Here is a 245,225-nt window from a genome sequence, read left to right as displayed (position 1 = left end):
ATCTCCCTTTGACCCAGGCAAGAGGGAAACTTCCTCTGACCCTGCACTTTATAAAACTCATGTCACAAACATACGAAAAAGTAAATTTAAAGAATGCATGGTGACAGGCCGGGTACAGTGGCGCACGCCTGTAATCCCAGTACTTTGGGAGGCTGAGGCAGGGCAGATCACAAGGTCAGGAGTTCAAGACCAGCTTGGCCAACATGATGAAACCCCGTCTCTTCTAAAAATACAAAAATTACCCAGGCTTGGTGGCAGGCACCTGTAATCCCAGCTACTTGAGAGGCTGAGGCAGAAAAATAGCTTGAACCCGGGAGGCAGAGCTTCCAGTGAGGCGAGATCACACCATTGCACTCCAGCCTGGGCAACGGAGCAAGACTCTGTCTCCAAAAAAAAAAAAAAAAAAAAAAAAAAAAAAAAAAAAGAATGCATGGCTACAAAACAAAAACAAAAACAAAAACAACGCATGGCTATGGTTGCCTCTGTCACTTAGGACTTGGTACTCAGTTCTGACCAGAAACGCTAAGCATCTGCCCTGGAAATCAACACCTTCCAGGCTCTAGGGATATGCTCCTTCTCATTTCTCATGCCGTGACCTGAAAACAAAAGGCAACTGTGTCTGAATGTCATGAAGATTTTGGAGTTGTGCTGCAGTTGACATTTGAAATGGACACTGCTTTGGAGAGCAGGGAGGTTTGAGTAACGGAAAGTTTTTTACCTAATAGGGAAAAAACAAATTAACTTAAATCCTGTCTTTCTGATCATGGGAATGCAAAGGATCTTTAATAACAAAGTAGCATGCCTTGAGTAATGAAGAAAGTGTATTCATTTTCCTGCTTGTATTTATGTTTTAATTCCTGGTTCCAGGGGCATTCATCATGTTGAAACAGTTAGATTTGATTTAGACGAGATATGAGATGATCTAGAAGAGTAAAGTGAAATAACGGAAGGTGCTCAAGTAAAGACCAAATCAGGGACCTAGGCAGAAAATGATTTGTTTTGAGTTTGTACTATCTAGTTTTTTGATACGTAGCATTGCTTGCTCTTTTAATTTATTTTTTAAGACAGGGTCTCACTCTGTCACCCAGACTGGAATACAGTGGCAGTATCATGGCTCTCTGCAGCCTCGGCCTCTTGGGCTCAAGCAATCCTCCCACCTCAGCCTCCTGAGTAGCTGGGGCTACAGCAACTCACCACCACACTTGGCTAATTTTTTCTATTTTGTGTAGAGACAGGGTCTCACTATATTGCCTACGCTGGTCTTGAACTCCTGAGCTCAAGTGATCCTCTTGCCTTGGGCTCTGAAAGTGCTGGCGTTACAAGCATGAGCCACCACACCCAGTCTTGCTTGCTTTTAATAATGTTAATATGGACAGGCATGGTGGCTCACGCCTGTAATCCCAGCACTTTGGGAGGCCGAGGCGATGGATCTCGAGGTCAAGAGATTGAGACAATCCTGGCCAACATGGTGAAACCCTGTCTCTACAAAAAATATAAAAATTAGCTGGGTGTGGTGGTGCACGCCTGTAATCCCAGCTACTCGGGAGGCTGAGGCACGAGAATCACTTGAACCCAGGAGGTGGAGGTTGCAGTGAGCCGAGATCATGCCACTGCACTCCAGCCTGGAGACAGAGCAAAAAAAAATCTCAAAAAAAAAAAAAAGTTAATACAAGTTTTAAAAACTCAAATAAATTTAAATTGTAAAAGAATTAATATTTTTTAGAGAAATTTTTTTTTTCTGAAGTGAATGAAACTGAATGAAAACCAACAAAATTGACATTCCAATTCAATACAAGGGAATTAGAATGAGGAAACACAAGTTCACATAACTGTAAGGAAGAAAACTTACGTAAAAATATGCCTAAAACTAATTCTTATATTGTTTTCTGAACCTGATAAATTAGTGTATAGTCTAATTGAAAAGACATTTGAACAAATCAAGCAACATACTGCTAGTTTTGATTTTCTTTATTATACCCTAGCATTGAAATATTGGAAAGGAGAAGAATTTTCCAAAACCTTCATGGATGTAGATACAACTACAAGATAGTGAAAATAGCAATCAGGCCGGACGCGGTGGCTCACGCCTGTAATCCCAGCACTGTGGGAGGCTGAGGTGGGCAGATCACGAGGTCAAGAGATCGAGACCATCCTGGCCAACATGGTGAAACCGCATCTCTACTAAAAATACAAAAATTAGCTGGGTGTGGTGTCACGTGCCTATAGTCCCAGCTACTCAGAAGGCTGAGGCAGGAGAATCGCTTGAACCCCGGAGGCAGAGGTTGCAGTGAGCCGAGATCACGCCATTACACTCCAGCCTAGGTAACAGAGCAAGACTCCGTTTAAAAAAAAAAAAAAAATGAAAAGAAAATAGCAATCAAAGTGACAATGATTTACGTGGCAATATTAAAATATATAGTAATAGTTTCTGTGAAAACAATGAATGATCGCATGTGAACCATCACATTGTTTAAATGTGATATGTAAAAATCATGGTTCATTTCCAAATCTAAGTATTGCTTTAAGAATTTTATTTAAAATTCCAGTTTATCTTCCTTCGGCAGAACAAAATTTATTGGAAATAATAAAACTATTTAGGAATGACAATGAGTTGAACTTGGCGGCTCACGCCTGTGATCCCAGCACTTTGGGAGGCTGAGGCGGGTGGGTCATTTGAGCCCAGGAATTTGAGACCAGCCTGGGCAACATGGCAAAAAGAATGACAATGACCCAAGAAACATTATCTAATTTGGCATTACTATCTGTAGAACATAAATTATGTGATATCTTAATGATAACAACAAAGAAACTTTGCTGAAATGAAGACACAAAAAGGAATTTTTATGGAATACATATAATTATGAATTGTGTATGTCCTTATTTTATTAGTCATCCAAACATCAATAGCCTATGAGCAGAACACCCATCATAATTATAATTGTCATTGATATTTTGCTGACTTTCAGTCCCACGAAAAACCGTAGATTTACACTTTTCTTTTTTTTTTTTTTTTTGAGACGGAGTGTCACTCTGTCGCCCAGGCTGGAGTGCCGTGGGACGATCTCTGCCCACCGCAAGCACCACCTCCCAGGTTCAGGCCATTCTCCTGCCTTAGCCTCCCGAGTAGCTGGGACTACAGGCGCCCGCCACAACACCCGGCTAATTTTTTGTTTTTTAGTAGAGATGGAATTGCATTGTGTTAGCCAGGATGGTCTCCATCTCCTGACCTTGTGATCCGCCTGCCTCGGCCTCCCAAAGTGCTGGGATTACAGGCGTGAACCACTGCACCCGGCCTGATATTACACATTTTTAAAAAAAGAAACAAAGTTTACTCTTTCTTTGGCTAATTAATTTTTCCTAGGTAAAAGTACAGGTTTAAAAATGTTTCAGCGGGGTGAGGGGGCTCACACAGGTAATCCCAGCACTTTGAGAGGTCAAGGCTGGAGGATCACTTGAGCCCAGAGTCTGAGACCAGCCTGGGCAACATGGCAACATTCTGTTGCTACAAAGATTTAAAAATTAGCTGGGCATGGTCGTGTGTGCCTGTGGTCCTAGCTACTCCAGAGGCTGAGGTGGGGGGAATCATTTTAGTCCAGCCAGGAGTTCAAGGCTGCAGTGAGCTTTCATTGAGCCACTATACTACAACCTGGGAGACAGTGAGGCCCTGTCTCAAAACAAACAAAAATGTTTCAGCTAGGCACGATGACTCATGCCTTAATCCCAGTGCTTTGGGAGGCTGAGGTCAGAGAATTGTTTGAAGCCAGGAGTTTCAGACCAGCGTGGACAACATAGTAAGACTCTCTCTTAAAACGAAAAATCGGTGAGGTTTGGTGGCATGGGCCTGTAGTCTTAGCTACTCAGAAGGCTGAGGTGGTAGGATTCCTTGAGTCCAGGAGTTCAAGATTGCAGTGAGCTTGGCCGGGCGCGGTGGCTCAAGCCTGTAATCCTAGCACTTTGGGAGGCCGAGACGGGCGGATCACGAGGTCAGGAGATGGAGACCATCCTGGCTAACACGGTGAAACCCCGTCTCTACTAAAAAATACAAAAAACTAGCCGGGCGAGGTGGCGGGCGCCTGTAGTCCCAGCTACTCGGGAGGCTGAGGCAGGAGAATGGTATAAACCCGGGAGGCGGAGCTTGCAGTGAGCTGAGATCCGGCCACTGCACTCCAGCCTCAGCCACAGAGCAAGACTCCGTCTCAAAAAAAAAAAAAAAAAAAGATTGCAGTGAGCCAGGATCGTGCCACTGCACTCCAGCCTGGGCAACAGAGCAAGACCCTGTGTCAGAAAACGTTTCAAATTTTTTCCACTGGATTAATATCTATAAAGAAGATTCAACTGTAAAGTAGTTGGCCCTATACACTCTCATGTAAAGCAAAAACCAATTACAAACAAAATTTTGTAAATAACATGATATTTTTAAAAATATCATGATTGACTAGTAAATATTAGACACATTTATTGTGTACAATGTGAAATATATATAAACTGTGGTATGGCTAAATAGAGCTAATTAATATATGCATTACCTTACATACTTATTTTTTTCATGAGAACACTTAAAATCTATTAAGTGTTAAGATTTTAACACTTAAAATCTTTCTTAGCAATTTTCAAGAATATAATACATTGTTATTAACTATGGTCATCATATTGTACAATGGATCTCTTGAACTTATTCTCCCTAGCTGAAATTTTGTATTAAGATGTTCTTTGATCGTAATCATGAAAGTTGCTTGTTTCAATATATAACCAGCTAATCAGAGCAATAAGCAGGCACCTCAAAATCATAGTATATAGTTAATATCTTAGAAACATTTTCACATATTTGTGTTAAATCATCAAATAAATCATCAGTGCTAGAACTAAAAATTGCTGATTTTTTTTTAAACTTATAAACAACGAAACTTTATTTCTCACAGTTCCAGGAGGCCGGAAGTCTGAGATCAGGGTGCCTGCATGGTTCAGTTCTGGTGACGGCCTCTTCCAGGTTGCAGACTGCTGACTCCTCCTTGTGTCCTCACATGGTGGAGAGCAGAGAGAGCTGCTGATTTATTTCCTATTTGTAATGTATGGTTGACATATTTTACGAAGATATGTTTTGTCTTTTTGAATTCATGAAGATCTGAGTTCACTCCTTTTTTTTTTTTTTTTTTGAGATGGAGTGTCGCTCTGCCACCCAGGCTGGAGTGCAGTGTCGTGATCTCAGCTTATTGCAACCTCTGCCCCCCACATTCAAGAGATTCTCCTGCCTCAGCCTCCCGAGTAGCTGGGACTACAGGCGCCCACCACCACCCTCAGCTAATTTTTGTATTTTTAGTAGAGATGGGGTTTCACCATATTGGTCAGGCTGGTCTCGAACTCGTGACCTTGTGATCTGCCCCCCTGGGCCTCCCAAAGTGCTGGGATTATAGGTGGGAGCCACTGTGCCTGGCCATATCTGAGTTCACTTTCTTTTTTTTTTTTTTTTTTGAGACGGAGTCTCGCTCTGTCGCCCAGGCTGGAGTGCAGTGGCCGGGTCTCAGCTCACTGCAAGCTCCGCCTCCCGGGTTCACGCCATTCTCCTGCCTCAGTCTCCGGAGTAGCTGGGACTACAGGCGCCCGCCACCTCGCCCGGCTAGTTTTTTGTATTTTTAGTAGAGACGGGGTTTCACCATGTTAGCCAGGATGGTCTCGATCTCCTGACCTTGTGATCCGCCCGTCTCGGCCTCCCAAAGTGCTGGGATTACAGGCTTGAGCCACCGCGCCCGGCCTGAGTTCACTTTCATTTCAAATAATAAAAGCTATATTCTAGGAGGAATAATAAATAAGAAATAGCTCCCATTCTAGCAGCAGGTTTTTTGTTTTTTGATTTTACGAGACAGGGTCTTGCTGTATCACCCAGGCTGGAGTGCAGTGGCGAGATCATGACTCGCTGTAATCTCTGCCTCCTGGGTTCATGTGATCCTCCCACTTCAGCCTCCCAAGTAGCTGGGACCACAGGCACGTACCATCATGCCCAGCTAAAATTTTTGTATTTTTTGTAGAGATGAGGAGTCATCATGTTGCCCAGGCTGGTCTCAAACTCCTGACCTCAAGCGATCCACCTGCTTAGGCATCCCAAAGTTCTGGCATTACAGGGGTGAGCCATGTTGCCCAGCCAATGTTTTATTTTTTATTTTGAAATAATTTCAAAACCACTGATTGGGTTAAGAACCGTACAAAGAGTTTCCATATACCCTTCTCCCAAGTTCCCCGCTGTCACCATTTTAACACATTTTTGCCTTAATCTCTCTCTCTTTATATGCACATATATGTATATGTATATACATACATGTAATTTTTTTCTAAGCCATTTACTAAGAAAGTCACTTACTGCAACTAAGACTAAGTTGCAGAAATAATGCCCACTACTCCAAAATAGTTCAGTGTGTATTACCTTAAAAAAAAAAAAGAACTCTCATTCATAACCAGTCTACCTATGAAAATCAGAATTTAGCCAGGCTTGGTGCCTCACGCCTGTAATCCCAGCAGTTTGGGAGGCCAAGGGGGGCAGATCATCTGAGGTCAGGAGTTCGAGACCAGCCTGATCAACATGGAGAAACCCCGTCTCTACTAAAAATACAAAATTAGCCGGGCGTAGTGGCGCATGCCTCTAATCCTAACTGCTTGGGAGGCTGAGGCAGGAGAACTGCTTGAACCCAGGAGGCAGAGGTTGTGGTGAGCCGAGATTGTGCCATTGCACTCCAGCCTGGGCAACAAGAGCAAAACTCCATCTCAAAAAAAAAAATAATAAGAAGAATTTAATATTGATTCTTTACTATCACCTAATCCAGACTTCAGTAAAATTTCACTGATTGTTCTGACAATGTCCTTTGAACAAAAGAAATACAAAGCCTTCTTATTTCCCTTTTTCCTGTCTTGTCCAGGATGCAATATGGAATCACACATTGCAGACAGTTGTCATGTCACTTTGGTCTCTTTCAGTCTGGAATATTGTTTAGGCTTTCCTTATCTCTCATGATCTTGTCATTTTTGAAGAGAACAGGCCAGTTACTTTGTAGAATTATCTAAATTTGGGTTTACATGTAGTTTCATCATGATTAGAATTGGTTGGTACATATTAGATAACTATTTTAGATTAGATTATGTAAATTTGGTAGGAAATGCTTTTGTGTTCTTCTCGGCGCATCAGGAGGCATATCATGTTAATTTATTTTTTCTTTCCTTTCCTTTTTTCTTTCCCTAGAGATAGGGGTCTTCTTATGTGCCCAGGCTGGTCTCGAACTCCTGGGCTGAAGCGATCCTCCTGGCTCAGCCTCCCAAAATGCTGGGATTACAGGTGTGAACCTATAATGTTAATTCATCCCACTGTTGATGATTTTTAACTTTTACCACTTGAATAAGGTGCTGTTATCTGAGGATCTGGACAATTACCCCCTGGCTCCTGGTGTCACCAACTGCACTGGCTGAGCAAGCCATGCTAGCCATAGACCCCTGACTGTGACCAAGGGGAACAGGTATACATATTTTTAATTTTCTTGTTATGGATTTATAAGGTAAAAAGGAGAGGGATAAGGATGATAAAGTATATTTAATTTAACATGTTATTTGTTTCATAACTTCTTTGTTTGGATTTTATTTTATTTATTTATTTTTTTGAGACGGAGTCTCGCTCTGTCGCCCAGGCTGGAGTGCAGTGGCTGGATCTCAGCTCACTGAAAGCTCTGCCTCCCAGGTTCACGCCATTCTCCTGCCTCAGCCTCCCGAGTAGCTGGGACTACAGGTGCCTGCCACCTCGCCCAGCTAGTTTTTTGTATTTTTTAGTAGAGACGGGGTTTCACTGTGTTAGCCAGGATGGTCTCCATCTCCTGACCTCGTGATCCGCCCGTCTCGGCCTCCCAAAGTGCTGGGATTACAGGCTCGAGCCACCGTGCCCGGCCTTCGATTTTATTTTTTATAGAGACAGGGTCTCACTATGTTTCCCAGGCCGGTCTCCAACTCCTGGGTTTAAGTGATCCTCCTGCCTTGGCCTCCCAAAGTGCTGGGATTACAGGCCTGACCCACCACGTCCAGCCTGCTTCATGACTTTTTTTTTTTTTTTTTTTTTTTTTTTTTGAGACGGAGTCTCACTCTGTCACCAGGCTGGAGTGCAGTGGCACGATCTCAGCTCACTGCAACCTCTGCCCCCCTCGTTCAAGTGATTCTCCTGTCTCAGCCTCCTGAGTAGCTGGTACTACAGGTGCGTGTCACCATGCCCGGCTAGTTTTTGTATTTTTAGCAGAGATGGGGTTTCACCTTGTTGTCCAGGATGGTCTCGATCGCTTGACCTCGTGATCCACCTGCCTCAGCCTCCCAAAGTGCTGGGATTACAGGCGTGAGCCACCGCACCTGGCCTGAGCTACTGTGCCCGGCCCATGACTTCTAAATATTCAGATGAATGGTATGTGGGTCTTCCCATGAACCCTTGTCCTAAAACACACAAAAGTTAGGAGCGGGCCTGTATCCAGGCAGACTTTCCTTCCTGATGCTTTTGCCTCCAATGTAAGCAAGGCCTGACCAAGACATGGAGCCCTTTTGGTAGGCTAATAACTTGATAATCCACCAAAATGAAGGTTTTTAAATATTTTCTATAAATACGAATTGAATACGTCTTTCTCTACACTTTCAAAGGTGGCCCTGCAAAAATAGAATCACAATTCCTGTGAGAAGTGTTTTAAGTTTTCTGCTCTAGAGCTCTGTTGACATCGGCCATAGTGGACTCTGTTTATTTTTCCTGTTATATAAGGAATTACAAGTTGGAATCAGAGGTAATTGGCACCCTAATTCTGATTTATCCTAGTGGCAGTGTTTTGGAGTCACTTAACCCTGTCATCCTGGTTGGCCGTACCTTCTTCCAGCTCTGATGGTGAGCAGCTGATACCCTGCTAGGTGCTGGAGAGTCAGAGGTGGACATCAGGGCCCACCCTCGGAAAGTTGACAGTCTGTGGTGGGCTGAAGCCGGTAGAAAGCTGCCGTAGGAAGGCAGAGGAGTGGCCCCTATCCCAGGCTTGGGGCTCTCAGGGAAAGCTTCCTGGGGGTGAGATGGGAGGGTGGGTCCGTTTGTTCTTGGACCAGGATGAGTAGCCCAGAGAAGGCAAGAGGGCTCCCAAGCAAACTTGCCCTATTTAATTTTTTTTTCCTGCTTAGAAAAGCAAAATACGTTTGTTATGAACAAAACAGAACAGAACAAAACAAAACAAAACAAAACAAAACAAAACAAAACAAAACAAAACAAAACAAAACAAAAACGCTGTAGCAAAGAAAGCGAAAGGCTCCACTAATCCTCCCTGCTCCTCCTCACCGCACGGATCCTATGAGATACCCCGAGCGTTGGAACCTTGACAGCTTGTGCAGGCATTCACCCTCCTGCCAGCAGGGGGCGGAACGTAAAACGCTTTGTGGCCGACGCCTTCTCTCTTCCACACGTCACTGGCGTGACTGCCTGCGCTACATACTGCGCCTGCGCAAGGGCTGTGGCCCTTTTCCCCCCCTCTAGCGCCGCTGGGCCTGCAGGTCTCTGTCGAGCAGCGGACGCTGGTCTCTGTTCCGCAGGATGGTGAGTTTATGCCTCGGTCTCGGGGCTCTAGATACACGGAGGTTCCCTTTTCTTGTCCGTACGCCAGCCTAGGGCCCGTGTCGCGCGTCGCAGGGGCCGGATGGCGTTAGATTGCTGGCTGTGACTAGGTCGAGGTGCAGCTCCCAGCGTGGCCTTAAATGGCTGCCGCCCGGTGCGCGAACTTGGGGGGAGGGGTTGGCGAAGAAGGGTAGCGAGAGCTTGGACTGCGGATTGGGGAGAAGGGTGAGTTTAGACGGCCTGCGTGGGGATACTGCCGTCTAGTGTGAGGGGGCGCTGGCAAGCGGCCTGGCGTGAGAGGTCGCAAGCAGTCGGCCTCAGCCTAGCTGGAGAACGCCGGAATGGAGGGGGGCTGTAGGTCCTCGGGTCCCGCTCGAGCTCCGAGTACCGAGTACTTCGTGGCTTTTCCGGGAGAATGTCGGAGCGGGCGAGTCTTTCAGGAAGCTTGTGCTGGTGGGCCAAGCAAGTGGCTTTGAAGCCAAAATTGTCAGTGGAGCTTGGAGGCGGAGGTGTTCCTGGGCCCCGGAAACTCCTTTAACGTGGAATACGTGCCTCCTGCCTCTTCCTCTGGAGGCCGTCGCCGGACGAGTTATTAATTATTGGGGTAGGGCCCCAAGGGTGGGATGAAATGTTGCTTTAGCTGATGGGGAACAGTGCTGTTTTAGTGGGGAATTATTGCTGAATGTGCTCTTACCCAGTTAAGCTTTGTGGCAGGTAATTTAGGCTTTTGAAAAACATACGTGGGAAGCGAGAGAGGTATGTAGTTGTTATTTGAGGCTAGATTTTCGAAGTGGGACATAGCGTGTTCCGAACAGACTGACGTTTGGCGCCACTGACTGCTGTCTAGAGCAGTGCTTCGCAAAAGTTTGGCACAGTTGCTGGTGCTGGTCCTCGAAGAAAAAAGTACGGAAATTGAGAGCGTTTAAACCTTTTGAAAGCAATGTAACAATACTTTTATAGCTTTAAATGTAATAAATTGGGATCTGCATTTTGTATGTTTCTTTTATTCCATATTTCTCTAATGATTCGTTTTTATTGTGTTTTATAAAACTATCAGTCTGTGACATGGAATGTAGAGGAAAAACATTCTTGAACCCTAGTTGCTTGTGAAACATGGGATTCTGCAAGTGACAGTTTGTTTTTGCTCTTGAAGTTCGAGTGTTATTTTGTTACATGGTTAATTCATGTCAAAAGTATCATAGGCTAAGACATTATCAAAGTTTTAATAACATCCTTTTTTCTTTAAGGGGTTTGTTAAAGTTGTTAAGAATAAGGCCTACTTTAAGAGATACCAAGTGAAATTTAGAAGACGACGAGGTACTGTCACCTTTTTGTGTTTACAATATTAATCTGCTTTGCAGATGCAGTGGAATATCTTTTCTAAAATTACTTTTTTCTTTCTCAGAGGGTAAAACTGATTACTATGCTCGGAAACGCTTGGTGATACAGGATAAAAATAAATACAACACACCCAAATATAGGATGATAGTTCGTGTAACAAACAGAGATATCATTTGTCAGGTAAGTTATATTCTAGACATTCCCCCTTTTTTTTTTACTGCTAGAGAAATTGTGCTTGGGAAGCAAAGCACATCGTGTGTGTGTTAGAAGGGCTGTCTAGCACCTCCAAAAGCATTCAGTGAATAATTTCTTTTCCTTTTAGTAAGTCTAGAATTGGAGCCTGGGAAATTGGTACTTTAAAAAATGCTCTTGGTTGGGCACGGTGGCTCATGCCTGTAATCCCAGCACTTTGGAAAGATTGCTTGAGCCCAGGAGTTTCAGACCAGCCTGGGCAATATAGTGAGAGTTTGTCTTCACAAAAAATGTAAGAAAATTAGCTGGGCATGGTGGGGCGCGCCTGTAGTCCCAGCCACTCAGTGGAAGGATTGTTTGAGCCCCGAGGTTGAGGCTGCAGTGAAGTGAGATCACACCTCTGCCCTCCAACCTAGGCGAGAGAGTAAGAGACTGATTTGTTTTATGTGTGTGGGATGGGGAGATGAGAAGCAAGTAAGAAGTTCTTGCCCATCCCAATTCCAGTAGAAGAATAGGGTTTGTCCTTATTTTTCCTATATGGCCTTGTATGCCACTTAACCACTGAAGAGGTAGTTGCGAGTTAAACAGGGATTTAAGCTTGTTCTGCTTATTCTTTGAAATAGGTTTTAATAAAATATACAAAGGTGGCTCCCGCATGAAAGACCTTTAGGAAGTGTCAGTTTGCTGTTGTACCAGGAGCACTCTCACTGGACTCTGAAAGCTAGAATCCTGGGCTTTTACAACTAGGAGAAATTCTGAGAGTTAAGATTTATTGATATTTTGTAGCAGGTAGGCACACCTGTGTTCTGGGCCAATAATTTGTTGATTGTGAAGGCATTGTCTTCCTCCGTACCCAAGTTCAGATAACTAAACATTAGGTTCCTGAGACTTTGCCGAATTTAGTTATGTTTAGTTCAAAAGATGATTGAAATATTTGGATATTCCTCTTTGACTTTTTAAGTACCTCTAATTTACTAGTAACCCAGCTAAGAGTCTTAAGCATTTTAAGTGATGCACATTTATGTCCATCAATGTTTTTTTAATTCCTTTGAAAAGAAATCATTAAGATGTAATGAGAGAGTGAAAGCAACAGATTACTAACCTAGTTTTTCTCTTACTGTAGATTGCTTATGCCCGTATAGAGGGGGATATGATAGTCTGCGCAGCATATGCACACGAACTGCCAAAATACGGTGTGAAGGTTGGCCTGACAAACTATGCTGCAGCATATTGTACTGGCCTGCTGCTGGCCCGCAGGGTATGTACAAGATGACTTTAATTGATGTAGTTTGCGGCTCATTGCTTGGAGAGTTTTCTGTAAGATGTCTGTAAATGGATAAGATAGCTTCAGTTGTGCTTCAGGAGAGTGCCTGCTTCCAGTTTTCTGCCCTGTTTATGGATCTATCTAGGTCAGCTCTTTCCAGTAAACTTTTCTGCAATGACACAAATCTGTAATTTGCTGTCCAGTGGTTTTGCCACTAGCAACCTGTGGCTGTTGAGTTCCAGCAGTATATAAACTTGTATTTGAAAATCTACTTGGCTGGGCACGGTGGCTCAAGCCTGTAATCCCAGCACTTTGGGAGGCCGAGATGGGCGGATCACGAGGTCAGGAGATCGAGGCCATCCTGGCTAACACGGTGAAACCCCATCTCTACTAAAAAAAAAAAAAAATAGAAAAAACTAGCCCGGCATGGTGGTGGGCGCCTGTAGTCCCAGGTACTCGGGAGGCTGAGGCAGGAGAATGGCGTAAACCCAGGAGGCGGAGCTTGCAGTGAGCTGAGATCCGGCCACTGCAGCCTGGGCAACAGAGCGAGACTCTGTCTCAAAAAAAAAAAAAAAAAAGAAAATCTACTTGTAGCTAGTGACTATTTGCTACTTAGGTATACATTCTGGCTGTTGGCAAACATTAAAAATGCAGACTTTTGGGAACTCCACTCCAGACCGTCTGGAATCTGTATTTTGATAGTATGTACCAAGTGATTTATATGCACATTAAAACTGGAGAATCTTGGCTGGGCGCAGTGGCTCAAGCCTATAATCCCAGCACTTTGGGAGGCCGAGAACGGTGGGTCACTTGAGGTTAGGAGTTTGACTAGCCTGGCCAGCATGGTGAAGCCCTGTCTCTACTAAAAAAAATAGAAAAAAAAAAAAAAAAAAGCCGGGCATGATGGTGTGTGTGCTGGTAGTCCCAACTACTTGGGAGGCTGAGGCAGGAGAATCACTTGAACCCAGAAGGCAGAGGTTGCAGTGAGCTGAGATCACGCCATTGCACTCCAGCCTGGGCAACAAGAGCAAAACTCCGTTTCAAAAAAAAAAAAAAAGAGAGAATCTTAGTGTTTTGGAGAGTGGTCATTGATAGGAAGATTCATTTTTGTTCTAAACATTTTTCCATCTGGTTGGCAGTGTTTGCTGTATATGCTCTATTTTGCTAGCAGATGAAGATGGGATTTTGCCTTGTTTTTATTATCTCAGTTTTTGACCTGGTTTTGCAATGGAATTGTTAAGCATGTGCATCAAGGTTGATGACACAACTCACATCATTGGTTATAAACAACGTTTGAATGGAGAGGACATTGTCATGAGGACAATTTGGTTTAAAGGCACTACTTGTGGAACCATACCTAGGCGACTGTGTACCAGCAGAGGAGTGGCTCAGGTTAACATAATGTAGTTGGAGAATAGAGCCACGAATGATGCTCCTTTTGTCCAGGATTCTACCCTTAAAATTTTACTCCAGATTAAGTTAAACTACATGTTATGGCATCAAAATATGTAGTTGATGAATTATTCTAAGCAAATATACTGGATGTGGAGATAACCTCCCTGAGTAAGTGTAAGAATCAAATTTATGCATTTTCATTGATTGCTGCATAAGTCAAGTGTGGACATGTAGCAAAGATGCAGAAGTCATAAAACAAAATTGTTTCAGGTGAAATCGAATGTTTTAAGATTCTTTTTATAGCATTTAAAAATTCATGACCAAGTGGATCTGGTGAAAGGGGTGGGTGTGGAAGGAAATTTTCTTTTCCAGATGTCAGTGGTCCTTACGGTTATGACATAAGCTATTTTAATTTTAGAACAGCTTGAATAATTCAAACCAGCATTTACGTTGGTTTCTTTAATAGCTTCTCAATAGGTTTGGCATGGACAAGATCTATGAAGGCCAAGTGGAGGTAACTGGCGATGAATACAATGTGGAAAGCATTGATGGTCAGCCAGGTGCCTTTACCTGCTATTTGGATGCAGGCCTTGCCAGAACTACCACTGGCAATAAAGTTTTTGGCGCCCTGAAGGGAGCTGTGGATGGAGGCTTGTCTATCCCTCACAGGTAAGAATACTATTTAAGATCTTGGTGCCTGGATTCTGGTACTTCCCTGTTTTTAACTAGTTGGGTTGTGGGGATAACTGAATTAAAGTAGCTATCATTGAATGCCTCCTGTATGCCTAGGTACCATGCAGGAGAAACCTGGTAGGGCAGGAGGGAATTATAGCCCATTTTATAAATTAAGAGTCAGAGGCTCAGAGTTATTTGTCCAGGTTTTTCGGGCCAGTTAAAGAGATGGGATTGAAACCACTACCTTTTGCATATGACTTAATTTTTATTAGCAATGAGCAACTCCATCCTCTTTCTCCATGTACTTTCTTTTTTCAATCAGAATAAAAATGATTTGCTGAATTATGCAAAAAGGTGGATCCTAGAATTTGATAAGGAGTTTGAGGAAAAGGCTTATGAGAGATTTCTAAACCTGCAACTTAGGAATAAGATTGTAGGCCATTTTGGGAAGTTAAGTAGGTTAATTTGTTGTTCTATTGGTTTAATGGTATTTTTTATTGTTGAGTCTATGCATCTTGATTTATTAACTTCTTAGGAATATTTTAGTATTTGGTGATTTAACCAAGAAATAGTAATTTTTGGTAAGCCTAAAATATAGCCCAACTGAAATTTTGCTTTTATGATGTGGAGGTGGGTGGGGGGAGTTAGTTGCAAGTACACCAAGAGCATTCTCACTTGACAATTTCATTAACTGTGATCTTGGACAAATCACTTATTCACATATACCCACTGAAAATTAAAGGATTTAGAGTATAAGTTTTGAAACTCCTTCCTGTGCTAATGTGCTGGATACCTAGTTTTGCATGGTAGAAAGCCTTGGTAATGGCTTTTAAAGGTGTTTGTAGCATGAATTTCATTTCTGTCCTGGAATTCAGAGATGAGCTGCTGAATGATGATATCCCACTAACTGAGCAGTCAGTAGTTGGTCCTTTGGTTGCATATGATGCGATAATTGTTTCAAGACGGGACTGATGGCAGCTACTGAAGTAAATTCTTACTAGTAAACTAAGTTAAGTGAGTCTATACTAAAATATGAATAACTTTATTTTAGTACCAAACGATTCCCCGGTTATGATTCTGAAAGCAAGGAATTTAATGCAGAAGTACACCGGAAGCACATCATGGGCCAGAATGTTGCAGATTACATGCGCTACTTAATGGAAGAAGATGAAGATGCTTACAAGAAACAGTTCTCTCAATACATAAAGAACAGTGTAACTCCAGACATGGTAAAACATTTACCTAAAAATGTCTATATTGGTTAATTTATAGAAATAGGTTTATTACTTGTTTTGGGGGCAGGTAACATTGTTATATAGGTATGTTTCAGGGTAGTACTGAGCTAGACATGTCAACATTCTTTTAGTAATCTTTTAGATCCTCAGGTGTGGGAGACTTCAAGTATCTGAAGATTTGGCTACCTTTTATGCTTTGGCTGTTATGTATTTGTAGATGTCATTCCTGTAATCATAGTTGTAATCTGCTTTGTTTGATAGGAGGTGCTAGATAATAAACTTCACTTATTTGGTACCATCTGAGAGGGAAGCTCTTCGTAGCATATGTGTGCTATATTCTGGGCTTTCCAATTATCTCAGACATGTACACAGGAAAAGAGATTTGATCACTGGGTTTGCATGATGTAGAAATGAGGGGAGTCATGTATGCAAGAACCAGTCCCAAAGTGCTGGGCTTACAGATGAGAGCCATTGTGCCTGACCCAAGTCCTTTTTTGTTAGTGTGTAGTAGCTTCTATTTTGGATAAAAACAGAGTTGTAGTTGGGAAATGATCACTTTCTGTTATTTCTATGCTTTGGACACAGTGTAAAGGCTGAATAAATACATAGCTTGAGTTCTGAGTTAGGAAAAGAAGAGTAGTTTTTTATCAGTAATGTAGGTGCACGTTAATTTTTACTGCGTTATATTTCTTTGTTACTTACGACTTCATCCTGGTAAAGAAAAGAGGTCATTTACTTTTAGATTATGATTCTATTAGTCCTGCAAAATTTACTTCCTAACCTATATCTTGATGTAGTCATGTCATACTTGCTCAGAACTTTCAGACTCACAGTTTGTGCTTTCAGATGTTTACTTCCTAATGCTTTCCTGTATACATGCCTTCCTTCAGCTAGACTACTTTTTGGCTAATGTATTTTTCTAGCTGGCTCATTAATTTTATCTACAGTGGCCTCTATCCTTCAGTGTGCCTGCTGAAATCCTATGCAGACATCCGATGTGTCTCCAACAGGAAGTGGTCTTTACCTGATTCATGGCATTATCTACATGTCTACTTGTCTGATGTCTTGGAAGGAACTGGGTTGCTTAGATTTGTTGAATGACTATATATGAAGTCATCAAATGGATTTGTTATTTGTTAGTGAACAGCTATAGTAGAGTGCTAAAAGAGGTAGGGAAATTAACTTTCAAAATGGGTATAGGTAGTTGAGGTTTCAAATGCAGTGAGCATTTTTGCATTATTTTCCTTTACTAATAATCTTTATGCAAATACATGTAGTAATCACATCTCCACATTGAATGAATAATTTTAGAGACCTGGATTACTGTGACATAGTCTGTAGTGGGCTATAATTATTAGGTATTCAGAGAGTTGCAGCTCTTTTTTTTTTTCCCCAGTGAGTTTTAGAACAAAATTGCCCTGGCAGGGCATGGTAGCTGACTCCTGTAATCCCTGGACTTGGGAGGCCGAGGCAGGCAGATAACTTGAGGTCAGGAGTTCGAGACCAGCCTTGCCAATATGGTGAAACCCTGTCTCTGCTAAAAATACAAAAAGTAGCTGGGCATGGTGGCTCACTCCTGTAATCCCAGTGACTCAGGAGGCTGAGGCAGAAGAATTGCTGGAATCCTGGAGGTGGAGGTTGCACTGAGCTGGGATTGCGCTACTGCACTCCAGCCTGGGCCACAGAGCGAGACTTTGTGTCAAAAAACAAACCAAAAAATTGCCCAATAACATACCTAATCGGTTGGCTTTTCAGGAAAATTTCTGACGTCTTTCTGGTCTTAGAGGCCTTGTATTACCACCAGATACTAGGGATTGGTAGTAGTGAAAGACAGAAGAGGTCCTTGGTACATAATGCTGGGAATTACTTTAAAAGGCCTGTGAAATAAAGATGGAATACAAAAGCCTAGGGATTGTGGGATGACAGATGAATTTGCTTGTTGGCCTGTATCCAGTCCTTGGTCTCAGTTAAGCTATGTCAGTGTTGTGACTCTTGGTCACATACATTAATCATCTTAACTGATACTTTTGGCACTTGTTCCTGAATGAAAGAATCTAGGCCAGACAGCATTTTAAAATGAGAAGCGCAATATTTCTGCCGACAAAAATTTGATTTAGAGTGACTCAAGAAGTGTGGCTGAATTTCTCAGAAGTACCTGCAGATTTTTCTTTTTCTTTTCTTATTTTATTATTTATTTTTTTGAGGCAGGATCTTGTTCTGTTCTGTTGCCCAGGTTGGGGTGCAATGGCACAATTATAGCTCATTGCAACTTCAAACTTCTGGGCTCAAGCAATCCTCCCACCTCAGGCTCCCGAGGTAGCTGGGATTATAGGTGTGCATCACCATGCCCTGCTATTTTTTTTTTTTTTTTTTTTTTAGTTTTTGGTAGAAGATGAGGTCTGATTCTGTCACCTAGGCTAGGGGTCCAGTGAGCTGTGATTGTGCCACTGCAGCCTTGACTTCCTGGACTCAAGTGTAGTTCCGCAGCTGGGACTACAGGTGCATGCCACCATTAATAATTGCCACTTGGCTAATTAGTTTTTTTGTGGAGACAGGTCTCACTGTGTTGCCTTAGCTGGTCTCAAACTCCTGGGCTCAAGTGATCCTCCCACTTCAGACTCCCAAAGTGCTTGAGATTACAGGCATGAACCACCACACCTGACCTGATTTTTTTTTTCTTAAGATGGAGTTGTATGAATAGCGATAATTCACATTGCATAAGGCAAAAATTGGGAATTTATTAGAAGTTAGTGTTTACCAACATTGATTTAGTTTAGTTCCTTTTGAGAATCTGACTTAGAAGGACAAAATAAATTATGGTTGCATTAATATAGTAGGGCATATGAAATGAAACCAAGTACTGTTTGCTTTCCTTTGTTTCAGATGGAGGAGATGTATAAGAAAGCTCATGCTGCTATACGAGAGAATCCAGTCTATGAAAAGAAGCCCAAGAAAGAAGTTAAAAAGAAGAGGTACGTCATTTTTTTTTTTTTTTTTTTGTCTTTTCAAGAAAACAGGTTGGGAGTGGTTCCCACGTGGGGCAGACTTGGTGTAATTGTGCAAACTCGATCACTAGCTCTGCATGATGTGGCAGAAGCGAAGGGAACCAGGTTTGCAAAAGTAACTGTGGTGATAGAAATGTGTTAGCCTCAGACACTACTGAGGTGGCTTTCTATCCTAGTACAGTCTAAGTACTGGTTACTGCATTTTTTATTGGCTGACAAAAAAGTTGCTTTTTGTTGCTCTTTCATGTTTTGATCTTTAAATGGAATAGAAAGTAATACTTGATGAACACGTAAGCATAAAGTGATGTGATGGCCTATAAATACAATGTGTAGTAATCAGTGTATTTAACATTCACCTCAAATACTTAACACTTTGTGGCAAGAACATTTGAAATTTATTCTCTTAATTGTGAAGCGTACAACACTCTATATTATCATGCTGTGCAATAGAACTAAAAAAAAAACCATATTCCTCCAGTTGGAGGTTTTATACTTGACTATCTGCCCATTCTTTGCACCCACCACCCCCACCAACCTCTGTAACCACCATTCTTCTCTCTACTTCTGTGAGTTACATTGTTTTAGATTCTATATGAATATGAAGTATTTGTCTTTTTGTGCCTGGCTTACTTCACTGAGCACAGTATTCTTCACTTCCATTCATGTTGCAAATGACAATTTCCATCTTTTTTAAAGACTGAGTAATATTCCATTATGTATATGTATACCACATTTCCTTTATCCATTTATCTGTTGTTAATATATAGTGCTGCAATGAACATGGGAGTGCCACTCTCTTGGACAAACTGATTTCAAAACATTTGGGCAAATACCTAGAAGTGGGATTGCTGGATCTAACATGTCTTCTATTTGACTTTTGACCCTGTGGTAGTAGGACATTATAGAACTTGGGGTTTGGGAAAGTTAGCTTAAGATCATACATAAGTAAATGTATTTGAACTTGGATTATTTAGCCTCCTTGTGATTGCAAAGTCTTGAATATTCTCTTAAAATAAACTATTAAAATTAAAATTTTAAATTCTCTATTCTCTTCAGTTATGCTTTAAAAAATATATATTCGTATCTTTTGTAGGTGGAACCGTCCCAAAATGTCCCTTGCTCAGAAGAAGGATCGGGTAGCTCAAAAGAAGGCAAGCTTCCTCAGAGCTCAGGAGCGGGCTGCTGAGAGCTAAACCAAACAATTTTCTATGGTGATTTTTCAGATAAAGATAATAAACTTACAGACAGAAACTACTTCTGTGTTAAGCTCTTATTCTTACGAACCTTATAGGAAATACCCTGAAATATTTTATAAAAGCAAAGGAGTTGACAGGTTTTTTCCTCCAAGAAAACAAGCGTAACTGTTTAAGAAAAAGTTGTTATTTCTTGGGCTTCTGTTTTACCTGACAGGAGTCATTATCCCTTATGTTGTATGATGAACAGCTCTTCCTAAAAATCTGGCAAGCAACAGACTAGCCATCACTGGGAAATATTTCTTCCATCCATTTATTATAACCAGATGATTAATGGGAAAAGTACCTTAAAGTAAACAAAACTGGTGCTAATCCATGGCGTTGAAGGAAAGTTTTGAGAGAAAGCTGTCCAGTGAAGGTCACATAGATTTTTAACACATCCACTTTAAGTAGGTGAAACCTTTGAGCAGAAAATACTGGATCTTTTCTCCAAAAGGTGTTTAATTTTATGGAGATGTTGAAAGGTACATGCCAAATCTGAGTATATGTGTGAAAATATGAAAGGAGCAAATATTAAACCTTGAATATCAAGTTTACGTGGGGAAAAAAACATTAGATGAATACATTTACATGCCTCTTCAAGAAATAGCCCTTTGGCCCACAGAATGTATACTGTTTGAAAATGGAAAGTTATTCTTAAAAGTCTGCTATAATTTATTTTAGTCTTGCACTTACAGTCCCACTTGCACAAAGATCAAAGTCAGGATATGTGGATCTTGATTGGGCCTTAAGATGTCAGTTTTGAAGGGCTCAAGTCAGCTGTGTAATACTAAGATGGGCCCTTTGACTCTTTAGGAAAGTTCATCCATTTTCAGTCAATAAAATTGGTGTATTGTCAAGTATAAGATTTCTTGAAGTAAGCCACTTGAAACATTGTGAAGCTACACATAACAGCTGATGGCTGAATGAGGTTAAAAATGGGTGTATAAGTCTTTAATAGAATAAACCATGCTATTAACCCAACATCTGTTTATAAAGGAGCAAGTTTAACCTGCTTTGCAGTCTTAATTTCTGTTAATGTGCAAACTTTACCATGCTAAGACATTAGTAAATTTATAAATTTTCTTGTTGAACAGCAGCTTCAATGCAAACACAATGTTTCCAGCATTGGTATTTTGGCTAAGGTAAATCTACAGATGACTCACTATTGATGTTTATGGAATGAGGCTTTTCACAGCATTGGTTTTTAAAGTCAGTCAAAATAGTTAAATAATGAACATCAGAGATGTAACAGGGCTTCTAAAAGGGCAGGAATGACATCTTGGGGACCTGTTGATCTTACACCTGCCATTACTTCAGTAATCACATCCTGGTGGCTTCTCAGGCCTGGGGGAAGGAGTTGTGTGTAACTGGCAGGAATCTGAAGCCATTTTTTTAATGCTCAAAATTGTTCTTTAAAAGTGGCAAGTTTCTTAAAATTGTAACTATGTCCAAATGAACTAAGAGTCATTAGTGTAGGAAATTTTCTTCCACAATAATGTTTTTAGGTTATTTAGTATCAAAGAATGTTCCATTTCCATTTGATTTGCTGTGACTTTGAGAGCAATACAAGAATAAAGCTGCTTTTCTAATTCTTCACGAATTTCACTTGGAGCACCACGCAGTAGGTAGTCTTTGAGTAACTGACAGGCTTTTGCCAAGTTTGGTTGTATCACTTCTGAAGTACACTTCATTGTACTCTGATCACAGCTAGTTCTACAATCTGTGCCATAGACACAGTCCAAATCAGACTCACAGTGACGATCCTTAATAAGTTCTTTCAGGTTTGTCTCTGGCACAATTTTTCTCATATCCACCATTTTCAAATCATACTTATCATTATATCCTAGGTTTCTGGCACTAGTATCGCACATGAGGAAATTTCCATAGGGGCCATGGAAAACATCTTCCACAAATTCTAGAAGTCCTATGGCTATTTTTGCCTTTCTTGGCCATGATGGTGTGAACAGCTGATCCATGCTTCTTCTGAACCCAGATGGAATAAAAAGTTCAATGACCCAAGGAAGGCTTATTCCATAAAGAGAGGTATATTCAACACTTTCCATCACATACAGGTCACCACAGAATCCCATTAATTTGGGGGTATGTTCTTTATCTTGAAGTATCACCATGAGAAGAAATTCATTCAGTTGAAGAAGTGCCCATGCTGATTTTGCTTCTCCCAAGGAAACCTGGCCATCTTTGTCTCCATCAGCCACCGTCAAGATGAGATTAACCAGTTCAGAGAGGTTTCCTTGGTCACCCAATTTTGCCTGTCAAGAATTTGGCTAATTATACAGAAGGAATGAAAAATATCTCCCATGCTATAACATACTAAGTTCCTTTATGGGCACTATTAGCCATGCTAGAAATAATCGTACTGAATTCCCATAAAGGAACAATGTATTATATCTCCAAATATTTATGATGCTTCCTAAGTGAACTAGAACCATGCTTTATGTAACTGCAGTAAAACCCACTGAATACTTGTCTGTTTCTTAGAAAATGGCACTCTAACTCCCCTGTCCCCTTCAGGCCCTTTAGATAGTTAACCAACAAAGTAATTATTCCTCATTCATACATTAAAAAACCACCCCCTCATATGTGGACTTGAAAAAATTGTACTGTAATGTACTTACATCAAAGTTATAATAAGGGTCAACTAAAAATTATTTTCTCTTTTGTTTAGGGATGGGGATCTCACTATGTTGTGCAGACTGGTCTCAAACTCCTGGGCTCAGGTGATCCTCCTACCTCAGCCTCCCAAAGTGCTGGGATTACAGGCATGAGCCACCATGCCTGGCCTAATTATTTTATCCTATTTTGTCTTTATCACATTAATAATTATTTTGTTCAAGTAGTAGTAGTATAATAATGAAGGTTAAAAAGTATTTCCCTGTTTCTCTGGGATAAAATAGTCTGAAATGCATGTAAAATGGCCAAATAAAAAATTTGAGTGAAAATAAAAGAGCAATGAAAATAAATTTTTTTCCCAAAACTTTCTTATATTTCTATTTAATCTTTGTATTAGTAGTTCTCTAAAGTAAAAAAAATAATTTGCAGAGTACTATTTTTTTTTTTTTTGCATGGGAGGAACTGCTATGCTTTTTTTCCCATTAGTTTTAGTGATATAACTACAAATTTATGGGATACTGATGGGCGCAATTGCTCAAGCCTGTAATTCCAGCACTTTGGGAAGCCAAGGTGGGCAGATAGCTTGAGCTCAGGAGTTCTAGACCAGCCTGGGCAACATGGTGAAACCCTGTCTCTGCTTAAAAAAAAAAAAAAAAAAAAAAAAAAATGCTGGGTGTGGTGACTCACGCCTGTAATCCCAGCACTTTGGGAGGCTGAGGCGGGTGGATCACCACGAGGTCAGAATTCGAGACCAGCCTCGCCAAAATCCCATCTCTACTAAAAATGGGAGTGAAATCCCATCTCTACTAAAAATACAAAAATTAGCCGAGTGTGGTGGCAGGTGCCTGTAATCCCAGCTGCTTGGGAGGCTGAAGCAGGAGAATTGCTTGAATCTGGGAGGCAAGGTTGCAATGAGCCGAGACCATGCCATTGCACTCCAGCCTGGGCAACAGAGCGAGACTCCATCTAAAAAGAAAACAACCTTAGCCAGGTGTGGTGGTGCGCCTGTGATCCCAGCTACTTGGGGGGCTGAGACTGGAGGATGGCTTAAACCCCGGAGGCTGAGGCTGCAATGAGCCGAGATCATGCCACTTGCACACTCCAGCTTGGGCACGAGAGCAAGACCTTGCCAAAAAAAAACAAAACAAAAACCAAACCAAAACAAACAAAAAACTGTCTTTTAAAAAAAGGCAGAAAACCAAACCAAAACAAAACAAAACCCAGGCCTCCTGGTGCTATCCCAAGCTGGGTTCTTCCACTGACTGTACAGAATGAGGAGGTAAACTCCCACGTGCACCTCAGCCTAGGCCCTGTGCCTTATCTGTATTGTGCATGGGAACACACAGAAAAAAAATTCATGGGATACAGAGTGATATTTCAATACACGCATACAATGTGTAATGATCAAATCAAGGTAATTAGCATATTTGTCTCAAATATTTATCATTGTGTTGTGAACATTCACAATCCTTTTAGTTTTTTGAAAATATACAAAAATTATTAATCTCTCTACCCTATAGTGCTATAGAACACTAGAACTTATTCTGCCTATCTAGCTGTAATTTTGAATCTGTTAACCAACCTCTCCTCCTCTCTGTACCCTTCCCAGCCTCTAATAACCACAATTCTGAGTATACTAATTTTATTTCACCTTTTTTGAATTAATTTTCATGTCAAACTGTACAGCACTCCGATTAATGAACTCCCTCCTCATATCTGGACAGTTTTAGCTATCATAAATAATGTTAAAGTAAACATTCTCCAATACAGATTTCTTTTCTCTTTTTTTTTTTTGAAACAGGGTCTCACTTTGTCGCCCAGGCTGGAGTGCAGTGGTGAGATCTTGGCTCACTGCAACCTTGACCTCCCAGGCTCAAGCAATCCTCGCACCTCAGCCTCTCAAAGTAGTTAGGATTACAGGCACATGCCACCACTCCTGCCTTATATATATATATACATATATATAGCTGAGGTCTTACTATGTTGCCCAGGCTGGACTTGAACTCCTGGGCTCAAGTGATCCTCCTGCCTTGGCCTCCCAAAGTGTTGGGATAACAGGCGTGAGCCACCATGCCCGGCCTCTTACAATTATTTCCTCAGGATGGAGTGCCTGATAGAGGTCAAAGAATATCAATACTTTATGGCTTAGGATGAGGTCCTGCCAATTCCTCTGAAGAGTCCCACTTCACACTAGCAACGTGTGAATGGATATACTTACCTTAAAGAGACTATAGACCATTTCTTTAAATTTCTGTACAGTAGTTCCTCTAGTTGGCTTATCAAATAGCACTATTTCTTTTCTTGGTTCCAATTCAGTTCCAAAATCAAGATGAAGCGCTTGTTCCATTTGACATTTCACAACACCTGGTAGATTATCCCAAATCCCTAAATACATCTATGTAAAAAAGAGTGGCAAGTTACGTATTATACTGAGTAGAAAACTCTAAGAAATATACCACTATATTTTTAGGGTCCTCCTCCTCTAAACAAAACAAAACAAGCATCAAACATTGAGGTTGAAGTGTGACTTTATTTTTGAACTGCAAACTTGAAATCATACTCAAGATTTTTTCCTTAAACTAATTTTTTTAAATTATAAGAGTAATACATGCCTAAATATATTTTTCAAAAAGTCCAATGAGAAGGATGTAAGGCAAAAGCAAAGTTCCCAAACATTCTACTTCCATAATCCCACTTCCCCAAAATTAACTACTATTTAAGTATCTAGTTATTTATCAAACTAATATTATATGGTGTTAACTATGTCTATGGTCTACTAATTTATTTTAGAGACAGGGTCTCGCTTTGTCACCCAGGCTGGAGTTCAGTGGCATAATCATAGCTCATTGCAGCTCAAACTCCTGAGCTCAAGGAATCTTCCTGCCTCAGTCTCCCAAGTAGCTAGGACTATGGGCATGTCCCACCAAACCTGGCTAATTAAAAAAAATTTTTTTTTTTTAGAGATGGGGTCTTGCTGTATTGCCCAGACTGGTCCTGAACTGCTAGCCTCAAGTGACTCACCCGCCTAAGCCTCCCAAGTTGCTGGGATTATAGGCATGAGCCACCACACCCGGCTTTTACTGATTTGCTATTATTTTAATCCTCGTACCAACCTTAGGTGGTAGGTACTATCATTATACTTATTTCACTGATGGGGAAACTGAAGCAGAGACAGGTGACGTAACATGCTGAAAAGAGCTGAGGTCTTTACCACTAGGATAGGTTGCCCCTCTTCTACATAAAAAAAAAAAAAGATCATATTATTAATATTAATCCAAACAAAACATTATTTCACTGCCTTGCTCCAAACCCTCTAATAAATTCCCATTTCAATTAAAGTCCAAAGTCCTTTGCATGACCGGTTGGGCTCCATTTGAGCTGGCCTCGCCTATGTCTCCAACCTGATCTTGTACCATGTACTCCAAGTTTCTCAAAGTCCCAGCTACACTGGTCTTTCTGTGATAGGCTAAAGCTATCATGCTTGTTTTGGCTTCCTGACCTGCTTCACTTGCTGGCTCTGCCTGGAATGTGCTCTCCCAGATCTTCACGTGGCTGGCTCCTTTACATCATTCAGGTCTCAGATCACACATTGCATTTAGAAAGCCTTCCCTGACCCCCTGTCTAGAATAGATCCTCTTCCACCTCCGGGTCACCTCTAATCCTGTTTCATTATCCTCATAGCCTTTTGTACTGTCTAAAATTATCATATTTATTTATTTATCAGTTTATTACTATCTGTCTCATCTCACATTAGAACACGAGGTTAGAGGCTTTATCTGTCTCCCTCAGTGCCTCAAACAGTGCCTGGCATGCAGGAGACACTCAAATGTTGGACTTTGTTTTAGAAATTGTCTTTAACATGATTAATATTGTCAACTTAAAAATTATTTTAAATTTCTATAGGAATAATGCATATTTATGCAGGAAAATTTAGTAATCATAAGTTGAACATTAAAATGCAATTTTCCAGTGCTCTGGATGTTTCGTTGTATTTTATTCTACCCCAATTAGATATTCTATTGTTTTATTCTTATTTCTCTGATGAAAAATAAGGTAGAATTTTTTTTCATTATGTTCATCAGCTGTTTGCAGTTCTTTTGTGATTTAGTTCATCCTGTCCTTTGCCCATGCCTATGAATTCTTTATTAAGGTATAAGTTCAGATATTATTTCAGAAAGGTCTTCTCTGATCACATCCTCTAAGGCACTTCTCACCATCCCCGACACTACATTCTCTATTTGCCTTCTGTATCTCCCACAGAACACACCATATTCTATAATTATTTTGTTTATTTATTTATTTATTTATTTATTTATTTATTTATCAGCTGTGCCTCCTGTCCCTCTGGGATCATGTAAGGTCTATAAGGGAGCAATCTTGTCTTTTTTTTGAGATAGGGTCTTACTCTGTCACCCAGGCTGGAGTGCAGTGACATGAACGTGGCTCACTGCAGCCTTGACCTCCTGGGCTCAAGTGATCACCCCACCTCAGCCTCCCGAGTAGCTGGGATCATAGGTGTGTGCCACCACACCCAGCTAATACATATATTTTTTGAGACAAGAGTCTCGCTCTGTTGTCCAGGCTGGAGTGCAGTGGTGTGAGATTTTGGCTCACTGGAACCTCCACCTTCCAGGTTCAAGCGATTCTTGTGCCTCAGCCTCTGGAGTAGTTGGGATTACAGGCATGCGCCACCACACCCAGCTAATTTTTTGTGTTTTTAGTAGAGATGGGGTTTTGCTACGTTGCTCAGGTTGGTCTTGAACTCCTGGCCTCAAGTGACCTACCACCTCAGCCTCCCAAAGTGCTGGGATTACAGGTGTGTGCCACTGTGCCTGGCCACCCAGCTAATTTTTGTATTTTTTGTAGAGACAGGGTTTTGCTATGTTGCTCAGGTAGGCCTCAAACTCCTGGACTAAAGCAATCCACCCACCTTGGCCTCCCGAAGTGCTGGGATTACAGGCATGTGCCACTGGGCCCAGCTGTCTGTATTTTTTTTTATTTTTTGAGACAGGGTCTCACTCTGTCACCCAGGCTAGAGCACCGTGGTGGGACCATAGCTCACTGCAGCCTCAACCTCCTGGGCTCAAGCAATCTTCCCACCTCAGCCTCCTGAGTAGCTAGAACTACGGGTGTGTGCCACCACACCTGGCTTTTTAAAAAATTTTTTTGATTTTGGAGAGACAGGGTCTCACTACATTGCCCAGGTTGGTCTCAAACTCCTGGGTTCAAGTGGTCCTCCCATCTCAGCCTCCCAAAGTGTTGGGATTACATGTGTGAGCCACTGCACCAGGTTGCCTTAATCACCATTGTATTCCTGGTAACTAAAACAGCATCTGTCTAAGATCAAAGTGCTGACAGAAAAACAAAAACAAAACAAAACAGTGTCTGGAATATACTGGGAATAGATTAACACATATCTGTTGACTGGCCAGGTGCAGTGGCTCACACCTATAATCCCAGCACTTTGGGAAGCCAAGATGGGTGGATTGCTTGAGCTCAGGAGTTCGAGACCAGCCTGGGCAACATGGCAGGACTCTTTCTACAAAAATACAAAAAATTAGCCAAGTGTGGTTGCGTGAGCCTGTAGTCCCAGCTACATGGGAGGCTGAGGTGGGAGGCTCGCTTGAGCCTGGGAAGTGGAGTTTGCAGTAAGCAGAGATCTCACCACTGTATTCCAGCCTGGACAACAGATTCTGTCTCAAAAAATTAAAATAAAATAAATGTCTGTTGAATCAATTAATCAAAGCATACAAAATTGAAATACATATAATATCTCAAAGCTTTGGTTCAAGAATTCTTTTAATAATGCCTTTAATTTCTGGTAAAATTAGAGTACACTATAATTCTGGAATGTTTACTCATAATGTCCCTACCTGATTGTTGGGCTTGGTGGATAAGCATTTTCCAAAGTAAAGAGTTTCTGTAACACAAAGGCTGTTACATGCAGGCCCATCAATAACTCCAGTCTTGTACTTGTCACACTAAAAACCAGGAAAGAAAAAGTAGTTAATAGAAAAATATTCATAAGAAAAAGCATAAAGAGATATCTTTATTCTTTATGAGAAAGTTCTATGACAAAAAGAACTGAGGCTTTGGACTTCGACAGACCTGGATTTGATCTAAGCTGTTACTTACACCTATATGATTATGAGAAAGCTTTTTGCTGTTGGGGTGTGTGTAGAACTTTGAAACTATTTTACCCACTTGATGTGGTCTAAGGCGGTATGTTACCTACTCCTTCCAAGAATAGAGGCACTCTATTTTTAAAAATGGTTCCAGTTTTAGGCCAGGCGCGGTGGCTCACGCTTGTAATCCCAGCACTTTGGGAGGCTGAGGCTGGTGGATCATTTGAGGTCAGGAGTTCAAGACCGGCCTGGCTAACATGGTGAAACCCTGTCTCTACTAAAATACAAAAATTAGCCAGGCGGTAATGGCGGGCACCTGTAATCCCAGCTACTTGGGAGGCTGAGGCAGAAGAATCACTTGAGCCTGGGAGGCAGAGGTTGTGGTGAGCCGAGATCATGCCACTGCACTCCAGTCTGGGTGAGAGAGTGAGACCCTGTCTCCAAAAAAAAAAAAAAAAAAAAAAAAAGAGTTCTGGTTTTAAAATAAATAAAGTTTAGAATAACAAAATAAAGTTACCCCTGTCATGTTGTCATCCTTGAGATCACCCAAAAACAAGAAAGGGGGGAAAAAAAAACCATCCACTCTGAAAAAATAAGGTACCAATGAAACCCTAGGTACAATAAATGAGGATGACCTGCCAAATTCAGTAAAGACTACACCACAGCCTAGAAGTATGCTGAGATTAAACACCTGCTGTGGGCCCCACTCGCAGACAAAGTTGGCAGAGCACCAAGGAGGTGGTCCATCTGCAGAACACAACCACTACCCTGGTTGCAACAAAGGTTTAAGGGGCACAAGCTGTGGGAACTTCCCAGAACTCTATTTGGCACCATGAAATAGTAAGATAAGGCAGGCCTGAATGATAAAATCCTCAGAAATGTTCTCTTTGCTGGAGGCAGTCTGTTGATGAACTATGGCTGGGAGACAGGGCCACAAACAGCTTCACTACCAGCTCAGTTTACTGCCCAGTTGCTTCCTGCACATGGCTGGCTCATTTCACTCAGTAATGAGTAATAATCAAAACCAAACAAGCAAAAGATCTACATAGCAAATCTACAAGAATTAGGAAGAATGGAATAGGAAAAGCAAATGTCAGATAAAAAAAATTTTCTAGGCAGGGCACAGTGGCTTACACGCCTGTAATCTCAGCACTTTGGGAGGCCGAGGTGGGTGGATCACCTGAGGTTGGGAGTTCAAGACGAGCTTGACCAACATGGAGAAACTCTGCCTCTACTAAAAATACAAAATTAGCTGGGCATGGTGGCGCATGCCTGTAATCCCAGGTATTCAGGAGGCTGAGGTGGGAGAGTCGCTTGAACCCGGGAGGCAGAGGTTGCAGTGAGCCGAGATCACATCACTGCACTCCAGCCTGGGCAAGAAAAGTGTATCTCCATCTCAAAAAAAAAAAAAAAAAAATTCTAGAAGAATGTTGCTATGAAACAGACCAAACATATTGTTATGAATTTAAAGGACTTACTGAACCAGTTTAAAATAAGACTTCAAAGCAGAAGAAATGATGAGGCAATAGGAGGAAGTTTAAAATAAGCTAACAGAACTCAGACAGGAAGGAAAATAAAACATCCTAGAAATAAAAGCCACATTAAAAATGAGGGGAAAGACAGACAGGGATAAAACACAGTAAGATTTAGGAGGACTAGGCCAGGCGTTGTTGCTTATCCCTGTAATAACAGCACTTTGGAGGCTGGGACAGGCAGATTGCTTGAGCTCAGGAGTTTGAGAGCAGCCTGGGCAACATAGCAAGACCCCATCTCTACAAATAATACAAAAGAATTAGCTGGGTGTGGGGGCACACACATGTAGTACTAGCTACTTGGGAGGCTGAAGTAGGAGGATTACTTGAGCCTGGGAGGCAGAGGTTGCAGAGAGCCAAGATTGCACCATTGCACTCCAGCCTGGGTGACAGAGGGGGATCCTGTCTTTAAAAAAACAAAAACAACAACAAAAAACTCTGGAGGACAAGGTTGAGGAATGCAAGCAAAATGAAATGGAAATTTAAAAATAAATAAAATGAATTTACGATAAATTTATAGATATAAAAGACAAAGTATATCCACCATATCCATATGAAGGAGAATGGGAACAAGTGGAAAAGAAAAAATACTCAAAGTAGAATTCAAGGAAACTTCACAGAAATTAAAACACTTTAATCTACAGATTGAAAGGACATACAATGAATGTCCCAAGAAAAACTGACATGAATGACCCCTGTGACATATCCCACTGAGGTTCACTGAACTTCACAAATAAGTTATCCTTTGAGCATCCAGGTAAAAAGATCAAGGCACCTTAAAGGGGAAACAAATCAGATTGGCCCCAGATTTCTCCATAGCCATATTTAACAGTAGACAACAGTGGTGCAATGGCAGCGGAGGCTTTGGGAAAGGAAGTGAGACTCGCCTGTGTCCTAATAGTCTCATCTGTGAAGGGGATGTTAATAGGTCTTAATTTACAGCATCATTATGAGGATTAAATAGTCTAAGTATAGATCACCTGTGACTTTCATAAGTGCTCAGTCATAGCCTATTATTATTTTATATAGCTGAACTTTCTTTTAGTAGGCACCAAATATTTTTGAACACGTAAGGTTCAGAAAACAATTTCCATGAGCATCTCCTGAAGAAATGATTGGAGAAGGAATTTCAGCTAACAAAGAGATGAATGGAGAAACAGAACATGAAAGCCAGTTGAAATGGATTGGAATGAAAACAGCTCAGGTAATTGAATTAATAAAAACTGATTTTTTTTTTTTTTGAGACAGAGTCTGTTGCCCAGACTGGAGTGCAATGGTGCGATCATGGCTCACCACAGCTTCGACCTCCCAGGCTCAAGTGATCCTCTTGCCTCAGTCTCCCGAGTAGCTGGGACTACAAGAATGTGCCACTATGCCTGGTTAATTTTTAAATTTTTTGTAGAGATGGCGCTTCACTTTGTTGCCCAGGCTGGTTTCAAATTCCTGGGCTCATGTAAGCTTCCCACCTCAGCCTCCCAAACTGCTAGATTTACAGGCGTAAGCCACTGTGTCTGCCAATAAAAACTGTTTATATAAGGCCGGGCGCGGTGGCTCAAGCCTGTGATCCCAGCACTTTGGGAGGCTGAGACGGGCGGATCACGAGGTCAGGAGATCGAGACCATCCTGGCTAACAAGGTGAAACCCCGTCTCTACTAAAAAATACAAAAAAAACCTAGCCGGGCGTGGTGGCAGGCGCCTGTAGTCCCAGCTACTCGGGAGGCTGAGGCAGGGGAATGGTGTGAACCCGGGAGGCAGAGCTTGCAGTGAGCTGAGATCCGGCCACTGCACTCCAGCCTGGGTGACAGAGCAAGACTCCGTCTCAAAAAAAAAAACAAACCAAAAAAAAAACTGTTTATATAGTACCTGATAGTTAGTAGGTGTTTCTTAAGTGTCAGGCATTGTTCCTAGCACTATACATTTATTACCATGACAACCACCCTGGGAGGTGGAACCTATTATCCATTAAAAGATAAGAAAACAGAAACAGAAATATCTGTTAAGTAACTTGTTCACAACTACAAAATAATAAAGCCAGGATTCCAACCCAGTCAGTTTGGCTCCAGAGCCCACTCTCTTAATGACTACTGTATATTGCTCAGAATGGCACAGGCTCCTCAGGCCTGCCTCCTGTACCCTCCTACCAACACTCCTTACAGTTTGCTTTGAGGATAAGGGAGATAAAGAGCCCTCCCCATGTGCAGAGTTAAGTGTCAACACCAAGGCACTGTTGCCCTTCAGCTACTAGTAGTGGAGAAGTTCCTGGACAAGCCCTTGGCTATGACCTGGTTTCTCTTGCAGATCTGTCTGCAGCTAAGAATATTAAGTTTCATCTTTGGGAGAGGAGCAAAGCAATCTAGTTCTTTTTTTTTTTTTTTTTTAATTTTTTTTGAGATAGAGTCTCACTCTGTCGCCCAGGCTGGAGTGCAGTGGCACGATCTCAGCTCACTGCAAGCTCTGCCTCCCGGGTTCACACCATTCCCCTGCCTCAACCTCCCAAGTAGCTGGGACTAGAGGCACCCGCCACCACGCCTGGCTAATTTTTTGTATTTTTTGTACAAACAGGGTTTCACCATGTTAGCCAGGATGGTCTCAATCTCCTGATCTCGTGATCCGCCTGCCTCGGCCTCCCAAAGTGAGCAATCTAGTTCTTAAACTCAAGTTTGGGAGGTCACTTGGGAGAGGCCCAATGTCTTTCTTCCATCTGGTCAACCTTTGGGGATATTTTAGGAAATGCAGGACCATCTGTTAGGCATATGTGCTTGGTAGCAGATGGCCAGCAATTTCATTGGTATGTTTCTTCCTTGAGGCAAAGGTGATGGGAATTCTGAGGCCTCATTAGGAGAAGCTTGAGTGAAAGCTCCTGTAGGTATGGTTTAGGGTTTCCAAGGAAGTTATATCATATAGACCACATTCTCTGACCACAAATAAATAAAAAATAAGTGGAACAATAAAAGTCAAGTTGAAGTCCCATAGCTCAAACATGGCCCATTGCGAAAGAAAAGAGACAAAAAGAAATGACTGAAAAACTCTACAATTTTTTTTAAAAAGTAAAAAGTAGGCCGGGCGTGGTGGCTCACGCCTGTAATCCCAGCACTTTGGGAGGCCGAGACGGGTGGATCACGAGGTCAGGAGATCGAGACCATCCTGGCTAACACGGTGAAACCCTGTTTGTACAAAAAATACAAAAAACTAGCCGGGCGAGGTGGTGGGCGCCTGTAGTCCCAGCTACTCCGGAGGCTGAGGCAGGAGAATGGCGTGAACCCGGGAGGCGGAGCTTGCAGTGAGCCAAGATCCAGCCACTGCACTCCAGCCTGGGCGACAGAGCGAGACTCCGTCTCAAAAAAAAAAAAAAAAAAAAAAAGTTAAAAGTAAAACAAAAAACAAACATACGTTTGGAAACTAAAAAGCACATTCCTAAATAATTTGTGGGTTAAAGTAGAAATTACCATGGAAATGCAAAAATATTTAGAAGTGAACAATATAGGTATACATATCAAAACTTGTGGGAGGCAGTCAAAGCAGTTCTTAGAGTGAAAATTATAGCAATTTCCAAATTTAAACGCAATGATGAAAAAACCAAGATACTGAATATAAATAATCGCTCAACTAAAGAGACTTAAAAAAAAACCAACCAAAAAAACAAACAAAAAAACAAACCCAACAGACCGGCTCAGTGGCTTACAACTATAATCCCAGCACTATGGGAGATGAAGGCAGGAGGACTGCTTGAGGCCAGAAGTTCAAGACCAGCCTAGGGAACAAAGTGAGACCTCATCTCTAAAATTTTTTTTTTTTTTAAATTAGCCAGGCATGGTGGTGTGTGCCTATAGTCCCAGCTACTCAGGAGGCTGAGGAAGGAGGATCCCTTGAACCCATGAGGTTGAGGCTGCCATGATCATGCCACTGTATTCCAGCCTGGGCAACAAAGTGAGACTCTGTCTCAAAGAAAAAAAAAAAAAAGAAAGCCCAACAATAATGAAAATAAACTCCCAAAAGAAGTAGGAGAAAAGAAATAATAAATGAAGAAATAAATGGAAAAAAAATCAGGCCAGGTGTGGTGGCTCATGCCTATAATCCCAGCACTTTGGGTGGCTGAGGAGGGTGAATCACTGAGTTCGGGAGATCGAGACCAGACTGGGCAACATGGCAAAACCTTGTCTCTACAAAACATACAAAAATTAGCCAGGTGTGGGTGCACACATGTAGTCCTAGCTACTCAGGAGCCTGAGGTGGGAGGATGGCTTGAGCCCTGGAGGTCAAGGCTGCAGTGAAATGTGACTGTGCCACTGCACTCCAGCCTGAGTAACAGAGTGAGACCCTGTCTCTAAATAAATAAATAAATAAACAAATAAATATAAAAAGGTAGTTCTTTGAAAACTTTAACAAAAAAGATACACCTTTAGCAAGACTGATTATGAGAAAAAGAGGAGAAACAAATAAATATTATTAGGGAAGAAAAGAGTAGTGACGGCAAAAAAATAGAAACAATTTATGGTAATACATTTGAAATAAACAATTTTTCTAGAAAAATATACATAATAGAAAGTCATGCAGGAACAAATAGAAAAGCTGAATTAGATTAATACATATAAAAAATTGAATCAATAACCAAAAATGTTTCCCTCCAAAGAAAGCAGGCCAATAACTCTATGAAAGATTAGTTTATTTATTTATTATTTATTATTATCATTATAATTTTTTGAGATGGAGTTTTGCTTTTGTTGCCCAGGCTAGAGTGCAATGGCATGATCTCGGCTCATTGCAAACTCCATCTCCTGGGATCAAGCGATTCTCCTGCATTCGCCTCCCAAGTAGCTGGGATACAGGTGTCCACCACCACGCCCAGCTAATTTTTATTTTTAGTAGAGACGGGGTTTCTTCATGTTGGTCAGGCCGGGCTCAAACTTTCAACCTCAGGTGATCCACCCGCCTCGGCCTCCCAAAGTGTTGGGATTACAGGTGTGAGCCACTGCACCCAGCCTTGAGAGATTAGTTTTAAGGAAGGAAAAAAAAAAAAGAAAAGAACAGACCAGACAAGACAAGACGCAGGCCCAGGGTACAGTCTTAGAAGGACTGCAGCATGCCATCCGGATGCAGTACTGGGAGATTTGCCATCCAGATGCAGTTTATGAGAGTGCAAAATGGGTAAGAACATTAATGCCCCTCAACAGGAGAATGGTTAAATAAATTGTGGTATATTCATAGCACGAAATACTATGCAGTCATTAAAAATGAGAGAATTAGGCCCAGACATATCAACATAATGTGAAATGGAAACAATTTCAGAATGACGTGAGCAGTTTAGTACCATTTATTAAATGGTACTACATGCAAACATAAACATAGTATTTATGTACCCCTGCCACATGTAGTGAAAGAAAAACATCATGGCAAAAACTCATACCATATTCAAGATGGTGCTTCCTGTGAAGTGGGAGGAAGGAGAGTATCAGGCAGGATAAGAGAGCTTCAACTATACTTGTAATGTTTTACTTATTTTTAAAAATGCAGCAAATATGGCAAAAGGTTAAGATTTGTTAAGAAGGTGGCAGATACACGGCGTTTGCCATATTGCTTTTTTTTTTTTTTTCTGAGATGGAGTTTCGCTTTTGTCACCCAGGCTGGAGTGCAATGGTGCGGTCTCGACTCACTGCAACCTCTGCCTCCCCAGTTCAAGAGATTCTCCTGCCTCAGCCTCCCGAGTAGCTGGATTATAGGAACCTGCCACCACACCCAGCTAATTTTTGTATTTTTAGTAGAGATGAGGTTTCACCATGTTAGCTAGGCTGGTCTGGAATTCCTAACCTCATGTGATCTGCCTGCCTCGGCCTCCCAAAGTGCTGGGATTACAGGAGTGAGCCACTGTGCCTGGCTGCCATATTGTTTTTTATATGCCAGTACTGTTCTATGAGATTTGCATGTCTATATATCTTAAATTCTCACAATCTCCCTATGGAATAGGTATCACCATTATTTCCATTTTATTGATAAAGAAACCAAGGCAAGAGAGGTTAAGAAGAGGGTAAGAATTTTACAGAGAGCAGGTTAATGGCAGAGTTGGAACCTGAGCCCAGAGAGTCTGTCTCCAGAGCCTGTTCTTTTAACCACTAAGGTAACAGAACCAGGATTATTGATATTGGAGAGGACCATGCAGAGCAGGTTTAGTACCGACTGTGTCAGATGCCCCTCCTGAGTGCACCCACTAAAGGTGTCTCTGGTCATTCCCTCCACACAAGCAACTCACAACAGGGCTAGGACTTTCATCCTTGTTTCCTGAGGACTTTGCACAATGCCTGACACATAATCAAATAGATAAAAAAGCACTTGCCAAATGGATGAATGAATGAAGTGTATGCTGGGTTTTTATCCAGAAGTAGGGCACTCTATCATGAACAATTCATGGGATTGGACTTAAAGAGCAATACCCTTCCACTGTTCTGATCTTGGGCTCCTGAATCTTAAACACTTTATCTTAACTCTGTTCAATGTCAGGATTTAAACATGACTCTTTCCACAACAACTATCTTTCAATAAATCATCTTGGGAGTTTATATTTCTTTCCTGAGCCTATTTTCTTCCTCCCTTCTTTCTGTATATTCTCAAGTCTAACATTATTTTCGTCCATGTTATCTTCCCTTGTGGAAAGCTGGATGATTTGAAGGCAGATACTTGGTTACATTCATCTTCAAATCTCTCCTCCTCTCTAGCACACAGCACCGTTTGGTATTTAAGTGTTCAGTAAATGTTTATTAAATAACCAACATAAATAGTGGTTTTGGCTTTAAAATCTCATTGAGGATTAAAGTGCATACTTTTCTATAACATTTAATACATTTTTTTTTTTTTTTTAAAAATAGCACAAACCAGGTAGCTCATTAGTAAACGTATTGGGAAGCAGTAAAAACTAGTCTGGCATTCAGCTACAAGACTGAAACTCTAGTTCTGAGCAAAAACCTCAGGCCAACCATTCATCAAAGAGGTAGTTACAATGAGCAGGCTCTTCCACTTGTGGCTTCCATCACAAACCAAAAGCAAATTTCCCACATGCTTGTATAGAAAGGATGGTTGGCCACGTACTGTTTCGTTTTGTTTTGTTGTTTTTCAGGCACAGCCACACACACAAACTGTAATTACTGTCAGTAAACGATATTCTAAATAAAAAGACACAGAAATTATAGAGAATGTTCCACTTTACCACAGGATAATCAGCGAAAACATCAAAAGTTTTTCCTGTCCTAAGATTTTTCTTTACTCGGGTGATTCTCCTAAATGCCTCCCTTGCTTGCACATACCTCATCACACCAGGAGATGGCACTCTTTAGTTTTATTTGACGAAACCCACCTCGTTGAATTAATAATTTCATGAACTATGGAAACTACCACAAGGGGGCAATAACGATGAACAGATGTACACTACTAGGTTTTAAGTAATTTTCTAAGATTTATGTTCTAAAAATGTATTTCAGAAAAACTCATCAATTTTTCCTAAGAAAAAAAAATAGCTGAGTTGGGTTTTTAATAATGCCTGAAAATCTTCCACGCCTCTAGTCCCGTTCCCCGTATCGACAATATTAAATCTTCACCATTTTCTAGACTTCCACTTCAGGTTCACATTCTTATCCTCTCAGCCATTAAGAGTGCTCAAATCTCTCTCTCCCCTCCCCCCAACACACACATACTCACCACTCTTTCCTTCCTTCGGTTATAACAGAGTCTGCAATTTATTTTAAAATTCCTCAGTGTAAGTTATAGTCCAGATGCCTCTCATATCCAAATCAGGAATGCACAGGTGCTTGGCTAGAGCTGTAATCAGGAAGCCAATGCTCGAGGCAGCTACTCTAAGCACTTCCATATTCCTTATCTCCTTACTTTGATCAAGATTGGTCAATTTCTGAGGTTTTTGTTAATTAGGAAATCTGGCTTTTATTGGTGAAATTTGTGGTTTTCTCTTGAGACAGGGTCTCACTCTGTTGCCCAGGCTGGAAGTGCAGTGGCATGATCAAAGCTCACTGCAGCCTTGACCTCCTGGGCTCAAGCAATCCTCCCACCTCAGCTTCCTAAGTAGCTAGGATTACAAGTGCATGCCACCACCGTGGCTAATTTTTTTTTTATTTTTAGTAGAGATGGTGTCTCAATTTGTTGCCAAGGCTGGTCTCAAGCTCCTGGCCTTAAGCAATCTGCCTGCCTTGGTCTCCTGAAGTGCTGAGATTACAGGCATGAGCCACTGCACCCGGCCTGTGGTTTGTTAAATAGCATGATAAATGTTACAAGTGAATGATAAGTGGTAAAATTAAAGGTATCTAAGATATGTGGATTGGCTAAAATATGAGATATTCCATACCTTTTTATGAAGGGGGTTTAATAACTAGTTGAGGCTATAATTTTTACCTTTAGGGAGGTACCTGGAGCTAATAGTTTTACAGTTAGAGGTTCTCAAACTTTAGAGAGCTTCAGATTGCATGGAGGGTTGATTAAAACACAGTTTGCTGGACCCGTCTCAGAGTTTCTGACTCAGTAGGTCTTGCATTAGACTGAAAATATGCATTAATTTTAAGTGCCCACGCTGGCCTAAGAGACCACATATTGAGAATTATTGGTTTAGAATTTCTAGTGGCCTGACGCTAATTATAAGGAAACACAAGCCTGCCTTTGAAGTATCATTGCTTTTGCCTTGACTAAATCTTTCATGCAAGTTGATAGAGCACTTAAAAGGGTAGACTTGGGGGCCAGACACAGTGGCTCACAGCTATAATCCCAGCACTTTGGGAGGCCGAGGCAGGTGGATCACCTGAGGTCAGGAGTTCGAGACCAGCCTGGCCAACATGGTGAAACCCCATTTCTACTAAAAATACCAAAAAAAAAAAAAAAAAAAAATAGCCAGGTGTGGTGGTGTGCACCTTAGTCCCAGCTACTGGGGTGGCTGAGACAGGAGAGTCACTTGAACCCAGGAGGAGGAGGTTGTAGTGGGCTGAGATCGTACCACTGCACTCCAGCCTGGGCAACAGAGCAAGACTGAATCTCAAAAAAAAAGAAAGAAAAAGGCAGAGTTAGAACTTTAATAAGTTTACAGGCAGATTATATGTGAAATGTTTCATGACTGCTTGAAAATAAATTTATTTGTTGCAAATAAAATGGTTTTTTTTTTTTTTTTTTGAGACGGAGTCTCACACTGTTGCCCAGGCTGGAGTGCAGTGGCGCGATCTCGGCTCACTGCAAGCTCCGCCTCCTGGGTTCCCGCCATTCTCCTGCCTCAGCCTCCTGAGTAGCTGGGACTACAGGCGCCCGCCACCGCGCCCGGCTAATTTTTTGTATTTTTAGTAGAGACGGGGTTTCACTGTGGTCTCGATCTCCTGACCTTGTGATCCGCCCACCTCGGCCTCCCAAAGTGCTGGGATTACAGGCTTGAGCCACCGCGCCCAGCCGCAAATAAAATGTTTTATGACTGAATAAATGTCTACATGTCTAGCAGAAATTGCTTTCATACAGCCTAGTAATAAGGTTGTATGGGGGTACTGAATCCTCACTTACATCAAACATAGGTGGATTCTCTGTTTCTTCCCTCCCTCCTGCCCAATCTCTACGTCCTTTTTTTTTCTTGACTTATTATAGGATATTATAGGATATTCAGTAATATGTGAATAGAAATGAGAATGTATATCCTTGCTTTGATCCTAATCTCAGAGATTATATATTCAGATTTTCACCATTACATATGATGTTGGCTGTGGGTTTTTCATAGATGTCTTTTATCAGATTGAGAAAGTTCCCTCCTATTCTTAGTTTGCTGAGAATTGACTGAATTTTGTCAAATGTATCTATTTAGATAATCATATATTAAGTTTTTCTATTCTCTTTTTTTTTTTTTTTTTTGAGACAGGGTCTCACTCTGTCACCCAGGCTGGAGTGCAATGGTGTGATCTCGGCTCACTGCAACCTCTGCCTCCTGGGTTCCAGCAATTCTTGTGCCTCAGCCTCACAGGTAGCTGCTGGGACTGCAGGCAAGAACCACCAGGCATGGCTAAGTTTTGTATTTCTAGTAGAAACGAGTTTTTGTCATGTTGCCCAGGCTGGTCTCTAACTCTTGGCCTCAAGTGATCCACCCACCTTGGCCTCCCAATGTGGTGGGATTACAGGCATGAGCTGCTGCGCCCAGCCAATACTCATAACAGTTTTAACAATGATCTCTGACTTGCAAATTTTAGTCCTTATATTATTTAACCTCCTTCAGCATTTGTCCTAGTTGACCACACTGTTTTAAAACTCTTTCCTATGGCTTCTCTCTTCATGTTTTCCTCCTCCTTCTCTAGCAACTCTCTTTTATCTTTTTTGAGACAGGGTCTCACACTGCCACCCAGTCTGGAGTGCAGTGGCGTTATCACACCTCACTGTAGCCTCAACCTCCCTGGGCTCAGGTGATCCTCCCACCTCAGCCTCCCAAGTAGCTGGGACTACAAGCACGCACTACCACACCCGGCTAAGTTTTGTATTTTTTGTAGAGACAAGGTTTCGCCTTATTGCTTAGGCTGATCTTGCACTCCTGAGCTCAAGCGAACCACCTGTCTGGCAACTCTTTATGAGAGTTCTTTATGGAATTCTCTTCCTTTCTCACCATCTTAAGTATTAGTGTTTTCCAGGGTTTTGTTCCATTTTCCTTGTGTTCTCTGTATACCATCATCAGTGACATTCCCACAGCTCCAAGGAATCCTGGTTCTATCCCAGCCTAGGCCTTTTTCCTGAATTAAATATCCAAGTGCTACCTGAACATCTCTTGTCTCGATTTGGATAACCTAAAAGCAATTCACACTCAGCCTATCCAAGACTGAACCATCACACCCTGCCCTCCTCTGTCCCAAGGGTTGTCCTCCTTTATGGCCTGCCTCAGTGGAAGGTGCCATCAACCACCTAGGTACCGAGGAGGGAAGCAGTGAGTTGTCCTAAAGTTCTTGTTCTTCCCCATTTCCCCAAACTCAACTGGTCACCAGTTGCTGGCAATCAAATTACTTCCTTCATATCCTTTGAGGCTATTTCATCCCTTCCATTCCCACTGTCAATGCCATAGTTTAAACCCTCGTCACTTTGTGCCTGGATTATTACAACTGCCATAAAACAGATATCCCTGCTTGTGCTGTTTCCCATCTAAACCACCCTCTCCACTACAAGTAGCAAAATTTTTCTAAACATAAATCTGATCAGTCACTTCCCTGCTTAAAAACTTCTACTGATTCTCTACTGCTCTGAAGGTAAAAGGCAAATTCCTTACCATGATATACAAGGTCTGTTATGAGTTTGACCTGGCTTCCTTCACCTCTGCAAATTGCCTTTCATCTTCTCTGCTCTAGCTATGCTATGCCTGGAATGTAGCATTATTTCTTATGTTTGTAGCTTTGCACATGCCTCCTTCTGTCTGCAATGCTCATTCATCAAAATTCAGCTCAGATGTAACCTTTTCCAGAAAGTTGTCTGGGTCCTTCTTCATTGGGGTTTCCGAGCAAAATGTTGCTTAGGATATACTTATGCTGAAAAATTATTGTTCTTTACTGGCAATATTTGGGATATACTCAAGGTAGTCCTAGTTTATTTTAAATTTGAATGTAACTGAGCATCCTGTATTTTTATTTGCTACCTAGCAACCCTACTCCCAGTCTCGTGTATGTGCTCCTCCTTTTTATTTTTCCATATCCCCTACTAGTCTGTAAGCATCTTCAGGGCAGGGATACCTCTCATCTCTGTATCCCCAAGCTCAAGCACAGTGCCAGTAGGCAGACAATAAATATTTAATTGAAATAAAATGTTTTATTGCTGACTTGTTCTTTCTAAGTTGGCTTTAACCCTTAGTCTCTTTCTTGCTTCACAGGAATGAGCTAATCTTAACAGTGATACCGCCTGTGCCAGGATTACAACAAATATCACAAAATATAAGACAGTGTAGCATAAGACATGAAGGCCACCAGAAGTGCTACTATGATTTAAGATTGGCCGGGCAGTGGTGGCTCATGCCTACAATCCCAGCACTTTGGGAGGCTGAGGCGGGAGGAATCAATTGAAGCTAAGAGTTCAAGACTAGGCTGGGCAACATAGAAAGACCCCTGTCTCTACAAAAACAACAAAAACAAAACAAAAAAAACCCACAAAAATCAAAATAAAATAGAGATTTCCTTAGAATAGGGTTTATGTGTGTTAAGATTTCAAATAAACTTAATAATTTTTTTATAAGTTCATAAAGAAGTTGGTATAAAGGGAAAAGGGTTATACTTTTCTTAAAAGGAAAAAAGCTTGTACTTTAAAACAGTGTGTTCTTGCCAGGTGCGGTGGCTCACGCCTATAATCTCAGCACTTTGAGAGGCCAAGGTGGGCGGATCACTTGAGGTCGATCAGGAGTTTGAGACTAGCCTGGTCAACATGGTGAAACCTCGTCTCTAATAAAAATACAAAAAAAATAGCTGGGCATGGTGGCGCATGCCTATAATCCCAGCTACTCCAGAGGCTGAGGCAGGAGAATCTCTTGAACCCAGGAGGTGAAGGTTGCCGTGAGCTGAGATGCGACACTGCACTCCAGCATGGGCAACACAGCAAGACTCTGTCTCAAAAAAACCAAAAAACCAAAAACCAAAACCAAAAACAAAACAGTGTGTTCCAAATAGGACTGGTTCAGTATATCTCAAAAACACAGGATAATGGCAGAAAATATAATTGTCAAGTTAAATAATAATTGATCCTAAGCAAAGGCAAAGCTAAATGAAATAGTTAGCTATATATCACTATCTAATTGAAAACATGGTTCCAAATATCTTAAATTTAGTATATCTTATGTTAGTTGCTTTAAGCAATAATCCATTATCCCAAGAAATCAAATTTCAAAAGAGACTGTAATAAAACTTAGAGGCCCTTTTACTTTTTAATACTTCCATTTAAAGGATGTGCTCATATAATGGCCACAAAGGTTTGCTAGAGTAATGTAGTGAGTAATTCCTCATTATTACCCAGGTAGGAACTTAGAATTTGCTTGCATAGAGGAATATGTCAGAAGAGATCAATATTAAACAATGTGGTCCTGAGAAATGTATAGAAGGGGAATATTCTTCTCTGCTTCTTTTTTTCCCTTTATGAAAGAACCCAACAAACAAAATATCTGTTTTTTTGTGTCAAGAGAATCTTACCTACAAAGTCAAACTGTAAAATGTCTTTATGGGTAAACACCAAATAGGATTTGCTGAAATAATGAATAAATTAATGATTTCTATAATCAGAGAAAACATTAAAAAATGATACAACAAGGCTGGGCACAGTGGCTCACACCTATAATCCTAGCACTCTGGAAGGCCAAGGCGGGCAGATTACCTGAGATCAGGAGTTTGAGATCAGCCAGGCCAACATGGCGAAATCCTGTCTCTACTGAAAATACAAAAAAATTAGCTGGGTGTGGTGGTGTGTGCCTGTAATCCCAGCTACTCAGAAGGCTGAGACAAGAGGATTGCTTGAACCCAGGAGGTGGAGGGTGCAATGAGCTGAGACTGCGCCACTGCATTCCAGTCTGGGCGCCAGAGTGAGACTCCGTCTCAAAAAAAAAAAAAAAAAGATACAACATACTATATAGCCAAGAGCAGTGACTCACACTTGTAACCCCAGCTACTCAGGAGATCCAGGCGGGAGGATCACTTAAGGGCAGGAGTTGGAGATCAGACTGGGCAACACAGTGACAACCCATCTCTAATAAAAATTTTAAAAATTAGCTGGGCATGATGGCTCATGCCTGTAGTCTCAGCTACTCGGGAGGCTGAAGTGGGAGGATCCCTGCAGCCCAGGAATGCAAGGCTGCAGTGAGCTATGATCGCCACTACCCTCCAGCCTGGGTGGCAGAGAGGGATTCTGTCTCCAAACAAAACAAAAAAAGCACCTCCTCCTCCACCATATTATGTAATTAGCTTGGTGGAAAAAGAAAAAAGCACAATTGACAAAAAAAAGTGGATTTTTCCAAGCACATCTAATCAGGGTTAGTTGTTGCTCTCATTTTTAGACAGTTCTCGTTTCCAACAACTTTCATAAGTTAACAAAGGCTTTTCTGGGTATACCGTTCCCACTCCATTTCCCTTCTTGACGTTTTAAAAGCTTATTATCCATCTCACTAGAGTCAAACCCTAAATAATGGATGATGACAGTGGAAAGTTTCATATTTTTACTAAAACTGAAAACAGTAAACTTAAATTCAAACTGCAAACTAATGTACAGTGTGCAAAATTAATCTGAATTCTGGTTCCCACCTTATAGCATTACCCTAAATCTCTTAATAAAAATTATCCATTGGTTACAGAAAACATCTCAGGAAAATAATACTAAGTTCTAGGAATTCTCTGGTCTAGTGTTAATCAGAATCTTATTCTTTGGGATAAAAGTGCTAAGGTAAGCCTGATTTATAATTAGAGGGAAAAAGAAACTCTTTCATGTCTTTCCAAATCCTTTCTATTCCATAAGGTCCTGTAGAAGTTTGTTTTTTTTTTTTTAGACGGAGTTTCTCTCTTGTTGCCCAGGCTGGAATGGAATGGCATGATCTCAGCTCACTGCAACCTCTGCCTCCTGGGTTCAAGTGATTCTCCTGCCTCAGCTTCCCAAGTAGCTGAGATTATAGGCATGTACCACCAGGTGTGACTAATTCTTGTATTTTTAACAGAGATGGGTTTTCACCATGTTGGCCAGGATGGTCTCGATCTCCTGACCTCCGGTGATCCACCCGCCTCAGCCTCCCAAAGTGCTGGGATTACAGGCGTAAGCCGCCGCGCCCAGCCTTGAAGGCCCTGTAGAAGTTCTACCTCCTCTATGAAGCCTTTCCACACTATTCTGTCTAAAATAATCTCTCTATTCATAGATGCCTTCTTTTTTTACCTTTTTGTAGTACAACTACTTACCATACAAACTAAATCATTTTAATCTGACGTGATGGTCTTCTGATGTGCCAACTTGGCTGGCTAGGCCATAGTCCCCAGTTATCAAAACAAACAATCTAGGTGTTGCTGTGAGGGTATTTTGCAAATGTAATTAAAATTCATAATCAGTTGACTTTAAGAGAGTATCCTAGATAGTCTGGGAGGGCCTGATTCTATCAGTTGAAGGGCCTCAAGAGCACCACTGAGGATTCCCTGATGAAAAAATGTTGCCTGTAGACAGCAGCTTCAGCCAATGCCCAAGAATTCCAGCCTGCCCTTCCTTATTGCCTTCTGTATGGATTTTAGATTTGCTCAGCCAGCCCCACAACTGTATAAACCAACTCCTTGCAATAAATCTCTTTGTATCACTTTTGCTTCTCTGGTTGAACCCTAACTAATACACCTGATTAAATAATATGTGTATGTGTGTGTGTGTGTGTGTGTGTGTGTCTCATCTTCCCAGTCAGACTCAAGGGCAGGAACTTGAGAATATAACAATAATAACTTACTGTACATTTACCATGTGTCAGATACAGTGTTAAGTCTTTCAATACATGAACTCATTTTATCCTTACAACCACCTGATATGAAAGTATTACTAATCTCCATTTTACAAAGCCTAAATAATTTGCCCAGCTTATATAGCTCAGAAATGGCAAAGCTGGAACTCAAACCTAGAGTTCTTTTACTCCAATGCTTACACTCTTAACTATTACAATGGATGGGGCCCTTCACACACAAACGGAGAGAGAAAGACAGAGAGGCATGCAGAGAAGAAAGCTATGGAACACAAAATAGACCACAACTGTTAAACAGATATAAACTGTTTTTTTGTTGTTGTTGTTGAGACAGGGTCTTGCTCTGTTGCCCAGGCTGGAGTGCAGTGGCACAATCTCAGCTCTCGGCAACCTCTGCCTCTCAGGTTCAAGTGATTTTCCTGCCTTGGCTTCCTGACTAGCTGGGATTATAGGCGTGCACTGCCACGCCTGGCTAATTTTTGTATTTTTAGTAGAGATGGGGTTTCACCATGTTGGCCAGGCTGATCTCAAACTCCAGACCTCAAGTGATCTGCCCATCTCAGCCTCCCAAAGCACTGCGATTACAGGTGTGAGCCACCGTGCCCAGCGGTAAACTGCTTATTACAGTTCGTTGACAATCTGTCCTCCCTAACTCCTAAGCCATGATTTCAGCTCGGAGGTAATGCTCTCAATGGGACAGCTACAGCAATCTTCCAGGAAATTTTTGAATTACAATGCTAGGTTACAGCAATGACAAGTAATGGGGTACTTGCCCCAGATCAAATGAAGTAAGTCAAGGACTTGAGAACCTTCTCTATGTTCAACAGATATGTCAGAGCATCATTCAGTGTTAGATTACCAGGTTAATTAGTTCAATTCTACTTTATCTTCATAAAATCTGTGATGCAGGTAGGACAGAGATACTTTTATTTGAACCTGTATAATGTAGTTAAAGCAAGCCAATGAAATAAAGTCACTTATTCAAAGCCACACAGTATAGCACAAGAAAAAGTGAGGCTGGGGCTTTCACTTCAGCCTAGCATTTTTTCTAATAGACTGACATGATACGGTTTAGCTACTAGTAATCGAGAAGTTCTTCATAGGGAGTGGGTTGTACCACTAATATCCAACATTTAAAAATGTACATGGTGTTACTAAAGGAATAAGACAGATTTTCATAAGCCACATATGAAAGCAATCAGATTCCTCAAACTCCCCTCTTTGGGCATTTGCATTCACTGTCCTTTCTCTTTAAATGCTTTTTGCCTAGATTCTCACACAATTGCTTCCTCTCATCAGCTTCCAATTCAAAATGCCATCTTTTCAGAGAGGCTTTTCCGGTTAAGACAGCATGCCCTAGCCATTCTCTACTAAATATTGCTATTACATTTTTTTTTTTGTTTTTTTTTTTTTGTTTTTAGGCGCAGTTTCGCTCGTGTTGCCCAGGCTGGAGTGCAATGGTGCGATCTCGGCGATCTCGGCTCACCACAACCTCTGCCTCCTGGGTTCAAGTGATTCTCCTGCCTCAGCCTCCCTAGTAGCTGGGATTTCAGGCATGCACTACCACACCCAGCCAATTTTAATTTTTTTTAGTAGAGACAGGGTTTCACCATGTTGGTCAGATTGGTCTCAAACTCCCAACCTCAGGTGATCCACCCACCTTGACCTCCCAAAGTGCTGGGATTATGGGTGTGAGCCACCACACCCGGCCAGTTATTACATATATTTTCTTTTCTTTTTTTTTTTTTTTTTTTTTTTTGAGACGGAGTCTCGCTCTGTCGCCCAGGCTGGAGTGCAGTGGCCAGATCTGAGCTCATTGCAACCTCCGCCTCCTGGGTTCACGCCATTCTCCTGCCTCAGCCTCCCGAGTAGCTGGGACCACAGGCGCCGCCACCTCGCCCGGCTAATTTTTTGTGTTTTTAGTAGAGATGGGGTTTCGCCGTGTTTGCCAGGATGGTCTTGATCTCCTGACCTTGTGATCCGCCCGTCTCGGCCTCCCAAAGTGTATTACATATATTTTCATTGCACTTGTCAGAACCTTATTAATTTACTTGTTTTTGTTTTTATTATACACATTCCACAATAAGAATGTAAGCTCCTTGCTGGATGTGGTGGCTCACACCTATAATCCCAGCACTTTTGGAGGCCGAGGCAGATGGATCACCTGAGGTCAGGAGTTCGAGACCAGCCTGGCCAACATGGTGAAACCTTGTCTCTACTAAAAACACAAAAATTCGCAGGGTGTGGTGGCGGATGCCTGTACTCCCAGTTACTAGGGAGGCTGAGGCAGGAGAATTGCTTGAACCCGGGAGACGGAGGTTTCAGTGAACTGAGATCATGCCACTGCACTCCAGGCTGGGTGACAGAGTGAGACTCCATCTCAAAAAAAAGAAGAAAAAGCTCCTTAAGGCATGAATTCTGTCTTGCTTACCACAATATGCCTAGCACCTAGAAAAATAACTTAGATGTAGATGTTCAATAAATATTTAACTGACTGATAGATACCTCTTCTAAAATGGATTATACTTTTAATATTATTGCTATACGACAGTAGTTACCTTGAAAATAAATATTAAATAATAATAATAATAATTATTATTTTGATACTGGGTCTCATTCTGTTGCCCAGGCTGGAGTGTAGTGGTGCTATCATGGCTCACTGCAGCCTCGACCTCTTTTGCTCTAGTGATCCTCTCACCTCAACCTCCAAGTAGCTGGGACTACAGGTGCATGCCACCATGCCCAGCTAATTTTTTATTTTTTTGTAGAGATGGATTCTCACTATGTTGCCCAGCTGGTCTTAAACTCCTGGCCTCAAGTATTCCTCCCACCTTGGCCTCCTAAAGTGCTAGGATTACAGATGTGAGCCACCATGCCTGGTGCTGGTTAAATTATAAAGAATAGGAAAAATAAGTGAAAGGAAAGATTTTGCCAACCTTTAAAGAGAATAAAAGAACCCACACTTTAAAACTTAAAACTTAAGCAAATAATATCTGTGGAACCTCTTTTGGATCTTCTGTGCCTCTTTATAATCTTCCTTAGTTCACAAAGATGAAATTGACTGAAGATTTTGAAGGGAATCTGTTCAAAGGTTATACACAGGATACTGTAATCCTTTGATGAGCATGTATTTACTAAGCATGACTTTAAGATTATGCAGTTTTATATTTATATACCTAAAATTCAAAATTAGCAATTTTATTATATGCTTTGGTTCTCTTCAATCCACTTAAGAAAAGAACAGTCCATACGCTAATACAGGCGGAGAGAGGCAATCAGTTTAGATTCCACATTTCAAAGCAGTAATGACCAGGACCAGAAGTATGTGTGGATATTGCCATAATTCATGAAATGGCCAGGTAATTACTTAGGCAGATATTGTAAAACTGAACCATGGGAGAAACCAATTTAAAATATATCACATTTCAAGTTAGGAAGGGCTGCTTAGACTTTTAAAAAAGGTATAATCTGCAATATAAAACTTATATGAATTATACACACACACACACACACACACATCTGTTGCTTTCCTCTAAACATCCAAGAATTTGCACATTTGCATAAGTGGCTTCATATTGTTTTACTTTCAACATCTCTATATATTTCGGATATCTCGATAATAGCTGGATTTTGATTTTTTTTTTTTTTTGGAGGTGGAGTCTTGCTCTGTTGCCCAGGCTGGAGTGCAATGGCGCGATCTCAGCTCACTGCAGCCTCTGCCTCCCAGGTTTCAGCGATTCTCCTGCCTCAGCCTCCTGGGTAGCTGGGATTACAGGAGCATGCCATCATGCCTGGCTAATTTTTGTAGTTTTAGTAGAGACGGGGTTTCACCATGTTGGCCAGGCTGGTCTCAAACTCCTGACCTCAGGTGATCCACCCACCTCGGCCTCCCCAAGTGCTGGGATTACAGGCATGAGCCACCGTGCTTGGCCTGGATTTTGATTTTTAAATACAGCCTCACAATCTTTGTCTTTCAACTGAATCATTTGGTTCACTGATAATATACTGTAATTACCATCATATGTGGGTTTAAATATACTCCATCTGATGCCATGGTAAGCCACCCAAATCTCCTTCTCCAGGATTGGAGCACTTATTCCTTCAGCACTGGGAGTATAGGTAGCAAATAGCTCTCAGCTGAGTCCTTCTTTAGGCCTGCCCTCAGCTAGAGTACAGCCTTGCCCAAGGTGATACCTCCTTGCAGGGATGGGGGTAAAGGTGGGAATCTGCTTCCACTGACTGGTCAGTGAGGGGGATAAAGGTCTGGACCTTTGCAAGGTCATCCAGCTCCAGAATTCCCTATAGGGTTGACCTTTAAGGCCTTTGTTACTACTGCAGTGCAGTTCAACTTTTCCCTCTGACTTACTCTGCTTCCTCACTCTCTACAGATGTTAATCCCAAGAGCCCAACTTAATCAACTTGCTGCAGGCAAATCTTAGTCTCTAAGTCTGCTTTCCAGGGAATTCAATCTGTGACATCTTTCATCTTATTATGTATTTTTTTTTTTTTTTTTTTTTTTTTTACTTATCCTGCCTGTTCTGTTTCTTTTTCTTTACTTTCTTGCCTTCTTTTGGGCTAGTCTTTTATTATTATCTTTTTTTCCTGAGAGACTGAGTTTTGCTCTTGTTGCCCAGGCTGGAGTGCACTGGTGTGATCTTGGCTCACTGCAACCTCCACCTCCCGGGTTCAAGTGATTCTCCTGCCTCAGTCTCCCAAGTAGCTGGGATTACAGACATGCACCACCACGCCCGGCTAATTCTGTATTTAGAGGTGGGGTTTCTCCATGTTGGTCAGGCTGGTCTCGAACTCCCAACCTCAGGCGATCCACCCGCCTCAGCCTCCCAAAGTGCTGGGATTACAGGTGTGAGCCACCGCACCTGGCCTCTTTTATTCTTTTATTATTCAATTTTTTCTATGTTAGTTTGGAAATGATACACTCTTTTTCTATTCTATAGGTTATCCTAGAAATAATAATATGCATCCTTGAATTATCAAAGTCTAAAGTTAACTGGTTGATTCTTTTATCCTACTCTGCAATATTGTAAGGACTTAAACACTTTAACTTCCTTTATCCTTCTCCCATTTTATATGTAATTGTTATTCTAGGTATTGCAGCATATAATGGAATCATACAATATTTGTCTTTTTGTGTTTGGCTTCTTTCACGTAGCATAATGTTTCCAATATTCATCCATGTTGTAGCATGTATCAGAATTTCACTTTTTTTAAAGGCTAATATTCCATTGTATCTATATATGATGGACAGTTGGCTTGTTTCCACCTTTTGGCTACTGTGAATAATGCTACTGTGAACCTTGGTGTGCCAGAATCCATTTGAATCCCTGATTTCAATTTGTTTTGGTATATATACCCAGAAATGGATTTACTGGATCATAAGGTAATTCTATGTTTAACAATTTGAGAACCCTCCATACTATCTTCCTGATTCTTTTTCTTTAAATCTTTTTTTTTTTGAGACAGAGTCTCCCTCTGTCACCCAGGCTGGGGTGCAGTGGTGTGATCTCAGCTCACTGCAACCTCTGCCTCCTGGGTTCATGTGATTCTTGTGCATCAGTCTTCTGAGTAGCTGGAATTACAGGTGTGTGCCACTACACTCGGCTAATTTTTTGTATTTTTAGTAGAGACAGGTTTTTACTATGTTGGCCAGGCTGGTCTCAAACTCCAGGAGTCAAGTGATCTGCCCACCTCGGCCTGCCAAAGTGCTGGGACTACAGGCATGAGCCACCATGCCCAGCCCTGATTCTTTTTTACATATTACAATTCTCTGTTAATATTATCCATTGTTTTACCTATTTCTTCTACCTTTATTCCTATTTAATTGAACATGAATATAAACAGTTATTTTTACATCCTTTTTGAATAACTCTAATATCTGGATCATCTGCAGATCTGCTTCTAGTATCTGTGCTTATCTCTTGATTTCTGGTCATTTTATTTTGTCTTTTGGCATTCTTTGTACTTTTTCACATAATGTCTCCAGAGAGGGTTTCCTTCTGTCTAGGAGACAAAGGTAATGGTAGCTGATTACCTTAACAAAATCAGGGGCTGTTTGAAGTTGAGGCTCTGTTGTAGCTCTGGGTAAAGCTCTAGCTACTTATGTCCAAGGATATATATCCCTCTAGGATTTTTAACTGAGAGCTTGGTATTCACTGGGGTTTCTCCTTCTGGCAAGTTCATAACTCTAATCTGTATCTTGTGAGACTGCCAAAGTGTCTGCTCTGCTTTTCAAAGGTTTTCCAATGCAGTTTTTAACCTCCCATTCTGCAGAGCCCAGGAATTGGCAAATATCCCAATGGGATAACTGGCTGTATGCATGAGGTTCCCCTGGTTTTCTACAAAGGCTCTGCTGGTTTCTTGTCCCCAGTAGGGGCTTTCCGCCAATATAAGGTTTCTGCTTCTCAGACCCCTGCCCATGCCCAGAATCAGCAAATTCCCCCCAGGGTAAAAGAGACCATAAAAGTCAGCTCACCATTCTGAGACTCTTTTAGTTTACCTTTACTCCTGGGGTTCATTCCTTTAAGGTCTCAGCCCAAAGCATGGTGTGCCAGGGTTCCCATCCCATCCTTGGTTGGATGTAGTAGATTTTTATTACCCTAGCCCCATAAGACTGTATATTTCAATTTTAGATCATACATCTCCAGTTAATAGCAGCCACAAAAACTAGGCTCAGCTCTTTAAAATCTTATCCTCGTGGCTGGGTGCAGTGGCTTATGCATGTAATCCCAGCACTTTGGGAGGGCAAGGCAGGTGGATCACCTGAGGTTAGGAGTTTGAGACCAGCCTGGCCAACATGGCGAAACCCCATCTCTACTAAAAATAGAAAAATTAGCCAGGTGTGGTGGTGGGTGCCTGTAGTCCCAGCTACTTGGGAGGCTGAGGCAGGAGAATCATTTGAACCTGGGAGGCAGAGGTTGCAGTGAGCCGAGATTGCACCATCGCACTACAGCCTGGGTGTCAGAGCAAAACTCTGTCTCAAAAAAAAAAAAAAAAAAAAAAATCTTATCCTCTCCCAGATCTTGATCAAATAATTCCCTCCTATCTTGTTAGCACTTTGTGGCTTTAAAATATACTTTTTAAAAGGTTATTTTATTTTTGAGATGAAGTCTTGCTCTGTTGTCCAGGCTGGAGTGTGTTGTGGCAGGATCATAGTTCACTACAATATAAAATTCCTGGATTTAAGGGATCCTCCCACCTCAGCGTCCCAAGTAGGTGGGACTACATGTGTATGCCACCCTGCCTGGCTAAAATATACTTTAACAATATTTGTTTTGCTTGCTTTTTAGTTCCAATCCCACAATTGCTATACAATATTAGTACTATCTTAGCTTAGTACTACTGACTTTAGTACTACTAGTTATGATAGATTTTAAGAACATAATCCCAAATGCAGGATAACTCTAATTTTTTAAAAGCCAGTCTTAGGAAAATGATGTATTTTAGACTCAGAAAGCTCTTTCACTATCTTCAGGGTTTGATACGCTAACCATTAAATTATGCTAGAATTATGTTCTGTTTTCACTTCTTATAAATTAAAGGGAAATTAAATCAAAGTGAAAAGTAATGAAGCACTTCAACTCTAATTTACTCATGACAGAATATATACCAATATTTGCCTTACATTTGAAGGATATTGTAATAATCCAAGATATTTAAAAGCATATCCATTTCATTTTGTCTTAATCTCTTAGAACAGTCTTTGTGACATTACCAGATGATGTTAACAGGTCTTCCTGGAGGGCTGTGGTGGGGACATGGTTTTTTCTGATCAAGTATATTTGCTCTGTCTTGGAGATGCATAACACACATTGGTATTTAAAAGACCCTAAGAAGTCCTCAGTAAAGTCAGCTGTTATCTTTATTTAACCCTCTGTTTCCAAGTACATCTGACCAGGGACATATTTTATCCATGGAATATCTATTAATGTGCTCCAAGGTACCTAGTTTGAGAAACGTGGCCTAGAGAAAGAGAAATACACATTTCAAATAGTTTTGGTTATTTGTATGTTTTTGAACTTGACTACCTCCTGTTTCCTCCTTCACTGAAGGCTAGAAACTGAGTTTTGTGGGGTTTTATTAGCTTCATTAAACTGTCACTTCTTCTGTCAGTCTTTTCTGATGTAGGGTAGCAGAAGGAGTATGAGCTTCACAGAGAGACAGAATTAGGATCAAATTCTGGTTCCATTATCTTGGGCAAATTCTCCTGTCTCTCTGGGTCATAGTTCTTTATCTGTACACTATTATACTAAGGATTAATGAACATGTAAAGTACCCAGTACATTGGCCCCGGAGGTACCTCCTATCTTAAAATTCCTCAAGGATCTAGAATGGCCAGTTGGAATGAACATAGGATTGCTATCTTTGAACCTTGACTTAGGACTCTTCTTTACTAACTCATTCCCCTCCCTTGCCTAGTTAAGAGACTGTAACACTCCTGCGGAATAACGCGCTTTTGTATCCTGACTGATGGAGCACCTCGTGTTAAACTGGTTTTTATTTTCTTAGAACTTGGGGAAGCTCCAGGTTTCCGTCTTATGTTCCCATAACAGTTACTATCTTATTTATCTTACCTTACTGTAATTACTCATTTTCTTTCCTGATCCAGTGTAAGTTTTATAAGGTCAAAGACATTTTTTCCCTGTTATATGCACGCACCACTGGCCTGGGTAAAGAGTAGCCACTCAATAACTTTAATAAGTTATAATAATTGGAATTCCCAAAATCATTATTATTCAAATATAATCCTGAGATGAAGTGTTTTAATATTCTTTATATTAGAAAGTACAGGTAGAGGCCAGGTGCAGTGGCTCATGCCTGTAATCCCAGCTCCTTGGGAAGTCAAGGAGGGCGGATCACTTGAGGCCAGGAGTTCGAGACCAGCCTGGGCAACATGGTGAAATCCCGTCTTTGCTGAAAATATAAAAATTAGCCAGGCGAGGTAGTGCAAGCCTGTAATTCCAGCTACTTGGGAGGCTGAGGCAAGAGAATCGCTTGAATCCAGGAGGCAGAGGTTGCAATCAGCTGAGGTTGCACCACTGCACTCCAGCCTGGGCAACAGAGCGAGACTTCATCTCAAAAAAAGAAAGAAAAAAGAAAGTACCAGTAGAAAACAAGGAGTTAAATTTACTTGAAATTCTCAAATTTTTAAAATATAGGTCTATAGAATCAATGATCACTACTAGAAATCTTAGACTGATAGTCATTTTTCTGAGATATATCCAAGCACTAGGATAGAAACAGAATAATATTCTTTTTAGATACATTTTGGTATTCAAGAGTAACTCCATTTATTCAAAAGATGTGTTCTAGAAAGTCTGCCTTTAAATAAACTTTTATAGTCTAAACATTAAAAAACTCATCTGATTGAAATAAACTAAAACTTAAATATAGTTAAAAAATATATATATATATCTAAAAAATAAAAATACCTCTTTGTATTGAGGATGTCCCACATTAACTTATCTATGTGTAATATATTTAAATTTCTGAACACTGGAATTTTCAAAGTGGGGAAAACTTTACTAACGGGTCATATCAAAAAGCTAAGAAGATTAGCACAATTCTAATGTCAAATTAACTTTTATTTTTAAAAACATCATTAGTAAGTATGTAAGTAGTAAATATAGTGTGTTATGAAGAGGCTTTTTAGTAAACAGGAAATTTAAAATACTTACTATTATTTTCTTACAGTCCTTTCCTCTGCATAATTCTGTATAGGTAGAATACTGCACATATATAATCCAGCTTCCAACAAAAACTGCTAACCAGGAAAAGAAAAGATATTTCATCCGCACGTATGAGAAGCGAGCCTGTGAGTAAAAAAGAACATAACAATCATTCATTCAGCACCAAATCAGCATTCGATGTCCTAGAACGTGACTTCTCACCCTTCTTGGAATAACCCAATATATATTCTAGGCTTTCATATGGCAATTCTAGAATAAAGTGCACTTTCACGGAGTCCAAACAGCACTGGTGTCAGAAAAGGAAGCCCCTTGGTCCTGCCAAGGAAAAAGGGAACAAAATATCCTTTAAGATGTATAACCTTTCAAATACCACCATCATCCAAAGCTACTTTTTAGGCACAAGCACGTGTACCACGCTACCCTGGGCACCTTGTGAGATCAGGTAAATAGAGGTACAATTCCTATTTACTAGAAGCTTACAAAAGACTGTTTCACATAAGAATCTTAAAGGTCTTTAGGAAAATCATGATAAAAATAATTTTGTTTTAAAGAAATAAGAACAGAGAATCTGGCTATTTGTCTAATGTCTCATACTGACAACCAGAACCAGAAATTAAGCTCTACAGTCATTTCTATTTCCCTATTGTATTCACCAGGGCTTTATGTTCCTTTTGTTCAACCAACCAAATGTTTCACCTAATAGATATTCTGGAAACTGAGGAGACGCTAACAACTGTTAAAGGAGAAATGACTGAAGAAGGGTTAAGATATAGTAAAAATAAATTACTCTTTGCATGTCAACTTGTAAAGCTACACAATAGGATCCTCTTTGCATTGTTTTGTTTCCAGTGCTCTTGTGTTCTAATTGCAACTCAGGCTGGTTGATGCCTTTTTTCCATCAACTACATATCAAACAGTTTCATCTTCAAAAGTGACACTTGAAGTCAAGACTAGTTGACATTTATTTTTTGAGTCTGTAGCACCCATGGTCTGGTTTTATAAACAGCAGAACTGAGGACTACGAAGAGAATTCGGCAGAATAAATTAAAGATACGTAAACAAACAATGAAAAGCTAGTTTTGCTTTTACAATCACGAGCCAGTTTCTCACACTGGGAACAGTAGGATACTGTGGGCACTGTGAGCATGCAAAGAAGCAGAACGAGATGAGACAGAAGCGCACCTGCAGAAGACAATGAGTGCAAACGAAAAAGAGACTCAGGAAATACTGAATTCTGTTGGCCCTGTTTGTGGTTTAGATATCTTTGTGAGGTTAACAGATGATGAATCCCTGTACCAAAAGGCTTGAGTACAACGAATTCTCAGTAAAATTGTAGGTCTTTGAGCTTTATTATTAAAATTAAAAAGTGCCTTTAATGCAAGATACTTTTGAATTGCTCTAAGCAAAAAGAAAATTCAGATTAAACCCCAAATTAAATCACATAAATGACAATGGGGTATATACCATGGGGTTTGTTTGAAAGATATTTAAGATGACTCGTCTCTAATAAGAGGTCTGGTCATCAGATAGAAATTGACATGTACTAACATTGTGAACCTAAATAAGATGAAATGACATAATGCCTATAAAATATAAGCATATTGCTGGGCACAAGTATTCAGCAAATGTTAGCTAAATCAATTTGCCAGTCACTGGGCAAGAAGCCAACAATACTGTCAGTGGCTATCATCTTCTTTTCGGACTTGCCAAAAAGAAAACTGAATCTGAATCTGATCAAGCCTTTTAGCTGCAGCTACCAGTTTACAGGAAATACATGAGACAGAGGAACACAAGTGACACTTAAGTGACACTATAAGGATATAATCAGCAAACTCCAGCCTGTGGGAAGCACTGTAATACAAACAATCCAGTTTCTTCAACAAATAAATTACAAGGAGGGAGAAAAGGGGAAGGGGAAACTGAAAAAATAAAAACCATTTAAGAAATATATTAGGCTAGATGTGGTGGCTCACATCTGTAATCTCAGCACTTTCGGAGGCTGAGGTAGGAGAATCACTTGAGTACAGGAATTTGAGACCAGCCTGGACAATATAGTGAGCCACTGTCTCTATGAAAAAATTTAAAAATTAGCCAAGGCCACCCTGGAGCTCATGCCTGTAATCCCAGAACTTTGGGAGGCCGAGGCAGGCGAATAACTTGAGGTCAGGAGTTCGAGACCAGCCTGGCCAACATGGTAAAACCCCGCCCATACTAAAAATACAAAAATTAGCTGAGTGTGGTGGCATGCACCTGTAATCCCAGCTACTCAGGAGGCTGAGGCAGGAAAATTGCTTGAACCTGGTAGACGGAGGTTGTAGTGAGCCGAGATTGTGCCACTGCATTCCAACCTGGGTGACAGAGCAAGACTCCATCTCAAAAAACAAAAATAAAAATTAGCCAAGCATGGTGGCTCACACCTGCAGTCCCAGCTATTTGGGAGGTTAGGGTGAGAGGATTGCTTGAGCCTGGGAAGCAGAGGTTGTAGTGAGCCAAGACTGCACTGCTGCACTCCAGCCTGGGTGACACAGAGAGACCTTATTTCAAAAAATGAGAGAAATATATCAAATAATTACAACACATGTATCTTTTTTGAGTCCTGATTCAAATGAAAACCTGTAAAAAATGACATTTGTAAGACAATTGAAAATTTTAAGAATGACAGTATACTTGATGACAGTAAAGGATTATTTTAGTTTTTTTTAGGTGTGATAATGGTTCTGTGATAATATTTAAATATTTTTCTTTTCTCTATCAAATAGCTATGTTTTTCTACTTCTTCTGGCATATGTTTAAATGGAAAAACACCCTATGAACTGGATTGCCCAGTGACTACTTGTCATGATAAAGAATGCCAAACATTTTTGAGAGGAAGTTAGATTGATGATGTTCCCAGCAGGGCATGGGCATCACCTGTTGTAGACATAATAACAAAAGGAGTGAGACACATTTTTCTTCCAGCTTGCCATGGAGAATTGCTGTGATTTGGGGATAACACAAAGTAGTAAAAGGACCTTCATGGGTCCTTTAATATCTGCAGATTCTGCAGCCTCACATTTAAAAATAATGATTGAAGAAACAGCCATAAATTACATCTGTAGCTATTAACCAATTTAATTTCCCTGTGTGCCACTCACTAAAATGTTTCTAGCGGTCTGTTCTGTACCAATTACCTAGATAATGTAGTCTTTGATTAAGAAATGTCATCTGACCTTTTTATTTATGCTGAACTATTCACAATGACTGCCCAGCAGTTTTTTATTCTGCAGATTGTGTGCCTAGCTGGTAATGGTATGTTGCTTTATTCCTCATTGTGTTCCTGAAAAGCAGGGTAAGAATTTTCGTAAATACACTATGGCAGTGATTCTCAAATGGACTTAGTTTGCCCCACAGGGGACACTTGGCAATGTCTGGAGACGTGTTTGGTTTCCCAGCTGGAGGTTGCTACTGAAATCTTGTGGAGTAGCAGCCAGAGATGCTGCTAAACATCCTACAATGTACAATGTAGCCCCCCACAGCAAAGCACCATCAGGCCCACAATGTGTTTGAGAAACTCTGTACCACAGTTACACAATAAAATGAAAACAAAAATTGTGGGGTTGAAAGAACCAAATTTGTACGACAGTAGCGTTTTATCTTAAATTAGCCTTTAATGCATAAACTATTACTCAATTTTAAAAATATAACATCTGTCTGGAAATAACAGAAGCAGTTATCACTAGAGTAAATGATTGCCAATATTTTATTGTAAGCCCATGATGACACAAAATGCCAATTCTACTCTAAAAAATAGTAATAATTTTTCTTCTTTTAAAATACTGTTTGATTTCATTGTGATAATTTATTTCAAAACAAACCTGAAAATCTTTGCTCTTGTTTGTAACTTTACATTAAGTTTTAAAAATAGGCAGAAAGAGGCAACATACCAAAATTTAGCCAGTTAAGACTACTTCTGGCCGTGCAGTGGCTCACGTCGGTAATCCCAGCACTTTGGGAGGCTGATGCCAGGGGATCATCAAATCAAGAGATCGAGCCCATCCTGGCCAACACAGTGAAACCCCGACTCTACTAAAAATACAAAAATTAGCTATGCGTGTTGGTGGGAGCCTGTAATCCCAGCGATTCGGGAGGCTGAGGCAGGAGAATCGCTTGAACCCAGGAGGTGGAGGTTGCAGTGAGCCGAGATCATGCCACTGCACTCCGGCCTGGGCGACAGAGTGACGCTCCGTCTCAAAAAAAAAAAAAAAAAGGCTACTTCTATTATCTATTTTTCATACTCTGCATCTTTCATAAACTTGTAAAGCACAAAGTCCTTTTACTTTACCCCAAATTACTCTATACACAAATGTTCTTTATTTTGAGAGTGGGGACTCTGTCTCAAAAAAAAAAAAAAGGCAATATGATTCTACTGGTCACTGTTTTAGCATTCTTAATCTTTTTAAGAGGTGAATTTTTGTATTTATAGAGAGAATCTGAATTATTCTTTGATCTGAAGTTTAAAGATTTTATTTGCAGGAGCATGTTCTGTGTTTTGATTTTATGAAAAATCAGGAAATAAAGTTTCAATAAAAAACAGATAATTTTCACATTTTCTCTGAATGCTGGTTCATATTTCTTATGCTTAGAGGCTGACAGCACAACAAAATGCCAAGAACAACTAGGGAATTAATTGCATGGGGTGATTCTCAAGCCTGTGACTAGGCTCCACAGTAAAACACTATTTCAAAGAAGTGTCAAAGTAAAAGAAATAGCTCGTGATACATTAAGTGAAAAAAATCCGCTTTCAAAATCCCATGTATGATATGTTCCCAATTTGGCTTTTAGAAAGAGAAATCATCAAAAAACTTTAGAAACTGCAAGAAAATAAACAAAACATGAAGGGTTGTTGTCTCAAACTGTCAAGAGGTGGTGGGATTATGGATAATTTTAATTTTTCTTCTCTTAATTTTCTATAACAAATATGTATTACTTTTTAAATTAGAAAAATATATTTGCATATATGTGTTTAATGTACGTATTTATATATGTCTCTAAGATCTACAAGTCTCTTGATGCTTAAAAAAATCTTTTTTACTGTAAAATATTAATATAGAATTATATAAAATATATAAATACAGCTTATATTATAATTATAAAGCATATATCTAAATAACTACCACTTGGGTAAAAATACAGAATTTTCTGGCCAGGTGTGGTGGCTCATGCCTGTAATCCCAGCACGTTGGGAGGCTGAGGCGGGCAGATCACTTGAGGTCAGGAGTTCGAGGCCAGCCTGGCCAACATAGTGAAACCCCATCTCTATTAAAAATACAAAAATTAGCTGGGCATGATGGCATGTGCCTGTAATCCCAGCTACTTGGGAGGTTGAGGCAGGAGAATCACTTGAACCCAGGAGGCAGAGGTTGTCGTGAGCTGAGATTGTGCCATTGCACTCCAGCCTGGGTGACAAGAACGAAACTCCGTCTCAAAAAAAATAAATAAATAAAAACCCCATAATTTTCTAATACCCTCACTGACCCCCAACCTCCCAACATGCTCTTGACTACCGTGATAATCATCTGTTTATGTGCCTTTCTAAGTAGTTTAACTGCTGATCATGTATCCCTACAATGCAGAGTTTGATGTTGATTGTTTGAACTTTACACAAGTAGAAGCCTATTCTATTTCGACTTGCATCCATCCCTCAGCATTATACCATGAGATTTAACCATGCTGATACATATAGCCAGTTTGTTCATTTTCTTTGCTGTAGAGTATTCCACTGATTTTTCAGTAAGTAATCTTTATACTTTTATATACAAAGAATATAAATATTTTAAAATGTATATTTTTCTCTTCAACTTCTGTAAGGAAAAAAAATCCACATAATATGGAGCTGCATTCTGTGCCAGTCACTGCAGGAGATACTCTGTGTATCCCATATATTATATTCAATGTTCCTGAAAATCATAGACTTAGAAGGTTTGAAAGAGACTTTGGAAACATATATTTCAACCACATGCTGATGTGATATTAGGCTTAGAAAGCTGAAACAGCTTTGGCTCCAACTCTGTTGTGCCAGGAGGAAGTCTAAAGGTTTTACACAGGATGTGTCACAGACATGCCCTGGGATGGGTGCAATTCTAGGTCTTAGCCACTGAGGAAGTGACTTCTCCTGGCAAAAGCTGAAGACTATAATCCTTTTCCTTGCTCCAGCTGCTTTAGAGAACACAGGCCAGGCACATGTTGAAAAAGCTTCAAGGCTAAGAAAACAAAAGGCATCCCCAGGGTTAAAAAAGCAGGCATGCAGATGGGTTTTAATTAACAATTAGACAGCCAGCATCTTACAGAGCATATGGGAGGAAGGTGTAACCTCCACTAGCAATCTATATATAAAAGGAATGTTGGCATTTGCAATTGCAGGTGAAAAGAACTCATCATAGGGATCTTCAACATCCCAGTGCAGAAGGACAAGGATAAGCAAAAACACTAAGTGTTTTGATTTTCCATTGCTATATAACAAACCATGTAAAACTCGGAGGCTTAAAATAACTATTTGTCTCTCATGGTTCTGAGGGATGACCGGACTAAGCTAAGCAGTTCTCTCTTTAAGGTTCTCATGCATTTGTGATCAAGACTGGAGCCATCTGAAGGACTATGTGGGTTGGATGTGCGGATAGATGGCTTCTTCATTCACATGTCCAACCTCTCAACTGAGGTGGCTGGAACAGCTTTATGTGGCTGGCTGGGCTTCTTCAAAGTTTGGTGGTGTCAAGGCAATTGAACTTCTTACATGATGGCTGACTTTGCTCAGAGTAAGTGTTCCAAGACAGCAAAGGGAAGGCTGCATCATTTCTGTAGAATTCTTTTGGTTAGAAATGGCCAGCTCAGAATTAACACAGGAAAGGACCACATAAGGGAATGACTACTAGTAGGCATGGTTCACTGAGGGGTCTTCTTTGGAGACCAGCTACCACTCCAGAAGAGGATCAGCAAAGCAGGGTCTAGGGGTAAGGAGAAAAGCAATGGGGACATCCCAACTAGAATAGAGACAGCCTTCTTGGCCATTCTGATTAAGGATTCTTTCTTCTGCCTTAGAGGAGAAGAACTGGAAGTTCCTATTAGAAGCCATTAATAGTATTTGTAGTCACATGTATTTATGCCTAAGTTGACTGAAAACAGTTCTCATTGCATATGATGGGCTCAATAACTATCAACAAATCTTTTGCTATGTACACCAAGTTCCATGATAAAGAACTCCAAAGTATTAGAAATTGCTCATGATACTAAGAGTGGTGGCTCACACCTATAGTCCCAGCACTTTGGGAGGCTGAGGATTTCTTGAGCTCAGGAGTTTGAGACCGGCCTGGGCAAAAAAGTGGGACCCCATCTCTACAAAAAATAAAAAATCAGCTGGGTGTGATGGCACATGCCTGTGGTCCCAGCTACACAGGAGGCTGAGGTAGGAGGATTGCTTAAGCCCAGGAGTTCAAGGCTACTGTGAGCCATGTTCACACCACTGCACTCTAGCCTAGGTGATACAGCAAGACCCTGTCTTGAAACAAACAAATAAACAAACAAACAAACAAAAACACTCCTTGCGATATAGACATAATAGAATTCATATTACCTTATTATTGCAGTTAAGATGTTAAGATTCTGCCACCAGAATGGGCAAATCAGGTGTCCATTTCTCCCTGAGATTAGGCCTAAGGTGCCACAGTGGATCTAGTGCTTACTAAAACATACAATAGCCACACACAAATCTTTGATGGGAATCCTAATTGGCACTTAAACTCACTAATGATTCAATTACTAAAAATAAAGTTTAACTCTGTTTTACCTAAACTTAGAGATGGGAATGCATGGTCCTTTTATACTTCAGAGTCTAAAGCATATTTTAGGGCAAAATTTACTTGGAGTAGTTACTTCTAAGTACTTACAAGCTTATTAATATAACAATTTTCAACATAGCTTAGACTCTTGGAGTATCCAGGGGCTGATTATAATTTAGATAAAACTTTATTACTGTAAAGGGTTTTAAAAAATAAATTAACTTTAATTGCTAATATTCTGTGAGATTGGTGAAAGAGGCTACGGGGTTCTGAAGCTTCCTTTCCAGTCTTTATTCATGTGACTCCTAGACACATGGTAATTAAATATTGAAAGCTAATCTCCCCTTGATACATAAAAAAGCAGAGGTATATGTCCAAATACTGAAGAGGCCAGGGAGGGGTGGAGGAGGTTGTTCACCTCCAAGTATCAGTATTCTGCCTTTGTTATCACTGAAAGGACTGTGGTTGCTCAGGGAATGTGGTCCCAAAGGAGCTACTGTTCATACAGCCTGAGACTCAGTGAGGAGATACGCTCTTCCCATTGTTTGGTACTCTGACATAGATTTCCAGGAGTCCTAGAACAGAACAACATTTCTTTAACAACAACAACAAAAAAAATTGGAAAGTGACCATCTAATTCTTTTTTTTTTTAGATGGAGTTTCGCTCTGTCTCCCAGGCTGGAATCTCAGTTCACTGCAACCTCTGCCTCCCAGGTTCAAGCGATTCTCCTACCTCAGCCTCCCAAGTAGTTGGGATTACAGGCGTGCACCACCACACCCCGCTAATTTTTGTATTTTTAGTAGAGATGGGGTTTTGCCACGTTGGCCAGGCTGGTCTCTAACTCAGGTGATCCGCCTCCCTCGGCCTCCCAAAGTTCTGGGATTATAGGCATGAGCTACCTCGCCCAGCCCCATCTAATCCATTCTAATCAGCCATCTCTGAAGGTAAATACTTAGTTTGTTAAGCAATTAAAACACAAGTGGAATATAAAATGATAAACACATTAGAGCTAGAAGAGTTTTCTGTGAACCCAGATTCCATCCTTCTTATTGAAATAATGCCAGATTGCTATGCCCAGTGGAGAAAAAATGGACAATGAATAATTACATTAAAAAATTAAACGATCCCGTTTGACATACTCCTTTCCTAGCTGTTTTCCATGTTTAAAATATATTATAAGAAAAATAAGGTTGGGGTCATATGAAACATTACTTATCTCTTTTTCTCATTTAACATAAACATGTTTTTATGCCATTATATAGTCTTGATATATCTTCAAAAAATTGATATTTAAGACTGGGCACAGAGGCTCATGCCTGTAATCCCAGCACTTTGGGAGGCCAAGGTGGGTGGATTGCTTGAGTCCAGGAGTTCAAGACCAGCCTGGATAACACAGTGAGACCCTGTCTCTACAAAAAATAAAAAATTAGCCAGGCACAGTGGCTTGCACTGTAGTCCCAGGTACTTGGAAGGCTGAGGCACGAGGATTGCTTGAGCTGGGGAGATTGAGGCTGCAGTAAGTGATGATGTGCTATTGTACTCCAGCCTGGGTGACAGAGCAAGACCCTGCCTCAAAAACAATTGATATTAAAAAAAATTTTCTTTTTAAATAAAGACAGCGTGTCACTATGTTACCCAGGGTGATCTTGAATTCCTGGACTCAAGCAATGGGCCTGCCTCAGCCTCCCAAAGTGCTAGGATTATATGCGTGAGCCACTGTACCCATACTGTAAAATGTTATACATCCATTTAAATATCAATTTTTTTTGGTATTTAAATGGACGTATAACATTTTGCAGCACAGGTATGCCATAACTTATTTAACCCTATCTGTATTGTTTAATATTTTTATTATTTCCAATATTGTGCTATAATATTGGATAGTGATAACAAACAATAAATGAAAGCCAATATTTATTAGTGCTACTCTGGAGAGGAATGTTAAAAGCACTTTCTATATATTAATATACTTAATCCTCATAAAACTCTATGAGCTGATGTGGTAAATTAGTTAGGACTTGGAAAACTATGGCCCATGAGCCAAATCCAGTCTGCTGCTTGGTTTTGTAAATATAGCTTATTGGAACACAGTCACTCTCGTTGTTGGTACATTATTATCTAAGGCTGCTTTCATGCTATAACGGCAGAGTTCAGTGGTTGCAACAGAGACAATATGGCCAACAAAGCAAAACATATTTACCATCTGGCTCTTTACCAAAATAGTTTGCTGACCCCTGGACTGTTCAGCAAATATTCATTCTCTCCCACTGCCTCACCTTCCCTGACTTATTGGTGTTGGGCTCAGCCATGTGACTTGCTTTAGTCAATGTTTGTTAAGTGCAAACATTAGATGCAAATAAAAGTATGCAATTGGGCCAGGTGTAGTGGCTCACACCTGTAATTCCAGCTTTTAGAAGGCCAAGCAGGAGGACCACTTGAGCCCAAGAGTTTGAGACCAACTAGAGATGCATAGGAAGAACCCATCTGTACAAAAAAAAAAAAAAAAAAAAAAAAAATTAGCTGAGCATGGTAGCATGCGTCTGTAATCCCAGCTACTTGGGAGGCTGAGGTGACAGGATTGATTGAGACTGGGATGTCATGGCTGCAGTAAGCTGTGATCACACCACTGTACTCTAGTCTGGGTGACAGAGGGAGACCCTGTCTCAAAAAAAAAAAAGCAAAGAAAAGAAAAGGAAAGAAAAAGAAAACTATGCAACTGAACTTGCTCTCTTTCATGTCAGATACTGCCAGTAGAACAGATCCCTAGTAGTCTACCGACACACACAAAAATAAGTTATACTATAGCCCGCTTGAACCAAAATGAAGTCAAGCCAAGCCTAGAATAGTGGGACTCCAGCTGACCTGGAGATGTGCGATTGAGAAATAAATGCTTATGGTATGTCACTAAGTTTTGGGGAAATTTATTATGCAGCATTGCTGGGGTAACTAACTGATACTGGAGGAGACTACTATTATCCCTTTACAAGAATTCTATGAGTAGGGGACTATTCGTCATTTTACAGATGGAAAAACTGAGAAACATACAGAGGATAAGCAGGGCCATACTAGTCATAAGTAGGAGAACCAGGCTTTGAATGGAGGCAGTCTGGCTTCAGAGCCTGCATTCACTCTACTCTACTGCCTACTGCATTAAATACATAAATAGTTACCTGAGTTTTTTAAAAAAAAATTAGGTAAGAATTTATTAAATAACAATCTAGTATGGAACACTATTCCTTTTTTCCCCATCACCCCAAACGTTGATCATTTCTTTGTATTTGGAACATTGAAAATCCTCTCTTCTATTATTGGAAAATATACAATGAATTGTTAATTATAGTCACCCTATATTGCTATAGAACACTTGAACTTACTCCTCCTATCTAGCTGTGCTTTTGTTATCTGTTAACTAATCCTTGGTTATTCCCCTCCTCCCCTTACCCTTTCCCACCTCCAGTAACCGCTCTTCAACTCTCTACTTCTATAAGCTCAACTTTTTAAGCTTCCACATGTGAGTAAGATCATGCAACATTTACCTTTTTGTACCTGGCTTATTTCACTTAATATAATGTCCCGCAAGCTCATCCATGTGGCTGTGAATGACAAAATTTCACTTTTTTTATGGCTAAATGGTATTCCATTATGTATATATATCACATTTTCTTTATTCATCTGTCAATGAACACTTAGGTTTATCCTATTTCTTGGCTATTGTGAATAGCGCTACAATAAATACGAGAGTGCAGATACTTCTTCAACATACTGATTACCTTTCCTTGGTATATATGCCCAGTAGCTGAATTTCTGGATCATATGGTAGTTCTATTTTCAGTGTTTTGAGGAACCTCCATATTGAGTTCCATAATGGCTACACTAAGTTACATTTCCACAAACAGTGTAAGAGAGTTCCTACTTCTCCACATCCTCACCATCATTTGTTATTTTTTGTCTTTTTGAAAATAGCCATTCTAACTGGGTTTAGATATCTCATTGTGGATTTTATTTGCATTTCCCTGATGATTAGTGATGTTAAACATTTTTTCAGGTACCTGTTGGTCATTCATATGTCTTCTTTTAAGAGATGCCCATTCAGCTCATTTGCCCAGTTTTAAATAGAATTATGTGTTGTTGTTGTTGTTTTGCTGTTGAGCTCTTTGTATATTCTGGATATTAATCCTTGTTAGATGAATAGTTTACAAATATTTTCTCTCATTCCGCACATTGTCTCTTCACTCTGTTGATTTTTTTCCTTTGCTGTGCAGAAGCTTTAATTTGATATAATCCCATTTGTCTACTTTGCCTGCGCTTTTGAGGTCTTCTCCATAAGATCTTTGCCCAAACTAGTGTCATGAAGTGTTTACCCTATGCTTTTTACTAATAGTTTCATAGCTTCATGCCTTCTATTCAAGTCTTTAATCCATTTTGAGTTGACTTTTAATATGGTGAGAGATAGAGGTCTATTTTCATATTTCTCCATATGGCTATCCAGTTTTTCCAACACTACTTACTGAAGAGACAGTCCCTTTCCCAATAAATGTTCTTGGCACCTTCATCAAAAATCAGATAGCTCGGCCGGGCGCGGTGGCTCAAGCCTGTAATCCCAGCACTTTGGGAGGCCGAGATGGGCGGATCACGAGGTCAGGAGATCGAGACCATCCTGGCTAACACGGTGAAACCCCGTCTCTACTAAAAAATACAAAAAACTAGCCGGGCGTGGTAACGGGCGCCTGTAGTCCCAGCTACTCGGGAGGCTGAGGCAGGAAAATGGCGTGAACCCGGGAGGCGGAGCTTGCAGTGAGCCGAGATTGCGCCACTGCACTCCAGCCTGGGCGACAGAGTGAGACTCCATCTCAAAAAAAAAAAAAAAAAAAAAAAAAAAAAAATTCAGATAGCTGTTTATTTCTGGGTTCTGTGTTCTGTACCATTGGTCTATTGGTCTGTTTTTATGGCTAGGACCATGCTGTTTTTGTTACCACAGCTTTACAGTATATTTTGAAATCTGGTAGTGTGATGCCTACAGCTTTGTTCTTTTTTCTCAGGATTACTTTGGCTATTCAGGGTCTCTTATAGTTCCATATTAGTTTTAAGATTGCTTTTTTTTTTTTTTTTTTTTTTGAGATGGAGTCTCGCTCTGTCACCCAGGCTAGAGTGCAGTGGCCGGATCTCAGTTCACTGCAAGCTCCGCCTCCCGGGTTTATGCCATTCTCCTGCCTCAGCCTCCCGAGTAGCTGGGACTACAGGTGCCCGCCACCTTGCCCGGCTAGTTTTTTGTATTTTTTTAGTAGAGACGGGGTTTCACCATGTTAGCCAGGATGGTCTCGATCTCCTGACCTCGTGATCCGCCCATCTCGGGCTCCCAAAGTGCTGGGATTACAGGCTTGAGCCACCGTGCCCAGCCTTAAGACTGCTTTTTTATATTTCAGTGAATAATGTCATTGATATTTTGATAGGGATTGCACAGAATCTGTAGATTGCTTTCGGTAGTATGGTCATGTTAACAATATTAATTCTTCCAATCCATGAACATGAGATATCTTTCCTTTTTTTTTTTTTTTTTTTTTTGAGACGGAGTCTCGCTCTGTCACCCAGGCTGGAGTGCAGTGGCCGGATCTCAGCTCACTGCAAGCTCCGCCTCCCGGGTTCACGCCATTCTCCTGCCTCAGCCTCCCGAGTAGCTGGGACTACAGGCGCCTGCCACCTCGCCCGGCTAAGTTTTTTTTGTATTTTTAGTAGAGACGGGGTTTCACCGTGTTAGCCAGGATGGTCTCGATCTCCTGACCTCATGATCCACCCGTCTCGGCCTCCCAAAGTGCTGGGATTACAGGCTTGAGCCACCGCGCCCGGCCCTCCTTTTTTTTTTTAAATTGAGACGGGGTATCACTCTGTCACCCAGGCTGAAGTGCAGTGATGTAATCTCAACTCACTGCAGCCTCTGTCTCCTGGGCTCAAGCAATCTTCCCACCTCAGCCTCCCAAGTAGCTGGGACTACAGAACATGTGCCACCATGCCCAGCTAATTATTTTGTATTTTTGGTGGAGACAGGGTTTTGCCATGTTGCCCAGGCTGGTCTTGAACTCCTGAACTCAAGCAGTGTGCCGGCCTTGGCCTCCCAAAGTGCTGAGATTACAGGCGTGAGCCATCATGCCCGGCTGTCTTTCCACTTTTTTGTGTGTCCTCTTCAATTTCTTTCATCAGTGTTTTATAGTTTTCCTTGTAGAAATCCTTCACCTCCTTAAATTTATTCCTAGATTTTATGTATGTATGTATGTATGTATGTATGTATGTATGTATGTATGTATGTAATTTATTTATTGTAGTTATTGTAAATGGGATTGCTTTCCTAATTTCTTTTTCTGCTAGTTCATTGTTGATGTATAGAAATGCTACTGATTTTTGTATATTGATTTTGTATTCTGCAACTTTACTGAATTCATTGATTAGTTCTAAGAGTTTTTTGGTAGAGCTTTTAGGGTTTTCTATATATAAGATTATGTCATTTGCTCATATAGCCAACAGACACATGAAAAAATGCTCATCATCACTGGCCATCAGAGAAATGCAAATCAAAACCACAATGAGATACCATCTCACACCAGTTAGAATGGCAATCATTAAAAAGTCAGGAAACAACAGGTGCTGGAGAGGATGTGCAGAAATAGGAACACTTTTACACTGTTGGTGGGATTGTAAACTAGTTCAACCATTGTGGAAAACAGTGTGGCGATTCCTCAAGGATCTAGAACTAGAAATACCATTTGACCCAGCCATCCCATTACTGGGGATATACCCAAAGGATTATAAATCATGCTGCTATAAAGACACATGCACACGTATGTTTATTGTGGCACTATTCACAATAGCAAAGACTTAGAATCAACCCAAATGTCCATCAGTGACAGACTGGATTAAGAAAATGTGGCACATATACACCATGGAATACTATGCAGCCATAAAAGAATGAGTTCGTGTCCTTTGTAGGGACATGGATGCAGCTGGAAACCATCATTCTCAGCAAACTATCACAAGAACAGAAAACCAAACACCGCATGTTCTCACTCATAGGTGGGAATTGAACAATGAGATCACTTGGACACGGGAAGGGGAACATCACACACCAGGGCCTATTGTGGGGAGGGGGGAGGGGAGAGGGATGGCATTGGGAGATATACCTGATGTAAATGACAAGCTGATGGGTGCAGCACACCAACATGGCATATGTATACATATGTAGCAAACCTGCACATTGTGCACATGTACCCTAGAACTTAAAGTATAATTAAAAAAATAAATTTTTAAAAAAAGATTATGTCATTTGCAAACAGGGACAATGTAACTCCCTCCTTTCTTTTTTTTTTGAGACGGAGTCTCGCTCTGTCACCCAGGCTGGAGTGCAGTGGCCAGATCTCAGCTCACTGCAAGCTCCGCCTCCCGGGTTTAAGCCATTCTCCTGCCTCAGCCTCCCGAGTAGCTGGGACTACAGGCGCCCGCCACCTCGCCCACCAATTTTTTTGTATTTTTTAGTAGAGACGGGGTTTCACCGTGTTAGCCAGCATGGTCTCGATCTCCTGATCTCGTGATCCGCCCGTCTCGGCCTCCCAAAGTACTAGGATTACAGGCTTGAGCCACCGCGCCCTCCTTTCTAACTGGATGCCCTTTCTTTCTTTCTCTTGCTTAATTGCTCTAGCTAGGACTTCCAGTACTATGTTGAATAAAAGTGGTGAAAGTGGGCATCCTGGTCTTGTTCCAGATCTTAGAGAAACAGCTTTCAGCTTTTCCTTGTTCAGTATCATGTTGGCTGTGGGTTTATCATACATGGCCTTTATCATGGTGAGGTATTTTCCTTCTATATCCAATTTGTTGAGAGTTTTCATCATGAAAAGGTGTTTACTTTCATTGAATAGTTTTTGGTATTTATTAAAATGATCATATCGTTTTTGTCTTCAGTTCTGTTAATGTAATGTATCATATTTATTGATTTGTGTACGTTGACCTATCTTTGCATCCCCTGAATAAATCCCAAATAAGTCATGGTAAATGATTTTTCCAATGTGCTGCTGGATTCAGTTTGTTAGTATTTTATTGAGGATTTTTACATCTATGTTCATCAGGTATATTAGCCTATAGTTTTCTTTTTTCTGGTGTCCTTCTCTGGTTTCGGTATTGAGGTAACACTGGCATTATAGAATGAGTTGGAAGAATGCCCTTTTTTTCAGTTTTCTGGAAGAGTTTGAGAATTGGTATTAGTTCTTCAAATGTTTGGTAGAATTCTGCAGTGGAGCCATTGGGTACTGGGTCTTTTTCTGATAGGCAACATTTTATTACAAATTCATAGATTCAATCTCATTATTTGTAATTGGTCTGTTCAGGTTTTCTATTTCTTCTTGGTTCAGTCTTGGTAGAAAATATGTGTCCAAAAATTTATCCATTTCCTCTAGCTTTCTAATTTGTTGGTGTATTTGTTCATGATACAAAGTCTCCAATGATACTTTGTATTTCTGTGTTATTAGTTGTCATATCTCCTTTTTCATTTCTGATTTTATTTATTCAGGTATTTTCTCTTTTTTCTTGGTTAGTCCAGCTAATGGTTTACCAACTTTGTCTTTTTGAAAAACCAATTTTTCATTTTGTTGATCTTTTGTGTGTTTTTTTTTTTTTAGCTGATCTTTATTATTTATTTATTTCTAATTCTGGGTTTGGTTTATTCTTGCTTTTCTAATTCCTTGAGATACACTGTCAATTCATTTATTTAAAATCTTTCTATTTTTTGGATGTAGGTGTTTATTGCTATAAATTTCCCTCTTAATCTGCTGTATCCCACAGGTTTTGTTATATTGTGTTTCTATTTTCATTTCTTAATACATTAAAACATTTCCTTTTTCATTTCTTCACTGACCCATTGGTCACTCAGGAGCATGTTGTTTAACTTCCTGTTTGTACAATATCAGAAGTTCCTTTTTTTCTTTTTGTAAGAGACAAGGTGTATTAATTTGTTTTGTATCACTATAAAGGAATACCTGAGGCTAATTCATTTAAAAAAAAAAAAGAGGTCTACACTTTGGGAGGCCAAAGCAGGTGGATCGCTTGAGGTCAGGAGTTCAAGACCAGCCTGGCCAATGTGGTGAAACCTTGTCTCTACTAAAAATACAAAAATTAGCCATGTGTGGTGGCGTGCACCTGTAGTCCCAGCTACTTGGGAGGCTGAGGCAGGAAAATTGCTTGAATCTGGGAGATGGAGGTTGAAGTGGACCAAGATTGTGTCACTGCACTCCAGCCTGGGCAACAGAGCGAGACTCCATCTCAAAAAAACAAAACAAAACAAAAAAACAAGAGGTTTAACTGGCTCACAGTTCTGCAGGCTGTACAAGGTACAAGCAGCATGGTGCCAACATCTGCTCAGCTTCTGATGAGGGCCTCTGGCAATTTAAAGTCATGATGAAAGTGACAGGGAATCAGCCTGTCACATGGTGAAGAGAGCATGGGGAAGTGCTACACACTTTTAAACAACCAGATCTCACATGAACTCAGAGCAATAACTCACTCATTACCAAGGGGATGGTGCTAAGCCATTCATGAGAGATCCACCCCCATGATCCAAACACCTCCCACCAGACCCCATCTCCAATACTGGGAATTACATTTTAACATGAGATTTGGAGGGGACAAACATTCAAACCACATCACAAAACATATCACCCTGTCATCCAGGACAGAGTGCAGTGGTATGAACATAGCTCACTGCAGCCTTGAACTACTGGGCTCCAGGGATTCTCTCACCTCAGCCTCCTGAGTAGCTAGGACTATAGGTGTGAACCACCACACCTTGGTAATTTTTGTTTATTGTTTTTGTGGAGATAATGTCTTGTTTTGTTGCCCAGGCTGGTCTCAAACTCTTGGCTTCAAGTGATCCTTCCACCTTGACTTCCCAAAGTGCTGGGATTACAGGTATGAGCCTGTCTTATTTAGAGACAGGGTCTCACTCTGTCACCCAGGCTGGAGTGCACTGGCACAATCATGGCTCACTGGCCTTGACCTCCTGGGCTCGAGCAACCCTCCCACCTCACCTTCCCGAGTAGCTGCGACCACAGACACGTGCCACCATGCCTGGCTATTTTGCTTTTAATGTTTTTGTATAGACGGGGGTCATCCTATGTTGCCCAGGCTGACCTCAAACTCCTGGGTTCAAATATCCTCCCATGTCAGCCTCTCAAAGTGTTGGGATTACAGATATGAGCAATTGCACTTGGCCTAAAATGTACTTTATATTTATTTCTGTTGTTGATTTTCTGTCTAGATGATCTATCCAAATGCTGAGTGTGGAGTGCTGAAACCCCCAACTTTTATTGTATCGGAGTTTATCTCTCTGTTTAGATCAAATAAGATTTGCTTTTTATATATCTGGGTACTACAGTGTTGGGTTCATATATATTTATAATTGTTATATCCTCTTGCTGAATTGATCCCTTTAACATTATGTAATGACCGTCTTTGTCTTTTCGTATACTTTTTGACTTAAAGTCTGTTTTATCTGACATAAGCATAGCTACTTCTGCTTACTTTTAGGTTCCATTTGTGTGAAATATCATTTTCCATCCCTTCACTGTCAGTCTATATGTGTCTTTACAACTGAAGTGAGTTTCTTGCAGGCAGCATATAGCTGGGTAATGGTTTTTTCATCCATTCAGCCAGTCTATACTTTTTAAGTGGGGGATTTAATCTGTTTCTATTAAAGCTTATTATTGATAGGGAGGAACTTGCTTCTTCATTTTATTAATTGTTTTCTGGTTGTTTTGTATATCCCTTGTTCCTTTTTTCCTCTCTTAATGTTTATCATTGTCGTTTGGTGGTATTTTGTAGTGCTATGGTTTCATTCCTTTCTTGTTCTCCTTCATGAATCTGCTCTACTAGTAAGTTTTATACTTTTGTGTGTTCATGATAGTGATGATTATCTTTTCACTTCCAGAGATAAGACTTCCTTAAGCATTTCTTATAAGGCTGGTCTAGTGGTGTTGAATTCCCTTTATTTTTGCTTATCTGGGAAACGCTTTATTTCTCCCTCATTTCTGAAGGATAGCTTTGTTGGCTGTGGTATTCCTGGCTGGCTATTTTTTTTTTCTTTCAGCACATCCCATTCTCTCCTGGCCTGTAAGGTTTCTGCAGATAAATCTGCTGTTAGTCTAATGAGGGATCACTTATATGTGACTTAACACTTTTCTCTTGGAGTTTTTAGAATTCTGTCTTTGTTTTTGACTTTTGACAATTTGACTGTAATGTGCCTCAGATAGGATCATTTTGGGTTGAATCTTTGAGTTCCTTGATCTAGATATCTACACCTCTCCTCAGTCTTGGGAAGTTTTCAGCTATTATTTCATCAAGTAGGTTTTCTACACCTTTTCCCTTCTTTTCTCCTTCTGAAACTCCCATAAGACAAATATTTGTTCACTTAATGGTGTCCCATAAGTCTTGTAGGCTTTCTTCACTGTTTTTCATTCTTACTTTTTTTTCCCTGACTAGGTAATTTCAAATAATCTGCCCTCAAATCCAGAGATTCTTCTGCTTGATCAAGTCTGTTGTTGAAACTCTCTAATGTATCTTTTCATTCATCAACCTCTTCAGCTGCAAAATTTCTGTTTGGTTCTTTTTTATGATTCTATCTCTTTGTTGAATTTCTTGGTCATATCATGAATTGTTTTCCTGACTTCATTGTCTATCTGTATTTTCTTGTATTGTATCTCATTTAGTTTCCTTAAGATCATTATTTTGAATTCCTTTTCCAGAAATTCACTGATTTCCTTTTCACTGGGGTCTGTCACTAGAGAGTTATGTTCCTTTGGCAGTGTCAGGTTTCCAAATTGCAGCCCTACCCTACTCCTGAGGCCCAAATCTTCAGAGCACCCCTTCTTCCCCAGAGTGGGGCCAGTGTTGTGCCCTGCCCCCCAGGGTAGAATTACAGCTACAACCTAGCCCCATGGACCCAAGCTGCTAAGGGGTATATCATACTCACAGATCCTGGCTTGGTAAAAGTGGCTTTTCTTGCTTTTCTTCAGCTTTCCTTGCTTTTTCATGTTTCTTATGTCCATGTGTTGATGTCTGTGCAGCTGGAGCAACAACTGTTTCTTCAAAACTTTCTAAAGCAGTTTTCATAGAGAAAAACTTTCACCCATAGTTGGAACTTAGCATGCTGGTTAGGAAGCATGCAATGACTCTGTCCAGATAAGTGTAGTGGTACAGTCTCTGTGTAGCTTCTTCAGCTGTGTTCAATGTTAGCAATAACTGCAGACACCTCAATGGCATAGGCTATAGAAGAAGTCTGTGGTTGTGGCAGGGTGGTAGCATAGGTTGTTAATGTCCTCAGTGTCAAGGGCCTTTGGGGTCCTTCTATTGTTAGTTTCCCCACAATGGGGAGACTTAACTGAGGGGATCCTTCTTGGTGTCAGGTCTGACATGGCCTACAAGCAGCTGTAGCAGTGCTGGGTTCTGGGAGCAGGGGTTCAGAGCAGCTGTGAGGCCAGGGTCCTAGGTGCAGGTTTTTGCCAACTTATTGTAGCAGCTGGGCCTTGGGGCACAGGTTCATTTTCTGTGGCAGGTTGGATGTAGGCTGCCCACTGAGCTACGATCTGTGATTGTGAAGTACTCCCTAGCAGCTTGGGTCCATGGAGCTAGTCTGTAGCTGTGATTGGACCCTTAGGGGTCAAGGCATAGCACTGACCCCACTCTGGGGAGGAAGAGGTGCTCTGGAGATTTGGGATTCAGGAGCAGGGTATGGCTGCAATTTGGAAACCTAAGCCAATACGGCTCGGTAACAACTCCGGTCCCAGGGGATAAGGCACTGTGTAGTAGTGACTCTATACCCTGAGATGGTGGGACCTGGAAGTATCTCAGATTCTGTGATGCCAGGTGCAGTGACAGCAAATATCCCAGAATAATGGAACACAGCTGCTGTTTGGGCCCTGGGAGGCAGGGAATGCAGAGCAATGACTATCTACCCAAGGAGAGGGGTGTCAGCAGCTCAGACTCTAGGGAGCTAGTCCAGTTCCAGGGAAGCAGGGTACTAAAGCTGTTTGGCTTATAAGGTGGGATGTCTCAGCTCAGCCACTGCTCTGTTTCCCTAGGACACAGGATATTACATCAGCTCAGCCCTGGGACGCACAGCTGCTCAGCTTAGCCAGTGCACTGATTACCTAGTGGGTGAAGTGCCACCTCAGCTCAGATTGGCTGGTGGGGGGATACGGGAGGGTAGTGTGTGAATGTTCTTGGAAGCCCAGGCACCATTTCCCTGGGATGCAGGGTGCCACTTCACCTTAGGTACCGAGGTGTGTGACCACTCTGGGCAGCCAAGGCATTGTTTTCTGGGATGCAGAGTGCTGCTTCAACTTAGGCACTGGGGAGGCCTGAGCAGCCTAAGTACTATTTTCCCAAGAGACAGATTACTACTTCAGCTCTGGCCCAAAGGGCAGGGTAAGGGGTAGATGGAGTAGCTCCACCTCCACTTGTCCCCACGGAAGAGTGTAAACGCTACTTACAGCTTGGCTTGGGGATGTGTGGCCACTGGGCTGGGGTAGTTCAGTAGTGGCTTAGCCTCAGGGATGAAGGGGAGCTGTGGCTACTCATCCATGGAGGAAGACACACTCCAGACACAGTACCGGTTCCAAGATGGCATAGTGCAGTAGCCAGGAGGCCCACAAGGAGTGGAGCACAGTGTCTACTTCTTCGTCCTTGGGGAGACCATAGCTATGTGGACTCTAGGTGGCTCCCTCAGCTGGCCTTAGTGTCTGTGAAAACTGCCCGGGACCCTAGTGGTGAGGTCTATAGTTGGCCAAGGTGTTGACAGGGGTTGCTAAGAGCCTCTTGCTTACCTCCTCACTGTAGGGAGAAACTTCCCCTGGTTTCCAGCTGATCCTGACTGGAGAATGGGGTGGTGGAGGCCAGTGTTTCCTTCCGTTCTCTATGTGGGCCTACCAAGTTCCTGTGCTCACCTGTTTCTTTGATTTCTCCAACGTACTCCAGTACTCTCATTCAGTTATTTTCATTAAAATGTGGTTTAGCCATTGTTTGGGTTCTTTGTGAGGATGATGAGCACGAGGGGCTTCTAGTCAGCCATCTTGCTGATGTCACTTGGAGTGTGCCTGAGTTTTTGATTATTTCCTCAAGAGAGATATTCAGTAAGTAAAATTCTTAGGTCAAGGGGTATGCATTGCAGTTTTTAAAATTTCTGAAACATGTTATACTGCTTTCTTTTTATTTCTTTATTTTTTGAGAAAGGATCCCACTCTGCTGCCCAGGCTGGAATGCAGTGGCTCACTATAGCCTTGACCTCCCAGGACCTCAGGTGATCCTCCCACCTCAGCCTCACAAGTAGCTGGGACTACAGGCGCACACTACCACTCCAGGCTAATTTTTGTTATTTTTTGTAGAAACAGGGTTTTTGCCACGTTGACCAGACTGGTCTTGAACTCCTGGTCTCAAGAAATCCTCCCACCTTGGCCTCTCAAAGTGCTGGGATTACAGGGGTGAACCACTGTGCCCAGCTTAATGTTACACTGCTTTCTAAAATGCTTGTAACAATTAACATTCACTGCATTTTACCTTCTCCAGCATCCAACTCTATAGGCAATTATAGTTTTAGTTTCATTTCTTTGACAGTGGCCTTGACATTTTAAAAAATATGCTCTCTTAATGTTAAGTACTAACTCTGGTCAAAGTCCAGTTATACTTAGACCTGTGGGGCACTGATAAGAGCTATGAATGACCAACTCAGAACTTCTAAAATGCAGAATTTCAGGGATTTATCTAGGAAATGTACATCAAAGTGATTACAGGAGGCAGGAAAGCTAGTCAAAATCTAAAGGACCCTCAACATAGGGATGACCTAGGTCAAATTCAGGTATTGTAAGAGCTACCAAGTTTGAATTCTTTGGGTTTGACCTAAAATAATTAAAACAGTGAAATCTAAGATAAGCTGTCAGGTTATGTGGGCCCAAGTAATGAGAAATATGGCCTTAAACTACCCATCTAAGTGTCTCAGAGAACAGAGAAAAGTTGTTACTGTAGCATTCCTTCTTAGAATGAACATCACCAACACCTATTTAACTATTCTCTTTTCAGTTTGATAGTAAAACGTTGACAGCTGCAGCAGTTTTTAGATGAGCCTAAAAATCTCTTTGGAATGGTAAAATTCTATTTTGCGAAACATGTAAACCAGATGGCCATTTCTAATTTTGGAATTTCTCAGACAGGTGTTAATCCAAAATTGTCTTCCCATTTCTCCCTTAAATTCCAAAGAAGGCTAAAACCAAAACAAAACTTACAGAAAATGTTTCAGAGACAAATGACAGATCTTTTGATCAAAGTAATTTTTACTTAGAAGGAAACAGCTGACTTACAAAGAAATTGCACTGAGGCTATTTCTAAATAAAAGTGTTTTTGCTATGGCATTGCAGGGAATTGAGGCACCTTCCATACTGGTGGTTATTTACAGCAACACAAGTACTTAGAAAAATAATAGGCTTCACCTTGCCATATGGGAAAATGCTGAAAAATAATTACCCAAAGATCCTCATGAAAATATACTGATAGAATTATCTATGGTGTTTAGGGTAATGGGTATCTTGTAAATTATGTTTTAAGTGAATGTTGCTATAAATCTCTTAAATATGCAGCATATACCTATAAGCAAAAGATGGCAATAGAATTTTTCTTAATTTTTGTTTTTTATGGGTACATTATAGGTATATATATTTATGAGGTACATGAGATATTTTGTACAGGCATGCAATTCATAATAATCAACTCAGGGTAAATGGGGTATCCATCACCTCAAGCATTTATTTTTTCTTTATGTTATGCACATTCCAATTATACCCTTTTATTTTTTAAAAATGTACAATAAATTACTGTTGACTGTAATTACTCTGTTGTGCTAACAAATACTAGATCTTATTCAGTCTAACTATATTTTCATACCCATTAACTATCTCCACTTCCCGTCCACACCACTACCTTTCCCAGTCTCTAATAGCCATATTTTACTCTTTATAAGTTCAATTGTTTTAATTTTTAGCTCCCACAAATAAATGAGAACATGTGAAGTTTGTCTTTCTATGCCTGGTTTATTTCACTTAACATAATGACCTCCAGTTCCATCCATGTTGTTGTAAATAACAGGATCTCATTTTTTCTCCCCTATGGCTGAACAGTACTCCATTGTGTATATGTACCACATTTTCTTTATCTGTTCATCTGCTGATGGACACTTAGGTTGCTTCCAAATCTTAGCTATTGTGAATAGTGCTACAATCTAATGGGAATGCAGAAACCTATTTTATATACTTAATTCCTTTCTTTTGGGTATACACCTAGCAGTGGGATTGCTGGGTCATATAGTAGATCTATTTTTAGTTTTCTGAGGAACAACCATGCCATTCTCTATAGTGGCTGTACTAATTTACATTCCCACAAAAAACGTACAAGGGTTCCTTTTTATCTACATCCTTGCCAGCATTCGTTATTGCTTGTCTTTTGGATAGAAGCCATTTTAACTAGAGTGGGATACATTTCTCTGATGATCAGCAATGTTAAATACCTTTTCATATATCTGATGGCCATTTGTATGTTTTCTTCTGAGAAACGTTATTCAGATCTTTTGCGCATTTTAAAATCAGATTATTAGATTTTTTTCCTATTAAGTTCCTTATATATTCTAGTTATTAATCCCTGTGTCAGATGGGTAGTTTGCAAATACTTTCTCCCATTCTGTGGGCTGTCTCTTCATTTGGTTGATTGTTTCCACTGGTGTACAGAAGCTTTTTAACTTGACGTGATCCCATTTGTCCATTTTCACTTTGGTTGCCTGTACTTGAGGGTATTAATCAATAAATATTTGCCCAGACCAATTTCCTGGAGAATTTCCCCAGTGTTTTCTGGTAGTATTTTCATAATTTCAGGTATTAGATTTAAGTATTTAATCCATTTTGATTTGATTTTTCTTTTTGGTGAGAGATAGGGGTCTAGTTTAATTCTTCTGCATATGGATATCCAGTTTTCTCAGGACCGTTTATTGAAGAGACTGTCCTTTCCCCAACGTATATTCTTGGCACCTTTGTCAAAAACGAGTTCATGGTAGATGTATATATTTATTTCTGGGTTCTCCATTCTGTTCCCTTGGTCTATGTGCTTGTTTTTATGTCAGTGCCATGCTGTTTTGGTTATAATAGCTCTGTAGTATAATTCTAAGTCAAGTAATGTGATTCCTTTAGTTTTGTTCTTTTTGCTCAGGATGACTTTGGCTATTCTGGGTCTTCTGTGGTTCCACATAAATTTTAGGATTTTTTTTTCTATTTCTGTAAAGGATTTAAAAAATTATACCAAAGAACAAGCTAGCTTGATACTGTTTTAAATGTAAGTTTCTCTTCTTCCACCCACTATTTCCTAACATTGCTAGCCATTAATATATGGATAATAGGGCCATATCTGCAAAGAAATATTAAATCAGAGACTAAGTCTTAGACAGATGAATGTTAGCTAGCATAGAAGCACAGGTTGTTAAGGGCTAGAAGAGGCCTTGAAGATAACATAGTTGGAATAACTTTATAAATGAGGCCCTAAAATGGTTTGGAATTTGTCAACTATTACCCAACTAGTAAGTTACATGACCTTGAGCAAGTTACTAAACTTCTTTGAGTTTTAGTGTCTTCATCAATAAAATGCAGATATAAAATTTAAATAAAATCATGGACAAAATATATATTTTAAAATTCCTATTTATATAAGTATGATAATGTATATAATATGAATACAATGATACCTACATGGGGGATATATACTCAAAAAATTTCCCAGTAGAGATGCACAACCAAAAAAGCATGCAGATAAGTGAAAAAAAAGGCACAGTATGCGGGACCTGGTAGTGTTTGTTTCTCCCAGGTAAGTGTAATATCTAGCACTCTTGCTCTTTTCATGATGCCATGGAATTCCATAGAGAATCTATGGACCTAAAACCAGCCTACCTGTAAATGAAAAGGCTGAGCTACCTGTATGAGAGCCTAAATTACCTCTTATCCTTAAAGACAGTGCCTCTGAATTAGAACTGAATCCATTGTGGACCATTATAAACAAGCTCACATTTCACTGCCTCTACTGTACCTATCCTATAAACAAACAAACGAAGTCAGTGTCTGGGTTCAGTAGTGTCTGGGTTCAGTTAGGTTCTTTAAATGTTTAATATTCAAATGAATGACAAAACAATTTAAAATTTCTAATCAATATTTTTAATTGCTAGGAGTCTTAAGGTATGACTTAAACAAGTCAATTGGGGAAATAATATAATAAGGAGATGGGAAGATGTTGCCATAGCACAGTCCATAATGCTAAGGAAAAATTTTAAAGTTGAACAAAACAGGGCAACTCAAGTTAATCATCACATGCCACAGGTCCTATATTTTAGAGCAGCTCCACTTGAATACTACCAATAAATTATTTTTAAGGTTTAGAGCATCTTTTTGTGTTTTATTCTGCAGTATTGTTTTAAAAATACATTAAAACATTTAAAAATTGAATCAGATCAGTGGTAGATTTGGAGAGTGACTGACTGGGAAGGGTCACAAGGGAAATTTCTAGGAAGATGGAAATGGTCTGTGTCTTAATTTTTTTTTAATTAAAAAAATTTTTTTAGAGGCAAGGTCTTGCTCTGTGGCCCAGGCTGGAGTACAGTGGCACAATCATAACTTATTGCAACCTTGAACTCCTAGATTCAAGGGATCCCCTCCCTTCATCCTCCTGAGTAGCTAAGACTACAGGTGTACCCCGCCACGCCTGGCTTACTTTTTATTTTTTGTAGAGATAGGGTCTTGCTATGCTGCCCAGGCTTATCTTGAACTCCCCTGGGTTCAAGTGATCCTCCTGCCTCAGTCTCCCAAAGTGCTGGGATTATAGGCATGTGCCACTACGTGCAGCCTGTTCTGTATCTTAATAGGGATGAGGCCTACACTAATAAATGCATTTGTCAAAGCTGAACAAACTGTACAACTTAAAATCTCAGCGTTTCACTATATGTAAATCAGACCTCGATAAGAAAATTAAAAAATATATATATATTTTTTGAGACAAGGTCTCGCTCTAGCACCCAGGCTAAAGTTCAGTGGCATGATCCCAGTTCACTGCAACCTCTGCCTCCCAGCTTCAAATGATCCTCCTGCCTCAGTGGGTGATAGTGAGGAAGAAATCAAGTAGGACCCCCAAGTTTCTGGCTTGAGTAGATGGATTCTAGTGCCATTTTAAAAAACACTGAAGGACAAAAACATAGGGGTAAGGATGAGTTCAGTTTTGAACATGTTGAGAGTAAAGTGTCTATGAGTCATGCAAGTGATATTTAGCAGGCAGCTGTATGTACAGGTCTATGGCAGGAAAAACAGAGGTTAGAAATGGAGGTAGAGGTGTGGGACTCACAGGGAAAGTAATAAGCCATGGGAGTAGCCGTCATCACCTAAGCAAAAAAATTAGAGTGAGAAAAGGTTTAGGACTGACTCCTGAGAATCTTCACTATTTAATGATTGGGTTAAAAAAAAGACAAGCTGATAAAAGAGAGCATGGAAGATCAGATACGGTAGAAGAAAACGAGAATGTTGTGACACAGAAATCATGGAAAGGATTTTGAGAAGTAAGTGGTCAACGGTGTCAAAGACTGGAGACTGGAAAGTATCCATTGGATTCAATGACATGGAAGTCACTGTTGACCTTGATAAGAGCAATTTCATGGTAGAGAAGCCAGACTGGAGTAGATTAAAGTGTAGGAGGTGTGATATTAAAGACAATCAGGTAGATATCCCTTAAGAGAAGTTTGACTATGAAGGGGAAGACAGACATAGAGCATTAGGAGGCTTGAGGCAGAGGTTTTTTAAAGCCAAGAGAAACTAGCACATATTTAAATGTTGACAGAAAAGTGAGATGCTGACAGCTAAATAGCACAAAGGTTCCTGAGAGGTTGGAAGGGAGGGATCCAAAGAGGGGACAAAGGGGGTGGACTTGGACTCAAGGAGAGACACCAACTCCGCCGTCCCTAGAGCAGAAGGAAGGGTGTAGGATAGATGCACAGCTGAGGGTGGGGAGGTGGGACAGCTTCTACCAGATGATTTCTGTTTTCTCTGTCTTTCAGAATTAAGAGATATAAACTTAAAGCAGAAAAATTACTGCAACCTAGATTGATTTTTCCATCTATTAATAATTTTAAATTACAAAACATTTCCAAATTCAGGAAAAAATATCCATATAGAAAATTAGGAAAGTAATATAAAACCTACCACTAAATGTAAACAGATGTCAACAGTTTACTATATTAAAACTCTTTTCTAAGAAGAAATAAAACGTTATGACTAGACCTAAACCCTCTCTCCATAAATTCCCCATCTTTCCCTTCATCTGCAGAGGAAAATATCTGAAATTCAGTGTGTCTCATTCTTATATATATTTTTGTCTCTTTACTACACAAAATACCAACTTATATAAAACACAAAATGCTATGTGCTTTGTGCTATGAGGCACAAAGAGAAAATAAAAGCTGCACATCAAAATGAGGTACCCAAAAAATACACACAATAAAAGCCAAATGGGTCAGGGCTGGTTCTCCAATGCCTCACCATTCCTGAGTCATATCTGGGGTCAAGAGCAGGGATGATTTGCAGAGGCTTCTTTGGAGAGATGTACTTGTTCTCCTGTGATCCCTCTGGAAAGGAAGGAGTTGGGAAATCCTTCCTAGCCTCAAGCCCAGAGAGAGTGGCTTTCACAGGACAACTCACCAATTCAATGTGTATATCCAGGATTTTGGGAAACAGTAGGACTGGACTCTGACATAAGCCCAAGAGAAGATGTTCTGATTATTGGCCCCAGGTGTAGAGCAGAGAGGGTCACTCAGATTTCAACAAGCTGCAACCCGGCATCCCAAAAGGTAGAATAGAATTTCTCTATATCTGCTTTTCAATAACAGCAATCATTTTAAGTGACTTGACTACCAGGGTGTAGGGGGGAATAAAAGGACTGGCCAAGTGCTTTAGTTGGAACCTCATTTACAAAACATAAAGAATTAAATGAATAGATTATTTTCAGAGCTTATAAAGTGCTTTGGCATTCTTCACGCTAGTATCCTTCCTTTGGCACGGTCTGTGTAACTAAAGCAGGAGTCTTTGCCTTCTTTGTACCAAATAAATCACGAGTGGTCAGGCAGCTAAGAGACGGGAAGGGCTCCTTCAACGTAAGAACCTAGCACAAGCTCTTTTTGTTCAAAGTTCTTGTTGATTCCGAGCAAGTAAAACCTTCAGTTTGGTCAAACATTCTTTCTTCAACACGTGGGTGTTTGGAAAATTTTATCAGTACTTTGCTATTAAAATTCTCACCTAACTACAAATCCTCTATGCCACAGAGAAATTTAAAGGGCTCTTATTTACTCACCATAACAAGTATGATTTATTGTTTATAATTGTTCATCTCTTGAGCCAGAATTCAATGGAATGATCAGTCAGTTGATAAAATTCTTTAATTGTAAGTTGCCAGAATCCACCCCTAGACCTACTGAATCAGAATCTGTAGGGAGTAAGCCTGAGAACATGCATCTTACAAGCTCTTCAGGTTATTCAGATTAAATTTACGGGGAAAGTGGTATAAACAAAAGCTAAATAGAAACCTCTCAGAAATACCTGCCTAGTTTACTAAAATGAGATTGTAGCAAACACCTACCAACAACAGTGCCAGGACTAGAGTGCATCATTCAAAGGTCCCTTCCATTTCAAGATTTCATTCATTTATAAATAATTTAATAATAAATAATTATTAATAAAATGAATATGCTATAGTTCTTAAAAATTTGAACCGTAATTTTATTTAAAATTGCATTTTTTCACTTTGAGATAATGGTGCAATGATACGCACCTGTAAGAAAGAATACAGATATCCCTTCGCCCAGTTTCCCCAATGGTAACATTTTGCAAAATTATAATATCACAACTATGATGTTGACATTGATACAATCCACTGATTTTATTCAGATTTCCTGTTTTACTTGTACTCTTGTCAGTGGGGTGTAGGGGATGTATTTAGCTTTATACAATTTTATCATGTGTAGGTCTGTGTCTCCACTATTATAGTCAAGCACACAACCACTCCATCACCACCAGGATCCCTCATGTTGCCTTTCTATAGCCACATCCACCTCTATTACCTCCCCCATTCCCTGGCAACCATTAATCAGTTCTCCATTTCTATGATTTCAAGAATGTTAAATAAATGGATTCATACAATATGTAAACTTTTGAGACTGGCTTTTGTCAGTAAGCATAATTCCCTGGAGATTCATTCAAGTTGTTGTATGCTATGGTCTGAGTGTCTGTGTCCCACTCAAAATAAATGTTAAAACCTAATGTCCATTGTAATTGGATGAGGAAGTGAGTTTTGGGGAGGTGACTAAAACATGGGGGCAGAGCCCTCACTAATTGGATTAATGCTCTTATAACAGAGGCCCCAGAAAGCTGTCTTGTTCCTTCCACCCTGTGGGAACACACCTAGAAGGTACCATTTTACGAGCCAGGAAATGGGTTCTCACCAGACATTGAATCTGTAGGTACCTTGTTCTGGAACTTCCCAGCCTCTAAAACTTTGAGAAATAAATTTCTGTTGTTTATATGAGCAGCCCAATTTATGGTACTTTGTTACAGCCCCTTGAAGAGACTAAGACATTACACGCATCAACAGTTCCTTGCATGGTATTGTTAATAGTATTCCATATTATACATGTACCATAGTTTGTTTAACCTACCGAAGGACATTTGAACTGATTCCACTTTTGGGGTATTACAAATTGAGCTGCTATGAATATTCATATAAAGGTTTTTGTGTTAAATTTTCATTTCTCTGGAATAAATGCCCAGGAGTGTAATTGCTGGGTCATATGAAAGTTACATGTTTAGGCCAGGCACAGTGGCTCATGCCCGTAATCCCAGCACTTTGGGAGGCCTAGGCAGGTGGATCACTTGCAGTCAGGAGTTCGAGACCAGCCTGGCCAACATGGCGAAACCTTATCTCTACTAAAAATACAAAAAAATTAGCTGGGCGTCATGGCAGGTGCCCGTAATCCCAGCTACTTGGGAGGCTAGGCACAAGAATCACTTGAACCCAGGAAGCAGAGGTGCAGTGAGCTGAGATTGCACCACTGCACTCCAGCCTAGGTGACAGAGCAGGACTCTGCCTCAAAAAAAAAAAAAAAAAAAAAGGTATGCTTAGTTTTTAAAGAAACTGCCAAACTATTTTGCAGAGTAGTTATACCATTTTATACTCTCAACAGCAATGTATGAGTGTTCCAGTTTCTCCACATCCTTACCAATATTTGTTGTCATTGGTTTCAATTTGTTTTAATCACAACACTACACATTTTAAAAATAAGGAATGAAATGTATCAATATACAGATACTTATTAGGAAGAGCACTGGACTCAGGATGAGAATGTTCAAGTTGCTGCCCCACGCCCAGCACTTACTAACACAGACTAACTTAACACTAACGTTGTGATAGGTTCATGGGCGTTAGCTTTTTATATGATTCATAACTTACAAATATTATATTCATAACTTACAAATATGTATAATATATATGCCAAACATTAATGTAATTTTAAAAGAAGATCTCTCATTATAGGTCCAAAAAATTCCCTTAGAACTAAAGGGGAAAATGCAGAGAACTAAAGTGTTATATGAAAACATAGATGTAATTTTTAAAATACTATAGAATGTTAGATACCTATAAAAAACATATTAGATCACTTTCAAGCCCCACCTACCCTCTTATTCAAGGCTTGATGAGTCCAAAGATCTAGAGCTTAGAGTCCAACATTCTCACTCAAATTTTCTCCAAAACCCAAGTGGTTATAAAAAATTAAAAGTCAGAGGCCAGATTTAATCATCTAAAATATGCACTTTTTTCCCCTGATGTAGCTATACCTAATACATTACACTACTAGCCACAACATCATGTATCTATATATATAAGAAGCCACAGAGGCCAGGCACAGTGGCTCACGCCTACAATCCTAGCACTTTGGCAGGGCGAGGAAGGAGAATCACTCGAGTCCAGGAGTTTCAGACCAGCCTGTGCAACACAGCAAGACCCCGTCTCTATGAAATTAAAAAAAAAAAATTAACTAGGCATGGTGGCATGCACCTGTATACCCAGCTACTCAGGAAGCTGAGGCAGGAGAACTGCTTGAACCCAGGAGGTCGGGGCTGCAGTGAGCAGCCTGAGTGACACAGTAAAACCAAGAAAAAGAAAAAAAAAAAGATGACAAAGTTAATCAGGCCAATATTTACAGCTATCTTATTCATGCCAAAACATGTTAGCTTCCTTTTTTAAAATCAAGTCACCGAGATGAGATGTTAGCTTTCTAATTGCAGGATAAAATTCAATATTAAATGACTACAATACTGCAGTTTACACAATTTATTCCCAAGCTACTGATTGCTTCAACCTCAGGTCAGTCACCTAAGTTGACAGTAGCCCTGTATGTTTGCTCTAGTGCTTTACAAATTATCATTCTTTTATGCCATGATGTGAAAAAAAAAAAAAAAAAAAGGGAAAATACTGGTCTATTTATTTGTCTCCCTAGTTGGAGAACATTTCTGCTTCGAGAATACTACAAGATGGATTCTCAGCCAATAAATAAAAGATGGCAAAAATATTCAATTTATCTTCCCTATTATTGGCCCCTTTTGTATTAATTAGGGTGAAAATAGAGTTATTTGCATGCTCCATGACACATTCTGGAAGCGAATTAAATAATCTCTAAAGTTCCTTCTTGCTCCATGAGCTGTAACTGAATTATTTTATTGAACTCACATATAGGGGGCAGCAGTAAGTAATATACCATATACAATATGTTATGTGCCTGGGGGCCTTAGCCACTTTTCTGCCTCATAGCTCTCCCTCTAGCAAAGCTTTTTATTTTTGCCCTCTATGCCTGTCTTCTCCGATCTGTATCTTTCTTTCTCCTCCTGCCAGACCTTTCTTTCCATTTTGTCAGACTTAGAAAATCAAGAACAGATCAATATTACCATTCTGGAAAAAGGTAAGCTAATCAGCAAGAAGTCCTTAAACCCAATGTATACACAAATGCGATGTTTTGCCATACACACTCTGAGGCATTCATTCAATCAAAGCACACAATATTTTGAAATCAAAGAAAATCAGTGAAATGCTTATTAGAATATGCAGAGAATATAATATACATAGACACTCCATCACCGCAATTTCTTTTTCTCAGTTGTCTCTCTGACATCCAATTTGGGAAAGGAAAGGATCTAAAGGTATAGAAAAAGGAGCAAAAGGCAATGGAGAAGAGAAACAGGTACCTGAACAGTGCCTGACACATACTAAATTATCAGTAAATATCTGTCAGATGAATTGGATTAATGAGCATGAAAGGAAAGAAAACATTTTAAAAATGTAACAATGGGGAAAAAAACCCACAGTGTAACTCAATGGCTTATTTTTTTTTGTTGTTTGTTTGTTTTTTTTGAGACGGAGTCTCGCTCTGTCGCCCGGGCTGGAGTGCAGTGGCCGGATCTCAGCTCACTGCAAGCTCCGCCTCCCGGGTTCACGCCATTCTCCTGCCTCAGCCTCCCGAGTAGCTGGGACTACAGGCGCCCGCCACCTCGCCCAGCTAGTTTTTTGTACTTTTTAGTAGAGATGGGGTTTCACCGTGTTAGCCAGGATGGTCTCGATCTCCTGACCTCGTGATCCGCCCGTCTCGGCCTCCCAAAGTGCTGGGATTACAGGCTTGAGCCACCGCGCCCGGCCCACAATGGCTTATTCTAGGTCGTCTTTGTATTATCAACATTTTAATTATTAATCACATGTAACGTTCTTTTATATGAACTTCCCCTTAAAGCAGAAATAGGAAGACATCAGGGAGGCAGCAAGGGAGTAAGGAAGAAGTAATACAGAAAAGGAGGTGAGGGGCCGGGCGCGGTGGCTCAAGCCTGTAATCCCAGCACTTTGGGAGGCCGAGGCGGGCGGATCACAAGGTCAGGAGATCGAGACCACAGTGAAACCCCGTCTCTACTAAAAATACAAAAAATTAGCCGGGCGTGGTGGCGGGCGCCTGTAGTCCCAGCTACTCAGGAGGCTGAGGCAGGAGAATGGCGGGAACCTGGGAGGCGGAGCTTGCAGTGAGCCGAGATCGCGCCACTGCATTCCAGCCTGGGCAACAGCGTGTGACTCTGTCTCAAAAAAAAAAAAAAAGAAAAGGAGGTGAGGACAGGGAAAAGAGATCACACATAAGAAGTAGGCACTGGCCAGGCACGGTGGCTCACGCCTGTAATCCCAGCACTTTGGGAGGCCGAGGTGGGTGATCGCTTGAGGTCAAGAGTTCAAGACCAGCCTGGCCAACATGGTGAAACTCTGTCTTTACTAAATATACGAAAATTAGCCAGGCATGGTGGCGGGCACCGGTAGTCCCAGCTACTTGGGAGACTGAGGCAGGAGAATTGCTTGAACCCAGGAGGCGGAGGTTGCAGTGAGCCAAGATTGTGCCACTGTACTCCAGCCTGGGCGACAGAGTGAGAGTCTGTCTCAAAAAAAAAAAAAAGGAAGTAGGCATCTAGGGCTGGGCGCGGTGGCTCACGCCTGTAATCCCAGGACTTTCGGAGGTTGAGGTGGGTGGATTGCTTGAGGCCAGGAGTTTGAGACCAACCTGGCTAACCTGGTGAAACCCCGTCTCTACTAAAAATACAAAAAAATTAGCCAGGAGTGGTGGTGCACACCTATAATCCCAGCTACTCGGGAAGCTGAGGGGCCAGAGTCTCTTGAGCCTGGGAGGTGGAGGTTGCAGTAAGCCGAGATGGCACCACTGCACTTCAGCCTGGGTGACAGAGCAAGACTGTCTCAAAAAAAAAAGACACACACGCACACCCTCCTGTACTTCTAACCTCAGTGATCTTGGTGCTTAAGGTCCAGGTCTCCACTTTCCTTCTTTATCTTCCCTTGCTCTGATAGCCTGCAGCTATAACATAGCAACATCTGTAGATCTCTTTCCACTACCACACAATTCAGGACTCAGGAGGACAAAACAGCATGCCCTAAATATATGAGTCCGTGTATTTAATATTTACAGACTTCAGATCCATGAGCAAGTAGTTTACTTGAAGAAAACGGAAGAAATTTATACACACACATTTATAATCTCTCTCTATAAAATATAATATATACCATTACCAATTAATGCGAATAACAAAAGCAAGATGCAGTGTAGTAAAGGAAATAATACAGGAACTTCATTTTACATATAGTTAATGTATCTCAAGGTAATTATCAGCTTTCCCTAATAATAGTGAGGACAATATCAGAATAGTTAGCATCTATTCTTGGGTTTCCTATTTAACAAGCAGTGTGTTAAGAACTGGAAGGGGATGTCAAAAGATCATCTGGGAACTCTCCTTCATTGCTAGTTGGGATGTAAAATGGTGTGGCGACCTTGGAAAACAGTTTGACAGTTCCACAAAAAGGCTTACAACATGACCCAGCAATTTCATTCTTAGGTATATATTCAAAAGAACTAAAAATATATGTCCACACAAAAATCTGTACACAAATACTCATAGCAGCATTACTCATAATAGTCCAAAAATGGAAACAATCCAAATGTCTATCAACTGATGAGTAGATAAACAAAATGAGGTATATCACACAATGGAATATTATTTAACTATAAAAGGAAACGAAGTATTGATACATGCTACAACATGGATGAACCTTGAAAACATTCTGCTAAGTAAAAGAAGAAAAGTACAAAAGTCCACATATTGTATGATTCCATTTACATGAAATGTCTAGAATAGGCAAATCCATAGAGATAGAAAGTAGATTACTGGTTGTCAGAGGCTGGGGGAGGGAGCAATGGGGTGTGATGGCTAATGGGTATTTTAATAATAATGTTCTAAAATTAGAGAGTGGCAATAGTTGTAGAACTGTGAATCTATTAATAATTACTGAATTGTGTGCTTTAAAAGGATTTTATAGCACACAATGAATTTTATTTCAATAAAGCTGTTATAAAAATGGTCAGATTTGATCCATCTTTTTTTTTTTTTTTTTTTTTTTTGAGACGGAGTTTCACTGTTGTCACCCAGGTTGGAGTGCAATGGCGCAATCTAGGCTCACTGCAACTTCCACCTCCCAGGTTCAGGTGATTTCCTGTCTCAGCCTTCCAAGTAGCTGGGATTACATGCGCCCACCACAACGCCCAGCTAATTTTCGTATGTTTAGTAGAGACAGGGTTTCACTAAACAGTTGGTCTCGAACTCCTGACCTCAGGTGATCTGCCCACCTCGGCCTCCCAAAGTGCTGGGATTACAGGCATGAGTCACTGCATTCGGCCAATCCATCTTTTGCAATATAAATAAATCAATCAATACCGCTTTCTAATTTTTCTTAAGAATCTCTGAAAATGGAGTCTACAATCTCCCCCAGGAGGCCATTCCAGTATCATTACCCTGATAATATTCATTTTTATAAGTTTCTAAGAAAGCAGAAGTTTCCTTATTTCCCACAATGTAATTATTTCGGTCCATGAGAGAAAGAAGAAAGGGGCTCAGATTCCAGAGTCCTTCCTTCTTTTTGCTGCAAAACTCTCAGAATAACAATAATTTAAATTAACTGACAATCTGAAACTCAAATTTTTCCTATGTACTGAAAAAGCATTCAGTAAAATTTCAAAACTTGCCCATAATTCCAATACACTAGAACAGCTGTTTTCATTATCCACTTTCCTTTCTAGTTGTCCACATGCAATTCATTTTATACACAGCTGTAATCAGTGTATATATAATTGTGTATTCTTTTCTCTTCATACTGTAAACATTCAATGTTGTTAACATAGTTTTTATAATAGTCATTTTCAGTGTTGCAATAATATTCTATCTAGTTGATGTATCATTATTTACCTAACTCTTCCCCCTATGTTGACTTTAAAGTTTTCTTTCCCCAACTTTTCTGCATCTAGACAAGGCTACATATAGATTTTTTAGATTTTCATTCCTTTGAATTATTTCATTAAGTTGTTTCTCAAAAGTAGAGTTCTCAGGTCATACAGTATCAACATTTTTATGGCTTTTGCTTTCCAAATTATTATAAGTTTTTCAACACTATTTTGCACTACGTTGGTAGTGGGGTGTGTGCATGTATGTACACATATAGATAGATAGGTTCATTTAATAGACCTGAAATGGTAGAAAAGGCTCTATTCCTGATTTCATTTTTCAAAATTGAACCATCTTTACTTTTCAGTTACAAAAACAGCAAATGCTCATTGTCAAACTTAAACAATTTATAAATTATATAAATACAAAGTGAAAGGTTCCCCCATTCTTCTTTTGGAGGATTAAAACACACCTCCTCCTAAGTTTGAGTTTATATAAGTGCAAAATGTATTTACTGATCAAAGGTTCTAGGAAGGTATGCATAGAAACCCCCACGGCCTGCCGAAAGTCCACGCTAGCTCAATGGAAGAATACCCAACCAGAGAGTTGTGGGAATGGGAGGAACTAGTGGGGCAAGGAGAAGGTTTGGGTTCCTATATTCCATAAGGAAAAGGGCAGAGGCTGTGGTGAATTTTTGATAATAAAGAGATGAAAGGAGGGCCTAAGATAGTCCCTGTGTAGTATGGACTGACAGTAATTTGGCAGAAACCCAGAGACCCATTTTATATGAACAATAAACAATGTCTAGGGCAATCTGAATATCTAAAGATACAAATAAAAATAGTGGAAAATAACTGTTAACTAAAGACGTAACACATAGGCTCCCGTCCTTAGTAGAGAATAAGAAAATAAATGTATTTATGATACAGAAAAATAAATGTGTTTTTTGTTTTATATTATAAGGCTTAAAGATGATTACTTGTTGGTCTAGGTAAGGAATCATGTCTTTTTTTTTCTGAGACAGAGTTCACTCTGTCACCCAGGCTGGAGTGAAATGGCTCGATCTCAGCTCACTGCAACCTCCACCTCCTGGGTTCAAGCGCTTCTCCCACCTGAGCCTCTGGAGTAGCCGGGATTACAGGCACCCACCATCATGCCTGCCTAATTTTTGTATTTCTGTAGAGATGGGGTTTCACCGTGTTGGCCAGGCTGATCTTGAACTCTTAATCTCAGATGACCTGCCCGCCTTGGCCTCCCAAAATGCTGGAATTACCGGCATAAGCCACAGCGTCCGGTCAGGAGCCATTTCTTTATGGTAAACTACAGAACATCAAGAAGTTTCTAATTTATAAGTACATTCCTCAATTTTGCATTTTCCACGCTCAGCTAGCTCTTATGGAACTTGTTTTTCTTAAGCCCAAAATCAGGTTGTCTCTTTCTAATTACACACTCTCCTAATCATTCCTACAACTCCATCAAGATTGTGCTTTTACCCCACCTTTACAATTTTGATTGGCACCAGTCTGTAGATTGCTTGCTAAGTGCTCTATCTAAACAAGCAGTCCCCAAACTTTCTGACACCAGGGACGGGTTCCATGGAAGACGGTTTTTCAACAGATGGGGTGGGGAGTGGGGGTGAGGTGGGGCGATGTTTCAGGATGAAATTGTTCCACCTCAGATCATCAGGCATTAGTTAGATTTTCATAAGGAGCAGGCAACCTAGATCCCTCGCATGCGCAGTTCACAACAGGGTTCCAGCTCCGGTGAGAATCTAATGCCACCGCTGATGTGACAGGAGGCGGAGCTCAGGCAGTAATGCTGCCCGCCCACCACTCACCTCCTGCTGTGCAGCCTGGTTCCTAACAAGTCATGGGCTGGTACTGGTCTGCAGCCTGGGAGTTGGGAACTCCTGCTCTAAACTGTGTGGATATATTCTGTATCCTCAACAAGACTATAAACTCCAGGGAGCATCTTCTTTTTTATTCTCATCCACCTATACAATAAACACTAAAATATAGCTAGATGACCACAGAACTTTGTGTAAAGCAATATATGGCTTCATGTTTGGATTATAAATATCATCAGCTATATTAGAGACCTTACCATTCTCTTAACTAAAAAGTCACCTAAACATAAAAGATTGTGGCACTTAAAAATATTGCCTATTATCCTAGCTTCATCTCTCACCACCGCTTGCATCATCATTCTACTGAACTTAATGTTGCAACAATACCAAAGTACTTATTGTTTCTGGAAGACATGGTACTTTCACTTCTCTAGGCCTTTGCATATTCTCTTTCTTCTTTCGGAGTACCTTTCACTGACCTGAGCATGGAGAGTATCTTTTCACCCTTGATAACTCACTCAGAAGTCACCTCCTCCAGGATACTCCGTATCACCCTAAGAATTCTATCATGCTTTCTTCCATGCTATCTCTATATCTGGAACACACTTTGATTGTTACTCTGAGTATACTATGCTATAAATAACCTCCTTACGTTTATTTACTCCATTAGATGCAAATCCAGGCTCAGTAAAAATTTATCCAGACAAGGATGAATGAGAAGGAAGAACAAAGAAATGGAGGAAGGGAGACCGAGGGAAGTTTCTTCTGGGCAGGAACCATGTCTTACTAATTTCCATATATCCAAGGGACAAGGCAGTACTTAGGATACATGGGTGCTCATCAAAATGTCTAATAAATTGATTTGACATCAATCTTAAAGGAAAAAGAACCAGATAATTCTTATCAAATGGAAAACTGCCATTAATCAACATGATGTAATATTTGAGCCAAATCTATCGTGTTGTACACAAGTACATCATAGGCTCAACTTCCGACTCTATAGAACCTACTAACTGACAAGAACTAAGCTAAACATTCAGAATTCAACGATGCATGAGACATGACTCCTTCCCTCAATCAACTCATAGTTTAGATGGGGAATCAGGTAAGTAAAAAGATAATTGCCACCTAATATGATAAAAACTATATCCAAGTGATATGATTTGTCTGTATCATCACCCAAATCTCACCTTGAATTGTAATAATCCCCATGTGTTAAGGGCGGGGCCAGTGGAGATAAATGAATAATGGGGGTGGTTTCCCCCATACTGTTCTCATGGTAGTGAATAAGTCTCATGAGACCTGATGGTTTTATAAATGGGAGTTCCCCTGCCCAAGCTCTCCTTGCCTGCCACCATGTAAGATGTGACTTTGCTCCTCCTTTGCCTTCCACCATGACTGTGAGGCTTCTCCAACCATGTGGAACTGTGAGTCAATTAAATCTCTTTCCTTATAAATTACCCAGTATCAAGTATGTCTTTATTAGCAGCATGAGAAGGGACTAATATACCAGGACATATTCAGAGTAACCATGGTACAAAGAAGAGATATGTATCTAGCTGGAGGTGATAGAGGCAGAGGGAATTCTGAAAGGACATCTTGGAGAAGATAGTTTCTTCACTCAACCTTAGAAGACTAACAGATGTTTTAATATGGTTGGTTAGTGAGTTAGTCCATGAAGCAGGGAACACTTGTTCTGTGGCTCCAGCATCCTCCTAGGAAAAAATTCATTCTAAAGGAAAGTGAATCCAAGCACATAAGCTACGGTAAAGAGAACGGGTTGGTATTGCAGAGGCAGGGCAATGCATCGCTTGAACTAGACCAGCTGAAGAACCAAACCAAAGAACTGAGTCTCAGAGAACATTGTGTATCAGAGCATGGGGGTGGCAGTAGATTTTGCATAGAAGCCAGAGTGTAAGAGGAAGGAAAGGGGTGTGGGGCATGGTATCTCAGAGAAAAACATTCATGGAATATAGGCTGGGGGAAATGGCCACCCACAGAGTAGTCTAGAGAATTGTAGTCAAAGGCAAACTTGAGCAATCCCTGGGGACTCCCTGGACTAGTTGGGGAAGGGGTTGGAGGAAGCCAGTTTCCACAGTTAGGAGGGTAATGCAGAGCCAAAGAAATGCTACTTGCTGCTGTTACTGACACTTTAGTATTTTTCTTTTAATACCAAGCTGCTTTATTCTAGGTTGCGTAAGAAAAGTATGAGACACGATTTCAGCCCTCAGACACTGTTGATTTCAGGAGTTTATAACTGTATTGAGAAACCAATTGTGTTTTGGTTTTCAATTGCTATGGAAACACACTCAGGATGGACAAATTGTGAACGATGTCCCAGAAAAAGAGAGCCCAAAGGAGAGAACACAAAGATGACCATATCAGACCAAATCCAGAGGATGTATATAGAAAATGCAATGTGTTTCAAAAAAATTGACAAAAGTATAAGGTAGCATATATAGGCTTACTAATTAGAAAGCAGAATTTGCTAGTAGGGAGTAAAAAAATAAGACAGTTTGCTACATCCTAAGTGCCTTTGAGGACAGGAGGACAATGGAACCTGAGGAACCTGGCTGAGCAGGAGTCAGTCTTGGGCAGGACATCTCTGGAGTGGAAGTACTGTCTGGTGAAAGACCAGCTCCTCAGAGTTGGGCAGTTAGTTAGAACAGGATCCAAAGTGAAGGCTAAAAGTTTGATCCTGCCTCTGTTTTCAAGTATCAAACCAGGGTAGTCAATAAGAAGTGAAAGCAAGTCATCTATAAAAGGTACAAGGAAAGGGACCAGGAGTTCTATCCTCAGCCCTTGGCTCTCCAACCAAAGAACAATTACCCGTAAAGCCCTGAAGCTTGAAGGCCATCAGAATGTGCTCTAATTGTTTGCCTCAGGTTGGAGGTTACTGCACAAAGAAATTAAGACTTCACATTTATTGTCTGTTTTTTTTTTTTTTTTTCCTGGTAGAGCAGTCACAAGGAACTTAATGTCTGTTTTTAAAATTTAAGAATTTTAAATCTAAAAAGTTTAGTGTTTTAAATGTTCATTTTTACATTGTTTAAGCTAATACTATTGTTTATATAATATTTATGTTCTCTAGTTTAACTGTTTAATTAAAATCTTAATTGTTTCTGGCTTTTGTTTCACTATTTTGTATGCCCTTTTGCTTAGTTAACAGCATTTTAATCAATTTTCCTTTATAGCTTTTTTTTATTGAAAACTACATGCTCATTTCAAAAGTAGAAGATTTAAAAATCACGACAACTTAGTAGTCATTTAATTTTTTAACATTTGAAATATTTCTTTTCAGTTTTTTTTGGAGTTTTTTGTTTGTTTGTTTGTTTTTTAAGCATTATTGTACTATAATCTTATTTAATTGAACTTCTGGATCTTGTGGTATATAATGCCTTAGGGAGAGAGTTTACCAGATGAATTATTTTGCCCAACTACACAATTTTGTCTGGGGAGAATAACTCATGAGGGAACTGTTTGCTTTTAAGTGCAATCCAGATGCCAACACGACACACATTCCTGCAGCCTCATCCATGGACTCAGTTCAATCAATGTGGTTTGCTGAGGATTCTAAGAACTCGGGAGAGCCCTGTACTTGCTGGCAGTCCTCTGGAAGTCTGAAGGTGTTTAGTAACATCAATCCTATTCTTAAGTTCATTTTGATTTGTCTTTCAGTCAATTAAAACTTCGTTCATTTGTTTTTGTTCTCCAAGAAAGCTATGTGCACAGCATATTTTGAAACCTGGCATACATGAATGTCTGTAACCTTCAAGAATGAAACAAAATGCAGCCGGTACAACACTCTCCAGTCACAACCTTTTCCCCTGAAAACTTTGGCTCACAAGTTCTGGCACTGGTGATGTAGAAAAGTCTGTCATCCATAGCTACCATCTCCCTCACAGTTTTCACCTCCTTTCTTTTTTTTCCTCTGCATTTAGAGAATATTTCTCAAATGTGTTTTCCACATCATTGCTTCAGTACACCTCAGGGTGAATCCTTTTCACTCTCTTCCGTTTATATCTTCACTGCTATTACATGTCCAGTTTACCTGTAGCTTTCCACGTTTATTGTTCCCTTTTCATCTCAGCCTATTTGTTCCTTATACTTTTTGTGTGTGTGTGTTTGTTTTTGCTTTTTTGGGATGGAGTCTCGTTCTGTCGCCTAGGCTGGAGTGCAGTGGCACGATCTCGGCTCACTGCAACCTCTGCCTCCTGGGTTCAAACGATTCTCCTGCCTGCCTCCCGAGTAGCTGGGACTACAGGTGCCCATCACCATACCCGGCTAATTTTTGTATTTTTAGTAGAGATGGGATTTCACCATATTGGCCAGGCTGGTCTCGAACTCCTGATCTTGTTACCGCCTGCCTTGGCCTCCCAAAGTGCTGGGATTACAAGCATGAGCCACCTCACTCAGCCTGTTCCTTATACTTTTATATTTCAGTTCCACAGAGGCTGTATCTTCCTAAATCAACTAAGGATGCTAGAAAAGTTTTGAAATTTCTTACATGTCTATAATAAATAATTTTCAGAGAGTTACACTTCCTCTAAATCTTCATAATGATGTTCCCTTTGTTCAGAAAGTTTTATAAGTCCCGTATTGTTATGTGATCTCTCATTTGAGGATGAGAAAAACATCTAGACCTGGTATTTGATAACAAACAGGTATATGAACCACCACTGGCCCCATTCTGTCAACATATGTGCTAGTGAAATCTGCTCTAATCTACAGCTGCATAGTTGATGAGCATAACTTCTAATCTAATTCCCGATGTCTTAACAGGCTTCCATCTGGGGCAGGTCTGCTAAACTCAAATCCAACCATCAGGCTTAGTGTTACACAGAAATGATGGAATATTTAGAAACAAAACAAAACAAAACAAAAAACAAAACTATAATCTCTGGCATATTACTTGAGACTCTTCATTATAAGTCGATGGAAAATCTATCTCTAATTGGCTTCAACTGAAACAGAATTTAGGGACTCAAATAACATACTTCTCCATTTATTTACACCTTTTTAAATTTCTCTCAGCAGTATTTTATACTTTTCGGTGTAGAGGTGTGCCTGTTTGTTAAATTTATTTATTTTTTATTTATTTATTTTTTTTTTTTGAGACGGAGTCTCGCTCTGTCGCCCAGCCCAGGCTGGAGTGCAGTGGCGCGATCTCGGCTCACTGCAAGCTCCGCCTCCCAGGTTCACGCCATTCTCCTGCCTCAGCCTCCCGAGTAGCTGGGACTACAGGCGCCCACAACCGCGCCCGGCTAATTTTTTGTAATTTTTAGTAGAGACGGGGTTTCACCGTGGTCTCGATCTCCTGACCTTGTGATCCGCCCGCCTCGGCCTCCCAAAGTGCTGGGATTACAGGCGTGAGCCACCGCGCCCGGCCTTGTTAAATTTATTCTTAAGTATTTTGGTGCTATTAAAAGACAACTGGTTTTTAAGACAACTGGTTTTTAAATCTTATTTAAGTAAAAATACAATTAATTTTTTATTGCCCTTGTATCTCAAGACTTTGTTAAGTTTACTTATTGTTTACAGTACTTTTAAAATTGATTCCTTAGGATATTATACTATATAAATAGTTTGAGAATAGGGCGTTTTTACTTCTTCCTTTTTAATCTTTATTTTTTTACTTCTCCTTGCCTTATTGCATTGGCAAGGACATTCAGAAAAATGTTGAGTAGAAATTTTGGGAATGGTATCCTTGCCTGTGGAGCACCCAATTCTGTCGCTGTTCGAGGCATCACTGTGTAACCCGCACAGTCCTAGGGAGACTGAACAAAGCGGGGGCAAATGTGGGAATAAAAGACAAAGACAAAAGAGTATATTTGGAAGAAGGGGTGGGGGGCACCTTGCCTCTAGTGGACAAGGGCCCTGAGCTTTACACAGCCCTTCATATTTATTAAGCAAAAGAGTGAGAAGTGGGGTGGAAGAAGGGGTCAGCTGCTCGGTCCAGAGTAGGCTTGCAAGACTGCATTCCTTGAACAACAGGTTCTAGATGTCACAGTAGATAACCTCAGTGCCAGGGAATGACTGCCTCCAGCAAACCTGTTGGCAGGAGCAGTTGTGAGTTTGCTCACATCCTGCATTCATGATAAATAGTTTGTTGTTAGATCATATAGCCTCCAGTGGAATGCTGAGTTGGTCATGTCCCACGGGCCTTCGGCTCCCTGCCCTTGCCTTGTTCCTGGTTTTAAAGGCATAGTCCTCAGGGGCTTATTATTAAGAATGATGTTAGCTGAAGGCATGTTGTAGGTGCCCTTTATCAGACTGATGAAACTATCTTCTAATTCCAGTTTGCTGAATTTTATTTAAGCCCCATGCTGATTTTGGTCAAATGCTTTTTCTGTGTCTATTGAGGTGGCCACATTTCTTTTCCTTATCATTAATATGGTGGATTACATTTATTTATTTTCAAATACAAAACCAATCTTATATTCCTGGGATAAAACCCATTTGATCATGTTCTATTAATTCTTTTATTTATAGCTGGATTCAATTTGTTAATATTTTGTTGAAGAGTTTTATGTATGTTCATAAGAGATTTTTAACTTTTCATAATATCTTTACTAGATTTTAGTATGTGAATTACACTAGCCTCACAAAATTAGTTGGTAAGTTATTTCTTCTTCCTTTATTTTCTGAAGCCGTTTGTTAGATTTTACAGTCTCTTTCATAAATGTCTGAGAATTCACTTGTGATACTCTCTGGGCCTGAAGTTTTCTCGGTAGGAATGTTTTCTATCACAAAGCGAATTTCTTTGACACACACAAGACTATTCAGTTTTTTGGGTTTTTTGTTTGTGTTTTGGTTTTTGGGGTTTTTTTTGAGACAAGAGTCTCGCTCTGCCACCCAGGCTGGAGTGCAGTGGCACGATCTCAGCTCACTGCAACCTCCACCTCCCAGATGCAAGTAATTTTCCTGCCTCAGCCTCCCGAGTAGCTGGTATTACAGGCGTGTACCACCATGCCTGGCTTATTTTTGTATTTTTAGTAGAGACAGGGTTTCACCATGTTGGCCTGGCTGGTCTTGAACTTCTGACCTCGTGATCCACCCTCCTCGGCCTCCCAAAGTGCTGGGATTACAGGCGTGAGCCACCGTGCCCAGCCAAGACTATTCAGTTTTTAAATTTAATTTTGTATCAGTTTTGGAAAGTTACATTTTTCCAGGAATTTGTTTCATCGAAGGCATCAAATTTATTGGCATAAAGTTGTTTTTCGAATTTGATTATCTTTTTGAAGTTTACAGATACATAATGATGCTCCTCCTTCATTATCAGTATTGGTATAATAAGCTTTTTCTAGGGGTTTTCAATTTTTTTTATCTTTTGAAAAAACCCATTTTGGTTGTATTTATTGTTTCTATTGTCTATTTTCTAATTAACTGCCATCTGCTATTGTCTTCACTTTCTTCTTTCTTGGGTTTAATTTGCTTATTTTTTTCCAGCTTCTGGTAACTTAAATATTACATTTTAATACTTCTTCCTTTCTAATATGAACAATTAAAGCTATAAATTTCTCTGTAAGCAATGCTTTAACTGCATCCCCAAAATACTAACACATTTTTTATTATCATTCAGTTCAAAATATTTTCAGAAATATACCGTTTCATTTCTAAGTCTTTGGAGACTTTCCAAATATCTTTTTGTTACTGACTTATAGTTTAATTCAGTTGTAATCAGAAAACATACTCTGTTAGATCTCAATCTTCTGAAACTTGTAAAGTACTTGTTTCATGGCCCTGGATATGGTCTATTTTGGTAAAAGTTCCATGGTACCTAAAAAGACTGTTTATTCTGTATTTGTTGGGTATTAGGTTCTATAAATATTAACTGGGGCAAGCTGGTTAACAGTGCTATTAAAATCTTCTCTATCTGTACAGACTTTTGGCCTAGTTGTTCTACTAACTGCTCTAAAAGGGATATGAAAATCTCCAAGTATGACTGTAGACTTGAATCCTTTCTTCCATCTGTCAGTTTTATGCTTTATGTATTTTGAAGCTAATTAGGCATATATGCATTTGGGATTATGTCTTTCTGATATATTGAGTTTTAAAAATTATAAAATGTCCCTGTTTATCTCTGGTAGTACTCCTTGAAGTCCATCTTTTCCATTATTAAAATATTTATTCTAACTCTATTTATGTTTACATGGTATATCCTTTTCCATCCTTTTACTTTGAAGCTTTGTACCTTTTTGTTAAGTGCATGCCTTGTAGACAGTTTATAGTTGGGTAATGCTTTTATCCAGCTTGACAATCTCTATCTTTTAATTGTAATGTTAAGTCGATTTACATTTAATTTGGCTGGATTTGGCCGGACTGGCCATTTTAGTGTTTTCTATTTGTCTCATCTGTTTGCTGTTTCTCTGTTCCTCTTTTGGGGTGAACTGAAAAAAAATTCAGTATTGTCTTTTAAAAACAGCTTTACTGAAATACAACTCATATTACAATTCACCGATTTAAAGTATAGAAGTCAATGTTTTGTTGTTGTTGTTGTTTTGAGACAGGGTCTTGTTTTGTCGCCTAGGATGGAGTGCAGTGGCGATCACAGCCCCACAAGGTCACAGCCTTGATCTTCTGTGCACAAGTGATCCTCCCATCTCAGTTTCCCAAATAGTTGGGACTACAGGTGCATGTCACCATGCCCAGTTAATTTTTTTTTTTTTTAATAGAGATGAGATCTTACTGTGTTGCCCAGGCTGGTCTCAAGGTCTCAAACTCCTGGGCTCAAGCAATTCTCCCATGTCAGCCTCCCCAAGTGCTGGGGTTACAGGCATGAGCCACTGCGCCTGGCCCAATTCAATGTTTTAAAAACTATATTCATAGGGTTGTAAAAACATCACCACAATCTAATTACAGATCATTTTCATCCCTTTCAAAGAAACCCTGTACTCATTAGCTGTCCTTCCCCTTATTCCCCCAGCCCAAAGCAACTACGAATCAACTCTCTTTCTCTATAGATTTGCTTATTCTAGATGTTTTATATAAATGATAATACAATATGTGGTCTTCTGTGACTGGCTTTTTTCACTTAATATAACTTTTCAAGATTCATCCATGTTACAACATGAATCAGTACTTCATTTCTTTTTATTGCTGAACAATATGCCACTGTACAGATATACTACATTTTATTTTTCCATTCGTCAACTGATGGACATTTGGATTGTTTCCACTTTTTTACTATTTTAAATAAGGCTGCTATTAACATCCATGTATATGTTTTTCTGTGGATGTGGGTTTTCATTTCCATTGGGTATATATCTAGGAATAGAACTGCTGGGTCTTATGTAACTCTATATTTGACTTGTTAAAAAACTACTAAACTATTTTACAAAGTAGCTGCAATATTGCACACTTTCACTAGCAGTGTATGAGTTCCTATTTCTCCACATCCTTGTGAACACTTGTGATTGTTCTATCTTTTTCATTATAGTCATCCTAGTGGATGTAAACTAGTATTTTGTGAGCCTCTATTGTCCTTTGCTGAACTCTTTGTACTTTTGTTTTACTGGTTGCTTTAGAAATTAAAATATACATCCATAACTAATACAATCTACAGTTAATGCTGTACCAATAAACACTAAATATAGATGTCTTGTAACAGCAAAATTCTATTTATCCCAGTCCTTTGTGCTACTGTTATAAACCCTACAAAACAGTGCTTTAATTTTTCTTTAACCATTAGTATGTCTTTTAAAGAAATTAAGAAAATAATCTATAGTCTTTCATATTTATTCACTGATTTGCCATTTCTATTGATCTTCATTCATTTCTGAAGATATGAGTTACCAGTTAGTGTTGTTTGCAGTGTTATTTCCAGTATTAGTTCTTCAGCCTGAAGAACTTATTTTACCATTTCTTATATTACAGGTCTGCTGGTGAAGAATTCTTGTTTTTCTCTGAAAAATATCTTTAGTTAACCTTCATTCCTGAAGACTAGTTTTTCTGGATATGTAATTCTAGAGGCCGGGTATGGTAGCACATGCCTGTAATCCCAGCACTTTGTAAGGCCAAGGTGGGCAGATAGCTTGAACTCGGGGGTTTGAGACTAGGCTGACCAGCATGGCAAAACCCCGACTCTACTAAAAATACAAAAATCAGCTGGGTGTGGTGATGCATGCCTGTAATCCCAGTTACTTGGAAGGCTGAGGCATGACCATTGCTTGAATTCAGGAGATGGAGGTTGCAGTGAGCCAAGATTGCACAACTGCATGCCAGTCTAGGTGACAGAGTGAGACCCTGACTCAAAAAAAAAAAAAAAAAAAAATCCTAGAGTGGCACTTTATTTCTTGTAGAAATCTAATGATGTAATGCCATTGTTTTTGGCCTCCACTGTATCTAATGAGAAGTCAGTTGTAATTATGTATTATCGCTCCCCTGTGTGTAAAGGGTTGTTCTTCTCTCACTGCAGCCAAGATTTCAGCAGTTTTATTAAAATGTATCTGATGTGGTTAACTTTGTGCTTATTCTTCTTGGGGTTTGTTAAGCTTCCTGGATCTATAAGTTGATATTTTTTCACCAAATTTTACTGTTGGTGAAATTTTCTCAAAATTTTTTGCCCCATTTTCTCTCTTTGCTCTTTTAGGAACTCTACTTACATGTATGCTTAGACTGCTTGCTAGTGTCCTAGAGGTCTCATAGGCTCTATCTAGTTTTCATGAGTCTTTTTTCTCTCTGCTCTTTGAGTGTTTTCTATTGATGTCTTCAAGTTAATTGACTCTTTGATGTCCCAAATCTGCTGTAAGGTCCATTTTTCATTTCAGTTATTATACTTTAGTGTTTTATAATTTTCACTTTTAAAAAGTGTCTCTTGGGAGGCCAAGGTGGGTGGATCACCTGAGGTCAGGGATTCAGCACCAGCCGGGCCAACACGGTGAAACCCTGTCTCTACTAAAAATAAAAAAAATTAGCCAGGTGTGGTGGTGCATGCTTTTAATCCCAGCTACTCAGGAGGCTGAGGCAGGAGAATAGCTCGAACCTGGGAAGCAGAGCTTGCAGTGAGCTGAAACCACACCACTGCACTCCAGCCTGGGCAACAGAGTGAGACTCCATCTCAAAGAAAAAAAAAAAAAAGGAAAAAAGAAAAAATTTCCCTTTCTGTTTGAGGTTTTCTACTTGTTCAATTACTATACACATATTTTCTTTCATAGTCCTTAAGCATATTTATAATGACTGCTTTAACAGCTTTGACTTAGAATACAAACACTTGGTCATCTTGAAGATATTTTGTTATTGACTACTTTTCTTTTGAACGTTGTTACATTTTCCTGTTTCTTCACATGTCTAGTGATTTTTGGATTGGTTCTTACACATTATGTATAATATGTTGTCATGACTCTGGATTCTGTTACATTCCTCTGAAGATGGATCTTTGTTCTAGCAGGCAGTTAATTTGGTGGGACTCTCAATTTCCAAATTCTGTCTCCCCTGCCATCAGCATCTGTTGAAACCTCTTCTCTGTTCTTTTAGCTTCCAGGTGCTGCTTTTTCATTGCATTTCCTGGGCCTCCCCACACATATGAAGGAGTTGGGCAGATGTTAAATGCAGGTTTGGTGACTAATCTTTCTGCATCTCCTCCCCTTCCAAGATTTTTTGCCTAAGTTTCTGGCTGCTCTACTAGTCCTGAGCCCTGTTATCCAAGATTTCTGCCTCTGGAGCCAGGCACAGACTGGGGAGGACCTTCAGGGGCAAGTTCCTTCCTTTCAGATTGAGTTTATCTTTTCTTTCACTTCCTTTCCAGTGCCTTTAAATAGCTGTTGCAAATATATAAATGTATATATGTAATTTTTAAATCTACATTTCAATAATCTTTATCTGTGGGAGGTTAGTGTGAGTAATCTATTATGCCATCACCAGCAGATGAAATAATCAGTGTTGTTTTGATTCAGTGTCTCACACTGGGAGAATTTTTTGGATTCTTCATCCACCTTTCAGAGGTTCATCTTTATCCTGGCTGACTTTCCAAGTTGTCACAAGATGGAACCAGCAGCTTTCAGAGCTACATGCTTCCATCTTCAAAACCAGAGAAGGAAGAAAGAGCCGAACCATCAAACGTGGTCCTGGGCTTCACTCCAACTAAACAAATTTTTAGAAAACATAACCACCCTTGAACCAAGCACTGTGGCCAGTAGAATGCTATGAGCCGACTGGCTTAGGCTTGGGTCACTGGTCATCTTCTCCCTCTGGCCCTATTCCTTGTTTCTGACTCCCTGAAGGCCTATAACCCCACTTACAGGTCCCTGTTGCTTTTGTAAGCCAGGGGAGTGATGCTGTGGAATACTCTTCCTCAAGGGCAGCACGGCCTTTTGTGGCTCCCAATTTTAAGGACACAGGTCAATTGCAATTCTCTGACTCTCACAAGCCTGAAGTCTTTTCTCTTCACCTCATATAGCACTTAAAAGTATGGTTCCCACTCCCCATTGGCCATTTTGGCTTTAGCTCTCTTTCATATCTGGGTTTGAGTTTCCTTGTCACTTCTGGTATCTGGAGATTTCCTTTGTCTGCTTTCAAACTTAATCAGGTAGTAATAATAATAAAAAAAAAAAAAACTGAGAAAGGGAGCTTATATTTTATCCAGCATTTCTATGTATTCGAAGAAGAAAAAAAGAGGAATCTTCTCATATTAACTAAATCAGTAACTTTCCTTAGCCTTCAGGATATAGAACCAATTCTAATTCATTTAACACAGAGGGCCCTTCATGGTATCATTTACCCTCTTAGTTTCATGACCTGAATACCCTCAAATGCAATCTTTTCTTTTGCGAAGGAAAGAACTTTTTGTAATTCTCTGTTCATGCCATGCCATTTCTTCTTTCCATGCCTTTTCTGATACTGTTTACTCTATATAGAATATTATCTCCCCAAGGTGCCCATGCCCTCACACACAAATTTTTATCTAGTCAACTGATACTCATTCTAAAAGTCTCCAACTAAACATGGCTCTTAAAAGCCTTTTCTGTTTCTCCCTCCCCTATATCAACTAAGACTAAGACGGTCCCTTCCTCGGGTCCTGTAACACTCTATACACACTTCTGAAATACAAATATCACTCCAATTGCTGGATTACTTTTCCCACTAGACTACACTCCTTGAAAGAAATATGTCTTAAGTAATTGATTACTTCTAGTACTTCATTCTTCGTTTGGCACATATTAGATATTTGACAAATGTTTGTTGAATGAATGGAGAGACAGATTCTTTTTTCTTTTTTTAAAAAAATTAATAGATTTATTCTTTAGAGCAATTTTTTTTTGGTTTACAGAAAAACTGAACAGAAAGTACAAAGTTCTCATAGAATTGGCAAAACCTGGAAGTAACCAAGATGTCCTTCAGCAGGTGGATGATACATAAGCTGTGGCACATCAGACAATGGACAATTATTTAGCAATAAAAAGAAATGAGCTGGCCCCTCATCCCATGTGCAGACCCCACCACTGGAAGGCCTGGTGCCCACACCATATCAAAGAAAAAAGAGACTGAGTGCAGAAGAAAAGACAGCCTGCATGATGGAAACATTTTTTAAAACAGAAGATGTATTTCAATTAAAAGAGATGGAGAAGGCCAGGTGCAGTGGCTCACGCCTGTAATAGCAGCACTTTTGGGAGGTTGATGCAGGAGGACTGCTTGAGGCCAGGAGTTGAAGATCAACCTGGCCAACCTAGCGAGACCCATCTCTTAAAAAAAAAAAAAAAAAAGACATGGAGAAGACTGCTCCCAAAGAGAAAGGCATTACTGCTGTGTTAGTAAAAGAAAAAAGTCCTTCAAAGTTTAGCTGATAATGATATGGTTGGTGAGAGAACTGGAACTTCTCATTATTATCAGGCTTTTCCAAGTAAAATTCTTCATGCAAGGACCTGTAAATTGGAGGTTCTGAAATCTCAGTTGTTTCAGAGAATCCAAAAGCATGCAAACTTACAGAAAAGCATCAGAAAAACTAAAACTGGCCAACATGAGATGAAGGAGTGAACCATGCTAGCCAAAGAGCATTCTTTACTCTGGGATCAAAGGGAACAGCTAAAGACAGAAGTTGAAAAATGCAAATAATGTGACCCGCAAGTTGTTGAAGAAATACATCAGGCAAATAAAGTACTTGTTAACAGATGGACTGATAACATATTTGCAATAAAATCTTGGGCCAAAAGAAAATTTGGGTTTGAAGAAAATAAAATTGATAAAACTTCTGGAATTCCAGAAGACTTTGAGTACATTGACTAAAATATACCATGGTGGTAAAGAATCTATGAGCTCATAAACATGCAAATTTTTAAATATTATCCAACTAGGCCGGGTACAGTGGCTCACGCCTGTAATCCCAGCACTTTGGGAGGCTGAGGCAGGAGAATCACAAGGTCAGGAGATCGAGACCATCCTGGCTAACATGGTGAAACCCCATCTCTACTAAATATACAAAAAATAAAAAATAAAAATTAGCCGGGTGTGGTGGCACACTCCTGTAGTCCCAGCCACTCGGGAGCCTGAGGCAGGATAATCACTTAAACCTGGGATGCAGAGGTTGCAGTGAGCTGAGATCGTGCCATTGCACTCCAGCCTAGGCGACAGAGCGAGACTCTGTCTCAAAAAAAAATTTTTTTTAATTTAAAAAATATTATCCAACTAAATGTACTGAATTGTCTTTTACCTATAACAGTGTTTATCATTTTATTAAAGTATAAAATGTAAAAAAGAGAAAGAAATGAACCATCAAGCCATGAAAAGACATAGAAAAATCTTAAATGTGTATTCCTTTTGTAGTAATTCTAAGATTTGAGAAAATTATTTGTCAGACATACCCTACCTGATTGAAAAATGCAAATAATGTGACCCGCAAGTTGTTGAAGAAATACATCAGGCAAATAAAGTACTTGTTAACAGATGGACTGATAACATATTTGCAATAAAATCTTGGGCCTAAGTGCATTCCTAAGTGAAAGAAGCCAATCTGAAAAGGCCACATACATACTGTGGAATTCCAACTATATAATATTCCAGAAAAGGCAACAGTAAAAACATCAGTGGTTGCTAGGGGTTGGAGGGATGAACAGGTGGAGCACCAAGGATTTTTAGGGCAGTGAAACTACTCTGTTTGATAATAATATAATGGTGGATACATGCCATTATACACTTGTCAAAACCCAAAGAATGTACATCAAGAGTAAACCCTAATGTAAACTATGGGCTTCTGGAGATAATGATGTGTCAATGTAGGTTTGTCAATTGTAACATATGTACCACTCTGGTGAGGGATGTTGATAGTCAGGGAGGCTGTACATGTGTGGTGCAGAGGGGTATATGACAATGCTCTGCTTAATTTTGTCACAAATTTTAAATTGCTCTAAAAATTAAAGTATATTTTTTAAAAACATGAAAGAGCTAAATATACATCTCAAGAAGAAGAAAAAGAACAGAAAAACAAACAAACCCCCCCAAAACCCAAGAAGTAGAAGGAAAGAAATAATAAAGATAGAAACTAATAAAACAGAACATAAAATAAAAATCAACACAACTAAAACTTTGTCCCTTTGAAAAGTTCTAAGAAGAAATTGAAAAGGTGAATAGTTTCTATATCTAAAAACCACAGAAGGAAAAAGTATCAGGGAGGCAGGCATGATCAATAGTATATAATGCCATAACAAAGTAAAGTACAATTAATATTGAAAACTGCCCGGTGTGTGGCTCCCATCTGTAATCTCAATGCTTTGGGTGGCCAAGGCAGGAAGATTGCTGGAGGCCAGGAGTTTGAGACCAGCCTGGGCAATATAGCAAGACCCCTTAAAAAAAGGAAAAGAAAACTGCCTGATCTAATAATAAGGAGATCACTGATAACTTGGGCAAGAATAATTTAAGTGGAATGGAATGAAGTAGAACAAGTCTCTAAAAGCAAAAAAAAAAAAAAAAAAAAAAAATCCCAGATGTGTTGACATTAATGCTGACATATATCTGCAAGAAGCTAGATTTGATTTATCTTTACCTTTGCACAGTGCCTCACATATCACTGCCTGCAACACTATTTGCTGAATTAATTTAGTTGGATGGAAAAGAAAGGACCACACATAAAGAGCTTTAAATGCTTGACAGTATTGAGGCTTAAATGAAGAAGTTTTAAGATTTCTCAACAGATAAACAGTCTGATGTTTAAAGAAGATTAATCTGGATGTTAGCTTAAGACTTTTAAAGGGAATACTGAGGAAAGGGAGACTAGTTAGGAAGTTATTGCAGCAATCTAGGCCCTTCTGGATTAGGATAGGTCAACAGCAGTGACGATAAAAGGGTAAAATTTGAGACATTATGAAAGTAAACTTCTTAGGATTTGTCAACAAACAGATATGAAAGTTAGAAGAAAAAGATGTTAAAGGTTTGAAAGACTGAAAAACTTAATAAAGAACAAAGGTCAGTGGTAACACACAATGGCATTTTAACTAAATGCAACCTCAACTGGATCTATTTCTACGGTTTAAGAAATTCATGTTTTTAATTTTCAGCATACAACTTTTGGTCACAAAATAAATTTTCTTGAACAAATGAATTTTAAATCTAGAGGAAACTGAGATCTTTATAAATGAATAAAAAACAGTGGAGAATTTATTCAAATTCATATACTTCTATATTTATTTCCAGAAGGCAAGATAATGGGATAGTTTTGAAATATCTAGTAGAATATGCCAATTTTTCATAAAAGAAAAGTTTTTTTTCTTAACAGTTTAAATCTAGAAAACTAGTTTAAAATCAAAAAGTTATGCATGAGAAAAGCTAAAATGACAAATCTGGCAAGATATCTACTTTTATATACATATATCAGAAGTTTTCTATTTGTGGAAACATGCAAACTCGCATAGTTCAAATGTATTTCCTGAGTCAGCATATACTGGAAGGTTTCTCACCTTCCTCTTTTCATCTTATTTTGGCTCACCTTCTCCCTCAAAACATCTTGAAACATAGATACTGTGGAAACAAATGAAAATGATCTATCTCTGAAAGCATTCAGAATCAAATAGCTCAGCATTCCTCTTCTTTTTCACTAAATTGTGCTCTGCACCACAAAATTAAACAGACATCCCTAGGGATACAGATTTGCCAAGAGTGTTCCTGGCAAAAATAAAACCTGGCCTTTCTCCAGACTGCTATACATGGACAACAATGGAAGTTCTACGAATGGAGATTGATTGCTGGCTGGCTGGCGGGTCTGTGGTTACTTACTAGTGTCAAGATGAAGAATATTAGGCACAGATCATTTTCATGTCCAAAGACTTCTGAAAAATGTGCTCTGCTTGACTTCTCACATTCAACAAAGTGAGAGTTATCTACTGAAGAAACAGTTATAATTCTAGCTCTATTCCTTTAAGTATCAGACTAGCAAACTGAAGCCCAGCGAAGGTGGGTCATTTGCCCAGAATCATATAGCTAGTTGGTGACAGGACAAAACACAGGTCTTGAGATTCCCAGTTCAATATTTCCACCTCTCTATTGAGCAACACTACTCTCTAAATAATACTAAAAAGAATGTGTTACTCATGTCTTAAACTCTTTTAATCTAAGTCATTTCATAACTTGACATTCCTGTTTGGTATTTTGCTAGAAATTGCAATATACTTTTATTTTGTGAGATACTATACATTAATATAACAGTTTTTAAAAGAACTATGTATTTTAAGTCCCAGAATCACCAAAATAAAATGAGATTAGAAATGGTTTTAAAACTATTAAAACGCAATTAATAAATTCTGAATCTTTAAACTTGGGGAGATTCTTTAAAAATTACAGCTGAATATATTTAAAAGCAGAGAGGGGTACTGGAATCAAGGTCACAAGACCAGGATTTAAGTGCTATCCCTGCTACTGACTAGCTGCATGACCTGAGCATGTTTCCTCCTTATCTATAAAATGAACAGGGTCAATCACGGTTGCTGAAATCAGTTTTATCATTTAAAATACAGTTCCAGACAACTCAAGGATAAGATCTTTATCTTATCCTTATTATATTATAACGTGTTCAAATAATTGAGCAAAAAAAAAAGAAAAAAAATCCCTCACTATTCTATACCTAACTAACTAAAGACAATAAAACACAGGAAATGGCTGGGCATGGTGGCTCATGCCTGTAATCCCAGCACTTTGGAAGGCTGAGGTGGGAGGATCAGGAGTTCATGACTAGCCTGGGTAATAAGGTGAGACCCTGTCTCTACAAAAAATAGGAAGATAAAAATTAGCCAGGCTGGAACATCTACTCTGGTGGCTGGAACAGCTACTCAGGTGCCTGAGATGGGAGGATCAATCACCTGGGCCCAAGAGTTCAAGGTTGCAATGAGCTATGATCATGCCACTGCATTCCCGCCTGGGCAACAGAGAGAGACTTCATCTCAAAAAGAAAAACAAAAGAACAATAACAACAACAACAAAACCTCACAGGAAACATCATCTCTACTATAAAAAAGCTGTAGATTTGGCTCTGCATAGAGTCAGCAAGAAAAACAATGTCAGAAAAATGCAGTACACAGTTGAAGTTATGGAAATCTGGATCACATCTTTCTGCATTCATTTAACTAAATAGGCAGCTTTGAAAACCTAAGTATAGTTTTTCTGAAGGGGAAACAGAAGGAGAACATAAAAGAAGCTCAGAGAAGCCGGGCATGGTGGCTCATGCCTGTAATCCCAACACTTTGAGAGGCCAAGGCAGGCGGATCACCTGAGGTCAGGAGTTTGAGACCAGCCTGACCAACAAGGAGAAACCCCGACTCTACTAAAAATACAAAAATTAGCCAGGCGTGATGGTGCACGCCTGTAATCCCAGGTATTCAGGAGGCTGAGGCAGGAGTTCTCCTATTGCTTGAACCCAGGAGGCGGAGGTTGCAGTGAGCCAAGATCACACCACTGCACTCCAGCCTGGGCAACAAGAACGAAACTCTGTCTCAAAAAAAAAAAAAAAAAAAAAAAAAAAAAAAAAGAAAGAAAAGAAAAAGAAAAAAGAAAGAAAGAAGCTCAGAGAAGTTGTTTTAGTCCAGTTCTGCCAGACCCTCCACAGCAAGTACCATGCAGCACTACCAGACATCAAGACCCTTTATCCATTGCTTTATTGAGTGCTGTTATACATGGTCCTGGATGATTTGAACCTGTTTAATAATAGGTCTTTTAGATCTTTGGGGGTGAAATTAACTGTAAAAACAACTTTTACTTTTGCTTTTCTACTACTTGAGACAATTGTGAATTCACACAGATATAGATACCCTTATATACAATTCACTGTTCATTCACTCTATGGAAATCCAAAAAGTACAAACATAGTCCCTGTACCCCCCAGCTACCAAGAGTTTACAATTGAATAGGATCATGAGTTTTACTATTTAATAAATTCTTACCAGTTTTTATGTCCAATTCACTGTGCATTCACTCTATGGAAATCCAAAAAGTATAAACATAGTCCCTGTACCCACCAGCTACCAAGAGTTTACAACTGAATAGGATCATGAGTTTTACTATTTAATAAATTCTTACCAGTTTTTATGTCCAATTTAATTGCACTTAAGTCCTTTGTCTCTTAACAGACGTAAAACAGAAAAATTAATTTGTAAGGTACTAGAAAAAAGGATTAAGGAATCATAAAGAGCTAATCCAAGGTTGGGCATAGTGGCTCATATCTGTAATCCCAGCACTTTGGGAGGCTGAGGCGGGTGGACCACTTGAGGTCAGGAGTTCGAGACCAGCCTGGCCAACACGGTGAAGCCCTGTCTCTACTAAAAAATACAAAAAAAATTAGCCGGGCATAGTGACTTCTTCCTAGAACATTCACTGGTGACTAACCTATCATAAATACTTTGCAAGTATTTCTTCACAGATACTGCATGATATACTTCTACCTAACTTTTGCAGATGTGACTTTCAATTTGTGGGGATCACAACAGAAATCTCCACATGCTTCATTTGTTACAGACTAAATGGTGAATCCAGAAAGAAAAAAAGGGTCTGACACAATCTTTCAGCCTCCTTTTGGGCTAGGATTGGAATTCATTCTAGTGGTGAATGACCCAACTATTGCCAAAGTTGTTTTTTTTGGCAATGCTGCTTTTAAAAAAAAATCTCAGTACCAGGTCATTTGAATATCTAATTGGAAAAAATACATATATCTTTAATCACACCATATACAAAAATCAATTCCTAACTGACTACAGATCTAAATGTGAAACATAGGACAATAATGCTTTTAGAGAAAAACAATAGAATAGCTTTGTGACCTTAGAATATTTAAAGTATTTGTGTCTTCTTAAACTGGACACAAAACCTCTAATCATAAAATAAAAAATAATACTAAACTTGATTATATTAAGAATTTCTGTTCGGCCGGGTGTGATAGCTTACTCCTGTAATCCCAGCACTTTGGGAGGCCAAGGCAGGCAGATCACGAGGTCAAGAGATCGAGACAATCCTGGCTAAGACGGTGAAATCTCATCTCTATTAAAATACAAAAAATTTAGCCAGGCATGGTGGTGGGTGACAGAGCAAGACGCCATCTCTAAATTAATTAAATTTAATTTAAAACAACTTCTGTTCTCCAAAACACAATATTAGAACAAAATGACCACAAAAGTAGAAGGCAATAATATATCTGACAAAGGGTTTACATAGAGATTGCACAGAGAATTCCTATGAGTTGATTTAAAAAAATATACAGAACACCAACAGAAATATGAACAAAATACCTGAACTTGAATGACTTCATAAAAGAGGATATCCAAATGGAAAATAAACCTGAAAAAGATGCCCAACTTCATTAGTTATCAAGGAAATGCAAATTAAAATTGCAACATGGTATCAGGCTGGGCCTGGTGGCTCATGCCTATAATTCCAGCACTTTGGGAAGCAGAGGTGGGCAGATCACTTGAAGTCAGGGGTTCAAAACCAGCCTGGCCAACATGGTGAAACCCCGTCTCTACTAAAAATATAAAAATTAGCCAGGCACGGTGGTGGGCACCTGTAATTCTAGCTATTCAGGAGGCTGAGGCAGGAAAACTGCTTGAACCCAGGAGGCAGAGGTTGCAGTAAGCCAAGATCACGTCATTGCACTCCAGCTTGCAGACAGAGCAAGACTCAATCTCAAAAACAAACCAACCAACTAAAAAACCACAACATGGTATCACTCTACACCCATCAGAACATCTAAAATGAAGATGTGAAATACCAAGTATTGGGGAGGGAGTGGAGCAACTGAAACTCTCATACACTACTTGCTATGGTTTGAATGTTTGTGTTTCCTCCAAAATTCATGTTGCAAGTTAATCTCCAATGCAACAGTATTGAGAGGTAGGGCCTCTAGGAGGTGATTAGGTCATGAAGACTTCACCTTGGTGAATGCGATATTAAGTCCTTTAAAAAAATGGTTTCACACAGCAATTAGCATCTCTTTTTTTTTCTGCTTCTACCATGTACAACATGGCAAGACCACATCTCTAAAAACAAAATAAAATAAAGATGGGCATTAAGAAAAACAACTGAACATAGAGGGAGATGTTGGGCAAAGGATACAAAACTTCAATTAGACAGAAGGAATAAGTTCAGGAAATCTATCATATAACATTGTGGTTATAATTAATGACAATGTATCATATACTTGAAAATTGCTAAGAAAGTAAATTTTAAGTGTTATCACCTCAAAAAAAAGTATGTGAGGTAATGCATATGCTAATTATTAATAGTTCGATTTAGCAATTCCACAATGTATATATATTTCAAAACATCATATTGTACACCATAAATATATGCAATTTACATCAATTTTTTAAAAATAAGTAAAATAATTTTTAAAAATGGAACATAGGCATATCTAGGAACTACCCATTCAATTCCACAGAAATGCTTATGTATGTTCACCAAAAGACAGGTACTAGAATATCCATAGCTTCAATATCTGCAATAGCTAAAAACTGGAGAGGGCCAGGCACAGTGGCTCATGCCTGTAATCATAGCACTTTGGAAGGTCAAGGCAGGAGGATCACTTGAGCCCAAGAGTTTGAGACCAGCCTGGGCATCATGGTGAGATCCTGTCACTACAAAAAAATAAATAAAAGAATTAGCCAGGTGTGGTGACGTGCACCTGTAACCTGTAGTTGCAGCTACTAGGGAGGCTGAGGTGGGAGGATCACTTGAGCCCAGGAGTTTGAGGTTACAGTGAGCTATGATCATGCCACTGCACTCCAGCCTGGGCTGTATACAGAGCGAGACTGTCTCTAAAAACAAAAAACAGTAGAATGAATAAATAAATTGAGGTATGTTGACACATGGAATACTAGACAGCAATGAAAATGAAGGATATATAACTACATGTGACAATAAGGATGGATCTCACAAACATAATGCTGAGCAACAGAGGCCAGACCCCAAAGATATGAGTCCACTTATATCAAAAACAAAATCAGGCAAAACTAGACTTCCATTAGAAGACAGGAGATGTTAATATCAGGACAAGAAATGAGGGAGGCTTCTACCATGCTGGTAAATGGTGTTTCTTGAGTATAAATGTACATTTCAATATTCATGTTATACTTTATTTATTTATTATTTTTATTTATTTATTTATTTATTTTTGAGATGGAGTCTCGCTCTGTTGCCCAGGCTGGAGTGCAGTGGCACGATCTCGGCTCACTGCAAGCTCCGCCCCCCGGGTTGACGCCATTCTCCTGCCGCAGCCTCCCAAGTAGCTGGGACAACAGGCGCCCGCCACCACACCCGGCTAATTTTTTTTTTTTTTTTTGTATTTTTAGTAGAGATGGGGTTTCACCATGTTAGTCAGGATGGTCTCGATCTCCTGACCTTGTGATCCACGTGCCTCGGCCTCCCAAAGTGCTGGGATTACAGGCGTGAGCCACCGTGCCCGGCCTCATGTTATATTTTAATGAAAAGTTAAGGACTACTTTTTCTTGCTACTTAATATTAAGGTTCTGGCCTTTCACATAAAAAGCCAGCACTCCGACCTTGGATAAATACCAAAGTATACTGTAAAGGCTAGTAATGAAACTGGTTTTAAGCTAACTACAGATTAACCTTTACCCCGGGTCACAGCTTCACAGAATTCGGAACCTACTAATAGTCTGGCAGAACAAATTTGTTCTTTTCTAATTTAAAAAATTAAAAAGGCATTACAAATGAATGATTTTCTTCCCTCCTCCCACTTATTGTTATGAACTATACACAGAGCAAAATACATCACATATTATTTCATTTAATCTTCATAATAATTCCATGAAATAATATTTTTATATTTTTCATAATTTTATAGTTAAAGAGATTTAGGTTAAGCACATTGTCTAAGATCAGTTAGTACATACGTAGTAGAGCCAGGATCTGAATCCTGGTTTGTCTGATTTCCAAACTTTGTTCTTTACCACTTTATACTGCCTCATTGTTATACTGGGGACTGTGTAGGATGGAGTGATGATCATCTTCTTTAGCTTTAATCACTTTAGAAGGCCAGGTCTGAACAGAACATTTCTTTCCACCTCTTTTTTATAAAGACCCATAAAGGGACTGGACTGTTATGGAATGAAAGCCGGGCATTAATAACGGAGAGCCCATGCCACCAACAGGCCTGTAATAAAAGTGTTTGACTGCTTTTAACAACTGGCTAAATGGGAAATTGGGCAGAGTTCTCAGCAGACTGGTCTCAAATGAACCAACAATTGAGGATGAGTGTTTTCCTTAGGCCATAGTGGAAGAACCATGGATACACTATACAATTTTGTTAAAAATGAGGATTAATGAGCAGGTTCTTTCTTAGCAGGTTTTTTTTTTCTTTTTCTTTTTTTTTTTTTTTTTTTTGAGACGGAGTCTCATTCTGTTGCCCAGACTGGAGTGCAGTGGCGCGATCTCTGCTCACTGCAAGCTCCGCCTCTCAGGTTCAGCCATTCTCCTGCCTCAGCCTCCCCAGTAGCTGGGACTACAGGCGCCCGCTACCACGCCTGGCTGATTCTTTGTATTTTTAGTAGAGATGGGGTTTCACCATGTTAGCCAGAATGTTCTCGATCTCCTGACCTTGTGATCCGCCCGCCTCAGCGTCCCAAAGTGCTGGGATTACAGGCGTGAGCCACCGCGCCCGGCCATGAGCAGGTTCTTTTTTTTTTTTTTTTTTTTTTTTTTTTTGAGACAGAGTCTCGCTCTGTCGCCCAGGCTGGAGTGCAGTGGCCGGATCTCAGCTCACTGCAAGCTCCGCCTCCCGGGTTCACGCCATTCTCCTGCTTCAGCCTCCCGAGTAGCTGGGACTACAGGCGCCCGCCACCTCGCCCGGCTAGTTTTTTGTATTTTTTTTTTTTAGTAGAGACGGGGTTTCACCGTGTTAGCCAGGATGGTCTCGATCTCCTGACCTCGTGATCCGCCCATCTCGGCCTCCCAAAGTTCTGGGATTACAGGCTTGAGCCACCGCGCCCGGCCATGAGCAGGTTCTTAACTGTGCACAGGTATCTGCATTTCTTTAAATCTTCTTCTAGGGTATATTATTTTTTTCAAAAGTTATACTGACAAGTATTTATTATTTAATATGGACGCTATTAAAGCTTTAACAAAAGTTTAGGTTGGTAGAAAAATATGACTGACTAGACTACTGATTTTTAAATAGCTTCTGATCTTTAATCATATACTTCATTCAGTAAGTTAGCAGATACTTTCCCAAGTTGCAGATCTGCTACCTAATTAAAATTAAGCACGGTTGGGTGCGGTGGCTCATGCCTGTAATCCCAGCACTTTCAGAGGCTGAGGCAGGCGGATCACGAGGTCACAAGTTCAAGACCAGCCTGCCCAACATGGTGAAACCCCGTCTCTACTAAAAATACAAAAATTAGCCAGGTGTGGTGGTGCGCGCCTGTAATCCCAGATTCTCAGGAGGCTGAGGCAGGAGAATTGCTTCAACCCAAAAGGCAGAGGTTGAGCGGAGATTGTACTGCTGCACTCTAGCGTGGAAGACAGAGCTAGACTCCATCTGGAAAAAAAAAAAAAAAGAGAGAAGAAAAAGCAAAAACTAAGCACTTTTACTCATCTACTTTGGAAAATCCTAAACTTAAAAAGTAACTTCCAGCTTGTGTGAAAGGTCAATTTCATAGTTAAAAATCACACCCTGACCTGAGATTTTGTTGTATAATCACAGCATCCTTCATAAAAGGAATTTCAAAGTTTGTTTATTGATTGGTTGATCAACTGAGACTGGGTCTCACTGTGTTGCCTAGGCTGGAGTGCAGTGATGCATTCATGGCTCACTGCAGCCTTGACCTCCCAGGCTCAAGCAATCCTCCCACCTCAGCCTCCAAGTAGCTGGGACCACCCAGTTAATATTTTATTTTTTATAGAGTCAGAGTCTCCCAGTGTTGCCCAGCTGGTCTTGAACTCCTGGCCTCAAGCAATCCTCCTGCCATGGCCCCACAAACTGTTGGGATTACAGGCGTGAGCCATCATGCCCAACCCAAAGTTTATTTTTGAACCATGCAATATCAAAGTCATTTGAAATTTAAATGTCATTCTTTATAATAGAGGAAAAATATATATGCCATATTATATAGAACTCTATACTTGATGTGTATGTTAGAGGTTGGTTTTTTTTTTTTTTTTTTTTTTGAAATGGAGTCTCACTCTGTCACCCAGGCTGGAGTGCAGTGGCGCAATCTTGGCTCACTGCAATCTCCACCTCCTGGGTTCAAGTGATTCTCCTGGCACAGCCTCCCAAGTAGCTGGGATTACAGGCATGCACTACCATGCCCAGCTAATTTTTGTATTTTTAGTAGAGATGAGGTTTTGCCATGTTGGCCAGGAACACAAAGTCATAATCTTTAATTATGAACTACAGATACTTCTACTTGCACCCCTGCCAATACACCTATAGTTGAAGCAGCTTGCTGGTGGTATTAGAATCCCCACAACTTTCTGAGTGGAGGAGGCTCAGTGTTTGACTCTAAGCTGTATGCACCTGCTGTAAGGCTTAGATAAAGGGTATCCCATCTAGATACATATTTATTAACTTGCCTCTTGAAAGTATAGATCCAGGGGGGAAAATCACATATGGCTCTCTAGTAAATATACATAATATCTATTATTTCTCGATTGTGTTATTCTATCTAGGCCTATTCCTCAAGTAAAAATGTAACTGTGGCCTGGGCAACATGGTGAAACCTTGTCTCTACAATACATACAAAAATTAGCCAGGCATGGTGGTACACAACTATAGTTCCAGCTACTCAGGAGGCTAAGCCAGGAGAATTAGCCAGGCATGGTGGTGCACACCTGTAGTCCCAGCTACTCAGGAGGCTGAGCCAGGAGAATTAGCCAGGCATGGTGGTGCACACCTGTAGTCCCAGCTACTCAGGAGGCTGAGGTGGGAGGATCACCTAAGCCCAGGGAGGTCAAAGCTGTAGTGAGCCATGATCACGCCACTGCATTCCAGCCTGGGCCACAGAGCGAGACCTCTTCTAAAGAAAAAAAAAAAAAGTTGATTCCTCTAAGGCAACTCATAAACATATACCAAAGACAGACAATTAATTTGAAAGAAGAAATTAGTCATTTCACTAATTTGACTTCAAAAAATTCTTCAAATAGGCAAAGAGTCCAACATAGAAAGCCATAATGTATTTTTGGAAAGTCATTCAAAAATTTATAATTTTTGGATATATCATTTTATGAGCAAGCTAAAGAATTCCTCTTTCAATAATGAATTAATTCTCCCAGAATTATTAGGAAGGTAAGAAAAAAACCATCCTAATCAATCATCACCTCACTGGTAAATGAAAAAAATAAGGGTCAGAAGGACAAAGGAGCTTGACACAAGCCAAATCACACACTTGAAATCTCATGCTAATGCATATTATTCATCTTAAAGTTGGATAACGTTAGAATTCTTTCTACTTTTCTTTATTTATTCATTTATTTTTTAGACGGAGTCTTGCTCTGTCACCCAGGCTGGAGGCAGTGGTGTGATCTCAGCTCACTGCAACTCCTGCATCTCGGGTTTAAGCAATTCTCCTGCCTCAGCCTCTCAAGTAGCTGGGATTACAGGCACCCGCTACCACGCCTGGCTAATTTTTTGTATTTTTAGCAGAGACGGGGTTTCACCATGTTGAACAGACTGGTCTCGAACTCCTGACCTCAGGTGATCTGCCCACCTCGGCCTCTCAAAGTGCTGGGATTACAGGTGTGAGCCACCACACCTGGCCTTCCATTTTTCTTTAAATTCAAAATTACTTCAATAAAAATACTTGCTACATAAGACATTTATAACCAAATACTATCATTTTGTACACTGAATTTCTATCACCTTTGGGGAGGGAAGTCTACATAACTGAATGACTTTTACATTCACTTGGTAGATCTAGCTATATGCCATTTTTGCATTAGTCTGATTTAATAGGATCTATTTTAGGTTAATTAATCTTCAGGGATACAAATTTCTTAATAGAGCAGTCAGCAGTATTTTTAAAAATTAACCAAAACATTCCTAAATCATGTGAAGTAATACATTAGCAAGACTAAAATACCTCATTTCTATTTGTAGCCTTCAAAGCTTAACCCTCTTCCCCACCTTCCCAAATGCCCCCTTCCACCCAGTGATACCCCTTTCCTCCCACATTCTTCTCTGTCAACTAAAAAATGACCATAGAAAATTTACATTTATCAGGGCCAGGAGCAGTGGCTCATGCTTGTAATCCCAGCACTTTGGGAGGCCAAGGCAGGAAGATCACTTGAGGTCAGGAATTCAAGACCAGCCTGGCCAACATAGTGAAACCCTGTTTCTAACAAAAAACACAAAAATTAGCTGGTGGCGGCCCACGCCTATAATCCCAGCTACTCAGGAGGCTGAGGCAGGAGGCGGAGGTTGCAGTGAGTTGAGATCACGCCACTACATTCCAGCCTAGGCAACAGAGTGAGACTCTGTCTCAAAAAAAAAAAAAAATTATATTTATCAAATGACTGAAATTCATTTATACTATAATCCTGCAAGTACCTGTATATTAAATTGGCTACTGGTGAAATGGAAGGCTTAATCCCCTACTTAAGAAGACTGGGACAGTATCATCAAGCATATACAGAGATTTTCCATACATGGGGAGCTAGAAATAGGAAATCTGAAATCATGCATTATCTAAAGGTAAACCTAATGTAGTCCTTTCAGGGTGATTCTAAAAACACAACTCTCCCCTGACCTGCCTTTCCTTTTCCTCTGTTGCCTTTTTAGAACATGGCTATTGAACACAACTGTCTGAGCACATCCCCTGACCCTGATTTTAAAAATAGGCATTTAAAGCCAATAACATCATCTTAACATAGTACGACACTTCTTTTTCTTACTCTTACTAGTGCCATATTTTATATGATTATCATTTAATTAAGGGACTTTTGGTACTACAATTCTACCCCTTAACAGACAAATGCCAAGTTCCTTAATATTTCAACTACCTCTGATATTTAAGATTCTGATTTCTTAAAAAGCATTCTTTTGGAATGTAGCCACTTCGGCAACGGAGGTATGTTTTTAAACTCTAGCATTTTTGTTTGTGGATCCCACAAAGAATTTGAAAACTATACACCCCCTTGCATATTTTTAAGTTGACATCTACAGTTTTTCACCATAAGTTTAAATAGTTGCAAACTGCTTTCCATGGCTGTATCATTTTACATCAATTTATGAATGATCCAGTTGCTCTGCGTCCTTGCCAGCATTTGATGTTTTCACTATTTTTAATTTTAGTCATTCTGATGATATCTCATCACAGTTTTAATGTGTAATTCCCTAATGGCTAATAAGCTTGAATGTCCTTTCATCTGTGTTTACTTGCCATCTATATATCTTTGGTAAAATGTCTACACGTGTCTTTTTCCCACTTTCTAACTGGATTATTTTTTAAAACTGAGTTTTGAGAGTTCTTTATATATGCCAGATACTAGTCCTTTGTGAGATACGTGGCTTGCAAATACTTTCTTCCAGTCTGTAGCTTGTCTTTTCCTCTTTTTTAACAGGGTCTTTAGCAGAGAAAAAGATTTTAATTTTGATGAGATCAAATTTATCAATTTTTCCTTTATGAGCCATGCTTTCGGTGTCAAGTCTAAGAACATGCAGTAACTATTATTTCTTGCCAGAATGAAATAGGACTCAGCTATTAAAAAATAGATTTATGGCCGGGCGCGGTGGCTCACGCCTGTAATCCCAGCACTTTGGGAGGCCGAGACGGGCGGATCACGAGGTCAGGAGATCGAGACCATCCTGGCTAACACGGTGAAACCCCGTCTCTACTAAAAAATACAAAAAACTAGCCAGGCGAGGTGGCGGGCGCCTATAGTCCCAGCTACTCGGGAGGCTGAGGCAGGAGAATGGTGTGAACCCGGGAGGCGGAGCTTGCAGTGAGCTGAGATCCGGCCACTGCACTCCAGCCCGGGCGACAGAGCGAGACTCCGTCTCAAAAAAAAAAAAAAAAAAAAAAAATAGATTTATCCCTATTTTTTGTTTTTATAACTTTAAGTGGTGAGAAATCTTTTTCACATACATGAAAAGATAAAAATGGAAGTCTTGTTATAGCAATTATCTCTCAATTCTTGGAAATCTTTTGAGTTATGTGACAAAAATAACAGTAACCTACCATCAAAAATATACTTACTGATCTATTAGTTACTTAGCAGACAACTACATTAGGCCTTCTTTCAGTGTTGTTGAGAGCAAAATATTGGAAACTAATATTGCAAGACTGTTATCTAGTCATTCCCCGAGACAGTATTTCCTGTCATTCACTATTTTAACACAGACACCAAATTTTCAATTGCCCTTTTGTTTGGTGTTCTGGTAGTCTTTACATCCAGGGCAATGGACCTTTGTAAGACCTGAAATGGATGAGCAGTGTGCCTTTCCTTTCTACAAGTGGCAAAGGACAACTATGCAATAAAAGGTGGAAAAGCAGAGCACGAACCTCCATTCCAAACACATTCTCTGGCAGAGCAATGTTAGGAAAAACTACATTGGGAATTCAAAAATCTAGAAATTGATTCCCTTAACTATCCACACTCCATACTCGAAAAATGCACTCAAATTTACAGATAAAAGCCAGGAGTGGTGGTGCGTGCTTGTAATCCCAGCTACTCAGGAGGCTGAAGCAGGAGAATTGCTTGAACCCAGGAGGCGGAAGTTGCAGTGAGCTGACATCGCACCATTGCACTCCAGCCCGGGCGACAGGGACACTCCGTCTCAAAAAAAAAAAAAAAAAAGCCAGTGTGCATCTACAGCCCACAGCATCAACACCAGCACAGGGAATATATAGACATGAGCATTAAATACTTTTTGAAGAGGAAAAGAGAAGCAGCAAAATGATGAGCAGCAAAATAGCAACATGATACAGTTTGTGAAAGGAAGAACTCAAAAACTAAGAATCAGACAGAAGTAAATTAAGTTGTTGCTTAAAGCACAATAATTAAGGCTTTTAAATTCACCAAACCATTCTGCTATCACAGACTAAAAAGGCTTGTTTATCCCTTCTCTGTCCTAGGGGAATAAATTATCTCATGAGTCTTTCTATTTTACCAAATTGCTATTTAAAAGCTGGTGAAATGTTTAAGCAATTCATTACATTAATATAAAGACCTTTTATAGGACAAAAGCATTATCAAAACCAAGTATGAACAGAGCATTATGAGTAAAGTGGAAAGGATATTGTTTACTTAAAACCCATTGAAATCAACCACAAAACTGATTCTAATTTAGGAGCAGTTTTTTCTTTTTCCTTTTTTTTTAATCAAAATAAACTGTATACAAGATTTTCTGGGAAAAAAGTTCCATCTTATTTTTATTCCTTTGAGGTTATTTACTCTAATTATCTCGACTTATTTTATTGAAATAATTTGTTAATTAGGTTTTTATTTTTATTTATTTATTTATTTATTTCTGAGAAGGAGTCTAGCACTGTCGCCCCGGCTGGAGTGCGGTGGCACAATCCTGGCTCACTGCAACCTCTGCCTCCTTCACGGGTTCAAGTGATTCTCCTACCTCAGCCTCCTGCGTAGCTGGGATTATAGGCGCCCGCCACCACACCCAGCTAGTGTTTTGTATTTTTAGTACAGACAAGGTTTCACCATGTTGGGCCAGGCTGGTCTCAAACTCCTGACCTCATGATTCGCCCGCCTCGGCCTCCCAAAGTGTTGGGATTACAGGCCCGAGCCACTGCACCCAGCTAATTTGTTAATTACGTAATGCTTAAACAGCCACCGCAGTCACGAAGATAAATAGGGTAGGTAAATACTCAGAAAACAGATGCTGCAGTTTAAAATTCACATCAGGACTTTCAGTTTAAGATGGCAGACTAAAGATATATGTTTGCTACTTACAGCTTGCAAAAACACATTCAAATAAGGAAGGCAAAAGAAGCAATAAACCTCTAATAGCTGAAAGAAAGAAAAGTAGGAAATTCACCAGTGGATAAAAGATCCAACACATTTCTAGTTTCAAAAAGCAAATGGAATTGTGTTGATGGATGAGGCAGGCAGAGAAAGCCACAGCCCAGAATACTCTACCAGGCAACCTAAAAGGAGCTGGAAGCCAAACTGCTTCTTGGAATGCTAGAGGGAATCTAGAGCACCAATCTGTCAGTTGGAACACCTGATGGCTCTGGGCTCTGAGCCAACAGGTAGAAGGGAGGGCAGGAGTGAGAAGTGAGGTTGAAGACGGTGGGAATAATTGAAGATCTGTACCTGGAACTGCACTGGTTGGCACCCCCAACCACCTCCCCCACCCCACAGAGATCACGGGAAGCCTAGCATTAACCCTCACTCGAAAAACCAGATAGCTGAAAGAACAAACAAGCTGCAGAAAGCCAAGGCTTCTAGTGTGGGTACGTACAGCCCAACAAGAGTAAAGTACTCCGCTGGCACGAGGGACCACAGAGCCCAGCAAAGTGTCAACCTAGAGCAAACAGGCCAGCCAAGGCATCCCATCCTACATACAGGGCTCAGTCAGGCATCTATTCTGGTGATAGGTCTAATGGGAAAACAGACTAATTTTAAAACAGCAGAGGAAATCCACACCAGTTACCTAGTCCTTCTTTCTAAAATATGAACAGACAACCAGCAATCACCAAGCACATGAGAAAGTCCAGCAGCATGAAAAATAAGAGCTAAGATAAATATATAGAAGATAAAATCTCTGAAAGGAATGAAGACAATTACAGGGTATAAGAAAACATTAAAAAATAAAACTGTTATAATCAAAATACTGAAGAGGATGGTGCATCCACATAAACTATGAATAGTTTGTAAAAAGAAAATCAACAAATGATCTGGAAAATAAAATTGAGAAACTCAACAATGAGAGTACATGAATAAAAGATAAAAATAATAGAGAAGCTAGAAAAGACATAAAGAACCAATCCAGTAGGTCCACCATTTGACTAGGAAGAGCTCTAGAAGGAAGAAACAGAGGAAAAAGAAGGGAGAAACTATTCAACAAATAATAGAATTTCCCAGAGTTGAGAAAGGACCCAAGTCTTAAGATTTAAAGAGCTCGGTGAGTACCCATACAACTGGTAAAAGACCCCTATTTATACATTTTCTCTGAAAATTTCAAAATAAAAAGTATAAAACAGAGATCCTGAACAGGAAAAACAGGTCACCCACAAAGGATTGATAATCAAACTAGCTTCTTGTCAGCAACAGGGGATATCAGAAGTCAAAGCAGGTGCATCTTCAAATTTTCTAAGAAAATTATGTTTGGCCCAGAATTCTACACCCAGCCCAGCCACAAATAAGTACTAGGATACAATAAAGGCAGTTTTTGTTTTGTTTTGTTTTTCTGAGACACGGTCTTACTCTGTCACCCAGGCTGGAGTACAGTGGTACGATCTTGGCTTACTGCAGTTTCCACCTCCTGGGTTCACAGCATTCTTCCACCTCAGCCTCCCGAGTAGCTGGGAGCACAGCTAATTTTTGTAGTAGGATCACTTGAACCCAGGAGTTTGAGCCCAGCCTGGGCAACATGGCAAAACCCCACAGGCTGGCTCAAACTCCTGGGCTCAAGTGATCCTCCTGCTTTGCCACTATGCCTGGTCAAAGACAGTTTTAGACATGAAAGCACTCAAAAAGTTTACTTCCCACACATCCTTGCCAAAGAAGAAGATGGCACAAATTAGGACAGGGAAAGACTTAGGGTCCTGAGAACAGCGACACCAACCAATGAGAAGAATGGAGGGAAATCCTAGGAAGCCAGTTGTGTAGTAGGCCTAGAAAAGCATCCGGTCACCCTGGGAACACAAGCATGGAGGAGGGAGGTTTCTGGTAAGAAGAAAAAAAAGAAGGAGGAGGATTCCACCACAGAATATGAAATATAAGTGAGAGTACAGAAAAAATAAGGCTATGATAAAGGAAGATTGTGCCAGAAAAAGAAGGCAATTAGAAACTCCGGGCAAAATTTTTTTAAAAAGGAAGGAAAAAAAGACAAATAGCATTAAAAAGCTACATTTCAAACAGGAAACAAGCTTATATGTACCCTGATTACAAGGAACTGATAGAGTGTGAGAAAAGAGTATACAGTTGCTATTAATGTTGAAGTCTTGAGAGCCCAGGGTCATTACCCTGGCCCTAGCAAGAAGAAAAAGTAGTCCTAACATAGAGTTGGCTCTGCACTAAATAATATTTATAGAATCATATTTTAGGGGGTACTAAAATTAGAAATGTCTTTCATCTTAGGCAAGAACTAACTTTGATATATTTGGTCTCAAGACATAAATTTCAGGATCCTAAGAGAAAGACTGGCCAAAAGTATCTCACTCCTCTTCTATTTTCTATAAACGCAGAATCAAATGATACCTAGTTCCTTCGTGCAATTAACTCCCTGACGGTGACAGTCATTTTTATTATTTGAATGGTCTAGAACTCCAGAACAAGCTCGATTCACTTGGATTTGGGGGGGAGCAGATGACAGAAAAGTCCACTTTCTGCAGCTAAGTATAACCAGGTAATTATTGCAAAAGACAAATACTGCATATTGACTGCTCGGGGAGAAACTGTGGCCAATGGATGGTGATTTCAAATCATAATTCTGTTACTTCATTAGGGATCCCAAAGGCTAGGTTTTAAATTATTATTTTTTAATAGAAACATCAAAAAGCAAGCAAGCATGATTTCTAAATACAAGGGACTTTTTAATAGGGAATTTACAAACATCACATGTTTTTTCCCTATTGGCAGAAATATGGTCTAGCTTCTGGGAAGGGACAAATCCTTGTAGTAATGCGCTAAAAAACAAGGGGCAATTGTTGAGGTCTGTGAATTCTACTTGCTTCCTATAATAAAAGGAAAATAACTATAAGCTGCAGACAATGGGTTTCAAGTTTATAAGGGAGATTTTCCTTTATGGAAGAACTAACAAGTCATAATAATATAATATTATTTATAGTTTTCATATTTAAGATTCAACTTGTATGGAGACTTGGCTGTATAACAGGAAAAAATATAAATGTTATCAACTTTGGCAGTGTAAAATAAAAGTAGCTGACAGAAAGTGAGAAGCAGAAGAGAGGAAAAAACAGGTAGAAAAAGGAGCACATGTTCTCATGTCCCTTCTAAAAAAGGGGAGAGAGTCAAGAAAGACTGTCAAAAGTGGATGAAATAAGAAACAGTTGTTATTTCTGAGGTTACCAAGTTAAGCAACAGAATAAGTTAAATTAAAATTACAACTATCAAACACTGGAGAGGGATAATGATGTGAGAAAACTAAATATTCATTTTTTAACACCAAGTTAGCAATTATTAACTAAATTTGATAAATCAAAAAACAGAGGAGAGCTGGGTCCGATGGCTCATGCTTGTAGTCCCAGTACTTTGGGAGGCTGAGGCAGGCAGATTGCTTGAGCTCAGGAGTTTGAGATCAGCCTGGGCAACATGGTGAAACCCTGCCTCTACAAAAAAATACAAAAATTGGTCAAGCCTGGTGGCACTTGTCTGTGGTCCCAACTACTTGGGAGGCTGAGGTGGGAGGATCTCCCAAGCCAGCAATGTTGAGGCTGCAGTAAGCTGAGACTGCGCCACTGCACTCCAGCCTGGGGTGACAGAGTTAGACCCTGTCTCAAAAAAAAAAAAAAAAAAAAAAAAACACGTCTATTATATAGAGCATAATGATCTCATGATGATCTCCAAATTTTTTTGATAGTACAATCCTTTCAGGAAAATAGTAATAAGCACAAATCCCCAATATAATTATATTTAGTTATTTGTAATCTATGTAAAACTATGACTATACTCATCTATTATATGTATATTGTAACTTACACAAAAATAAAAGTTCTAAGTATGTAAGAATAATTTTGAATGCATTTTTCAAGGTAGGGAAATACTTACAATAATACATCAAAATACAGAAAATCATCAGTTATTCTTACATAAAAATAAACATTTTAAGATATTTTTTAAAAGCATACAGGCTGGGCAAATGATCTGAACAGACATTTCTCAAAAGAAGACATACAAATGGTCAAAACAAGGATAAGAAAAAATGCTCAAAGTCATTAATCATCAGGGAAATGCAAATCAAAACTACAATGAGCTATCATCTCACCCCAGTTAGAACAGCTATTACCAAAAAGACAGAAAGTAACAAATACTGGCAAAGATGCAGAGAAAAGGGAACTCTTACATACAGTTGGTGGTAATGTAAATTAGTACAGCCATTATGGAAGAGTATGGAGGTTCTTAAAAAAAACTACAAATAGAATTACCATATAATGCAGCAATCCCACTACTGGATATTTATCTAAAGGTAAGGAAATCAGTATGGAGAGACAGCTGTACTTCCATGTTTACTGCAGCACGATTCACAATAGCCAAGATAGGGAATCAATCAAAGTAATGGAATACTATTCAGCCACAGAAAACAATGAAATCCTGTCTTTCACAGCAATATGGATGAGCCTGTAGGAGAGTATGTTAAGTGAAACAAGCCAGGCACAGGAAAATAAATACCACAAGTTTTCACTCATATGTGGAAACTAAAAACATTGATCTCATAGAAATAGAAAGTAGAAGAGTGGTTACCAGAGGTAGAAAAAGGTACAGGGGAGAGAGGAAGAGCTAAAGATTGGTTAACAGATACAAAAGTACAGCTAGATAGGAGGAATAAGTTCTAGTATTCTACAGCACTGTAGGGTGACTCCAGTTAATAATAATTTATTGTATATTTTCAAATAGCTAGGAGAGGATTTTGTACGTTCCCAGTTTAAAGAAATGATAAAAGTTTAAGGGGATAGACATGCTAATTATCCTGATTTGATCATTATACTTACATGGAGACTTGGTTGTATAATAGGAAAAAATATAAATGTTATCAACTTTGGCAGTATAAAAGTAAAAGTGTAGCTGACAGAAAGTGGGAGGGATATTCCAAGGCAGAGAGGAAAGGTAGGGTAGACACGTTGACACATGAGACAGTATGTTGTCTGGGAAACTGGAAGTTTTTCAGGATTGCTAGAGCAAACGGTACATGAGGTGGTGGTGGCAGGAATGGAACAGGTATTGAAATATCACATTGTACCCCATAAATATGTACAATTATGTGTCAACTAAAAATAATGTTTAAAAATTTTTAAAAAGGTAATTACCTTTTTTCTTTAAAAAATAGAGACAGGGGTCTCATTATGTTGCCCAGGCTGGTCTTGAACTCTTGGGCTCAAGTGATCCTCTTGCCTCAGCCTCCCAAAGTGCTGGGATTACAGGCATGAGCCACCACACCCAGCTAAAAGGTAGTTAACTTCATATTCATATATATATATATTTCCCCCCCCGAGGTGGAGTTTCACTCTTGTTGCCCAGGCTGGAGTACAACTACACAATCTTGGCTCACTGCAACTTCCACCTCCTGGGTTCAAGCGATTCTCCTTCCTCAGCCTCACAAGTAGCTGGGATTACAGACGCCCACCACCACGCCTGGCTAATTTTTTGTATTTTTAGTAGAGACGGAGTTTCACCATATTGGCCTGGCTGGTCTCAAACTCCTGACCTCAGGTGATCCACCCACTTAGGCCTCTCAAAGTGCTGGGATTAGCTAACTTTGTTTTTTAAAAACAGCATACAAATAAAGAACCAACGATTTGACATTCTTCTTACCCACTTCTCTACCCTCCCACTCCCACCCCCAAAATTAGAACTTCACCTTCTTCCAGGAAGTATATTCAAGGAACTGAAAACACTTAATAAAGGTAATATACTTTCCAAAAAAAGTGTACAATAAATAAAATTTCAAATAATTCCCTTTCTTTTCTTTTCTTTTTTTTTTTTTTTTTTGAGACGGAGTCTCGCTCTGTCATCCAGGCGGGAGTGCAATGGTGTGACCTCAGCTCACTGAAACCTCCGTCTCCCGGGTTCAAGCAATTCTCCTGCCTTAGCCTTCGAGTAGCTGGGATTACGGGCATCCATCACTACGCCCAGCTAATTTTTTTGTATTTTAAGTAGAGACGGGGTTTCACCATGTTGGCCAGGCTGGTCTCGAACTTCTGACCTCAGATGATCTACCCACCTCGGCCTCCCAAAATGCTGGAATTACAAGTGTGAGCCACCGTGCCCGGCAATAATTTCTTTCAGTACTCAAATTAAGCATCTTATGCACCTCCCAGGATGTGTACAGTTTTCTTTAGACATACAGCTATAGAAGTCAGAGGCACAGTAACCAGAAAATCCAAAAATATAAATGGTTAAAGAGAGGCTACCTTTAGGGAATAAAGCTGGGGGTAGGATAAGCTGGAAGGAGAAACAAAGTTTGTATCATAAGCTCATCTATACTATTTGACTTGCTGTGTACACGTTCTTTCAGATAAGGAATTAGTTTAATCAGTTCTATAAAACTCTGTCTATTTACAAGCATGTATGCTGATTCATTTCATTCAACAAATATTTTTTCAACATCCGCTCTGCCCTAGCCACAAAAGACAGAGAGAAAACTGACATTTTAGCTCTCAAAGAGATCACAGTTTGGGATGGAAGAAGGATATGGAAACCACTGACAACATTTCAGTCTTGTAAGTGATTAAGAGAAGAGCGTGCCAGGTATCATACACTCGCAGTTTGGGTCACACAAGAGGTACACTAACACTGTGGAGTATTAAGGAGGGATTGCTGAAAGGTCACTTCCTCTTCAAGTTGAGACTTAAAGGACAAGTAAAAAAAAAAAAAAAGACAATAAACCAGATGAATGGGTATGGAGAACAAACGGGGAAAGGACATTCTAAGGCAAAGAGGAAAGGTGGGGTAGACATGTTGACACATGAGAGCATGTTGTCTGGGAAACTGGAAGCTGGTGGCAGTGGCAGGAATGGAACAACAATATAGGAAGGGGCAAGAAATGAAGAGTGGTGCTCAGAACTCTGCATAGTCTCCTAAAGGCAATGGGAAGCCACTGAGGGATTTCACCAGCAGGAAGGGATACCTGAACAAATTACTTTGGAAGCAATGTGGAGGACAGATCTGAAAGGGGCAGACTGGGCTATTACAATGGGCCTAATTAGACAAAAGGAGGATGTGAATTACAGTAACAGCAGAAGAATGAAGATGAGATGATGCATTCAAAAGGTATTTGGGAGGCGGGAGGATAGCTTGCTTGAGCCTGGGACGACGCTGCAGTGAGCCACTGCACTCCAGTCTAGGAAACAGAGGGAAACCCTGTCTCAAACAAACAAACAAAAAAGAATAGTGTTTATGGTAAAAACAAGTATTTCCAAATGTAATTGTTAGCAGCTATTTTCATTTTCCTTCCTTTAATAAATATCCAAAACTTTCACCGTTATTGCCAGAAGGATTAATACAATCATAGCTCTCTTATAAAAATCTCTTCATTGGTACCATCTTTAAACCTAATATTAATACAAAAGGCACAAAATATTTTAAGAAATATTTACTTTTTTTACTATTAGAATTCAATTATATCTTCCTGTGGAGGCAGAATTCTATAGATAGCCACCAACATTTCCACCCTCTGGTTATTTCAAATACTAATCTAAGTACTGCTGTGAAGGAGGGACTTTGCAAGTGGAACTAAGGTTACTAATCAGATGACTTTAATATAGAGATTATCCTGGATTATCTGAGTGGATCCAACGTAATCATACGAGCTCTTAAAAGCAGAAGAGGAAGGCAGAGGAGTTAGTGAGATGAGGCAGAAGAGGGAGGCAGAGAGATGTGAAACAAAGGACTCCACCCCTAGTTGCTGGCTTTGAAGATGGAGAAAGGGAACCACGAACCATGAAATGCAGGTGGCCTCTAGAGGCTGAGAACAATCCCAAGCCAGCAGCCAGCAAGCAAATGGAGACTCAGTCCTGCAACCACATGTAACTGAATTCTGACAACTGTAAAAAATTTGGAAGCCGAATCATTCCCAAAACTCTAGAAAGAAACTTAGCCCTGGTGACACTGATTTCAACCTTGTGAAACTTGGAGCAGAGAAACAGCTGAGTCACACTATGCCCTGACTTCTAAGTTAACAAAACTGTGAGATCAGGGTACAAACAAATGGGCGTTGTTTTAGGCTATTAAATTTGTGGTAATTTGTTACAGGAGCACTGCAAAACTAATATTCTTTCTTTAATCACTGACTTAAAATACTCTGTCAAATCTCATTTTTCTATTAAGAGATGTAACTTTGAACAGAGTTCATACATTTCCAGTCATACCCAATTACTATAAAATCCAGTCTAATTTATTTTTCCCAAACATATTTTGAAGATGTTTAAACCTACAGAAAATTTCGAAGACTAATACAATGAATACTCTTATACCCTATACCTACCTATATTTATCAACTGCTAACATTGTTCTAATTTATTTGCCTTTTCACCCTTCCTAAATGTACATAAATACTCCCCCGCCCCCCACCTTCTCCTTCTCTGTATCAGGCATTCTAAACTGTAGATGATTTTGCCCCCCAGAGGACAACTTATCATCAGGAAAATGAAATTAAAACTACAATGAAATACCAACTCACACCCATGAGAATGGCCACTCTTTAAAAAAAAAAAAAAAAAAAAAGAAATGTCTGGAGACGATAGTCACTACTGGGGGAATGCTACTGACATCTAACAGGTAGAGCCCACAGATGCTGCTAAACATCCTGCAACACAAAGTCCCACACAATTATCCAGCCCAAAATATCATTAATGCTGAGATTAAGAAACCCTGCTTTCTGCATATGTGTATACAAACATTTTTTCCTGAACTATTTTTTATTTATTCCTGAACTATAATTTTCCTGAACTATACTGAAATATTTCCTGAACTATTACTGTAACTGTAAGTTACAGACGTTATGATACTTTTTACCCTAAAGGCTTTAGTTTTGGCTGGGTGTGGTGGCTCACGCCTGTAATGCCAGGACTTTGGGAGGCCAAGGTGGGCCGATTGCTTGAGCCCAGGAGTTCGAGATCAGCCTGGGCAACACGGTGAAACCTGGTCTCTACAAAAAACACAAAAACTAGCCAGGTGTGGTGGTGCATGCCTGTGGTCCCAGCTATTTGGGAGGCTGAGGTGGGAGATCGCTTGAGCCCGGAAGGCTAGGTTGCAGTGAACCATGATGACGCCACTGCATTCTAGCCTGGGCAACAGATTAAGACCTTGCCTGAAAAAAAACTACAATTTATATTTTCTAAAAACCAGAACACTATCTCATACAGCACAATTTAACATTGATACAATACTACTATCCAATATACAGTCCATTTTCAAATGTCCCTATAATCTAAAAAAAATCCTTTATGGCTTTTTAAAAAAAATACAGGATCCAAAGAAGGGTACATAGGATGGCAGCCTGATCAACATTTTAGATTTAAAATAAATAAGGAGTCCCAATTTTCAAGCAATGGGGGACAGGGAGTAAAACTTGTGGCATTAGCTCTAAGATCTAATAGTCTATGACTCTGATACCATGCTACATCTGAAATGGATGTACTAATTCAGAAGCTTGTTAATACACTAAAAATCTCTCTTGGGAGAATATCTTCAAACATGTTTACCCTGTACTTAAGAAAGGTGAACTCTGTTCTCAATAACACATAACCCTGTTGAATAAAAATATCAATCTGAAACAACAAATCAAGAAGGAACTTTCTCCAAAGAAGACACACAAATGGCCAATAAGCATATGAAAAGATGTTCAACACCACTAATCATCAGGAAAGTGAATAAAAACTACAATGAGGTATCAACTCACACCCGTGAGAATGGTCACTCTTAAAAAAAAATAGAAAATAAGTGCTGACAGGGATGTGGAAAAATTGAAACCCTTGGGCATTGTTGGTGGGAACGTAAAAGGGTAAAACCACTTTGGAAAACAGTATGAAGGTTCCTAAAAAAATTAAAAATAGAATGACCAGGTGATCCAACAATCCCACTTCTGGATATACAGAAAAATTGAAAGCAAGATCTCAAAGAGATATTTGCACTCCCATGTTCATTGTAGTACAATTCACAATAGCCAGGAGGTAGAAGCAACCTAAATGTTCATCGACTGATGAATGGATAAAGGAAATGTGGAATATACATACAATGGAATACTATTCACCTTTAAAAAAGAAGGAAATCCTGTCATACTCTACATGGGTGGCATCATGTTAAGTGAAATAAGGCAGTCACAAAAGACAAATGCTGTGTGATTCCACTTTTATGAAGTATAAAGCAGTCTAATGGAAACAGAAAGCAGAATGTAGTCACCAAGGGCCAGGGGCAGGAGGAAATGAGGAGTCGTTCAATGGGTAGAGTTTCGACTTTGCAGGATGTAGAAGTTCTAGAGATCTGCTGCACAGAATTCAAGACCAGTCTGGGCAATGCAGTGGGACCACTGTCTCTTAAAAAAAAAAAAATTAAATTATCTGGACTTGGTGGGATGTGCCTGTAGCTACTCAGGAGGCTGAGGCAGTAGGATCACTTGAGTATGGGAGGTAGAGGCTGCAGTGAGCCATGACTGTCACCCAGACTGCACTCAGCCTGGGTGACAGAGGGAGATCCTGTATCAAGAAGAGAAAAGAAAAGAAGAAAAGGGGGAAAAAAAAGAAAAGGAGGGAGGCTATTTATGTGTCAGGACGACGAGTATATGGGAAATCTCTCTGCATTCCTCTCAATTTTGCTGTGAACTTAAAATGGTTCTAAAACATTTAAAGTCTTTAACTTAAAAACAAAATCTGAGGCACTGAGAAGACTACAATGAAGAAACACTTTTACTGTATGGTCCACTCTGAAAGAAATGTGGTAAGGATGCAATCTCCCTGAGAATTCACCATTTCTTTGAGCTTCTAACAAAGGTTCAAAAGCAACTAATGGTAATATCAAATGGCTCTCTGTACCCATACCAGTCTCAGAAAGCTAATCATAGTTCTGGAGATTAAGTTTCAGGCAAAGGCAAAAGCTAATCTCTGAACAGCAGGTCTAATAAAGTTAATGAGAACTATACAAACTACAGATCTTCTCCCTCTATTGTCTTTGGAGGATAGGGAACAATCATAGGCTCTAATTATCCTTAGATTTAAAATAATCCCGGAGACTGAAAATGGGCAAAAAGCCATATTAGTCTTACTACAGTATTTGGCGACATTACTACTATTACCAGTTAATCTGTATCAGTAACCCTGTCTGGCACTAAATCTCACAAAATATCCACATTAACTCATAAGGAACCAAACCATCCACAGAAGTCATGTTTGAAAAATTGTACTAATATGAGCCAAAGTGCCAGGTATCAGAAATGTTAAACAAGTGCCAACACCCTAGTTAGAACATGCCTACTACCTATTCACTCATGACAACCCTACTGAACACATACTGAAATTGCTAGGGCAGTCATTTTCAAGAGGATACTTCAAAAACTTTAAGCCCTTTACAAGCAAAAGGGCTTGAAAACCTTCAAAGGACCCAAGTATATGGGACTTCAAATTTCCATTAGAACTGTACCAACTTTTCTTATGCAACAGAACACATAGGCAGAATGATTGGAATGGAAAATGTGTATAATCTAAGTACAGAGAATTATGCTGAATTGTCTTAACTTTCATTCTTTCAGGACTTAACAATAGTGAGAAGGAAGAAGGTATTTTAAACCAAAACCAACAAATTACAGGGTTGCTGTGTTATCAGCTTCACTCAGACTACGAGTAAACCCTAAACAAAGTAGATCCTAGTTTGTAGAAAACACACTGTTAAAAACAGACAAATGCAGGTGTCATTCTGGGTTATCACACCCAAGCAGGCCACAAGTAGTATGCACTATAATGGCACATGGAAGAAAAATACTTCTAAAAATGGTTTAAACAGTTAATACACCCACAGTTTCTGATCTCAGAGGCAGGATTCTACTCTGTTCAATGTGCTGCATCATTTAGCCAGTCCAGGAAGTGTTATTTCCCAAGTAATGTTTCAACAAAATATCTAGAAAACACGGAACTGTAAATTAGCTTGCTTGCTCTGGGCAAGATGCCTTGCCATGAGAAGCTTGTTGCTCAGGTAAATGTCTGTTGGCTCTTCCAGGCAGGTCACAAGTCCTCCTAGCCCACAGAGAGGCTGCACAGACTAACAGTGTGCCTGCCCGGCTCCCCTGGAGGAAGTGCTCCCTACACCAAAAAGCTGGCCTTGGTGGAATCTGCAGCAAAAGGCAGAGAGAAGAAGGACCACTTTCATGAGATAAACTCGGTTCATTTATTTTCCTTTTTTAACAGTTTTATGGAGATATACTAATAATTCACATATCCTACAATTTATTCATTTAAAGTATAAAGTTCAGTAGGTTTTAGTATATTCACAGACTTGGGTAACCATCACCACTATCAATTTTAGAACATTTCTGTCCCCCTCAAGAATACCTCGTATTCATCAGTAGTTACTCCCCATTTCCCCCCAGGCAACCATTTATCTATTTTTTTGTCTTTATATAGATTTGCCCATTCTGGACATCTCATATGAATGAAATAATACGTGATCTTTTGTGACTGGTTTCATATATTTAAGGTTTTTAAGGTTCATCCATGTTACAGTGTGTATGAGAACTTCATTTCACTTTATTGCTGAATAATATTCTGTTGTACACATACACCACACAAGTTCTTTTCTTCACAGGCAGTAGAATCTCCTTTGCTATATAAGCAAAGCTATAAACAGTGATAAGGTGCCTGCATTAGCTCATGAATGTCTATTATGGCTGAAACTATATCATTAATTGCATAATGCTACAGTTTTCCAAAAGCATTATGAAGTGCCACTGGATTAATAAAAATACTGAGAATGAAGTTCCTTTACAAGTAAGCTGACTGCTTGGAAGTTTTCTCCTGTACACTGCAGAAAAAAGGGAACTTACAGCTCCTAAGGCCTGAACACCTCAGGACATAACTGGTCTTTGACCCCATCCAGTTAAAGATAAACAGCAAAACTGCCAGTATACAAAGCTGGTCTCTGCAACCTTTCTCTCCTCTTCCTGGCCCTCCATCTCTTTCCTCTATCTGTGAAATAAATCCAACTTCTTCCTGTCCTCTTACCCTTCCCTACCCCCAAACAGAACAAGATCTCTCATACCTGCTGAATAGTTATACCCTCACTCTAAATTAAAATAATACATTCATTCATAGGAAAAGTTACTTAAACCAGACATCTGTATTCTAAGACATTCTTCCAAAACATGAAATGAAACTAGTTTCCCTCATAAGAAGAATTTCTAGCATAAACGAGCTAATAAGAGGAGGGTTTTTTGTTTTGCTTTTTGCAGAGAGACCCATTGAAATCACAGTAAACCCACTCCATGGCAAATCAGATTTAGTCAGTAATCTCAGGTTCATGCATATCTACAAGGGGGTGGGAAAAAATAAATTGTTGTTAACTTTGTTAGGCATGATAATGGTATTATGATTACATCTAAAAATACCCTTATCTACTAGAAATGCATACTGAGGTACTTAGATGAAATGATGTGATGCCTGAGGTTTACTTTAAAATACTTTGGTTCAGCCAGGCATGGTGGCTTATGCCTGTAATCCCATCACTTTGGGAGGTCAAGGCAGGAAGACTGCTTGGGGCCAGGAGTTCGAGACTAGCCTGGGCAACACGGCGAAACCCTGTGTCTACAAAAAGTACAAAAATTAGATGGGCATGGTGGTGTGTGCCTGTAGTCCCAGCTTCTCAGGAGGCTGAGGCGAAAGGATTATCTGAGCCTGGTAAGTCGAGGCTGCAGTGAGCCCAGATGGCGCCACTGCACTCCAGCCTGGGCAACAGAAGACCTGTCTCTAAATAAATAAATAAATAAATAAATAACAGTTGGAAGAGGGTTTTGGGCGAGGTGAAATGAAATAAAATATTGATGAGGGTGGCTGATAGGCATATGACAGTTCATTATTCTTTTCTGTTTTCTGAATGTATAAAAATATCCATAGTAAAACACTTTTTGTTGTTGTTGTTGTTGTTTTTGAGACGGAGTCTCGCTCTGTCGCCCAGGCTGGAGTGCAGTGGCGCGATCTCCGCTCACCACAAGCTCCGCCTCCCGGGTTCACGCCATTATCCCGCCTCAGCCTCCCGAGTAGCTGGGACTACACGCGCCCACCACCACGCCCGGCTAATTTTTTGTATTTTCAGTAGAGACGGGGTTTCACCATGTTAGTCAGGATGGTCTTGATGATCTGACCTCGTGATCCGCCGCGCCTCGGCCTCACAGAGTGTGGGGATTACAGGCGTGAGCCACTGCGCACGGCCTGTTGTTGTTTTTTGTTTTTTTTTGTTGTTGTTTGTTTTTAATAGGCACGGTCTCACTCTGTTGCCCAGGCTGAAGTGCAGTGGCGTGATCTCTGCTCACTGCAATCTCCGCCCCGGGGCTCCAGTCATACTCCCACTTCAGCCTCCCGGAGTAGCTGGCACCACAGGCCCCCTCCATCCCACCCAACTTTTTTTTTTCTTTTTCTTTTCTTTTTTTTTTTTTCTTTTTTTTTTTTTTTTTGGTATTTTTAGTAGAGACGGGGTTTCACAATGTTGCCCAGGCTGGTCTCAAACTCCTGAGCTCAAGGAATCAGCCCGCCTTGGCCTCCTAAGTGCCGGGATTACAGGCGTGAGCCACTGTGCCTGGCGGGTAAGAGTTTTTTGTTTTTTTGTTTTTTTGTTTTTTTTTGACTCACATAAAAGACTACAAAGAGGTACCTGGCCTGGGTTGAATTCTAGACAGGGTTCTGAGAGTGTTACTCAAGGGCACAATTACTATTGGTGATGCCTGCTACAAAGACTCAGTTTTATTCGTACACGCTTAATATCATGGGTTGTCAAATCATTCTTCCAATTTGCAGTACATCACTCGCTTCAGGGTAATGACTTAATACAATTTTCAAACAAAAATGTAAGATTTACTTGCCCAATGATGGTTATCTTCTCAACTTTTTTCATAATTTATAAAAGCACCAGCTGACCCTAAATCATCTACCAATATCTTTAGGCCTTTTAATGCAAGCGGTAAAGGAATACTGTCCTCTGAATGCAGCGTTGGCTAACACTGCTGACCCACGCAAGGCATTGATTTGTAGTTGTTTTTCCATCGGAGTGATGGATTTGCGCTCAGCTACTCGCGGTGTCTACTAGGTCCCCCTGGTGACCAAACAGTACACTTAGGCAGTAGTAGGGTTCCAAGGCACAGACTGGCAGCGGAACAGAGGGTGGAACGGGAAATCATGAAAAATTAACACGCGAACAGTACACACGACATGACTGAGAATCACGTTTGCATTGCTGGGGTATTTTGGATCCAAAGACGAGCAACTAGCCCCTTTCCTTTAAAAAGCAAACACCCATCCGCCTGGTTCAGGCTTATCGATCTCCACCTCCCATTTAAATCTTGGGTGTGATGGAAAGACCCAACGAAGGGGCTCGGCACGAGGCACACGCTGCTTTTTGGTGTCTGGTGAAACACTGGTGTGACAAATTGTCATAATTTTCTAAGATATGGAGGAATGCTACACCACCTTTCCTACCACCGACTTAAGACCCAAGACACGGAGTCAAGAGCAGCCGACCTGCGGGGGCCTACGGGGGAGGGGGGAAAGCCCCGAAAACACCAGGGAGAAGGCGGCCCGTCGAGCTCCGCCTGGAGGGGCGCAGGGCTGCGGACAGCGCCCGGAGCGCGGGTCGTACTCAGGTCACGTCTCGGGGCTCTCAGGGTGAAAGGGCGAACCCGGGCGGGACGACCCGGGCCCTGGAGCCCGCCTGGCCGCGGCGCGGTAGGCGCGAGGGCCGCGGTGGGGGGCGTCGGCAGCGCAGCCGAGGGGGCTGGGGAGGGCGCGCCGCCAGGTGCCTGACGGCAGGGGGCAGCGGGGTTCGGGCGGGCGCAGACCCAGGGAGGGAGGAAGGGAGCGGGGGCGAGTCCCGCGCTGCGCGGCAGGGCGCACGGCCGGGTGCTCCCGCAGCGGGTGGCTGGGCGGCCGCCGGCCTACCTGGAGGTAATAGGGTTTCCTTAGCCAGGCCCCCGGACAGAGACTCCTCGCCATGGTAATCACACATCGCCCCGCCGCGCTGCAGTCAGAGGCGGACCCGAGCGCTGGCGGCCGGGCTCCCCGCCTCCCCGCGCCTCCCCCAGCCTCCCCGCCCCCTGCCCGGCCGGGCCCGCCCACTCCTCCGCCCCCGCCGCGGCGCGCGCCGCGCTCCCCTCGGCCCGGCGGCAGTAAGGGCGGCTAGCGACCGGAGGCCCGGCCTCCTGCTCTGTTCGCCCGGCCGCCGCGGCTGTCAGAGAGGCTGGTGCCGACTCCGCCATAAAGGGGAGTCGCACCTCGCCTCCGCCGACACAAATCGACTGCGCCTGGAGCTTAAAGGGGAGGCGTGTGGAGGCGGGAGGGGGCGCCGCGGGAGCGGGGGTGTTGCACGCTCTGTGCGGATTGGGTCGTGGGCCTTGCTGGCTGATGCTGCGACCCCTGGACCGCGCTGGCTTCGCAGTCTGCTCTGGCTTCCGGCTCCCCGCGCTGCGCCTCGCTGCGCGTCCCGCCACCCGCCCCGGCAGCACCGACGCTCCCCATGGACTCTGCTTCTGGAGTCAGTACGTGTCTGGACGGGTTGTTTCGAAATTCAGGGGAAGCTTGGGGCTCCTTCCCTGGGGACTGGCTCATCCTCCCTCGCTCTTGGTGGCGGTCGAGGGAAGGGGGCGTCTGCCGCAGCTGGAGACGCAGACCGGGGCATCCCCCCAGGACTGGGCTCAGCGTCGAACGCGGACAGGGCGCCCCGCTGCTTAAGTCGGTGCCCCGCTACCACTCTCCAGTTAGCCTCGAATGGCCTACAACTTTTTTTAAAAATATACTTTTAAAAAATTCCGACTTTTTTGTTTATATTGTTTTTAAGACAGCTTCAGAGTTTTCCTGGCCCCACCCAGGAACACTGATTTCAAAAGAAAACAAAAACAAAAACACCGAATTAAATACAGTCCTGAAGGCAGGGAGCCTGGGACGTGGCCTGCTACTCGGTTAAGGCTACATAACACTGGGTGTGGTGTCTTTCTTTTGACAATGAGTTCCAAATAAGGGAAAAAAGAGCCACCCTACTGGGAGAACAGCTGTTGATCCTAGTGACTTGTAATGGAAGAAGCTTTTTTTTTTTTTTTTTTGGCTGCTTTTTACCCCACCTACCACCTTTAAACGTGATGCTAACAAAGTTTAGGTGGCCCGTTAGAGCTCATTCGGGCCAGTTTCTCTGAGAAGCGGTTTCCCCAGGAGCAAACCATTACTCCTTCTCACTTGGTTTTTACATAAGCCTTGTTCAGGTGCCTTGTTCCTGAAGAGATACCTTCATGTCTGCCCCTTCCCTCAACCCACACACAGACACAGGTTTTAAACCTCGGTGATTTTGGTTGTGGTGGTGGTTCTTTCTGTTTTTGAGAGGGGTCTTACCATGTTGACTAGGCTGGACTCACACTCCTGGGCTGAAGCCATCCTTCCGTGTAGCTGGAACTATAGCTACTTGGTCTTATTTTATTGCTTGCAGACAAACCAATTTTTCATTGATTTTGTTTGGGTTAAGAGATGGTAATTTCAGAATAAGATAAGGGTGAATCCTAATGGTTTCATGCATTCATTTAATAAAGATTTATGAGTACCCAGGCACTATTCAAGTTGTTTGGGTTACATAAACAAAACAGAAAAAATCCTTGCTCTGGTGGATATGAGAGAGAGGGGCAATAAATAAAAATGTAATCAATAAAATCAAATAGGATAAGAATGCTAATAAAGGTTATGGGGAAAACAAGGGAAATGGAGAAGACTACAAGTAGAGGAAGTTTGAGGCAAAAAAGGAGTTCAGTTTTCGGCAAGTTACATTTTAAGGTATCTATTAGAAATTGAAGTGGAGATCTTGATTAGGCAGTTGTATGTGTGAATGAGTCTAGGATTAAGGAGCGTGGTCCAAGCTAGAGGTATATGAGAGATATCAGCATTTAGATGGCGTTTAAAGCCATGAGACTGCCTAAGATCATGGGTAGGAAGTGAGTGTAAATAGAAGATGACTGAGGATGGAGCTCTGGGGACCAATGCAGCTTTAAGGCAGGGTAGTGGATGAGCCAGCCAAGGAGACTGAAAAGGAGCTGCCAGTGAAGTGGGAGACCCGAGTGAGGTGCCCTGAAGCCGAGTGAAGCTCGTAGATCTAGCAGGGAGTGCTCCTCCGTGAGTGAGCACTGAGAATTGACTGTTGGATTTAGTGACATGGAGGCCATTGATAACCCTTCAGTGGAGCAATAGAGGAAAAACTTGATTGGAGTGGGTTTAAGAAAAAAATGAGAGGAGAGAAACTGGAGATGGCTAATACAAACAATTCTTTTGAGAAGTTTGTTTACAAAGGGGAGCCGAAATCTGGGACAGTGACTGGTGGTAGAAGCAGAGTCAAAAGAAGATTGAAAAAAAATGGGGAGAGGCCGAGCACAGGAGGTCAAGGATGCAGTGAACTATGATCCCATCAATGCACTCCATCCTGGGTGACAGAGTGAGACCCTGTTTCTTTAAAAAAAAAAAAAAAAAAACAAAAAACAAAAAAGAAAAAAGTGGTGGGGGGAGAAATACTTGTTTTGAATGGAAATGATCTGGAAGAAACGGGAAAATTCATGTGGAAACAAGAAGTGAGAAGTGCTGGAGTGGTGTCCTTGAGAGAGAAAAAGCGTTTGAAAACTAACACACAAGTGGAAGGATCATCTGTAGACAGGAGTACAGACTGTTTATCTATGGAAACAGGCAGGCAGGTGGGTAGGCATGGTAAATAGGAATCTTTGGAAGTTCTCTTCTGATTGCTTCAATTTTCTTAGAGATGTAGAAGGGAATGCTATCAGCTGAGAGGAGGTGGGAAAGATTATGTGAAAAGGGAAGAGAAGGTGTAAAATGTCATCTAGGAGAATGAGAAGACAATGGACCAGAAAATAATTGTGTGCTTGTTGAGTGTCATGTAGGGCCCACTTCAGTTTATGGTCATGAATTTAAGTGAGACAAGTTAGTATGAGTGTGCTTCTTTCTCCAGCAATAATTAGCTCCTGGGAAGAGTAGGCTGAGAATTCTGTTTAATCACATTTTACCAAAGGAATAAGAGCAAGGAAGTTGAGGATATAAGCAAGGGCATGATTATGATTCACCATGGAACTTAAGATGATTAAAGAGGGAACAGTGGATATGGAGAGGTTAAGGACAGTGAAAAGGTGGTAGGATCAATAAATTGCAAGTTGTCCTGGGGTTGAGGGGTTGTAGGAGTCTAGGGAAAAGAGAGAATGATCTGGAAATATAGGAGGTATATAATAGTCTGAGGCTGGGCATAATGTCTCGTGTCTGTAAATCCAGTACTTTGGGAGGCTGGAACGGGAGGATCATTTGAGGCCGGGAGCGCAAGACCAGCCTGAGCAACATAGCAAGACCCTATTTCTACAGAAAATTTAAATATTAGTCAAGCATGGTGGTGTGCACCTGTAGTCCCAAGCATGGTGATGTGCACCTGTGCACTCCGGGGGCTGAAGTGGGAGGATCCCTTGAGACCAGGAGGTGGCGGTTGCAGCAAGCCATGATCGTACCATATATTCTAACCTGGGCAACGGAGTGAGACACTGTCTCTAAATATATATCTATATTGCAAGTCTGACTCCATTTTTTATATGTACTGACAGCTTTGAAGCCCTGCCAGTCCTGTTTCCCCAGTGCAAACATAAGAAAGCCTAGGTGCCTTTGATGCCAGCAGGAAGTACAAACCGCGCAAGACCCAGCCCATATGTGAGAGCCCTCACTGTGGTCCTACCCCTTAACCACCATGACATCCTAAGATAGTCTCCTTTCTTTGCTCCCTTAAGCCATTTTTTAACCAGTTTGGGAGCCTGCCCTGCTCTCCCCAGAAAGCTGCAGTATGTGAACAAACCTTTTCACACCCTCTTGGTGCATGTGTAGCATCATCAGTCTCAACATCCAAATTAAATTTTAGGTGCAGGAGCCCATCTGGCTTCTTCTGCAGGGTGACCACAACAATGTGGTAATTTTAGTGGGATCCATGAAATTGAGACTATGGAGGAGTGATGAAACCTAGGGTGGGATATGCGACCATGGCAGTGAATGGCTAAGGGATGTGGAGGCAGGATCATTGGAAGAGAGTCAAGGACAGACTGTCATACAGATTATATGCATGTGTATTAAAAACAGTAAGACTTAGGACAAGGGAGGTGCTGGGGAAGATGTCAGTAGCAAAAGCTAAAGTCCTTGATAAATAAGACAGTGACTGTGAGTGAGTAGGTGAGGAATGGGGAAGGTGAGTGACAACATCAGAGGACATGAGTTTTAAAAAAGATAGTGGGCAGGGGCAGGAATTAGGAGGGAGGAAGAATAGCTTAAAAAAGAAGCAAGGAAGAGCCCTCACCTCCCTCCCACTCCAGTGGTATGAGGGCGCTGGGAAGGCTGCAGGGACAATAGCATCCACAGCAATCAGCCAGCTTGGCGTTAGGACAAGAAGGTGCAGGAGATATTTAAAGAAGCAGTTGAGGATATAGAGGATTTTGCTGATGATAGACAGAGGGCACAGTGGGACTTCTCAAGAAACTGGGGAGTCTTGAGAAGAGTTCAGAATAGTTGATGTGAAGAGCCTTGAGAGGGTCAGGTGGAAGGTGAGGGAGGCCTGGTGGTCTGGGGTTTCTCATGGTAAAGGATATAAACAAGGATAACAAGAACAAAATGTGAACCAAATGAGAAGAAATGGTTATTCGGGTTTCCTTTTAGAATCACCCAAGACTAAATGAAATTAATGTTTTATTTGAATGGAGAAAAGTAGTTTAGAAGATTTTCATTTCAGACTTGAGTTGCTTCCCTTGTCTTCACATGCCCCAAGACCCTGGCCCTCCAGGGCCCATGCTGAGGACCTTGCACCCAGGTGGGTACAGTGAGCTCTTGTATCACTGGACTTGCAGTTTGGCTATAAATCCACTTGGATGAGTCCCAAGATGGATCCAAACAGGTTGGCCTTGGCAAATTTAGGCAAGATCCTTTCTGCCTCTGGTCTGATGTTCTCCTGAACTCTCACTGCAGAGGCCTGGCCATCCTTTATGTCATATACTGGACCTACTTTACAAACATCCAAATGTACTTGTGCTAGTGCCTGTTCTTATGGCCCTTAAAAATTTCATTTTTTCTAAGTAAAACCTAGCTAATCCAAAACTAATTCATATGGTTGTGTTCAGAGGTGCTAATTTGTGGCCTCTTAGTCATTGTCACATGTAATGTAACGTTGGCCTTCCAGAGACAAAGAAATTACTCCAGTGGGTTCCAATACAGGAAAATCAAGATCAGTGGACTTTCAACTTTCTTGTTTGCACATTCTCAAAAGAATTTTGAAAAATATATGAATTCTCTGATGTTTTATATCAACATCCAAAATTTTTATCATAAAATTAAACAATTGTAAAGAAGGTAATTTTCAGTTTTGTGTTGTAAATATTGGCATTAAAAAAAAAAAACAAAAAACTGTGGCTGGGCGCGGTGGCTCACGCCTGTAATCCCAGCACTTTGGGAGGCCAAGGCAGGTGGATCACGAGGTCAGGAGTTCAAGACCAGCCTGGTCAAGATGGTGAAACCCCCATCTCTACTAAAAAGCAAAAAACTTAACCAAGTGTGGTGGCAGGTGCCTGTAATCCCAGCTACTCGGGAGGCTGAGGCAGAAAATTGCTTGAACTTGGGAGGTGGAGGTTGCAGTGAACCGAGATCACACCACTGCACTCCAGCCTGGATGACAGAGCGAGACTCCATCTAAAAAAACAAAACAAACAAACAAACAAAAACCCAAAAACTTGTCATACAACTCTTAAGTGTATCCAGTGGAATATATATAAATACCTTGATACCTTAGTATCATGTACCTTGATACCATTTAAAGAGTATCATCCTTTAAGTTATAAGATTATTTATTTAGCTATCAGAAATATAACATTGTTCCCTTTTCTTCTTCTTGAACTTTTATAATTCTTCTTCCCTCATACAATGTTATAGTTTTTTATTTTTATGCTAATTTATTTATTTATTTTTTTAATCTTGCTCTGTCACCTAGGCTGGAGTGCTGTGGCATGATCATAGCTCACCATAATCTAGAACTCCTGGGCTCAAGGAATCCTCCCATCTGAGCCTCCTTAGTACCTAGGACTTACAGATACATGGCACGATGCCCAGTCTCTATTTTTCAACCTATCCTACTTCTCCGTATAATAGGTAATTTTTAAAATGTGATTTTAATGTTTTTTATTTTTATTTTAAAATTTATTGTAATTTTTGAATATGTAATTTTTCATCTGGTTCAAAAATAAAAACTAAATTAAAAGTATTCATTGAGAAATTTTACTCTCCCTTGTCCAACCCCCCATAGGTAATCACTTGTTTTAGTTTTAAATTTATCCTTCCAGTGCCAATTTTTTACATAAATAAAAGCAAATTTGAATATATATTTTTAAAATTGAATATATATTTGTTTCATTTCCCCTTTCTTACCTAAAAAAAGTTACTTTATTACATTTTTTTAAAACTGCAGAATGGAAACCTATTAATTAGACTAATGAAAATGTACTAATTAGACCAACATCAAATCACACTCCTGATAAGAATCTTTTCCCTTCTCTTTTGCTTTGACAGTAAGGTTAGATCACAGAATTCAACTGACATTCTTCAAGGACATTTTGGAAACCTGTGGTGTTTTCAGTGCTTTAAATTCAATACCAATGAGAACACAGGTTGCTAATGTCAGCCCTGGGCAGATTGTATTTTGTTTCTTCCAATATTTACAAACTGGGACATTTTACATAAACATCTAGATTTCTGGCTCTTTTGAAAATTAGATCAGCTAACCAAGCCTCTCACACACACCAACGGTGGGCTGGTGTGACCTCTGTGTGGCACTTGTCCTGCGGTCTGCTATAGACCCTCTCACTTCCTAGTTTTCTTGCTTCAGCCCTCAGCATTTATTTATCTTTCCCATCTGGTCCCTGTAGGCATTTGACTTAGCCACCTCTGAGTTAAAATCATAGCAGTGACTTGGGAAAGTACACTTAAAGAGGAGCTTCTTTGAAGCTTCAGAATGGGAAGCAAGAAAGGAGCAAATGAAGAGAATAGAGAAAGATTAGGCTCTGGATTAATGATTCCATGTTTTGCCTGAAATTCCTCAGATAACAGGACAAGTGAATTCTTTCCATATACTGTGTAGTCTATATTCACCTTCTCAGGCCACTAGATGATGCAGGGTATTGGTAAGCCAGGGTGGTGACTGAATTTGCACCCCAGGAAAAATGAAATCTATTGCGATTGAATCATGAGAACATAGACTGAAATGAGAGACAGAGCTCTTTTTTATCTTCTATGAAAAGGCACATTGGACATTGGAATTTAAAAATGCAGTGGTTCCCTAGTTTTCTATTAGCACTACCACCAAATATTAAGAATCTGTTGTGTCTAAAATTTTATAAAATGCTGTTCAGAGTATGGAACACAAGAAACTTATAAAGTAGGACAGGTATTTTATGTATCTGCTTTTAATATAGAATACAGTGCTTTAAAAAAAGAAGAATGATAAGAATTTGAAGGGAAATTACAATTTATTGTTACTTCCTTAACACCTGGCCTACAGAAGGTAATCCATAAACATTTCTTAAGAGAATAAAAGAATGAATGAATAAATAAGGCTTCCAAGAAGATAAGATGTATAATAATAAAATAGGTTTTAAAAAGGTTTTTACCTGAAAAGCAGCATTCAAAATCTGAAACAGTCATGAATGACAATCTTTATTTTGTTCTTTATTCTTATCAGTACATTCCCTGAAGAAGTGCTGGGGGTTTTTGGAATAGTTCTTCAAGAAAATGAAACACCTATAAGAATTTGGTGCTAAGATTTTGTCTGACTTAGGGCATAACACTTTTAATTCTGGATCTTGAAATTCCTCCTAATGAAAATGTTGCACTAAAAGACTTATATTGATAATTCACAGTGACTGCAGCAATAATGTCAGAAATGAACATCACATGAGACCTATCACATAGAAGTTACTTAAGGATTCACCTTATTGTGGTGGGTTATAGACTTCAGGAGGATATGAACTTGTCCTGAGACCATCTGATGACATTTTCAGTCTCTGGCAATAGTCTCCGGGATTTTGTGTAAACTGTCAATGTCATAATACACAAATTTTTAAAATATGGAATGCTTCACAAATTTGCCTGTCATCGTTGTGCAGAAGCCATGATAGTCTTCCCTATATGGTTCCATTTTTAGTGTATGAGCTGTCAAAGCGAGCATGACAATGTCATAATATTAAAATAGTATTTCACAATAGGGTTTCCCTACTCTCTTAATTTTGTGTATAAGAATATGCCATGTTCTCTGGTGGCACTACAAGAGCACTGTTCACCGGGCGATTTGTAGTGTGTTCTTCCTTCTGATGACTAACCCTAAACCCTTTCCAATTCTCTCGAGCACAAGAATAACCATCCAAGTCCAGGAAACATTTGATTCTCTCAGATGACAGTAAAGATCTTAGAGAACCCAGATGTTTCCTTGCTGATCACCCCCAGTAAAATCCAGTTAGAACCAACAAATTCAGAAAATGTAATAAGGACTCCAGACTTCTTGTGGAGTATATTCTTCATCTTTTCCTGAGTTTTTTCCTGTTTTTCAATGTTTCTTTTTTGCATTATAGTGGTTCGGAGCTCTACAAGAACCACTGAAAACAGATAGGCTCTCTGTTTAGTTCTGCCACTTTTTAGCTATATGACCTTGGGCCAGCTGTTTAAAATCTCCATGCCTCAGTTTCATCTTCAGCAACAGGAGGATTAAATGGGGTTCTGTGTTATAAAGTGCTCAGCATGATGCTTAGCACAGAGTAGGCACTGGACTCATGTAGAAGTCTGAAAAAGATGTCTAAAATGTCCTGCTATAAGGCTGTGTATGATTACTTTTTTTTTTTTTTTTTTTGAGACAGAGTCTTGCTCTGTTGCCCAGGCTAGGATGCAAGGGCTCTATCTCGGCTCACTGCAACCTCTGCCTCCTGGGTTCAAGCAGTTCTCACATCTCAGCCTCCTGAGTAGCTGGGATTACAAGGCACCCACCACCATGCCTGGCTAATTTTTTTGTACTTTTAGTAGAGACAAGGTTTCACTATGCTGGCCAGGCTGGTCTCAAACTCCTCACCTCAGGTGATCTGCTCTCCTCTGCCTCCCAAAGTGCTGGGATTACAGGTATGAACCACCACGCCCAGCCTGATTACTCTTGTTGTTGAACAAATCAAGGGAGCGCCAGCATCTTCAACAAACCTTCCCAAAAAGCTTTAGGTAAAAATTTATTTTTGAGTTATAGGGAAATGGGCTTTCCACACAAATTAATTTTCTCAGTAAACAAAACTAGTCCCTTTAAGGCACCAACTCTTGTAAAACTGTTGACCGTTGTTACATTAATAGAGATCTTTTTGAACTGTGACACCCATGTCTCTGTTTTATGAAACACTGTAATGAATATAATCTAACTATTTCTTGATGCTGTAGGATTATACAATACAGAATCACATATCTGACATCTCGGAGTGGGCCAAGTATGGCCTGCTAATACCAGAGAGGAGAAGAGAACCAGCATTGAACATGTCCGCTGGGATGGACTGGAACTTGGTGATGCTGACAGGGCCAACAAGTGTTCAAAATAGTTCCAGGTATCAGGCTATAGTTCGTGAAAGCAGTTGTCAGTGTTGGATTAGGCAGCAGCTGGATAGAATCAAGTTGACACAGAATCAAGTAGTTCAGAGGGAGAGACTCCTCTGAAATTCAGGCCAGCAGGTTGGAGGTGGTAACTGGGAAGTCTGTTGAAAGACTGCCAGGGTCTATAACCACCACCTGTATGAAGGCAAAATTTAATTTCCAGTTGCCTGCACAGCACAGTTATCTCTAGTTTTAAGAATAAGGACTCACAGGAAGAGCCCAAGGTCACAGCATGTGTGGCTAGAGTTGGTTAAAAATCTTTCTCAGGTGGGAAAAGGTTGGGTAACTTGCCCAAGGTCATGCTGTGAAGGTGCACACCCAGAATTCTATTACAGGCAAACTCCGTATCCGTTTCTGCTACTTAGCTCTACTCACTTTAAAATAAAACAAATGGGGCCGGGCGCGGTGGCTCAAGCCTGTAATCCCAGCACTTTGGGAGGCGGAGACGGGAGGATCACGAGGTCAGGAGATCGAGACCATCCTGGCTAACATGGTGAAACCCCGTCTCTACTAAAAAATACAAAAAACTAGCCGGGCGAGGTGGCGGGCGCCTGTAGTCCCAGCTACTCGGGAGGCTGAGGCAGGAGAATGGCGTAAACCCGGGAGGCAGAGCTTGCAGTGAGCTGAGATCCGGCCACTGCACTCCAGCCCGGGCGACAGAGCGAGACTCCGTCTCAAAAAAATAAATAAATAAAATAAAATAAAATAAAATAAAATAAAACAAATGTTTCACTATTCTGGCAGACATAGAAATGACTGGATTTGTTTTTCTGATTCTAAGGAAAATTACAGCTATACAACTCTAGAGTCACATAATTCATCATTTTTGAAGGGACAAGAGTGAGTTACATATTTATCTATAAGACAAACATGTTGTTGTTATAGAACTGATTACTATAGGGGTACCTTGAGAATTATCTGTCTTAAATTCCTACAACCTAAAATTAAACCTTTCAAAAGGAGCCAGTGAATCGCTATGAAAATAGCACAGTTCAATTAGATTTAAATTAAACATTGGTTTCAAATTTGGGATACTAAAAATAAGTTATTATAACTGAATTTTAAATTATTTTACCCATTAAAAGATCTAAATTCATATATTCAAAATTTGATAATGAGCTAAAAACATTTAGTTCAAAGGAGCTACATTTTCATGATATGAAAAACAGAACTTTTGTTCTTCCTCATCCTCTGACTCTCAAAAAAAAAAAAAAAAACCCAGAATATTATTAAGAAGGAATGATCAGGCCAGGCGTGGTAGCTCACACCTGTAATCCCAGCACTTTGGAAGGTCAGTGAGGGTGGATCATGAGGTCAGGAGTTCAAGACCAGTCTAGCCAAGATGGTGAAGCCCCGTCTCTACTAAAAGTACAAAAAAAATTAGCCAGGCACAGTGGCAGGTGCCTGTAATCCCAGCTACTCGGGAGGCTGAGGCAGGAGAATCGCTCGAACCCTGGACAGCAGAGGTTGCAATGAGCCGAGATCTCACCACTGCATTCCAGCCTGGGTGACAGAGTGAGACGCTGTCTCAAAAAAAAAAAAAAAGTAGTGATCTATCAGGGTTCTTGTTTTAAATTATTCTTAGAAGATTACTATTTTGTTACTTAAATTACCAACAATAAAAGGATTTCTATTTGAATTCAGGTATTTTTCACTTTATATTCTCCATTATTGCCTTCCTGAGATTCAGTTGTAAAGAAGACTAAACTTGCCTCCACTCTAATCCTGCATTTCCTCTTTCCAAAAAGGCATTTCCTCTTGATTACTCCACTTCATGCTCTAAATATGTGTCAGTTCTGGGACTGTGAACAATGATTGTGTTTTGCAAAAACAGGTTTAAAAATATCGAATAGGTGAAGGAAGCTGCAAGTAGAGTCTTGGCCAGGCAATGGGCCAGCAAGATGGAAAAACAGGAGTCGAGAAGGACCCAAGAACCAAAGCACAAATTAGTGACCTAGAAGCCAGAGGCAGGCAGAATTTAGAGTATGCCAGAAACTAGGCATGCAGATAGCAACAAAAGAGATCAGAAACCCCAAAGGAGAATGCTTTAGAAGACCAGGCATGCCAAAAGTCAGGCAGGGTTAGAAACCCAGTGAGTAAAAGGGGTGGTCAGGAGGTAAGAGCACAGTCTCAGCAAGAGGTAGGGGCAGCAAAAGTCAAGCACCCAAGCAAAGAAGCCTCCAATGAGACCTTGATTCTCAGGCCAGTGTCCTGCCTGGGACTGTCAGAAGAAGTAGAAAAAGACACCTAGTTGCCCAGGGAATAGGGACTTGGACCGACCAGAGCAGGTCTTTCCTTTTCCTGCTGTTAACAAATGATTTGGCTCCATGACTAGATAGTTGGCGAATTTTCTTCACTTTTGGATGCTTTTATCCTGACGCTCTCTGCTGCTCTCTTCCTAGGTAATGTAGAGTTCTTAATCGGTACCCACAGATGCTGTACTGATTCAACTTGGCAAGAGACTTAGAGCGTCTCAGGACAAGTTGGAAACTGAAAATAGATTCTGCCCGTTGACTCAGCAGGATTGGGGGGTTGCCTCTTAATAATCACACACCAAGTTAGAACTTGTCATGTCTAAGATGTCCTATTCCATTCCAGTGTGGTCTCATTTTGTTCCAAAGGTGGTTTTCTTTTTTAAAAACAGAAGTATTGACAGCTGGTCCCATGTTATATTTTTCCTCTTTATAGACTCTAACAAAGTTCTACAGATAGGAAAGTCTGGTGACATTTCCCTTCCCTTTATAAAGTATGGATTTCACAGAACCCACTCCCTGTCAAGGCCATCTGGGGAAGTAGAATCTTTTATCTCTCTAGGCGAAAGGGTTTATCTGTTTTACTTCCTTCTTTTAAGCTGAGGACCTTCTGAGGTAGTTTCTTTAATAAGTAAATTACTTTCTTCCCTTGTCTTACCTGACTGTGTTGATAGCAGAAGTGAGGGCATTTCCTTAGAAGATAAGATTTCTTTTTTTTTTTTTGAGACGGAGTCTCGCTCTGTCACCCAGGCTGGAGTGCAGTGGCCGGATCTCAGCTCACTGCAAGCTCCGCCTCCTGGGTTTACGCCATTCTCCTGCCTCAGCCTCCCGAGTAGCTGGGACTATAGGCGCCCGCCACCTCGCCCGGCTAGTTTTTTTGTATTTTTTAGTAGAGACAGGGTTTCACCGTATTAGCCAGGATGGTCTCGATCTCCTGACCTCGTGATCCGCCCGTCTCAAAAAGTGCTGGGATTACAGGCTTGAGCCACCGCGCCCGGCCGATAAGATTTCTTTTACATTGGGTTCATGAATGAGGATTGGTGGATCCAGTCCCCGCCTCCCCACCCTGGGGCTGAAATGAAGAACTGAAGGTCTCTTAGGCAATTCTGGGCCACATTCAGCCTTGTTGAGACCTCTTTGGTGTGATTTGTATGAATTTGGACCAGATTACCTGAATTTGAATCCCAGTTATATGATTTTCTGGCTCTATGACTTTGAATAAGTTACATACCTAATTTCTCTGGCTTTAGTTTTCTCATTTCCAAAATAGAAGAAAAAATATATCCTAACCTTGTTGTGCAGATTAAACAAAATAATATATCTGAAAGTGCCTTATGTATTGTCTGTAAGTATTCTGTGCATGTTAACAAAATCCTTAAAAAGGTAGGGTGGACAGTGCTCCCTGTAGGTTACCAATCACAGGACCTTTACACCTGAGGCTATTCTTTCACAGTGCATTATTTTATTTATTTTTATTTATTTATTAATTTAGTTTTGAGATGGAGTCTTGCTCTATCATCCAGGCTGGACTGCAATGGCGCAATCTCGGCTCACCACAACCTCTGCCTCCTGGGTTCAAGCCATCCTCCTGCCTCTCAGCCTCCCGAGTAGCTGGGATTACAGGTGCGTGCCACCACACCCAGCTAATTTTTGTATTTTGAGTAGAGACAGCGTTTCACCATGTTGACCAGGCTGGTCTTGAACTCCTGACCTCGTGATCCACCTGCCTTGGCCTCCCAAAGTGCTGGGATTACAGGTGTGAGCCACTGCGCCCGACCTATTTTTTTAATTAGAGAGGAAGTCTTGCTTTTTTGCCCAGGCTGGAGCGCAGTGATGCAATCATAGCTAGTACAACCTCAAACTACTGGGCTTGAGTGATCCTTCTGCCTGGGCCTTCCAAAGTGCCAGGATTACAGGTGCGAGCCACCATGCCCAGCCCATAATTTGATTTTTATTTTATTTTTAAATTGTATTCTGGGAGACAGGTTCTGACTATGTTGACTATGAGTGCAATATAGTCATAGTCAGGTGCAACTATGTGGGACCTGACTACAGGTGCAATCCCACTACTGATCAGCATGGGAGTTTTGACCTGCTCTGTTTCTGACCTGGGCCAGTTCACTCCTCCTTAGGCAACCAGGTGGTCCCCTACTACTGGGAGGTCACCATACTGATGCCGAACTCAGTGTGGACACCAAGTGACCATAGTGCACTACATCCCAGAACCCCTACATGCAAGCTATCCTCCTGTCCCCTGTCCCCATCTCCCAAGTAGCTGGAACTACAGGCCTGCCACTGCACCCCACTGATTTAGAAAACTCCCAAAAGGCCTCTTTTCTATAGCCTTCCTCCTAAGTGGAAATTTCCAGTATGCTGTTCCCTAGAGAAAGTTTAGCTCAAATTTGTTTATAGCATTTTTTTTTTTTTGATGGAGTCTCGCTCTGATGCCCAGGCTGGAGGGCAGTAGCATGATCTCGGCTCACTGCAAGCTCCGCCTCCCGGGTTCACGCCATTCTCCTGCCTCAGCCTCCAGAGTAGCTGGTACTACAGGCACCCACCACCATGCCCAGCTAATTTGTTTGTATTTTTAATAGATACAGGGTTTCACCTTGTTAGCCAGGATGGTCTCGATCTCCTGACCTCGTGGTCCGCCCGTCTTGGCCTCCCAAAGTGCTGGGATTACAGGCGTGAGCCACTGTGCCTGGCCATTTGTTTGTAGCTTTAATGGTAGATCAGTAGGTAGTTCAGCATCACCGTGTGCTTAAGGAACAGAGTTTTTCACCCTAGAAAACAGTCTTCGGAAGGTTGAGTTATTTATCATAGCTCATGTGGTTAGTCATTTAAAACAGTTCAGTGGTTCAGTGGCACCTGTGCTCCACCCTCAGCTAATGCTACTGTCCCTCAAATGTTCTGCATTTAGCCACAGTGCTCTTCTTTCAGTTCCTCCAGTGCCTATGCACCCTCCTGCCACATGGCTCATGCACATGCTGTTCCCACTTCCCAAAATGCTTCTTGCCTCTCCCCATCCTCTACCAAACTTCTAATTATCCTGCAGATCTCAATTCAGAGAAGTCTTCCCTGACTTCCAAGAAAAGTTCTGATCCCTCTGCAGTCCAACCATCACCACTGATAATTACCTGTAACTATATTCATGTGATTATTTGATTAATTTCTGTCTTCACTTCTAGATAATAAACTCTATGAGGACACAGGCCATGTTCATTTCTGTTTATCATTGTTATCTGCAGAACCCACCTGGATGCCTGGTACATAGGAAACTAATTACAAATATTTAAATGAATGAATGAATTTCCCAGTGGTCAGGGAAAAACAAAGCGATTACAATATTCGCAGTGTCTATAAGATAAAAGAGGACCAGGTACTCACAAAAAGAAACCAGCTTTTCCTGTGTTATTGTGATATGTAGACAATGTTCTTGTAGGGGAGAAAAAATATCTTTTCCTTCTATCCATCTTAGGTTCATTGGCTGAGGCCAGTGTAATGAGAGAGAGATTAACAAGAGAAAAGCACACACATTTATTTAATGTAAGTTTTACATGATACAGTTGACTTCATAAGGAAATGAAGAGCTGAAGAAGCAATTGAGAGTTTTTATGCTACATTTGATGAAGAGTAGAGTGTCATGGATAAATGTGATAGGATAATGAAAAAGTATGAGCTAGCTAAGTGTAATAAACTCGGGAGATGGCATGGCCTGTTCACCCAGATTCCCTTTGGTGTTCCCGTGTCCATGGAGATAGGGGTGCTCCTTTTCTCCAAGTATGGGAGGGCACCTCTCACATGAGGATCTTATGACTTGCTTCAAGGGAAGGCCAGAATATCCTTCCTGTACATGCTGTTTCTCAAATTCCTTCAGCTTAAAATATTCAATATGCCAAGGTGCCATATTTTGGAATAGTGTGTGGTTTTTTGTTTGTTTGTTTGTTTGTGACAAAGTCTCACTATGTTACCCAGGCTGGACTTGAACTCCTGGGTTCAAGCAATTCCCCAACCTCAGCCTGCCAAGTAGCAGGTATTGCAGGGGCATACCACTGTGCCCAACTCGGTAGTGTGTTCCATCATTCCCAACGACTATCCTACAGTTTCTACAATGGTAAATGTAATTTCTTTCTTTTCTTTTCTTTTTTCTTTTCTTTTCTTTTCTTTTCTTTTCTTTTCTTTTCTTTTCTTTTCTTTTCTTTCTTTCTTTCTTTCTTTCTTTCGTTCGTTCTTCTTTTTTTATTTTGAGACAGAGTCTCACTCTGTTGCCCAGGCTGGAGTGCAGTGGCATGATCTCAGCTCACTGCAACCTCCGCCTCCTGGGTTCAAGTGATTCTCCTGCCTCAGCCTCTCCAGTAGCTGGGACTACAGGCAGATAGAGATGGGGTTTCACCATGTTGCCCAGGCTGGTCTAGAACTCCCGGGCTCCCACGAGCCACCACGCCTGACTAATTTTTGTATTTTTAGTAGAGACAGGGTTTTGCCATGTTGGCCAGGCTGGTCTCAAACTCCTGACATCAGGTGATCTGCCTGCCTCGGACTCCCAAAGTATTGGGATTACATGTGTGAGCCACAATGCCTGGCCATGTATTTCTTAAAACACCTCTCAGTATAGATTCAAGGCAAAATGCTAAATGTAGGTCAGCAAAGGGCCAAGTCATGGGGGAGGTGGGTATTGAGACAATGTAATCCAAGAAATCTCTCCAAGGATTTATCTCCAAACCTGACAAAATTAGGATGACTATGGAATGAGCCCATTCCTATCAGGCCATTCTCCTCAACGTGATCTTTACAACTAAACATTTGCTAATAATTCAACACCAGATAATTCAAGATTATATTTTCTGAGAACTTGAAGTTTGGAAGTTCCAAGGTGTAGTAAAGCGTAAGTAACTGAGAATTGATGTCCCTTCTGAAAGGAAAGCACCTAACCAGTATGCATACTTAAATAGAAAGCCACTCAACTTCCCCATGGGGGTGAGCTGGAAAATGCCAGGCAAAGATTTTCCTTAGATTATATTTTTGGGTTCATTCTAACATATACACAGTGAGCATATAACATTAATTCTCAGCTGGAAATAAAAGAGTTTTAATTATGAAAGTAATAATCACTTGTAAATTATTCAAACACACAGAAGGCCCTCCTACTCCCATCCTCCCTATTCTTGCTCCTTCTGGGTAATCACAAGGATGGTTTCTTGTGTCTCCTTCTAGACCTTCCTCTATGTGTATCTTTAAGGAAATGCCCTGGGGGGGCATGATATCCCTAATATTGTTACTTAATGATTCTGTTTTTCCACAGAGCAGGTGAGATGAGCAGGCTGTAACTATTGCCTATTATTCTTCAGCAAGGTACAGCAAGATCCATGTGGTCCTGCCAAGAAGATGGGACTCATAATGTGCAATAAAGGAGAATTTCTGGAAATTCTCTACTTTAAGCTGCTTCATATAGAGAGCAATGCTGCTTTTTGTGTTTCTACAAAAGACTGGGCAGAAATCTGCCTGTCCTTCAGGGTCCCAAATGAGGTTAGAGGCCAAAGCTGGCCATCACCATGGGTGTCACAATTTATGCCCTGAGAGAATTAATGGAAAGCATCAGAACATCTCGTTTTGGAACATTTGTTTGCTCAGTTTGGCGGAGGTTGAGCAGAAGTAGAGATGTCCCTCCTGTTGATTGATGCTCATTGCCTAGTGAGCAGAACTCACTGTGGGGCCCAGTCCTCTTCGGATCACTGAGCAAGCTCACCTTCAGGCAGAGGGGCAGGGGTGGTGTGGTGGGTATCAAGACAGTGCCAAGTCTAACTGCAAAACAACCCCCACCCTCACTAAATATAGACGTGTGTGTGTGTATGTGTGTATTTTAAACTACAGAACCCCCCCTCAAAACCCTCATAACGCTCTCTATGTATCCTTCTATTTTCATCTCCTGACTTCTTTAAAAAATCAAAATAGAGTCCTACTCTGAGAGATGAGGAACCCCCAATTTTGGCAGATTCTATATATGTGTATTGTTTAAATAAAGGAAAATAAATGAAATTATATGCTATATTTCATTTTATAATTTATTATTTTCATTTTACACTATATTACCTATATGCTACCACCTAAATTCATTCTTTTTTTTTTTTTTTTTTGAGATGGAGTCTTGCTCTGTCAGTGCAGTGGTACAATCTTGGCTCACTGCAACCTCCCCTCCCGGATTCAAGCAATCCTCCTGCCTCTGCTTCCTGAGTAGCTCAGATTACAGGCGTGCGTCACCACACCCAGCTCATTTTTGTATTTTTAGTAGAGATGGGGTTTCACCATGTTGGCCAGGTTGGTCTTGAACTCCTGACCTCAGGTGATCTGCCCGCCTTGGTCGTTCTATTTTTTTATAACAGTTTTATAATAAATATAGGGCCATAGTTATAAAGGATCTTATAAAATTGTTACAAAATGTACCATCACATGAATGTAGCACAATTTACTGAAACTTTTTTATTAACGAATATTTTACATTGACTCCAATTTTCACTTGTTCAAATCATGTTTTAGTGAATATTCTCGTGTGTATCTCCTTAAATTCTAGAGTGCTGTTTCTTAGAAATAAAATTGTTGGTCAAAAGATACATGCATTTTAAATTGTGGTAGTTATAGGTAGACTATCCCTTATGTGAAATACTTGGTACAAGAAGTGTTTCAGATTTTGGATTGTTTAGTATTTGCATGTATTTATCAGTTGAGCATCCCTAATCTGAAAATCCAAAATCCGAAGTGCTCCAATCAACATTTCCTTTGAGAATGACCTTTAAACATCATGTCAATGTGCAAAAACGTTTCAAATTTTGGAGCATTTTAGATTTCAAATTTTTAGATTATGGAAGCTCAACCTATATTAGAAAATTTTTCTCTACAAACTTGGTACCAATTTATATTCTCACAATAATATATTACAATATATGTATCCTCCTTTTGTTTTTTGTTTTTGTTTTTGTTTTGAGTCAAGGCCTCACTCTGTCACCCAGGCTGGAGTGCAGTGGCTCTATCACAACTCACTGCAGCCTCAACCTACTAGGCTCAAGTGATCTTCCCGCCTTACCCCTTCGGGCAACTGGGACTACAGGTGTGTGCCACCACTCCTGGCTGTTTAGTATTTTTTTGTAGAGATGGGGTTTCACCATGTTGCCCAGGCTGGTCTCGAATTCCCTGGCTCAAGCTGTCTGCCCACCTTGGCCTTCCTAAGTGCTGGGATAACAGGCGTGAGCCACCACACCTAGCCAGCCTCCTTTTGTGTTAATAATTATTTTCCTAATTAGAATTCAGAGTGTGAATCTTTTTTATATGTGCACTAACCATTTATTATTTCTTCTCGTGAGATTTGCTTTGAATGTAGTGTTAATTCTTTAGTTAAATTGGCCTTGTAAGGTGCTGCCCAAGGACCAAAATTAGCCCCTAAGTGTTCTCTTTTATTGACGACTGGGGACATATTAGGCACAGGCACACTTTGCTTTGTTGCACTTTGCAGATACTGTGATTTTTACAAATTGAAAGCTTGTGGCAGCTCTGTGTTGAGCAAGTCTGCCAGCACAATGCTTCCGACAGAGTGTGCTCACTTTGTGTCTCTGGGTCACATTTTGGTAATTCTGGCAATATTTCAAGCTTTTTCATTATTATTATATCTGTTATGGTGACCAGTGATCTTTTACAATGCTATTGTTATTGTTTTGGGACACCATGGACTGTACCCATATAAGACAGAGAACTTCATCCAAAAATGTTGTGTGTAGTCTGACTGCTCCACTAACTGGCCATTCCCCTGTCTGTCTCCCTTTCTTAGGGCCTCTCTATTCCCTGAGACACAGCAATATTGGAATTAGGTGAATTAATAACCCTAGAGTGACCTATAAATGTTCAAGTGAAAGGAAGAGTTGCAGGCCTTTCACTTTAAATCAAAAGCTAGAAATGATTTAGTGAGAAAGTCATGTCAAAAGCTGAGATAGGCTGTAAGCGAGGCCTCTTGCACCAAACAGCCAAGTTGTAAACACAAAGGAAAAGTTCTGGAAGGAAGTTAAAAGTGCTACTCCAGTGAACACAAGAATGGTAAGAAAGTAAAACAGTCTTATTGCTGATATGGAGAAAACTCTAGTGGTCTGGATGGAAGATTAAATCAGCTAAAGCCTAATCCAGAGCAAGGTTCTAACTCTCTTCCATTCTGTGAAGGCTGAGAGAGGTGAGAAAGCTCCAGAAGAAAAATTAACAGAGGTTGGTTCATGAGGTTTATGAGGTTTAAAGATGCCACCTCCATCATGTAAAAGCACAAGGTGGAGCCATAAGCACTGACGTAGAAGCTGAGCAAGTTATCTAGAGGATCTAGCAAAGATCTAAGACTACACTAAACAACAGATTTGATTTTCTTTTCTTTTTTTTTTTTTTTTTTGAGACGGAGTTTCACTCTTGTTGCCAGGCTGGAGTGCAGTGGCGCAAACCTCCTCTTCCTGGGTTCAAGTGATCCTCTCTCCTTAGCCTCTCGAGTAGCTGGAATTACAGGCTCGAGCCACCACACCCAGCTAATTTTTGTATTTTTCACAGAGACAGGGTTTCGCCATGTTGCCCAGGCTGGTCTTGAACTCCTGGCCTCAAGTGATCTGCCTGCCTCAGTCTCCCAAAGTGCTGGAATTAGAGGCATGAGGCACGGTGCCCAAATTTTTTTCTTCCCTCCCTCCCTCCCTCCCTTCCCTCCCTCTCTCCCTCCCTTCCTTCCCTCCCTCCCTCCCTTCCTCTTTCTTTCCCTCCCTCCCTCCTTTCCCTCTCTCTCTCTCTCTTTCTTTCTTTCTCTCTCTCTCTCTTTCTTTCTTTCTTTCTCTCTCTTTCTTTCTTTCTTTTTGACAGTCTCCCTCTCTTGCCCAGACTGGAGTACAGTGATGCAATTACTGCTTAAGGCAGCCTCAACTTCCTGGGCTCAGGTGATCCTCCCACCTCAGCCTCATGAGTAACTGGGACTACAGGCCCATGCCATTATGCTTGGCTAATTTTTGCATTATTTATAGAGACAGGGTTTCGCTATGTTGCCCAGGCTGGTCTTTGTTTGTTTGTTTGTTTGTGGTTTAAACCAGAGAGGGGTGCGTTTATTTTCTCACATTTAAAAAAAGCTGAACTTAAGTAGTCCGGGGCTGGTACCTCAGCAAAAGCCCAGGGTCCTTCCCGCGTTCTGCGTCAGCAAAGGCCCAGGGTCCTTCCCGCGTTCTGCGTCAGCAAAGGCCCAGGGTCCTTCCCGCATTCTGTGTCAGCTCCACTGTCCTCAGGGTGTGACTCTTTCCTCATGCTCTCAGGACAGCTGTCCCAGCACCAGCCATCACATCCATGTTCCAGACAGGAAGAAGGCAAAGGGGAAGGGCCCTGCACCTGGCAGCTGAGCCCCCTTCACAGGAGCTTCCCCGAAAGTCTCTCCTAGCACCACCCACCTCCATGCCACAGCTGCACACCCCAGGCTGCGAGGGAGGCCAGGACATGGTTCTCATCTGCCCGCTGTCAGAGCTGTGCAGAGGCACCGGAGTTCTGTTAGTAGGGAGGAAGGAGAATGGATGCTGGGTTAGCAACTTGCAGAGTCCCCACCACAGCCAGGACTCAGGCAGGAGCGATCCCCACTAAAAGGCAAAGATTTCACACTGGGCTGCAGTGGGGAGGTGCTAGGTGCTTGGGCTGGGGACTCACCTTCTAACAAACATGAGGCTCTTGTTAAAGATTTAACCCTGTGAGGGTGGCCTATGGCCCACGTGCACCCAGACCAGCTGCCTGGTGTGCCTCGGCCCACGCCAGGACTTCCAATTCACCCTGGGGCGGGGGAGGCCTGGGGCATGCGGTTTTCACACACTCTCCTTGCTGATTTCTTCTATAATTTATAAAATTAACACTGTGCTTGCTGGATGGGATGAAAAGGCAAATAAATATGTATCGAGAAAGTTCCCCTCCCTGTGTGTGCCCCAGGCTGACCTCCTTACAGCCTTTCCTGCTGCAGGGGCTCCTGGGGTCTTCAAGGTCCTTGAGAAACTCTCCAGTCCTGGACCAGTGCTGGAACCAGCTCGGGGGGTGGGGGGGTTGTCTCCTCAGCTGGCTGAGCCTTGACTGCCGGACCCCAAGGATGCCGGCGGCACTGACACCACCAAGGGCTCGGCCGCTGCCCTGGGTGGTAGTCAGCCATGTCATCAAGCGACATAGCACCTAACCCCCTCAGCACCAACAGGCAGGAAGGGGCGCCTCAAGTCTGCGCTCCAGGGTTTAGGATGAGGGCTGCAGCTGAGCCAACGCCACGGGGCCACGAGGCTTCCCAGGTTTCACAAGGGTTCTTTTCAGGCCGGGCTGAGTCTAGACGTTGGGCCAGATGCAAAGAATGGAGGCCAAGTCCAGAAAGAGGAGGGCCCTCCCCTGTGGGAAGGCACGCTGGCTCCCCTTTTGCCCCTAGATCCTAGGCTGGTTCTGGGCTCAGGAGGCCGCCCCCTCCAGACCAGTCCACCTGTTCAGCCAATGGGCGACCCACATGGTCACAGGTCCTGCAGGCTCAGGAACTCTTGGCTCCAGGCGTCCTTGCCCCTGCCCCTTCGGTACAACTGGGGACAGGCTTCCTGCACCATCTAATCCCAAACCTCTGCCCACACCCCTGAAAGTCCTTAGTTGAATTCTTCTTAGTTAAATCCCTGGCTGACACGGAAGGAAAAAGCCAAATCTCATCTCACAAGACCTTTAGTTGAGAGAACATGCACAGCTGCCTGCCTTGAAAGCCCCAGGCGTCCCATTCAGGAAGAGGCGACGAGAACAGACCGATGTCTACTACGGTCGCGCGTGGGATCCTCTGCGATGGCCGGCAGCACAGCTCATTCAGCACACCTGTATCATCATGGACGTCACCATGTTATCAAAGGCCCTGGACTGGATGCAGTCCCCCGGGTTGTAGAAGGGGTTGCACATCACGTCCGTGTAGGAGTTGTGTAGCTTCCTGAACATGCTGAGAATTTCGTTGTCTCGAAGGGCTGTGTTGGAGGAATCCACCACCATGACAAACTTCACCTTGGAGTTGGTGACGTAGCCGTATACCTTGTAGTCCTCCGTGGGGTAGAGCAGGTCCAGGTACAGCTCCCTCTGGTCGACCAGGGCCTTCGCCATTGCGGAGATCTTCTCATCCACCACGTCCAGAGATGTGTGCACCATGGAGTGGAACTTCAGCTCGTTCTCCGTGGGGGTGCTGCGAATGTAGAAGGGGTAATTCTCCTTGGCGATCACCGCGATGCAAACCGCCAACTTGGGAGGCCCGGCGCGTGCCGCATCACGTGACCCGCCGCTGGTCACGCAGCTCCCCGCCCCCGCACCCAGGGCTGGTCTTAAACAACTGAACTCTAGCGATCTGTTGGCCTTGGACTCCCAAAGTGATGGGATTAAAGGCATGAGCCACCACGGCTGGCCAACAATAGATTATCAGGGTAGGCAGAACTGTCTTACATTGGGAAAGATGTTACCTAGGACTTTAATAGATGGAGAGAAATCAATGCCTGGCTTCTAATCTTCAAAAAACAGGCTGACTGTCTTGTTAGGGGCTAATGCAGCTGGTGACTTTAAGTTGAAGCCAATGCTTATCTACCAGTCTGAAAATTCTAGGGCAATTAAGAATTATGCCAAATCTACTCTATCTATGCCCTGTAAATGGAGCAACAAAACCTGGAGTGACAGCACATAGGATTACAGCATGGTTTACTAAATATTTTAAGCCCACTGTTGAGACCTACCGCTAAGAAAAATATGTTATTTTTAAAATATTACTGCTCTTGACAATGCACCTGGTCTCCCAAGACTTCTGATGAAGGTGTACAAAGAGATGAATGTTGTTTTCATGCCTGCTTACAACATCCATTCTGCAGCCGATGGATCATCAAGAAGTAACTTGGGGCTGGGTGCAGTGGCTCACTCCTGTAATCCCAGCACTTTGGAAGGCCAAGGCAGGCAGATTGCTTGAGCCCAGGAGTTCGAGACCAACCTGGGCAACATGGCGAAAACCCATCTCTACAAAAAGTACAAAAATTAGCCAGGAGTGGTGGTGGTGTGCACCTGTAGTCCCAGCTGCCAGGGAGGCTGAGGATCACCTGAGCCTGGGAGGTCAAGGCTGAACTAAGCTGACATTGTACCACTGCGCTCCAGCCTGGGTGACAGAGTGAGACACTGTCTAAAAAAAAACAAAGTAATTTTGAATTACTTCAAAATTTTCAGTCTTATTTAAGAAATACATTTCATAAGGCAATAGCTGCCATAGATAGCGATTCCTCTGACAGATTTGGACAAAGTAAATAGAACTACTTCTGGGAGGGATTCACTATTCTAGATGCCATTGGGAACCTTCATAAGTCTGATCCAGTGGCATGCACGTAGCTACTCAGGAGGCTAAGGCAGGAGGATTACTTTAGGCCAGGAATTCAAGGCTGCAGTGTGCCATGACTGTGCCTGTGAATAGCCACTGTACTCCAGCCTGGGAAATGTAGTGAGACCCTACCTCTAAAAAAATTGGTTATTCATAGGAGGAGGTCAAAATATCAACATTAACAGGAGTTTGGAAGAAGTTGATCCAACCACCACAGATGACTTTGAGGGGTTCAAGACTTCAGTGAAGGAAGTTACTGCAGATGTGGAAAGAGCAAGAGAACTAGAATTAGAAGTGGAGGCCAGGCACAGTGGCTCACGACTGTAATCCTAGCACTTTGGGAGGCAGAGGTGGGCGGATCACTTGAGGTCAGGAGTTTGAGACCAGCCTGACCAACATGGATAAACCCCATCTCTACTAAAAATGCAAAATTAGCCAGGCATGGTGGTACATGCCTGTGATCCCAGCTACTCAGGAGACTGAGGTAGGAGAACTGCTTGAACCCAGGAGGCAGAGGTTGCGGTGAGCCAAGATGGTGCCATTGCACTCCAGCCTGGGTAACAAGAGTGAAACTCCATCTCAAAAAAAAAAAAAAAAAAAAAATTGTGGAGCCTGAAGATGGGACTGAATTGCTGCAATCTCATGATCCAACTTGAACCAGTGAGGAGTTGCTTCTTATGGATGAGCAAAGAAAGTAGTTTCTCAAGATGGAATCTACTCCTGGTGAAGATGCTGTGAACATTGTTGAAATGAAAACAAAGGATTTAGATATTACGTAAACATCATTGATAAAGCAGCAGCAGGGTTTGAGAGGACTGGCTCCAATTTTGAAAGAAGTTCTATTACGAGTAAAATGCTATCAAGCAACATCACATGCTAGAGAAATCTTTCATGAAAGGTAGAGTCAATTCAGGTGGCAAACATCTTTGCCGTCTTATTTTAAGAAATTGGGGCCGGGTGCGGTGGCTCACATCTGTAATCCCAGCACTTTGGGAGGCTGAGGCGGGTGTATCGCTTGAAGTCAGGAGTTCGAGACCAGCCTGGCCAAACATGGTGAAACCCTGTCTCTACTAAAAATACAAAAATTAGCTGGGCGTGGTGGCAGGCACCTGTAATCCCAGCTACTTGTGAGACTGAAGCACGAGAATCACTTGAACCCGGGAGGTACAGGTCGCAGTGAACCAAGATGGCACCACTGCACTCCAGCCTGGGTGACAGAGCAAAATTCTGTCTCAAAACAAAAAAGAAAGAAAGAAAGAAAGAAAAAAGAATAAAGACAGCATTTCCTGAGTCTGCCTGCCTGTCGTCATACCAACCCTAAACTGCCTAGATTTATGGAAGGGAAAAATTAAACTTTAATTTGCCTAAGTTCCTACTGTGTTGAATTTGCTGTCACTTGCAGCCAATACAAATCCTAACTGATATAGAAGGTGCTGTTACACCAGAAGAAGGTAAAATTTCTGGGTAAACAAAAAATCGAAATGTCTCTGCACAGATTTTGTTAATAATTTTTCAAAAATCTCCCATTAGTTATCCACAAGGTGAATTTTCTCACTTCCTTCAAGTTCTTGCCAAACTATCACTTTTGTCTTTAAACACTTTTATCGAGATATAATTGATATACAATAAACTGCATGTATTTGAAGTGTACAGTTTGGTAAGTTTTGACATATGTATATACTGTCAAGCAATCACCACAAAAGATAGGGGATATATTCATCACCCACACAAGTTTCCTGTACCCCTGTCCTACTGCCCCTCTCTAGCCACTCCTCCCCAGGTAATGATTGATCTGTTTTCATCACTATAGATTAGTCTGCAGCTTCTAGAGTTTTATATAAATGAAATACTACAGTGTGCCTTGTTTTTTTTCTAGATTCTTTCACTCAGCATAATTATTTTGAGATTCATCCATGCTGTTGTGTGTATCAATAGTTCATTGCTATTTACTGTAAGTAGTGTGCCATTGTTTGGATAGATCACAGTTTGTCTATTTACCCATCGATAGACATTTGGATTGCTTCAGTTTTTTGCTATTACAAATAACTCTGCTATGAATGTTAATGTACAAGTATTTATATAAACATATGTTTACTTTCCTCTTGGGTAAATGCCTAGGAGTTGGCTGGATCATATGATAGATAAATATTTTACTTTTTGAAAAACTTCCAAACTGATGGGTATCATTTTGTGTTCCCACCAGCAGTGTATGAAGTTCCAGTTTCTTCATATCTTTGACAACAATTTCCTATTATAGTGGCTGCATAGTGGTAACTTGTTGTGGTTTTAATTTGCATTTCCCTAATGTCTAATAACGTTGAGCATCTTTTCATGTGCTTATTTGTCATCTGTATAGCTTCTTTGGTGAAGCAACTGCTCAGATAGTTTGCCTATTTTTTGTTGGATGTTTGTCTTCTTATGGAGTTGTAAGAGTTCTTTATATATTCTGAGTACAACTTTTTTTTGAGATGTATCCTTTGAAATGTTCTTTCCTGGTTGATGACTTGTCTTTTCATTATCTTAACAGTGTCTTTTGAAGAGCAGAAGTTTTTAATTTTGCTGAAGTTGAATTCCCTCCTTCCTTCCTTCCTTCCTTCCTTCCTTCCTTCCTTCCTTCCTTCCTTCCTTCCTTCCTTCCTTCCTTTCTTTCTTTCTTTTTTTTGAGACGGAGTCTTGCACTGTCTCCCAGTCTGGATGCAATGGCCTGATCTTGTCTCACTGCAACCTCCACCTCCCGGGTTCAAGCGATTCTCCTGCCTCAACCTCCCAAGCAGCTGGGATTACAGGCACCTGCCACTGCACCGGCTAATTTTTTGTATTTTTAGTAGAGACGGGGTTTCACTGTGTTGCTGAGGCTGGTCTCGAACTCCTGACCTCGTGATCCGCCTGCCTCGGCCTCCCAAAGTGCTGGGATTACAAGTGTGAGTCACCGTGCCCGGCCTCTTTTCCTTTTTGTTTGAAACAGAGTCTTACTCTGTCACCCAGGCCGGAGTGCAGTGGGGCCATCACATACCACTGCAGCCTCAAGCTCCCCGGCTCAAGCAAAACTTCCACCTCAGTCTCCAGAGTAGCTGGGACTATAAGCATGTGCCATCATGTCCAGCTAATTTTTAAATTTTTTGTAGAGACAGGGACTCGCTATGTTGCCAGGGCTGGTCTGGACCTCAAGTGATCTTCCTGCCTCAGCCTCCCAAAGTGCTATGATTAGAGGCATGAGCCACTGTGCCCAGTTTTAGTTTTCTTTTATGGATTTTGGTGTTATACCTAGGAAATCTTTATCTGACTTAATATCACAGACTTTATTCTATTTATAAGAAATGTTATTATAGCTTTAGGTCTTATGTTTAGGCTATGATCTGTTTTGAGTTAATTTCTACGTATAACATGAGGTACGGATTGGAGTTCATTGTTCATTGTTTTCCATCTGCATATGCAATTGTTCGAGCACCATTTATTGAAAAGACTATCCTTGACCCACTGAATTTTCTTCATACATTTGTTAAAAATCAGTGTGCATAATATGTGGGGTCTTTTTCTCAGACTCTCTTGTCATAGTCAGTTTGGGCTGCTGTGACAGAGCACCATAAACTGGGTGGTTCATAAACCACAAAAATATTTTTCTCATAGTGGAAGCTGGAAGTCCAAGAGAAGGTGTCAGCATGGTAGGGTTCTGCTGAGGGCCCTCTCCAAGTTGTAGACGGTTTACTTCTTGCTGTATCTTCACATAGCAGAGAACAGAGAGGGAAAGCAAGCTCTCTCGTGACTTCATAAGTGCACTAATTCCATTAATGAGGTCTCCACCCATAGGACCTCATCTAAACCTAATCACCTCTTAAAGGTCCCACCTCTTCATACCATCATATTGGGCAGTAGGGTTTCAACATATAAATTTTGAGTAGGGCACATTCAGTCCAGACCACCCAATTCTATTGTTTTACTCTATTTTTCTATCTTTACAACAATAATACACAGTCTTGAATACTGTATAAGTCTCTATAAGTCTTTATATCAGGTAGTATTTGCCCTCCAAATTTGTTTTTTTTCAAAATTGTTTTGGTTATTGCAGTATTTTACATTTCCATATAACTTTTATAATCAATTTGCAAATTCCAAAGAAAGTCTGCTGGGATTTTTATTTGAATTGCTTTGAATATATAGAACAAATTGGAAAGAATTGACATCATAACAATATTTAGTTTTCTGGATCAGAACAAAGTATGACTCTCCATTAAGTTATTCTTTCACTTCTTTCAACAATGTTTTATAGTGTTCAGTGTATAGGCCTTTGACATCTTATGTCAGATTTATCTCTATGTATTTAACTTTTTTTTAATTAAAATTTTTTATGAATCAAGAAAGAGCTGGAGTATTATATTTGTGACACTATTGTAAAATTATATTTCAAAATTTCAATTTATAATTCTTTGTTACAATTATGTAACAATATAATAGATTTTTGAATGTTAATCTTGTATCTTGAGACCTTGCTAAAGTCATTTATTAGTTCTAGTAGTTTTTTTTGAGATGGGGTCTTGCTCTGTCATGCAGGCTGGAGTACAGTGATGCAATCATAGCTCAGTGTAACCTTGAACTCCTGGGCTCAAGCAATCTTCCCACCTCATTTCCCAAGTAGCTGGGACTGCAGGCATGAACCACTGTACCTGGCTAATTTTTTTGTTTTTTTCAATTTTTGCAGAGACAGGGTCTCGCTACATTGCTCAAGCTGGTCTAGAACTCTTGGGCTCAAGCAGTCCTCCTGCCTCAGCCTCCCACAGTATTGGGATTATAGAGTTGAGTCACCAAAATAGCCTATATCTATTTTTTGTTTATTAGTTCTAGTAGATTTTGGGAGCTCCTGTTAGACTTTCTACATAGATAATTATTTTATTTGTAAATAAAGATATTTTTACTTCCTCCTTTCTAATCTGTATCTCCTTTTTCAATTATACTGCCTAGAACCTCTAGTATGATGTTAAGCAGAGATAATGAGAATTATTATCAATCTTAGGTAGAAAGTACTTAGTCTTTTGCCATTAAGTATGATGTTAGCTATAGGTTTTTCATAAAGGCTATTATCAAGTTGAGGAAGTTCCCTTCTAATCTTTCTCTGTAGAGAAGATTTATCATCAATGGATGCTGGATTTTGTTGAATGCTTTTCCTGCATCTATTGAGATGATCATATATTTTTTCTTTTTCAGCTTGTTAATATGATAAATTACACTGATTTTCAAATGTTAAACCAATTTTGCATTCCTGGGTTAAACTGTATTTGACTATTATGTTGTCTTTTTTATATATTATTGAATTTAACTTGCTAAAAATATTTTTAGAATTTTTGCAACTATATTTATGAGGGATACTTGTCTATAGTTTTCTTTTCTTATACTGCCTTTGTCTGGTTTTTGGTATCAGGATAATACTGGCCTTATAGAATTATTTGGGGGAAAATCCCCTACTTTTCAATTTTCTGGTAAAATTTCTGTAGAATTGGTATTGTTTCTTCCTTCTATATTATTTAGAATTTACTAGTGAAGCAACTTCGACTTTTCTTTGTGGGAAGACTTTTTTAAACAAATTCAATTCTTGAATAGATATAAGGCTATTCAGGTTACTTATTTCTTCTTGAGTGAATTTTAATAGTTTCTGTCATTCAAAAAATTTATCCATTTCATCTATGCTGTTGAATTGATATGTAAAAAGTTACTTATAATATATCCATATTATTATTTTAATAACTATAGAATCTTTAGTGATGTTACCACTCACGTTCTTGATATTGATAATTCATATATTCTTTCTTTTTTCCTGATCTTCTCAAAGAACCAGCTTTCAGTTTCATTAATTTTTTCCTATTGTTTTTGCCTTTTCTTTTTTATTTATTTGTATCTCATATTTATTATTTCTGTTCTTCTGCTCACTCTTAGTTGAATTTGCTCTTCTTTTTCTAGTTTCTTAATTTTTTTTTTTTTTTTTTTTAAGAGACAGAGACTCACCATGTTGCCTAGGCTGGCCTTGAACTCCTGGGCTCAAGCAATCTTCCTGCCTCAGCCTCTTGAGTAGCTGGGAGTACAGGGGCACACCATTGTGCCTAGTTCTTAAAGTAGTTTGTTAAGTTTCTAAAGTTTTTTCTTTTTTTTTGTTGTGACTGGCAGGAGAGTAAATCTAGTTCCCAAATCCCATCGTGTCTGGAAATGAAGTAAGATTAAGTTCATAATCATGTCTTCATCAAACTATTATTGATCACTGAGCCCAGATCTTTCTTTTCATATTTGTTAGGCCTACAGATTCCAAATCTGCTAGAGACAGGGTCTTGCTGTGTTGCCTGGGCTGGAGTGCAGTGATACGATTATTGCTCACTACGATTTTGAACTCCTGGGCTCAATTGATTCTCCTGTCTTGGCCTCAGAGTGCTAGGATTTCTGGCATGAGCCCCTGTACCTGGCCTGGTTTTCATTTGTTCATTTGAACAAAATTAGAAACAAATTGGTAGTTCTTTCTGAGTGAAACACTTAACCTTTTTATATTCTATGACCTTTCTTTGTGTCTTAATCCATTATTGTTGCTATAACAAAACACCTGAGACTAGGTAACTTATAAACAACAGAAATTTATTTCTCACAGCCTGGAGACTAGGAAGTCCAAGATCAAGATGCCAGCAGGTTCGGTGTCTGGTGAGGGCCTGGTGTTCCCTTCCAAGATGGTGATTTGTTGCAGCATCCTCTGGAGGGGAGAAACGCTGTGTCCTCACATAGAGGAAGGGATAGAAGGGGCAAAAAGTGGCAAACTCTCTCCATCAAGCCCTTTATAAGGGCACCTAATCTTATTCATGAGGGTGAAGCTATCATGACTCAATCACCTTTTATAGGCCACATCTCCTAATATTGTTGCATTGGGGATTAAGTTTTATGAATTTTGGAGAGGACAAAACATTCGAATTATATAGTATTTTGTACTTTGTAAGCTTACAGCTCAGCACATTTTCTAAGAAGAAATACTTTAGCATTTTTAGCAATAACAGCATGATTGGCAATCATGGTTTTAAGAAAAGAATGGGAGGAAAATATTAAAAACAAAAAACAAAAAACAAAAAACTCACTAGATGCCGTGACTCACACCTGTAATCCCAACAGTTTGGGAGAGTGAGGCAGCAGGATCACTTGAGCTCAGGAGTTGGAGACCAGCCTGGGTAACATGGTGAGACCCTGTCTGTACAAAAAATTTAAAAATTAACAGAGTGAGGTGGTGTGCAGCTGTAGTCCCAGCTACTCAGAAGTCTGAGGTGCGAGGATCCTTTGAGGTTATAGTGAGCTGTGTTCCTGCCACTGCACTCACTCCAGGCTGGGTGACAGAGTGAGACCCTGTCTCAAAAACAAAACAAAACTCAAGGATAACTGGGCATGGTGGCTCACACCTGTAATCCCAGCACTTTGGGAAGGCAAGGTGGGAGGATAGCTTAGGCCAGAAGTTTAAGAGCAGCCTGGGCAACATAGCAAAACTCTGTCTGTATTAAAAAAGAAAAAACTTCAATGATCTAATCATGCCCCTGGGTTTATCCATGCACACTCAAGAGAAGGAGTAAGTGATGGCCTCCATGGCATAGGAGGATCACAGGTAATGTCAGCTGCCATGTGAGTGAGCCATCTTGGAAGCAGATGCACCTTGCTAAGGTATTCCTGGATTCTGACTTTTGGAAATTGTGTGATATAAATGTTACTTTAAGCTGCTAATTTTGGGATAATTTGTTATGCAGCAATAAATAATACAGACTCACAATGAAATAGGAGTTTCTAGGATTTGAGATAAATAGTAGCAGGTTTCTAGAACTCAGAAGGGTAAATTTCTTTGCCATATTGTGTACAAAGCACTCAGAACACTTGACAAAACAGTATTCACAGGTTCAGAGAGTCCAATGCAGATTTCTGTGGTAAATGGTTGCAGGGAAGTGGTTCTGTATTTCCGGAGAAGTACCAGATGTTTTTTATGGTGATAAGAGAGTCACAAAGAGTTGAGAGCATTCAAAAGAGGAAAGGTAAGAATGCCAGAGCTCAAAAATTGGAGGGCTATTTTATAGAGTAATGAAAAGAGGAGTTTTCTTTATTTTTACCCTGTTAATTTAACACTAATGCATTCAGAAAGTTTAGAAAATATAGGTAGGCAAAAAGAAGAAAATAAAAATCACCGTACGGAAATAATCGCTGTTGCCAGCCTTAGTGGCTCACACCTATAATCCCAGCACTTTTCTTTGGGAGGCCAAGGCAAGAAGATAGATTGAGTCTAGGAGTTTAAAACCAGCCTGGGCAACGTAGTGAAATCCCATCTCTATAAAAAATAAATAAATAAATAAATAATAAAAATAAAAAGAGGCTGAGCGTGGTGCTGAAGTGGGAAGATCACTTGAGCCCAGGAGTTCAAGATCAGCCTGGGAAACACAGTGAGACTTCATCTCTATAAAAATAAAAATAAAAATAAAAATAAATTTTAGAAAAGAAATAATCACTGCTGGTATTTTTATCATGTTACATTGACAAATAAATAAATGAATATAGACAGACTGACCCCCATAAAGTCAGTATTTCAGTTGCCCCTTTAGAAGGCCATTTTGGCATTCTTTGAGCCTCATGACATCTGGATGGTGTGGCATGTGATATGACCAGTGGAACCCATGGTCATGGGTCCATTCCTGTACCTCTGCTTCAAAGCAGGTCACTTGGCCAGATGTTATGCTGTGTGGGATTCTGTGCCTATGGATCAAGCATTCTATAAACCCCTAGATAGCAGTCCTGGCTGAGGCTCTGTGGGTAGGAAAGGCAAACCCATACCTGGAATAGGCATTATTCTTGTGACAGTGAACCACTAACCCTTACGGAATAGGAGAGTTCCAATATCCAGGATGTTTTCCTTGAGAAATAATATGTTGAAGACTTAGTGATGGCCTCTGTTGCCGACAAGTCGAACATTCAGAGGTAACTAGACTGGTTTTGCTCTGAGTCCGTGCTGTTGGGCCCATATGTGGTCTCCACCTGTGCTATATGGTCACCCCACTTATGTGCCCATTATCTCAGCTCTGGGATTGCCAGTGATGCAGTCTAATATCAATTGGCAGAGCCATTATGTCAGCTTGGTTGTTTAATGTCTGGTGGATACTTTCCGGTAGACATGTGATACAACTGTCTTCATGCTTTGTGCCTACTCTCACATGTCCATCCACTTCCTCTACCCAGATTTCCTTTGTCTCTGGTCTTCCAGTCCTCTGCATTCCAGGCCTTCAACCAGACAGCCAAGCCATTGGCCACAACCCAGGAATTTATATGTAAGCCATTTTTCCTTCCATCAAAGCAGATTCCCAGCTCTGTCCTTGGGGAAGATTTTTCCTCTCCACTGTCTTTAAGGAACACCTCTGAATGTGGCTATAATGCAGTCACCACTCATTTTTAGTATGCACTTCATGAGAGGACCCATCTATAAACGAATCTTGGGCTTTTCCTTCCACTTTAACTCGTCATAAAAGACCTTTCACAAGGCCATTGGTGTAAGCCATGGCAGAGGAACTAGTGAACCGTAATGGGTGACGCGAGGGCCTGAGCTATTTGCCGATAGAGCTGGCTTTACCCTCTGGTCCCACTTGGACTTGATCCTGGATGTACCTGGATATACCATTTTCATCAACCGATGGATTGCTACTGGGTCCATCTAACTTTTTAACTTGATGTTACGGATAGAACCCTGATTATAATGGGAAGAAGTTCTGAACGCATGGGTCATTTCATGTTCAATAGTCAAACATTCTGCCTCTACCAGAGTAACTTGCCTTCTGCAACTTGCCAAGACAAGAACTTGACAAGAACTGTTTTTCAAAGGGTATGTAATTTTCTGCTGCGGGCGGCATGACCTTTCTCCAGAATCCCAGGGGTCAGCATTGTGATTCTGTCACTGGAGTTCTCCATAAGCCCCTCACTGCATCTTTAGTCTACACTGATACCTCCAACACCATAGGGCCTGCTGGATCACGTCACCTGAGGAGGGGGCTGCTTGTACCACAGTCTGGACCTGATGGAGTGCCCTTTCTGCTCCAAGCCCCCTCAAAGCTGGCAGGCTTCCATGTCAACCAGTATACGGGCAGGTGCAATATTCCTAAGTGTGGGATATGTTGCATCAGAACCTAAAGAGACTTCCAGGCTCTGTGCTTTCTTCTTTGGGTTAAGGTGGAAGATGCCACAACTTGTCTTTTACTTTGGAGCGGCTATTCCAGCACGTCTCTCACCACTGGACTCCTAAAAACCACACTGAAGTAGCTGGGCCCTGAATCTTCATGGAGTGTATCGACCAATTCTGGAATCCACATGTCTTACCAAGGCATCCCGCCACCTGTACCTGACCACGGGACACCTAATATGAAGTGAGTTGCCCATTTTAACTGGGACTTGTCTGAGACACCAAACCATAAATTTGGTGAGCCCAGAGCATTTCATCATTAAGCGGAATTGGCATACATAAGCTCAGGTTTAAGCAGCTTCTGAAGACTAATTAGTTAAGCAGGTGACCCTCACTCACAGTATGCCTACGCTTTTCACACTCAGTCCACAACTATATCCTAATGGGAAGTTCCCTGTGATCAGTTGAGAAAGGAAGAAGGGGTTCAAGCCTGGATAACAGATGGCTCTTCATAGTGTGGTGTTACCAGTCAAAATTGAACCACAACAGCTGTCCAACTTAGATGTGGCCTGAAAGACAATAAAGAATGTAAATCCTCCCGCTGAACATAACTTTGATCACTACACGCCATGGTCCATTTGCTGAAAAAGGTGGACTGAGATGCAGATCTACGTACTTTCAAGGGCAGGGGCTAAGTGCAAGGTCACATGTTCAAAAACTTGGAAGAAAGAACAGAACACCAAGGGATTGGTAGCTGGAGATTTAGGGGAAATGTATGTGAATGAATATCTCAGAATGATCCAGAATGTAAGAATATTTGTGTCTCATGTGAATGACCGCCAGATAGCCTTTGCGGTTGAGACGTTCTGAATAGCCAGTGGACAAGATTACCCATTTTATGACTCTCATATTTTTTCCCCAAACACTTCTGTACTTGCACAATTACTTATGGTCTTAATATGGGCTTCCCCTCAGCAAAGCTAATCTGGCTACTGCCATTGCTTGAATGCCAGCCTGACCTTGAGCCCTCAATTCACTGCTATACTCAGCAAGAAAAGACTGACACCTGGTGGCAGGTTGATTACATTGTCCCCTTCTTTGACTAAGGAAGAGCAATTTGGTAATTTACTCTCTTTGGAATAGAAATTCATTCTGGATAATCTGCCTTTCTTGCCCGCCATACATCTGAGAGAAATATTATCTATAGATTTACTTACTGCCTCATTCACCATCATGGTATACCATAAAACACTGTTTCTGATTAAGGAGCTTATTTTATAGTAAAAGAAGTAAAGCTGCTGGGCGCAGTGGCTCACGCCTGTAATCCCAACACTTTGGGAGGCCGAGGCGGGCAGATCACCTGAGGTTGGAAGTTTGAGAATGAAGCTATTCATATGTTTATTGGATTCACTGGTCTTAACATGTGTCTTATTCTATGCAGAGATGCTATTCAAGGTAATCTACTCAAAATTTAGGTCCCCAGAAGGAATGGGGGCCCAGCTCCTGGGAAATGGGATGGCATGAATGAGGTGGAAAAGCAGGACCTCAGCTTCTAAACAGGGCTCAGGGTGCCCTCTGTAGAATAGAAAGATGGAAAAGCCATGAGACCCAGCAAGAAGGAATACAAAAGGGGATCTGGCTTCTTTTCACCAGGACATTGTGTTCAGGCTGGCATTGTAGCATTTAGCGTTGCTCTCAGCTGGTGAGCAGCTAAACCAGTTTTGTCATATCTCAGTTTCCTAATATGCCTTTTTAATGCAGGTCTTTGTGCCTTCTCTTACACTGTTTTTGGTATGCCCTTCTCCATTTATCTGATCACTACTCACACCACAGCATCTCCAGAAAGTCTTCCTTTACTGGCCACATTAGTCCACAGTGACCTCTTCCTGAACCATAACACTTTCTATCTGCATCATTTGTTTGGCATTTATCATTTATTCTTCAATGATAAGTGGACATATCATGTCTTCCCCAGCAGATTCACAGGAGCAATTTCGAAGACCTCATAGTATGAGCACAGTAATTGTCACAGTTATGCACAAATGCATCCTGAATGATTGATGGATATAACCGAGCACAGTGAGGAGTAAGTGCCATAGGCATTCATGAAGGGAACTATCATAAGACAGCGCATAGCAGGCACTCAGTAATCATTTGAGTGACTAAGGGAATGATCAAATTGAAGAATGGGTTGACATGACCGGGAGGTTGCATAAAGGAGAGAGGGCCTTACTTTTGTTTGAGGTGTGGGGAAGATGTGTTTAGAGGAAAGGCTAAGAGGCGAGGGAGTGGGTATGGCCTCTCCCTTCTCAACAGTCTGCTGCTGTGCTCCTGTCTCCTAGAATGTCTCCAGCTCCCTCCATGCCCCACCATAATATTGCTTAATAAAGAAGTAAGATTACTGGGCAAACAAGCCACTGCTGCGTAGGCAGGAAAGTAAACTTTCCTGATGGTTTCTGATGTGACCATGTAATCTTTCCTACCTTTAATCTCCAGTACCATGGCAAAGCAAAATACTTCGGTGAGTGGTGCTCAAACGCAGGATTTGGTTTTACGCCTGTCCTAGTGGCACAGGCTCAAATTGAGCAAGCCTGTGTCTTCTGCCATCTATCTGGAACGTGCCAGTTTTGACTCCTTCCTTAGCCCTGTGGTATTCTGGGAGGTTAGGCTGGCTGCTTAGAGTATTATGCTGTGGATTGAAATCAGACCAGGTGGAAGGGAAGCCTGTGACAAAAAAAAGCCATGACCTTCTCTGAGGTAATTATAGATAAACTCAGATTTTGCATAATTTCTTGGCCCTGCTGTATCAGGAGCTTGCTAAAGTCTTGTGTTTTTTACTTAGTCATTTCTTTTGTCCCAAGGATGGGGGTTGGGAGAAGCTTTGGGATTGCTGTGGAAGGGAGGAGGTGCAAGTCTCAGACACTCTGGAAGGGTCCAGGTAAGTACAAGGATATTAGTAAGCTTAGCCTGGTGACTTCTAGATCCTCTGCCTGGAATGAGATCTTTGCATAGGCAAACTGGAGAACTCCAGGCTGTCAAGGCCAATAACAAGCCACAGGTGCCTATTTTATAGCACGTACTTCCCTGCTCTCCCCAGGTGCCCATCATCCAGCAGATTTGTCTATAGATCATGGTATTATCTCCATTGCTTCTGAATCATTGAGTGTTTTTCCTGAGTCAGGATGCATTTATGAGGGCCACTTAATTTCTTTAATGTCAGTCACTTAATCATTTTTATTATTTATTACTAAATCTTTGCCTGAGTTTTTCTTCACTTCCTGGGTTTGTTTTTGTTTGCTTGTTTTTGAGTTGGCGTCTCGCTCTGTCCCCCAGGCTGGAGAGCAATGGTGTGATCTTGGCTCACTGCAACATCCACCTCCTGGGTTCAAGCGATTCTCCTGCCTTGCCCACTGAGTAGCTGGGATTACAGGTGCACGCCACCATGCCCAGCTAATTTTTGTAGTTTTAGCAGAGACCGGGTTTTACCACGTTGGCCAGGCTGGTCTCAAACTCCTGACCTCAAGTGATCTGCCCGCCTCGGCCTCCTAAAGTTCTGGTATTACAGGTGTGTGTCACCACGCCTGGCCGAAATAGTTTTTCTTAACTATGTTTATTCTGATTAATTATCTATATTTTTTCTGCCATCGCCCTTATTGAAAAAGAAATTACTTTTTTAGAGGCATATTATGCCAAACTTATTTTCCTTTTTGGAGTTCTTTTTGCTCTATTAAAGAGGTTTTTAATACATTAATTTCATCAGGCAGTTTTAATTCTCTTTACTATTCATAAACATGGGAACTGATTAATATTCGGGGTTTCCCTTTTTCTATCCAAGTCCCTTTCCAACAATTAGGTCATGTCAGTTTGCCAAGCAAAAAATGAAAAGGGCTACTGCAAAACACATTACTACTGAGATTTGACTGAAATGTTTGAATAGTGTTAAATGGTGCCGTGGACACTGCAGATACCACTGCTTTTCTTATGATTCTTACTTTTGGGATTAAGACATCATGAGACTCATCTATTGCCAGGAACTTTAGTTATCAGGTTCTCATAAACCCAGAGGATCCTATTTCTCTTCTTGGTGATATATAAAACAGAACTTTAGGTGCCCACAAAACCAGGGCTTCTTCACTCACTTTTTCCCTACAAAAGGAGTTCAGAAGAAAGGCGAATGCAAAGTGTATATTCTGCCAGGCATTATGCCATTTGTTTTATATATGAAGTCTCACATGATCCTCACAATAACCTCACTGTGCATATTTGACAAATGAGAAAATTGAGGCTTGGAGTAGTTAGTAACTTAACCAAAATTACACAACTGGCAAGTTGGCAGGGTGAGATCCAAACACAGACCTGCCTAACTTCAAGGTCTGGGCTATTCTACTAGATACAGTGCTCAGAAAAAGACAAGGGTTCCTTATCTCACTGGGCAAGAAGTCATCAGTAAATATTTTATCCAGGTGCCCATAAAAATTAGAGGCCAATGCAAAGGAAGGAATTATAAATTCTAAACAAGATCAATAGAAATTAAGGAGATAGAGATTTCACAGGTCGTGGCAGAAACTGGGTGAGCTCTGGGGGGTGGGAGGTGGCGTTTGTAACAGGCTAGGGAGGAGCATGTGGGCAGAGAATGAGGTCCTGTCAGGACATAGTCAGAGAACTGTCTGTCCATCCCATCCTGCTGCCTTTAAATGGGTGTGGCCTGTCTGTGCAACATCTTCCAAAGAAGTGTATGAACATCTCCCAGATATCAGTTTCTGTAAAATTCATCCTGCTACCCTACTCAATCTTGCTACCCCAGATCTCCCTCCTCTCACTCTGTCCAACTTGGCCAGTACTGAACCCCTTTATTCTGATGACCCATTTGGACACACTTCTCTGGTTTAGACTGGCTCTTGATTTTGGCCACAGTTGTAGAATTTGCCTTCCACTCTATAGCCTCCAGGCCTGCGAAGAGATAGCCCTGCCTCTGGGTCTATCTTCCATTTGCCTAAAGGAGTCAGGCCAATCTCCCTGCATGGGAATGGGGTCTGACCCAGGTCTGACCAGGTATATGAGAGTCAGGTCAGAAGTCAGGCAGACAAGTGAGAGCTGGAAAAGCTATGTTATCAAAGCAAGAAATTAAGCAAATGAATAGTCAAGAATGACCATAGAACCCCCAGTACTGTGAGTGACCCAGGGAAAAGATTTTGAGGAACTAGATGGACTTTGGAAACCTGTAACTTTACTGTTAAAGATGAACAGGAATTAGTTTTCACAAATTGGTTTTAATAAAACTTATTTTCGTACATCTTGGCTGATTTGCTTTGTGGTGGGAGGAGTTAATGTCAGTGTATTGAGTTGCCCATAGAGAGATTTTCTGAGGTTGCTGGTGGAAGTTTAAAGCAAATAAAAGAAAATGTACCAAAACCCTGTCTGTGTGGGCATCTCTGACACAAGACATATGAAGTGAGCTGTGTTGTATGTTACTGGCCAGTTACATACATGGCACCTGTAAGTCCTGGAGAGCCATAGAGCCAGGGGATGAAGCCAGGCAAAATGGCCCTAGCTTTGGTCCAAAATTTGATCTCAAATCTCTTTTGGTCTCCTGCTCCACTGAGCTGTGCTGGAAATCATAGAAACTACAGAAGTCTCCTTTATCTTTCTGCTCTAATAGGACAGCCAGGCCCAAGCTTTTCCCTCTAGGTCTCCTCTTTGCTGGACCTCACCCCTGTCATCAGACCCTTCCCTGACCCTCATCTGACTCCCGGGCCTTCCAAGGGCAGAGGAGCCCATGGCAACCTGCAGGCCATCTCACCACACAGCTGCCTAGACTGCCAGGAGAAAGCAGTGTGAGGCCACCCGAAGGGCAGCTGAGAGCCAGAGGGTGAGTCCCTTTGCTTCTCCCATAAACAGAAGTCCAAATGACATGGAGATGCCCAACAAGTCTAGCAGGATGGGAACTTGTGGAATTCCTCAGTACCCATAGACGCTCTGTGGAGACTTCTAGAAACACTGCTGTGGAGTTGGGAGGGAGAACACTGTAGTGGGGTGGTCATGAATAGGTGGGGATCATCGCCTCACAAAATGTGTATAAAAATGCTCATTTGTACTTACAGGCTAGAGGCCTGTGGATATTCAGATTTCATGAAAGAAATGGAAGATATTTGTAGGTTCTTCTCAACTTTTCTTTTTAAAGAGAATTTTGCTCTGTCACCCAGGCTGGAGTGCAGTGGTGCCATCATAGCTCACTGCAGCCTTCAACTCCTGGGCTCAAATCATCCTGCCATCTCGGCCTCCTGAATAGCTAGGACCACAGTGTGAACCACCACACTTGGCGATTTTTATTTTTATTTTTATTTTTGTTGTAGAGATGAGGTCTTGCTATGTTGCCTAGCCTGGTCTTGAACTCCTGGTCTCAAGTGATCCTCCTGTCTGGGCCTCCCAAAGTGCTGAGATTATAGGCACGAGCCGCAGTACCTGGCCCTTCCTCAACTTTTTGAATTGAGTTCATGTAAAGGAGGGACAGGGGAACTTTGTTAATTTCATCAGCCCCATGGAATAATACCATTAGTGAAAATTATAAAAAGTGAAAACCCCACTTATTTCCACCTCATGTGGCAATATTCCAAAGAATCTTGAAATGGGGCTGATCCATTTCAACTTGACCCAATTCTCTATGCATATGATATGACATTCTCCACTTTCATACCCGGAAGTAAGAGTTTCTCTAGTTTAAAATAATAAAGATAGAGAGATTTACAAATGCTGAGGTTTCTAAGTTCTGGGTAGCAATTTCCTCTTCTAGAAAAATAAGTTCTAGTGGTACCCAGGTTTTTTAAAGGGTTGCATTTTTTTAAATGGGATTAATATATTAATGGTGTTCATATATAGTACTAATATGAATACATTAGACCTGCGCTTCTCAGGAATTCCACAGGAATTTCACAAGCATCAAGGTCACTTTTCTATTTCTCCCTCTTCATTTTCCTTCATTCTCCATCATCTCTCTTGCCCTTAAATGATTATAACTTAGAATTGGATTTTTTGAATTAATTTTTACTTTGGTTAAGTAGAATTTTCTGTTCCTTACTTTTAATTTTTAAAGCTAAAATACTAAATTAAGTTGCCTTTTGCTTCTAAGGCTTTTTACTGTCACTTCTTTGTTGCTCTTAAACTTCGATAGTTAAAGTGTTCAGAAACCAAGCTTTTCCAAGCTCTTCATGCAGCCTCCCCGCCTCACCCTCTCAATGTTGTTTCCCCTTTCTCAAGGGGAGGACTATCCTAGGAGGGCACAGACAGACTGCAGGAGGAAGAGGAAAGGGGAGAAGGGATAGCATTCCACTTTGTTTGTATCCACCTCACAACCTGCTGTTGACCTGCCTACATGATTAATCTCAGGCTGCAGTTTGGCCCAAGACAATATTTGATAAAGAACCTTTATCTAAGTAGAGAAGAAAGTACTTGATTTAACTTGCAGGCAAATATTCTATTTAAGAAAACGGATCGACATTTATATGCACTTAAAAATACTGTGACATTTTTGGGAATTGCTGGGCTCAAATATCTTTCTGGAGTTAGGAAACCAGAAAACCTGCCAGATGACATTTTTGCTCAAGGAAGGGAGGAGGTATAGAAGAGAAGGAAATTTGGATTCCTGGCCGAATGTCTGGCTTAGCTGTTAAGCCTCTCTGGTTGAGAATGTGCTTTCTCGCTTCTGTTTTTGGTGTAGTGCCAAGAGAACTGTCAGACCACAAGTAATCATTGTTAACTTCAGTGGAAACCAGAGCTATTAAGAAAAACATTAAAAGCCTGTTCCAGGATTATACCATTTTAGAGAGCAAAGAAATAAGATACCTGACTAACCTGTTTTATTGAGTCATAGATGGAAAATGTCCTGACCAGCTGGATTTTAAGCAAGAATGACATTTTTTCCATATGATTTGTCATGGATTTTAAAAAGACAATGTGCTTAGAAAAACAAATCTGCTGTAACTTGGTTAGTGGGGGAAAATAACTGGCAGAAAGCTTGATGACTCAAATTCATGATACAGCAGAAATAATTTTGTTATTTGGCCAGGATGGCCCAGTCCTGATATGCTTAAGCTCCAAAGAGTTGCCTAGGTTGTCTTTGCGGAAAACAATCCGCATTTGTGTAGGATGCAAGCTGAATTCCTTCGAACTTCACTGTGAAATCTGCATTTCTCAAAAAGCATTTTAGAAGATTTTGCTGAAAGATTGGCAAAAGCTACAGATACCAAAAAGTTATTTTCACTGGAATTTACAACTAAATATCCTGAGTAACAGATAAGCATGGGTGAAGGTCTCGCAAAGAAAGACCATAAATAGGTGAGGTGTTGGATATGTTAATCAGCTTGATGTAACCATTTCACAATGTATACATATATTGAAACATTACATGGTACAACATAAGTATATATAACTTTTATTTGTCAACTCCTTAAATTTTTTTTTAAAGGGGAGATGTATGGAGGGGCTTCCTCCGACAGTTGAGGAAAAACTTCACACATTTTCCTTCTTCCATTTTTGTTTCCCAATTAGAATATTTAAAATCCCACCCTTGACTGGGTGAGGTGACTCATCTCGTAATCCCAGCATTTTGGGAGACCAAGGTGGGAGGACTGCTTGAGCCCAGGAGTTCGAGACTAGCCTTGGCAACATAGTGGGACTCCCATCTGTATTATTAAAAAAATGTAAATAAATAAAATTCTACCCCAATGTAGGCCAAGAAGTGAGACTTCGAATTGTAAATTTGGTTGACTATGTCTGGTAGAGTTTGACAGAGTTTGGTTGGCTTCTGTTTGCCACTTCAGCTCCATTTTCCATTCTTTGTTCCACACTTCCACCTGGAGGTTGGTCTGAACACGCCGCACCGTACCTTCCAAGTCCTCTGGCTTCCGGTTGGGGTTGACCAATGGGGATTTGGAGCATTGGACTGATTAAAGGGAGGAAAATGAGTCAGGAAGAATTTTTACTCCTTGGCTTCTTCCCTGTGAGTCCCTTGACCAAAGATTACAGCTTTTCTCCAGGTGACCTTCTCCATGTGACTACCTCCTTCTGGCGTCTGGTGACTGCTCCCTCCCTCATCACTGGGGCCAAGGGTTATCCTTTGTGGTTCCCCTATATCCTGCCCACATCTCTATAAGCAACCCTTTGTAAATAAACCCACTTAGAATGATTGTAAGTTAAGTGTGTCATCCAATTCCTGCTAGTCTTATAATTCTTCAAGTCTTATCACAGTCCTCTAAGGATATTCTAAGATACTCATGACATAAGAAGCATGTAGTCAGTCCCAGCCCATTGCTGAACCCCATCTGCCAGTGTGTATTGTGCAGTGCCCAATCTCAGAGCCTTGCCCTCACCTCTGCTCCACCAGCCTGCCAATCACCATGTCCCCCACCTTCCTCTATTCCCATTCCCACCTCTGTGACCCAAAGCACTACAGTCTCCCAATATCTGCTTTAGAAGCCTGCCCACTCGGCTCTGTGCCTCCTCTTAAAAAGATCCCATGTTGCAAAGTGCTCTTTCTATACTGTGAGTCTCGTCTCATCATGTAAACATTGCTCCATAAATAAAGGTTAAGTTAGGGAACAAGTGATGTTCCTTTTAGGCTTAAAATCCCTCCATGGCTTCCTATTGCACTTAGGCTAAAGCCCAACAGTCTGACCAGGCTTGTAAGGCTTGTAAGACTCTGGAAGATCTGCCTCCTACTGCCTCATCTCACACAACTGCTCCTCTTGCTCTTTGCTGCACGCACACTGGTCTCCTTTTAGTTTCTGGAGTGAGCTGGGCTTTCCCTGGCCTCAAAACTTCTCACTAGTATCCCTTGTGCTAGAAATTTTCTTCTCATCTCCCTTTCACTTATCCTTTAGGTCCCAGCTTAAATGTCATTTGCTCAGAGAAACCTTAACCAACTCCCCTCCCGTCCCCTAGACAAGACCAAGTTGCCCTATTCATCCCTTTTGTAACATATATCCCAGTCACGATTAGCTATGTGAATTGTCACTTAATGCCTGACAAGTCTAGTATGTGTCTCTACTGCTTGCCTGGATGGCTGAAAGACCCTCCTAACCAGTTTCCAGGCTTCCACTCTTGCTACCTCCCCATGTTCAGTTTTCCACATGGCTGCCAGAATGAGCTTTTAAAAACATAAATAAGCTGGGTCTGGTGGCTCATGCCTGTAATCCCAGCACTTTGGGAGGCTGAGACAGGAGGATAGCTTGAGGCTGGGAGCTCGACACCAGCCTGGGCAACATAGCAAAACCCCATCCCTACAAAATAAATATCTAAAAAAATTAGCCAGGCATGGTGGCGGGCACCTGTAGTCCCAGCTACTCAGGAGGCTGAGTCAGGAGGATCGCTTGAGCCCAAGAGTTTGAGATTGCAATGAGCTGTGACTGTGACACTGCACTCCAGCCTGAGTGAGACCCCATCTCTAATAAATAAATAAATACATACAATTTTAATTTTATTTTTCAGGTGGAGTCTCTCCCTGTCGCCCAGCCTAGAGTTCAGTGGCGTGATATTGGCTCACTGCAACTTCCACCTCCTGGATTCAAGCGATTCTCCTGCCTAAGCCTCCTGAGTAGCTGGGACTACAGGTGCATGCTAACAAGCCCAGCTAATTTTTATAGTTTGAGTAGAGACAGGGTTTCACCATTGTTGGCCAGGATAGTCTTGATCTCTTGACCTCACGATCCACTCACCTTGGCCTTCCAAAGTGCTGGAATTACAGGCATGAGCCACCGTGTCCCGCCCTAAATTTAAAAAAATAAATAAATACAAATAAAAACAGAAATGGATCATGTTACCTCCTGGCTCAAGACCCTCTGAGGGCTTTCCAGGCACAGAGTAAAACCCTAGCCCTGCGCCCTGGCCTGCTGCACCTGCTGTGCCTGCTAATCTGCTGCTTGACTCCCTCTCAGTCCTCATCCCAGGGTGCTAGACCTCACACATTCTGGCCTCTTCTGTTCGTCCAACTTCTGCCCCTCACCATCATACCTACCATCTTCCTCCTGTTTCTCTTTTTAAGTTTTGTCTCTGAAATTTCTAATGTGGTTGAATAGTTTATGATGTGCTCATGGATACCATGTGCATTTACTTCTCCAATGTCCTATGTCCTATTCTCTTGTTAACTGTACTCCCCTTCTTCAACTGATCCTCTCCTATGCCAATTCATTTTTTAAAAATTGAGGTATAATTTACATATAAAACGCTGTACATAGTTAATATACACATCTTGAAGAGTCTGAAGATAAGTATACACCTGTTTAACTGTCACTATAGACGATGCCATAAACATCCCCATCACCCCTAAGATTCCTCCTCACTTTCTCTTGTGTGTGTGTGTGTGTAATAAGAATGTTTAGCCTAAGATCTACCCTCTTAGCAAATTTTTAAGCATATTCTACAGTACTGTTAACTATATACACTATGTAGTACGGTAGCTATCTAGGACTTACTTATCTTGCATAACTGAAACTTTTTGCACCCTTTGGCTGACACCTCACCATTTCCATTTCCCCTTTACCCAGCTCCTGGGAAGCAGCATTCTGCTCTATGCTTCTGTGAGTTTGACTGTTTTGGATTCCTGACATAAGTGGGTCGCACTCCAATCTTCATACTGCCTCCCACTCCCCCAGTGGGCATGTGACCCAAGTCTGATCAGTCTAGGCTCTCATACCCTGGGGCTTTTCTTCTCTTCCATCGGAGAAGACATCATTGAAACCCTCGTTCTTTATTATGCATATTCTTAGAGACTGTCACCCATAGAGAAGGTAGACAAACTCTTAAATTAAGCAATACATAAGTAAGGAGTTCCTAAATGCTTCAAATTCATGGATTTATTCAACATTTATTGAGCACTTTCCATGCTACCTACCTATTGTGCTTGGAACCGGGGAAGCTTATGGCAATGAACAAAGCAGACAGAAATCCCTGCCCTGAACAGTTCCACAGCTGTCAATATCAGCCATTTGATTACTAAAATTCTGAGCACTGAAAGGGGGTGCAGAGCACTTACTGGATCCATCAAAGACTTTGTGATCAAACAAGTTTTAATACAGATTTTGCGGATGCTAAGACTAATCTACTCAACAAAGCATATTAAAAATGCAAGCTATTAATAGAAAGAGACATTAAAATTCTAATTGTTCAAAGAGCTGAATCACTCTGCTGGTTAGAGATAATATGTAATCAGTTCTGAATCTAAAATGGCTCTGGAAAGTCAAGAGAAGCCACAAGGTCATGCTCACATCTTTCCTCTCCAGAGAATTTCAGAACATCAGCACTGTATTAAAAATAAAATGTTCAAAAAAAGAGAGAGAGAGAAAGAGAGAGAAATTCTAGACCTACGAACTGAAAGTGCAAGAATATGAGTTTGGTATTGCGGAGAAAAAAAGTTAAGCTATTCAATCAGTTTAATACAGTAAAAGCCTTCTTAGCAGTGATGCATTTCTATTTTTGTGATTAATTTTATTTTTATATCATTTTATTTAGTGAGGAATAGTTAAGAAAATAAGTAAGAGAATAAAGAAAAAAATAATCTGCTATATTCCTACCACTCAAAATTAACTCCTGTTAGTATTTTGGCATATTTGCTTCCAAGTCCTTTTTGATGTTCCTACTATTTTTAAAAACATTGCTCTCTGTCTCACTGTCTCTCTCCATCTTTTTGTCTCTGTCTCTCTCTCTCTCTGCCTGTGTATATACATATATGTGCACACACATATATACTTCTTTAAAAAATATTGGAACATTAAGTTAATGCTAAAGTCTCTTTTGAATGTTATCCCTCTTGGTTCCCAGAAGTAATCATTATTTTAATTTTTTTTTGTTTTGATACAGGGTCTTGCTCTCTTACCCAGGCTGGAGTGCAGAGGCACAATCATGGCTCACTGCAGCCTCCATCTCCTGGGCTCAAGTGATCCTCCTACCTCAGCCTCCCAAGTAGCTGGGACTACAGATGTGCACAATCATGCCCAGTGAATTTATTTATTGAGACTGAGTCTTACTCTGGTGCTCAGGCTGGAGTGCAGTGGCACAATCTCAGCTCACTGCAACCTCCACCTCCCAGGTTCAAGTGATTCTCTGCCTCAGCCTCCCAAGTAAATGGGACTACAGGCATGCACCACCATGCCTGGCTAATCTTTGTATTTTCAGTGGAGACGGGGCTTTACCATGTCGGCCAAGCTGGTCTCAGGCTCCTGACCTCAAGTGATCCACCTACCTTGGCCTCCCAAAGTGCTGGGATTATAGGCGTGAGCCACCGTGCCTAGCCCCCAGTGAATTTATTATTTTAAACTCGATAAGTATCATTCTACTCCATTTGCTATGCTTTTATATACATATGCAAATAAAAGGGATATTTCGCTACTTGCCCAATGCCAGTCTGGGATCACGGTGGGGTGGTTGTAGGATCTGTATGCCCAGATGGACATCTGAATTATAGTTTAGGCTAAGCTGAGAGCTCACCAAAAAGTACATGCATACAACCATTTTTCTGGAAGGAAATTGTTCCCATCCCATAAGATAAAATTCAATACATTATTATGTCACAAAGAGCATCACGATTTCCCAATATCTGATCCTGAATAAGTATGAAGACCACTGCTCTGTCAGAGGGGTTGAGGAAAATATTGAGAAACCCATAGATATCAGGTAATGATCAATGTGTTAAAAATGGAATCAGACCAGGTGTGGTGGCTCGCGCCTGTAATCCTGGCACTTTGGGAGGCCGAGGTGGGCGGATCACGAGGTCAGGAGTTCGAGACCAGACTGACCAACATGGTGAAACCCTGTCTCTACTAAAAATACAAAAGTTAGCCAGGTGTGGTAGCGCATGCCTGTAATACCAGCTACTCAGGAGGCTGAGGCAGGAGAATCACTTGAACCCAGGAGGCGGAGGTTGTGGTGAGACGAGATCACACCATTGTACTTCCGTCTGGGTGGCAGAGCAAGACTCCATCTCAAAAAAAAAAAAAAAAAAAAAAGGAATCAAATATGAGAATAGAGGTGAGGGTGCCTAAGTGGGTAGGGGAGGTCTCCAAAGAGGTGATTTTCAATGTGAATACAATAAACGCTGTAAATACAGTGTGGGAGCAAGCCAGAAAATGTCAGGAGAGCAGAGCAAATTGGTGCAATGTGATATTTGACATGAAATGCCACACTAGGGCCCTGTGGTTCACATTACAACCTAATCTCTTGAGGAAGAAATGCTAATGGTCAGAAATGGGTGCATTTCCTTCACCAGCTACCTGAGTAGCAGAAGGTAAGAGGCCTCAGTCACTATGTGGTTTGTTAGATTATCAGAAGCTATAACCAGGGGTGATTTGGGGGACTATGCAGGGCTGTTAGGACTTCTGGGGCCCTTAAAAAATGTGCCAGGAGTTTGTCTTTGCTACACTTAAACCTCTCTGAGCCGGTCACGGTGGCTCATGCCTATAATCCCAGCACTTTGGGAGGTCAAGTTGGGTGGATCACCTGAGGTCAGGAGTTTGACACCAGCCTGGCCAACATGGTGAAACAGCATCTCTACTAAAAATACAAAAATTATCTGGGCGTGGTGGCACACGCCTGTGGTCCCAGCTACTCAGGAGGCTGAGGAAGGAGACACTTGAACCTGGGATACGGAGGTTGCAGTGAGCTGAGATCGCACCACTGCACTCCAGCTTAAGTGACAGAGCAAGACTCCATTTCACAAACAAAAAACACACCTCTCTCTGAGCCTTTTGCCCCTCTGGGCCACCAGGGCACTCACGCTTCCCAGGGTCATGCCAACCTACCCAGGCATTTCCGGTGGACACCTGGTGTGTGCCAGCCCAGAACTCCTCCCTTCTTTGGGTAATGGAACCCCTTTTCTTCTGACGCATGTTCTTCTCCCCATTACAAACATGTGGTTCAAAAGGAGCGCCACGTTATTACAAATCCTGCCCTTTGGCCACATTCATGAGTCTTTGGGTGGGAACATGACTAAAACTGGGCCAGTCAGAATACTTTGTGCACTGACCACAGAGCATTCCACAGCCTGGTCAAAGCTAGGTCAAACCACAAGCCAAGTTAAGCAGCATCCATCCCCAGGATTTTTTCACTTGGAGCTTAAGGAAAGAAATTCAGTCTCTGTCTAGGAACAACATTGTGAGTACCAAGGCAGAGGAACTGTTGACAGTCCTGTTCCTTGCTATGAAGGAAGCTGTGCTGAGAGAATGAAGCCTCATGCAGACAGAAGCTGAGAGATAAGGAAGAGTTAGTGGTATTGGAGCTCCTGGTTCCAGATATCCTGGAATTCCGACTATATCCCCTCTGCAATTATGAAAGGCTGCCAAAAAACCTCCACCATTGCCTAATTTAATTGTGCTCAATTTCTTTCATAATACGAATCCTAATATAAATGTCTTCCTCCACATTGCCCTAAGTTCTAAAATTGCCCTCCCGCTCCCCTGCTTCCTAAATAAAATTCTTCCTCAAGGTGATAGCCCAAAGTAATCTGATTGGCTACTTGAAGCAATTCACCCTGTGGTATGGACAATTCAGAAGCTTCCTTGTGTTGATAATGGGGTAGACTGCACACAGGTGGGGGCAGGGGTACATGGGAAAGCTCTATACCGTCTAAATTTTGCTGTGAATTTAAAACTGCTGTTTAAAAAAATCTTAAAAGCTTCCCTGGAGCCTTGGTCCTTAAGATTGAACAACTTTATGACCAAGCAATTCTACTTCTGGGTATATAACCAAGAGAATTGAAAAAGGGTATATCCACACCAACATTTGTACATAAGTGCTCGCTTTAGCAGCGCACATACCATTAGGTTGGTGCAAAAGTAATTGCGGCTTCAGACCATGAATTTTAAATCATTATAACTCAGCTCAAACACATCTTTATTCATCAAAGTAGGAATCATTACAATCAACATAATTTTGCCGGTGAGAAATAAGTTTGTTTATTCCTGTAGCATAGAAATCCGTGCTTCGGGATTCCACGAACTCTTGGAAAGCATTTTCTGCATCCTGCTGATTGTGGAAGCATCTTCCCTAAAAAAAGTTGTCGAGATGCTTGAAGAAGTGGCAGTCAGTTGGCAAGATATCAGGTGACTATGGCAGGTGAGGTAAAACTTCATAGCCCAATTTGTTCAACTTTTGAAGCATTGGTTGTGCCGCGTGAAGTCGCACGAAGCGAGGTTGTCATGGAGAAGAGTTGGGCCCTTTCTGTTGACCAATGCTGCAGGTGTTGCAGTTTTTGGTGCATCTCATGGATTTGCTGAGCATACTTCTCAGATGTAATGGTTTCCTCAGGATTCAGAAAGCTGTAGTGGATCAGATCAGCAGCAGACCACAAACAGTGACCATGACCTTTTTCTGGTGCAAGTTTGGCTTTGGAAGTACTTTGGAGCTTTTTCTTGGTCCAGCTAATGAGCTGGTCATTGCTGACTGTATAAAATCATTGCACATCACAATCCGATCTAGAAATGGTTTGTTGTTGTTGCGGAGAATAAGAAAAGAGGACATTTTAAAGCAATGATTTTTTTTTTTTTATTTTTGCTCAGCTCATGAGACACCCACTTACGGAGCTTTTTCAGCTTTCCAATTTGCTTCAAATGCTGAACAACCATAGAATGGTTGACGTTGAGTTCTTCGTCAACTTCTCATGTAGTTGTAAGAGGATCAGCTTCGATGATTGCTCTCAGTTGGTCGTCGTCAACTTCCGATGGCTGGCCACTAGGCTTCTCATCTTCAAGGCTCTTGTCTCCTTTGCAAAACTTCTCGAGCCACCACTGCACTATACGTTCATTCGTTAGCAGTTCCTGGGCCAAATGCGTTGTTGATGTTGCAAGTTGTCTCCCCTGCTTTACGACCCATTTTGAACTCCAATAAGAAAATTGCGCAAATTTGCTTTTTGTCCAACGTCATTTACATAGTCTAAAATAAATGTAAAATAAACAGCAAGTAATAAGTCATTACCAAAAAACAAAAGCAAGAAATGTACATTAAAATCATGTATAACATAACCACATTTATTTAAGAAAGTATTCCAATATCAAATAGCAAATTTCAACAATGCAAAAACCGCAATTACATTTGCACCAGCCTAATAAAACTGGAACAATACAGCGAAGATTAGCATGGCCCCTGCACAAGAATGACATGCATATTCAGAAAGCATTTCATATTTTTCCATTAAAACTTCTTTCACCTCGGCCAGGCGTGGTGGCTCACACCTGAAATCCCAGCACTTTGTGAGGCTGAGGCAGGCGGATCATGAGGCCAGGAGATCAAGACCATCCTGGCTAACACAGTGAAACCCCGTCTCTACTAAAAACACACAAAAAAATTAGCCAGGCATGGTGGCAGGCGCCTGTAGTCCCAGCAACAGGCTGAGGCAGGAGGATGGTGTGAACCCAGGAGGCAGGGCTTGCAGTGCGCTGAGATCGTGCCACTGTACTGCAGCCTGGGCGACAGAGTGAGACTCCGTCTTGAAAAAACAAAACAAAACAAACAAAAAAACTTCTTTCACCTCAAAAAACCCTTATACACAAATGATCATAGCAACATTGTTCATAATAGCCAAAAAGTGGAAACAACCCAAATGTCCATCAACAGATGAATGCATTTAAAAATATGGTTATTTATACAATATAATCTTATTCAGCCATAAAAAGGAGTAAAGTATTGATACATGCTACAGCACATATTGAAAACATCATGCTTATTGAAAGAAGCTAGTCACAGAAGACCATGTTTTGTATGGCTACATTTAGATGAAATGATCAGAATAGGCAAATCCATAAAGACTTAAAGTAGATTAGGAAATGGGGGAGGGGATATAGGGAGGGACTGGGCTTTTGTTTTGTTTTGTTTTGTTTTGTTTTTAGACAGTCTTGCTCTGTTGCCCAGGCTGGAGTCCAGTGGCGCGATCTCTGCTCACTGCAACCTCCACCTCCCAGGCTCAAGTTAGCCTCGCCAGTAGCTGAGACTACAGGCATGTGTCACTATGCCCAGCTAATTTTTATATTGTTAGTAGAGACAGGGTTTCACCATGTTGGCCAGGCTGGTCTCGACCTCCTGACCTTAAGCGATCTTCCTGCCTTGGCCTCCCAAATTGCTGGGATTACAGGCATGAGCCATGGCGCCCAGCCAGGTATGGAACTTCTTTTGGGGGTAATAATGTTCTGGAATTAGATAGTAATGGCTGAACAACCTTGCGAGTATATTTAAAAACCACTGAACCTTGCATTTTTAAGTGGTGAATTTTATGGTATGTAAACCATATGTAAATTTTTTAAAAAAGGGAAAAAGATTGAGCAATTTGTTGACTCTCCTGTTAGGATGTAAGGGGGAGATATTTTTGAGCAGGGGTAGCTCCTGTTGCTCCTTCTCTGCTCAGTGCTCCTGCCCTTCAGCGAAGCAGAACAAGAGAAGCAGGATTTGGACAAGGGCCTGACACTTGCATCAGACCCAGGGGTTTCCAGGCACTTACTATCAAGAGCTAGAATGAAATAGGTCCCACCTTTTTCAATGACAGGTAAAAGGTTAATGGGTATATATTTCTCAGTGTTCAGATTTTCACACATACTATATCTTAAAACGTTGGTGCTGCTTCCACTTGTCTGTTGGGGAGTGTTAATGCAATGCTTACCACACCAAGAGAGAAATGAGTCTCAGAGAGCACTAGAAGGCAGACCTATTTGGCAAACCTCAGTTTTGTTTTTGTTTCTGTTTTTTAGAGACAGGGTCTCCCTACTCTGTCACCCAGGCTGGAGTGCAGTGGCGCCATCACAGCTCACTGCAGCCTCGAACTCCTGGGCTCAAGTGATCCTTCTGCTTCAGCCTCCCAAGTAGCTGCAACTACAGGTGCGCACCACCACACCTGGTAAATATATATATGCAGACAGGTTCACACTGTGTTGCCCAGGCTGATCTCAAACTCCTGACCTCCAACAATCCTCCTGCCTTAGCCTCCTAAAGTGCTGGGATTATAGGTGAGAGCCACTGTGACTGGAAGCAAACCCCAGTTTTGAGGTTATAGGCAGAGCTTCCACTAGATGAAATTAGGAGGCAGGTGACATTTGTCTTCGGAGACTTCCATCTTCCCTTGTGGGGAGTGCTCAGTGCTCTCTCTTACACACTCATCATCACCCTGGGAATCTGAGATCCTGTCCATTGGCGACTCATCCTTGAAACTGGTTTATTATAACCCTATTTTAAAACTTTAGTCTGTAGAAAATATTCACATAAGTACACAAAGACACATGTATGAGGATGTTCATGGTATCATTTTAATTACAGTTTCCAATCAGAAACAACCTAGATAATTGCTAATAGGAGAAATATTGTTCTTCTGGCAAATAAACCAACCTCACAGAGGATTTGTATTACAGAGCATGCTCAGGGAGAAGCCCCGTCCTAAATTAACTGATGTGTGTGGGTGGGTGTTGGGATTTGGTAGTAGTGGGGAACCGCACACGGAGGCTGATGAAATACAAGCTGGTTTGCTACTCTGATATTTTGCTTATTTTTTCCTTTGCCTGGAATATGCTCCCTTTCTACCTGCTCCCATTCCAAAATCTGACATTAGCACAACTTTCAACCTTACATTGCTCAAATGCCACTCTTGATATACTTTTCCCCATTCAGCTAAGGGCTTGGTGTCATTCCTTTTTGAATCTCTGTCATTTAGCAAACATCCTGGCATGTAGTAGAAGTGCAAGAAATATTTTTTAAATAATTTTATTAAAAATAAAATTATTTTATTAAAAATAAATTATTTTAATAAATTATTTTATTAAATTATTTTATTTAATAAAATAATTTATTTTAATAAATTATTTTATTAAAAATAATGAACAACTGAACCTACCTCTTCCAACTATATTAAGTATTCCATTCTCTGTGAACCCACAACACTTTATTTATGTCTCTCTTTTGGCATTACGACTTTCTACCTTGTATGGTGATTTATTTGTATAAATCTTTGCCTCTTTACTGGAATGAAAGCCTTTTGTGGGCAGAAACCACATAACACCAAGCATAGTGCTTTGTGTATAATAAGTACGCAATTAACACTTAATTCAGTTTGGCAAAAAAACTTTTTAGAAAAGAAATTTATAAGGATCTCATAAATATGAGAAGTAAATGTATGTATGCTAATACAGATGCAGGAATATAAAAAGGACTTTATTTCCATAATGCTGTCATCCTTGAGCCACCAGGGATAAGCCACCGAGGTTTAAGCTTACTGATTTATGCATATAGGGCCTAGCAGCCTAAGCAGCTCAATCAACTTGCTCTTCCTCTCTCTTTCCCTCAGGCCTCCCCTCCAGCTAATGATAATTTTGACTTTCACACTATAAGGAAAACCAGTGCCTGGAAAAGTCAGAGGGTTCAAATGGCAAGTCAACTGCAGAATCAAGAATAGTGAATGCCCTCTCAGCCTCCTCTGGCATGGACCTTCTCTGACACAAACCCTGGCCTTGGGAATATGGTGACCGACGATTCCCACATTCAGGACTCACATCAAAAGAGAAGCTACTCGTCAGTTCTACTCCCTTCCCCACATTTGGTATGCAAAAGAGCTTCTCTGAGACCTTAGGACCCCAGTGTATACCTGTTTTATATTTCAGACTCTTCTTAATGGCTTGTGAGCATGTCACAGTCTCTGTTAGCCTGGGGTAGGGCATAATTATCTTTGTATTGTGGGAAGAACTCTGTGGTATAAGCTACTTAATATTCAGAGAGCAATTTGCAGGTACTCAGCTTAGTCACAAAGTCTGCTTAATGATGCTGAACACGAAAGTCTGGATTGTCTATTTCCAAGCTGTTATCCAGGCTGGCTAAATGACCCATCTCCCCTCTGGCCTGAACTCTAAGAGTAGCTGGAGTTTGGGGCCCGAAGTGAACCAGGGTTTCTTTTCCTGAGCACTATCGACATTTTAGGCCAGATAATTCTTTGCTTTGGGGGCTGTCCTTTGCATGGTGAAATTTTTAGCAGCATCCTTGGCCTCTATACATGAGATGCCCATAGCACAACTCCTCCCCAACCAGTTGTGACAACCAAAAACGTCTCCAGATATTGCCAGTGTCCCCTGAAGAGCAAAATTGCCCCCAGCTGAGAACTGCTGACTGTGGACTCTGAGCTACTTGCTCGCTATCCTCCAGACCAGAGACAGATGTTTTCAAACTTCTCTTGCCTCCAGATTCCCCAGACTGAGGGGTGTCTTCTTTCTTTCAGCCTTAGCTTTGACTGTTCCTTCCTTATTTGCCTGATGGTCAGTGGTCTCCTGGTTGCTTCAGTCACTTGGTCTCATTTCCCTCTGGCCTTAGATGACCTCACTGCTGTCCTGTTTCAGCTCATAAACTTCTGGACTAACAAAAATAGTGTACTTCCCCAAAGCCCAAATTTGCAACATTTATTCAATAAACATTTATTACTATATATTTTGCTCTAGTGACAGGCTAGGATATGCTTGAGATTGTGGAGTTTATTGGCTAGAATTCTGTTTCATTGCAAGTGACAGTGGCTTGAACAAGATAGAAGTTTATCCCACATAGAAGTCCAAAGTGAGACAGGCCAGAACTGGTGTGGTGATCTTGTTCCATGGAGTTGATCTGCTGGGTCTGAATTTTCTTCTAAGATTACTCCATGATCCAAGATAGCTGCTCACCCCCAGCCATCAGCTCCACCACCAAGTCAGAAGGAAGAAGGAAGGAATGGAGAAAAAAGCAATATTAAGAAAGATTCTTGAAGACTGCTATATAACACGTAAGCTTGCATCTATTTGCCTGAACTTAGTTACCAGGCCACAGCTGTCTGTAAGGCAGGCTGAGAAAACGTGGTTTTGTTTCTGTTTTTGTTTTGGGACGGAGTTTCACTCTTGTTGCCCAGTCTGGAGTGCAATGGCACAATCTTGGCTCACTGCAACCTCTGCCTCCCGAGTTCAAGTGATTCTCCTGCCTCAGCCTCCCAAGTAGCTGGAATTACAGGCATGCATCATCACTCCCGGCTAATTTTTGTATTTTTAGTATAGACTGGGTTTCACCATGTTGGTCAGGCTGGTCTTGAACTCCTGACCTCAAGTGATCTGCCTGCCTCAGCCTCTGAAAGTGCTGGGATTACAAGCGTGAGCCACCGCACCCAGTCGGAAACGTGGTTTTTACTCTGAGTGGCCATGTGACCCATTTAAAAACTGAGGGATCTAGTACAACGAATATTAGAGGACAATTGGAAGCCTCTGCTGCACGGAGGGTACAAGGACACTTGAAACACACACCCACCCTCAGGATGCTTTGATACAGTAGCAGAATTAGTTGCACAGTATACACAACTACCTCTAGTTAAACTTGACTAAAATAACTTTCTTTCAAAAGGGGAACGTGTAATTACAATAATGATAAAATGATAATGACTGTAAACTAAATGTTAACTAACCACATTAGGAAGAGGATACATGTTTATATTTGTGCAATTCTGACTATCTACAGTTCTTCAGATCCTTAAATTTTATTCTACAACAAATTTGAGTTTAATTTTTGGAAGTTTGCCTCTGAGGAAAATGCATACAGGAAACTCAATTACCAGTTTTTGAAATGTTGGAAATAATAATTATGAATCACTTTTTATTATCTAGCAGTGGGTGTCAAATTAACTGCTGCTTTATTTTTATCTATGTGATGTGTCACTCAGTATACGTTCTCTAGAGGATTGCATTAGTTGAAATATGAGAAAGATCTGCAGAGTCAATAGGGTTGCCAAGTCTTCATCAAAGATTATCCCAAACTGGTATTTTGGTTTTGGTACAAATTGACATGTCATCTTACAGTGTCAAAAGTCATGACGACCGAACAGAGTGCAACTGAGGCAGTTTTTTTTCCCAGTTTCCACATGCTTATAAATCTTCCTCCTGGAGAATTTTATTTCTTAATAGTGCTATTCTAATGGCCTCCATGGAGTGTTGATCCAATCTCAAGGCTCAGTTTTGAACTCTTTGAGTAAGAAGTAAACGGTCTAAACGCAGATTAACAGAATTGCTTTGACTTTCTTCAGGAAACTTGCATGGGGCAGAGTGAAGAGAAAGTTGACTTCATTTTATTACTTTCATAAAAGAAAAGCTTGGTGCTTTCCCATTCTATTCTGAATTCCTATCATCACTCATTCTTGGAATTGTTTAGGTAAACAAAGAGTCATAGAGGTAAGGGAAAAAAATGCAATGTGCTGGAGACCTGATCCCTGATTAAGACAGAGGAGGTTGCTGGGGAATGCAGCAAATGATAATGCCACAGCTTTTCCAAAGCTTTGGGACCTCTAGAAGAGGAGCTGGAGTGAGAAACGGCTGTGTTGTAAATGTGGGTTTTGATGAATGCATAATGTCATGTATCCACCATTACAATATTATACCGAATAGTTTTACCTCCCTAAATATCTGCTGTGCTTCATCTTCCTAATGAACCCCCATTCTCAACCCCTGGCAATTGCTGGAGATGTATTGTCTCTATAGATTTACCTTTTCCAAAATGTCAGGTGCCCTTTCACTCTGATGATAACAGTAACTCTAACTTATAGAGCACCTACTACCATGTGTCAGACACAGTGCTGGGCACTTCACACACATTTTTCCTCATAATTCTTCATGTTACACATGTGCATGTGTGACACACATACATGCAAAGCTGCAGAAGCGCTCTATAATTCCTCCTGTTGGAAGCTGACACTCGGAATGGAGTTGCTGTTCACGTGTGTGAGGATGACTAAAGAGATGCTGTCTTGCATGCCCTTTGACTCTGGCTGCAGCAGCCGCTTTCAGCCATTATGCTGATTAAGTAAAGTCATTTAGGAGGTAGGAGAGTTTCAGGAAAGGAGGCAGACCATGGCAGTAAAATCTAACTATTAAAAATGTATGAAACGACCTCACTGAAGGAAGTAGGGGGAACACATACTGACCTAAACTTACTTTGGAAATGAGTGGAATATTTAAGACTAAAGGCAAAAGAAATTGCATACTAAAAGCATGTAAGAACACTTCTTTAAAAATGCAATAAAAACAAAAATAAATAAACAGGACTTAATTAAACTAGAAAGCTTCTGTATAGCAAAATAAATAATCAACAGAGTAAACAGACAACCTTTAGAATGAGAGAAAATATTTGCAAACTATACATCTGACAAAGGACTAATATCCAAAATCTATAAGGAACTCAAACAAATCAGCAAAAAATAAAACAATTCCATTAAAAACTGGGCAAATGATATGAATAGACATTTCTCAAAAAAAGATATACAAACGGCCAACAGACATGAAAAATACTCAGCATCACTAATATCAGGCAAATGTAAATTAAAACCACAATGAGATACCACCTTACTCCAGTCAGAATGGCCATTTGAAAAAGTCAAAAAACAATAGAGGTTGGCGCAGATGTGGTGAAAAGAGAATGCTTGCACACTGTTGGTGGGAATGTAAATTAGTACAACTTCTATGGAAAAAAGTATGCAGATTTATCAAAGAACTGAAAGTAAATCTACCATTCGATCTAGTAATCCTACTACTAGGTATCTACTCAAAGGAAAAGAAGTCATTGTACAAAAAAGACATGTGGCTAGGTGCGGTGGCATACGCCTGTAATCCCAGCACTTTGGGAGGCCAAGGCAGGTCGAACACCTGAGGTCAGGAGTTCGAGACTAGCCTGGCCAACATGGTGAAACCCCATCTCTACCAAAAATAAAAATTTAGCCGGGTGTGGTGGTGCACGCCCGTGATCCCAGCTACTCGAGAGGCTGAGTGAGGCAGGAGAATTGCCTGAACCCAGGAGGTGAAGGTTGAAGTAAGCTGAGATCACACCACTCTACTCCAGCCCGGGTGACAGAGCAAGATTCTGTCTCAAAAAAAAAAAAAAAAAAAAAAAGACACCCGCACTTGTATGTTTATTGCAGAACAATTCACAATTACAAAGATATGAAATCAACCTAAGTGCTCATCAACAGATGAGTGGATAAAGAAAATGTGATACACATATACCATGAAATACTACTCAGCCATAAAAAGAACAAGATAATGTATTTTGCAGCAACTTGGATGGAACTGAAGGCCGTTATTCTAAGTGAAGTGACTACAAAATAGAAAACCAAATACCATATGTTCTCACTTAAAAGTGGAAGCTAAGCTATGGATGTGCAAAGGCATATAGACTGGTGTAATGGACACTGGAGACTCAGAAGTGAGGGAGGGTGGAAGGAGGATGGGGAGAAAAAATTACCTGTTGGGTACACTACACACAGATATACTAAAACCCCAAATTTCACCACTGTACAATTTATCTATGTTACCAAAAATCACTTTTACCTCTAAAGTTATTGAAATAAAAACAAATTTAAAAAAGAATGCTGCTTTAGTTGATAAAGTTGTTTCATTTGGGGGCATGGGTTCACAATTCTGATACTGCTACACATGTGTACTGGAACTAAATGACTGAGAAAATAGATGGCGGATTGTAGGAGCTAGGTTTCTCACTGCTGGAGTGGGAATTTACAGATAAGCAAGGAGAAAAAGCTAGAATGATCCATATATTAATGGATTAAATTTGGACACATCAGTAAGAACTCATATTTAGCTTAATATGGATATAGATTTTTTTTTAAGAGACAGGGTCTGGTTCTATTGCCCAGGCTGGACCACAATGGCATGATCATAGCTCACTGCAGCCTTGAACTCTTGGGTTCAAGCAATGCTCTTGCCTTGGCCTTTTGAATAGCTGGGACTACAGGCATGCACCACTACATCCAGCTAATTTATTTTTAATTTTTTAGAGATGGATCTCTCTATATTGCCCAGGCTGGTCTCAAACTCCTGGCCTCAAGGGATCCTCCCGACTCAACCTTCTCAGTAGCTGGAATTCTGGACATGAGCCACTGCACCCGACCCATATAAAAATATTTATAGATAGATGTATATACACTGGTTAGTATACACACATTTATTTATTTGATCTGTTGGCAGAGAAGTCCTCAAAGACCTAGCATATTCTCTAGTACACAGACACCTACCATCCAGATGTTGGTTCCTAATACCATTATCTAATAAAAGGAACTAAGGGCTTTTTGGAGACATGACTGATTCTAGAACTGGGGAAGGAAAGACAAGATGTGCCTGGAGCATGTTGCAGTGCCGAAAAGTAAGGAAGTGCTAGAAAAAAAAATCATGTTGTTGGATTATGTCAAAGGGGCATAAGAGCCAACTGAAAGAGTTCCTGGTGACCAAAGGGGAAACAATTTGAGCAAAAAAAAATAATAATAATAACAGTAATATTGAATCATAACCTTAAGTATAAAACAAGTACGCATGAGCTAATTATGTTATAAATACATAATTGAATAAATTAATAAGTGGTGGGAAGAGACAAATTGTCCGTACAGAAGAATTGCAAATAATTTATGTAGATACTCTGCCCCCCACCAGAAGGGAGCATACATCCACTCCTTATGTATGGGCAACACATAGTGAGTTCCCTCCAAAGATTATGGAAAGAGAGGAAAAAGAGTAACTTTACAGTGGAGAAACTTGACAAAAACCACCTCAGTCAGTGATCAAGGTCAACATCAGCAGTCATAATTCATGATGACAGTATATACAGGGATACGATGTGATGAAAATGGCACTTTGCCTCTACGATCTTCCTCCTGTGCCCTCATAACCCCAATCTAAGACAAGAAAAACATCAAATTCCAATTGGAGAACATGATCCAAAACACTTGACCAGTACTCCTCAAAGCTCAATTTTTCTGTAAATCTAAAACCATTCTAGAGAATAAAATCTGACCAGGCATGGTGGCACATACCTGTAATCCCAGCACTTTGGGAGGCTGAGGAGGGAGGACTGCTTGAGGCCAAGAGTCGAGAGCAGCATGGCCAACACAGTGAGACCCTATCTCTATAAAAAAATTTAAAAAATAAAAAGAAAAGAAAATCTATTTTTTAAAAATTTACTGACACATAGTTGTTATTATTATTATTATTATTATTTTGAAACAGAGTCTGGCTCTGTCGCCCAGGCTGCAGTGCAGTGTTGCAATCTCAGCTCAATTCAACCTCTGCCTCCTGGGCTCAAGTCATCCTTCCACCTCAGCCTCCGGGGTAGCTGGGACTAGGGGTGCATGCTACCAAACCTGGCTAATTTTAGTGCTTTTTTAGTAGAGATGGAGTTTCACCATGTTGCCCAGGCTGGTGGCAAACCCCTGCACTCAAAAGACTCTCCCACCTCGGCCTCCCAAGGTGGTAGGATTACAGGCATGAGCCACAGCACCCAGCCAATTGTTCATTAGTAAATGACCCAAGGCCCAGAGAAGTAAGATAATTTCCCCAAGTTAGCAAAAATGTGAATTATCATCAGTATAACCTAAATATAAGAATGATCTTTATTGTGATTTGCTCTAATTTACTTAGCAAACATTTATATTATGCTTATTATGTGATATGCACTATTCTAATTGCTTTTCAAGTATTCGCTCAGTTAATCCTCATTATAATGTCATAAAGAAAGTACTGCTATTATTCCCACTTCATAGACAGAATATTTGCCCAAGCTCAAATAGCTAGTAAGTGGCAAAGCTGATGTTTGGATTGAGGCAAGTCTAGCTCAGAGATTACGTGCTTGACCACTACACTACTCAGCCTCTCTTATTCAAAGAAAACTTTGAAAAGTCGATTTAAATGAAAGTTTTCCTCACCGTTTTTTGGCATCAAAAATTGTTACAGAACATTAAGTTCAGACGGACAGTTACTATGACTTGCCACTAGGAGGTGTCAAAACTTACAAACCTGTCTAATGACCGTATTTCAAAGGGAGTAAAGGACAGTTTCTCACCTACATTGCCATTAACCTGTTTCCTTTTGCTAGCCCATGAATAAAAAGAAAAACACAAATGAAATGAGTTTAGAGATGTTTGAATTTCGTAAAGTGTTTCACTTGTCTTTTTTTTTTCCTTTATTGTACATGGCCTTCCATATTATAGTATGTAACGCTTCATTATATACTGTTTTGTTTTCAAGTTGTTTCATTTGTTTTGTGCTCACACTAAGATGTAAACTTTTTGTTAGCAGGGAACATGGCTTATATTAAACTTATTATTTTTAAAAATTGTATAGCACCTGGCATAGTGTTAGGTACTTTATAAACACTTGCTAATCAGTTAAACTGCTTAAATGTCTTAATTTACGTAATAAATGTGCTTTGAGGCTGGCATAAGTGAACTTAAAAATTCACTAGGGGTGCTAGATATTTAAGGGAATCCAATAATGAATCCTTTTTAATTAGGTCAAGAAGAACTCTGTAATTTAGCCTTGTGTAAATCTCTATTTTCATATATGGTACGACTTAAAGCAGGAAGCACCTGGGTATGCATCATTGGTTGAATAAAAATTTATTTCTGTATCTTGTACAGGTTTAAGAAAGACTTACTTGAATTCTGCCTTGTCTCCTTTCTGATGCTGATGGCAACAAACCAGGGTAGATCAAGTGGTTAAGATGCTGTTTGAAGAGACCATGACTTGAGATCCCAGTCCTGCCCCGCCTCACTCACTGGCTGGGCTATCCACTTGAGCTTTCTGGGACTCAGCGTCCTCATCTATAAACAGAGTGAGTTGAATGACGTGAGCTCTTTCTTTTTTTTTTTTTTTTGAGTTGGAGTCTTGCTCATCGCCCAGGCTGGAGGGCAGTGGTGCGATCTCGGCTCACTGCAAGCTCTGCCTCCTGGGTTCATGCCATTCTCCTGTCTCAGCCTCCCGAGTAGGTGGGACTACAGGCACCTGCCACCATGCCCAGGTAATTTTTTGTATTTTTAGCAGAGACGGGCTTCACCATGTTAGCCAAGATGGTCTTGATCTCCTGACCTTGTGATCCGCCCGCCTCGGCCTCCCAAAGTGCTGGGATTACAGGCGTGAGCCACCGCGCCCGGCCTGACATGAGCTCTTTCAAACTCAACATTCACCTTCCCAGGTAAGGGGGCAGGCAGACAGTAGAAGAGCCTTCACATACTCTCCTACCAGACTACCACACTTACAGTACCTGTGTTCTTTATCTTAGATGCCATTGACATTGAGATAGTCATAATGTAATGATACAGTCATTGTCCACAACATATTTAATATTTCCTTTATCCTCCCTGTCATCCAGGACACTAGACAAACATAAGGGCAGGTAACAACCTTATGTTCCAGTTTCAAAGACAAGTATGCTAAGGGAGACTGGTAGAAGACATGACAGTTGTTAAAACTTTTATTTCTCTCCAAGGCTAACTTAAAGAAAACCCTTAGGCTGGGCAAGGTGGCTCACACCTGTAATTCCAGTACTTTGGGAAGCTGAAGTGGGAGGATCACTTGAGCCCAGGAGTTCAAGGCCAGCCTGGGCAACATAGTGAGACCCTGTCTCTACAAAAAAGTAAAAAATTAGCCAGGTGTGGTGGCATACATCTGTAGTCCCAGCTACTTGGGAGGCTGAGGCAGGATGATTGCTTGAGCCCTGGAGGTTGAGGCTGCAGCGAGCAATGGTTGTGCCACTGCACTCCAGCCTGGCCGAGAGAGCAAGACCTTGTCTCAAAAAATAAAAAAATAAAATAAAATAAAAAGAAAACCCTCAGATGTTAATTTTTTCCAACATATAATTATAAACATTCCAAAAGTATAAGATTATTCAGATATTTAATTTTCTACTGAGGGACACTATGGTTCATTTAACTTTAGAATCTATCATTGGCAAAGAGGTTTAGGGGCCATCTGGGAGGGGTTTATGAGCTGTAAATTGAGCGCACTGAGAGCAATTAAGCATTTAAATTGTAGCGATGTGTAAATTTAACAGCTGGTAGGTGTTGTCAATTGCAAGCTACAGGCCACCTGCTTGGCAGAAATCTGCATACAAACTGAAGAAAATCTATGGAATAGTGAAAAGTAGAACCTGGATTTGGTAATTTGGAGCATAAATTCAGATGGCACATACAGCTGAGAACCTTTAAGATTAATCTAGAGGTATGGCATCTCCTCTAGGAATGCTTCACGGGACAAAGATTTGTTAAGCTATTTAAAATGTGCTTAAATTACAAGTTAATTACTCTCACAGTTAATAGTTACAAGAGAATCTGACCTTGAAGACTAATGTATTTATCTCATCATCGTTTTTTTTTGTTTTTTGTTTTTTGTTTTGGTGCTAAAAACAATGGTTGTTGAAGACTTAGAAGCTTCTATTTACGTGCACGGTATTTATAGAATTTATTAAAGTAGTGTCTTTTACCATGTTCCCAGGATCCTCCTTAAGGGTTGCCACAAGGGCAAAAAATAAAAAAAGGGGGGGGGTAGTTTCTGACATATTGATCTTCTAGCTTTCCATCATTGACCAACTTCTTAGTTAAATACATGTTTTAAACTCTCTGAAATAAGGCATTGATAATTGTTGCAGGGGAAAAAGATCAGGGGATTTGGATTAAACTTGGTCTGACCTATACTTTCTACTCCTCTTTTTCTTTTTCTTTTCTTTTCTTTTTTTTTTTTTAAGACAGAGTCTGGCTCGGTCGCCCAGGCTGGAGTGTAGTGCTGCGATCTCGGCTCACCGCAAGCTCGGCCTCCTGGGTTCATGCCATTCTCCTGCCTCAGCCTCCCGAGTAGCTGGGACTACAGGTGCCCGGCTAATTTTTTGTATTTTTAGTAGAGATGGGGTTTCACCATGATGTCGATCTCCTGACCTCATGATCGGCCAGCGTCGGCCTCCCAAAGTGCTGGGATTACAGACCTGAGCCACCCCGCCCGGCTACTCCTCTTTTTCATCTCAAAATCTACCCTTCCTAGATCTGTTGCTTTCTGAGTTGTTGGGTGTTTTTGTTTTACTTGTTTTTTTGAGACAGAATCTTACTCTGTCACCCAGGCTGGAGTACAGTGTCACAAACTCGGTTCACTGTAACCTCCGCCTCTTGGATTCAAGCAATCCTCCTGCCTCAGCCTCATGAATAGCTGAAATTACAGGCGTCACCACCAGGCCCAGCTAATTTTTGTGTTTTTAGTAGAGACGAAGTTTTGCCATGCTGGCCAGGCTGGTCACGAACTCCTGGCCTCAGGTGATTACAAGTGTGAACCACTGTGCCTAGCCTGCTTTCTGAGTTATTTTTTTAAGGTAGCAGATTTAGTAACTTCTAATAAACCAAGGGGCATACATCACTTCAGGAAACCTTATTTGTTCTACTAATTTTATTTATTTATTTTTTGAGACAGAGTCTCACTCTCTTGCCTGGGATAGAGTGCAGCGGTGTGATCTCGGCTCACTGCAACTCCGCCTCCCGGGTTCAAGTAATTCTTCTGTCTCAGCCTCCCAAGTAGCTGGGACTACAGGCACCCACCACCATGCCTGGCTAATTTTTTTATTTTTAGTAGAGATGGGGTTTCACCATATTTGCCAGGCTGGTCTCAAACTCCTGACCTCAGATGATCCACCTGCCTCAGCCTCCTAAAGTGCTGGGAATTACAGGTGTGAACCACTGAGCTCGCTCTTGCTCTACTAACTTAAAAACGGAATGTTTTTACAACTTTGAAGAGCTTTTTTAAGGCTGCTGTAGTTTCTTTGGCTCCTTAACCTTCTTACCTTGGTGCTTTGAATAGACAAGATCATAAAACACATTCTCAGGCTCCCATGCATTCATGATCTCATTCAACCAACAATGAAACAAAGATGAGTAAGACTGTTCCTGGACCTCAAGGAGATTCCATGGTCAAGTAGGAGAGACAGAAACACAGATATAGCCACAACATAATTAGAGTACTTAATGTCAGGCACTTTACTAGATGATTTACATATGATATCATTTAATCCTATCACCAACTGTAAGGGGCAGGTGCACATCTCTCCATTTGCAGATGAGGAGACTGAGGCTTAGGAAGTTACCTTGCCTTTCTCTTGCTCTCCTTTGTACAGTGCACTTGTCTCTCAAAATTTTAATATACTATTTGTCTGAACCCTCAAGTATATTGCATTAGGATTGTAATCTTTCAGGTGAGAACAGCTTTGTCATCTTTGTATCCCTGGAACATGGCTCAGTGCTTCTCATGCAATTCATGCTCCATAAAAGCTATTGGATTGAATGAAATATGGCAGAGTCAGGATTTGATCCTATGTGTGCCTGGCTCCAGAGCCCTAGCCCTTTCCACTCTGTTAATTTGCCTTCCTATCTCATAAGTGCAATAGTAAAAATACATACAAAATATGCGAGCACAGAGAAAGCAATGATGTGGTTCACAGGGAAGGTAATATTTGAGTTGGGCATGTGAAGAATGCCCAGTAATTTTTCGAGTTAAGAAAGCAGTGAAAACCTCTCGGCTGGAGAAATAGCTCACACAATGGCATGAAAAAGCAAGGTGCATGTGATTTATGAAGAGCGCTGACTAATTCCTTACTGATAAAGCACGAGTTGAAAGGAAGTGAATGATGGTAGATGGAACTGGAAGGCTAGTGCACCGGACCTTGCATGCCATTTTCAGAAAACAGTTTGGGCAGTGGAAAGCCACTGAGGGTTTTTAAACAGAGGACTCACTTGGTAGAGAGGGGCTGGAGTCAAAATATTTGGGTTCAAAACCTAATTTTGCCTCTTACCATGTCATCCCCACATACAGAGGGTTTCCCATGTCCTCAGTTTCCTAAATGAAAATGATAGCATCCTATCAACCACTGGGATTGTTATGAGATTCAAAAAAGTACTTTGTAAGCTATAAATCCAACTATAAATGCTAACTATTATTAAATTAGCATGTGTGTTAGTTTGCTAGGTCTCTCATAACAAATGCCACAGATTGGGCGGCTTAAACAACAGAAATTTATATTCTTTTTTTTTTTTTTTGTGGTAGAGAATCTAACATTTATTGAGCATTTAGTATATGCCATTTTATTAGAAAAGTATGATCTTAGCCAATGCATAGTATTTAAACAGTGAATTATTCTATTAGATTCTCATATTAGAGGTAAGGGAGAATTACTAGGTAAGAAGATGTTTAGAGGCCACTTTAATTACTACTCCCCCCCGCTATAATTCCCACTTATTTCTATGTGTAACTGAGACTGTTATGTGTATATGTGTAGAAAATAATAAAAGTTGAACAAATATGTTGATACATATATACATTTAAGTTTTGCTTGTTTTTACTTTTGTAGATGCTGCAAATTTGCTTTTTTTTTTAATTATACTTTAAGTTCTAGGGTATATGTGCGCAATGTGCAAGTTTGTTACATATGTATACATGTGCCATTTTGGTGTGCTGCACCCATTGACTCCTCATTTACATTAGGTATATCTCCTAATCCCTCCTCCCCTCCTCCCCACAATAGGACCTGGTGTGTGATGGTCCCCTTCCTGTGTCCAAGTGATCTCATTGTTCAATTCCCACCTATGAGTGAGAACATGCAGTATTTGGTTTTCTGTTCTTGTGATAGTTTGCTGAGAATGATGGTTTCCAGCTGCATCCATATTCCTACAAAGGACATGAACTCATCCTTTTTTATGGCTGCATAGTATTCCATGGTGTATATGTGCCACATTTTCTTAATCCAGTCTGTTATTGATGGACATTTGGGTTGATTCCAGGTCTTTGCTATTGTGAATAGTGCCGCAATAAACATACGTGTGCATGTGTCTTTATAGCAGCATGACTTATAATCCTTTGGGTATATCCCCAGTAATGGGATGGCTGGGTCAAATGGTATTTCTAGTTCTAGATCCTTGAGGAATCGCCACACTGTTTTCCACAATGCTTGAACTAGTTTACAGTCCCATCAACAGTGTAAAAGTGTTCCTATTTCTCTACATCCTCTCCAGCACCTGTTGTTTCCTGATTTTTTTAATGATTGCCATTCTAACTGGTGTGAGATGGTATCTCATTGTGGTTTGGATTTGCATTTCTCTGATGAAGAGTAATGGTGAGCATTTTTTCATGTGTCTGTTGGCTGTATGAATGTCTTCTTTTGAGAAGTGTCTGTATCTTTGCCCACTTTTTGATGGGGTTGTTTGTTTTTTTCTTGTAAATTAGATTGACTTCTTTATAGGTTCTGGATATTAGCCCTTTGTCAGATGAGTAGATTGCAAAAATTTTCTCCCATTCTGTAGGTTGCCTGTTCACTCTGATGGTAGTTTCTTTTGCTGTGCAGAAGCTCTTTAGTTTAATTAGATCCCATTTGTCAATTTTGGCTTTTGTTGCCGTTGCTTTTGGTGTTTTAGACATGAAGTCCTTGCCCATGCCTATGTCCTGAATGGTATTACCTCTGTTTTCTTCTAGGGTTTTTATGGTTTTAGGTCTAACATTTAAGTCTCTAATCCATTTTGAATTAATTTTCATATAAGGAGTAAGGAAAGGATCCAGTTTTAGCTTTCTACTTATGACTAGCCAATTTTCCCAGCACCATTTATTAAATAGGGAATCCTTTCCCCATTTCTTGTTTTTGTCAGGTTTGACAAGGATCAGATGGCTGTGGATGTGTGGTATTATTTCTGAGGGCTCTGTTCTGTTCCATTGGTCTGTATCTCTGTTTTAGTACCAGTACCATGCTGTTTTGGTTACTGTAGCCTTGTAGTATAGTTTGAAGTCAGGTAGCGTGATGCATCCAGCTTTGTTCTTTTGGCTTAGGATTGTCTTGGTAATGCGGGCTCTTTTTTGGTTCCATATGAACTTCAAAGCAGTTTTTTCCAATTCTGTGAAGAAAGTCATTGGTAGCTTAATGGGATGGCATTGAATCTATGAATTACCTTGGGCAGTATGGCCATTTTCACAATATTGATTCTTCCTATCCATGAGCATGGTATGTTCTTCCATTTGTTTGTGTCCTCTTTTATTTCACTGAGAGTGGTTTGTAGCTCTCCTTGAAGAGGTCCTTTACATCCCTTGTAAGTTGGATTCCTAGCTATTTTATTCTCTTTGAAGCTATTGTGAATGGGAGTTCATTCATGATTTGGCTCTCTGTCTGTTACTGGTCCTTTATATCCCTTGTAAGTTGGATTCCTAGGTATTTTATTCTCTTTGAAGTTATTGTGAATGGGAATTCATTCATGATTTGGCTCTCTGTCTGTTACTGGTGTATAAGAGTGCTTGTAATTTTTGTACATTGATTTTGTATCCTGAGATTTTGCTGAAGTTGCTTATCAGCTTAAGGAGATTTTGGAATGAGACAATGGGGTTTTCTAAATATACAATCATGTCATCTGCAAACAGGGACAATTTGACTTCTTCTTTTCCTAACTGAATACCCTTGATTTCTTTCTCTTGCCTGATTGCCCTAGCCAGAACTTCCAACACTATGTTGAATAGGGGTGGTGAGAGAGGGCATCCCTGTCTTGTGCCAGTTTTCAAAGGGAATGCTTCCAGTTTTTGCCCATTCAGTATGATATTGGCTGTGGGTTTGTCATAAATAGCTCTTATTATTTTGAGATATGTTCCGTCAATACCGAATCTATTGAGAGTTTTTAGCATGAAGGGCTGTTGAATTTTGTTGAAGGCCTTTTCTGCATCTATTGAGATAATCATGTGGTTTTTGTCTTTGGTTCCGTTTATATGCTGGAATACGTTTATTGATTTGCGTATGTTGAATCAGCCTTGCATCCCAGGGATGAAGCCCACTTGATCATGGTGGACGAGCTTTTTGATGTGCTGCTGGATTTGGTTTGCCAGCATTTTATTTAGGATTTTTGCATCGATGTTCATCAAGGATATTGGTCTAAAATTCTCTTTTTTTGTTGTATCTCTGTCAGGCTTTGGTATCAGGATGATGTTGGCCTCGTAAAATGAGTTAGGGAGGATTCCCTCTTTTTCTATTGATTGGAATAGTTTCAGAAGGAATGGTACCAACTCCTCCTTGTACCTCTGGTAGAATTTGGCTGCGAATCCGTCTGGTCCTGGACTTTTTCTGGTTGGTAGGCTATTAATTATTGCCTTAATTTCAGAGCCTCCTATTAGTCTATTCAGGGATTCGACTTCTTCCTGGTTTAGTCCTGGGATGTAAGTATCCAGGAAATTATCCATTTCTTCTAGGTTTGCTAGTTTGTTTGCGTAGAGGTGTTTATAGTATTCTCTGATGGTAGTTTGTATTTCTGTGGGGTCAGTGGTGATATCCCCTTTATCATTTTTTATTGCATCTATTTGATTCTTCTCTCTTTTCTTCTTTATTAGTCTTGTTAGCAGTCTATTAATTTTGTCAATCTTTTCAAAAAACCAGCTCCTGGATTCATTGATTTTTTTGGAGGGTTTTTTGTGTCTCTATCCCCTTCAGTTCTGCTCTAATCTTAGTTATTTCTTGCCTTCTGCTAGCTTTTGAATGTGTTTGCTCTTGCTTCTCTAGTTCTTTTAATTGTGATGCTAGGGTGTCAATTTTAGATCTTTCCTGCTTTCTCTTGTGGGCATTTAGTGCTATAAATTTCCCTCTACATACTGCTTTAAATGTGTCCCAGAGATTCTGGTATGATGTATCTTTGTTCTCATTGGTTTCAAAGAACATCTTTATTTCTGCCTTCACTTCGTTATGTACCCAGTAGTCATTCAGGAGCAGGTTGTTCAGTTTCCATGTAGTTGAGCAATTTTGATTGAGTTTCCTAGTCCTAAGTTCTAGTTTGATTGCACTGTGGTCTGAGAGACAGTTTGTTATAATTTCTGTTCTTTTACATTTGCTGAGGAGAGCTTTACTTCCAACTATGTGGTCAATTTTGGAATAAGTGCGATGTGGTGCTGAGAAGAATGTACATTCTGTTGATTTGAGGTGGAGAGTTCTGTAGATGTCTATTAGGTCCGGTTGGTGCAGAGTTGAGTTCAATTCCTGGATAACCTTGTTAACTTTCTGTCTCGTTAATGTGTCTAATGTTGACAGTGGGGTGTTAAAGTCTCCCATTATTATTGTATGGGAGTCTAAGTCTCTTTGTAAGTCTCTGAGGACTTGCTTTATGAATCTGTGTGCTCCTGTATTGGGTGCATATATATTTAGGATAGTTAGCTCTTCCTGCTGAATTGATCCCTTTACCATTATGTAATGGCCTTTGTCTCTTTTGATCTTTGATGGTTTAAAGTCTGTTTTATCAGTGACTAGTATTGCAACCCCTGCTTTTTTTTTGTTTTCCATTTGCTTGGTAGATCTTCCTCCATCCCTTTATTTTGAGCCTATGTGTGTCTCTGCATGTGAGATGGTTCTCCTGAATACAGCAAACTGATGGGTCTTGACTCTTTATCCAATTTGCCAGTCTGTGTCTTTTAATTGGACCATTTAGTCCATTTACATTTAAGGTTAATATTGTTATGTGTGAACTTGATCCTGCCATTATGATATTAACTGGTTATTTTGCTCGTTAGTTGATGCAGTTTCTTCCTAGCATCGATGGACTTTACATTTTGACATGTTTTTGCAATGGCTGGTACCGGTTGTTCCTTTCCATGTTTAGTGCTTCCTTCAGGATCTCTTGTAGGGCAGGCCTGGTGGTGACAAAATCTCTCAGCATTTGCTTGTCTGTAAAGGATTTTATTTCTCCTTCACTTATGAAACTTAGTTTGGCTGGATATGAAATTCTGGGTTGAAAATTCTTTTCTTTAAGAATGTTAAATATTGGCCCCTACTCTCTTCTGGCTTGTAGAGTTTCTGCCGAGATATCTGCTGTTAGTCTGATGGGCTTCCCTTTGTGTGTAACTCGACCTTTCTCTCTGGCTGCCCTTAACATTTTTTCCTTCATTTCAACCTTGGTGAATCTGACAATTATGTGTCTTGGAGTTGCTCTTCTCGAGGAGTATCTTTGTGGTGTTCTCTGTATTTCCTGAATTTGAATGTTGGCCTGCTTTACTAGGTTGGGGAAGTTCTCCTGGATGATATCCTGAAGAGTGTTTTCCAACTTGGTTCCATTTTCCCTGTCACTTTCAGGCACACCAATCAGATGTAGATTTGGTCTTTTCACATAATCCCATATTTCTTGGAGGCTTTGTTTATTTCTTTTTACTCTTTTTTCTCTACACTTCTCTTCTCGCTTCATTTCATTCATTTGCTCTTCATTCGCTGATACTCTTTCTTCCAGTTGATTGAGTTGGTTACTAAAGTTTGTGCATTTGTCACATAGTTCTTGTGTTATGGTTTTCATCTCTATCAGTTCTTTTAAGGTCTTCTCTGCATTGATTATTCTAGTTATCCACTCATCCATTCTTTTTCCAAGGTTTTTAGTTTCTTTGTGCTGGTTATGTAGTTCCTCCTTTAGCTCTGAGAAGTTTGATTGACTGAAGCCTTCTTCTCTCAACTCGTCAAAGTCATTCTCTGTCCAGCTTTGTTCCATTGCTGGCGATGAGCTGCGTTCCTTTGGAGGGGGAGATGAGCTCTGATTTTTTGAATTTCCAGCTTTTCTGCCCTGCTTTTTCCCCATCTTTGTGGTTTTATCTGCCTTTGGTCTTTGATGATGGTGACGTACTGATGGGGTTTTGGTGTGGGTGTCCTTTCTGTTTGTTAGTTTTCCTTCTAACAGTCAGAACCCTCAGCTGTAAGTCTGTTGGAGTTTCCTTGAGGTCCACTCTCCACCCTGTTTGCCTGGGTATCAGTAGCGGAGGCTGCAGAAGATAGAATATTGCTGAACAGCGAGTGTTGCTGTCTGATTCTTGCTCTGGAAGCTTCATCTCAGGGGTGTACCCCACCGTGTGAGGTGTGAGGTATTGGTCTGCACCTAGTGGGGGATGTCTCCCAGTTAGGCTACTCAGGGATCAGGGACCCACTTGAGCAGGCAGTCTGTCCATTCTCAGATCTCAACCTCCGTGCTGGGAGATCCACTGCCCTCTTCAAAGCTGTCAGAGAGGGGCATTTACCTCTGCTGAGGTTTCTGCTGCTTTTTGTTTAGCTATGCCCTGTCCCCAGAGGAGGAGTCTACAGAGGCAGGCCGGCCTCCTTGAGCTGTGGTGAGCTCCACCCAGTTCGAGCTTCTTTCATCAAAGATATAAGAATAGCTGTGCTCTGCCAGGCGTGGTGGCTCACCCCAGTAATCCCAGCACTTTGGGAGGCTGAGGCGGGCAGATCACGAGGTCAGGATATCAAAACCATCCTGGCTAATATGGTGAAACCCCATCTTTACTAAAAGTACAAAAAATTAGCTGGGCGTGGTGGCAGGCGCCTGTAGTGCCAGCTACTCGGGAGGCTGAGGCAGGAGAATGGCGTGAACCCGGGAGGCAGAGATTGCAGTGAGCAATTCTCAAATAAAAATAAAAATAAAAATAATAAGAAGAATAGCTGTGCTCTTTCTGAGTTTTGCTACAACCTCCAAATAAGCTTTCAAGGTCTTTTTATAAGAAAATGTAGGAACGCGGCCGGGCGCTGTGGCTTAAGCCTGTAATCCCAGCACTTTGGGAGGCCGAGATGGGCAGATCATGAGGTCAGGAGATCGAGACCATCCTGGCTAACTCGGTGAAACCCCATCTCTACTAAAAAATACAAAAAACTAGCTGGGCGAGGTGGCAGGCGCCTGTAGTCCCAGCTACTTGGGAGGCTGAGGCAGGAGAATGGCGTAAACTCAGGAGGTGGAGCTTGCAGTGAGCTGAGATCCGGCCACTGCACTCCAGCCTGGGCGACACAGCGAGACTCCGTCTCAAAAAAAAAAAAAAAAAAAAAGAAAATGTAGGAACGCATGTTGGATCTCCCAGAATTCCAGGCAAGTCCAAATGAGGTGCTGCATGTGGCAATCCGCCTTCCTTAAAAAAAAAAAAGGGTGGGGGAAGGGTCAGCAGGATTGGCTTCATTCTGAGACCTTGCTCTTTGGCTTGTAGATGGCCATCTTCTCCACTTGTCTTCACATGGCCTTTCCTTTGTGTATGTCTATGTTCCAATCTCCTCTTATTATAAGGACACCAATCATGTGGGATTATGGGACCCAAGTGACCTCATTTTACCTTAATTACCTCTTCAAAAGCCCTGTCTCCAAATATAGTCACATGCTGTCATACTAGGGGTTAGGAATTCAACATGTGTATTTCGGGGGTTCACAATTCATTCTATAACAGCACATAAGAAGATCAAAATGTAGCAACTCCACAATGTCTACTCAGGCAATGCTAAGTGAAAAATGGAAAGTTTACATTATTTTCTTTTTTCTCTCCATCTTTTTTTAAGGCTACTCAAGTAAAGAAGTGGAAGTGGAGAAGGAACAAAGAAATCTGTAACAGATCAAATCATTGTGAACACCACTGTTTACAGCCATGACTGTCCTATTCAACCAGGAAATGGAGTCATGGACCCAGAGCCACATCTCTTCCTTATGAAATAGATTGCCTGGTCAGAGGCTATATTGGATGAAATTCTATATCTGTGGGTCAGCCTTTCCAAAACCCTCCAGAAAATCGTGCTGACGGAGGCTCTGTGGATAGGAAAGGCAAATCCATGTCTGGAATAAGTATCTAGCCTGTGAGCATGAACTACTGGCCCTCCTAGGATGGAAGGGACCCTCAGGCTGGCCTCCTCGGGGACCCCAGTATTGGTCTATATTGCTGAAAATTTGAACATTGAGAGGCAGCAATAGCCAGGCTGGCCCTGGAAAGTGGGAGTCCATGCTTTTGGGTCAATACATGGCCTTCATTTCTGCCACCATAGCCAGTCTGTTCATATGCCCATTGTGCCTGTCCTGGGATTGACAGTGGCAAAGGCTGACTAACATCAATTAGCCAAGAAATTTTGTTTACTTTCTTCAGGAATTATTCCGTGGTGGTTGCTCCGGTGGCCATTAACACATGACGCAAAAATCTTCACACTTGGTGCCTACTCTCTCGTGTCCTTACACACGCCTCTGTCTCCAATCCTCAAGCCCCTGATCAGCCCCTGATGGTCAGGCCATTGACTACTGCCAGAGTCTGTATATATTCTTGCCTCAGACCATTTATCCTTTCACTCCTGTTGTTAAGGAAGATGAGCATGTTCCTTTTCTGTTTCTCTTTGGCGTCTGCCCTCCTGCAGGGAATACATGCATTCTGTGTGTCTCCTCTACACTGAATTGTACAGCAAGAGCTCCAGGGTCACCCAGGTTTGCCTGCGAGTGGGTAGCCCAGTCTGTATAGCAGCCCAGTCTGCTGCTATACTACATCCTCCAAACTACCCTTTATCATAATTAAAGTGGTATTTTGATCTCGAATTGACCCTTGCATCTTTCTCCTAATTAGTTCCAAGTTCTGGAAATGTTATTGATTATACAGTCTGAAGTCTCAACAGAAATTATCAAAGCTGGGATTTTGGCAAGCAAATAGGCAGTACCTCTCTACTTTAAAATTTCTCCAGAAATACAGGCATTTTCCCGGGCTTAGGGAATTATAGGAGTATCTGATCCCATGGTGGACACAGGAGCCTGAAGAGGCTTGAAAAAACATGGACAGAAAGTATGAATGACAATTGGGTCTGAACAATGTGGAGGCAGGTGCAGTCTTGTTGCCTCATCTCCTTGGCTCTCTGCAGGACTCCTTTCTAGGAGGCTGATGTGATGAGAGCCAAGACCAGCCTCCTGCAGCAACCCAGATTCTTTGAACTCGTGGTTCATTTGGACCACGTCGTGGAGAGAACTTTGGAAGGATCAGTGTGAAAATGCTTTTTCTAACTCTTTTTGAAAGACCAAATATTTTTCTTTGTATGAGTTTTTGTTGAATGTTATAGCAAGATGCTTTCTATACATTTAATTTTACACAAATGTTAAATGTCTATTGTATTTGAGATGTTAACTATGTAGTATATAATATGTACTATATAGACTATGTATGTACATGTACATATACACACATATATACAAACAGTATATATAACATATATCTAATATATATAGTGTGTGACAGAAGGAAATAAGCAGTTACGTTTCTCACGTTTCTTAAAAGTATTTTTTTCATGACTACATACCAGTATACAATAACTAACTTTTCCTTTTCAAAGCAATGTTGAAATGCTTTTGCTCAAGCTAGTAAATTATTAGGAAGTTTACACATAAGTGTGGGAACTAGAACACTCAATTTCACCTCATATGTAAGTGTCTTGTGCTTTTGTTCTAAGTTAAAAAAAAATGCATTTGATGTTCACTCTGAATTTTCATGGTAGCAACTGTTGCCCATAACTGGGATTCTGGTGGCCACACCTGGGGCATCACAGCACTGAAAACAGATGTATGGGCTCCTTGAGAAGCGGAAGCGAGTGTCAGACTCGATCAGAGAAGCAATGGGAACATCACGGGGTGAAGCCTGTGTTTAACCACAGGGTGTCAAATTGGATCAAAGGATGCCACAGACTAAGAGAGGCACAGATCAATAGCTGAGAAAAGGGGAAGGGCAGAAGGAGATAATAGATGGAGATAGGAGATTTGAGAGCAGACAGAGAGCAAGCCAGTGTGCCTTGGCTTGGTGGTGTGTTTTGGGAATTGGGTTGCTTTGAGTGAACACAGTGCCACTATTATTCCTCCCACCCTACTGCACTGCCCAACATTTGACACCTGTAACATGAAGGCCTAATGCCATAGCAGTTAAAAAGACTGAGCTTTGGAATCAGGAAAGCTCGGTCCAAGCCCAGCTCCATTATTTACTACCATGTGACCATGAACAATTACCTTAGCTCTTGACTTTTAGGTTCTTTATCTGTAAAATGGAGCTAATAAGGGATTGTTTCTCATAGAAAGGGGTGGTGGTGATGATTATATGAGATAATAGATTGTAAATAGATTGTAAAGTTCTTAGCACAATGCTTGGCACATAGTGACTCCCAGTAAAAGTTAGTCAATATGAACCGGGCACGGTGACTCACGCTTGTAATCCCAGCACTTTGGGAGGCTGAGGAGGGTAGATCACCTGGGGTCAGGAGTTTGAGACTAGCCTGGCCAACATGGTGAAACCCCGTCTCTACTAAAAATACCAAAAATTAGCTGGGCATAGTGGTAGATGCCTGTAATCCCAGCTACTCAGGAGTCTGAGACAGGAGAATTGCTTGAATCTGGGAGGCAGAGGCTGCAGTGAGCTGAGATTTCACCATTGCACTCCAGCCTAGGCAACAAGAGTGAAACTCTGTCTCAAAAAAAAAAAAAAAAAAAAAGGGGGGGGCCAATTTGATTAACTTGAGTCACGAGTTCTCTAACTGAACTTTGGAAAGACCTAGAGATGTGTTGTCTTCACCAGAGCCATTCCATTTTTATCCACTTATATATTGTTCTTTTGTGATGATTTTGCTTGAGTAAAGAGTTATACTTTACAAAACTAATCTTTAAGGCTGGGAGTGGTGGCTCATGCCTATAATCCCAGCACTTTGGGAGGCTGAGACATGAGGATCACTTGAGGCCAGGAGTTGAAGACCAACCTGGGGAACACAATGAAACCCTGACTCTACAAAAATACAAAAAATATTAGCCAGGTATGGTGGTGTGCAACTATAATTTTAGCTACTCAGAAGGCTGGGGTAGAAGGATTTCTTGAGCCTAAGAGTTCAAGGTTGCAGTGAGCCATGATCACGCCACTGTACTCCAGCCTGGGCAAGAGTGAGATTCTGTCTCTAAGAAAAATAAAAAAAGAAAAAATATTATATATTTTCAAAACCATGATCTCAATCACCGATATAAGTCTTAAAATGGGCAATTCCAAGTACTTGCCCAGGATGCTTTACTAGAAAATTCCTTCCAGACTGGTAGACACCCTTTGGGTACAGTGTTCCGTGGGCTATGAAGCCACCTGTAATACCATCCTTCCACTTCCACTTTGATATGTTATTCACAAGGAGACAATGGAAGATTTTTGCCAACTTCTCTGCTCTAGTTGGGAAACATTCGATTCTTAGCATTTCCTCAATCTATCAGTCTGGTTGATAAAAAAGAAAGTCTATGGTTTTTCTTTGGTGTCATTGTTTCCAATACAGCTTCCCAGTTCACCGATGATCAGTGCTAGCATCCATCATTTATGGGTCCTTAGATTGCTAACACAGACTTACTTCTTTTTTTTTAGACGGAGTCTCCCTCTGTGACCAGGTTGGAGTGCAGCGGCACCATCTCAGCTCACTGCAACCTCCGCCTCCCGGGTTCAAGCGATTCTCCTGCCTCAGCCTCCTGAGTAGCTGTAATTACATGCATGCACCACTACGCCCAGCTAATTTTTATATTTTTAGTAGAGATGGGGTTTTACCATGTTGGCCAGGATGGTTTTGATCTCCTGACCTTGTGTTCTGCCCGCCTTGACCTCCCAAAATGTTGGGATTACAGGCATGAGCCACCATGCTCGGCTGACTTACTTCTTTTAGATAAAGAAATTTTTACGTAAATATTGGATTAATGGCATTCATGATAAAGCTGTTTCTTAAATAAAAAGTCCAATACCATGGGAATTCATACAATTCAAATAAGGTAAATAGGAGAGTAGGTGTAGGAAAAGCTTTGATTTATATACTTTTATGCCGAGGAAGTTTAACTGAGAGAGAAGTTAAAAATATCTCTTTCTAGCTAATAGTTAGTTTTCTTAAGAAAACAACCAAGCTAGATGCATCATCATTTTAAAAGGCTGATGCATCTGTTCATGCACTGAGTATTCTTAATGTAGAAGAAGATCCCACAAGGGCTTTCTGATTGTTCTATGCTTGAACAATGCCATGAAAATTGGTCTGGGATTGTATTTCTCATGCTTCCACCTCCCTTTACCAATCAGTAGTGTATTAACTATCTGTACAGGTATAAAATTTACACTTGCATCTTGTAGTTCTAAAACAGTACATTGTTTTGATATAAGGCTTGTGGCACACGAAAGCAACAAAAGTGAATTTTATAACTATAGAAGGGCAGAGGTCTAGAAAAGTAGATAAAGTATTACATTTATTTGACAATGATGAAAAGTTTTTTGAAAAGCAGAAATATGTTTTTGATATATAGAGAAATTTGGATATCTTCATCTAGAAATTAAGTAAATAAAATCTTTACTTACTAGAGTTTTTATGTTTGGCCAGAGAATAGGATATATTGGTAATCAAATACTATGTGTACATAATAAATAAGATATTCCAGAAATTAAGTCTTCAAAGCACTGAAATGTGATAATATTATTGAAATAAAATGGAACATAATGTCACCATTCAAAAATTTTGAATCACTACGTAAGTCCCAGGGTCTGCATATGGCTCTCCAAATTTGCTCCATGAACACAGAATTGAAATCCTATAATAATGAAATAATATATGAAATCCTATAATAATTATATGGTACTGGATTAAAAAGGGAAATGTTCAGATAACAGGCATTTCTTACTAATAGAACAATGGATAGTAGAATTTACTACATTTGATAGTGTCTAGCAGCCCATCACTGCAGTTTAAAATGTTTTCTTCAAAATTAGATTCCTTTTTCTAATTCTATATTCAGTAAAGATTTTTGAGCTTGTATTACTATCATAGTTATAAAATAACTTAGAGTTGTCCTGTGCTTTACCTTAGTGAATCTGTTTAACGTATTTTTCTGGTTAAATAGTATTATAAATAACTTGTTATTTAAATATTTCTCTAGGTAATCTGTATATTGCCTTTATTAAGGCCATTAAATGACATGTAGATAAAAAGCAGTATTTATTATTGTTGAGCATTTGCAATTTTAATTTACAAACTACCTTTCTATCCATTTATTCTGATGCTCTGCTGTTCTTCTTAGAGAGGATTAGGAGGTTGAAGAGCTTTGTATCAGACCTCTCTTGGTTTACCTGATGCACATCTGGATCAGATGCATGCCCCATTGAGCTACATGCATGCCCCATGCTCCCAGCAACATCCAACTGCTCAACCCCTCCCCTGTTCCCTGTCAACCACAGGCCCTCTTGGGGGTTAAAACCTTTTGAACAGGGCCATCTGTTCTTCACTTCGACAAATTGAGCAAAATGACTCAGCAATTCACTCTTCTAGTTTTTTAAGTCAGGACAGGATAAGGGAGAGATGAAAACATCCAATTCAATTCCAAGAACTTGCCAAACAATACATCATTTGTTCAAAGTCACTCAGTTGGGAAGAAAGATTAGAACTCAAGAAATGTTATGCCCTCAGATGCATTGCTTATCCAAAAATGTATCTAAAATGATTTAGAAATCTAGTATTTCAATTAGCATTGGCTTCACGGGTGTGCAGCCTGTGCAGTCACACAGGGTCCACACTCAGAAGAGCCTTGCACTTGGTTGAATGCTCTGCTGTCTTCATTTTGAAATTCTTAGTAATTTTACTTTTGAACTTATATTTTGTACGTGATGTTCGATGGGACAATGGCATGAGCAGAGAAGATGCATGAGTGCCCTCCAGTCTTTGTTACCACATCGTCTGCATATGACTCTCCTGATTTGCTCCGTGAACACAGAATTCCACTACAGACCCACAATGCCTAGAAATTTAGCAGACACAAAGGAAGTACATGATTAGTATGTATGTCCACAAATAAGTAGGCACTGACAGTCCTGAGAGGCCATGTTTTCTATTCAAATTGGAGCCTGTTTTGACTGCAGAGAGAAAGCAAAGGCATCCTAAAAAAAACTATGAAAGGAATCGTGTCATATTCATTCTTGCTTATGTTGCTTCCCTGTATTAGCCAACCACTTACAAGGAAAATGATGCCATATAAGGAAAGGGAAAGATAACAGCTCTTAGTTTCTTTCTCTTTCAGTTCCTCCTTACTCATCAGTAAGCTGAAGACAGTGCTGGGAGGAATGTGTGCAATCAAGAAGTGAAATAAAAACAGTTGAGTTAGTTTTGTGCAGTGTTTCTACTGTTCTAGTAAGAACAAACCACATGTGTGTGTATAAGCTACGATATACAAATGGTGTAATTTTGGTGATTCTGCATGAGTTAAATGCTCTGACATTTTCATTTAAAACTGGCATTGCACAATAGAAAGATGAACATTAAAATTCATGATAATAATTTTAAATTTAAATTTTTCTTTATTCAGAACAACATTAAATAGCAAATAAAAAATACCACCGCAGGTCCAGGAAGATCTCAGAAGAAAGGAAAAAGCTTTATATTTTAGCACTTTTTAAAAACAGCTTTACTGAGATATAATTCATGTATCATATACTTTACTCACTTAAAAATGCACAATTCAATGGTTTTTAGTATATTCACAAATAGGTACAAATAGGTACTGTTACCACAGTCAATTTGGGAATATTTTCATCACCTCACAAAGAAACATTGATAAATTAGCCAGGTATGGTGGTGCATGCCTATAGTCCTAGCTACTTGGGAGGCTGAGATGGGAGGATTGCTTGAGCTGATCTTGAGCTCCTGGGCTGAAGTGATCCTCCCACCATGGACTCCCACAGTGCTGGAATTACAGATACGAGTCACTGTGCCTGGCCCAGCATAATGTTTTCAAAGTTCATCCCTGTTGTAAGTAGCAGTATTTCATTCATTTTTTTTATGGCTGAATAATATTCACTTGTACAGATATGCCGTGTGTTATTCATCCATTTGTCAGTTTGTGGACATTTGGGTTGTTTCTACTTTTTGCATATTATGAATAATGCAATTTGCCACAGGAAATTGACAAGATATTTAATTTAAAAAAATTTTTACAAAAGATAAAAAAAGATTATTGTTTAGTTCAGTACTTTTTTTTTTCTAGAGATGAGGTGTCACTATGTTGCCCAGGCTGCAGGGCAGTGACTATTCACAGGCATGATCACAGCAAACTAGGCCTTGGAACTCCTGCCCTCAAGCAATCCTCCCCTCTCAGCCTCTCTGGTAGCTGAGACTATAGGTTTGTGCTACTATGCCCAACTCTTCACTGGTTAATTTTGAAGAAATTAGAATATTTTAAAAATTTACTTAGGCCAGGTGTGGTGTCTCATACCTCTGATCCCAACAATTTAGGAGGCTGAGGCAGGAGGATTGCTTGAGCCCAGGAGTTCAATACCAGCCTGGGCAACACAGTGAAACACTGTCTCTACAAAAAAAAAAATCAAAAAAATTAGCTGGGCATGGTGGTGCTCGCCTGTTATCCCAGCTACCCAGGAGGCTGAGTATCGCTTGAGTCTGGGGAATCGAGGCTGCACTCCAGCCTGGTGTTCAAGCCACTGGACTGCAGCCTGGGTGACAGAGTAAGACACTATCTCCCAAAACAAACAAAAAATCTTCTTAGCATGAAAACACTTCAATACATAGAGTACAGGTAGGCCTGGAGAGGTAGATCTCCATGGAAAAATATGCTCCGACCTCTGGGATCTGGGACCAGCACAGGCCAATTACAACAAAATACTGACTCCTGAGGCCTGACAAACATGAGTGCCCTTTCCCTGAAATAAGCAGAAAACAATAGACATGCTGGTAAGGACCAGGGAAAACCAGCCTCTGAAGCTGCCAGGACTATTGAAGATAGAGGAGAAAGGATTTAATATTTGGTGAGAGCAATTATAGTGACTTTATTTGATCTTGTCTCTCTATTGCAACTAGTGGTGGCCATTGAAATAAATCACAGTTGGCTGGTGAATGGTCCACATGAAAAGAAAACTAGGATATCAGTCTGAATCAAAAAGTACCTCTACGACTGAAGAGTGAGAGCAAGCCTGGAGGATCCTTTAATATTTCAGAATTGGACAGAGTGAGTGCAGACTGAGGAAGGATGGTCCCCAGGACACGCATGAGTGTAATTCCTGGTTCCCTGCCATTAAAGAAGTAGGAAAGAAAAAAGATCTTATGAGAAAGAAACACATAACAAACAACCCATGTAGTTTTTTTTTTTTTTTTTACTTTTTTATGGGTATATGTAGACTAACTCTAATGAAAAAGCATAGGCAAAAATAAGTGATATAAAAAGAAATGTTGTTCATCTAATTACTGATTCATCACCTAATTATATTGTGAAGCTGCTCTGTGATAGCACATACAGGAAGAAGACATGGTCCTTTGTTTTCAAGGAGCTCAGAGTAAAAGGGGAAGCAGGTAAGTCAACATATATATAAATCACAGTGTGAACAGTGAAACATGGAAATACAAACAAAGTGAATCCCAGAGGAAGGAACTTCTAATCTGGGCACTAATGGGACTAAAGTCTAGCATATTTGAACTGGGTTTTGATGGATTAGGATGAGGTCACCATGTGAACAAAGAAAGGAAGTTTATTCTAGCAGAGGGAGTAACATAGAAGACCCAGGACTATGAACGAGCATGTTTTGGGCCAGGTGAGGCAGCACATGCCTGTAAACCCAGCACTTAAGGAGGCTGAGGCAGGTGGATCGCTTGAGTCCAGAGGTTCGAGACCAGCCTGGCCAACATGGCAAAACCCCGTCTCTACAAAAAACATAAAAGTAGCAGGGTGCTGTGCCTTGTGCCTGCGGTTCCAGCTACTCTGGAAGCTGAGACAGGAGGATCACTTGAGCTGGGGAGGTCAAGGCTGCAATGAGCCGAGATTGCTCCCCTGCACTCCAGCCTGGGTGACAGAGTGGACTCTGTCTAAAAATAAAAAACAAAAAACAAACAAACAAAAAGAGCATGTTTTGTTTGGGGGATGTGACTAGACTAGTGGGCTGGAGAGTGAGATACAGAGCAGGGGAGTGCAGGAGACAGCAGCGCGGGAGAGGAGGGCTCCAAGCTCAAGCTACCGCCCAGGAATGTTGTCTTTGTCTTGTGGAATTTGAGGTGTTTAAGAAATGGCCCAGTGAGGCAGCTCCTTCCTGTAATCCCAGCACTTTAGGAAGCTGAGGTGGGTGGGTGGATCGCTTGAGTCCAGGAGTTTGAGACCAGCCTGGCCAACAAGGTGAAACCCTGTCTCTACTAAAAATGAAAAAAAAAAAAAAATTAGCTGGGTGGTTATGGGTGCCTGTAATCCCAGCTACTCGGGAGGCTGAAGTAGGAGGATCTCTTGAACATGGGAGGCAGAAGTGGCAGTTAGCTGGGATTGCACCACTGCATTTCAGCTTCTCAAAAATAAAAAAGAGAGAGAGAGAGAAGTAATGTGATCAGATATAACTATGTAACTCAGGGCTGCAGGAAGAAAGAATCTTTGAAGGGAAAAAAAGAGAACTGAGGCTCAGAGACCAACAGGAGAAAAGGCAAGAAATGATGGGTTGAGCACTGGCAATGGCAAGAGAAAAGAAAAAAGATCTGAGCACATTTCAAGGTATAATCAAAAATATTGGCCGGGCGCGGTGGCTCAAGCCTGTAATCCCAGCACTTTGGGAGGCCGAGACGGGCGGATCACGAGGTCAGGAGATCGAGACCATCCTGGCGAACACGGTGAAACCCCGTCTCTACTAAAAAATACAAAAAACTAGCCGGGTGAGGTGGCGGGCGCCTGTAGTCCCAGCTACACAGGAGGCTGAGGCAGGAGAATGGCATAAACCCGGGAGGCGGAGCTTGCAGTGAGCTGAGATCCCGCCACTGCGCTCCAGCCCCGGCGACAGAGGGAGACTCCGTCTCAAAAAAAAAAAAAATTTAGGGATCAGCTGAATGTAAATCAAATGTAAGCTGAAAGCTATATGATTGGGTCTACCTAAAAGTCCTCACCTGTAAGACAAGTTTACAACAAGTTGAGAAGGCAAGGCAACCCCCCCCCCCCACACACACACGCACACACACATGCACACACACACACAGAGCCCAGCAAACAATAGCCTAGACAGTAAATGACAAGTCATTTTGTACATGATAGACTTTTTTTTTAAAAAACAGTCGCACTCTGTCACCCATGCTGGAGTGCAGTGGTGTGATCTTGGCTCACTGCAACCTCAGCCGCCTGGGGTTCAAACGATTCTTGTGCCTCAGACTACAGGTGCCTGCCAGTACACCTAACTAATTTTTGTATGTTTAGTAGAGATGGGGTTTCACCATGTTGGCCAGGCTAGTCTCAAACTCCTGACCTCAGGTGATCTGCCCACCACGGCCTCCCAAAGTGCTGGGGTTACAAGTGTAAGACACTGCACCTGGCCTCATAATAGACACTTAATGCTTGATGAATGAATAAATGGGTAATACAGTTGACAAATGCTGTAAGAGTCCAGAGTAACACAATGGTACACCATGAAGTGCAGTGTGTATGAGAACAGGCTTTGGAATCAGGTCTTTTTTCAAATCTGGCACAACTACTTAGCAGCAGGAAGAACTTGAACCTCACTAAGCTTCATTTTCCTCATTTGTAAAGTGGGCATAATAATCACTCCAAAGTGTAGATGTGAAGATAATAAAAGTATTGTATGAATAGGGCCTAGCACATAGTACATGATTAACAAATACATGTATTACATTTATGGTGGCTTGGTGATGGTCCAGGAAGACTTCTCTAAGAAGGTGGAATCTTGTAGAACCTAAATAGGATTCTGTAGGAAGGGTAATTTTCTTGTTGGCCATGAAAGCACAAGACATTCACTATAATCAGGAAGATTGATATGAGCAAAATTGAAAGTAAAACAAGGCAAATTCATAAACCGATTTCTCTTTGCTTCTTTTCTGTACTTCCAGAACATTCTGTACATACAGGGTGTTTAAGGCCTAATTCCTTCACTCCTCATTGAAAGCAAAAAATGTGTTGTTCACGGCTGGGGCTGTATTCAGTACCTGTCATTATGCTTGGTCACAGTATGCACTTAAACATGATGCTGAATGAATAGAGGAATAGACAGATCTCCATAGAGCTCAGGTTCAGCTGCAGGATTAATCAGAGATGGATACTTTGCATGACATTGTCACTGATATACGTTATCAGCAGGATATCTTTTTTTTTCTCCTATGAAGTAGTTATTTTTATTTGAGTCACAACTGAAGGATGGTTTTAGATCCTTGGCAAGAAAAGGACAGCAGCTTGATTCTTTTCTGGCCTAGAACTTTAAATAATAAAGTATCTTCAAAAGGAAATTAAAATGCATTGGAAAGATGTAAGTTTATAACTTCCATAACTCGTTATTAATAGATTCCAGAACAGATCTCTGAGCAATTCTTCACAGTAGCACAAGAACCTGTTATAAGCAAATGCAATCAACCTTCCAACACTTTCTGGAAATAACTTTAATTTGTATGAGAAATATTGTTTTAAAATTAATTTTTGCTCTCTATAGCGTCACTATTTATCTTGAACATTCTGGATGAAAATTGTAGCCTTACTTTCACACAGCTAAACATTCAAGTTATCTAGAATATACTTTAAAAAGTGTTACGGATGCCGGGCACTGTGATCTAGAATATACTTTAAAAAGTGTTACGGATGCCGGGCACTGTGGCTCATGCCTGTAATCTGAGCACTTTGGGAGGCCTAGGAGGGTGGATCATTTGAGGTCAGGAGTTAGAGAGCAGTCTGACCAACATGGTGAAACCCTGTCTCTACTAAAATAGGAAAAATTAACCAGGTGTGATGGCGGGTGCCTGTAATCTCAGCTACTTGGGAGACTGAGGCAGGAGAATCGCTTGAACCCAGGAGGCAGAGGTTGCAGTGAGCTGAGATCACGCCACTGCACCCCAGCCTGGGCAACAGAGAGTGAGAGTCCCTCTAAAAAAAAAAAATATATATATATATATATACATATATATGAATAATGGAGATACAGCCTTCTCTCTCCATCTCCTCACATCCTTGTAATTATAAAAATGTAGCTTTCTTTCTTATCTTGTTTCCATTCTTTTTATTATTGAATCAGTATTACATATTAGTGCATTGAAAGCTCCTCATTGTTTTTATAGCTACATAGTATTCCACTTGTGAATATACCATTGTTTATTTAACCAGTTCTCTATATATAAGTGGTTCTCAATTAGAGAATCTGGGAGGTTTTTGTCCCTAACTGGGGTCATTTGGCATTGTCTACAATCATTTTGGTTTGGGGGGAAAGTGCTGCTCACATCTAGTAGGTAGAGGTCAGAGATGCAACTAAATATGCTACAATGCACAGGACGGTCCCATAACAAAGAATTATCTGTTCTAAAATGTCAATTAGTGCTGAGATTGGAAAATTCTGCTATGGATGGACATTTGGGCTATTTCCAATCTTCACGGCTATACAAGCAATGCCTCAACAAATGACCATGTAAATTTGTCATTTTGTATAAATGCAAATATATTTTAGAATGAATTGCCAGAAGTGAGAGTGCTGGGTCGAAGAATATGTGCAATTGAAATGCCCTCCAAATGATCTCCAAAGGGATGTGGATTCTGCACTTCCAACAGTAGTTTATTTATTTCTACAATCTCATGAACAAAGTGTGTTGCTATGCTTTTGTTTTTTCATAATCTGAGAAGTGCAGGATGTTATTTCAGTTACTCTTAATTTGCAATTACCTTATGATAATGTCTTTTTATATAGTGAAGGGCCATTTGAATTTCATTTTGTTTCTTTTCCTTTTTTTATTTTTTAATTTTTAATTTTTTTAGACAGAGTTTCTTGTTGCTCAGGCTGGAGCGCAATGGCATGATCTCAGCTCACTGCAACCTCCACCTCCTGGGTTCAAGTAATTCTCTTGCCTAAGCCTCCTGAGTAACTGAGATTACAGGTGCCCATGACCACACCTGGCTAATTTTGTATTTTTAGTGGAGATGGGGTTTCTCCATGTTGGTCAGGCTGGTCTCGAAATCCTGACCTCAGGTGATCTGCCCGCCTCAGCCTCCCAAAGTGCTGGGATTACAGTCGCGAGCCACTGTGCCCAACCTGAATTTCCTTTTCTATTGCCTTAGTGTGAGATTAAGACAGTTGTCTGAACACCAGGTGGGATTTTCAGAGAGTCTGTAGCTATAGCCAGGGGTTAAATATAGTAAAGGAATCTGCACTTTTATCAAGGCACCTGAAGATACAAAACTCAAGAAGTCTAGTCCAACCCAATGTATTAGAAAGAGAAGAATCAAATGGCAGGAAGACAGGACAAGTCCCCGTTTCAAAAGGCCAGAAGAGGGCTGGAGCCAGAGTAAAGGAGCCTAGAGTCCAGAATCTGCCAGCGGAGTCAGGTTGGAATAAAACTATATTGGAGAAAAACTAATCGTGTGAGATGACTAATAGCAGCAGCTGGCTTAGAAGAAACAATGGCTGGGTAGACACATGGGCTGAACAGGTTCCTTTCTCCTCAGAGAATTTTGTTCTTTCTTCTATCATAGTATTTAACTTGTATTGCGATTGTCACTTACAATGCCTGGCATGAAATTAACCTTTATTAGAGGAAGAAAGGAGGAAGGGAGGGAGGGAGGGATTTATGTTTGCTTTTGATCTTATTCTTTATCTTTTTAAATTAATTTATTTATTTATCTTGGCAAAGTTTTGCTCTTTCACCAAGAGCAAAACTTAACTAGAGTTAAGTGGCCCAATCTCGGCTCACTGCTGAGAACGTCCATCCCCCAGGTTCAAGTGATTCTCCTGCCTCAGCTTCCCAAGTAGCTGGGATTATAGAGGCCCGCCACCATGCCCAACTAATTTTTGCATTTTTAGTAGAGATAGGGTTTCACCATGTCGGCCAGGCTGGTCTTGAACTCCTGACCCCGGGTGATCCACCCGTCTCAGCCTCCCAAAGTTCTAGGATTACAGGCACAAGCCACTGCACTCGGCCCTTATTCTTCTCTTCTTATCCTTTATCTGATACTAATCTTGAAGTTCTGCCTTAGCCCTCCTCTATTAATCTCTATTTGCACTATAAATAATTGGTTTTTTGCTCTAGGTAACATGCTCCATCACCACCTCCAAATATACTAATTAACTGTGACAATTAAAGTGTTTATATTCTAATTGAAATTAATAAATATACCCCGCTGATGATTAGTGCAGCATATGCAGTTTTATTTGTGTGTCTTAACGACCAAAGACAGGGTATGAGGAAAGTCCTACTCTTGTAAAAAAATAAAATAAAATAAAATAAAATAAAATAAAATAAAATAAAATAAAACAAAAACAACCCATATTACTGTTACCAGTAGAGGGTCTTGACTGAAAGCCGTCCAGGTTCTTGGCATTTTAAACAAAGAATTGAGTAAAACGCACAGCAAAGCAAGGAAAGAATGAAGACACGAAAGCAGAGATTTATTGAAAGTGAAACTACACTCCACCGTGTGGAAGCCCTCCCAGCAGCGGCTCAGGGGCTCTGGATGCAGAATCTTCTTGGGTCCAAATTCCCGCTAGAGGTTTCCTATTGGCCAATTGGTGCTCACTGCATGTAAATGAAGTGGCGGTCCACAATTAGTCTGATTGCTTGCAGACAGCAACCAATCAGAGGCTGAAGTGAAGTTACAAAGGTCACACTCCTACGCAAACATCTGATTGGTTGTGGAAAGCAAATAATCAGAGGCTAAAGTGAAGTTACAAAGTTGCACTTCTATGCAAATGTAGCCTTGGCCCATAATCATAATCTTTGAAGTAAAGTTACAACGTTATATTCCTATGTAAAGGTCTGATTGGTTGCAAAAAGTAACCACTCAGAGGTAGTTTCAATTTCCAATCTGCTGTGCAGAAAAGGTCAGGGTTTGCAAAGGGAGTAGCCCCTGGTCCTTTTGTTACTTAGGTGCAGAAAATTGGGGTTTTTCTTTCGATTTAGTTCTAGGAAGTCAGGGTGAATCAGCCTTAGGTTCCTTGCCTCCAGACCCTATTCTGCCTCATTACGATATTCCTTTCACATTCTTTGTGAATATTTGGTGTTTCACATGAGACACTCTCATGCCTAGTGAAATACTAAAATTCAGTTACGCAGATACTCTTGTCTTAAAAAGTTCTCGAAAGCACTACTGAAACTTTAGTTTCCAGCTTTACTTCTGGATTACTTGATACAAACTCTCTCTCTCTCTCTCTCTCTCTTTTTTTTTTCTTTTTGAGACAGGTTCTTGCTTTCTCATCCAGGCTGGAGTGCAGTGGTTTGAGCAAGGCTCACTGCAGCCTCCACCTCCATGGCTCAAGCAATCCTCTCATCTCAGCCCCACAAGTATCTGGGACTATGGGTGAGTGCCACTATATCTAGCTATTTTTTTTTTTTTTTTTTGTATTTTTGTGGAGATGGGGTCTTGCTATGTTGTCCAGGCTGATATTGAACTCCTGAGCTCAAGCAATCCTCCCACCTCGGCCTCCCAAAGTGCTGGGATTACAAGCACGAGCCACTGCACAGAACCAATACAATCTCTTTTCCTGGTATTTAAAAAATTATATTACCAGGCTTTGTTCAACAGGCTTGTATAAGTGTAATGACCTATGTTATAAATTATTTTTATTGTATTTTAAATTGGATGTTTCTTGATGACTTAGAAAGAAATACACTACTCTCAACACTAAAAGCCTATTAATATTAAATTACAAAATTTAGTATTTCCAGAATATTTATTACAGACACCAATCCTATCAAAGTTTCAACTCAATTTAACAGGCATCTTGTGAAAAACTAGTATAGAAAATCAGAGTTTTGCTCAATGCTTAATTATCATAAATTGAAGTATTTATTGTCTTCTATGTTCTGAGTACCGTATGTAGTTACAGGACAATTCAAAGTTGAGTAATGCATATTTTCTACCTCCCAGGACTCACAGATTAATAAAAGAAATATGTAAAATACACAACTAATGACAATATGAGCCAGACTGTGGTGTATTTCTTTTTCCTTTTTTAAAGCCCCAACTGTGATTATAAACAAATGCTAAATTAATGCAAGGGTTGGGTCAGAAGTGGTCTTACCAAACTAGTGACATTTGCTCTAGGCCTTAAAGGATGAATGAGATGTAAAAGGATAAGATGGAGGGCAAGGGCCTTCCAGGCAGAGGGAAGAACATGAAAAAAGTCTTTGAGTGGTCAGAAAAAATATGGCCTAGTGATTTGATGCACCTGAAATGCAAAGTGGAATTGGGGCAGAAAATGGTGGATGTATAATCAATATTGGAACACGTGGAGAGTGGGTATTGTTAGTGAAAGAGAAGGAGGAAATAGATGAACTGGTTTAGGAACAGTAGTCTAGGGAATAAAAAGGAAAAAGACTGAGAAATTGGTGTTGTGGTTATTAAAGGTTCAGCAGAGGAAGAGAAATCAGCAAATACGCAGGTGAAAAACTTAAAAGAAAAGTATTCAAGTTTGAAGATTCATGTTCTTTTATTGTATTTCTTGGTGTTCTTCCTCACTTTACAGATACATCTTGATAATGAGTTTATTCATTTATTCTTCTTCTTTATGTTGATAGTTTATAATTAGTCATATTTAAAACTTAAAAAAAAATTAATAGGTCTCTTCCAGAGAATTTCCTTCTGTTTTCACTTCTGGTTTCATGGAGCTATTTATCAGTAATCTCCAAAACAGATATTAGAAAAGAAAATATTCACAAATATATTTATTCTCACTCCTAGTATTTCCTACTTCCAATTTAAATGAGCCAATGATGTCACATTCTTTCTTCCTTTTATAAGTACAGTGGTGAACTGTATAACAACGTTTCAGTCAACGACAGACCACATATAGAACACTGCTCATAAGATTATAGTGGAGGTTTTTTTTCCTCTTTTTTCCCCTCCTTGGGAACTTCAGAATGAAGGAGGCTTTTATACTGTATTTTTACTGTACATCATCTGTGTTTAGATATGTTTAGGTACATGAATACCACTGTGTTACAATGACTACAATATTCAGTGCAGTAACATGCTGTACAGGTTTGTAGCTAGGAGAAATTAGGCTATACCATACAGCCTAGGTATGTAGTAGGCTCTACCATGTAAGTTCGTGTAAGTGTACTCTATGATGTTCACACACGGACAAAATCACCTAACAATGCTTTTTCAGACTGTACCCTGTCATTAAGCAACATATGACTGTGTTTTATATGGGAATATGGACACCAAAATGTTATTCTCTATGTGTATTATGAGTAATTTTTATTTTTTGTTTTATACTTTTTATATTTTTTCAGAAATAACATCAATACAATGTAATCGGAAAAATATATTTTAGGGATAACTATTGGCTTGTACAATTTTTTTTTTTTGCTTTTGTGAAAATACGGAGGAAAAACTAATGTTATATTATAATGAAAATGGTACATGTTACAAAGGAATCCTTTTACAGAAACTCCTTAGAAATAAAAGGAAAACCAAGGCCAAAGCAAAAGTCATGTCATGACTTTAGAGCACTTTGCCCCCCAGGATACAAAATCTATTAATTTTAACAGTGGGGCTACTGTTTGTAAGAGTACCAAATATTCTGAATAGACAGAAGCCTCCAGCTGTAAACTGATGGACTTTTGTGGTCTCAAAGCAGTTGAGGGTTTCTACCCTTAAAATACCATTTCTCATGTTACAGCAATTGAGAGTGTGCAAAATATATAGAACAGATTGTGTTTCACTCTCTTTATTTACATGGCTTGTTGAAGGTAGATTAATACTGTGGCAATCCTTACTCCATTCATAACTCTGAATACGTACTTATGGTATTTATATATCTAGAGTTTAAGTAATCACTCTTGCCCACCGTCTGTACATGGATAATTTTTACCCTGAGAGCTATTGGTTCCAATGTATTGTTTTGACATACACGATAGCTGATTCAAACAGAAGTAAATGCCACAACAGTTGGTACTCTAAAACAAAATCCAGACCAATGACTTTCACAATTTTGTGGAATCTAATATGCCTATTACCCACACTGAGTCCACTACAGAATTAAAGTGAAAACTTGGAAAAGTAAGAATGAGATCTATATAAAAACTATCATCCCTCACTTGACAAAAAAATTCTCTGTGAAATCAGTTGAGACTACAGAGTTCAATTTAGGAAAGTTGTATAGACCTAGCGTTCCCCAAATTTCTCAACTATGGCTGTTGACCGATATTTATGGCTTTCCTTTTCATTTATATTCTTTTTATTTTCAATCACAGTATAGCATAACATGTTTAATTTTTTTAAAGGCTGAAGACTCAAAAACAAACTAAACAATTCAAAAGCAAAAATCTTACTGGGAATGCAGATGCAACCTACACAATATGAGAATAAGATGTGGAGATCTTTAGGGATTATAACCTTTTAGATGATGATGAAGATAATAATAATTATTATTTTTTGAGACGGGGTCTCACTCTGTTACCCAGGATGGAATGCAGTGGCACGATCTTGGCTCACTGCAACCTCCACCTCCCGGATCCTAGTGATTCTCCTGCCTCAGCCTCCCAAGTAACTGGGACTACAGGCACGTGCCACCATGCCTGGCTAGTTTTTGTATAGGTTGATGCAAAAGTAATGGTGGTTTTTGCAATTTTAAAAGGTATTTAATATTTTTGGTAAAGATGAGGTTTCACCATGTTGGCCAGGCTATTCCTGAGCTCCTGATGTCAAATGATCTGCCTGCCTTGGCCACTCAAAGTGCTGGGCTTACAGGTGGGAGCCACTGAGCCTGGCCCTTTAGAAATTTTAATAGTAGTCAAGGCATGATCGGTACCAAACTATCTAATTCCAGCTACAAAGGGTTGCTTGAAAACTCATTTTTAAAAGTTTGAATAGCCTGTCCATAATCATAACACTTCCCACCAGCTTCAAAAAAAGAAAAAAGCAGGGGATACCACATGGATTATACAAAAGGATAAAAAGATTATTATTATGTATTTATTTATTTATTTTTGAGACAGAGTCTCACTCTGTCACCGAAGCTAGAGTGCAGTGTTGCGATCTTGGCTCACTGCAACCTCCACCTCCCGGGTTCAAGCGATTCTCATGCCTCAGCCTCCGGAGTAGCTGGGATTACAGGTGTGCGCCATCACAACTAGCTAATTTTTGTATTTTTAGTAGAGTTGGGGTTTCACCATGTTGGCCAGGCTGGTCTTGAATTCCTGGCCTCAAGTGATCCGCTGACCTCAGCCTCCCAAAGTACTGGGATTACAAGCCTAAGCCACAGTGCCTGGACAAAAAGATTATTTTAAACATAACTGATGTTGCTTATTTACAAGTTTTTATGTATTTCTAAATTTCAATATATTTAAAGTTTTCTGTTGACTAATTTAATCAAAACCTGTCTAAAGGTGAAGAGAGAAAAGACCCTGATAAGTTACGTACTGATTAATTCCTAACCTTAGTTGTAATGTATATTGACCTAACTCTAACTTTATCTAAAACTAGTAGGTCAACCTAATATTAAGTCAATATTATTATTATTATTTATTTTTATTTTTTTCTTTTTTAAAGGCAGAGTCTTGTTCTGTCGCCCAGGCTGGAGTGCAGTGGTGCGATCTCTGCTCGCTGCAAGCTCCGCCTCCTGGGTTCCCGCCATTCTCCTGCCTCAGCCTCCTGAGTAGCTGGGACTACAGGCGCCGCCACCACGCCCAGCTAGATTTTTGTATTTTTAGTAGAGACGGGGTTTCACTGTGTTAGCCAGGATGGTCTCGATCTTCTGTAGGTCAGTATTACTAACTGAATACTAGGTCAATATTATTATAATATTCTAATTCTGAATGTTCATACCCACATGGTTGGCTCTAATAACTGTTGAATATGTCTGCAGTTAACCAAGGAGTTTTGTCTTGTTCTAACAACAAAAGAAAAAGAAAACAGAAAACAGTGGGCATATTCAATCGTCAGAGAACCCAATAACAGAGAGAAATGTAATTTACATTTCTTTTTTTTTTGTTTTTTGTTTGTTTGTTTGTTTGTTTTTTGTTTTTTTTTTTGAGAGGGAGTCTCGCTCTGTCGCCCAGGCTGGAGTGCAGTGGCCGGATCTCAGCTCACTGCAAGCTCCGCCTCCCGGGTTCACGCCATTCTCCTGCCTCAGCCTCCCGAGTAGCTGGGACTACAGGCGCCCGCCACCTCGCCCGGCTAATTTTTTGTATTTTTAGTAGAGACAGGGTTTCACCATGTTAGCCAGGAAGGTCTCGATTGCCTGACCTTGTGATCCGCCCGTCTTGGCCTCCTGAAGTGCTGGAATTACAGGCGTGAGCCACCACGCCCGGTCAGTTTACATTTCTTGAATGCCACTATACATCAGACATTATGCTAGGCATTTTACATGGATTTCTTACTTAATCTTCCCAACGATCCCATGAGTAATTATGAGTAATGTATTATCCTATTTTACAGATGAAGAAAATGAGACTTGAAGGTGGAAAGTGGAATGTAGATGACATTCATCTCTTCTTTGAGATGAAAACCCAAATGCATGAGGATAAATCAGAGGAATAAGACAGGGAGGTTGAGCAAAAATGTGTCACATGAGTTTCAGCATGAACACAAGCAAGGTACTTTCATTTAAAATGTATTTAGAGGATAACAATAAGTCATTATTAACTACTCCTCTAAAATAATAATCCTCAATGGTTACAGCCAATATGGCAATAAAGGATTGGGCATTGCCAAAAATTAAATGGAAAATTAAATTGAAAACACTATCTTTCCCTTCAACAAACTATGATATATCCAACATCTAAAATATTGTACCCCATTCTGCTTGTTTCATCTCTAGAAATGAATAATGGAACCAGCCAGGCGTGGTGGCTCACACCTGTAATCCCAGCACTTTGGGAGGCGAAAGTAAAAGGTTGGCTTGAGCCCAGGAGTTTGAGACCAACCTGGGCAACATAGTGAGATTTCATCTGCACCAAAAAAATACATAAATAAATAAGTAAATTAGCTGGATGTGGTGGCACGCACCTGTGGTTCCAGCTACTCTGGAGGCTGAAGGTGAAAGCCACAGTGAACCATGATCACACCGCTGCACTTTCAGCCTGGGTGACAGAGCAAGACCCCATCTCAAATAATAATAGTAAAAATAATAATAATAATAATAATAATAGTGGAACCAAGGAAGGCCCAAATGAAATTGAGTTTTTACCAAAAAGCGTCACTTGAAGTTTTTTAGGCTAAGAATAGTGTCTTTTATTCTCAGATCACTTTTCATATGTTCGTCTAAACCCTGGATTATGGTGGCAAGAACGATGAACATGCTCACTCAGACTCGTATTCAGTAATTGACATAACAAACGTTATACACTGTACAGGCACTAGAAATCAAAGATGATAAAGGTAACTTTTAGACACTTCCTGTCTAGACATCCCTGGCATTTTACTCTGATTTGGGCTATAAAGCTAACCTGCACCAGGCTCTACCTGCCCCCTTTGGCTTGGAGAAATGGTTCCTTATTGTTGCACTGGTTTTCTTCAGCCTCTATCCTACACCATCCCTGGCCTAGATCATTTTCCCATCCCTCAGAGGCAAGCTGGTTACAAAAGTTTTATTGCCACTATTCCTCACCCCAGCTAGTCTGGCTTTATGGACAAAATGTTTGATCTATGTTGGACCCTGAGATCAAAGTCCCCATGTCAACTTCAAATCCTTGCATAAAGGAAAGCGGCAGAACCCATCTCTGTTCATAGACTCGATTTTTATGTAGAGTAAAATATTTTCATCAGGACTTAGTGCAGATCATAGCACATGAAGACAATAAATCTACAGTACATTTTCTAAAACATTTATTTGATAAAATATGGTCAATTTAATTTACCATTTAGAAAGAAAAAGTGCAGCTCGCTGCCAGTGCTCTCAATTAATTTTCCGTAAACACTCTCTTTGAGGCTGAAGCAAATCTGACTGATTTTCAATGTGAAAACAAAATATAAAAACTGTTCTTGGAGCTATTTCTAAACAGAAGTAATAACAGAATCATCTGAATTATCAGAATCATCTATTTCAGAAAAATCAGATTCATCAAATGAATCTTCAGCCAACAATTGTCCAAGAACAATGTTAATTAACATCATGCATAGGAATGCTATGTATTCTAGGATTTGACATTTTTAGCCATAGAGAATTACTGTATTTTGTAAATGGAAATACCATTACTAAAAACAGAATGCTATAAATAGAATGATGTCTTTTTTCCTTTTTCTTTTTTAAGACAGAGTTTCCCTCCATCACCCAGGCTGGAGTGCGGGGGTGCCATCTCAGCTCACTGCAACCTTCGCCTCCTGGGTTCAAGTGATTATTGTGCCTCAGCCTCTCAAGTAGCTGGGATTGCAGGCATACACCACCATGCTCAGCTAGTTTTTGTATCTTTTAGTAGAGATGAGGTTTCACCAAGCTGGCCAGGCTGGTGTCGAACTCCTGGCCTCAAGTGATCTGCCCACCTTGGCCTCCTGAACTGCTGGGAATACAGGCGTGAGTCACCACTCTTGGCCTGAAAGATGTCTTTTGTTTATACTAGAGCACTGTGAAAATGATAATGAGGCCGGGTGCAGTGGCTCGTGCCTGTAATCCCAGCACTTTGGGAGGCCGAGGCAGGCAGATCACGAGGTCAGAATGATCGATACCATCCTGGCTAACATGGTGAAACCCCATCTCTACTAAAAAAAAAAAAAAAAAAAATTAGCCGGGCGTGGTGGCAGGCGTCTGTAGTCCCAGCTACTCGGGAGGCTGAGGCAGGAGAATGGCATGAACCTGGGAGGCAGATCTTGCAGTGAGCCAAGATTGCGCCACTGCACTCCAGCCTGGGTGACAGAGTGAGACTCCGTCTCAAAAAAAAAGAAAATAATAATGAAAATGAGCTATTTTATGGCAAAGTTATCTCGAGGTAAATGCTGCAGCAGCAAGTGCTGCTGGCGAGTACTCTGTGGGCAAACGGGAAAAGGGTTAATGAATATTAACTCAATTAATGTTAACAAGCTGCTAATGGGAAATATATGGATCTTTGAAATAACATTAATCTAGTAACTACAATGGAAGTAAAGGTCAGAACTAGCCTGGTAGTTTCAGAAAACACCAGAGGACTGGGCCGCTCCTTCCCAAGGTTGGCCCTGCACTGGGCACAGAAGATTCATAGCACGAACAGCATGCCTTTTCCGATGCTGGCTTAGATGAACTCACTGAGCCAGACTCCTTGGTTTGGCCATCTTTTTATCCCTACAGTTATCATCATCTATTTTCTGGCCTGGAGTACCTCTCATATGAGCAGCTGGGTACAACTGCCCCTACTAGGCGCCTGTACTTTTGCTGAAGGCTAAAGATTTGTCACAGGTTGAGTTCTCTGGGAAGAACACCCTGAGATGGAAATTAGCATGCAGGAAGTTTATTAGGAAGTCTCTTGGGATCAATACCTGTTTGGGAAGGGAAGAAAGTGAGATTGGGCAGAAGGAGAATTTGGCTACAATGCAGTCACAACAAGGCCTTAGGGACCCCCCCTGGGGAGCTGTGAAGATGGAGAGTTGCCTCCAGTTGAAGTAAGGGGGCCTGGTGGTTGATGATGTTGAACATCTTTTGCAATGAGGGAGGCTCCGTGGGCGTGGGACCCTCCGAGCCAGGCGCGGGATATAATCTCCTTGTGTGCCGTTTGCTAAGACCCTTGGTAAAGCGCAGTATTAGGGTGGGAGTGACCCGATTTTCCAGGTGTTGTGTGTCACGGTTTCCCTTGGCTAGGAAAAGGAATTCCCTTCCCCCTTGTGCTTCCTGGATGAGGCGATGCCTCGCCCTGCTTTGGCATTCGCTCGTTGGGCTGCACCCACTGTCCTTCACTGACTGTCCAACATGCCCCAGTGAGATGAACCTGGTACCTCAGTTGGAAATGCAGAAATCACCCATCTTCTGTGTCACTCACACTGGGAGCTGGAGGCTGGAGCTGTTCCTACTTGGCCATCTTGGCACCCAATCTGATGTTGAACATCTTTTTTTTTTTTTTTTTTTTTTTGAGACGGAGTCTCGCTGTGTCTCCCAGGCTGGAGTGCAGTGGCGTGATCTCGGCTCACTGCAAGCTCCGCCTCCTGGGTTCACGCCATTCTCCCGCCTCAGCCTCCCAAGTAGCTGAGACTACAGGTGCCCGCCACCACGCCCGGCTGATGTGCATTTTGGACATTTGAATATCTTCTTTAGAGAAATGTCTATTCAGAACCTTTGTCCATTTTTAAATTGGGCAATGTGTCTTTTTGTTGAGTTGTAAGAGTTCTTTACATATTCTGGATAAAATTATTTCAATATATGTGATTTGCAAATATTCTATGGTGTCTTTTTACTTTCTTGATAGTGTCATTTGAAGTACCAATTTTTTCTTTTTGATGAAGTCCAATGTATTTTTCTTTGGTTGCTTGTGCTTTTGGTGTCATATCTAAGAAATCATGGTCTAATCCAAGATCTCAGCTATAGTTTCTTCTGGGTTTTATAGTTTTAGCTCTTACATTTAAGACTGATTAATTTTGAGCTATCTTTTGTATATCATACACAAGTAAAAATTCACCATGGACAACAACCTATACACTATAACACTTGGCTAAATTACAAAGCAGTCAAGTGAGGTCATCTGAAGGCTTAAAGTAAAGAAGAATGTTTTCCGTCAGAACTCCTGGTTGTGTGTATACTGCCATGAAAGGCCTGCAGTTCTTGGCAGGTTGCTACCATACATTCAATGTCCTGAATATAGTCTGCAGAGACATATGTGGCCTGCATGCATCATAACACCTTCTTGTACCTGAGGGCCTACACCACCTGCCTGGGTCAAAGATAGATCCTTCAGGCACACGGGGTGATAGTGCCCACTCCCCAGCGTTTGCACAGGCATGTGGCTGACAAGTCTGTCCTCAAAGTTCTGAATATGTAAATCACCTCAGGTAACATAGAAGGAATGCAGAAACATTTTAAAGAGATTAATCAGATTTTAGGTTAAGCTGATCAAATCTATTAGAGGTAACCTTTAGAAAGTTTTCAAAGCAAGTTGAGCATGGTGGTGTATGCCTGCAGTCCCACCTACTTGGAAGGCTGAGGCAGGAGGATCCCTTGAGCCTAGCCTGGGCAACATAGCAAGGCCCTTGTCTCTGGGGGAAAAAAAGAGAACATTTTCAAAGTAGAAGAGCAGAAGAAAAGAAACATTTTAAGAGCTAAACTGATGTGTGCTCAGGAAGAAGTATCCTTGATAAAGCATCCTACCTAGACCTCAGCAGAAGAAACTACCGATTTCTGGTTGGGTGGTTGTATATAAGAGAGTTTTAGGCTGAAATAAGACTAAAATGTAAAGCTAACAAAATATCTTAAAGATCTGGACCACAGGCATTAATCAGCTGAGGAAATAAAAGCTAAAGAATTAGTTTGTAAAGCTTAATGAATTAAATTAGATTAAGCTAATAGAAGTTAAGTTGTTCTGCAACTACATTCCACCTAGTTTTATAATGTTTGTACCCTAAGATTTCCTTTCAGGAGAGCAAACTAGTTTTACTGTCTAATCAGCTAAGCAAACATGCTGTGCTGAGAACTGAGAACTGAAAGGATTTAAGCCTTAAGTAAAATGCAGGACAAGCTGGGCACCTTTGCACACGCCTGTGTTCTCAGCTACTTGGGAGGCTGCAGTGCAAGATCTCTTGAGCCCAGGAGTTCAGGTCCAGCTTGGGCAAAATAGTGAGACCCTGTTTCTTAAAAAAAAAAAAAAAAAAAAAAAGGAATAAAATACAAGACATTTTCCTTTATTGTTTTGTGAAAATGGAAATTTATGTGCAAAACTCATTTATTCATTCAACAAATACCTATTTTATTCATTCAACAAATACCTATTGATCATCTGATTGACAGGATGTTGTTCTAGGCACTAGGGATATCATGGGAAAAAAAGAAACACACAGTCTTCACTCTCATGGAGCATATATTCTACTAAGAAAGCCAGATAATAAAAAATATTTTTTTCAAGTGGTGATAAGCGTTGTGAAGCAAAAAAAGGAACAGAGTGACTGAAAGTTTCTGTTAGATATATGGCAGTCAAAGAAGGTAAAAATTGCTCTGGTCCAATTAATCAATATTATTCAATACAATTATCAGTCATCAAGCCCTTCTTGGGTGCCTACCAGAATAATAATAGCAGTATTTGAGTACTTCTAGTGTCAGGTGTTATTTAACTTTATCCTTACAACAAGTCTGAGGTAGGTATTATTATTTTAAATTTACAGTAGATGAAACTGAGCCTTTGAGTGGCTGATTGTTCTAGTTATCTATTGCTGTGTAACAAAATTTCTCAAAACTTCCTGGCTTAAAATGACAATCTTTACTTCTTTGCTAATAATTCTGCAATTTGGTCAGGGCTTGGTGAGCAAACTTGGTGACCAAAGCTTGGTGATGAGCCAACAGCTTGTAGACGCCACATGGTGTCATCTGGAATGGCTTGATGGGGCTGGAAGATCCACACCCGAGATGGTCTCACACACAAAGCTGACAAATTGGCACTAGCTGTCAACTGGAAGCTCAACTGGGGCCGTTGGCAAAGAGCCTCAATTGTCTTCCACATGACCTCTACAAATAGCGAGATTAGGCTTCTCACAGCATGGCCGTCTCAGGGAGATTGGTTGTCTTAAATGGCTACTGGCTTCCCCCAGAGCACAAAAGTAAAAGATGCCAGGTGTATTAGTCTGTTTCTCACACTGCTGTAAAGAAATACTTGAGACTGGGTAATTTATAAAAAGAAGAGGTTTAATTGGCTCATGATTCTGCAGGTTGAACAGGAAGCATGGCAGGATCTGCTTCTGGGGAGGCCTCAGGGAGTTTTTACTCATGGCAGAAGGCAAAGCAGGAGCAGCCATCTTCACATGGCAGGGGCAGGTGGAAGACAGAGTGGGGAGGTGCTACACACTCTTAAATGGCCAGATCTCATGAGAACTCTCTCACAATACAGTACTAAGGGGGGATAGTGCTACACAATTCATGAGAACTCTGCCCCCATGATCCAATCACCTACCACCAGGCCCCACCTTCAATACTGGAGATTACAATTTGACAGGAGATTTAGTGGGGACACAGATTCAAACCATATGACCAGGACTTCTTAATAGCTGGACCCAGAAGTCTCATAAGGTCACTTCTGCCACATCTTACTGGTAAAGGTCAAGAAGTCAGACCCAATTCAATCAGAGGGACTACACAGGGGCATGTATAGTGAATACTAGGACACATGATTCATTAGGAACCATGAATATAATTGACCACCACAGTTTACCTTTGGCTCTTCTACTTGTTTTTTTTTAGTCAGGGAGCCTACTGAGCCAGAATAGGTTCAGAGAGTCTCCCTGCCTTTGGCTTCAAATGATTTATGTTCCTCCACATGCAAAGTGTACTCACATCTCCCAACACCTCCAAAAGTCTCATTCCATTTTTGTATTAGTTCCAAATCTAGATTTACCTGGGATGCCTATTTCATAGTACCACCATCTACCCAGATGCTTAAGCCAGAAACTTATTCATTCTCCTTATTTCTTCCCCCACCCCCGCCACCATTTCAATCTAGCATCCTATATGGTTGACTTTACTTCCTAAACATCTCCCTAATCAGTTCACTTCCTTCCTTTTTCACTTCCTCAATTCTAAGCTACCATAATCTGTTACCTGGACTATTGTTAAAAACAAAACAAAACAAAACAAAACAAAAACCTCCAAATAATCCCTTTCACCCCCTCTTGCTCTTCCTCTAATTTGGCAGTTCTCAATTAGGTATGATTTTGTCCCTTGGGAACATTTGGCAATGTCTGGAGACATTTTTGGTTGTCTCATCTCAGGGGGTGGGTGCTCCTGGCGTCTGATTTAGAGAAGCCAGGGATGCTGCTAAACATCCTATAATGCATAGGACAGCCCCCTACAGCAAAGAATTATCCATCCCCAAATGTCGATAATGCTGAGGTTGAGAAACCTGGCAATCTTTTTTTTAGCAAGTAGCCAGAAAAGTCTTTTTCAAAGGCAATCATGACAACACACTGCTGAAAACTCTTCAAGCTCTTCCTACTGATTTTAGGTTAAGACTATAAATCTTTATTTTGTCCATAGGGTCTTCTACAGTGTAGCTCCTTCCAGTCTCTTTCATCTCAGTTCGTGCACACTCTGCCTCTTGCTTTTTGCGTTCCAGCCACATGGCTCTTCCTTCAATTATCATATACACACTGTGTCTCACCACAGGGCCTTACTTACCCTTTGTCAGTAATGCTCCTCTGCCTAACCCCTGCCCTGCCACCAAATACACACACCTAGTTAACTCCTGTTCATCTTTCTGATCACAGTCAAATATCTCTTCCTTAAGGAAGATTTCACTAACCCTCCAGACTAACTATAAGTTCTCATAGCCCTATGAAACTTGCATTCACAGCAGTGTATCTATGTATTTTTTTCTTTTTTTCTTTTCTTCTTTTTTTTTTTTTGAGGCGGAGTCTTCACTCTGTCGCCCAGGCTGGAGTGCAGTGGCGTGATCTCATCTCACTGAAACCTCCTCCTCCCGGGTTCAAGCGATTCTCCTCCCTCAGCCTCCCAAGTAGCTGGGACTACAGGTGCCTGCCACCATGCCTGGCTAATTTATTTTTTATATTTTTAGTAGAGACGGGGTTTTACCTGGTCTCGAACTCCTGACCTTGTGATCCAGCCACCTCGGTCTCCCAAAGTGCTGGGATTACAGGTGTGAGCCATGGCACCCAGCCTCACAGCAGTGTATATTTATGCACTTATTTG

The 245,225-nt window shown here is 40.8% G+C and overlaps 2 protein-coding genes, 4 non-coding genes and 3 pseudogenes across 7 annotated transcripts; 6 read left to right on the top strand and 3 right to left on the bottom strand.

Annotated features, from left to right (window-relative positions):
* The first annotated feature begins 9,438 nt into the window (after positions 1 to 9,438).
* LOC105485395 (ribosomal protein L5) lies at positions 9,439 to 19,953 on the top strand. Its single transcript, XM_011747722.2, has 8 exons — positions 9,439 to 9,574; positions 10,840 to 10,909; positions 10,998 to 11,113; positions 12,249 to 12,383; positions 14,251 to 14,453; positions 15,511 to 15,688; positions 18,578 to 18,666; positions 19,793 to 19,953. The coding sequence occupies exons 1-8, from the start codon at positions 9,572 to 9,574 to the stop codon at positions 19,890 to 19,892; spliced, it is 894 nt and encodes a 297-aa protein (XP_011746024.2). The 5' UTR covers positions 9,439 to 9,571; the 3' UTR covers positions 19,893 to 19,953.
* DIPK1A (divergent protein kinase domain 1A) lies at positions 12,282 to 141,487 on the bottom strand. Of its 2 annotated transcripts, XM_011747723.2 has the most exons (5): positions 141,369 to 141,487; positions 55,351 to 55,485; positions 28,439 to 28,546; positions 24,784 to 24,960; positions 12,282 to 22,204 (listed from the first exon to the last, which is right to left on the bottom strand). In XM_011747723.2, the coding sequence occupies exons 1-5, from the start codon at positions 141,420 to 141,422 to the stop codon at positions 21,392 to 21,394; spliced, it is 1,287 nt and encodes a 428-aa protein (XP_011746025.1). In that variant the 5' UTR covers positions 141,423 to 141,487; the 3' UTR covers positions 12,282 to 21,391. The 2 variants fall into 2 exon arrangements, with proteins under 2 accessions (XP_011746025.1, XP_070934559.1); XM_071078458.1 differs by lacking the exon at positions 28,439 to 28,546.
* LOC112427371 (small nucleolar RNA SNORD21) lies at positions 15,344 to 15,438 on the top strand. The gene has a single exon (XR_003018897.1). It is a non-coding gene; the product is annotated as a small nucleolar RNA SNORD21 (small nucleolar RNA).
* Positions 18,752 to 18,882, top strand: LOC112427372 (small nucleolar RNA SNORA66). Its single transcript, XR_003018898.1, has one exon. It is a non-coding gene; the product is annotated as a small nucleolar RNA SNORA66 (small nucleolar RNA).
* LOC112427375 (small nucleolar RNA SNORA51) lies at positions 23,789 to 23,911 on the top strand (annotated as a pseudogene).
* On the top strand, positions 107,667 to 108,183 carry LOC139357115 (meiotic nuclear division protein 1 homolog pseudogene; annotated as a pseudogene).
* An 8,100-nt stretch (positions 141,488 to 149,587) lies between the features above and the next one.
* Positions 149,588 to 149,694, bottom strand: LOC112427369 (U6 spliceosomal RNA). The gene has a single exon (XR_003018895.1). It is a non-coding gene; the product is annotated as a U6 spliceosomal RNA (small nuclear RNA).
* Positions 149,695 to 164,202: 14,508 nt separating this feature from the next.
* Positions 164,203 to 164,598, bottom strand: LOC139358219 (trafficking protein particle complex subunit 2-like protein pseudogene; annotated as a pseudogene).
* Positions 164,599 to 192,988: 28,390 nt separating this feature from the next.
* On the top strand, positions 192,989 to 193,095 carry LOC112427368 (U6 spliceosomal RNA). The gene has a single exon (XR_003018894.1). It is a non-coding gene; the product is annotated as a U6 spliceosomal RNA (small nuclear RNA).
* Positions 193,096 to 245,225: the final 52,130 nt, after the last annotated feature.

Source organism: Macaca nemestrina, chromosome 1 (genome assembly GCF_043159975.1).
Source record: "Macaca nemestrina isolate mMacNem1 chromosome 1, mMacNem.hap1, whole genome shotgun sequence".
Taxonomy (NCBI): domain Eukaryota; kingdom Metazoa; phylum Chordata; class Mammalia; order Primates; family Cercopithecidae; genus Macaca; species Macaca nemestrina.
This window is presented reverse-complemented; position numbering and strand designations above follow the sequence as displayed.

What these genes read in the sequence shown, in the direction of transcription:
- LOC105485395 (XM_011747722.2), top strand. An exon ending in GCCTGCTGCTGGCCCGCAGG is followed by an intron (nt 12,384 to 14,250) that starts GTATGTACAAGA and finishes TTTCTTTAATAG; the next exon opens with CTTCTCAATAGGTTTGGCAT. An exon ending in AAAGAAGTTAAAAAGAAGAG is followed by an intron (nt 18,667 to 19,792) that starts GTACGTCATTTT and finishes TATCTTTTGTAG; the next exon opens with GTGGAACCGTCCCAAAATGT.
- DIPK1A (XM_011747723.2), bottom strand. Translation starts at nt 141,422, where the DNA reads ATGGCGAGGAGTCTCTGTCCGGGGGCCTGGCTAAGGAAACCCTATTAC. An exon ending in AGGACTGTAAGAAAATAATA is followed by an intron (nt 28,547 to 55,350) that starts GTAAGTATTTTA and finishes CCTGGTTTTTAG; the next exon opens with TGTGACAAGTACAAGACTGG. An exon ending in CCACCAAGCCCAACAATCAG is followed by an intron (nt 24,961 to 28,438) that starts GTAGGGACATTA and finishes TTTTTTACATAG; the next exon opens with ATGTATTTAGGGATTTGGGA.